Here is a 253,585-nt window from a genome sequence, read left to right as displayed (position 1 = left end):
TAACCAATAAATCAATAATAACATCAGAAGGGTTATGTGCATGCTGCTCCTTCAGTGCCACTTGAATGTTATATCACGCTGTCTAGACTGCTGGACTAGGGGTCCAGTGATGTAGGGGTCTATTTTCAGTTCTGCTCCTGACCTCCTCTGTGGCTTTGGACAAAGCCGTTCTGCTGGTTCACCTTGTTATTTGCTTGCTTTGCCTACTAACTTCCTAGGCGTGCTGCGAATATAATATCTAATGTGAACAGTACCAATGAGCAGATGGGGTCTATTTGAGCAACTTTCAGGATTTAACCAAGCTGAAAACAAAGATATCACAGTTGAACTGTTCTTGGTGGGTGTCAAATTATGGAGACCGCACGCGACTTCTACAAATGTAGTGCAAATATATAATTGTTGTGATGGATCATAACCAGCATCTTTGCTGATAGTCCAAAGACACTTGAAGCAATTCTGCTGCTAAAATTCATGGCTTGGAGACAACCTGGGGGGCAGTGTTGTATAGTGGTTAAAATGTCAGACTATGTTCTGGGACATCAGGCTTCAGAATCCACACTTGGCCAAGAAGCTTGAACTAGTCACTGTCTCTTAGCCTACAACTCCCCAGGCCCCTGGGTGGCCAAGGACCCACAAAATTTGTTGTCGGGGCCATACACACTGCATGGCACCCATGGTCAAAGGGCCAAGCTGGCACTCCTGTACCTAGAATCATAGAATCATAGAGTTGGAAGAGACCACAAGGGCCATCAAGTCCAACCCCCTGCCAAGCAGGAAACACCACCAGAGCACTCCTGACATATGGTTGTCAAGCCTCTGCTTAAAGACCTCCAAAGAAGGAGACTCCACCACACTCCTTGGCAGCAAATTCCACTGTCGAACAGCTCTTACTGTCAGGAAGTTCTTCCTAATGTTTAGGTGGAATCTTCTTTCTTGTAGTTTGGATCCATTGCTCCGTGTCCGCTTCTCTGGAGCAGACAACCTCACAGGGTTGTTGTGGGGAATTAAATGAGGAGGGACCATGTACACCATCCTGAGCTCCTTGGAGGAGGACATGGGATGTAAATGCAACAAACAATTAAAAGAAAGGAATAAAAGGAACAGTAGCCCTCTTCAAGGGATTCCACTTAAGTGTAAATTAATTAGGGAAGGGGCAATGGGGGTGACTGCACTGGCTCCACCCCCTATTACTGGTCCTGTCACATTACAGCTAGTGGAAGTCAACCATCTGTAGTGGAGAGCCGTTTGCATCCATGGAGGCTCCATGCATGTTTCAGAGCTCTTATTCTCCAGAGTTCTAAAATGTGTGGGGAAATGCTCCCTACTGCAGACGTCACCTCCCATGACCTGCAAGGTGACAGACAGAGCTAGGTCACTCCTCCTTGCTGCCCGCTTTGTGAAACACTTAAACAAAATGCCTGGAGAGGTATTGAACAAAAGCCACTCTTGAATTCACTGGACGAAAAGCAGGATATAAGTAATAGTGTGGTGCACTGGTTAGAGTGTTGGACTAAGGCAGTGGTTCCCAACCTTTTCTTGGCCATGCCCCACCTAAGCATGTCTAAAACTAAGGCCTGGAAGACCTGTATTCAAATACCCCCTCCCCTCAGCACTGGAGCTTACTGGGTGATCTTGGGCCAATTACTTTCTTGCAGCCTAACAGTTCACGGGGTTGTTGTCAGGATAACTTGTGGAAAGAGAGAACCTCTTGACTCAAAATAGAGACAGGCCTGGGCATGTGCATATACTGTTTCATCTGCTTTTGTCTACCAGGCCTAGGAATAACCTGGTTTTATAACCCAGGAATCAGAACTTGTGGAGAAAGAGGGCTTTCTACAACCACGTGTGGTTTCTAAGGATTAGAATCTATAAGATATGGCTGGGTAAAGGGCAAACCTAGAAAAAGTATTTTTTTAAAAGGTTTGGCAAAGGGCTTGCTTTCTTTTTGTATAAATGATGTCAGAGCCAGCCCAGCCACAAGGCAAGGTGAGGCTATTGCCTCAGGCAGGAAATGCCCACCAGGTTGCATACCTGTAGGCGCCCCACCTCCCCCCCCACCTCTGCCAGTGGCAGAGAAGTAGTTCACGACAGGCACTGATTTGGGGCACGATCACATCCATTTGGGGTGAGATTTCACCCCAAATTAGCACGAACTTGCCCAAAATCGGCACCAATGGTGGCACCGCTTCTCTGTCAGTGGTGGTAGCAGCAGCAGGGCAAGACGGAACTTTTTGTTTCGCCTCAAGAGGCAAAACAGGATGTGCTACCGTGAATGCTGCTAGTAAGTTTGTCAGCATTTTAAATACGTGGTCCTTGCCTGTCTGCCAGCACTGAAGACTGATGATGAAATTTCGATCCTGAACCTCCTGTGATAAAATCTTCAAAAGAATAATTGTTTTAATTTATGTCAGCAGGGTATTGTTTCCCCGACAAGATTATCAGAATTGTTCTTTCTCCCCTCTTTCTATAATTGTCATTTGTGTTTTGTTTTGTTACAAATACGAATATGTACCTATCTGTTTGTGGAAAACGAAATAATTTTTTAAACGACGATTTTCATATACTTATGTAACACAAATATAGTAACATCATCCGGTAATGTAAACCTGATGCTTCTTAGGCTTTAAATATTTCGACTCTTCCTGGTAACATCCTACGCTAACCTCAGGTATTAAAGCAACGTACATGTTTTTCTTGTTATGGGTTATGATTAGATAATGTATATAATATTAGTATTGCACATTTTGCAATTACACCCCTCACACACATACTTATATAGAGAGGGTGGTTCCCTATATAGATATAGCATAATAATAGCAAAGAGACTAAAATCAATTCCACATCGTGCCACAACTCAGGTGCTCTTTTCCATGTTCCAAGACAGGGAGTTAGCTGTGTGGAAGGGCTCCTCTTTCTTTTTCCCCTTGTATCTCTTATCAGGAACATTGTTTTTTGAAAGAGAGAGAGAGAGAAGTAAGGGGGTGGAGGGAAGAGAAACACATAAAAGAGGGTGGGGGGGAAGAGAAGTGAAAGATAAATGGAAAAGGAAATCTTAATAAGGTTCCTTTTTGGGGTAGACTGCTGTATTAAATTAAAGTCATATACATGGGTTTCAAAGGAAATCATATGTCGGTGGAATGGTGAGCCCACCTGACAATGCATGCTAACAGAATTGTAAATGTAAAGGGTAATGCTTGTCAGCTCCTGACAGCTCTAAATGGCCTTTTAGTTCAGTACGCAGAGCTGTCATAAAAAAACATAAAAATGCATATGCAGACAGCTGAAACTGCTATGCACATCATTATCTGCAAATGGTATAAGTATCCTGAACAAAGGGCCTTCCAGTTTAAGGACATGCATAAGACATTTTTTCTGCCTCTAGCCTTAAAACAAAGTGCTGTCAAGAAAACAAGATTCACAGTGCCAGAACTGAGGATTCTCTGTCAATCAGTGAGGTGCTACATTTGTACATATTTTTCTGACCCTGCATATGAGAAGAGCATCCTTAACAGATGTGTATTTAACTTCTGGCAGGCACATCTGTTTCTTCTGCCGTCCTCCCCCCCTCCACCAAATATCTTCTCTTTCTTTTAACACTGCAGCAGAACAGTTTTGTTGTGGGTTTATTCAATTCTTTGTGCCTTGGCGTCTTCCTCTAGCGCCCTTTCCCCCTCCCTACAGCAATGGTTGTAGACTTTATATGCTAGGGAAATTGAAAGACCAGGATCATTTAATATGGGAATTAGGGTTAGATTAGTAATGGCAACTATAACTACTGTTTCTCTTGGCATGCTTGTGAAGATCCCTAAAGGGGAGTAGGCCGGAAGTGTAGATAAAGTAATATTTGCAAGCAGGCCAACTTTGATGAATGGAGGGTAAAGAAAATTGGGTGGGGGAAACCGTACAGGGATAGGGATGCCATAGGTTCAGAACAAGGCATTAAGAGGAACTGGACAGCCAAGTGGAAGGAAGTTCCAGGAGATAGAAATGCTAAGAGGAAAGGAATTGAACTTAGGGTGCCTGAGGGATCGTAGGACACTGAGCATCAGGAGTCTGATGGGGTGTGTGGTATGATCAAAGTCTGAGAAAATGGAATCTGGGAACTGAGGACAGCAAGAAAAAGCTCAAAAGAGCAGATGGGTATGAGGATTGACAGGACTGGCTATATATTGACTATCCTTTTCAAGCACAATTTCCCCTCAAAGAATTCTGGGCACTGTGGTTTGTTAAGGGTTGCTGGGAACTGTAACTCTTTGAGGGGTAAACTGCACTGCCCAGAATTCTTTGCGGGAAAGTATGTATTGGGAATGTGCTTTATGCCGCCAGAGAGAAGAATGCTGCTTAAATAAGAAAGCTGAATAAGAACCTCCCAAGAAGCTAAAACCATCTTCTTGTGGTCTTCCTGGCATACAGTCACATAATCGCCAACTGCTCCGAAAATGCTGGGACTGTCATAAAAACCCTTAAGCCATTATGGCTTCCCACTTTGTCACACAGAGTCCCAAATTCTCATCTTTGTTGAGGTACGCTGATCAGGTTGCGGGAAGCCTGAAATAGTTTTAAACGCTTTCCCAAAGTCTCCTAGATTAGCAATTAGCCATCATAAACAATGCAGGCATTTTTTAAAAAAGTAAATTTTTGAACTTTTAGTGCAAGAATGATAAAATACAGTATTTCAGGGTACCAGAAAGGTAAATAGAATAAATGTCATCTGTAGAAAATTTCAATCCCTTTTATGGGCTCTGTTTACAAAGTACTGTATCTCAGTCTGTAATTTTTCCTAGTCCAGAATTACTCTGTGCAGTTGGTTAATGGCACCTTAATTCTTCCTTAATCGTGTTTGGAATTTCTAGTAATTTCTCCAGTAAAATTCATACTGCTGCTTGTGCGTACTTTTTGTTTATTTGTCCCCAAATTGTGATACAGAAAGTCATCAAAGCTAGAAAGATTTCATTATTGGAGAGTTATAATCACAAATGAACTTGAATCACAGAAGAAATGTATTTGTTACAATCATCAGTTACTGAAGATGCTCAACATGAGGCATTCTGTACCAGCAGTTCCAATTCCAGGACTTGTAGGAAGGTGCCGGGCTGAGCCATCCTAAACATGGGAAATCAGCATAAGTGAAAATTAAGCTGGCACAAAATAAGTCCGATCCAAACTCCACCGAGGAGTGTCTGGGAGGAGCAAGTGCCAGCTGAGTCGGCCTCAGCCCAGCAAAGAGAAAAGAAACCAGCAAGACAGACATGGAGAGCCAGTTCAGTTGGCATCACCATGGCAATGAGGCCTACTTGTTGACACACAAGGGAAAGTTCCCAAGCACCTGCATTGGGAATGTGTGAACAGTGAGACCGCTCAGAGACAGCCCATGGGAACTGACAACACATGTCTGCAAACGAGCAGAAAACAGCACACCCAGTGTCCCTAGCAATGCGCACTGCACACATTGCACAACATGGGCTTGCCATATGCCAGGAGAATTCCTGACATGTCCCGGTTTTTGGGTGTAAAAATGGCATCGGTGGGAATTTTGCCAGATTGGCAAAATGTCAGGGAAAACCCGGATGTATGGCAACGTGATGGAAAAAGCAGCAGGAATAGCTCTTAAAACTTAAAATAACTATATATATATATTGATTAGATTTCCCCCGAAAGCAAAACAATTTGGGTGCGTTCCCAACTAAAGCTTAACAATTTTTGTGGTCTTCAACAACTTTGCGGGTGTCAGGAATTTTACTTACTGAAATATGGCAACCCTAGCACAATATGCATCCCAAACATGCCCACCACATGCTCTGCAAACTGCGCAACCACACACGACAACAGTGGGACATAGTGCAACAAGGTTAACAAGCCCATGTGGAGCACACTGGTACCAGCCCACATGGCCCAGCTTGAAAGCACCCCAAACATGCACCCATCCACATGGCCCAAAAGAACACACAGCACTCTGAAGTACTCATGGGCTCATGCCTCACACCTCCTGGGCCATCTCCAGTTCTCACCTTGTGGGGTATAAACCTACTTCCGCCCACTCCCAACTACATAATCGTAGTTTGCATTGTGCAGCGTGTTAAATCCCAATAGCTTCCAGCACCCCAATAGCATACCCCCCCCAAAAAACACACCACATAGATTCACAATCTGTCTGCTCACACCTTTCAGTGACTGAGTCCTGGATTGCTCCGCTGAATGGAAATGCCCATTAGAAAAGACTTTCAGCAAGCCACAACCCCTGCAATCATTTGATTGATAAAGACCACCTTGAGATCAGCTGTTGCTGGAAGCAGGGCCTTTGTGTCAGTTTCCGCAAGACTTTGGAGCAGCCTCTTCGATGAGGTCCAGGGATATTCCTCCTTCTTTGTCTTTAAGCAGAGATGAACACCTTTCTTTTTCATAATGCTCTTGGCTGTTGATGTTAGAAACAGATTCTCTCACTACTCTTTTCAATGCTGTTCATTGTTCTATATGTTAATTTTGTGGTATTTTGTTATATTGCATTATTATATTTAGGGCATTACCTGAATCTTGGCGGTAGAGCATCTGCTTTCCATGCCAAAGTCCAGGGTTCAATCCCCACCATCACCAGGCAGGGTTAGGAGAGACCCCATCTGAAGCCCTGGAGAACCACTGTAGACAATATTGAACCACATGGAACAATGGTCTGACTCAGCGTAAGGCAGATTCCTATGTTCCTGTACTTGAAACATTTTAAAGTTTATGCAAGCCTTTGTGAGCTGTGGAGAGGCAGTGTAAATTAGATAGGTACACTACATTTTCAAGATACAGGTAGGTAGCCGTGTTGGTCTGCTGTGGTCAAAACAAAATAAAAAATCCCTTCCAGTAGCACCTTAGAGACCAACTAAGTTTGTTATTGGGACGTGGGTGGCGCTGTGGGTTAAACCACAGAGCCTAGGACTTGCCAATCAGAAGGTCAGCAGTTCGAATCCCCGCGATGGGGTGAGCTCCCATTGCTCCATCCCTGCTCCTGCCAACCTAGCAGTTCGAAAGCACGAAGTGCAAGTAGATAAACAGGTACCGCTCCGGCGGGAAGGTAAACAGCATTTCTGTGCGCTGCTCTGGTTTGCCAGAAGCGGCTTAGTCATGATGGCCACATGACCCAGAAGCTGTACGCCGGCTCCCTCGGCCAATAAAGCGAGATGAGCGCCGCAACCCCAGAGTCGTCCACGACTGGACCTAATGGTCAGGGGTCCCTTTACATTTACTTTTTAAGTTTGTTATTGGTATGAGCTTTCGTGTGCATGCACACTTCTTCATTTTCAAGGCACTTATGGAACTATTTTACAGTAAAAATAGCCAAGGCTCACTAATGGGGCCAGTTTACCGCTCCCTCGTCCACCTGGAAGTAGCCCATAAATTGCTGGTTCATGATTGGAGGCTGGACCACTGGTCAAGTGGTAAAAGGTCATGTGATACTCCTTATTCCTTATAGGTCCCCTGATGCCATTTTGGGCTTAGTTACAGGTACCAGTGCAGTGAGACTGGCCACAGATATTCATCTTGGCTCCTCACAAAGCTCGAGAAGGCACACCACATGTGGGAAAGAGCCAATCCTGCCTTGGAGCTTTTAAATACATTGTATAGGTTCTATGCAAGATAATCTTTGTGCTGGAAAATGTACAGGCACTGTAAGTTCAACGAAGCAGTTTTCTCAGTCTGCATAGTAAAAAGGGAAAGGGAAGACACCCTTCCACACTTTAAAACACTGTATTTTCATCCACGGATGCCCACTGTAATATGCATAAAATTTAAAAAGAAGCTCTTTTTCTAGAGATGGCCATTGGTGAGAGTAGGCAAGAAGCACATCGTAAAAGCACCAGAAGGCCAAAAGGGAAAAGGAACTGGTACATATTATTTATTTTATGGGTTACTGCAGATAATGCTTCACTATCGCATGTGCCACCAGTGGCTACTACTCTGGAGAAAATCCTGACAAAAGTATCTAATACTCTCTCTTGGTTATATAAAATAAATAGATTTGTGGTTCGATGGTGCATGTATCTGTCCAGAAGGGAACGATTCCATTACTCATTTCAGCAACCTGTAACAATTTCAGGCAATATAAAGTTGTTTATCATTTAAAGTATAGTTTATAGGATATAACCTGCTAGCTTTCCCATTTCATATCAATGAGATCTCACTGGATTTTACCAAATAATATCAATTATTATTTTTGTGTGATGAGTGGGTATCCTGAGGTTTTGATTCAATAACTGGCAGAATGAAATTGTGGCATACTTTATTCAGAAAATAGAAAGTTTCAGGTCTCAGAAATCTTCATCTGTTGCTTCTCAATGATGCTTCCACACTGATAAATTTTCAGGTGAGGTGACTGCCACTTAAAATTATCTTGTACTTCTGTAGCAGAAACAAAAACACATACCTAATCTATCAGAGGTTCGCGAGACACCACTCTATAAGGGCGTCAATGGCACAGTGAGTGTTATTTCTGTTTTTTTGTTTGCTACTTAGTGCAGCTGTGATCATGTTTTGGTCTCTTAATTTTTCCTGAATTTTGGTGCATTAGAGTTCCTCAGAACTACTAAACTGAGATTCATTGTTCAAATTCAGCAGCATTTCTGCAGTGGCTCCCCATTTGTGGAATGGTCTCCCCAGTGAGGCTCACCTGGTGCCTTCATTACATCTCTTTAGGCACCCCGTGAAAACATTTCTCTGTCACCAAGCCTTTGGCTGATTAACATTCTGTGTGTTTGTGGGAGAGGGGTTAATGTTCTGTTTTTGTTTTATTATGTATTTATGTTCTCATTTTGTATTTTTATGTTGTGAAGGATCCTGTGGTAAAAATAATGTGCTGCGTGGCCATGGAAAGCCCATTAGCACTCTCAATTCTCCATCTGTAAAATGGGAACAATAGGGACCAATTTCACAGTGGCATTATGAAAATGGGGAGGAAAGATTTTTGTCATGTATAAATTGAACAAAACTAGAAACTCATTTTTACTAAATTTTAAATTTTCTTTCCAGGGAATTATTATTATTATTATTATTGAATCCTTTCAACAAATGTTAAGAAGCTCTACAAACTGTTCTCCAACAACAATAGTGCGTGTGTTTTTAAAATCAATTTGTGTCTTGTGCAGTCCTATTTGCTTCTAAATAAACAAGTAAGACTGTTGCTGCTTTCCTGCATTTCTTAGCATAGAATGCACATATATCTGATCTCTCTTCCTTGGAAGGGTTCAGCCAGATTTACACAAGGTGAATGTGACCTTCAGGAGGCAGAACATCTGGGAATGACAATTAAAGCCATCTGCACCCAAGACAAGCAGGTTGTTCAGTACCCAACTCTCTTCTGCTGCCTCCAGAAAAGGAAAAGGGGGGCTAATCTCAAGGCACCCATCCCTTTTTTATTGTCTGTCCTCTGATCTAGTTGAGATGTAAAAATATTGAAAACCTGACCATGTCCTCACTGCTAATCTTCTCTGTAGCATTCCAGTTTTAGTAAATGTGCTGCCCAAAGAGGAAGAAATATCACCATGAGAAAAACGAAGCTGGCCCATAATGCATTTTTAAGGCAGCTTCAACGCTGCCCTTCAATAACCCAGAATGCCACTAGGACTTTAGCCCATGGCAATGTAGGCAGCGCTACATCTCCAGTCCAAATTTCATGTGGGTTTGGATGCTCCGGAATCCATGGGCTTCCTTTCTGATTCCAGTGTGTGTGTGTGTGTGTGTGTATGCCTGGGTCTGGGAAGAGGGAGTGCCATAGGCATCTCAGAGTGAGCACCTGGTCCACGTGTCATCCTGGTGGTTTATGCTAGTGATGACCCTCCAGCTGTTATGAGACTCCAGCTCCCCTCAGCCCCAGCCATCAGGACCAATGGTGAGGGACAATGGGAGTCATAGTAGACCAGCAACATTTGGAGGGCCACAAGTTCTCCACCACTGATCCACCTTTGTCTCTTGCTGTCAGTAAACCTCCTCTTTGATTCTAAGAGAGAACTGTCAAGTCTCAAGTGAGAAGCGCTAAGTGAGAAAAGTTGGTTTGTCTCTTAATGAACATAATCCAATAACAGATATTACTCCTCTGCCTTGGTCCTTTGTCTTGTTCTTTCTCTGGGGCCATCGCCAAAATAATTCTACGCTGAACATCAGGATCTGGAATTACAATTTCATCTGCAGTTCTCCTGAGAAAGGCTGGATCTATATTACTTTATTGCAGTGGGACTCGTTCCAGGTAGTGTTTGGGACTGGGCTATATATGCTAGTCAGATTCATTCCCAGTCCCTAAATGGCTTCACAACTACTTGAACCCCATTGCCTTTGTCAGTTGTGCTGTATTGGTTGTACTTCTGAACTGTTGTTCTGAATGAAAAAGAGGCTTTGAGGAGAACTACTCTGCAAATTTCATGAAATGAGATGGTAGAGTAAGTCGGAAGATTTCTTGAGCTGTACCATTTTAACTTAACATATTTATGAATCACAAAACAAAACTCCCTACATGATGAAGAAAGCTAGCACATTAGGGAGAAAGGTTCAGTGTGTGTGTTTCTGAAGTGCTAGTTTATTACATGCAGGGAACTTTTACATTGGGGAGAGCTTGCAGTCTGCCGGGTTACAGTCCAGAATCCACTCATCTTACTCTGTGTTATGTGTGTGTTGTAGAACAGTTCATCTGATGCAACAGGGTGTGTTCACACAAGAGTTCATCCCCATGCTGTGCTTTGCTTGACTTGCCATCTGAATGACAAGCACATCCATTGCCCTTTGTGGATCTGAGTTCACTCTCCACTATGACTCAGTCATGGTTTGTCCATTAGGGATGGGTGAACCTCCCAGTTTTGGTTTCTCTCAGTTTCTCCAAATTTAGTTGTCCATGTTTCCACATGAGTTTGATTAAAACAAAAAAGTCCTAATGAAAATTCATTGGCACTTTAGTGCGATTTTCTCCTAATATTCAATTTTTTGAAAGCAACTTTGTCTAACACTCTCATTTTTGCAAAACAGTTTCTATCAGAATGCATTTCTGTACTGTATTTTCACTCATATACACAGTCTATGTTAGCCAAGAGCTGCATTGCAATATTTGGTGCAATGCAGATTTTGAAGGAAAGCTGTGTTTTAGTTCATGCATCATTTTGGAAAGTCCGAATATGGCAGGATCGCCTTCAATTTCTCTCCCATCATTCAGGAGTAAACCACAAGTGCAGGGATGTCCACACTAATGGGAACTGGAGATGAGATTATGGAGATCGTACAGGATAGAAATGTCAGTGCATCCATTCTGAGAGAAAGCCATACTAGCGGCTGATCAACTGCTCATTTGGGTGTGACTTACACAAACCAGAGAATCTGGTTACACAAGCAGGAAGATTTTTTTTCTTAAAAAAAAATCCACACAGCAAATGACACATGCAAGCAGATATCCTTAGAGACTTAACCCCACCTTTTTTCAAAAAGAAACCAGACGCTTAGAGAATTAACCAAGATTTTATTGACAGTTTTAAGTTCCACAACAATTCACCTTGTATATGCCCTATAAACACCTTTCTTTTCGGTGTCACTCACATGCTCATTTTCTGCCTCAATAATTCTCTGCTAAGATCCCATTCCCATAACAAAAAGAAAAAATGAGTGACACCTCAAACAATATTTGATAGTCTAACAACAATTTCTAACTTCAAAGACTATATACATAAAAGTTGAAGACTTTTGCTACAAAACCAAACCACTGGGAAATCATTTTCCGACTGACATCAATTCCCTAGCCACAAGAGTGAAGTCTTTCACTAAAAAAAAATATAACTTTTTATGGCATTCTTTAACGTTTTAATTTAGGCACCAGATATTGTAAATAAAACTCAGCCTACGTTTGTGTTCATTGTAGGATTGGGAGAATAAACGAAGGAACCCCAGAAAAACAGAATCCTTTTAGTTAAATGTGGTTGGATAATTTTTAATATGAAAAGCAAACTCATATATTATAATATTTTATTGTGTTTTTGTGATATGTTTTTCTCAGAACTGAAATTATATAAATTCCTGTGGTAGTGACAATGGAATAAGAGTGGTTTTTAGTTTATGAACTTTTTGTAGAGACAGATTATGGGCATGGCGGGCCATGGAAGATCTGTAGGAAAAAACAGGTTAATGTTAGGGGGGGGGAACATCACTAAGATATATTATGATAATCTACATACAGGATACAAAACCTGTGGTCTCCAAGATGTTGCTGGATTACAACTTCCAACATCCCTGACCATTGACCACATATCAGGGGCTGACAGGAGTTGAATACCAAAAACATCTGGAAGGACACAGGTTCCCCATTGCTGCCCAATAGATAATCTAAACCAGGCAGTGGAATGCTTCCGTGTTGGTTCTAATGGACCTTTCTCTGTGGTTTTTGATAGCATCAACCTTGGTATCCTTCTGGACTGGGATGAGATTTGGAGACTCAATGTAGCATTATGATTACTCTAGTCTTTCCTGGGAACTATTGGTTGGACACTTTGGCAGTTGGCCCTACTATCCATATGGTTCCATCTTGTCCTCCATCCTGTTGACCATTTACATGAAACCTATTGGGGGGATCATTGGGGTTTTGTCATCAAGATGTGGAAAACACTCAACTCCATGTTTCCTTTTCATCTTGTTCTGAGGAGTGCCTGGATGTGGATATACAACTTGAAGCTTAATCCAGACAGAACACATGTGATCCAGGTCAACAGAGCATTCTCTTTGAAAATTGTGGGTTCTGGAACTAGTCTTGACCCTGGGTGTCAGTTATTAGATGTAGTCAAGAGCACCTATGTCCAACTGAGGCTCATGAGTCAACTGTACCCACTTCTGCAGACTGCAGACCTGGCCAGAATGACACACAACTTGGTTACATCATGTCTAAACTATTGTAATGTGCTGTGGGTAAGGTTTCCTTTAAAGAGTGTCCAGAAACTGCAATTGATCCAGAGTGCGGTGGGCTAGGTTGTTAACTGGAGTTGTACATCAGGAGTAGGCAACCCTCTTATTGAAACAACTGCACTGGCTTTTATTTGCAACACAGTTCAAAGCAGCAGAAATAGGGAACCCATGACCCTCCAGGTAGTGGGCTCCAATTCCCAGCATCCCCTGCCAGCATGGCCAATGATCAGGGTTGATGGGAGTTGTAGTCCAACAGAATCAGCATCTGGTGGGCCATAGTTTCCCCATCTCTACCTTACTGCTTGGGATCAGTTTATCTGAAAATTATCTGAACCCATTGTCCTATTAAGAGCATTATCATAGGCCCTCCTGTGTATCCTAATGTCTCCAGAAATATATCTAGTTAGGACCAGCAAGAAGGCCTTTTCAATGGCTTCACTCAGACTCTGGAACTCCCTCTTGAGGGAGGCTCATCTTGTCTCCTCCCAGGATGCTTGAAACCTTCATTTCTAGGGTTGCCATATTTGAAAATTAAAAATCAGGACACCCTGAAAGTTGTTGAGCCTTTTTTAGGAAGACCACTGAAATTGTTGAGCCAAATTGAGCACTTCCCACCAACTTCACTCTGCCTCCACCTGCCTGCCTTCTTACTTACAACCTGTCCATGGGGCGGCCCTCACTGCCAGCTTCCTCCTCCTTACCCTTGGCGTTGCCTTTGTAGAATTCAGCAAGGAGGAGCATGGGGCCAAAACTAGAATTATTTGGACCTCCTTCTGATTGGCTCTGGTTCTACTGGTTGTTGGTCTCTCTGCCTTCTCCCCTACCAATCCCAGTGGCCACCAGCTACCACTGTTTTCTTTTTAGGAGGGTTTGTGGGGTGTGAAAGGGTTTAAGATCTGATTTTATCGCTGGGAGAGGTCTACTTGTTTCATTGATGACCTTTTATCGTCTACCTATTCTGCTGCAAAAATATATAAGTTTTGTTTTATTTGTTCATAATTCCTCAACAATCACTCCCTTAAGCCTTTATAAGGAAAGGTGGGGCAGAAATGTTTTAAATCAATATTTGAAGCCTCACTTGGTCACGATATGTTCAGGAGCAAAGCGATCCTTTGCACTTTGTAAATCTCCGCAATTTCCACTGAAGGCTGGAATGCCAATTTGGACACTTCTCTTTGCCGCATGATTCATGTGTGATTATGTTTTCCTTTGTAATTTTAATGTACTGCTGACTCGCATGACATCATCTCTTTTTGCTAAGCCTTCCCTAAAATATGAGCATTCTCATTTGAATTGCCATGACTAAATATATTGGAAGCCATTTAAAGTTCTAAGTGCATTAAACTGGTAACATGCAATTCCTCTATGTTCCTGTTGCCAAGCTGCGTAGTAAAAGTTTATATGATTAAAGCCATTTAATGTATGAAACAGGCACTCAATGAGACTGAGCACACTAAGTCAGTTTTTCCAGTATAACGCTTGCCTTGTTGTTTTGCATTGTCCAGAGTTTGGGAAATGTCTTTGCCAGGAGAATCTGAAATAACCAATACAGATGAATACGAAAAAATGCCCTGGATCTTAAACACATTACCTCATACGCTGAAGCATCTGAGAGGGCAATGTCAGACATGAGAGTCCAAGTATCAATTGTGAATTTTATTTTAATAGATTAATAACATCTGTGGCTACAGTGTGGGACTTGGAATAATAAAAAGAGTCATGAAATAGCTAGTGGGTGTTCAAAGTGGACGGTTCAGAGAAAGATGATTAGGAACGGCCTCCCACTTCTTCTGCATATCGCCTAACATGAGTGAATCATAGAATCATAGAATCATAGAATCATAGAATCATAGAGTTGGAAGAGACCACAAGGGCCATCGAGTCCAACCCCCTGCCAAGCAGGAAACACCATCAGAGCACTCCTGACATATGGTTGTCAAGCCTCTGCTTAAAGACCTCCAAAGTAGGAGACTCCACCACACTCCTTGGCAGCAAATTCCACTGTCGAACAGCTCTTACTGTCAGGAAGTTCTTCCTAATGTTTAGGTGGAATCTTCTTTCTTGTAGTTTGGATCCATTGCTCCGTGTACGCTTGTCTGGAGCAGCAGAAAACAACCTTTCTCCCTCCTCTATGTGACATCCTTTTATATATTTGAACATGGCTATCATATCACCCCTTAACCTCCTCTTCTCCAGGCTAAACATGCCCAGCTCCCTTAGCCGTTCCTCATAAGGCATTGTTTCCAGGCCTTTGACCATTTTGGTTGCCCTCCTCTGGACACGTTCCAGTTTGTCAGTGTCCTTCTTGAATTGTGGTGCCCAGAACTGGACACAGTACTCCAGGTGAGGTCTGACCAGAGCAGAATACAGTGGCACTATTACTTCCCTTGATCTAGATGCTATGCTCCTATTGATGCAGCCCAGAATTGCATTGGCTTTTTTAGCTGCCGCGTCACACTGTTGGCTCATGTCAAGTTTGTGGTCAACCAAGACTCCTAGATCCTTTTCACATGTACTGCTCTCAAGCCAGGTGTCACCCATCTTGTATTTGTGCCTCTCATTTTTTTTGCCCAAGTGCAATACTTTACATTTCTCCCTGTTAAAATTCATCTTGTTTGCTTTTGCCCAGTTCTCTAATCTGTCAAGGTCATTTTGAAGTGTGATCCTGTCCTCTGGGGTGTTAGCCACCCCTCCCAGTTTGGTGTCATCTGCAAATTTGATCAGGATGCCCTTGAGTCCATCATCCAAGTCGTTTATAAAGATGTTGAATAAGACCGGGCCCAAGACAGAACCCTGTGGCACCCCACCAGTCACTCTTCTCCAGGATGAAGAGGAACCATTGATGAGCACCCTTTGGGTTCGGTCAGTCAGCCAGTTACAAATCCACTGAGTGGTAGCATAGTCAAGACCGCATTTTACCAGCTTCTTTACAAGAATATCATGGGGCACCTTGTCAAATGCCTTGCTGAAATCAAGGTAGGCTACATCCACTGCGTTCCCTTCATCTACCAGGCTTGTAATTCTGTCAAAAAACGAGATCAGGTTAGTCTGACATGACTTATTTTTCAGAAATCCATGCTGACTGTTGGTGATCACAGCATTCCTTTCTAGGTGCTCACAGACTGTTTGCTTAATGATCTGCTCCAGAATCTTCCCTGGTATTGATGTCAGACTGACTGGGCGGTAATTATTTGGGTCCTCTCTTTTCCCCTTTTTGAAAATAGGGACAACATTTGCCCTCCTCCAGTCTGCTGGGACTTCACCTGTTCTCCAGGAATTCTCAAAGATGACTGCCAGTGGTTCTGAGATCACATCTGCCAGTTCTTTTAATACTCTTGGATGCAGTTCATCTGGCCCTGGAGACTTGAATACATCTAAACTAGCCAAGTATTCTTGTACTATCTCCTTAGTTATTCTGGGCTGTGTTTCCTTTGCTGGATCATTTGCTCCAAATTCTTCAGGTCGGGCATTGTTTTCTTTATCGGAGAAGACTGAGGCAAAGAAGGCATTGAGGAGTTCAGCCCTTTCTGTGTCCCCTGTTTGCGTTTCACCATCTTCTCCTCTGAGTGACCCCACTGTTTCTTTGTTCTTCCTTTTGCTACGAACATACTCATAAAAGCCTTTTTTGTTGCTTTTAACCTCTCTAGCAAGCCTGAGTTCATTCTGTGCTTTAGCTTTTCTGACTTTGTGTTTGCATGTGCTGGCTATTTGTTTGAATTCCTCTTTGGTGGTTTCCCCCCTTTTCCATTTTTTGTACACATCCTTTTTTAATCTTAACTCAGTTAAAAGTTCTTTAGATAGCCACCCTGGCTTCTTTAGGCACCTTCCATGTTTCCGTCTCATTGGTATTGCCTGATGTTGTGCTTTTACTATCTCCCTCTTAACAAACTCCCAGCCATCATGAACTCCCTTTCCTTTTAGTATTACTGTCCATGGGATCTCACCCAGCACTTCCCTAAGTTTTATGAAGTCGGCTTTCTTAAAGTCAAGAAATTGAGTCCTAGTATGCTTGGCTGCTCCTTTCCGCTGTATAGTAAACTTCAGAAGAGCATGATCACTCGCGCCTAATGATCCTTCCACTTCTACCCCACTAACCAGGTCATCAACATTGGTTAGGACCAGATCTAAAATGGCTGTTCCTCTTGTTGCTTCTCCCACTTTCTGGACAATGAAGTTGTCTGCAAGGCCAGTGAGGAATCTGTTTGACCTTATGCTCTTGGCTGAGTTCGACCTCCAGCAAATATCCGGGTAATTGAAGTCCCCCATTACTACTATCTCCCTTCCTTTTGCATGCTTGGCCATCTGTTCCAGGAAGGCATCATCTATGTCCTCCGTTTGGCTTGGGGATCTATAGTAAACTCCCACAATGAGGTCTCTGTTACTCTTCTCTCCCTTAATTTTGACCCAAATGCTCTCACTTTGGCTTTGAGGTTCTAAATCTTGGATTTCTTCACAGGTATACACATCCCTGACATATAATGCCACTCCTCCTCCTTTCTTGTCTGGTCTGTTTCTCTGAAATAGATTGTATCCCCCCATTATTACATTCCAATCGTGGGACTTATCCCACCAGGTTTCAGTGATGCCTATTATGTCATATTTAGTTTGCTGTACCAAGAGCTCAAGCTCATCTTGTTTATTTCCCATGCTTTGCGCATTAGTGTACAGACATTGAAGTCCATTAATCATTCCCCCGTGTCTCTTATTTAAGGATTTTTTCCTCCCACCACTAGGTCTGCGTGCTGTTTGCTCCATTTGGTCTATGACATTTGGATGATCATCTTCATCAATTGATAGACTCCTACCTTCAGGAGCACTGTCTCCCTCCCCCACATTAGTCAGTTTAAAGCCCTCCTGATGAGGTTTCTGAGATTTTTGGCAAAAACATTTCTCCCAACCGTTGTGAGGTGCAGCCCATCGCTTGCCAGAAGTCCATCTTCAAGAAACTGCAGTCCGTGATCTAAGAATCCAAACCGTTCCTGTTTACACCATTTGCGAAGCCAGCTGTTCACTTCCACTATTTTTCCCTCTCTCCCTGGGCCACGTCGTTCAGCTGGCTTGTGTATTGCATTTTTCATTTGTTCATTTGTTTTTCATTTAATACTTCCTAAGACTTGCCTAATTGGTAAATAAATTTGGTTCCTTAACAAATAGAAAAGTCTCTTTGCTTTGACCAGAAATGGGCTTTCATTCTGCTGCTGCTTCTGATTTTTTATTAAAGAATTAGGATGCACAAAACCAAGTGGCCTGCTTTGCCATGTTTTTACTTTATCTGTATTTATTTTTCATTTCTGTTGCACCTTTTGGACTCACAGCTGTCCATGGAGGTGCAGGTCAATTCTGTGTCCAGGGCAGCTGTCTACCAGTTCCATCTGGTACGTAGGCTAAGACCCTGCCCGCCCACAGACTGTTTCACCAGAGTGGTGTATGCTCTAGTAATCTCCCACTTTGACTACTGCAATGCACTCTACATGGGGCTAGCTTTGAAGGTGACCTGTAAACTACAACTAATCCAGAATGTGGCAGCTAGACTGGTGACTGGGAGTGGTCGCCAAGACCATATAACACCGGTTCTGAAAGACCTACATTGGCTCCCAGTACGTTTCCGAGCACAATTCAAAGACTTGGTGCTGACCTTTAAAGCCCTAAACGGCCTCAGCCCAGTGTACACAAAGGAGCGTCTCCACCCCCATCATTCAACCCGGACACTGAGGTCCAGCGCCAAGGGCCTTCTCACTGCGAGAAGCAAAGTTACAGGAACCAGGCAGAGGGCCTTCTCAGTAGCGGCACCCGCCCTGTGGAACGCCCTCCCATCAGATGTCAAAGAAATAAACAACTATCTGACTTTTAGAAGACATCTGAATGCAACCCTGTTGAGGGAAGTTTTCAATGTTTGATGTTGAATCGTGTTTTTAATATTCTGTTGAGAGCCACCCAGAGTGGCTGGGGAAACCCAGCCAGATGGGTGGGGTATAAATAATAAATTATTATTATTATTTCCAATCCAAGGAACCTGGGGTGCCTTACAGGGATCTCCTTCTCCCCATTTTATCCTTGCAATGACCCTATATGGTGGATTAGGCTGAGAGGCAGTGATTGGCCCAAGGTCACCCAGCAAACTTCATGGCTGAGTAAGGATTTGAAACGTGGTGCCCCAGAGCTGGCAATGGCTTCATGGCCAGTTTGCACTCACATGGATGTGCAGTTTGTGAGAACTTTTGCCTCCAGGTATAAGTAGCATGCATTGCTGCTGTGACTTGCCCAAATGCAGCAGCTTGGAAAGGGAACTCAGGTATGGATACCCGGCTCCTGTGAGTATACCTCACCCTTCACATTTTGAAATAGACCGCTGGGAAAAGCAGAATACCACACTAGACAGACCGCTGGTCAGATTTCATCTGATACACAAAGCTGTTCTAGCATTCCATTCCATTGGGGTCAGTATATTTCTTTAGAACATTACAATTTAAACAAAACCATATTAAATTGCATAATAGCTTCATTGAAACAGTTTCTCAACCGCCTCATTTGCCCCACCCCCCCGAAGGTATAAGCAAGTGTTTCCCTGAAGCTAAAACCTCTTTTTCTAATTGGTTGAAGAGATTATGCTATGAATGATTGTTAACTCACTTTGCAGGAATTTCATATCATCTACACTGTAAAGTGTTTGACTTATACATCCTGGCTGTATGTTCAAAAGTGAAATTAATATAAGCAATGCTTTTTGGTTATGGGGCTGTGGAATTTCAAGAGGCCCTAAAGCCTTGTTTAATAAAGGTGTGAGTTTGGCCATTTGATGACTATGAATTGGGTCCATCACTATGGTTTTGCTTAAAGTGTCACCTGATGGGACACTTCTTTGACAAAAGAATCTTTATGTTCCTTTAATGGTGGTTGATAATTCTTGAATCAGCAATTCACCTGCAAGGATAGAGATCTGAGACTAAAGCTCTGCAGATATGTGTGTAAGAAAGAGCAGTTTCAGTTTTAATGAATATAGACAGAGGAGGGGAGAGAGGCAGATAAGAGTGACAGCTGGAAAGACGGCACCAGTTTATAAAGACCCCTATATTCTGAGGACTGCCTTTCCACATATGAACCTACCCAAACTTATTAGGGTCTTAGGTCCCCTTCAAGAGATGTTCAGTGGGTGACAAGATCAAGTGTAACGTTACCCCGAAAGCTAATATACATTTTGCAATATACCGTATTTTTCTGTGTATAAGACTAGGTTAAAAAATAATGTCATAAATTAGGGGGTGTCTTATACACAGGGCCATCTCCCCCATTTTCTTAAATCTGAGTCCCCAGAATAGGGGGCGTCTTATAGACGAAAAAATACGGCAATTACAGAATATGAGGCAACTTTTTCTGGAAAATAGCTCATTGTCAATAGCATTCCTGGGTCACCAACATGTTGCCCATGCGTACAATGGCACCTTTGTTTTAAAAGTGATATTTGGTGTCTTAAAAAATAAATAAATCACAGATTAATGTTGAAATGACAGTAAACAAGCCCATGCAAAAGTGAAATAAACAGATCCTCCCCAGTCCTAGCAGTTGGGTTGGGTTGTCTGTCCTCTTTGTTATAAGAGATCGAAGACAGGCACTGTGAATCAGACAGGAGTAACACTGGGCTAAAAGCTGACCACCACCCCTTTCTTTGCCTTGCAACTAAACTCTTGAAAGGTATAGGAGGAGGTCAGGAGCAGCTGAGTGGAGGTCACCTTGTGAGATTTCCATGCCAAATCCCCATCAGTCACAATCTCTGCATTTGTGAACATCTGCAATCAGTCCCATGGCTTCCCATTAGGAGGGTAGGGGAACGTCTATAAACACACATGAAGAATTGTCGTGGACATTTATGTTTATCTGCTGGCTATATGAAAAGCACATGTGAAAAATATCAGCATAAGAAACAGTGCCAGCAACCAAGAGATTAATCAGCCTAATTGAAATTGCCAACGCTTGCACAATTGCCTCGAATCAGCAGCCAAACTATTCACTCCTCACCGAGGGCACTTTTGCTGGTAGCTGTGGAAGTTCACCTTTTGCACAACATCCCTCACAAAATGATGCTATCCAAAGGTCGCAGAGAAATCATAAATAATTTTTAAAAGTAGACATACCTGGGACCTGTTTCAAAATGATGAGCCATGTTCTTAACTGGGCAAACACGGCACAGAAATGTTCTTGACATATACAACTTAAATAAAATGTACGCTAGCTGTGTTTCCACAAGCACATGAGGTTCAGCGTTCAAGAAGATTCCTTTGCAGTGTTCATGATGTCAGTTCTGTGTACAACATGACAGAGCCATTACCTTTCTCGTTGCTGGCAGAGTCCTAAACTTCAAGGATGAACCAAACATTTATTCTCTTTTGTGTAAGTATCAGTGTGGGTCTCAGGTACCTTTGTAGCATCACACAATAGAAGGCACTGTTAGGCATCTGCAACAGTGAAAGGTCTTCCACTTGACATTTCTCTTGGGGCATTCAGTCCCAGAAGTCAGGGTTCAACTCCTTTCTCCTTCAAGAGGACTGCAGAGAGACCAGTGAACTTCGTGCTCTTTTCCTCCTGCAGCTTCAGAGCCTGAGTCAATGTCTCTGCCCAACTTATTAATAATGGTAAATGTCAAGTCTTTTCCCCCTTCAGTCCAGCAGCATAGGCCTAAAAGGAGGGGGGCGGAATCTTTTTTGAAATGGTGGAATTCTAGATTAATGTTCCATTCTTTGGGAACAGAGTTAGTATATGAGGCTCACAGGTTGATAAACTGGCTCCAAATGCCTCAATAGTAGATCTCGTTGCTTCCAAAATGTTACATACCCACTAGAAACATTAGCGTTTAAGTTAAAATGCTACTATGTAGGCCACGTGGTATTTTCTTTTCCCCTGTCGGCCTGAAGAAAAGTGGTTATCCAAAAAGCAAAAGGCCTCGTTTCTCAGGTCCAGGTTACCTAAAGGGCTGTCTTTCTCCATGTATTCCTGTTCCTTAAATGGAGCACTGCTGGATGTGTCACATACCTCACTGGTCCACTTAGAAACTAGGCTTTTAGCATTGTAGCTCCAGCCCTCTGAAATCACTTGTTGGAGAGGAAGCTTTGGGAGATAGATCCTTACCCTTTTGAAGCAGAGTTAGCACAATGGTGATTGCTTTAAGCACATTAAAACTTGGTTAGATTTGCATCTTCCCTCATCCACCTTTAAATAAACATTCCCCTCAAAAACACTTAGGCTAGAATAAATCACAGGCACTTAGCTTTGCAAATAAGTGAATATTTTACTTAGAGTTTTCAGAAGTTACAACAAGCAAATCTCCATCCATTAAAATGAAGATGAAAAAGGTTCCAAATGACTTTAAAAGAAATGGAATTGTCTTACTTACAAAAGGACCATGGAATATTTGCATTAGCAAAGATGCAGGCTGTAAAATCTCCTTTTTGGAGGAGATTCAGTTCTCCTCTAGGAAGCCATGACTTCTAGGAAGCATAAAGAGAAAAAGACTGAGAAGGTGGGGAGCAGAAGCTGCTGAGTACTGCTAAGCCACACCCATTCTGGTAATTTGAACTCAGGGCTCAGGTTAACCCTTTCATGCACACAAATGTGCTTCAATAACTGTATATAACAACATCACTTACCAACTGAAATGAGACAAGCACCTTGATGTTTAGGCAGTTCCTGAAATAGTTTTTGCTTGAGAAGGCTTTCTCTGAAGTGTGACCCAGTCATTTTATGGAACATGAACTGTACATTTGTGGAAATGGCTTTTACTGTTTTTAGTTTATTGAGTATCTTTGTATTTTATCTTATTACAAACTACTTCAGTAGCTTCTGGCTGTGAAACAGTTCATAAATTTGCAAAATAAAAAGGAACCAAGATAAAAGTCAAGAGTCATGCTCAGAAGCATTGCCCGCCCCCCTGCTGCATACAAGGAGAACGTTTCGTAGAAGAAGCAACATGGCTTTCTCATAGAATAACAGGGAAAGCAGGTAATTGTTAAGGTGAGTAAACCACCTCCTGGCATCACCTATGAATAAGAGAAAATATAATTAAGCCATATTAGAAAAGCCCACCAACATATTTAGTTAGCTCAGGAGCATTGGGGAGCACTTGACAAACTCTTAACTCTTAACTTTTCCCCAAAAAAAGAAAAAGATACAGGACAATGCCTCACACTCCTTCCTAAAAGGAAAGGAACTGTTAAGGAAGTTGGGTATGTTTAGCTTGGATAAGAGGAAACTGAGAGGCAATATGATAGCCATCTTCAAATATCTAAAGCAGAGGTCAGCAACCTAAGGCCCATGGGCCATAAGTGGCCCACGGGGGTCGTTTAACCAGGCCGCCCCCAAACCAAGCTGCCACCTGGCGCAGTGCGGTGTGGGGACTCGCTTTTGCGGTGCCAGAAATCCCGTCTGCGCAGACGCCGGAAATTGTGAATGATCCAGCCCATTGAAGGACTCCTGATCTAAAGGGTTGTCCCATGGAAGATGAAGCATGCTTGTTTTCTCTTGCTCTGGAGGGTAGGACCTGAACCAATGGCTTCAAGTTACAAGAAATGAGATTCTGACTAAACATCAGGAAGAACTTTCTGGCAGTAAGAGCTGTTAGAGTAGACAGTGGAATGGACTCCCATGAGAGGTGGTGGACTCTCCTTCCTTGGAGGTTGTTAAGCAGTGGTTGGATGGGATCTGTCATAGATGCTTCAGCTGAGATGGGTTTGGACTAAATGATCCTCAGGGTCACTTCCAACTCTACAATTCCATGATTCTAAGATTTGGACAAAGATCCTGAAGATGCTACAAGCACAAACAATTACAAGTTGTAGAATGTTTCATATATGACACGTTGCAGTTGTGTGGCACATTTGTGCACTGTTTAGTGCTTTGGCTACTTCAGCATCACATCTCATGCAACGAAGAGGACCTGGCCTGTTCCATGCTGCAGGATTAATCTCCATCCATTAGTCAGGCTGCTTTCCCAGTTCGAGCCATCTTAGCAGGTGCACTTTATTTATTGTTTAAATATTGTGGAGATGGATCTGTTGCTATGCCATGAACTTAGTTTTTCCACAAGCTAATGCTTTATGCTGGGCTAATGTGATTGGTGCACAGTGAAAAATGCTGGAAGCTGTAGAAGAAGCCAGCCTGCAGCTGAGCAAATGATCTTTAATGAATGATTTATTCAAGGAATTTAGGCCTTTCCATCTGACTGTCAATTACTAGTGGTCAAGTTTTGCTTTTTACAAGTCAATTGTTTGACAAAGGCTCAGTGCAAACATACCAGAGTAATATTTGAAATGTCTTTGTTTTGATGATGTCTGGCCATTCACACAGTTAATTGTGACTTCCCCTACCCATTCAATATCTCCGGCTGCAATCCTGTACCAATTTACCTGGGAGTAAGTTCCACTGAGCTCAATGGGACTTACTTCTGAGTAGATATATTTTCAACTTTCAGTTAATCCTAATAAAATCAAATGAGGATGGAAAGATTTAATCATTTAAAAAACAAACAAACCTTACTGCACAATCCGTGAATGATAAATTGAGAAATTCAAAACTGATAATCAAATAGTATTGTTTCTTTATTCTTAATGGATAATCTTTCAGAGTGATGACACTTCTGTACTAAAAGGCTCAAATTCTGTGGTTGGTATAACTACTATGAAAACAATCATATTTGCATACCTGTATTTAACTTGTGTCATTCGGATGGGGGGGGGGGGAATGGGAGAGTTTTATTATTCAGGAACTGCAGTTGCACCGAAGTTGAACGAATGATCCAATGACGTATGGAAGGTCAGTAGAGAAAATGGCCAAGGGGTTTAGAGTATGAGTCCAGCTCTCCTCATCAGTTACTCATATGAAGAGGAAAAGCATGGAGAGAGTCTATGAAGATAAGAATATAAGCACATAAGATGAGCCTATTGATCAGGCTAATGTCCCCTGTTCCCACAGCATCCTGGTCTCACAGTGACTACCCACATGCCTGTGAGAAACCTGGAACCAGGATCTGAGCACAAGAGCACTCGGCCCTCCTGCGGTTTCCAGTAACTGGTTTTCAGAAGCATTACTGCCTTCAACTGTGGAGGTAGAGCCAGAATGTTTTTGGCCCTGTCTTCATGGCACATATCTCCCTCAGCCCTGCCCCTGCCATCAATGAATCAACATGGCTGTCTGAAGCAAGGAAGCCTTTGAATGTTTACCTCTGCAGGGGGAAAGCAGAATCATTGAAGACCACCATCCTCCTGTTTCCTCTGCTAGAAGTTCCATGTAAACTATGGAATGGCTTTATAAGAAGATTAAACAAATTCATGTAGGATAAGGCTATTTGTGGCTACCAGCCAACAGGACGGTGGTCTACCTCAACTCTTGGAGGCAGCATGCCTCTGAATACCAGTTGCTGTAAACCATGGGCGGGAGAGTGCTCTTGGGTGTGGGTTTTGCTTTTGGGTTTCCCACAAGCATTTGGCTGGCCAGTGTGCGAACAGGATGCTGGATTAGATAGGCCATTGGCCTGATCCAGGAGGCTTTTCTTATGGGAGAGAAGTTCTGCTCCTATGGACTCCAGATCCCAGCCAATATTGATTCAGTAAACGTGTGGCACAGATTTTGCCCCTGAGCTGCTTTCTCTGTGGAGTCCCCATTAAAAACCTGTGTAGGTGAAATAAAAATAGAAACTTGGTGAGATAAGGACAGGAAACAGCAGGTGCTATGCTACTGTTCTGCAGCCTGCTACCAGGGCAGAAAGGATCCCCAATGTTAAAAGGACACCAGTCCTAAACATACGCATAAACATAGTATTGGTCAATTATGCTTTCTTCCCATTAACACGGGCACAATCGGCCTCATTGTTTCATTTGAAGAACACCTGAATGGTCCCACTGGAGTGGAACTGGGATTGATTGGAAACAACAATTAAGTCCTGCCAGCTAGGACAGGGAAGATACGAGAGTGGATATTTTCATGCCCTAGACATTTATGCAAATGGCCTGTTGGCCTGAAATGATGGCAGAAATGCAAACAAGGAGGTAGGGAGAAGGGGGACAGCAAACATTTTGTAGTCATTTTTCCAGCAATCTATGCACAAAGCCCACTTCTATGTAACAAAGTTCCCTTTTTAAAAAATCAAATGAAATGTTTAATGACAGCAGCTTTTACAAACCAGGCACCCTCCAGATGTTTGGGTCTACAACTCCCATCTGCCATGTTGGCTGGGGCAGATGGGAGTTGTAGTCCAAAGCAAAAGGTTGACAAAGACTGAACAACACCCTCTACTCTCCAAGTGGGGCATCGTTGTAGAAGCATTTTAACAAGTGTTCATCTAATCCAAAATATCAAGTGTGTGCATGTCTTAAAATATGGGATACATTAGCACCATTCTTTGAAAAGTTGTCTCTAGGAAGGGCTGGGGTCAGTTCATTTGACTGGTATGCCTATACTACTGTTTTGAATTGTCGGTTTTATTCTTAATTGCTTGTTTTACTTGGATTACTTTTCATAAGCCACTCTTGGGAGCCTTGCACAGAAAGGCAGGGGAGCCTTTTAAGAGAAAGAAAGGAAGGAAGCATATTGCTGGCAGTTATCTTAAAATTTGGAATTCCCCTTGGAATTCTGTCCCATTGAACACTGGACGGGCGCCATCTCCATTGTCTTTTTAGCACCTACTGAAGACCTTCCTTTGCCAACAAGCCTTTTACACAGAGCTCTTTCCCTGTCTGCATCTACTGGAACTGTGTGGTGTGTTTTTTTGGACATTGGTTTCATTGCTAGGGGGTTTGGTGCCCTGGGCTTTTTTAGGAGTAAGGGTGGGCTATAAATCAGGGTTGCCATATTTCAAAAAGCAAAAACCAGGACACCCCAAAAGGAGTTGTTGAGCTTTCTTTTCTTTCACAAAAATGCCAAAGCCATGCGATTTTTTAATTGACTTGCCTAAGATCCAGGACGAAGCGCCGCCCCTCGGATGTCAATTCCGCTTTTGAAATCCTGGTACTTATGGCCGCCCAGTATAAATTTAATAAATAAAATTTAGAGCAGATATCTGGATTTGGGCTGGCTAAGTCACTGAAGGTTTGCTGGGAATTATTTGGTTCTGTTTTTATTTAAAATGTCTGCTATGACTACTTTAGGTCCTTGAGCAATGTCGTGAAATGGGGTCTGATCGGTACAAACATTGGGACTACAATCCAGACACTTCACCATAGCAGGACAATTCGTTGTTGAACATAATTTCATAATTCCTGGCTTGGATACAGACCTTGGTGACAAATGATGCTTATCTCCCCAATGAGGTGATTACAATTTTGTGAGTTCTTCACCGTCTTGGTTTTTAATATGATCACCTCCTCATTCCTTGCCTTTTCTGCACCCATCCACCCTTCTTCCCTCTCACAACTAAGTTGGCTTTACTGCTGGCCCAGGGGCAGCAGTGGTGGCGGTAGGGAGGGATTAAGGTGTTTATCATATGTTAAATGTTGGCGCACTCGTTCCAGTATTCTGCAGCACACCACTAACTGAAGTCCTTGAGCTAAACTTGGCAATACAGTATAGGGGCGGAGGAGCTGGGAGACTGTCACAAGTAGGGGGCAAATCTGATGCACTTTATTAGCTTGTGTTGCAGTGGAGAGTCATTGCATTGTTTATTGTATCTGAACCTTGGAAAACATTCAAACAGCTCCCATTTTCAATATTGCCTTCAAGGAAACAAATGCCCTACAGTGCATGTGACGTTACTGTACTGGAAACAATGTTTAAAATCACATTAATAGAAGTCATTAAAATCGAGCTTTTCCTCTCTGCTGCAGTCACACTCAACCCTTTTTCAATTGCCTTTCGAGCTAAATAATTGTAGTGCGGTATTCACACTATTCCCTTGGTAGCCTCTATTCTAAGCATTGGGGGTATTGTGGTAATGTTATATAATTACAAATGGCAACACAGAAAAGTTTAAGAGGAACCGCTGTGCGTACTTACAAACAGTTGGTATTCTATGTGTAACGTCTCACATACTAATAATCTCTGGCACATTCTTGGACCTGTTTCATAGAGGAGCAGCTACAAAAAAAAATAAAAAAAAATCCTGATGGTAACTAAAAACAAAACAACCCCAAACCATTAATGTGCATACAGCGACAGCAAAGAAGGTCGCAAAAGTAAGAGAATTTACAAAGTAAAAAAAAAAGAAAAAAAGATCTGTCACTGGCCCTTGGCCTAATTTTGCTTCATATTTAATCTTGTATATCTTAAAATGATAAGGAATAACATAGGCTGCTGGTGATGTCCTTTTCCATGTAACTTTTATTCTCCATTATCTGCCAACCAAAAAGTAAACAATTGATAGCATTCTAGCATTGCTTCTATAGACCAGATTCTAAAAATGCTAGGTTGTTGCAGAAGTCAAGGAAGAAGATGTAAACTCATCCCATCTCCCAAAACAAAAAGAAATAGGCAAATAAATAAAACCACACATATCAGCTTCCATCACTTTTCCCACAAGAGTATGGGAAACTGCCTTATACTAAGTTTGTTCACCTAGTTCAGTGTTGTCTAGACTGCCTTCCTTAATTAACACTGACAATGGCTCTCCAGACTTTCAGAGCTGAGTCTTTGCCAGATCTACCTGGAGATGTTGTGTGCAGTGTCTCATGGAGGCAGTCCCATGTCACCTACCATTGCTTCTTCCTACTGCAACATCCCAGTAATAGGAAAAGAGTAGTGGGAAGGCTCACATTGAGTTTCAGTCTTGAGTGTTGGGTCTCAGTCTGCATAAAACCCATGATGGGAACTATGTAGAGAAGATGCTATCCTGAAGTATTTTCAATGATTTCTGCAGTTATGGATTGATTCTAAGTCACACAGGCATTCCACATGATGTGCAACAATCCAACTCTAGCAAACTCACTTAGTGAAAAGTAGAGCTAAAATCCTACTCATTAAGGTAGGGGAGAGTGAAGGGGAGGGTACATAATTCATTAAGAACCTATTAAAGCCCCACAGCTCTTGAAAGAATAGCAGTCATTCCTTATCAGACAGTAGCATGCACATTTTCTGTGCCAGTGTGACTGGTAAGGTTGGGATCAGTGGTGGCTGTTGTTTTGCAGGCTGCCTGCAGCAGCTAATTAGGTAGGGTCCAAGACACCAAAGTCCAAAGAAATATCTTCTTTCTTCTTTGGTGATCACTTGTAGCCAAGTAAAATTGTCTTCCATAAACAAACATGGTTTTAAAAGTGGGTCCGTAAGTGACTGTGGAGGCCAATTCTGGATCCACACATCCTTCCAAAGTGGGGACGTAGATTTCCGGGTTGGAGCTGATCATGGTAAGGGTTTGCCAAGCATGCCTTCCTCTTTTTTCTCCCTTCCGTCCTGAGTTTGAGCATCTTCAAAGCCCATGACATCCTTTGGTAAAGGATGTTCTCCAATTAGAGCACTCACAGGCCAGTGTTTCCCAGTTGCCAGTGTTCATACTACATTTTTTTAGATTTGCCTTGAGGGTTTCTTTGAACCTCTTTTGTTGACCACCAGCATTACGCTTATCATTTTAAAGTATGGAATAGAGTAGTTGCTTTGGAAGACGATAATCAGGCATCCAAACAACATGACCAGTCCAACAAAGTTGATGTTGAAGAATCATTGCTTCAACAATAGTGATCTTTGCTTCTTCCAGTACACTGGCATTAGTTCGCCTGTCTTCCCAGGTGATGTGTACAATTTTTCAGAGACACCGTTGATGGAATCAATGGTGGCAAAGAAATGGCAAAGAAATATTAATCTACACTGTACACACCCAATGCTGTGAACATGAGTAAAGTTAGGTCCACTGAGATCTGAGTGCACTGACATCTATATTATGGATTTAAACTCATTTTCATTGTCATTTCCACTATCTAGGGATCCGTAGGAACTATTTTCTGTGAAGAGCTGTAGGGATCTCTGACAGAATTTTCAGCCACCAAACTACAATTCCCAGGATTTACTGGGGACATCATAGCAGTTAAACTGTTATAAGAATGAAATGACACTGTGGTGTAAACACACCCTCAATGTGTTTAGAGTTAAGGCAACAGCGACAGAGAGTTATTGGGGCATACAACTTTTCAGACTTGAAGGTTAATGCATGATATTTTCACGAATATGAACAGAAACAAAGAGAGAGAGCACATTTTTGTGCAATGAGTTATTTGTAATTAGGGAAGGCCCCAAAGGAAGACTCTCCCTAACTTGCCCCACAATACTTAGGTCAGCCATCCTGACTGAACTGGCAAGGTAATGGTTGGCAACCACTGGTTATGTTGGAACTAAGAGGAAGGCAGCTCAAAAACTATTTTGCAGGCTTCCACCCCTGTTGCTGACTGAGAACAGAAGTTGTCTCCACGGCTTCAACAATTGCTTGTAAATGTGATTTTTGCTTTCATTAAAAACAGAGTTAAATTAAAGCATATAGAACTTAGAGGTTTCGAGGGGGACTTAACTCAACTTGTTAAAACCAGATGTTCCAAAGAATGGGACATATCCACAAACATAACACATGGAGATAGCTATTCAGAAGTATGTCACTGCATTACTTTAGCTTTACCCAACAGATTTTCAAAAATACATTATATAAACATTTTGCTGAAGCCTTAGTTCTTTGGATTATCTGATTACCATATGTTCATCTCTCTCGTTTTGTACAATTGAAACTAATGAATGATTCCCACCCCCTTGTACTGGGGCCAGGAATAATGCGGACCAGACTCTGTGTCAGTTTCCCCACCCATTTCTGTCAAAGCATTTCAGCCAGCTCTTCCTTTATTCAGGTATGCTTTGTTATATTTGTTATATTTTTATTCCTCAAAGGAGCTCAGGGTCGTGCTCCCTCCCTTGTTTTATACTAACAGCAGCCTTGTGAAGCAGATGCCCCAAGAGAACCTTAATAACCTGTATTCTAAAAGATGCTCCATTGCATCTCCTGGAGCAAGTGCTGCTGCCTGTCAGTACTGGGCTAGATAGGTTAATATTATGACTCAGTGTGTTGCAGCTTTGCATATTTGATATCAAACAGGCATCTTCATTGTACTCTTTTTGATGCCTGCTAAAAACATTCTTTTTTAGGCAAGCCTGCCCAGAGGCTTAGCATGTTGAGGTGAATTTTAATCTGTTTTAGTATCTTAACTTTATTAAGTTTTAAAGTATTGTTTGTAATTTTTCCTTGATTTTTAAAATCTTTTTGTATACCACTTTATATATATGTAATATAAACAAACAAACAAATATTTCATTCATGTTTACTAATATTTATATGCCACCTTTTTCCATTACAGAATTTAAGGCAGCATACGTAAAAGATTCCTGGGCAGTCTCCTGTCCAGGCAAAGATGAAACCCAGAATTTCTTAGCTTCAATAAAGTTGATGTATCATCCACATGCAGACCATGCCCTAGGACTGTAGGACTTCTCTCTAAGGAAGGGAGGGGACTCTGCAATTTATTCCATTACCAGTCTGCATTTGCAACCAATATGCTTCTCTTAATGCAGGGATGGGGAATTGTGGCCTTCCAGGTGTTATTGGACCCCCAACTTCCATCATCCCTGATGTTGGCTGGGGCTGATGGAAGTTCAACAACACCCTGGCTTAGCTTGGTTTGGTTTTCAGTGCTGCTTTAAAGATGCACCTCTTGGCTCAGTCTTTTGGAAGAGAGTAGATAAATGACCAGTTGAAATTTGAGTGTATCAGCTTCTGTGTTACGATTTCTAAAAGAATATTAGTTATGTTTCAGTTGGGGCTGACTGGCTCTGTTTTATGATGGTGTTTGGCTGTAACCTGCCCTGGGATCAAGATGAGGGGGTAATAAATCAAAGGAAATAAATACATAGTGATGTTTAAAATATGACAACAACAACATCCTGTCCTAATGCATAGTTTAAAAAAATAAATAACTCACTACATGACATTAAACATTAACTGTTATCTGAATTTTAACTTCCTTCACAGCAGGGATTCAGGCAAGGAATTTTTATTGCCGTGACATTCATTGATGAGTTCTCAGGCTACAGATGTAAGGTGGTGGTGGTGAAACTGAATGCAGTTCAACGGCCACATCCAGTGCCCTGGCAGGCTCTTGCCAACAAGGCAGTAGCAACAGTGGAGGAACAACCTTGCATTCCTCCCACTGCTGTCTAGTTTTAACATTCTTAAACCATTTTAAAAGGGAGGGAGAGATTTACACTTGCTCTGGAGCATGTCTAAATTCCAATGGCACATCCTGTCCACCATCCTGTTCTCATAGGTGGCTAATAATAATAATAATAATAATAATAATAATAATAATAATAATTTATTATTCATACCCCGCCCATCTGGCTGGGCTTCCCCAGCCACTCTGGGCGGCTTTCCAACAAAATATTAAAATACAGTAATCTATCAAACTTTAAAAGCTTCCCTAAACAACCAAAGCTCCGAAGCAGGACCTGACTGCTGCACCATTCTCCCTGGCATAGCCATTGTGGCTAGTAACCATGGATTCGGCATGAATTTGTTGAATATTCCTTTAAAGCCATCCTTCAGATGCAAGCAGTTTCCTGGTCTTCCTCAGATGTTTCCTGGTCTTCCTCAGCATGCCTCCAAACAACACACACACACACACTTTTTTTTTGGTCCTACTGAAGTCAGAGCTCCAATGTCAATTGAGCCAGGGCATTTGAAGCTTCAGAGGTCATGGGAAGGGGAAATGTGATGTCAGATCTCCCTTTCTAACATGTACAGTGTTGATCAGTGTTGATAACTGATATGTTATGGCAACTGGGCTTGCATGATCCTTAGAATCATGGAGCTGACAGGTACTACAGCCAGTCCAACCTCCTCCTAATAGAGGCACAGAATAAAAGAAACTGTTTCTTTTAAAAAATAAAAACCCTACTTTCAAATAATTAAGATATATTTTGGTCATAAACCAACAGAGATTCAACTTCTGATGAAGTGGGCTCCAGTGTATGGAAATCTATGCAGGAATATTCAACACAGAGTTGAGTGTACTCATGCCTATTGACTTCACTGGGTATAAAACACAAATAACTCTGTGCTGAATTGTGGCCTCCACATTCTCATTTTCTTCACCATGGGTCTGGTTTGAGTTAGAGATGCTGTGCTTGGCAGGCCACCAAATGGGTATGTTTACATGAGTGCATGTGGTTGCCAAGTTACAACCACTAGAGCAGCACCCAACATGGCTAGCAATATTCAACACCACCTACTTTAAGTAAACTTCAGTTTGGATTGCCCCCCCCCCGAGGCATTTGCCACAGTACAACAGAGAGCTAAGTGAACGTAAACCCACTGATCATCACAACGGATCTTCAGTGCAAACCAATGCCTGTATATGCCGAATTAAGGCTCACTGAATCAAATGAGGCTTACTGCCAGATAAGTGGGTATATGATTTCAACTTTAATCTGGTGCTGAAGTGGGACCAAAATTACATCTGTGTGCCTCATCTGTGTGTGAAAACAGACCATTTTGGAAGCCAGAACATGTGCATTCTGCCAATGAGGATGCCAACCAGTTCAAGTCCAAAAGGCATTTCATTCTCTTTATTCTAATGTGCTTGTGTTTCCCCCCCGAAATCATTCTTTTACTTCTGGAAAACATTTAAAAGAGAAACAATGCAGTTCTCCTCCAAAGAGCGAGAAAGACAGAGGGGTGTGGGAACCATAAAACCAGAAGAATAGAGGAAGGTAACTACATAAAATGTGCTATGGCTTAACAGGACTAACTTATCTCAGTGCAGCTTCACAACATCAATTCGTGGCTTATACAGGCTTGATTCCTCTTTCCATCCAATACACTAAGGACTTGCATACTAGTTCAGTGGATTTTCTGCACAATTACAGATTATTGCCATGGCAACCTACTGCATCACGTGACAACTTTGTTACCTCCGAGACTAGAAACAGCCATTAAAGAAATACACATAATCTAGTAATGGGACTTTTTACTGTTGGCCTCACATTGTTTTAAGAGTAATCGTTTGCTTTTCCAGAGACATGTTTTTCCTCATTTTGGTTGTGGTTGGGTTTTTTTAATCACATACTTTTTTAAATGTTTTTTGTAGCAATAAGTTCCAGGAAGGTAGCCATATTAGTTTGTTGTAGCAGAAACAGCAGAGAGTTTTGCGGCAACTTAAAGACTATGGGTAGTATTCAGCTACATTTTACTCAGAGTAGACCCACTGAAATTAATAGACCTAACTTTGTCATTTTGATTAATTTCAGTTGTTTTACCCTGAGTAAAACTTATTTGAACATCACTCTAATAAATTTACTACGTTCATATTAATACTCTCCTTATGCCAAAATGAAGCTCCCTCACAACACAGATTTTGTCCTTCTCCTGCTTCCCTCCTTTTCTTCGTCCCGAAAGTACAAATACACCACTAAAAGGAGGTAAATTAACGCCATCATCCAAAACCACCTTCCTTACTTCCTTTTTCTTAAAATAATAATAATAATAAGGTGCATCTTGGGCCTTAAAATTGCCCAAGAAAGTGAAATGAATCTTCTGTTGTTGAGGCAAAAGAAGGCAGAGGCAGCAATGGTGCCTATTCTTCTTAGGTTTTGGTGTTACTTATAAATCGCCAGGAAGCAAGCTTCCTCCTTGCATTATGTAAGAAAGGTTATGCTATATTTCAAACAGTAACAACTAAAGCAGATGACTTCCAAACAGCCTTAAAGCCTTCATATATTTAAGTCCTATTCAAAAGATTGTGAGTGGCCATAAAATGTGTAAAGGGAGCAGACCACTTTCAGTGTCCCAACCATTTCAACTTCAACCTCCTCACATAGGAAGGAAGATCTTAAGAGGGCTTGAAGGCACATTTGGCTGAACATGTTTAGAAGCTGCCGCCGCCGCGCCCCCCCCCCTGCCCCGTAACATGACATTATCAAGGTTTTCGATCATATGCCCCCTCCTTCCACACACTATGCTGATATGTCACAAAGAATATAAAAACTTGAAAGCATTGCATGTAATAATCAGGGCATGGAAGATCTGTCAATTGTCCTGGTGTTCATCAACACTTCTGTGCTAGTAAAAATGTTCCAGAGTTGTGTGTGTTGTGTGAGTTGTGTTGCATGGGCACACACCATTCATTCCCTCTCCGTCGCACTCCTGCAAAAGATTGGTGTTTTATATTTCTAAATTCGTGATAATAAAGAACTGGCAAATAAAACACTGTGAAGTAATGAGTAATGACTTAATGGAGGACTGGTACAGGCAAATATGGCAAATCAGTTTAATGGAGAAATTAACACGTTAGACAGCTGAAAAATATGAACCTCAAAGATTCATTTCTTTTATGGTGGGAAGGAACATGTTGACAGGAATGTGATATGGACATTATCTCTGTATTTTATCTTTTATGGTGGGCTGACTAAACCAGAAACAGAATATATGCTATGTGCACCATTGCTGTTACATGAAACGATGTGTATACATATTTTAATTATGTATATTAATTATAGGGAAATTAATAGACTGACAATAGATTCCCCTCACCCCTATGAACAATTAATCTAAAGGGTTGGTTCTCAAATGGCATGAGTTATTCATCTTCTCAATAGGCTCTGCTACCTTAGCAAGTATTTTTTTAAAGTCTGTTTGCCCTCCTTGGGCGTGCAGCTGGCACAGCGTCTCACCTGTGAACCAGCCTATTGCCAGCCAGATTGTACTCCTGTCGCCAAATTGACCAATGGCGGCAGGAATCTAGGGGGCATTCACCTAGATGTGGTGCCAGCTGACCAGTAGCAGAGCTTGGCACTGCACCCAGGGGAAGGATAAACACCTGGCCAGCAGGGCCTTTCAGCCTCTCTCTCGCCGTGCCGGTTCTCCCGCCCTAATCCCACCCAGATTAGGTTTTTTGCCAATGGTACAACCTTGCTATGGACAATGTCGGTCGCTATATTCAGGGGCCGGAAAGGAATTTTTCCCATCTGGCGCCACCATTTGCGTTTTAATTTACCTCATAGCAATTGTCACAACTTTGTAAGGTGGATAGGCATTGCGTTAAGTCTAGTCTTGGTTGGAGGAAAGGTTGTAGCCTCTGTTTGCCCCTCCATGGGTAATGGTATCCTGTTAAAAGGATCCAGGAAGAGGAGCTCCTGGCTGATGCCCAGATGGGGGCTAGGGCCATACCACTCCTCCAAAGGGGAACACTTGGGGGAAACGCTCCAATTTAATGAAGCTCATAGGGCATCTCCCCCCGTTGGCCTCACCCTTAGAAACACTCCCAGCAGACAGACGGGAGTGACATGTGCTGTTGCTTACCTCAATGTCTATGGCCAAACCTTTCACAATAAAGTTGTGCCCTTATTTGATCCCCCAAACCCAATATGCTGTGTGTTGTCTAGTTATCTGCACCTTAGGGGATAGGGGGGGCCGCGGGGCCTCACTACGCAAGTGCCTCCACAGCAAAGTATCTCTGAACCTGGAGCATTTGCATGACAGTCAGAACCTTTCATCATAGCCTGACTGGCCCTCAAAAGGTGATGGTGGACTGAGGTGATTTAAGACATAAAAAACCCAAAAATACACTTCTGTTTCTATTATGATGAATATGCTTCCCTACTCTTAACCCTTTTCCCTGATAGTTTCTCAAGCAAAAGTATGTGGATTTGTGAGCTATCATCAATAATTTTTGAATTAAGAAATAGTTTTCTCCCAGAAAAAAGCATTCTGGTTTTTCATGGTGGTGGGTATGTAACTCATTCCTGTTTTCTGTTTCAGTATATTTTCTTTGTGTTAAAGAGCTGTTGATGCCTCAGGGAAAATTCATATACAGATCCTATCTAGAAACAATTCCCTTTCTCTGAGTAATATCTTTATTGTGCTAATTTTACAGGTATTTGCATGGCTTCAGTTCAGATTCTTCTCCTACATACTCTAAAGTAATAGTGGGGCATCAATTTTTTTCCTTTTTGGCCTTCTTGAGTTGCACTAAGTAAAGCCAGAAAAAAAGGGGGAAAAGTGATTTGAACTGATGCTTTTCATGTGAATAGCCTCCATAATAAGGAATAAGCAATGCATCTATTATAAAATATATCCCAGATTTGTTTCTTCCCTTGCCATTAGTGGAAATTCTGCCTCCATCCAAGTTAGTTTTCTTAATGAGACTATTGCCTCTTGTAGTTCTTCCTATTTAAATGTTTCTGATAAAGAAATACAATTTTATCATATAGCTTCATTTAGGAACATTTTCAAATTTGAATGCGTGCATATTTCCATACCCTCCAGTGTCTTGTATTTAATTCTTGCTTAGCTTTTTTGCTTTTTTTGGCATGTTTTTCAAGCAAGGGAAACAAAAGATCAAACCATGTTGCTGCATTGTATAGTGCTTTAATTTCATGCACACGAGGCAAGCATGAGGTCTTTGGTAAAATGTGGTTTTGTAGCTTTCAACCCATATTGTGAAGAGTTGCAGAGATCATTCTTCCTAAAAATGTCAGCTCAGCGCTAAAGCCATTAAAAACAGCAGCAGCAGTAAGCAAACAGATCATTATGATTGTGGCAGTGTTAATCCCAGAGGGTTTTTGTTTTTTTAAAAAAAGGAAAAGTATTAATATATAAAAAACCCAAGAATGGTTTTATATAAATCTATTGGGCGATATTCTACTAACAAGTTCCATCAGGGCAAGGATTTCCACTTGTGCAAAGGGACATTCTCTCCCCACTCCCCACCCTGCACACACCCCACACTCACCCTGCTCCAAAGGGTTGGGAGAACCCCTAGAACAGAATTAGAGGGTGCCTGGGGAGGGGAGGGAAGCGAAGGGGGAGAACGTTCTGTTGTTCAAACAGAAATATTTGCACTGATGGAACAATAGTCTTAGAACTATGTTGCATTCCACATTATGTCTATATAAATACTAAGGAATAGGTGAAATTCAGAATACCCATCCACAAGTGGTACAGAGAACAGGATCAAAAATGTTCAAGGGTATCAAAATGGTTGGCAAGTGGCTCTTGTATTTCCTTACCAATGGACAGTTAGCATTTCTTCAGTGGGCACAAAGCTTTGCCCAGCTTCAGCCCCATCCGGCTTGACCAATGACCAGGAATAATGGGAGTTGTAATCCAAAACCTGCTGCCTCTTCCTCCTCCCATTACTTCCTTGGTCCTATAACGCATGAAATTTAATTTCTGACTGCAATTGCTGCTCAAACTATAGTTTGCTGTGATGTCTCTGATTTGATCACTATTGCAAAAAAGAAAGCAGCCAAAAGATGGTGGTTCTCAGGACAGGATCCAAGGTATCTCAGACATTCTGAAATATAAATTGTGGTGACTTAAAGGGTTGGCGGAAAGGAAAGGAAAATGCATTTAGCTCATGAGCAAAGTTTTTTTAAAAAAAAAAAAAAAAAAGAAGAGGGCAAGAACTCATAATGATTGGAAAACGGCCCGAACATAAACAGGGCATTAGGTAGAATTAACAGACTACACCTCCAAGCCATCAAAAATTCCCGGTTGAATAAAAGATGGTTTTCAAAGACTCCAAGATACCTCAAGGCCAACATCTCTCCTGAAGACAGGAGCTGATTGGAGCTGAAGCATTTCCCTTCTCGATGCATTTGAGTGAGCATTTTAAATCTCCAAAGATTGAACTATAAAGAGAAATTAGTTCATTAATAATTCACAGGCTTCAAGAAGGGGAAAAAAATGTCAAAAGCGTATGCTCATGAACAAAGCTGATGTTGTCCCCCCCACCCTACCCAGTTTGGAATGGAGCAACATGTAGGAATGCCATGCTCAGAAAATTTAATTCAGCATTGTTGTCTCCCCCCCCTTTACCCATGTAAGCATTTATTCTGACTTCTTTGCAAGCGCTGAAAGTTCTTCAAATCCCAAATGACTTATGTGAAACATTAAAAGCATGCTATCATCTTCAAGTCTTTAATAAGCTAGGACATTTTCATGGCATAGTTGTTATCCCACAGCTCTTAATTTTTAGTCTGGGAGTTAGACAACATTTCCACAGGCTGCAAAAACAAGTTGTGCCCCTGAATCGGCAAGCTGTATAAGTGTGTGTCACATTTTAAACCTGCGAGGAATCGTGATGGAGTCGGTGCGCTCTTTCTACTACTATCAACTGTTTGGGAACGGGTGTTTGTCATATAACACAATGCCTATCAATGTATCTTGCAGTGCCATTGTGTAAACCCACAGAGCAGAATACCATCCTATACGTTAACAGTGAACGAACTGGCTGCATCCATTTGAAGCACATTACTTCCCTCACAAAAATGCTGGGAACGGTAGCTTCTTCCTCACACAAATAAAATTCCCAGCACCCTTAACAAACTACAGTTCACATGATTGTTTTGAGGGGCTGCGCCATGTGCTTTAAATTGATGGTGTGTGTGTGTGTGGAGCCATTATTTGGTTGCATGGAGCATATTGTTTAAACTATGGGATTTGCTCTCTCAAAAGTCAATGATGGCAGCCAATTTGGGTGGCTTTAAAAGAGGATCAGACAAACCCATGGAAGAAAAGGCTACTAGTCACCATGGTTCTGTTCCACCTCCATTGTCGGCGGCAGTATGCCACTAACTGCCAGTTGCAGGAAAATACAAGTGTGAAGAGTGCTGAAGGTATCTGGTAGGCAACTGTGAGAACAGGATTCTGGGATAAATGGGCCTTTCTCCTGATCCAGCAGGGTTCTTCTGGGAAGCCTGCAGCAAGATGACCTTCCCATTCGGAGAGTCCCAAGCTAGACATTATGGGAAGAGAGGGAAAGAGGCAGGGGGCTGCTATTTGGGTGGTACCTATTGTTATGCCTAGTTCCAACCTAAGAACTCCCCTACCTCCTGAGTGGAAGAAGGGCCCACATTTCAACTGGACTCCTTCTGCATCCTTGATCCCTGCTGCTCCTGTACAATAAGAGCACAGCAATTAATAAAACAGCCCTTGGTTACTGGTTAAATATGCTGTTTACATTTGTTTCTCACTTACTAATATTCCTTGGAAAGATAATATTACTACTGTGGGAAGGAATCTGATGAGAAAGACTGAAGGGGCTCCTCCCAGCAATCAGGAGATGATTATGAGGCTAAAACAAAGAAGCATTTATACTCTTGAAGGGCTGTCCAACTGTCCAGACCCTGTGCTGTTTCCAGAACCCTAACACAGCTGTGATTCCCATGAGAATCTCTACTGACTCATACTACAGGCCACTCCTAAGGTTAATCCCACTGGATAGGACTTGGCCTGCAAATCATTGCTCTGTGAACATAATATATTGAAGTGCGTGCACCCCCCTCAACCCACTGAAAAATAACTTCCCCCTACAATGTGAAGTGGAGAAAATCTTGTGAAGGCCTCATGCAAGCCTACATAATAATAAAGTTTTTGTTTAGATCTTCTAGGGCCTTTCCTGTGTTCTAAATGGACTGGGACAATCTGAATTTTATTTCTGCACTCTGAAGGTCGGGAACAGGAATAGAATCATAGAATAGAATCATAGAATCATAGAGTTGGAAGAGACCACAAGGGCCATCGAGTCCAACCCCCTGCCAAGCAGGAAACACCATCAGAGCACTCCTGACATATGGTTGTCAAGCCTCTGCTTAAAGAGCTCCAAAGAAGGAGACTCCACCACACTCCTTGGCAGCAAATTCCACTGTCGAACAGCTCTTACTGTCAGGAAGTTCTTCCTAATGTTTAGGTGGAATCTTCTTTCTTGTAGTTTGGATCCATTGCTCCGTGTCCGCTTCTCTGGAGCAGCAGAAAACAACCTTTCTCCCTCCTCTATGTGACATCCTTTTATATATTTGAACATGGCTATCATATCACCCCTTAACCTTCTCTTCTCCAGGCTAAACATGCCCAGCTCCCTTAGCCGTTCCTCATAAGGCATCGTTTCCAGGCCTTTGACCATTTTGGTTGCCCTCCTCTGGACACGTTCCAGTTTGTCAGTGTCCTTCTTGAATTGTGGTGCCCAGAACTGGACACAGTACTCCAGGTGAGGTCTGACCAGAGCAGAATACAGTGGCACTATTACTTCCCTTGATCTAGATGCTATGCTCCTATTGATGCAGCCCAGAATTGCATTGGCTTTTTTAGCTGCCGCGTCACACTGTTGGCTCATGTCAAGTTTGTGGTCAACCAAGACTCCTAGATCCTTTTCACATGTACTGCTCTCAAGCCAGGCGTCACCCATCTTGTATTTGTGCCTCTCATTTTTTTTGCCCAAGTGCAATACTTTACATTTCTCCCTGTTAAAATTCATCTTGTTTGCTTTTGCCCAGTTCTCTAATCTGTCAAGGTCGTTTTGAAGTGTGATCCTGTCCTCTGGGGTGTTAGCCACCCCTCCCAGTTTGGTGTCATCTGCAAATTTGATCAGGATGCCCTTGAGTCCATCATCCAAGTCGTTGATAAAGATGTTGAATAAGACCGGGCCCAAGACAGAACCCTGTGGCACCCCACTAGTCACTCTTCTCCAGGATGAAGAGGAACCATTGATGAGCACCCTTTGGGTTCGGTCAGTCAGCCAGTTACAAATCCACTGAGTGGTAGCATAGTCAAGACCGCATTTTACCAGCTTCTTTACAAGAATATCATGGGGCACCTTGTCAAATGCCTTGCTGAAATCAAGGTAGGCTACATCCACTGCGTTCCCTTCATCTACCAGGCTTGTAATTCTGTCAAAAAACAAGATCAGGTTAGTCTGACATGACTTATTTTTCAGAAATCCATGCTGACTGTTGGTGATCACAGCATTCCTTTCTAGGTGCTCACAGACTGTTTGCTTAATGATCTGCTCCAGAATCTTCCCTGGTATTGATGTCAGACTGACTGGGCGGTAATTATTTGGGTCCTCTCTTTTCCCCTTTTTGAAAATAGGGACAACATTTGCCCTCCTCCAGTCTGCCGGGACTTCGCCTGTTCTCCAGGAATTCTCAAAGATGACTGCCAGTGGTTCTGAGATCACATCTGCCAGTTCTTTTAATACTCTTGGATGCAGTTCATCTGGCCCTGGAGACTTGAATACATCTAAACTAGCCAAGTATTCTTGTACTATCTCCTTAGTTATTCTGGGCTGTGTTTCCTCTGCTGAATCATTTGCTCCAAATTCTTCAGGTCGGGCATTGTTTTCTTTATCGGAGAAGACTGAGGCAAAGAAGGCATTGAGGAGTTCAGCCCTTTCTGTGTCCCCTGTTTGCATTTCACCATCTTCTCCTCTGAGTGACCCCACTGTTTCTTTGTTCTTCCTTTTGCTACGAACATACCCATAAAAGCCTTTTTTGTTGCTTTTAACCTCTCTAGCAAGCCTGAGTTCATTCTGTGCTTTAGCTTTTCTGACTTTGTGTCTACACGTGCTGGCTATTTGTTTGAATTCCTCTTTGGTGGTTTCCCCCCTTTTCCATTTTTTGTACACATCCTTTTTTAATCTTAACTCAGTTAAAAGTTCTTTAGATAGCCACCCTGGCTTCTTTAAGCACCTTCCATGTTTCCGTCTCATTGGTATTGCCTGACGTTGTGCTTTTACTATCTCCCTCTTAACAAACTCCCAGCCATCATGAACTCCCTTTCCTTTTAGTATTACTGTCCATGGGATCTCACCCAGCACTTCCCTAAGTTTTATGAAGTCGGCTTTCTTAAAGTCAAGAAATTGAGTCCTAGTATGCTTGGCTGCTCCTTTCCGCTGTATAGTAAACTTCAGAATAGCATGATCACTCGCGCCTAATGATCCTTCCACTTCTACCCCACTAACCAGGTCATCAACATTGGTTAGGACCAGATCTAAAATGGCTGTTCCTCTTGTTGCTTCTCTCACTTTCTGGACAATGAAGTTGTCTGCAAGGCCCGTGAGGAATCTGTTTGACCTTATGCTCTTGGCTGAGTTTGACATCCAACAAATATCTGGGTAATTGAAGTCCCCCATTACTACTATCTCCCTTCCTTTTGCATGATTGGCCATCTGTTCCAGGAAGGCATTATCTATGTCCTCCGTTTGGCTTGGGGATCTATAGTAAACTCCCACAATGAGGTCTCTGTTATTCTTCTCTCCCTTAATTTTGACCCAAATGCTCTCACTTTGGCTTTGAGGTTCTAAATCTTGGATTTCTTCACAGGTATACACATCCCTGACATATAACGCCACTCCTCCTCCTTTCTTGTCTGGTCTGTTTCTCTGAAATAGATTGTATCCCCCCATTATTACATTCCAATCATGGGACTTATCCCACCAGGTTTCAGTGATGCCTATTATGTCATATTTAGTTTCCTGTACCAAGAGCTCAAGCTCATCTTGTTTATTTCCCATGCTTTGCGCATTAGTGTACAGACATTGAAGTCCATTAATCATTCCCCCGTGTCTCTTATTTAAGGATTTTTTCCTCCCACCACTAGGTCTGCGTGCTGCTTGCTCCATTTGGTCTATGACATTTGGATGATCATCTTCATCAATTGATAGACTCCTACCTTCAGGAGCACTGTCTCCCTCCCCCACATTAGTCAGTTTAAAGCCCTTCTGATGAGGTTTCTGAGATTTTTGGCAAAAACATTTCTCCCAACCGTTGTGAGGTGCAGCCCATCGCTTGCCAGAAGTCCATCTTCAAGAAACTGCAGTCCGTGATCTAAGAATCCAAACCGTTCCTGTTTACACCATTTGCGAAGCCAGCTGTTCACTTCCACTATTTTTCCCTCTCTCCCTGGGCCACGTCGTTTAACTGGGAGGACAGATGAGATGACAATTTGTGCATTTAGTTGCTTCAATTTCCTGCCGAGAGCCTCGTAGTCTCTTTTGATCTTCTGGAGGCTATTGCTTGCAGTGTCATTGGTTCCCACATGAACCAAGAGGAAGGGGTATTTGTCAGTGGGTTTTATGATTCCTTGCAGTCGTTCAGTTACATCTTGGATCTTAGCCCCGGGGAGACAGCACACTTCCCGAGACATCTTGTCAGGCCCACAGATCACTGCTTCTGTTCCCCTCAGCAGGGAATCCCCTATCACCACTACACGCCTCCTCTTAGGTTTGGTCGGGGTTCTTCCGTGAGCTGTCCGTTCCAAGATCGCCTGCACATTCCCTGAAGACTGACTTTGCTGCTCGTCTTCATATACCTGATCGACTGTAATGAGGGAGAGATCCTCAAATGGAGTCTGCTCTTCGTCTTCCATGTTAGGGGAGAGGACCTCAAAGCGATTGTGTATTTCTAAACAATCAGAGCGAACCCTGGGCCTCCTACTTCTTTGAGTCACGTTTCTCCATATATCTGGCTCCTGTGTTGGTGAACTAGCCTCCTTCTCAGGGGAGTCCCCTGTCTCCTCCTTGGTGGAGACGGTGTGCTCTGTTGCTTCCAAGAAGAGCTCCAGCTCTCTAATTCTTTGGAGCGTAGCTACACGTTCCTCCAGTTGCTGGACTTTGTCTTTTAAGAGGGCAATCAACATGCAATTGCTGCAGGTAAAGCTGCGTGCAACCTTTGGCAAGATGGCAAACATTGCGCAGGAACCGCAGGCGACTGCAGCTGTTCCCTCCCCCTCCATCTTGAGAACTTTAGCTCCCCTAAAACTAAAAGATGGATGAAACTGCCGCTGCCCTGCTAGGTCTGATAAGCTCCTCCCGCAGCTAATCCCCACACTTTCTAGGCACAGATCTGAGTGGTTTCCCCCTTGCCCCACTCCATTCCCAAGGGAGACCTGCTTGTTAGCTCTTGTTGTTGTTGTTTAGTCGTTTAGTCATGTTCGACTCTTGGTGACCCCATGGACCAGAGCACACCAGGCACTTCTGTCTTCCACTGCCTCCCGCAGTTTGGTCAAACTCATGCTGGTAGCTTCGAGAACACTATCCAACCATCTCGTCCTCTGTCGTCCGCTTCTCCTTGTGCCCTCCATCTTTCCCAACATGAGGGTCTTTTACAGGGAGTCTTCTCTTCTCATGAGGTGGCCAAAGTATTGGAGTCTCAGCTTCAGGATCTGTCCTTCCAGTGAGCACTCAGAGCTGATCAGAACAAACGACAATCCATGGAAAACCCAATTGCTGTTTTATCCGGCTGAGTGCTAAAGAGAACTTTTCCCAGGAGAAAGCAGTGGGACAAGAGGAAGTGTGGATAATTGTTTTATTTAACCCAAGATTTCAAAGTTGCTGGTGTGCAGCTGCAGAGGTGCACTGGCTTATTCAATGAACCGAATGAATTCAACTGCAGTGCCTATGGACAGCCATCCTGGAACCCTATGAAGATTACCACCAGGATAAAAATAAAAATTGACAACAAGCAATACCGTTGTGCGGAGTTCAGCTGAGCAAAGCCACTTCTTATCTCTTACCTGGAAACAATGGAAAAACAAAGCAGCTATTTAAATTTTTTAAAAAATAATGACATCAGTCATGTGGGTAATAAAACATCCTGCTATATAAACCAGAATTGAATCCTTGACCTTCAGATGTCCTTTTCTAAAGGCCCATCATTCATTCTTCAGGAGCAACTATTTGTCTGCTTCTAATTCCATTACTAGAGATAGACTTCACATATTGGCCATTAAGTTAAACAGCTGTTCATTAAGCTGCTGGAAAAGAATAGCAGCCCAGTCTTGTGTTGCTGCTGGCCAAGGGAAGAAATTTCTGGTCCTGGAAAATGAAGTATTGTGTGCTGGGTCCTCACAAAAGACGGAGGATAACTTTGTTTAGTCTGCATTTTAAAGCAAATCAACCTAATCTGCATTTCCTAGATTTACAGTATATGTGTACTGGATTGCAGTTAGCAATTGTATTGCATGTGTCTCTATAAAATTCCTTGATGCACTTTCGGTTCCCAAAATGCATACAAAATGGTGTTGGTTTTGGGAGGAGGGCAAGTGTATTTGGTGAAAGGAAGTACATAGAAAAGCATTCGAAAATTATATATTTGGAGGAAATGCACACAAAACCCGAATTTGGAGCAGAAGTGAGTACATAATATGTACAATTTTCCTGTGACTTTTGTGTGAAATCTGCAGAAACAGGAGAGAACGGACTTGTGACTGTATGCATGCAACACTCACATGGAACAGAAATAGACTGAACTATCCATCCCTCGTTCCCACTCATTCAAAGCCAGAATTTGCACCAGCATAATGGTTTCAAGGACCTCTGGAAAATATAAATAATTATAAATATAAAATGAAATGTAATTGTTTTATGCCCCATCCACGGATTGTTTCTGTCCACTACCCACAGGAAGCAAATTTGTGTTGGGCTGCTTTCAATGCAGGGCCCATACTGAGCCAGCTAAGCACTAGAATATGTAGTAACCATAAGGTGTGTGGTCTTTCTTTCACTAGTAGATTGCCAAAGAAGAAGAAGAAGTACCGTGGCACCTTAGTTCTCAAATGCCTTGGTTCTCAAACTCCGAAAACCTGGAAGTAAGTGTTCCAATTTTCAAATGTTTTTTCAAAAGCCCAACATCCGATGTGGCTGTCGGCTATTGTTTCCAGGGCACCTGCAGCAGTCAGAAGCTGTGCCTTGGTTTTTGAACATTTTGGAAGTCAAATGGACTTCTGGAACTGCTTAAGTTTGGTACTTTTGTTTTTTTGTGTGTTATTGGTTTTGGCGCTATTTATTTTGTATTGTTTTTGAGGCTTTTTCGATTAGTTTATTTTTGTGACTGTGTGGAACCCAGTTCAGCTACTGATTGATTGATTGTGTGACTGCGGAAATGGATAAAAGCCCCCCATCCAAACAATTATCATCAGTGCAGGTAAGAAAAAAAATATTTTTTATTTTTATCATCTACAATACTGTCTTATTTATTTTATAGTACAGTACATTGATTGTTGCTTTCATTTTATGGATCAATGTCTCATTAGATAGTAAAATTCATGTTAAATTGCTGTTTTAGGGGTTCTTTTTAAAAGTCTGGAACAGATTAATTCATTTTGCATTACTTTCAATGGGAAAGCGTGCCTTGGTTTTGGAACACTTTGGTTTTGGAACAGACTTCCGGAATGGATTAAGTTTGAGAACCAAGGTACCACTGTACTGGAGAGGCGCAGCATACCTGTAAACATCTGCAAATTAAAGGAATGTGTTTCCAGGGTGAGATGAGTGACTTCTAGGCCCCTTATTTTTGAATATTTTGCTATACTTTTGCTATAAATTTAGGCTACTGAAGGCCAGGACAGTTGATACTGTTGTCCTTAATCTAACTCAGGAAATAGTTCGTAAAGTTTGTTGAACAGAAGCTTTGAAGGGAAGTGTGTGTGTGTGTGTGTGTGTGTGTGTGTGTGTGAAAGAGAGAGAGAGAGAGAGACAGAGAACGGATTTTTCAAAACTAACAGTTTTATGAACTTCAAAGGTTTTTAGAAATTAAAATATTGTTGCAATTTTGAAACATACACACTTCAGTCAGTCCTATTTGTATTACAGTACATGACTAGGGCAATATTACTCACTTAATTAACATTGCCGTGATACAATATTTCTTTCCTCTGTTCAGTTGAGGGATTTCTTAACAGGGAACAGTTGCGCACAGTTTGTCAGTAACAGCCCAACAAATGTAGCAAATCAATTCTAAATAAAGTTCAAAGAAGTGCACCCCCCCCACACACACACAGAGACACAAGCTCCCATCACAGATGACAAAGAGTTACTAATGAATGATGGAAGAAAAGGAAGCCTAGAATGGATTTTACACCTGTTCTTCAATACAGTGGTAGCTGGGGTTAAGTACTTAATTCGTTCCGGAGGTCTGTTCTTAACCTGAAACTGTTCTTAACCTGAAGCACCACTTTAGCTAATGGGGGCCTCCTGCTGCTGCCACGCCGCCGGAGCACGATTTCTGTTCTCATCCTGAAGCAAAGTTCTTAACCTGAGGTAATATTTCTGGGTTAGCAGAGTCTGTAACCCAAAGCGTATGTAACCCGAGGTACCACTGTATCCCAATTAAGTTAACCAGCTTTTAGTGGTAAATAAAAATAACAGTGCAATCTTATACATAGCTACTCAGAGAAGTAAGACCAGTTAAATACAATGGGGCTGACTTCCAAATAAGTGGGTATAGGATTGCAGCCTACATTCCCAGAAAGTGGAATTGATTGTAAAACTATAATGGGAATTGTAGTTCTGTAAGAGGAATAGTGGTCCCCTAACCACTCTCAGCACCCTTAACAAACTACAGTTCCCATTTGGGGGAAGTCAGAGCTATTTAAAGTGGTATGATACCGCCTCAAATGCACAGTGCAAATGAGGCCTCTGCCTCTTGCAAGGTCCAACTGCAATCAGATATTGATTATTCAATAGAATTCCAGCTGCTAAGATATTGGTTGCTTTTTCCTCATAAATAAGTATTGATTTGGCTATATTACAGCTTCTTTCAGTCACTTGGGCTCATTACTTTATTTCCCAACACTTGATTAGGGGATTCTTTTGTTTTCATGGCCTTTGACATGGTATTTATACAAGAAAGCATATCTCAGCACAGACAAAAAAGAGAGCAAAGACAAAAAGAAAGAAAGAAAGAAAGAAAGAAAGAAAGAAAGAAAGAAAGAAAGAAAGAAAGAAAGAAATCATACTTTAAACTCCTATGTTGAATTAACTATATACCTTATTGTACTTAGATTACATGTTACTTAAGTACATTTATTTACCTGCCAATGTCCTTTCTCTCATTATAAGGGTTAACATTCATTCTTTGTGGATCAGAGAATAGAGAGGAATTGAAACAACAGCAATTGGTTCTGAAAAATTTCTTCCAACTTTTATTGTCAAGAACGGGTTTCACCACCACGTGAGTGAAGTTTTGGAATGGTCTTCCTAAAATAGGATTCAATAATTTCATTAAAGTGTTTTATATTATATTATATTATATTATATTATATTATATTATATTATATTATATTATATTATATTATATTATATTATATTATATTATATTATATTATATACTCACCCTTCACCATAAAGTCCCAGGGCAGGTTGCAGCAATTTAAATATTAACATCAGTTTAAAACCAATTACAGTCAGAAGAATAGGATGGGTCTCTGTGTGTGGAGAGAGAGAGAGAGAGAGAGAGAGAGAGAGAGTTGGGGTAGATGGGTGCATCTTCCACAAAACTATAGGTCAGTGAAGATGGGACGTGGGTGGCGCTGTGGGTTAAACCACTGTGCCACTTGGGCTCGCCAATCAAAAGGTTGGCAGTTTGAATCCCCATGATGGGGGTGAGCTCCTGTTGTTCTGTCCTAGCTCCTGCTGACCTAGCAGTTCAAAAGCACGCAGTGCAAGCAGATAAATAGGTACCACTCTGATTTTGCCAGAAGCGGCTTAAGTCATGCTGGCCACATGACCCAGAAAAACTTTCTGCGGAAGCCAACAAACGCCAGCTCCCTCAGTCTGTAAAGCGAGATGAGTGCCGCAACCCCAGAATCGTTCACGACTGGACTTAATTGTCAGGGGTCCCTTTACCTTTACCCTATAGGTCAGTGAATTACAGTGCCCGTGCTGCTTTTATGCAGCTTGTACAAACCAGAATAGGGACGCGGGTGGCGCTGTGGGTAAAACCTCAGCGCCTAGGACTTGCCGATCGCATGGTCGGCGGTTTGAATCCCCGCGGCGGGGTGCGCTCCCATTGCTCGGTCCCAGCGCCTGCCAACCTAGCAGTTCGAAAGCACCCCCCAGGTGCAAGTAGATAAATAGGGACCGCTTTATAGCGGGAAGGTAAACAGCGTTCCGTGTGCTGCTCTGGTGCCGGTTCGCCGGAGCAGCTTCGTCACGCTGGCTACGTGACCCGGAAGTGTCTGCGGACAGCGCTGGTTCCCGGCCTCTAGAGTGAGATGAGCGCACAACCCTAGAGTCTGTCAAAACTGGCCCGTACGGGCAGGGGTACCTTTACCTTATAGGTCAGTGATGGTCAAACTTGACCCTCCAGCTGCTTTTGGACTAAACTCCCATCATCCCTAGCTAACAGGAGCAGTGGTCAGGGATGATGGGAATTGTAGTCCCAAAACAGCTGGAGTTTGGCCATCACTGCTACAGGTGGAATCCAGTGTGCCACAAAGACAATTGTTCCGTAAGTGGAAGGATTTCTATTTGCACAATTGAATGTTCTCTCCTCACCCTATTCCTTGTTTATATTACAAGATTTTAAATTTCTTATTTTAGATTAGTCATTTAACAAAGGAGAAGTAGTGCAAGTGGTATGCATGAGTCAGGTCACTCTGACAGGTGCTGTTTCCCAACCCACCAGCAGTTTCTTCCTGTTTCCTTTCATAAGAGCTGCTGAGAGGCTGGAACCATGAAATCCCAGGTGACCCTGCATTTCCAGTGCAAGATGAGGCAGTGGAGATTGATTCCTGAGACCGTGTTCTAGATCTCGTCGTGGCTCTCGTATCATTCACAATAATGCACTCAGAGCGGCCTGGTTTGGGGTATCGGCTCCAGAAATGAAAAACCATTGAATCAAGCTGTTGCCCTTGTTTCTTCTTTTTCAGTATTTCACATCTCCTAGGTTTCTGCTCACTTTCTAGCAAATTTACATCCCAATTTCCCAACTCTAATCCCTCTTTCACAATCTAACCTAGGGGTAGGCAACCTAAGGTCCGTAGGCTGAATGCAGCCCAATTGCCTTCTCAATATGGCCCGTGAACTGTCCAGGAATCAGCATGTTTTTACATAAGTAGAATGTGTCCTTTTATTTAAAATGCATCTCTGGGTTATTTATGGGGCATAGAAATTCGTTCATTTTTTTCTCTCCAAAATATAGTCCAGCCCACCACATGGTCTGAGGGATGGTGGACTGGCCCACGGCTGAGAAAGGTTGCTGACCCCTGATCTAACCAGATACTGATTTCCCTTTGACACATCTTGTCCAAGACCTGGTCACCTAAGTCTGGTTTTTAAAAAGTGGGGTTTACCACCTGAAAGTTAAGCCATCAAATCCTTCAGGCTATGCTTGCATTGTTGTGTTTGTTTTATCATTCATTATCACTATAAAAAGCAACACTTTTCAAATTAATCTTCAATTATTGCAATTTTTTCTTTAAAATATAAAGCGGTATAGAAACGAAATGAACAACAATAATAAATAAAATTAATGTACTTACATAGTTCTCCTTCTCAGCTGGGGTATTTATATTTGTGTGTGTGTGTGTGTTTTAAATCCCAAAACATTCTCTAAAACAATCCTAATCAGGGGAAGAGCAAAATATTTCCACATAGGAGTTTGCATGAGGAATAAGTAGTTACTTCCTACTACTTTTGCTAAACTCTATGCTTATTCATGTATATTTATTTATTTTAAAAATACTTCTACACCACAATTTTATATTTAAAAAAAACCAAAGCTGTTACACACACAATCTGAAAAAAGCACATAAGAATTTAAAATGGATCACCAGATATCCATTACAGAAATTGTTTTTCTTAACGGTCTACAAAACATGAGTCTGGCAGCAAAGCAAAGTTTTCAGCAACTGTTTAAAGATGATAGAAGGTGCGTGCTGAATCTCTATTGAAAGAACACTCCCCAGGACTGGAACAACGACACTAAAGGCTCAGTTTCATGTTGATGTCACATAATCTCACTAATTGCAAAGTTTGAAAAACTGGGCTACCTGCAAATCTTCCTGAAGCTGGGACATTTACACCACTTGACAGCAGAGGGGAGCTCAGTCGGTAATTTGTGAGACTATTAATCAGGGGTCAGCAAACTTTTTCAGCAGGGGGCCAGTCCACTGTCCCTCAGACCTTGTGGGGGGCTGGACTATATTTTGAAGGGGTGGGGGAAATGAACGAATTCCTATGCCCCACAAATAACCCAGAGATGCATTTTAAATAAAAGGACACATTCAACTCATGTAAAAACACGCTGATTACCGGACAGTCCGTGGGCCAGACTGAGAAGGCGATTGGGCCAGATCCAGCCCCCAGGCCTTACAGTGGTGCCTCGCAAGATGAAAAGAATTCGTTCCGCGAGTCTTTTCGTCTTGCAATGTTTTTCGTCTTGCGAAGCACGGTCCGTCACAACTGCGCCTCTTCAAGCGGCTTTAAAAAAAAAAGCGCAAGACGTTTTTGTCTTGCGAAGCAAGCCCATAGGGAAATTCGTCTAGCGAAGCAACGCAAAAACGGAAAACCCTTTCATCTAGAGAGTTTTTCGTCTTGCGAGGCATTCGTCTTGCGGGGCACCACTGTAGTTTGCCTACCCATGCTCTTAATCTTATGGTCATGGGTCTGAGCCCCACGTTGGGCAAAATATTCCTGCCTTGCAGGGGCCTGGACTAGATTACCCTCACAATCCCTTCCAACTTTACAATTCTATGATTCAAAGCAGAGAGGCTGGTAGTTCATCCACTTAAGTTTATTTTCGGTTGTATCTTGATTTGGGACCTTCATGAGGATTTGAAGCATGGCAGCAGCACATCTGGATTCTGGAGAACCAATATTTCTTAATTTGACTAAACAGCCTTAATTTCTAAGGTGATGAAGGTGACAGAAAAAGAGTGCCTGCAGGCCCAGAGACCTTCTGAGGTGCAGAGCCCCCCTGTGGCTAGCTGAAGTGTTATAGCTTTGAACTTTTACACAGTGCCTACAATTTTCTATGCACTTGAGAGAAAATACATAGCTGTCATTGTCTCATGCAAAAATAATAATTAAGGAAGAATAGTAGCTCTCGGCAAGCAAAAACTGAGAGCTAGAAACATTTTAAAACTGAAGCATATGGGTTTTGTTTTAATAAAATGAGCTTTCATAATACGTTTTGAGCAACAGTGCCAAGCACTGTTTGACCTGGGTGGGGGTCTTTTCTTTCATTAAATTGTCATTTACCCCTTTTTTGTATTAATTCAGCCAAATCACTAGCATGCTAACTAAACCAAAAGCAAACAGGCTGCAAAGATGTTAGTTTTCCTTGCCTTGCCATAGGATATTGTTTCAAACTTTTCTTTCAGATCGTTTTAGGCAGGACATTCTTCAGCTGTGCTCTTGGCACTAGTAGCTTGTTGGCATGTCATCTCATGAGGTAGATTCCTCCCCAACTTTACACATAAGGGAATTTACATGTGCAACTCCTATTAGTGCTGACATGCTTCTGAGTTAGCAAATGTTTATGTTACTCCCTGACTCACTGTTCCTTATGCAAGGGGGAGGGGGAGGGGGATGGAACGTAATCTATCCCCTGCCCTCCACAAATTGGCTCTGGGGACATTAGGAGAACCCCCCAGAACAGCATGAGTAGAGAGGAGGTGGGAGATTCTCCACTGAGCAACCAGAAATGGTTTCACTGATGGAACATCTGTAACAGTGCTGTGTTGAATTCCTCCCAATGTAGTTCATTAGGCCCTGTTATGATAATTATGGGTTCAATTTTTCTCTCTTTATAAGTGGAAATATATAAAAGTGTCACAAGATCCACATGCTAAAGTAAAATACGTTTGAATCACTGGGATTGACTTGTCTACAGTAGGGTGGGAAACCTCAGGGTTGGGCAACCAATGCTGTCCTCCAGGCCTCTCTATTCAGTCCTCAAAACTCTCCCTAAGTCACATAAGTCTCACCTCTAACCAGCCTTGCTCCAGGCCCTCCTTGAGTGCTTTGGCCTGGATGAAACACATCACTGAAGAGAGATAATGCCTCTTGCTTCCTGAGAGAGAGAGAGAGAGAGAGAGAGAGAGAGAGATTAAAACCTCTGGCTTTTATATAGCTGGAATACCATACGCTCCAACATTTCTCCAATGAAAATAGGGGCGTCCCAAACAACAACAACAACAACATAAATCCCACCCTTCTGACTGGGTTGCTCCAGTACTCTGGGCAACTTGCAACATAAGAAAACATTAAACATTATAAAACTTCCCTATACAGGGCTGCCTTCTGATGTCTTCTAAAGATTGCAAAGTTACTTATCTCGTTGGCTTGGGGGTGACATAACTCCATACCCTCCAATATTTATCAAATGAAAATAAGGACTTCCTATTCAATATTAGTAGTAGTAGTAGTAATAGTAATAGTAGTATGGCGCCCATTAAACATTAACAAACATCCCTATACAGGGCTACTTTCAGGTGTCTTCAAAAGGTTGTATAGTTACTTATCTCCTTGGTTTGGGAGTCACATAACTCCATAACCTCCAACATTTCTCCAATGAAAATAAGGATGTCCTAAAGAAAAGTTCAGTGATCAAATCAGAAAGCAGGATGGCTTCTGTAAATCTGGGACTGTTCCTGGAAAATAGGGATACATGGAGTGTCTAGAACACAATATACAAAAGTAAGACACACACTTTGGCCTCTGGCCCCACCCAACACTGGGATGCAGCCCCTGGAAGGTTGCCATGCGAGAATGAGGCCGTCGGATGAAAAAAATGTTCTCAACCTACAGTCAATGTAAATTCCAGCAAAGAGAGGCTTTTGGTAACTCTAGGATGCCTGGAGCCAACTGAGCTTGCTTCTTGCCCAGTTCTAAACAGATCCAAACATTTGGGAATGTTTACAGGCCAGTTTTAAAGTCAGGAAACAGACCATGATAAATGCGCACATATTTTGTGGCCAGTGTTAAATGGTTTGTGGTGATTTTTTGGGCATAAGATTTGGATAAGAAATGTGGCAAATATAATAAGTGGGAAAGTAGGATATTCTATTATGATGTCAAGTGTATTAGGAATTGTGGATGATTTCCAGTTTGTTCACAAGGAATTAGTCTGGTATTTAGTATTCAGAGCTAAATTTGCAAACACTTTGTCTATTGAAGAATGGTTAAGAACAATATGAGTCTCATTAAACTAACACATTATGTTAAATTAAGGGAAGAGAAGTGGAAAAAGTTTATTGATTGAAAAGGAGAATCAGCTTATCGCCTTTTGGAGAAGGTATAATGGATCTTTCAATTCAGTTTTTTTTAATGTACTCAAACATTATCAGTTATTTTATTAATAGCATGTGCTAATTGTCAGAGTGTTTAAATTAAATACTCTCTGTCAAATTCTATACGAGGAATTTGTATATTATGAATCTGAATGGGGGAAAATAAACACTGGTCACAAAAAGATGTGCACACATTTAAATGAATTAGCACACTAACAAAAGACCATCTTTTCTCCTGAGAAATGTTGTAAACCTTGAGCCGTGAGACAAAAGCACCTGAATTTGTTTTCCACTTCAGAGTCTGTCTGTGGGTAGATTTATTCTAGATCGAATTTCACAGTAAGACTGATTACTTATGACTTGCTCTCCTTTTGATGGTGTTTTCACATACATGTGTATTGTAGAGCACGTACTTCCTCTTAAGTATAAACCTCCTTTCGTGGAGGCACCAAAAATGGCCTCTGCAATCTCTTGAAAAACCAGGGTGTCCCATTTTTCCTGGGGCCCCTGGCAGGTATGCAGATGCTCTACCACTGGGAGCTATTACTCCCAGATAAGTGGGCATAGGATTGCAGCAAAACTGGATTTAACAGTGGGCCACAAATACAGTGGTGCCCCGCAAGACGAATGCCTCGCAAGACGGAAAGCCCGCTAGACGAAAGGGTTTTCCGTTTTGGAGGTGCTTCGCAAAACGAATTTCCTATGGGCTTGCTTCGCAAGACGACAATGCCTTGCGAGTTCCTGCGGGGGTTTTTTCCTTTCCCCCCCTTTTTCTAAGTCGCTAAGCCGCTTATAAGCTGATCCGATCAGCAGATAAGCCACTAAAAGCCGCTAATGGCGCTAATAGCGCTAATCCGCTAATCCGTCAATGGGCTTGCTTCGCAAGACGAAAAAACCGCTAGACAAAGAGAATCACAGAACAGATTCTTTTCGTCTTGCGAGGCACCACTGTACCAAAGAAGACTGAATATATGCAAACCTAAAGGCTAGAGGGGCAGGAGGTAAGCACAGGGCAACACACTGGTTGCTCGTCATTTGACTATGGCTTTGACTATGGCTGCATCCAGACCAGCTGATTTTAGGGTTCACCCCCCCCATTTCTTTTTTGTGCTATCCTTCCCTCCACCTAAGCACAGCGTCTCCTCTGCTTGCATAGTAATGAAATGAGGGTGATACTCACCTAGTCAAGCAGACAGCAAACAAATTGCAAACAAGTTTTGCAGGAATTATATATAACCTGTATCTCAAACCTGCCTCCTGTCCCTGTGGTTAAACTTAGGAATAGCCGATTTGATTAAAGAAACATTGGTCATACTTTATATTACATGCCTGGTGTAAGGATTTAATTTTGACTTAATACGTTATTGATTGCATGTTATTCGCCATTTTTTTTTATTAAAGCTATATTCGTTGAAGTTTTGCAGCTGTGTCAGGACAATATTCTATGCAGAACTGGAATTGTCAACAGGATATTGTTTAGTGACTCTGACATCATGCATTCGGTTACATATTTTCACACATTCCATATCCTTCACTTTAAAAGAAATAGAATAGTTACAGCAAAATGAAGCTGGAAGGGGAAACTGCTCTGTGCTCTCACAAGCCCAGAGCACTGTACTGCATCACATCAAGAATGTGAAGAAATTTGACCCGTCACAAATTTTCTTGTTTGGCATGTCTAGAAATCACGTAAGTTGCCCAAATTCTTTCAGAAGATAGGGGAATGAGCCACCATTATCTGAAAATATATACAATTATAACATGCTTGGCATTTCCACTTGTTGAGATCATGATTAGCAAAGCTTCGACCTATACAATGTGTGGCAAAAAAATAATAATTCTTTTTTCAGATTACTACATTCATTTATCCCTGTGTAAAAGAGGAGTTTCAAGAAGTGAAGTTTCTTTTTGAAAAGCCTTGGAAGCTGAAGCAGGTTATCCAAAAGCCAATGGATTTCTGAATTCCTTGTGGAGTTATTAGGTAATGGGTGTTGCTGTTGTTGTTGCTCCTAAATCACAGCTAATTCTACCTTGCAGTTATGCCCTCTTCCCATCTGGACCTGTGTTTTCATGTCATCAGTTTTTGATGCTGTGAAGACTACTTGAGCGATGACAACGTCAAAGAGCTAAGGAGAGGTGATAGGAGATGGTGAAGATATGAAGCTTTCCCCTCCCTCAAAAAAGTCTGTAATAGCACAAATAGAGAGCAATATTATTTATAAACATTTGAAAGGTAAATGGATCTGAGTTCATGCAAGCTGTGTTTGAAAGTTTTCCCCGGTGTGAAAATCCCTAGGTCTGTCCCTGTGTTCAAAGCTTTCTGTTAGCTTACACTAGTCCTCCTTCAATTACGCTTTCATGCAAAGAACTCTATAAGCCCAGGAGCAGTTATGATGATGCCGACATGGGAATCTGGCAACCCTATGAATACCTTGTTTGTCTCGTTTTACAGTTATATTTGGAGATAGGCCCAGGAGGCAAAATTCCCATCCATTATTCATTCATTATTCCAACTGCAGTGGCACCTAAGGACCCCAAGCAGGCCTCAGGGCCTCATGAGAGCAGGCAGCGTGAAGATGAAGTACACAAAGGCACACCCTGCCCCAGAGAAAACATAATCTAATATTTAAAGAATATGCATCAAGCAAATAAAGAAACAGGGAGCTTGCGAAGTGGTGGTGGGGGGGAGGAGAGAGGGGACAAGGAGGACAAACAGGCAGTGCTGGTTAAGACAGCAGGATGTGAATGTGCACAGATACACAAGCTCAAAAAAGGACTATAATAGACTCTGCTGTCATTCTAAAATTCCTTTCTTTCCAGTTAAGGAACACAAAACAAAGCTTGTAAACATCCCTGGTACAGCAGATAGAATAGAGCTGCAGTTCCCAACCTGGTGCCTGTGGGTGCCATAGACTAGAGCCCTCAGATACCCCTTTGGCCTCCTTTCTCCCCAAATTTTATTTTATTTTAGTTTGAAACGAGGTTTTAGGACTTAAAAAACAACAACCCCACACCATTGGCAGAGCTGGGCTGGCAGGAAAGCCGAGTGTATTGTATGTATCCTGCTCCCTTCTAACTGTAGAATGGTTCTGGGCCCACTTTCTTATCATAGGAAAAGAAAGAAGGGGTCAGAGTGACTGGAAGCCCTCTAAAACTCTTCAGAAATGGAAAGGAAGAGGCCCCTGCTGCTGCCTGGTAAATTCAGGGGACAAGGGTTGTTTTTCTTATTGGGTGGGTGTACAGTAGAAGGCTAAGTGTTTTCTTAGATTTGTGTGTGTGTGTGTGTGTGTGTGTGTGTGTGTGTGTGTGTGTGTGTATGTATGTGTTGGGCCTTTTCTTTGGCAAGGAGTATTGCCTGGGTTTTGCTTTTTTGTGAGGTGTGGGTGTTATGCCTGTGGTTTTCTTTTGGGTGGAGTAGGGAGTACTCCCAGATGATGAACCTTCAGCAGTAGTATATCTCCATCTGGAGCAGGTCATTTACCATAAGCACCTCCATCATTCAGCTTCAGCTTGCTGGCTGTCATCCAGCCCAATGCTGCTTCATGGGATTGACTCAGCACAAAGACAGCTACATCTGTTTCAGATGATATAGAGGGGCAGAGCTGGGGGTCCTCCACATACTGATGGCAGCTAGGTGCAAACCTCCTAGTGACCACACCCAGAGATTAATATAGATGTCCAATAGCACTGTGAATGGAAGGGAATTCCGGGGGCCTCTGGAGTGCAACTGCCGGGGGGCTGAGCAGGAGTCTCCCAATGCCTGTTTCTGGAAGCAACCCTGCAGGTAGGAGCAGAGCCATCATATCGCTCTGTCTCCAGCTCCTTGGCAATTGGATCCCATGGCCAGATCTGTCTCTCCCCCAACCCGCATGTGCGAACTCTGACAAGTGATTGGGACCGTCTGTTAATGACTCAATATCTTTATGTCACGTTCACTTATCAAAGTTGGCCAGCACAGGTGGAGGGAAATAGTGACCAAGCAGGATCACTCTTCGCCGATCAGCTGGTGGGCAGGGGATTCACTGTGTCCATCAACTTCCCCTCATAAGTTGATGCCACCTGATTGACAGGTGAGCATATTAAAATGGTTCCAAACTGGAACCCCCTGGTGTGCCCAGATTGGTCCATGAACCAGAGGTTCCTCACCCCTGCTATAGTTAATGGTATCAGAAGCCACTGAGAGATCTCAGAGAGAATTAGCAGAGTCACACTCCTCCCAACTCTCTCCCAATGCAAGTTATTAATAAGAGTGTCCAAAGCTATGTTGGTGCCAAAGCAAGCCAGAAACAGCTTCTCCCAAGCTTGCCAAAACTCTCTCAAGAACCTGGCCCAAGCAGTGGCTATTGACAATCAGTTGACTATCAGTGGCTATTGACAAGCAGTTCTCAGGGTTAGACTTCAGTGTCCATGGAGGGGTTCATGAAGGAAAGAGCACCACCACTTCATTTAAGACAGCTGGAACAATCCATCTGGTCTTCTGTGTTCACATTCAATCTCCGCTCAATGGAAACTTCAGCCCAGGTTGAAAATATAATCATTTCTGTCCAAATCAATAATGCTGATGACTTTAAAACACACACACACACACACACACACAAAATATGCCTGCATTATTTCCAGGGAAGGCATTCAGTGCCTGAATTTGACTTTAGTGGGCAAATCTATAAAATCCAAACAGAGGATTTTTATTCTTCTAAGTGTTTTGGGGAGTGGGCTCAAATGTGGAAGTGCTGGTATTAAAAAAAATTGTTACAAGAAGCATGGTGGCAAAATAAAAATGGATTTTACATGGCAGCTGAAGGATGCTGATCTGAAATGTATTGGGACAATTATATTTTACAGTTTTCCTAAATAGGGGGAAAGTTGCCTGGCTTTACTTCCCCCACCATTCAGGCCCTTTAATTAAAGCAGTATCACGGATTGCCTGCATTGTAATAAAACTCCACTGCATATCCAGGTACCAAGGGATTTATTAACTTGTACTTAGCGCTAGCAATCAGCAGCCGTGGTTAGATGTGCCTGTTGATGATGACATCATCGTTTTTGGCAGCTCCTTTCTATGAGTGTTGAGTGAGGTAATGTCCCTGGTATTAAAACTGACAGCATGATTAATAATGATGGATTCACCGACTTTGTGTGTGAATGATCGAAATTGGTAGTCTATTCCTTCCACCTGGGATTACTTAGGGATCATCAAAATATTAACTTGGTCATCAGTGGACCCTACACAAACAGGGTATTTTAGGAGGCATAGTTTACGTATACACAAAGTGCAAGTGGATTCCTAGGGAAGATGTTTTTGTGCAAATCATGACACTGTGTAGATGCCAGCAAACCACTGTGATTTTTAGTGGACAGTTGCATTGGCTACTGCAGGCTTCCAAAGGCCTCTGCACCACATAAAGCAGGCCTACTCATGCCCTCTTAGCTCTCTTGCCCTTGTGGTGGTAGCTGAAGGAGTCCACACCAAGGAGCAGTGGGCTGATGCTACTTGACCCTGTGATCTGCCCATGATTTCAGCCCTGGGTAGATGGCTTAGCCCCGGAAGGCTCCATGGAAGGCATGCATCTGAATCAGTGGGCTTGTGCTAATATATTTGTTGTTGTTGTTGTTTAGTCGTTTAGTCGTGTCCGACTCTTCGTGACCCCATGGACCAGAGCACGCCAGGCACTTCTGTCCTCCACTGCCTCCCGCAGTTTGATAAAACTCATGCTAGTAGCTTCAAGAACACCATCCAACCATCTCATTCTCTGTCGTCCCCTTCTCCTTGTGCCCTCCATCTTTCCCAACATCAGGGTCTTTTCCAGGGAGTCTTCTCTTCTCATGAGGTGGCCAAAGTATTGGAGCCTCAGCTTCACGATCTGTCCTTCCAGTGAGCGCTCAGGGCTGATTTCCTTCAGAATGGAGAGGTTTGATCTTCTTGCAGTCCATGGGACTCTCAAGAGTCTCCTCCAGCACCATAATTCAAAAGCATCAATTCTTCGGCGATCAGCCTTCTTTATGGTCCAGCTCTCACTTCCATACATCACTACTGGGAAAACCATGGCTTTTACTATGCGGACCTTTGTTGGCAAGGTGATGTCTCTGCTTTTTAAGATGTTGTCTAGGTTTGCCATCGCCTTTCTCCCAAGGAGCAGGCGTCTTTTAATTTCGTGACTGCTGTCACCATCTGCACTGATCATGGAGCCCAAGAAAGTAAAATCTCTCACTGCCTCCATTTCTTCCCCATCTATTTGCCAGGAGGTGATGGGCCCAGTGGCCATGATCTTCGTTTTTTTTGATGTTGAGCTTCAGACCATATTTTGTGCTCTCCTCTTTCACCCTCATTAAAAGGTTCTTTAATTCCTCTTCACTTTCTGCCATCAAGGTTGTGTCATCTGCATATCTGAGGTTGTTGATATTTCTTCCGGATGAATTCTGCATATAAGTTAAATAAGCAGGGAGACAATATACAGCCTTGCCGTACTCCTTTCCCAATTTGGAACCAATCAGTTGTTCCATATCCAGTTCTAACTGTAGCTTCTTGTCCTACATAGAGATTTCTCAGGAGACAGATGAGGTGATCAGGCACTCCCATTTCTTTAAGAACTTGCCATAGTTTGCTGTGGTCAACACAGTCAAAGGCTAATATATTTACTTTTCTTTAAATATCTATATCCCACCTCAGTCTTGATCCAGGAGACAACATACTTAGGATACAATAAAAGGGCACACACAAAGGATTAAATCCAAAGTAATAAAAACGGTGGTGACAGCAGGACACAAAACATAATGCACTGAAAGTCATTTCAAATAAGCAACAGAAAATATACTCCAGAGATTCTAAATCCCATTAAGTGTTTTCACAGGGAAAGTGCCTTTAAAAGGAGGGTGCTGATGAACAGCTAGAAAAAGGTGAGTGTAATAAGAGCTTGTCTGCATCAGATTAAAGGCTCATGGAGTTCACAGTGGCCGAACCAGGTGTTTGTGGGTAGCCCACAAGCAGGACTTGAGGGCAACAGCACTCTTTGCTTGTGATTCCCAACAACTGGTATTCAGTACATAGCCAGTATGACTGGTAGACCTCAGTAGCCTCATTGCCAACTCATGGCACCACAATTGAAACACCCCTTTCTCTCATTGTCACCCACTTCACTTTGAGCCTCTGGGGAATATATCAATAATGAGGCAAGTTCAAATCGGGTAGGTATCCAGATGTAGCCATTTGGGGGTCTGTAGGTCAATATTAGCATTTTTAATTGTTCCTTAAATTGGTAGCCACTGACACTTCCAATTGAGTACTGGCTCTTAAGTATGAACATCTAGGAGCAGGCTCACTCCTGAGTTTAAAATTTACAAAACTAAACACTTCTTGATGGATAAACTGAGTGAGTGACAAAATAATCAAACTACCAGCTTGAATAAAGATTGACTCAACCCACACCAGTCCATGTGCTCATGTGAATTGGCCGCCACACAGCTCCAGTTGACCCCATGCTCCATCTCCTTGTGTTTCTGAGCAAAGAGGTCTTGTCTCAACCAAGCTGAAGAAATGGAAATCTGAAATCATGAGGGGAAGGAATGAGCAAACCTTGGGTCATTGTTTAATTTGCTAAAAGAACAACCCCACCTAAGATTCCTTCTGCCATCTGCCAATGATGACAAAACAGTGAAAGATAAAGACAAATATGCCTCAAAGATGGAGCACAGCTGTTGTAAAAGCAGCAAAAAAAAAAAAAAGGCCAAAAGGAGCTACGTTAATAAGAGCAATATGCTAGCTGTACACTCAGCCTAGTGCTACTGAGTCCAGCATTCCACACTTATTTCTTTGCCAGCTTTGTCCTTGAAAATACCTAACAACAATAAAACATTGTCCTCTTAAAGCCTCTTACAGCCAAGGGTATCAAAGCAGTTTGTAATCACTACTGGATTAAGTTGCATAGCAGCACAGATGAAGGATTATGGAAACCAAACAGCCAAAAGAGGGAGATCACCATCCATGGTTTTTCTGAGAATGTTTCTGGAGACATGTCAAGTTATTTCTCTCATTCATTAGTCTTCTCCATCAGTTAATTCCTAATGTGCTCTCTATTTTCCCATTGACTTCAGCAATGTGGAATTAAGTACTTGTTTAGCAATGCACACTGGCCAAATATCTGATGACTGTAATCTAAGGGTGTAGTCCTTGTCTTATTATCCTATTACCATGCACATTATTCTAGGTGCAATCCTCCTTTCCAGACTTTCCAAATAGTACCCTATGAGCAAACTCCCATTTGTTGGCCTACAAATGATGCTAGTGTAAAAAAACATACAAAAAAACAAAAAAAACCCAAGCCCAAAATCTCACATCTCTCACAAGATATTAAGCTTTTCCTATACACAACAGCAGCAGCAAGAATTTTATTAGCACAGAAGTGGAAACGAGGAATTACCGACAAAGGAAGAATGGCAACTGAAGCTAATGGAGTATGCGGAACTGGCCAAAATGACAGGAAGAATCCGAGAACAGCGGGACCAAAAGTTCATCAAGGACTGGACCAAATTTGTAAATTATTTGAAAGAGAATTGTATTCAATCAAATACGCTGGTAGGATTGCAAGAAGCTTTGTAAGGAAAAGTACAAAAACCACTGCACATAAGAATAAGAATGTATGATGTTTTAATGCTTTTGATTTTAAAGCAATGGTTAAATAGTGAAAATGCAGAAATCTGAAATGAAAGATAGAAAATCATAAGGAAGGTTTGCAGGAATTCAGGGCCCTAAAAAGCCAAAATGTATAATATAAGAGGAGATATTGCAATGGAAAGTATTATTGTAAAACTAATAAAACTGATATGGGGGGAAAAAATCTCACATCTCTCAACTGCATCAGCAAGGAAGTTGATAGCTAAGGGCAGCCCTCTCAAAGCTGTTGACCTCCAGTGCCCATCAACCCCAGTCTGCAAGGTCAAGAGTTAGGAATTTGTGAAGTTGTGGTCCAAAAACATCTGGGAGGCACCATGTTGGGTAAAGCTGGTTTTCAGGGAATAATGAATACTATTCCCATTTAATGTTGTGACCTAAACTTCAGTGTAATAAAGCCGTGATCACTCCTGCTCTGTATTAAAATATTTGCATATGCAGGTATTTGGTAACCATTGCCTACTTCCCACTGCCAAGCAAACTATTAAATGTAAAGGTAAAGGTAAAGGGACCCCTGACCATTAGGTCCAGTCGTGACCGACTCTGGGGTTGCGGCGCTCATCTTGCTTTATTGGCCGAGGGAGCCGGCGTACAGCTTCCGGGTCATGTGGCCAGCATGACTAAGCCGTTTCTGGCGAACCAGAGCAGCGCACGGAAACGCCGTTTACCTTCCCCCTGGAGCGGTACCTATTTATCTACTTGCACTTTAGCGTGCTTTCGAACTGCTAGGTTGGCAGGAGCAGGGACTGGGCAATGGGAGCTCACCCCATCGCGGGGATTCGAACCACCGACCTTCTGATCGGCAAGTCCTAGGCTCTGTGGTTTAACCCACAGTGCCACCCACGTCCATTAAATGTACACAAACACAAATTAAATGTACATTCATTCCTGGTGTGCTCTGGTCCATGGGGTCACAAAGAGTCGGACACCACTAAACGACTAAACAACAACAACATTCATTCCGCCTCTTGTCTGTCCACTCGCCGGCAGAAGCTGCCAATCACCTGCCCAATTATCGCAGTGTCAGTCAATCACCAGCCATTGCAACCTATAATACACCCAATAGCCACTGACAGCCACAGCAGCAACCAATCAAATGTCCACCCTATGCACTACCCATGTATAAGATGACCCCCACTTTTAAACATGATTTTTAAAGAAAAAAACCCAGTCTTATACACGGAAAAGTACAGTATTCACAACTGTCCCACCTCCTCCCATATCTGCTATAGTGGCTGTGCTGGACAGGCTTCATAACACAGCTGAAGTCAGAGCATTCCTACCAGGGCTGACTTTCTGGCAGCCCAATCAGTCACATGCTTTTTCTGCTTAGTTGCCATTCTATAGTGCTGGACTGGGGTTGCCTGAGCAGGGCAGAGAGGTGATTGGTCAGAGAGCAGGAGATTGACAGCTATGCCTCCATATATTCAAGGAAGTATAAAATTGTAGGTCAGGAAAAAGTCTGCGGCTTTAAGACTGAGAGGATGATTAAACAAAAACAAAAACTTCTTGCCATTTTTAGTGGAAGGGCTGTGCCCCAGTAGCTCCATATCAGCAGGGTGCGAAGTTGGATCTCTGAGTTCAGTGTGCCATTCCAATCTATCCCAAAGAAATTTGGCTAAAAACATCTTTGTTTTTAATAATATGTGTTTAGTAGGGTTCTTTTAAGGGGGGGAACATATTTATTGCTATACATACATACCCTGGTAGACTGAGGATGTTGTGCATTTGCTAGCAGTCTGGTATCTACTTCTGGACTGGGTACCATGTTAGCAGGATAGTGCTGAGTGATGTTTTCTGGAGCTGGACTAAAGCAGCTAGAACCCTGACCCACACAATGAAGCTACAATCCTAACCCCACTCAACCTGGGAGTAAGTCTCAGGTCTGATTCCACACTTGCTTTTCCTCTGTGCTTTCCAGACATGTTCCACACTTTGAATCTCCATCTCAGAGTGCTTTTTGTTTGCTTGAGCTTTTATGCACTTTCCTCATGAAAACCCATTATTTAAAGCTGAACTGGATCAAGCGCCAATCTGCAGAAAAACCAGAATTGCCATTTGTTGTGCTTCAGCTTTAAAGAGCAGGTTTTCATGAGGAAAACTCTGGACAAGGCATGAGGACCTGTGCCTTGAAAGAGTAGAATGAAAGGTCAAGGTGGAGATGCCCTCGCTGAATTCAGTGGAACTTACTTTTGAGTAGATATTGTCAGGCCCGCAGTCTCAGTCCCCACAGCTGGAGCCACAGAGGTAAAGTGGGCAGGGCAACATCTGTGACTTTTATCCTACAATAGGCTGAACTCTAGCCACATGCAAGTCAGAGATTTCTACATACACATGCTTCATACACACATCTCTCCATATTACACCTTGGCAAGTATGAGAATGATGAAAGTTCAAGGATGCATTCCAATTGGGCAAAAGCACTCAACCTAGGCCAGGGGTCTGCAACCTTTAAGACAAAAAGAGCCACTTGGACCCGTTTCTGAAGAAAAAACAACAACTGGGAGCCGCAAAACCATTGCGACATTTAAAACAAATATATCTCCGGAGCCGCGATCTGACAGCGGGCGGGAAGCTGACGTCGGGACGGTGCGTGACTAACGCACGCACCGCCCCCATGCGATGTCACAGCCAGTACAGCACCCGCCACAGTGAGGAGTGTCGGGGCGCACAATGCGCCTCCTCCCCTCGCTAGTATCCACCCCGGAGCCGCAGCAAAGATGTAAAAGAGCCACATGCGGCTCCGGAGCCGCGGGTTGCAGACCCCTGACCTAGGCACAGAGAAAGACTTGTGAGGACTTGGGGGGGGGAGAGTATGGCCCGTAGATAATCCCCCAGGCTTGAAGATCCCCACTGTCCCCATCAGCATTTTGTCATTGATCTGATGCTCCTATTTCTAGCACTGAGACTTAATTCTCTGCTACCTTGCAGTAAATGAGTGAGCAGCAAAGCCAAGCCTTCTGCCAGGCACCAATTTATAGAATGAGAAATAAAAGAAGATGTAATCAGCATGAGCCATCAAGAATTATAACAAAGGTGAGACATTTCTCGACATCACACACTGACTTCATTGCATTCAATGCTGCTGGTCCAGGGGATGTTTCCTGTGCTCCCAAAACCACAAATTAAATGTACAGTACATTCATTCTGTGTGTGGGGGGAAAATGAAATTCTTTCTTCCTTCCTGTTGGAAAACTCTTTGGCAGTAATGCTTGGATTGTTTTCTTTGTAAATTACATTTTTGCTGTTTTCAAGATGTTTTCCTGACTTTCTTGAAATTTGACCCACTTAACGAGTAATGTAGACCTTGTTTCCATGTTCAGGGGGGAGGGGGGACTCTCCCAGGGCTGCTTGAGAGTAATGATTAAAACTTCCATGTGTGCAGCAAAGTCAGCCACTTTTGCAGAGAGCAGAAAATAACCTCTCATAACCGAAGGACATTTCTCTCACCATTGGATAAACAATGTGAAATCAGGGGCAGCCAGTCCTCGTCTTGAGTCCAGAACTAACACCTGATTTTCATATTCACTGAAGAAAGCCATCTGATCACAGGTGAGGCCCTGATCCAGTCTTTAACAATATCGTTTAGCAGGAAGCTCAAATGGTAGAGCAGGTATGTGTTCCTTGTGCTGGCATCACACTGCTTACTCCTTATGAGCACATGTGCGCAAACACTCTTGCTCATTCCCCTTGGATACTGCTTGGTCCAACAGTAATATATGCACCATTCCTACCCATTGCAATGGAGAAAAGGCAGAGAAACAAAGGAGACCAAGAGGTGTTCATATTTATACATGCTATTTTGTGAACTTCTTGTTTTTATTTTGTTAATCACAGCCTAATGTTGGAGGGGGCGACATAGCATGAAAAGAGCTGTAGTAGCACACAGCACAGCATAGTACTGGAGAGGGCTGTAGCCTGCTGTAGTAACCCTCTCCTCAGCCGACCATTCAGCCTTGTCCTTCTTTGCATTACCTGTACTACAGTGACAACTTTATCTGCATCCTAGTCCTGTGGTAAAGTGGGCAGGGCAACATCTGTGGCTTTTATCCTACAATAGGCTGAATGTCAGCACAAAACATTTTAATAGTAAACAGGTGACTTGTGAAAAGAATGCTTCATCTTCATGGTGTTGCAAAATCTAAGTTATGTGGTGTGGTTATGTCTCAGAGTTGGATACTGCAGCTCTCCTCGGCTTAGCATTATTCATGCATCATTATCACCACCATCACTATCATAATCACAATTGGTGATATCCAACAGTTGCCAAACTCAGCATATACTCAATTGGTGTATTCCAACGTAGCACTAAGTCTCTTGTTCTGTCAACGCAATTATGCCTTCTTGGGCAATGGAATGTTCTCTCCCTCTCCTTCCCCTCTGCACTCCTTAAATTGCTTCTAGGAGTCTCTCCCCCCCCCAACCCTCTGGAGCAAATATCAGGAGGTTGCAGTGCACACAGAGGGGGGTGAGAGGGGCAGAAGTACCACTGTGCAAGCAGAAATCCTTGGTAGTTGAATACTGTCCATTCAGTTTACTCTGAGTATACCATGAATCAGATTCTTGGGTCAAGGCCTCAGCTGCAATCAGAGGACTTCCTTCAGTAAATATGAAAATCAGGTGTTAGTTTTGAACTCCTGACAAAAAGCCACAGAGGGCTCATGGGGGCTGATTGCCACTGATGCCACACTGCTTATCCATTGGGAGATTATATACAATGGATCTACTCTCAATATTACTTAGATGGACAACACCCAATATCTCTAGCATGCATATAGTGTCTTAGAATATTCCAAGTGCTTCATGTAAATGTCTTGAAAAGGAAATACATATATAAAGAATACTAAGCATTTAGGTAGAGCACTGCAATTACTCAAAGTTTTTATTAGTGGTGGGCCAGTTTCCTCTGGCTCACCTCATAAGGAAATCCATTTTCCTGAGTGTTCTTGAAGAATTCTCAGGGTAAACTCAAGGACTTTCCAAGAAAGTTGGCTTGTCCAATGTAAGGGCAAGCCAACTCTCCCACTTCAGTTATTATTTTGTTGCCTTTATACTTAAACTTCCTTCAATGAATGAAGAGAGTGGTTTAACCTCCCCTGTAAAATAATGACTTGCCCAGAGCCGTGCCGTGAGTTTCAGAGCTGAGCAGAATTGGTTTGTTTGTATTCAATATTTGTATACTGCCCAATAACAAAGGTTCTCTGGGTAAATCCAAAAAACACCACACACAAAATAACAACTGGTTTGAAGACTGAGTTTCCAACTATCAGTCCTCCACTCAGTTTCTGAACAATATGGACTCCTTCAGGAAGAATCTGATTTTAAGGCTGAGCTATTTCCAACTCGCCAATACCACACGGGAGTTCTGCCAGCAGGGCTGTAGAGGAGCAGGACTGAGGCCGGGAGGGAGATGTAGCAGCTTCTTCACATTGTGGCAACTGCAACAGCTTTTCCCTGCTCCTTTGTACTTGTAGCTTACCACTTCCTCCTCCACTTCTGTTCCTGTTCCCCACCTGCCCAGCTGCTGCAGTGCTGCCACTGCAGAATGCCACACTGACTGTAGCTACCCATGGTGTTGTAGTCTCTGACGAAACAAAAGAGTGAAATCATGAGAAGCAGCTCTGCCATTTGGGGATCTCAGAAAGAAATTCAGGGCTTGGGCTCTGCTTACCCAGATCAAGAGATGCCCATAACTCCAATTGGGGGACAATACAACTCTAGAGAGAGGGGGTGGATAATTCATGAACAGGGAAGGAGCCTACACACTTTTTGGGAGGGGGTGTTGTTCAAATTTCAATTTGCATGTTCAGATCCAGGAACCTCCCCCCTAAATAAAGTCACACTTGACTCAAATTTTAGTTTTGGTTTTTGGCAGAATATAGGCCACAACTTTATTGATTATAGTAGGTGAGTGGTTGCATAGGCTCTGGTTCGACTAGCTCCCTGCACCCTTGCAGGCAGCGCTGACCCAGGGCACCAGCATAGGTCAGCCAAGAGTGAACACCTGGGTAGGCAAAAAGCCGGGAACAGACTATGTTCACCTCCCAGATGCCCCCCTGGACTCAGGCACGGGCACAAGACCCCTCGGGGGTTGACCAAACCATTGAGTCCCTGGATTGCTTTAACAGAATACCCTTCACATAGGGATGGCAAGAGCGTTCTCCCATCCCTATCACCTGAACCAGTGCCTATCCACAACCTTACAAGTTGTGATGATTTGCTACACGGCAGGCGAAACCCAAATGGCAACATCCAATCAGCCAAGTAGGGAAATTCCTGCCGTGCCCCTGTCACAATGACAGATGACACACGACAGCATAGCAAGGTCAATCGCAAAATGCCCTAAAAGTAGGGAGAGGTGGGCGGGTGTTCCGAATGCACGAGTCAAAAGAGAAGCTCTGGGTCACGTGCATGGGTATATATAGGTCCCTCGATCCATTCAGACTGCGCCCCATTGGCCAGATTGAACCCAACATCGAGGGACCTACCAACTGGGTGTTGTGGCTGACCAATCTTACCTACCCACAACACAGGTGGTCTGTCTCCAAGTCTCACCACAACATGTGCCTTCTTTTAGGGAGGACACGATATATGAATAGGAAAACTCAGAGCTCCCAAATACTGTAAATAGTGCATATTGATGGTAACCCATATTCTCAGCTAATACTCATGGTTAAGTCAGTCTCCAACCCAACTGCTAGAAGAGCGGGAGGGAGGGAATAAACAAGAGCAAACCTTCATACAGTAGGAGAGCATGAGTAAAGCTTCCCATTGCTTTTCTTCTGTCACTGCTGTGGCTTGTTCACAAACTGGCACCAGCACTCCAGACAGAGATGCCTTGCAGGTTACAAGCAAGGACCTTGCACTTCCTGGAGAAAAGCAATTCATCTGGGACAGGATTAAAGCTGTGTTAATGCCAGAGAATGTCTCTGACAGGCAGGCCACCTGTCAGGCAAGCGAGACACATTCTATTTGCTATTCAGATGGAAAGAGAAAGGCAAGCCTTCCGAGTTCTAAAGGCAAAGTTTTCTGCATGTGTGGTTTATGGAAGTGAAGTGGAGAGGCTGGCATTCTGAGGACTTTTCTGAATGAGAACATAGGGAGTTGCACTATATTGGGTCAGTGTTGTCTACACTGGCAGAAGCTCTCCAGAGTTTCAGATAGGGATCTCTCCCTGCCCTGCCTGGAGATACCAGCGATTCAACTTGGGTCCTTCTGCATGCAAAGCTGAGGCTCTATGGCCCTTCCCTTCCCCTAAAGAAATAAGAACACCTTTTGCTCCTATCTTTTCAAAGCAGCTGTGGAAAGATTTGGGCAGGGGTTCTGATTTGGCCTGCGAGGCCTTTTCTCCCAAACCATAGCCACTTGCCTCACACCTGACGTCTCAGCTCTTCAGTAAGTAGCACAGTATGTGTCAATGCAGTCACTGTTTCTTTCTATTGTCCACACCCCTTTGCCAATATTTTCACCCCTGAACACTTCCAGCAAGTAAGGCGGCAACCAAGTGTCTGTAGATAACAATCTGGACATAAAGCATTTTCTGTCTTCACACTGGAGAACCTATGGTGGGCAGACCTCCAGGGACTTCAGGCCAGTGGGTTACATATAACTCTGTATCAGGAATGGGGAACCTGTGGTACTCCAGATGTTACAGGACTGCAGTGTCTCCTATTCTTGGAGAATGGTCATGCAGGCAGGGACTGATGGGAGTTGGAGTCCAAGGGCTTCTGGAAGGTCACCCCTGCTTTGTTCAGTAGGTTACATTCTAGCCACGCAAAACTTAAAGGTGAGTGCACAACACAACCTCTCCATTCTCCATCTGGACAAGCAAGACTCATTTTCATGGTTCAAGGGCACATTCTACTCAGGCAAAAGCACACAAGGAGTGTGCAGGGTCAGTGAAGGTTGTGGCTGAAGGAGGAATGTATGTGGACAGAGAGTGGACAGAGAGGACTAGAGAGCCTCGTTCAGTTCCTTGGACTGAAGACTCCAGCCTCTAGAGAACAGGAGTACTGGACTGACTCCACTGGTACAATTTGCAGTGTGTTGACCTCATTGCCGCCTTGTCTCTCTTGCCTCCCACCTCTCCCTACCACTAAGCAACAGCAACCTATTTGCCAGAAATTAACGCAGCTGCTCTGCCCCAGCTGCTTCCTGATATGGGTATTGGAAACCTTGCAAAAGAAGTGGGGTGCTTTTAGGAGGGTACTTCCAGTGCACAAAGAAAGACAGTGTTGACACTGCCCCTTCCCAGCCCACACAAACAAGTTCCCTCACCTGAAATATTCACAGATGAACACAGATTTAGCAGAGCTCTATTAAAATGTGCAGGTAGCTGTGTCAATAAGAAATGAGTGCTTTCTTATTTCATAATACAGTGGCAGTGCCTGAAAGAAGCCAAATCTCACATTTATTTGCAGAGAAGCCTACTAAAGCCAGAATGGGTATACAGATGCTTATTGTCCCTTTTTGTATCAGCTTGCAGAAAAATCCCTATCAAATGGCAGGTGAGTTTGCCATTATTTACTGTGGGTGTGTCAAAGAGTTATAAAGTGAGAAACACCTAAAATACTTTCTCCCCCCCCCCCTCGTACTGTCATGAGAGCACATTGACATATCCTGCAGCATGTTTATTAAAATGCAGCATTGTTCCAGCTTGAATGGCATTTCAATGTAAAAAGAAAAGTAATTTTGTTTGATTTGTACTCTTTTCCCCAATGGCACACAAGAAGGACGTGTGGGCTGAGGATTGCAAGCCTGCTGTTCTGTCTGCTGAAAAATGAATATGCCCCAAGATTTAGTTTCCTGAGATGAAGGGAAGCAAATGATGTGTGCTACTGGCAGGATAGCAGCACATGGGGTAGGGAGAAGGTAACTGGGGGAGCTGAACAAATAATTAAATCTCTCTGTTGTGTAGGGTGCTAGAGTTGTTAAGTTAGGAGAAGGGCAGTAACTCAGTGGTGGAGCATTTGGTTGTATGCAGAAGGTCCCAGGTTCAAACCCTGATATCTCCAGTTGGGGCTGGGAAGGACTCCCTGCCTGAAACCCTGGAGAATCACTTCTAGCCAGTGTAGACAATACTGAACTAAATGGTATTGTGTGACTCAGTAGCTTCCAATATTAACTTGCTTCTAATGTTTCTTAACTCTCTAGAAAACTTTTTTTTTTGCAGTAAATACAATGTCAGCGGCATAGATAGAAAATGCAGAGGTCAAGTACATTGCCAATATTCAATATCCACATTCATTTCATAGAAATCATGGAGCTGGTTTCATAAAATTGTCAAGTTGAAAGAGACCCAAAGGTTTGTCTAGTCCAATTTGAAATTATTCACTTTACAATGGGGATTCCTACTAATGCACCTACAAGTAATTCTAGATAATTTTTAATACCATTTTTCTGCTTGGTTTGTTTTAATTTTTGATAACAAGTCACAAAGAACCATGTGTAGCAAACTGTTTAAAATAAATAAATAAAAGTGACCGAATGTCCCCTCTGGTCCCAACAAATAACTGCCGCAACACAGCTTCACAACCGAAAAGGTGAACTTGATCCAACTACACTCAACAGAATTATAAAAGAAATTCTAGGACAGAAAGCCTCTTTCGCAGGGCAAGAAAACTTTTGACAACCTGGAGGACATGTTTTGGAGCAACACTACTACAACTGGGTTCTCCCCAACTCTTTGTTTGTTTTGCTTTGTTTTCCATTTAGCCTGATGGAAGAGTTATGGAGAACTCAAAACTTTTGTGATATTTGGCTTGGCCTAATACGGGATTTGGATTTTTTTTCTTATGGGCCAACACAACTCCCTTTTGTAACACAAGGAAGTCAGGGTGGAGACAGTAGGCATTAGTCCTCTCCCTTCATACTGTATACCAGTTTGCTATTGCTCAAAAAGGTTGTATATCTTGTGAAGTATTCTCTGCATTTTCCCCATGCTTTTTGAAACTGTTGTCTACTGTGATCTCTAATTGCCTCTTTTAATCTAGCCAGTTCAATATACTCTAACCGTTTGTCTTGCCATTCCTTTTTTGTTGGCACAGTTTCTTTTTTCCAGTTTTTAGCCATTAGGATCCTTGCCGCTCCTGTGGCATAGAGGAATATTTTATTATCTTCTCTTCCTATACCCGTGTCCATTATCCCTAGTAGAAAAGCTTCTGTATTTTTCATAAAGTTATACTTAAACATTTTTTTAAGCTCGTCATATACTGTGTTCCAGAAGCTTTTGATTTTTTCACAGGTCCACCAAACATGTATAAGTGTCTCCTCTGTTTTACCACACCTCCAGCACAGATTTGTTTTTGTCTTATACATTTTAGCTATTTTGGTGAACTCCACAACCCCAGAGTCGGCCACGACTGGACCTAATGGTAAGGGGTCCCTTTACCTTAGGTACCATCTATAAAACATCTCGATTAGGTTTTCCCTCAATACTTCAATGCCCTAAAATACATATCTGGACTTGTTTCATTTAATGTCTGCAGGAGACTTTGTGGATATTTAAGGTATAATTAGAAAAATCTTAATAATTATTCATAAAGAAAACAGTTTATAAGAAGTATATAAGGAGGCCAGATACAGGATAAAGGAAGTCTTTTATTTCGTTGTTTGTATTGTTGTATGTTATGCTCACTGTATGTTATGTTCACGTTTAATGAGGGTGGATTGTGTCTTGGGGGAGGTGGGGGGTTTATGTTATGTTGTAAATAAAATTCTAATAAAAAATAAAAATCTTTTTTTTAAAAAAGGTTGTATGTCATTCAATAAACCCTTGATCTTCTGAACAATACATCCAGCCTTGTATGTCGCTTCCAAGGAAACTTTCTGCATGTCTCTTTGAATACATACTTAATCCTGTCCCCACCCTCTCAAAACTTGGGAGGAGGTATCCTAGACTCATTTATCTAGGAATAATGGGGCATTTTCTGAATAGGATTGACTTTTTTTTTTTTTTGCAAGTTTGAGAATTGTTCTTTTTAAAAAAACTAACATTAATTTTCCAATTGTATCCAACATATTTTCCTGGACACCAGATTGGAACAAAAAGAAATAGATCCACAGTAATAAGTTTATTTTATTTTTCCCAAAAAGCAACTCTTATTACTTTTTATTGAATATTTTTTCTGGCATGAATTGTTTCTGGATATTATTTTTCGTAATGTACAGCAGATATTCTGATGCCCAGTGAAGAAACTGAATCTCAGTATTAAAACTTATTTATTGCTTCATAAATAACAATGTTTAAAACTATGAAGAAGAATTAGCCCTACTTAATGTCTACAGCTAATAAACGTCTGTTGACCCATTATGGATGCATTAGGGGCAGGGAGGGAGAGAATAAAAGACCACTGTCACCTGTGACCTTAGAATCAAAATGGAAATTAAGAAACTAGATGCTTTTCTGAAGGCTTGCTCTTTGTTAAGTCAATTGTTTGTTGAGAGAAATCCTACTCCATATCTTATAAGATCATATCTACATAAGACAATCTAGTTCTGTTTGAAGTAGCTCAGAAGTAGGATGACCAAATATATATTCGAAAGTAGACAAATAAAGCAAATCCTGGGTAATCAGAAGCAAGAGATAACAGACAAAAGCCGCCAGCAGATGGGTGAATGTAACACTGAATCAAGACCAAGAGTTCCAAATCACAAGCAGTAATAGGCTAATTTGGCTTAAATCTCCCTCCTTGCTGTGCTTGGTCTTTACAGATTTTAAAGCTGAAATGGATGCTTTTGGTTCGCTAAAATGTATGTGTGGGGCAAAATGAGAATTTGGGGTATACTTTTACTGGCCTGTCTGGAAGACAGACCAGCTGCCTACTCTGGACAGAGTGGCCCTCCCTTTAAAGGAGCAGGTATGTAACTTGCTCCTTTAATCCAGGATACTCCTGTGATCATGGAATTGTAGAGTTGGAAGGGACCCCCAGGGTCATCTAGTCCAAGCCCCTGCGATGCAACATGGGGCTCAAACCCACAACCCTGAGATTAAGAGTCTCATGATCTACCAACTGAGCCATGCTAGCTCCTGGATACACCTTTGTCATTGGAGGCCCAACTGACCTCTCGGAAATCACTCTACCAGGTTCATCTACAGCCGTATCTGGATCATGATCACTTGGCCACTGTATTCCATGCAGCGTTTGATCCACTGGCGGACAAAGGTGGGGGCGGTCTGACATGGGTGCCATCTGGGGGGTGGCATCGCAGCCGCCCCCACCCCCCAGGACACTCGCCACTCGCCGTGCATGCCCCGAGATGCGCACTGCTTGACACACACCCTCTCAATGCGTGCCACACCTCCTGAGACGCTCACCAGCCACGCCCCCGGATGTATGCCACTCCCGGTACCGGAGCAGGTAGCTTTACCACTGGGTTGACCTCAAGACTGGATTACACTCTACGTAAGGCTGGTCCAAAAGCTCCAAGCTCTCTGATCACATTCTTACATCACTATGCTAAACCAGCTACAAGAAGCATCCTCTACTTCATCCTTTAAAATATTCAATATGTTCATGCCAATAAAAATGCTGACATTTCAGTACAGTGGTCCCTTGAGGACTAGCAGGTAAATGGTGGCTCCATCCCTCTTGAAAGGGGAAATATACCACATTTTACATGTTGGATTTTACGTTATTCCACCTAACAGAATATCCAAAAAGAGGTCTTAAAAAACCTCCAAGAGGGCTTTTGTGGATTCCATCCTCACTAGGAATGAGGGAGAAATCTAATTCAGTCCACATTTAAAGATGAATCTACAGTGGTACCTCGGGTTACATACGCTTCAGGTTACATATGAATCAGGTTACAGACTCCGCTAACCCAGAAATAGTGCTTCAGGTTAAGAACTTTGCTTCAGGATGAGAACAGAACAGAAATCGTGCTCCTGCAGCAGCAGGAGGAGGCCCCATTAGCTAAAGTGGTGCTTCAGGTTAAGAACAGTTTCAGGTTAAGTACGGACCTCCGGAACGAATTAAGTACTTAACCTGAGGTACCACTGTATGCTGATGATGACTCCCAGGTCTTTCTGTCTTTCCCAGCTAAGTCAGGTGGAGGCCAGCACTGCCTTCACTGGGCCCTCAGCATGGGGCCACTAATGGGCCCCCACCTGATGGCAGCCAGGGCCTTTCCCCAAAGCTGCTGCTTGCCCCCATGGTGCCACACATTGCCTCCCTCTCTGCTGCTATGATATCATAGTCTGGTATCTGTTGGGCACTCTTCTCCAGCATCAATCTGCCCATCCATTAAGATGGATGGTATGGAGATCTTTGTCTGGGTTTCCTGAAATCTAAAGTGTGGCTGGTGCCAACTGGAGAGACCAACTTTTCAGTTCTGGCTCCTTGACTTTAGAATGCCTTCCCCAGGGAGACCTGCCTGGCACTAAGCAAAAACGGAAACTGTTTCTCCAGGCTTTTAAAAAAACTGCCATTACTAATGTTCTTAAACTTAGAAATGTTTTTGATCTTACTGTCTAAACGAATGGGCTATTGCTATTGTTGTTTGTTGCATTAGTTATAATGCTTTTTTTGGTAAGCTTTATTTTTTATTTTTTACTTTTTGATGTACTTTGTTTATTACCTTGTTAGATGATCTGAGATTATTTATGTTATGTTGGACATACTGGATATAACTAGTGTAAATAATAAGAAATGAAACATTTCCGCATGATTTGGAACATAATCCGAATTTGCACTAGGTATCGACATCCCATTTTTCAATTTGCCAGTATTTATCCTGTGGCTTGCGGGACGCTGGTGGCGCTGTGGGTAAAACCTCAGTGCCTAGGACTTGCCAATCGTATGGTCGGCGGTTCGAATCCCCGCAGCAGGGTGAGCTCCCGTCTTTCAGTCCCAGCTCCTGCCCACCTAGCAGTTCGAAAGCACCACTAAGTGCAAGTAGATAAATAGGTACCGCTTTATAGTAAACAGCATTTCCGTGTGCTGCGCTGGTGCTGGCTCGCCAGAGCAGGTTCATCACGCTGGCCACGTGACCCGGAAGTGTCTTCGGACAGCACTGGCCCCCGGCCTCTTAAGCGAGATGAGCGCACAACCCTAGAGTCGGACACGACTGGCCTGTACGGGCAGGGGTACCTTTACCTTTACCTACCCTGTGGCTTTTCTTAAATACAGACATAGTTCTATAAGAAAGGAAACCCGTCAGATTGTTCATAACTGTGTGATTGTTCCAGAATTGTGACCTCTGGGCCTTTAAGATAAATTTGATACTGGAAAGTTCCCCACTGTTTTTCACAGTGGGCATTATTCCAAGTGATGGGGACTGCAGACAACATGACCTCCTCTTGTCATTCTAACATCAAGACAATAACAGCAGCTGATCCAAAGTCTGACATCTAAGGGATATCATTATCTAAGTAATAAGTCAATATGCATGACAAACAACCTTTCATCAAGTAATCACTTTTACCCTTGAACAAGTAAAACAGTATGGAGGACTCCAGGTCAGTGCAACAGCAACAGACTGATCAAATTATTACTGTGGCTATTATGGGACTATGAACAAGCAACATCTCCTGACTGCTCACAGAAATAAACAGAGCATGTTCTTCTTTTACCAGCTGCAGTGCTAGATGTGGTAACAAGTGAACAGTACTGAATGTCATTGCTAAGCAAGAGAAAATGTGGCCAGTTTCTGACCATTATACTTTATGCTTTGTCAATTCAATATTAGCGAAGTCGATGGCCCTACAATTTTTCTAAAAAGAAAGTTAACATAAAGTTCATTATTTCTCAAAGGAAGCCTTCTGTGTGATCTTAACAAAGAATATATATATATATATATATATTTGCTTTCGTAGATTTTCACGGGTACAGGAATGTAGGTTTTGGTGTCTTCGGGTGTCTTCCCGTGTAAGAGTTGGGGTGTCTAGGCGACGTTTCGACGAGGTCTCACTCGTCATCTTCAGGCTGGTGCTTTCGGCTTCTTGTTACTGGAACAGAGCAGGATCTCAGTGATTGAGTTCCTATAAATACTGTTGAGGGGGTGTGGTGTATAGCCTCCAACGTTCTGGGCAGAGAGGAAGTTCCCAGGTTAGTGTGCCTTTTCTTCTTTTGTTCCTTAATTACTTGAGGGATATCTTGAGTGATTTCTTGAGTGATATTCTGAGTACCACTTAGGTGGGTCATTAAGTGTGGATTAGTTGCTAAAGCTTTCGTGTCTTGACCTCTTGAGCTTGTGAAGAGTTTTTCTGAGAAGATGGCTGTACTGCACTTAGTTGTGCTCTGGCTTGGCTTCGTGTATAGGGGCGAGCTGTGGTTTTGTGCCCTGTGCCAGCCAGATCTGTGTAGGGATTGCAGGGGGGTGCAGCATCCGGAGGTGCCACTATGGTTTGGCTACTGGATGGTGTCTGTAATTTATCTGTGGAGAGGGTCTGGGTTTGGGTCTGGTGTGGTTGATTGGTGATGGCGTTCTGTGTGCCTCTGGTTCTGGTGTCGGTTTTTGTGGGGAGGGCTAATTTCCAGATGTCTGGCAGGCGGGACGTGTCGTCACACTTGTTCATGTTGTGAGGGTGTTTCTCTATCTCGATGGCTTCCATGATTATTCTCTTGTGGTGATGTTCCATGTTAAAGAGCTTCGATGTTGTATCTCTCTTCACACAAGTGCCCATCAATGAAGCCTTGACAGCCATTCAAAACAAATACAATCCCCCCCGAATACATCCTGGACCTGACCAACCACTGCCTAACCAACACGTACTTCATCCACAATGGACAAAGATACAAACAGATAGAAGGAGCACCTATGGGATCACCCCTCTCACCGGTCATTGCAAATTTGTACATGGAACACTTTGAAACCAATGCTTTAGACAAGTCAGAACACAAACCCAAACTTTGGCTCAGATATGTTGACGACACCTTTGTAATTTGGCCACACGGGAAAGAAAAACTAGATAGCTTCCTCACATATCTCAACAGCCTACACCCCAAAATACAATTCACTATGGAAATAGAAGCCAACAACCAACTTCCCTTCCTTGACGTCCTAATCTACAAAAAACCTGATGGCTCCCTAGGACACACTATCTACCGGAAAAAAACACACACCAACCGCTACTTACATGCACAATCACACCACCACCCTGCACAAATAAACTCCGTAGCCAAGACTCTCATCTCCAGAACCAAACGCCTGGCTGACAAAGACCACTTGACAACTGAGTTACAGAATCTCTCAAATGTGTTAATCGCCAATGGATACCAGCAAAACAGGGTTACGAAGCTAATCCAAAAAGAAACACCCCCCAAAAACCAAGACACAGAAGAAAACAATGGCATGGCCCTCCTTCCTTATATCAAGGGCACTACAGATAAAATTAGCAAAATCCTCCATAAACACAATATCAAAACAGCCTTTTGCACCAACCAAAAAATAGCCAATATCCTCAGAAACCCCAAAGATAAAATCCAGTTGGAAAACCAAGGGGTCTATGAAATACCCTGCAAAGTCTGCCCAGCCACGTACATTGGACAAACAAACAGACGAATAAATGCACGTATCGCAGAACACAAGAATGCCGTCAAAAAAGAAGAAAAAACTTCCTCTCTTTTCCAACACATGAAAGAAACAGGACACGAAATTAATTTTGCAGATTCCAAATTGCTCTTTAACATGGAACATCACCACAAGAGAATAATCATGGAAGCCATCGAGATAGAGAAACACCCTCACAACATGAACAAGCGTGACGACACGTCCCGCCTGCCAGACATCTGGAAATTAGCCCTCCCCACAAAAACCGACACCAGAACCAGAGGCACACAGAACGCCATCACCAATCAACCACACCAGACCCAAACCCAGACCCTCTCCACAGATAAATTACAGACACCATCCAGTAGCCAAACCATAGTGGCACCTCCGGATGCTGCACCCCCCTGCAATCCCTACACAGATCTGGCTGGCACAGGGCACAAAACCACAGCTCGCCCCTATACACGAAGCCAAGCCAGAGCACAACTAAGTGCAGTACAGCCATCTTCTCAGAAAAACTCTTCACAAGCTCAAGAGGTCAAGACACGAAAGCTTTAGCAACTAATCCACACTTAATGACCCACCTAAGTGGTACTCAGAATATCACTCAAGAAATCACTCAAGATATCCCTCAAGTAATTAAGGAACAAAAGAAGAAAAGGCACACTAACCTGGGAACTTCCTCTCTGCCCAGAACGTTGGAGGCTATACACCACACCCCCTCAACAGTATTTATAGGAACTCAAACACTGAGATCCTGCTCTGTTCCAGTAACAAGAAGCCGAAAGCACCAGCCTGAAGATGACGAGTGAGACCTCGTCGAAACGTCGCCTAGACACCCCAACTCTTACACGGGAAGACACCCGAAGACACCAAAACCTACATATATATATATATATATATATATATATATATTCACATCAGTTGCAAATATTTCATTTCAAACATAAAGTACAATCCTGGCTCCCCTTATAATAACCAGCCAGCTCATGCCAAAATTGGTGCCTGCTTTTGGTTATTATATTATAGACCGCAAGGGTTATTGTGCATAATTAAACGGGGTGGGGTGGGGGTGGGGGAGAAACTCTCCAACCTGGAATTATAAAACCGTCACCACAATCCAACAATTCCACTTGATGTGTATTAAGTCATTTAATTTATTTTGTTTTCTTCTTTTAAAGGGAGAGGGGAAAGCAAATGAGAGGAATTTTTTTCCCTGCCTTGTAAATCATAAAAAATGCATGAAGGTTTAAAGCATGCCAGAGACAACCCGCACATTCACTTAGGAGCATATGCAGAAGAAACCTACTGCATTAAAAATAAGAAAGAAGGTTTTCTGAAACTGGCATGGCATTCTATCAAAATAAACACTATGCGGCCTTTGGGAAGGAAATGCTTCAGGGAACTAAGGGGTATCTACTAGTTGCAATGTACTTTTGCTTAAAAAGGGGTGGGGGAAACGCAGCACATCTGCCTTGTAATAATTTAGTTTGCCAATGCTGTGAATTTTGCAACAGCCCATAAAATCTTTTTAAAGGTTCATCCTAGAGGAGATGGAAAGGCGGAGAAGTATACTTTCCTGTTCTTATGTGTGGATCATGGAGCTGCTGATACAATTTCTGCCTCCAAATAATGCAACCACAATGTCAGAACTCACCAGGTCATACATGAGTATATTGAGAATTCTACACATACCTGAAATGAGTCTTGCAAACAATGTGTCTGATAATTGAAGATGCTGGAGGTCCTCAGTTAGAGATGAGACAGCCATCTCTTGGGGATGCTCCAGCTCTAGATTTCCTGCGCTGAACAAGCAGGTGGTTTAGAAGGCCTACCTATGGGAACCACCCCACCTCTATGATCCTATGATTTATATAGAAGCATCATTGTTCATAATGCTTTCCAGGATAACATAAGCTGAATATAAGTTCCTGACCCAAGGAGCTAATAATCTAAATTTAAAGACTGCATGTCGGGAGGTTGGGAGTCTCCTTTCTTGGAGGTTTTTAAGTAAAGGTTGGATGGCCTTCTTTCATAGATGCTTTAGTTGAGATTCCTGCATTGCAGGGGGTTGGACTAAATGACCCTTGGGATCCCTTCCAACTCTACAATTGCATGATTCTATGTGGGCAGAAATACCAGATTAAGAGAAAGAATGGGAAGACAAAGTATCATTTCAGAGAGAGACAGGGAATGGGAAAAGCAAGGTACGGTAAGCAATGGATGAGTTTAAGGAGAGCACTAGAAATCTTCTAATGTTTTTGCCCAGGAGTGGGGTAGCAGGGCACTCACATGACAAGATGTTTGAGGGGCCAACAAGCTTAAATAGGAGGGTAGCTACTTATCAGCTTGAGAGCTCATTCAGTTCTGCTATATGAGATAGAGATCAAAATCACTCCCAGTCATTGATTCTCTGGGATTCTGGAATATCCAGCTGCCCATGTTAGGGCCAAAATTCTAAAGCAGTGTTCCTAGAATCGATGTGAGAACCAAGATATAGCTTCGTTTTAAAATCTTTGAAGGGATGCTATAAAAATAGATCTGATTTTGGTGCCAAAACCCTTTCTTGTGGAATATAGACGCTGCAGAGTCCTGCAGGTTGCCCACATTCCTCTATGAGAGAGATGTGCCACATGAATATAGGAATTTCCCATTGCAAAGTGCTGAGTTGTTTCACTTTTCTTCCTAAGGAGCCACTTCTGTACATACATACACTTTCCTTAACTAGCATCAATAACAACACCCTCTGTGGCATTTTAAGAGATTAACATATTTATTAAGTTATGAGCTTGTGCAGGCAACAGAGCTCAGTTCATTAGGTGCCTTTCTAATGAATGGCTGTTGCCATTCACGCTTTGATGACTTCCAGATTTGACCATTGTAATGTGCTCTATGTGGGGCTGCCTCTGAAGATAGAAATTTAGTTAGTGCAGACTACAGTGGTACACCTGTTTAACCAATACTCTGATACATCACCTAATATCCTGTTCATTTCTAGGCTCAATATCCAAGTACCAGTTCTCACCTTTCAATCCCTGTTTAGCTCAAGTACTGGTTATCACAGGGAAAGTCTCCTCCTGTGTAGGCACGTCCCCAGTTAAGATCTTCTGTGGAGGCTGTGCTCCAGATTCATGGGGGTTGGTGGCTGGATTAGCAGATTCAGAAGCAGCATCAGTGATATGGATTTTTCTCCCAAAGTAAGTTCATACAATTTCCACCTTGCTGATAGGTAAACGCTTTTTTTGGTCTCAGGTGGCATTAGAGAAAATTGCTCCTTTTCCCTTCCTCAGAGAGAAGGTTGGGTGATGGTGCACCATGCCCAAAAGGGAAAGGCAGAGTGGACCAATGGTTGGATGCATGTGTCCATTGTGGCAATGGCTGATGGAGAAGGACATAGGCAAGTGGTATATGAACAACCCATCCACCCCTTTCCCAGAGACAGAGATATCCAACCCATCTCATTGTGCTGGGGAGGGTGGCTTGGGCAGATGTAGCTTTCCACCCAGCTCTCCTAGTTGAGCTGCAGATCTTCTTTGGAAAATATGTCTAATTAAGATTAATCTTTTGCTGGATCAAATAGTAGCTCTCCCCTGATCCAGCTCGAAGCTTAGAAGACAGCAAGCATGGGCCTGCCTCTTCTGCCTAACTGGTGCACATGACTCAAGTCTACCATCACTGCACATCTATGTAGTGACAGAATGACTGAACATGCCCTACATGTTAAATCCAAAGCACATAGGCCAAATGTTCTGCCGATCCCATGATTTTTTTCTTAGCATCACAGGAATGCTAGGAAGACCAAGTCTACACTCATTCCTCGCTCAACAACTTTGGTCAATCCAATAGTTAGATCACTGCCAGTGTTTTTATAGTGGGAGTAGATTGCAGTCTCTTGAAAGTTGGACATCCCTGGTCTATGGGAAGCCCACAAGTAGGCCTGTTTTTGTGTTGCCTCCTTCTGGACTTCTCACAGAGCAGACACACGAAGAAGGGCCTCAGATGATGATCACAGGGTCCGGGTCAGTTCATATAAGGAGAGGTGGTCCTCGCTGCCTCTTGTGAGAGCAAATCCCACAGTTCTGCTGGGTGAAGAACTATGCACTGTGTGAAGGAGTACTTTCTTTTGTTTGCACTGAATCTTCGAACCTTCAGCTGTGCTTGATGGTCCTGGGTTCTGCTTCTATCTGTCCACTTTCTCCACACCACGTATCATTTTACGAACTTATCAAAGCTTTTCTTTCTGCACAGGAGAGTTGTGGCAGCCTTGTCATCTTTTGGGGTGTTTATTTCTGCACAAGGAAGGGTCTAATTCCCTTTTAAGGAGAGCACAAAAAGACATCATTCGATTGAATCCCCCTTTTCATATCACAAAAGTACTCCCATAGGAGAATTTTACCCTGGTTTCAAAATATGTGGATTTAGTAATCATGTTCCAGATTTAGGGTTCTCTTTTCACCTGATCTCTCTGGCTAGCTGTTAAGAGAAGGTTGCATAACTGCTACCTCCCCCCCCCCCCCGTGTTCTCTTTCCCTTAATGATGCCATTTCGTATCATAGTCACTAAGGTTGGCCTTAGTCAGCAATTTCCTACCTTTTGATTTTCTTGCCCCTTTTGTCAATATTCATTTTAAATGCTTGAAGTCAGGCTCCTTTTCAGCTGACATGGCTCCATAGCCTCCCACACCCTTCAGGTGTATAACTGACAGGTGACCAGTAGCACATTGGGAGACTTTAAATGAATCCCAGAAGGCAGTATTTGTATAAGCATGAAAGGGCATCCCAGCCTTTCTGCTGAATAAAGGATGTGATCATAATTATAGGGAGCTAATACAAAAGGACTTTCTGCTAGCCAGGTTTTTGATCAAAAGATGTGAGAGCTTAAAAAAATCACGTGTATATGGCAAACATGTTGTTCTGCTGACTTAGAGAAGGAGCAGCTGCCAATTAGTGAATCAAAAAAACTAGCCCTTATAACACATATTCATGTCCTTCAGTTTACAAGTGAAATTAGTGATGCACACACATTGCTCCAGAATACGTTTACTTCAAATAAGTCCTGTGCAGTGCAGTCCTAGAGATGTCTACTTGGAAGTAAATTTCCTTGAGTTCCAAGGAATTTAGATGAAAGTTGAGTGTGCATAGGATTGCAGCACAATCCCCTCTGCATTTACTCAGAAGAAGCCCCATTGTAGTCAGTGGGGTGGAAATGGAAGCTCTTCAACATATAACAACACAGATTTGTAATAATGGTGGAAGGGCCATAGTGGTAGAGTTTTTGCTTTGCATGCAAAAGGTCCCAAGTTAATAGAATCACAGAATTGTAGAGTTGGAAGGGACCCAGAGGGTCATCAAGTCCAACCCCCTGCAATGCAGGAATCTCAACTAGTTCATACATGACAGATGGCCATCCAACCTCTGCTTAAAAACCTCCAAGGAAGGAGAGTCCACAACCTCTCATGGGAGTCTGTTCCAATGTTGAACAGTTCTTCGTGATGTTTAGTCAGAGTCTCCTTTCTTGTAACTTGAATCCATTGGTTTGGGTCCCAGCCTCTGGAGCAGGAGAAAACAAACTTGCTCCACAGCCCTTTAGATATTTGAATACGGCTATCTTCTCTCAAGTCTCTTCTTATCCAGGCTAAACATGCCCATTTCCCCCCAAACATTTTCACACCCCTGATCATCTTGGTCATCCTCCTCAGCACACCTTCCAGTTTGTCAATATCCTTCTTAAATTGTGGTGCCCAGAATTGTCCACAATACTCCAGGTGTTGTCTGATCAAAGCAGAATAGAGGGGGGCTATGACTTCCCTTGATCAGGACACTATACTTTTGTTCATGCAGTCTAGAATAGCATTTAGCCTTTTTTAATTTTTGCTGCTGCATCACACTGTCGAAATGTTAAGCTTCTGGACTACTAAGACCCCTAGATCCCTTTCACGTTTACTACAAGTAATCCAGGTGTCCTCCATCTTATATTTGTGCAGCTGGTTCTTCCTACCTAAGTGTAGAACCTTATATTTTAGGATCCTTTCCTTCATTCTACAAATAATCTCGTCCAACCCTATGATTCTGATTTCAGCCACCCCATCCCAAATAAAACAGCTCTCAAGTACACATATAATCTATTCCTTCAGGAATGCAGAGGGAAGAATGGGCTGGACTGAGAATTAAGGGGGTGGACATTTTTGTGGTATATTCCAAACCAAATTGTATTCCATTTCCTTGTGATTCCCCCCTGCCCCCATCCCCACCCACACACTTCATGATGAAAAGAGAAGTTTATGAGGGGGGAAACGTGGTTGCTGAGGAAGACTTGAACAAAGTTCCCTTGGGATTCAGCTGCTGCAAGACAGATGAACTCACTGAGTGACCTTGGGAAAATCTTTCCAAGGCAAACACTCCTGCTGTTGGAATCAATTTGGGTGGGGTGAAACAATATTAACGAGAACACAATCAATTTAGTTTCTCAAAAAATCATCATAACTCCCTTCAGTCTTCCACAGTAATTGCAGCACCTCACAACTTTAGAACACCTCTCTAGTGTTCCAACACTGAAGGCATTTGGCAGGGAAAACATTGTTTGAGACTTTGAGTAAAAATGCAAGTCACAAATGGATCTCAAGTCTTTGTACCTCTCTGTACATACACCCAAAATGGATAATGTAGCTTTGGGGCAGGGGTTATCATCCCTAAACCGTCTGATACTCTAAGTCCCCCCTGCTGACACCAGACAGCTGAGGCAGTAACTGAGGTTGGCACTCACCCCACAACCCCAACGTCCACATGCCAGGAACTTTAAAGCTTCTGAGAAGGAGGTCTGCTCTCCCTTTTACAGATCAAAAAGTTATCTGAGAGGTAAATTTTAAGCGGAGAAAATGCTTTCACGTCCAATACCCTCATCCAAAGGTCCTTTTCGGGACACCGACTTTCTTCAATGATCCTGGAAGAGACAAAATGGAATTAGGCTGTGTTAGTGTCCTCCCATTATTAGGTCCTAGGTCTGCCGCTTGCTTCCTGTCAGGCTCAGCCACCCATCATACCAAAGTTTTGCACCAGAACTCTGCTCTCTTGCTGCAATGTCTCCCTAATCTGACCTCTCCTTCTATTTCTCTATCAACCTACCAACCTACACACACAAACACACACACATTTACCTAGGCTGTTTCCCCTGATATGCAGAAGCCATTATCGTCTCTTGGGAATGGTACATCTAGGAGGCAAAGTACAAATGTATTGTTTTGAACTAGGGATGGATAATTCTGTGAATTATGGTTTCTCTCCATTTCTTCATCTTAAGTTCAGTTCTCCACATTTTCACATATGTTTGTCATTTTTTAAAAGTTCTCAAATGTTCTTATGACAACCAACATTTTAATGCAAATGTATCCTATTGTACAAAGTTTTGCCCATATTACTTGGCTGGAGAACTGCATTGCAAAAATTGGAGTATGAATCACATTCTTCTCCAGCCTTCATCCAGATGAGCAAGAGGTATCATCAGAGTTCAAGGACAAATTATTTGAGCCAGGCAGAAAATTCTCAAGGAAGGTAATATAAAGCCCTACACAGCTTAGGCCCAAGAGCATATTCCCTCCTACACACTTGTATGAAGTTCTGAGCTCTTTGGGGGAGGACCTTTGGGGGGGAAGAAGCAGGAGAGGGCCTTCTTGGTGGCTACACCCAGACTCTAGAACTCCCTCCGTGGAGAAGAAAGACTGGCTCCCTCCTGGTTGTCCTTCTGCCAGCAGGTGAAGACCTTCTTGTTCCAACAAGAACTGGCTGCTTTTAATGAAACAGCTAGTGCCATGCTGTTTTTTCATGGTAATTATTTGCATCTTTTAAACATATTTTATATACATATATCATTCTAATTCTATCCGTGTTTAATTGTTTTTTAATTATTATTTTTTGTGTGTGTTTTTAGCAATTCTTGTTTTTATCTGTAAGCCACGTTGAGTCCCATCAGGAAAAAAGGCAGGGTGTAAATAAATTCATGAAGTTGTTGTTGATGATGATGATAATACAAAGCAGGGCTGAGAGCGAAGGCCTGGAGAGAGGAGGTATGACTGATAAGCAGTGACCTGGCGGTAGTCTTGAGGGCTCCATTCATTTTGCCTCTGAGTCTGAGGTTCCCCACCAGCCTTGAGGATCTTTAAAAACAAACAAACAAACAAACAAAAAACACCTTTTGCAGACTTGGGGGTTCCTCCCAGTATGGTGATGTGTCTCTTTTGCTTATCAGTGGCCAGTTTTAGATCCACTCCTGCCAGTCCTCAGCATTCAAACACTCTCTTAGTTGGAGTGAAGATGATGAAGATGTAACTTGCCCTGCAATGCTTCCCAGCTCTCTCCAGCAAAAGCTTAAGTTCCCCTTTCTGTCAAATACACGGTGGGAAGCTATTGGGCTGGAAAGATGCCGTCAGTCAAAATGTTGCCTCAAAACAACATGCTCTGAGGTTGGCTTGCTCTGTGTAATTTCAAAATTATCCGACGACAATGAGGATGCTACACATTCTGTACAAAGTTTTAGGATAAAGGGAAAAAGTGACACACATCCTGAGATGCAAATGAAGACAAGCAAAGCCCCATGTATTCCGGATGAAGTCTCTGCAGCTGCCTGTGTTTGGCTGAGGATGCTGTCACTGTGAGTGATTATCCTACAGTGCCTCAGGAAAGGGCTTTTGTTTGTATTTCAGGTAGACAGCTTTACTGCATTATATATGATCCTGGTGATTGTTACCAATATCTGCTTCACCCTAAATACAGTGTGGATGTTCATTGCTTACACGACTGTCATCTCCACCATTCACACACCCACTCAAGGTGTCGCATATTGGTGCCAGCAGTTACAAATCAGTACAAATGAGTCCCTATGTTTAAGGGGTCAGAAATGGAGGGGGAGTGGATTCGGAGCAAACTTTCCTGCATATCTGTGAACAAATCGGAAGAGCCAGTATCTCACAAGCAGAACAGAAATCTTGTCCAGTGGGTCATGTCTATATCTTCTGTAAGACAGAGTTTGTTCTGACAGGCTTTCATCAGATTTATGACACATACAAGTCATACACAAACAAATTTTATCTGATCATTACGGAGTTTTCCACACATGGCACATTTCAAACTGGGAACATGTGCGAGAGCATTGGTTTTGGTTTTTTGATGAGTCTGTTTTCAAATGTCTTTTCGTGTTTAGGAGGGGTTGGAAGATGAAAGAGAAATCATTGGATTTTACTGTCTGATCTCAAACTAAAGCAGCACAGCGGGTGGAATTTAGGGTCAGATGAGCAACTCTTTAAAATGACATGACATCATGAATGTTCTATATTTATGCTCCTCTCTGTAATGCTCCTATCAAATCCACTCAATCTGAAGGTCAAAATACAGTAGTAGTAGTCACTGACTGAGCAGTAGGTTCAGCTTGGCACCTGAAAATCAAAATGGACTTTTGTTTAAAAAAATATCTATCCTTGTCACCTTCCATCATTTTGACAGAGGTTGAGGGAAGGAGATCCTAACTAACAAGCAAGCTGTTATCAAGATATGTGAACTAGGACAAAACACAATTGTGTTCTGCCCTTGCTTGCTTTCTGTCAATTCTTGCACTGGTGATGTGTGTGTGTGTGTGTGTGTGTGTGTGTGTATGCGCAAATCTGCTAAGGAGAGTATGATTCAAAAATAACTTAGTAGCACAGTGCCAAGATGACAGAGCCATAGTTTTCCTAGGATACATGATTTCAAAGACATAAAATAAAACTGCAAGCAAGTACTTTCTGAGAACCAGTGTGATCCTAGTGAACTGAGGGAGGGTTCGAGCCAGAGTTGAGAAACATGACATGGGTTTTATAAATCAGTTTAACCAAGGAATGGGAGACCACTTAACACACAGTGATTGCCCTACAAAGAGAATGCTCTGGTGAAGAAAAATAGTGCGTCCACAGCCTGCATTCATTGAAGTGCAATGCATTTACTTCATAGTATTTACACAGTGGAAAAGATAGGTATGTGTTTATCACATGTTATGGTGGTGTACATGCAATTTTCCTACAGTAAAGTGATATCTTTGAAGCAAAATTGCCATATCTCTCTCAGTGTATAGCCTTAGGAAAGTCAATCTCAGGTGTTTTTTTTCTTACCACCCCCAAAATAGGAATATGTATAGTGACATTTCTGAAAGGGATTGTTGTGAGGCTAATGGAGGCAAAGTGCTGCAAAGCATTGCCTTTCCTTACCTTACATTCCCCATAGTGCATGTATAGCATAAATGTGCAGATTTACATTGAATGGAATGAAAGTTTTTCTCATCTATAATCATTTGTTCCAAGGGAAAAATTTGTTTGAAGGGGAGGGGAAGGAGAAATCTGTACTTTTAATGTTGAGAAAACAGATGGAAACTGTTGACAGCTTTCCAACTGGAGCTAATAGGAATGGGTCCTGGAGAGGTGAAGGCAAATGTCAACACGGTGAGTCATTGGAGAGCAAAGAGGAAAAGCAGAAGGCCATGAGATGCTCTCAGATGAAATCCACCTAAAGAAGGGAAGGCAAGTTCACCCCTTGAGCTGCAGCTCATTAGCTTCCAAACCCTTCCAAGCTTGTTTTCAAAAGTAGGTGAACTTTGTGTCAGCATCGCAGCTGTAATTGCAGCTTTCCCTAAACACTGTCTGCTAAAATTCATCAGCTGTTAGCTTAATAAAAAATGTACACAATGAAGCAGACTCCTCTGCTATCAGCATGTGTCCTGGGTGGCATTCAGTCAAATGGAAGGACATTTACGGACAGCTTCAGATTGTTATGCTCTATCAGCAAAATGCTGTGGTGGTTTTTCATAGAATCATAGGAGGAGGAGGAGGAGTTTGGATTTGATACCCCGCTTTATCACTACCCGAAGGAGTCTCAAAGTGGCTAACATTCTCCTTTCCCTTCCTCCCCCACAACAAACACTCTGTGAGGTGTGTGGGGCTGAGAGACTTCAGAGAAGTGTGACTAGCCCAAGGTCACCCAGCAGCTGCATGTGGAGGAGCAGAGACGTGAACCCAGTTCACCAGATTACAAGTCAACCACTCTTAACCTCTACACCACCCTGGCTCTCCAGGGAAAGGACCCCAATAGATAGAGTTGAAAGGACCCCAAGACTCATCTTGCCCAACCCCCTGCAATCTCTAACAGATGGCCATCCAACCTCTGCTTAAAAACCACCATTGAAGGGAAGTCCACCATTTTTTGAGACAGTCCATTCCACTGTTGAACAGTTTTACCATCAGCATGTTCTTCCTAATATTCAATTTCCTTTCCTGCAATTTGAATTCAATGTTTTGGGTCCTAACCTCTGGAGAAGCAGAAAACATTCACATGGAAGCTGCATCTTCCATGTGACAACCCTTCAGATATTAGAAGGCAGCTCTAATGGACTTGGATAGGACCCTGGCATGGGGTCAAAATCCATAGTTAGTCACTTGGGGTATGTTCCCTATACCAGATACAAACTGCCCTTACTATAATGCTCGTACTAGCTGCTGAACAGGTGGGACACATGACCACCACCAATTGAAAAATGATGACTTCGCTAAAGCACTGACTCAGCACTGCAGTGATGTGACTAAAGGTGACATCACAATAAAGCTAAAGGCTTCTCTCCATGAAATAATGCATCTCTAGGGAATAGTTTCCGTAATTTCATTATGTGTATGTATGTGTGTCCTTTAACCAGCAGACGTTCTTCAATCTAAACTTCATTAGCTATGACAATAGTATGCAAACTAGTTTGCCAGATTAATTGACACACAGCTGCCACTGCCAGAGTTTGTTGCTCATTGCTCATTTTTGATTTCTGTGGAAAATGGGAAATCCAGAAAGAAAGAAATTTCTCCTTTCAGACTCCATTAATTATTTTGGAAGTTTTGGTTTGCTAGAAAATTGTGACAATATTGTTACAGGTGCAGCACAGAACCTGCATGTTGTGGAGACAAGCTGTGCAAAATGATTCCCTCCCATGGAATGACATGACTACTGATGTTGTCATTAAAAAAATGTTGGGCAGAGCATGGGGACACAGAGTGCTACTGCCCTAGTATAAACTTCCCAAAGCTGATGCCCTTCACATGTTTTGGGCCACAACTCCAAACATTCCTGGCCACTGCATTGCTGGCTGGGGCTGATGGGAGTTCTAGTCCAAAACACCTGGAGGGCACCAGGTTGGGGAAGACTGCCCAACCATTTGAGAATGGAACCAATACTACTGAATGAAAACAGCAAAACCAGGTAGGCATAATAATTGCATCCACTTCTTCAAGGACTCAGACTTCAATAAATAACCCTATGAAATATTGTGCTGGGAACTTTAACCTTTAACCTTTCCCATTTCCTTTTGTTGCTAAAGAGAATGATATGCATATTCTAGCTTTAAGATTAACTAAGTAGCAATGACTGAAAAGATTCCACTGATTAAAAATAGAATAAAAACTGCACAGACCACAAGAATGTTTCATTTTATTGTGCCCTGTTGTTTTTTAAAGATTGACTGGAAAGCTACAATTTAAAACCAGCTCAGAATGTGCACACTGAACTCACAAAACAAACTGGTTCCTGTCGAATTCCCATACCATTCACTGCTCCTGACACTTTCCACTCCTGAGTATGCCAGCATATCCCACTTTTCTAAAATCTGAGATGACCAATTCAAAATGACACTGAGCCTCTCTTGCCTTCCACACATGCTAATGGAACATGGATAAATAATAGCACAACTATTGCTAGAGCTGATCTCTGCTGGCAGAAGTAGTCTGACTGAAGTATCAGCTTGTAAAAAAGCTAACATGTCACAAAATCGCAGCCCAGCACAAGGGAAGGGCCAGGTTCCATCCCCTTGTGCACAGAAGGACCCTAGTGTAGCTGCTGATGTGACTGATCTCTGCCATAGGCCCTGGGAAGCCATCGCCAGTCAGAGTAGATCCCCTTAGTACAAACAGTCTAGCCTGGTATAAGGCAGCTTCTTGTGTTCCTCTGGCTTCAAGAGTTAAACTACAAAATAGGAACTGAAATGGGGATATACAGTGGTACCTCGGGTTACATACGCTTCAGGTTACAGACTCTTCTAACTTAGAAATATTACCTCAGGTTAAGAACTTTGCTTCAGGATGAGAACAGAAATCGTGTGGCACTAGCACGGCGGCAGTGGGAGGCCCCATTAGCTAAAGTAGTCTTCAGGTTAAGAACAGTTTCAGGTTAAGAACGGACCTCCGGAACGAATTAAGTACTTAACCTGAGGTACCACCGTATTTGTTTGGCAATTATAACACTTACGACACAGGCTACATATACACCTTACATTTTTAAAGTGCATTTAAAACACATCCCCCCTCCCAAAGAAACTTGGAAACTGTAGTTTGTTAAGGGTGCTGGAGATTGTAGCTTTGTGACAGATAAACTGCAGTTGTTGGGTTGTATGTCCTTTGAACGCATGGTGCACACACAGCCACAGTCTAATACAGAAATTACCGTATTTTTCGCTCCAAAAGATGCACCTGACCATAAGACGCACCTAGTTTTTAGAGGAGGAAAACAAGGGAAAAAAATATTCTGAACAAAACAGTGGATGTATGATTTTTGTGGTTCATGCTGTGGCCACAGACATGTGTGATTTGATGGTGAGTTTGGGGTACCCCAATGCAAAAATCCTGAGAATCCATGTGGATCCGTGCTTTGTAACCATGTTTTTGTGCCATTGCGGCCCCACGAAACAGTGGATGCATGATTTTTTTGGTGCAGGCTGTAGCCATGGACATGCTATGTGATCTGATGGTGAATTTGGGGTGACCCAATGCAAAAATCCTGAGGATCCATATGCTTTTACCTCTCCCCTCCCTGGCAGCCTCCTTTATCTCTGGAGTCCCTTATCTCCCTCCTGATCCCTTGCCGAACAGCTGCTCAGATGCTTTGCTCAACACCCCCTTCCCTCTTGTTTGCCTTAGTGTCTTTTCCTTAGCTGGAGCAGTTTTTTGCTCCTCCTTTTCTTCTAATTTCTCTCCTCATTGCTTTAAACTTCCTGTCTCCTCTCCTTGCAAGTTCGCTGTCTTTACCTCCCCCCTCCCAGGCAGCCTTCTTTATCGCTAGAGTCCCTTATCTCCACTCCCGATCACTTGCTGATCAGCTGCTGAGTGGCTTTGTTTCAACACCCCCTTCCCTCTTTCTAAAAAAAAGAGCACGATCTGCTTTTTGCCCCTGGGCAATTCGGCTCCAGAGACCACACATTCGCTCCATAAGATGCACAGACATTTCCCCTTACTTTTTAGGAGGGAAAAAGTGTGTCTTATGGAGTGAAAAATACGGTACATCATTTCCCAGAATGCTTTTAGAACCTTACAGGTCCACCCCATATGATAGAAGGTGCCTTCCTTTTGCTTACATTTCCAGCAGATATTTGCACTTGTCTTGTACGTTTTTGCGGTCAGTTTTGTCATTTCGGCATAGTCCAACAGCTTGGTTTGCCATTCCTCTCTGGTAAGGACTTTGTAGCATCCACATTGCTGTTGTCACATACATAAAAAGTCTTTTCTGGAATGTCGGTACCTATAATTCCTAATAAAAGGCTTCTGGGTTTGTTTGCTTTTACAAAAGTTATTTAAAATATTTTTTTCAATTCATTATACCGGTAATCATTGATTTCAGTGGGCAAAACATGCCTTACTTTGTGCCAGCCTATGGCTATAGTGTACATGTGGACAATTTTCTGCACAACTTGCTACCATGACACATATCCCATGATCTCTTTACTGCACATCTCTTTTTGTCACACAAGGTTTTAGATAATTACAGATCAACAAAAAGCATGGTGGAAGAACCAACAGTGGGTGAACATCCTTTCCTATACCCTATCATGCTCATGCCTGAAGGTGGAACTCGTGGTTTTTCCCATTTTTTCTCCTATTTTATGGAGAATGAGCTTCCTGCTCATTTATTCCAATGGGAAAATAATAAGCTAAGACAGCTCCAGAGCTGATGTGGTTTGCTCTCTATTCTGGAGGTATGTCAAGGGAAAGTGAGAACCACCCTGGAATTATGGCTGGAGGCTGGCATGCAAACTTTTTTTAAAAAAAAAGTTCTGTTTACTTAAATGCAACACATGAATGTTGCTCTGGCTGCCCCCTTATTTTCAAGTGATCCGGTGAATTAATCACGAGTAAATGCTTTCAATATTGCAGCCTGTACAAATCCCCCCAACAAAATTCCACGATCAGTCACACCTGATGGGTATTCCCCAATGACAAGACGAAATGGTGCTAAACTCATGCTGTTATGGAGACAAAAAAAGAAAGAAAATAATATATTAATTTTAAAGGGAGTCAAGGAAAATACGTTGCTGTTAACATCACCAGCCAGCCCCCTTTATGTTGAGAAGCAGTGCAGCTCAGCCTCTCTCTTGCTGATCGCAAACTACATCAGCCCAGGACACAGGGAGAGCAGGGGAGCACGTGGTGAGTCCTGGAACTGCCTCTGAGATGATTTAGAGATTGACTCTTAAAGAGCGATTCATTATGAGCTGCTGCAGGCTTCCCAAATGTGGAAAATTCCAAAGATCGGTGGGCTATGCTCAGAAAATATCCAATAGACAAAAATGAAATCTAGACAGGCTTTTCTCAGGCAGGCCCTTGATTAGGGTGGGAGAAGAGCAGCTGGGAAAGTAAATCTGTTCTCAGCTCTTTTGCATAATTTCTTTTCTTTTCTTCTTTACTGCTTCCCTTGGCACCACGAGATTGGCTTTTGGAGCCTGGGAAGGAATATGAACAGCAGATGCTGCGCGTGTCTCTCTGTCACAGGGTAGAGCAAAGTAGAAATCGTGGGGCAGAATTCATCTGTGAAATATACACAACAGGTTAACCAGTTCTGGAGAGCCAAGGTCACAGATCTTCCTGTGAAAGGTTCTCTCTCTCTTTTACTATTATTGAGTGGAAATGATTCTGTAAAGCCACACCAGCAGTCCTGCATTTCCTTTCAGATGCACGTGCCCTATTCATGGAGTGGCTCCTTTGTTTTTCTTTGCAGCGACTTGACTTGCGAGTATTTTCTTGCTTTGATACAGAATGACAGAAAAACAAGCCTTTTTTGAAAAAGAAAAGAAAAGAGAGGGAGAGAAGTAAACTTTGGGTGGAAACTAGCACCTCATCAGGCAATTGGCTGACATTAGCCCTGCTGAAATCAATGAATACTGTTGTTGTTGTAGTAGTACGTAAAGGACCATTTGCTAAGAAATAAAGGATCATTCTAAAGTACTGCAAAGTTACTTTCTAAAGTGCACCCAGCACTTTGGAAGCTGAGCTTCAGGACTGGTTTTCAGAGCCAGGGCTTATGCCTGAAATGCATTAGTGACTACAACTGATGAGCAATTGCAACTAACCTATGTCCCTCTAGCATGGTGCTGGACTACAACTCCCAGATCATCCCTGATCATTGGCCATGCTGGCTGGGGCTGATGGCAGTTGGAGTCTAGCAGCAGCAGGGGGCAGGGGACAGAGGTTCCCATCCCTGGGTTTCAAGAGACCAAAGGCTTCCAGGACAAAAAGTGAAACTTCCCAATTTTTTGAAATCCCATGATATTCCATATTGGAAAGTAGTGTAAGATTGTAAATAAATTAATCGATGGTCCGTCTATCTAGTAGGCAGCTGCATACACATTCCTAGCCTGAAAAGCTCAGGGCCAGTGAACTTGCTGGCGAAAGCAAAGGTATGGCAAAGATTCGACACCCAGTTCTAGGCAGATCTGGAGAGGGTGCGGACAGAGGCGGAGCAAGGTGGGTGCGGTGGGGTGCGGTCCACCCCGGGTGTCACCTCTGAGGGGGAGGTGAAAAAATGCTGTGCGGCACTGAATCTCTGTGAGAGACCCTGTGGCTTTGGCATGCACAGGCTTCTCTAGCTGTGGAATTTTTTTTGAAATAAAGTCAAACCAAATTTCAATGGAGGGGGTGGCAAGAAATTTTCCAATCCGGGTACCACCTGACCTTGCTATGCCACTGGGTGCAGAGTGTGCATGAGGGGAGAAGTGGGGCGGAGACCTGTTGCACAAGAGGGAATCCTTGCACTGATAGGATGCTTACTTAGTGTTGCATTGGCTATAAGCCGGAAGTTCTATTCATGTGATGTAACTGGGAATCAATGTGGGGAGAGAGAAGGGTGAGATCGCACACTGGCCTTTCTCTCCGTGTGTTCAATGGAAGCTCTCAACAGCTGCTTTTGCAGCACCTGCTCGTGCATGCATTTCCACATGCAGCTAAGCCTAGATAGGCTGAACGTTGTGTAGGGTCACAACGAGGGTATTAAAGTATTGCATTTTCAGAAGGCAAAAGTGCAGCCTCATCTATCCTCTGTCAAGAAGCCTCACATTGAGGGCGTTAAGTTTCCTAGAATTAACGGCAGTTTCCCCGAATCGGAGTGCTTTCTGGTACTTTCTCTTCCCTCCACATGCACCACGTTTTGAAGAGGATAATAGTGGTCCTCTGAATCTATAAAGCCACTTGTAATGGAGTAATCGGCAGTGCTTGAGAGAAGGATACGTATGTGTCAAAGCAGGGCAGGAGAGGAGGGAACTGTTGCAAGCACATAATAGTGCTTTCTGAACTTAGGCCTAGGCAGCTGAAAATAGCCTTCAAATTCTAAACTTCTCTCAGTAGCTAGCTAGCTAGATATGGATATGTTGATTTTACATTTGACACACACAAACACATTGTCCCCGAATTCCCCCCCCCAATAAAATTCAATTTTTCTAGTCTTTTCTTAAGCACAAGGGTTAGCCAAACTGCAGGAGACTAATAATACTGATTTCCTTTAAGCAACCACAAAACTCAGGCACAATAAAGGAAACTACATATATTCACTGCCCCGAGGCCTCATTTCTGACCTCAGAGGGCCACTGCTTATGTGAAAGATAATTAATCATCCATGCTGGCTCAGGCCTAGTCTTTTCCCCTGAGTAGCCGCCACCACTGGTGCCAAATTGGGCCTAGCAGTGTAGATGATAAACAGGGTCTGACATTCAGTCCCATGGACCAGCTGCCTGCAGTGGATCACCAGCCGCACTCTGCAAGCTAATTACCTCAAGTTCACCGCTTCTAAGCAGGCAGCCACTCCGCCGGTGACAATTTTTCATGCGCAAGCAGAAGAAACCGACAGTTTCGCTTTAAAACAAACGTTTCTACATTGGAATATTGATTGCAAGCACAGGAAAATGCAGGCTCTTGACATGAAATTATCACATGCCTTTTATTCAAATTAAAATAAAACTTCCAGATCATGAGGGGGGAAATGGCCACAACAAAAGAAATAAACCCAAAATAAATAAATACTTTATTATTATTAAAGAGTTAAAAAAATTACCCCAACAATGTGTGTGTGTGTGTGTGTGTGTGTGTGTGTGTGAGAGAGAGAGAGAGAGAGAGAGAGAGAGAGAGAGAGAGAAGGGGGGCAGTGAAGTGCCACTCACAAGGCAGGCAGGACTCAGACTAACTCTCTTACACATTAAAATATTGCGAATTGCTCTGTTTTTTAAAAAAATCTACTGGTGGTTTTTACTAACTGGTACTATTTGTACTGATGTTTTAATTTTGTAAAATTGCCCTGCAACTGATTACCATACTTTTCCAGGTATAAAACAAGGAGTTTTTTATTTAAAAATTATGTTAAAAATTGGCGGGTGAGTGTTTTTTGGCAATCCCCAAAAAGCTCAACAACTCTGGGCAATCTTCCCCCATTTTCTTAATCTGGAGTCCCCCAAAATAGGGGGCGTCTTATACATGGGGGAGTGTTATACACGGAAAAATACGGTAATTAAAAGCATGCTATGGGTCCATGTGGGCTGGCACTATCTCCACACCTATACACAATATGGCCACACTCCTGCCAGTCATGCATTTAGCATCAGGGGATGGCTGTTCCCAACTGCCTTTCCCCATCCTCCTCCAACTTCAATAACATTCATAATAAAGTTGGTTCCAGAAGAACTCATGAACCCTTTGGGGTTGAGACATAAAAGACTGGAGGGTAGTGGGTGTTGCTAGGTACTAATGCCAACGCTGAGGCTACTTTTGGATGTGAAGTTACTGGATATTTTTTAGTTGGCTTTATGCTTACTAGTTGAATTAGCATGCTGGTTGAACGGTTAATTGTTTTATTTTATTTTGTAGGGATATACTTTTTGTTAGGAATCATTATTATGCTACTGTATTTTGACTGTTGATTTTAACATGAACTGGTCTTGCTTTGCTGGCTCTTTACTGCACAGTGTGCTTGGCCACCCAGCCATTAGTTGAAATAAAGAAAAATCCTTCCCATCGCTGCCTTGTAAGCTTAGGTTTGGCAGAGAGCAGAGCAGAGCTACCAGGGTGGGGATACATGATAAAAGTATTGTTGTTGATATGGACTAAGATGTCCCTATTTTCATCAGGGAAATGCTGGAAGGTATGCTAACCATAGCTTTTTTAAAGGGAAATTCCCTTATTCTGAATAGGATTCCTTGCAAGAAAAGGGAAAAGTTGACAGCTATGATGCTAACCTACCTGCTCTGAGCTTTGTGATAGAAGGGTGGGATAAAAAACCAAGAAAAACTGGACTGGGGTAACACTAGAGGAAGGCAACAACGTGGAAGCAATTTGTTGTTGTTGTTGTTGTTGTTGTTTAGTCATGTCTGATTCTTCATGACCCCATGGACCAGAGCATGCCAGGCACTCCTGTCTTCCACTTCCTCCCACAGTTTGGTCAAACTAATGTTAGTGGAAGCAATAGCAGAAATTAATTTACATTTTGAATTTTTAAAAGTCTAAATAAAGAGTGCAACTCTGGAAGTAATCCAAACCCCACCGCAAAGTTGATGGCTGGAGGTGTATGCGTGTTAGGACGAACGGTGGGTCCCTCTCCGCGGTTCTCTGTGATGGAGGCACAACATCTGCCTGAGGAGGTAGGAAGCTAGCACCAGCAGTCATCTTGTCTGGTAGTAAAGGTAAAGGGACCCCTGACCATTAGGTCCATTCGTGACCGACTCTGGGGTTGCGGCACTCATCTCACTTTATTGGCCAAGGGAGCTGGCGTACAGCTTCCGGGTCATGTGGCCAGCATGACTAAGCTGCTTCTGGCGAACCAGAGCAGTGCACGGAATCGCCGTTTACCTTCCCGCCGGAGCGGTACCTATTTATCTACTTGCACTTTGAGGTGCTTTCGAACTGCTAGGTTGGCAGGAGCAGGGACCAAGCAACGGGAGCTCACCGCATCACGGGGATTCAAACCACAGACTTTCTGATTGGCAAGTCCTAGGCTCTGTGGTTTAACCCACAGTGCCACCCGCGTCCCTTGTCCCTTGTCCCGTGTCTGGTAGTAGCTGGTACCAAAACAGAGTGCTTTGTGGCAGGGTGTCAGGGAACTGCCATCAGTGTCTGAGGGAGAGAGCGAGCTCCAAAGGGATCCCAGAGAGCGTCCCGGGAGTGGGAGACGCAGCCCATCTTCTGGGGAAGAGAATCAGCGTAGCTCCAGTGGAGAAGGGGGGCAGATGGGGGAGTCGGCGAGGCGGTCCCATGACTCCCTGCCGGGGACCAGCGGGGAGAGGAAGGGTCCTCCATTGCCTACGCCCTCCTTGCGCAGAAGGCTTCCGTGCAGGGAGAGTAGGAGGAGATTTAGATAAATTTATTGTCATTGTCCGTATATACACAGTATACACAACAACGAAAATCAAACACCCACCCAAAGACCGGGTTCACATATACATTTGCACGTATCTCCGACACTCTCATCCTATTCAGACATAATCTATAAAACATAACATAATCCAGAATATAGCATGACCTATTAAAGGCATAACATAACCTAAAACCTATCTCATTCCTTCCTACTCCCTGCTTGCTAAACCTTGCAACTGGCCCTGAGATCATTATTTAGTGCAATCAGAGCTCTTGGATAGAAACTATTCAGAAGGCGTGTGGTTCATGTTTTCATTGTCCTATATCTTCTGCCCGAAGGCAATAGTTCAAAGAAGTTGTGAGCAGGGTGGGTGGGATCTCTCAGAATATTATGTGACTTCTTCAAGATGCGAGACGTGAAGATCTCATCCAGGGTTGGTAGTCGGAGCCCAATAACATTCTGGGCAATTTTAATTGTTCTCTGTAAAGCTTTTTTATCCGTTTCAGAGCTGCTCCCATACCACGATAATATACTATAGGTTAAGACACTCTCGATGGTACTATGATAATAGGACAGAAGTAGGTGCTGGGATAGATTCAGTCCCCTGAGCATTCTCAGGAAATACAACCTCCCCTGCACCTTCCTCACAACCATATTAATATTTGCAGTCCATGAGAGGTCCTCCGAGATATAAATGCCCAGGTATTTAAAACTACCAACCCTCTCCACTTCCTCGCCATTTATGTGCAATGGTAAAAATACACTTTTCTTTCTCCTAAAGTCAATTATGAGTTCTTTGGTTTTTTTTGTGTTAAGCATAAGATTATTTTCTTTACACCATTGAATTAATCCCTGTACTTCTTTCCTATAAGCAGTCTCATCGTTCTCACTGATGAGCCCCACCACTGTTGTATCATCCGCAAATTTGATGATTGTGTTGGACTTATACAGTGGGGTGCAATCAAATGTGTACAGGGAATAGAGAAAGGGACTTAGCACACATCCCTGAGGGGCTCCTGTGCTTAATACTAGAGTAGAAGAATAGTAAGGTCCCATTCTCACTGTCTGCGGCCTATCAGTCAGGAAATTCCTTACCCACAGACAGATCTTCTGATGTATACCCAAATTGGTCATTTTAAGAAATAACTGGGCGTCAAAGAGCTTCTTTGCTGGAAGAAGTTTAAGAAATGCCCACTGACGGATTCTGCCAGCGATTGAGACAGTCACGGGTGAGTGGCTGCCCGGACAGAAAAGGTTCACTCAGGCAACCCAGCCAGATGTTGGGACAAGCTTACACACGAGCAACCCCTAGAACCATTACACAGGGTGAAGCTGTGCTAGCCAAGGTCCCACTGGATCCTATGCCGACCCATTTTCAGCTGAAAGTACAAACTCTGTGGTCAGTTTTATTTGGTTTTCTTGTAGTGTTTTGCAGAGAGCAGAGATGGCCTTGCCCTCCCATTCACCCTGTTCCTCTACAGCACTTTTCCGATGCAGCTTTCCAAACTCATCTATGGACAGATGGAGCTAACATCATGGTACTTTCCACATATACATGAAGAGAAAAAAATGGGGGGTGCACCCAATTCAGAGATATGGTATGAATTTCATTGTGGCCTATTTGCAGTAAAACCCTGCTGGATTCTACAGAAAAATTTAAGTGAATTACTATAGATCCCCATTTAATTTCTTCCCTTTATCCCCATCCCACAAAATACTTTTATTGATTTAAGAGTTTTTGTTTTTAAAAAAAGTCAAACTGAAACTTGAAGATCACGCTTGATTGCATGGGACAAACCATTTTAAGTGGTGAGAGTGAGGGATGGAAAAAATGAAAATGGTGTAATTTAATCACATCCCACAACAATGGGGCAAGAAATCTTCCAGGAGCATTGCTGACAGTGATCATCTTGGCATGCCAACCCCCTTGACTGAGAGGATCCAAGATTTTCCCACTCCCACCCTTTCTCAAACATAGGCCTTGCTTATTCCATATTTCCAAGTACAAAACAGAATGTTGGCTGGTTTGCATTATGCTCCTACATACCAATTAGTTTTTGAGAAACTGGCAGATTAAATATTGGATACATATGAATTTCATATAGTTCTAGAATAATAACTCAGAGATGTTGGTGTTTTTTTGAAGGAAGCAGGCATCGCTATTCATTTTCCATAGATCACTTAGGAGTAGACTAACTTGACCAAAGCGTAATGACCAGAAGGGCCTTTAAAATATATGACCAAGTAATGATGATTGTCCTTCCCCATTTGTCTGCAAATAAAACAAGACCTATCAAATAATACAGTATTCTAAACAAATTATAGATGCTTAGATTTAAGTGAAGAATTAATACCCTTGCATTCCCGAGGTTTAATGGAAAAATCTTAACCTCCTTGTGATCTATAACCTCATGTGATGTTATTTATTTTGTTTCCTGTGAAAGCAGAGTTTAACAGATTATTAACAATGCAGACACTGTGATCAAATACAGAGTACATATTGGATTAGAATCTGGACTGATAACCAAGCTCAGTCAGGGGCTTGGGCAAATGAGTATGGGTCAGATTACACACCTGCTACCTAGAAAGACTGGCCATGTGATGGAACAGCAAAAAACATATATGCCTCCAAAAGCATGAGCTTTTATATTGCATAGTGCAATGTCCCAGACTTCAATAATCTTTTTTCTGCTTTTTTCTTTTGAAAGAAAGCACATAATATAAATTTAATAAACTACAATGCAAAAGGCAGAAAAGGAGCAACACAGAGATCTACTGTTCTGTTTCATGTATAGGGTTTCTAAATGATACATGTTTGAATTGACCCCGTCTTGGTGCCCCACTTCTGCATTTGGGAGAAGTTTCTTTCATACACCCCAGTTGCATACATAAATGAAATAGCTGCTGAAAAACATGTTTGTATATGTTAAGATTCTAATAATTAATAGCGAAAGCCCTGTCCACTGTAATGTTGGTTTTTATTTTTAACAGAAGGTAATTTGACTGGAACATAACATAGCAGCCTGGCTCTCTGTATGTTTACTGGCAATCAAGTCTCACTGCTTTCAGTGGGACTTTCTTACTATGTATGCATAAGACTGGAACCCTAAGACAATGGACTTCCACCAAGCCTATTCTTCTAAGTCCCAAGCCCTAGTCTTTAGTTCCCAAACTCTTATTTCAGCCAGCAAACACATCACAAATTGACCAGGTAATGTCTTCCCCATGCTAAGGAAAAGTCTGTAAGTTCTGCCTGTTGAACGCTTATTGAAGGCACACACACCATACAGGGGACAGGCAGGAGATGGATTTCCAGAACACAAGTTTCATTCATTATATCAGTTTCATTCAGCTTCTGAAGAAGTGAATTCCAGTATGTAAATAGTTAATTCAGTCTCCACTGTAGCTTAGCAGGGAGCCATCCTCAGCAGGGATGGATGCAGGGACTCCTGAAATGACAAAGGCCACTGCTCAACATTTCTAACTTTAAAGCTTGTGCCTGTCTTAGATTGACAGCCCTGACAAAGTCCTTTATACTACAAGCCTGACATGCACTACCAGCTACCCAAGAGTTCCAAACCAAACTCTTGTTGACACAATGCTCCAAGAGCAATATATGAAGGAAGACCTGGGATTTCTTTTATACTCATTAATGCATTTCAGCATTAACCATTTTATGTGGAAGGCAATAGCCTATTAGGTTTATGAGAGTCGGTATTAAATAGGTAACCCAGGAGCTACTAAAAATTTAACAGGATAAAATTAACAGCACATGAAACAAGAAATCCACAGCACACTTATGTATGTTGCCCTTTCTTGCATGCAGTTTTGTTAATTGTCCATCAGTGGTATGAAACTAACAAGCCAGGCTTTGCTAAAGTTACAAAAGCCTTACTTGCATAAGGCAATCTGAGACCCATCTCAGTGGCAGAACATGGTGGAGAAAGACACAGGTGTCATCAATTCTCTGAAGTATCTTCAGTTTATAAGCAGTTGAAGGCAGGAGGAAACATCCAGAGGCATTTTCCCATACCAAGAGAGCTGCCTCCACTATCAACCTACTTTTGCCCCTGCTGAATTATTTCAGTTTTCTTGCTCTTGGAGAATGGAGATGGGTAGCAAGCAGTGGGAGAATGAAACCCTTTGAACACTGTTTTAAATGGCCAAACCCACCATCCCATGCATTGAATGAAAATACCACACGCCATACATCACAAGGCTATTTATCTACCTAACCAGCAGCTACCAAAGTCTTTATCTTTGTTTTCTATCTCTCACAGGATGACATTCATAGGGCTATTTCATTGGGGGGGGATTCTTAAATTAGCTAGTAAGAGCTTCAACATTTTGCTATAAATAAGTAATAAAACCAAACGAGAATCGATGGCTCCTCCGGATGTTCTGAGAACAAATAAGACATATAGGGAGGCTGACTCTGTCCAAAAAGATAGATTAGGATTCAAAATTTCATTTTCATTTTCTTTTCTTTTTTAACTAGAAACACTTTTCAAGAAGATATTTTTAGTGTGCCTTGGGGGAAGGGAGAGTGGGGAAACAAGCATCAACAGGAAGAATTAAAATGAGTTGGGTAGTAATAAATGCCAACCCCAAAGTGGTATAGCTGTCAAAAGCCCAGATTGTCCTAGGCTGGAAGGCTGGTCTATTTCTATATCCTGGGAGAGCCCCCTGATCTCTCTTTCTCTCTGCAGCTTTGACACAACCCTGACTTATGGAAGGGATTATCCCTTCCTATCAAAAAAGGAAAGCTGCAGAGCAGACACCCGTCTATTCTTCCAAAGCAATGAGCCTGAAAGGCTTCTTTTCAGCCAAGCTCCCATTACCAGCTGCCCTACAGTGAGAAAGCTAAACTCTACATAAGGCTTGTGTCAGGCCACTGAAGGAGCTGGGGCTTGAGGATGGGAGACAGGTGAAGTGTGTGCTGGCGGGCGTGAGGGGGAGGGAAGAGAAAAAGCCTGCGCAGACTATGGAAGTGCTAATCCTATTTAGCACATACAGTATATATTACCAAGGAACGTGTGTGTGTGTGTGTGTGTGTGTGTGTGTGTGTGTGTGGTGATTGGGGTGGGGGGAGAAACAGGGAAGCTGAGAAACAGCAACAATGACACAAAGCCATTCACAAGTGGCTTGCAGTGTCAAAAAGGTGACACAGTCTGCTACTGGCTTGACTCCAGATGCTTAATTCATATTAAAATAAAAGCAAGTAGCCAACCATCCCTCTGACAGCTTGTTTCTATTCAGTACCTTCCACTAGGACCCACCACAGCCTGTTTTCTATCACTACAGTGACAATTTGAAGCAAGTTGGCCAAATCTGCCAATGGAACGTTTCCGTGTAACATCAGGCCATTTAATTTAAATAATGTTTTGGTGGCAGCACTTGGTGGATGGTGCCCAGTTTCTGAAATTCTTATCTGAGTTCACCCTGAATTTTGAAGTCTTGAATTATGTGGGGTCGCTCCTGAAGTACTATGCCCAATAGATAAAATTGTTGTTGTTGTTTAGTCGTTTAGTTGTGTTCGACTCTTCATGACCCCATGGACCAGAGCACGCCAGGCACTTCTGTCTTCCACTGCCTCCCACAGTTTGGTCAAACTCATTCTGGTAGCTTCTAGAACACTGTCCAACCATCTCGTCCTCTGTCGTCCCCTTCTTCTTGTGCCCTCCATCTTTCCCAACACCAGGGTCTTTTCCAGGGAGTCTTCTCTTCTCATGTGGTGGCCAAAGTATTGGAGCCTCAGCTTCACGATCTGTCCTTCCAGTGAGCACTCAGGGCTGATTTCCTTAAGAATGGACAAACTCCAGGTTAAAGAACTCAGATGTGAAATTGCTGTTCTTCTAAGAAAGCATGGCACTCCCCTCCCCACCCCCCACCCCCAGGATCTGGGAGTGGGAGTGGGATCCTGGAAATTACAGGCTGGTTAGTTTAATGCCTGCCCCTAGAAAACTGGTGGGAAGTATTGTTAAAGATAAAATAGCCAACCATAAAGAAAAAGCATTGCTGAAGCAAAAGCAACATGGCTTCTGCAAGGGCACATCCTTTCCCATAAGACTATTAGAGCTATTTGAGAGTGTTAGAAAGCATATAAATAGAGGTGATCTGGGTGACATTCTGTACTTGGATTTTGAAAATGTTTCAACAAAATATCTCACCAACGAGGTAGGCTTAGAGGTCCTCTTGTGGATCAGGAACTGTTTAAGTAACAGGAAGCAAAGAGTAGGGATAAATGGACAGTCCCTTGAATGGAGAGAAGCAGAAAGTCAAGTTTTCCAAGGATTGGTCTTGGGACCTGTGCTTTTTAACTTATTGATAAATTATCTAGAGTTAGGAGTTAGGTGGCTGATGATAGTAAATTCTTCAGGGTCATTAAAATAAAAAGAGATCCAAAAGGACCTTTCCAAACTGAGCAAATGGGTAGTAAAATGGCCAATGTAGTGATGCATGTTGTGGCAAAAAAAAGAATAATAATTTCACATATATGCTCATGGGGAATGAACTGGCAATGACTGACCAGGAGTGACATCCTGGGTTCATAGTGAACAGCTTGATGAAGATGTCAAACTAGTGTGCAACAGCAGTGGAAAGAGCAAATTCCATGCTAGGGATCGTTAGGAAAGGAATTGGAAACAAAACTCCTGATATCATAATGCCATTATACAAAACTATGATGTGGCCATATTTGGAACACTGTGGACAGTTCTGGTTGCCTTATCTCAAAAGGGAAATTACAGAGTTGCACCACAGTCTGACTGGGGCTGATGGGAGTTTCTCTGCTATCCAAAAGATCCTGATTAACTCATTAATAAGTCCCTTGTCTATCCTGAGCAAACTTTGCACTAGATTTCTATGAACTTAAAAGGTCATATGAAACCCCATTAAATTTCTTCTGGACCTTTAAGGGCAGGGGGACCCTAAACCTTAAAAGTCTTATTGGTGAACAGTTTGCAGCTATAATGATAAATACTGATAGGTCAAGTTTATTGTTGAATAGATTTATATTATATTATATTAATTATATTAATTATATTATATTATATTATATTATATTATATTATATTATATTATATTATATTATATTATATTATATTATATTATATTATATTATATTATATTATATTATATTAATGTGTTAATTTTTGCAAGTTAGATGACTCACACATTTGTTTCATATCTAGCTTTTGGGCAATTTAAATTAAAACAAACACAAATACAAACATTTTGGCTTGTCACAAATCCTTCACACAGAAAAAGATTGACAACTTTAAAGGGACTTGAAGCCCACATTTATTTTAAATTACAGGGAGATCAAAGGCTAGCTGGGGCAAGTGATTTGAAATGCATAAGGGATCTTAGGCCGTGGATCTTCTCTTCCCCGCACCCCTAAAACTACAAGATGTATTTTGGACAAACCACTTGACTGCTAATGAACCACAAACATGGCTCCTTAATTTGCATTCAGTACCAGAGGAGACCAGCTTCTAATGAGCACTGCTGGTCACCCTTCCACAGCTGCTGAAAGGCACTTGCTATTCCTCCAGGGAAGCCGCGACTGGGTAAATCCTCAGGCTTTGGATGGCAAATCACATTGTGCTGCATACCTCTGGCTCCCGTTTCCATCAGCGATGCTTTTGCATTCTGCCTGCCATCTCCATAGGAATCAAAAGGGCAGCAGGGGTCCTCAGATCCCCATACTGTACACACAGAGAGATTTTAATCCAATTATGCAGCTTCTGCTCAGCAAGAGATGCTCCCTCCTTCTCCCCCCCCCCGCCCCCCACTTTCTCCATTTGCTTTCAATAAAGAAGCTTAATATGTTTGGGAACTTTCCAGAGCTACAGAATCAGCCCTTGACCAAGAGAAAGCAGCAAATCATGGCATGTGTTTAAGTGATGGGGTGGAAATAGCATTGTGATTTCAGAAAATAAAAATGAAATAAATAAAACAGAACCTTATTAAGCAAGCTGTATTTCAAAAGAGGCCTCGGTTATTCATATAGCTAAAGACTCTACATAGCCTGTCTCTTTAAAAAAAAAAAAAAAACACCACACACCTAGTAATGGACAGTGCAATCCTATATGTGTCTACTTAGAAATAAGTAACACTGAGTGCAGTGGAGCTTACTCCTAGATAAGTGGGTGTAGGATTGCAGCCATAGGCACCAACAGAGCCCATGAAGCATTGATTTTGTTACTTAACAGAATTAGAAATGCCATCTTGCACCTGCCTTCTTAAGCTTGAACAGATAATGAATACTCATCATAAAAACCATTAAGGAAGCTCCCTTTTATTGCCAAGATCCTGTTATCTTTAAAGTGTTATATGTAACATGCACACATGCTGAAAAAAGCTACAGAATGTTAACTCTGTTCTAAGAAATGGGCCAATTTACTGCACCTCAGTTGTGGGCAGTATAAAGCCCTTGGGCCACACACAGCGCTGCCCCATAGCGCATACAGCCTGTGGAGTAAAAAAAAGGTAAGGGATTGTCAAGATAAATGGCTCTTCTGCTTTCCATTGAGGACTAGCAGGTAAATGGTGGCTCCATCCCTCTTGAAAGGGGAAATTTACCACATTTTACATGCTGGATTTTAGGTTATTCCACCTAACAGAATATCCAAAAAGAGGTCTTTTAAAAACCTCCAAGAGGGCTTTTGTGGATTGTATCCTCAGTAGGAATGAGGGAGAAATCTGATTCAGTCCACATTTAAAGATGAATCTACCTAGTCTGAGCCATTCTGAGAAATGGAGAGCCTCCATACTTTGAAATTCACACTTCAAGGAATGTGAATGCAGTTCTTCAGCCAAGTAATGTGTACACAAGTACATGTAACTGGAGGAAAGTGTGCATAAAAATCCAGGTGTTCGTGACACCGACGTAACCAAAAAATAAATTCTATTAGGAGAAATTGTTTTGCAAAAATGTGCATCTTAAGGAAAACTGCATACCATCCTGTGTACCTGTATATTAGTGCTAGATGTACTAAAATGCTGGTGTATTTTCACAAGGACTTTTAAAAGAAATATTTCAAACTGATGTGGAAATGTGGAGGACAGAATTTTAGACTGAAAACATGAGAACATGATGTACATAAATGGAAAATGATTTTCCCATCCCTAATCCTTAGTTGTAATGAGACTTGGCTCCTGGTTATTTATTAAAGCAACTGTTGAAGGAGAAAAGGGTTGAACGTCCACCAGTGTTGCGCAGCACGTGATAAGACTAGGGAGAGAAGCAATTTTCGTCAATTTCCCCTTCCTTTTGTACCTCTCTAAATTTGGACAATTCCCAAAAAGAGGATCCCCCAAAAGAGCAGATTTAGGGGCATGAGGGTGCTGAGGGTTGCTTCCCTCCCCATTCTGCCAACAAAAGCCTTACCATCAGCTGAGTGATGCTGCTGGATACAACCCAATATATATTTCATACGTGTTAGTTTAACAATTTTGGAAATGAAACAGTTATTTTAAAATGCATTGCCCAAGTTTTACAGCTTACTTCATTTTAATTGCTCATTGTGCAGAGGGACAGGGCATTAGTTGTTTGGAGCAATTTTGCCATACAACTTCTCAAAGTACAGACAATTTTTGTACTGCCATTAGAGCAATAAATGCTTTCACTGCCTCCAACTCTGTAAATCCCTAAACATCACAAAAAGCTATGAGTTTCTTCTGCAAGAGATTAGAGATGGGACTTTTGTAGGTCACAACTGGGAACACTAAGAATAGGTTTTCTACCATTTGCTTACTTTTTTCCTTTTCTCTTTTAATAGTTATTTTTGTGAAATGGATATCCTGAAAGAGGGGGAGAAAGAAGCAAGAAAGTAATCAGTTTTCACTATGAAGACCTGCTTCTCTTATTTCAGAAAGAGTTTTTGAGTTACTATCAATGAAAAAGGTGTGATATAACCAAATAAAGTAGTAGTAGCGGCAGCAGCAGCAGTAGTAGTAGTGATAGTAGTAGTAGTAGTAGTAGTAGTAAAGGTAAAGGGTAAAGGGACCCCTGACCATTAGGTCCAGTCACGGACGACTCTGGGGTTGTGGTGCTCATCCCGTTTTTCTGGCCGAGGGAGCCAGAATTTGTCCGCAGACAGCTTCCGGGTCATGTGGCCAGCATGACTAAGCCGCTTCTGGTGAACCAGAGCAGCGCACGGAAACGCCGTTTACCTTCCTGCCAGAGCGGTACCTATTTATCTACTTGCACTTTGACGTGCTTTCGAACTGCTAGGTTGGCAGGAGCAGGGACCGAGCAACTGGAGCTCACCCCGTTGCGGGGGTAGTAGTAGTAGTAATGCTAATAATAATAATATCTTGGATATGATTTCAAGTGATTAATTGCTTTTAAAAAAAACTTTTTCCTGCAATCAGAAGACAATAAAGACCATACAACTATTCATGGGCACGTATCTTTAAATGTTTATCTGCATTTGTGGCATATAATATATGGGTTATATATTTACTCTAATGTAATGCATACCTTTTTTGGCCAAATTACATCGCGAAAATTAGGGTGCACATTAGATTTGATGGTGCATTAGATTTGAGTAAATACAGCATGTAGTGATTACACTGCCTGTTATATACAGGGTGAGTCTTTTAAAAGAGGCCCCATGGAACATGTGTATCTGTATCCATGGGACCTCTTTTAAAGGACTCACTGTATGTTTATATATTTGTGTGTGTGTGTGTGTGTGTGTGTGTGTGTGTGTGTGTGTGTGCGTGCGTGCAAAGAACAATTCTGAAGATATGGGTGTTGGCCCTCAGAATATTTTAAAAGAAATTAACTATTTTGCCGGGTTTCGGACAAATTATTTTTCTTAGGCATGGAAAATGGAAGCTTGCATCAAAGTTGAAGGCTAAAAGGCAAACAGTATGCTTTCATAGACTCCCATTGAGCTTTTCTCTTCTCACCATAATATATAGGTGGACTTCTTCTCATCTGAATTTTCCACAGCTTCCCTTTCTTAATTCATTGGTTAGTTCATTGTGGGAAATGGGAGGAAGGAGTCACAAGACCAACTCCTTACTCTACAGTAGCCTGTCCAGCAATCAGCTCAGATGGACGGCAGATGGGGCTGGCAAGATGCTGCAAGCTTTCAGACTCCTCCCAATGGCTTATAAGGAGGAGTTGTGGAAGCCAGAGAGAAGTCAGAGACAACCAAGCAAGCAACCACCCTGAATCTGGGTGGGTACAGCAACCAGTAGGGAGAGGTTATCTGGGCTATCTTCTTCCCCCTACCTCTGTGTTTTCTTACTTCTGTCTGGCAATAAAATGGCTGATCTGCCCAGTGACTGCCTTCATAAGAGTCAAAAGCTGCTGATTCCCACCTGCCATGGAGCAGGGGAGGTTGGAATGATTGAAACTGTGGTGGTCATGCATAGTGGGAAGAGATGCAAAGGAACTGAAGCTAAAAACTAAGTTCTCAGAGCTAGGCTAGAATTCAGAAAGGGTGGAGCCCAGGGCAGACCGAACAACAAAATACAGGGGAAAACCTTTAATCTCTCAGTTTGATATGACATTGTTATGTCAAGTATTCTTTGCATTGCATTTTCCCTTTTCTCCTCCAACATGTAATTTATTTCAGCTACCCATGATGTGATATCATCTTGTGCCTCTTTGCACTTTTTTTCTTACTTGCCACAATAGTTTCCATGTCTGAAGAAACAACATTGCTTCCCCACCCACCAGTGACAGCCGGTGTCACAGAGAGAGTGGGTGGGGAAGAAACAACATTATGCCTTGGAAAAATAGAATTATATGTTTCAAGGAGAAAGGGGAGATATCAAGGATAACAGGGAGATGTCATTCTCCAACCACCACTGCATATCTGTCATAACATGTAGTTTGGCCTTTACGATTAAGCTGGTGAGATGTAGAGATGTTAGAGTGTTGGACTTGGACCAAGGAGATCAGGGTGCTCCTACTCAGCCACAAAGCTCACTGTGGGCCAGTCACTGTCTCGCAACCTAACCTACCTAACAGGAGCGTTGTGAGGATGATTGGGCAACCATATTAGGGACATGTGCAGGCCCTGAAGCAAAACAAAACCATTTGTTTACTAGCTAGCACTGCCACCAGTGTCATGTCTGCCTGTACTTTGAGTAGTCCACATAAGTACAGTACAAGTTGGGGCCTGCCAGAAACCAGAGATTTCAAAGGTTTTCTGAATCACTGTGGATGAACATTCCTTTCAAGAATGTCTGTGTGTATACCTGTTATTTTCCACGTCTTGTTTTGCTTTCCATGGAAACGGCTTTCCTCATTTTGGCAGGAAGAGGAAAGGAGGGTGTTGCCCACAGGGTCTTACTGTTCAGTCCCGTTTCCCATTGGCGAAAAGATTGGTTAACACACTCCTTTAAAGCAGGTATCTCACTCTATGACACTATAATTAACCATTATTCCTAGTCACTCTGTGGGTGTTTTGATATCCTCTTCCTGTTGCCTTACAGAACTAGATTCAGAAAGTGGCAGAATTCTCTGAGGACAGAAACACATATGTTGCTATTAACTCCAGTCAAGTCTAATCTTTTGGAAAAGAAAATATCTGCCCTTTTGAACACTGTTCTTGGGTTTTGAATCAGACACCTTTCTCCCATACCACTGCTTCTTAAAGAGAAAGGCTCTTGTGGTGTTGTGTCAAAGCAAGAATGGTCATAATTTAAAATGACAGCTCTAAGGAGCCTCAGTATCCCTAATAGCATCATTAATTTCAAGGGGAAGCCTAAAGTGAGGTATTCTGTAACCTGATCTCTTCCAATAAATCTACCTTCAGAAATTCTCTTGAGCCCCAAAGCTTCAGCTGCAAGAAAAGTGCATGGCCTCCCTTGCAGGTTTGGCATGGGGGGCTGAGGTGGGATGCCAATACCTGAGTGACAGCAGCAAGCACATATTAAAATAACAGCAATTTTAATGAGTAAGCTTGCATTTTTCATGTGGGCTTGTCTGCGCAATTTCATATCCCTGGTGAGCAATTTTCTGCCACTGGAGCTCTACTGCAGTTGCAAACCATTAATGGAATAATATTTTCATTGAGCCGCTCTATATGAATGGGGCATTTAAAAAATGTATCCATTAATGGTGGTAGATATCAGTTATATGCTACCATTAAGGGTCTTGGAAATATTATTGCAAAGGTGGTTCTCCTCTGACATATCTTCTCTAGACCAGGGCTGAGGGGAAATGAACTGAAAGTTCTATTTGTTTGGTTCTTTGTGAAGTTGAAATTTTAAAGGTTGACCCTGAACTTCCCAATGCAAACATTCTCATGTTTGGAGTTTAGAGTTTAGAGGAGAACTCAGCCCCTTTGCTGAATTCATATTGGGGTTGCAATTCTATCCCTGCTTCTTTGGGATTAAGCCCCATGGAGTTCAACAAAACTTAGTTTCAAGTAAACCAACAGATAAAATTAAAGGCTTGCCTAAGATGCAGATATTGTAATGGAGCTTCTAAGTGACTGTCAGTCAGAACAAGAAACGTGTCACAGATGTGGAAGTTCCAGTATGTGCACAAAACTCTGCATCCTATTTCAGCAGAGAAAGCTGAACTACATGCACACTCCTCTATACAAGCAAATTCTCCATGGAAACTCTGCAGATACAGGAGCTCTGTGTGAACCTCCCTGTACTCATGATCCTCTGGGTCATAAGAACATAAGAAAAGCCCTGCTGAATTAGCCCCCAAAGCTATCTGTTTCAGCATCCTGTTTCCCACAGTGGTCAACTAGATATGGTCAAAGCGAGTCATTCTTGTTTAATGCCATTGGTCTGGTTCCAGTTCCATTAAAACCACTAAATTTTTCAAATTCCATTTAAAAATACATCCTACACCCCATAAATAATATCATGAGTTTTACAGTCATTATGATGAAATTAACAAAACAGGAAATACTAGTGAACAAAAATCAAATTTTGAAATTAAGAAACATAAAAATGGTAAGTGTATTTTAGCTTTAGCTGTAGTAAGTAGATATGGTTCAGACCCCCATTTGGTGCTTTAGAAACCATTATCAGATACTTGATCTGAATGATCTTTGTCTCCCTTCCTCCCCTTCTGGCCCCCATTCACTATTGGAAAATCAAACAATCAAACATCTTTTATTTTTATTATTCATTTCATTTCTATACCGCTTTATATTTTTAAGGACAAATCTCAAAAATCTTTTCTTTTTGGCAGAAGTCAATGAAATTTCAATGTGTGATAAGCCCTCTAGAACAGATAAATCCTGCCAAATCACAGGTAAATAGGACCAGGTGCTTTCATGCTGAGCACCTTTAAATTTTGATTATAGTCGTACCTTGGTTTTCGAACAGCTTAGTTCTCGAACGTTTTGGCTCCTGAACGCCACAAACTCGAAAGTGAGTGTTCTGTTTTGTGAACTATTTTTGGGAGTCGAACGTCTGACAGGACTTCTGCAGCTTCTGACGGGGCTTCTGCACACTTTGGTTTTCAAACGTTTCGGAAGTCAAACGGACTTCCAGAATAGGTTCCATTTGACTTCCAAGGTACAAATGTATTATGATGATGATGATGATGAAATAATAACTTTTTTTCAGCCGGAGGGCCACTTGCCAGGAGCCAAACCCCGCTCTATTCTCCATCCTGTCAAGTGAGGCATTTTATCACGATTCAAGAACTAATGTCAGACAGACAAAACGCTCAAGAAGGGTGGAAAGCAGAGCCAGAGGGGGATGTGGCCTGGGGAAAGAGTGTAGCCTGCATAGTGGATGTGGTCTAAAAAGACCTGGGGGGGGGGGAGGGACTTTATGAAGGCCCCACCTGAAGCTCCTCATCTCTGCTGTAAGAAGAAGATGGAATGCCATGCTATATCACCTCTTGCCTATCATTTCAAATGATCATGACACCACTTGTTCTTTTTCTTTTTGGTAAGAAAGTGTTGTCTTTCCCCTCCACCTTTGCATATTTAGAGCAGAGTAAGACAATATACATGGCACGCGGGTGTCGCTGTGGGTTAAACCACAGAGCCTAGGACTTGCTGATCAGAAGGTTGGTGGTTCGAATCCCCACCACGGGGTGAGCTCCCGTTGCTTGGTCCCTGCTCCTGCCAACCTAGCAGTTCAAAAGCACGTCAAAGTGCAAGTAGATAAATAGGTACTGCTCTGGCGGGAAGGTAAATGGCGTTTCCGTGCGCTGCTCTGTTTCACCAGAAGCGGCTTAGTCATGCTGGCCACATGACCCAGAAGCTGTACGCTGGCTCCCTCGACCAATAAAGCAAGATGAGCGCCGCAACCCCAGAGTCGGCCACAACTGGACCTAATGGTCAGGGGTTCCTTTACCTTTACCTTTAAGACAATATACATGACAGGAAAGAAAATGAAATTTTGCTATGCTAAGTCCATGCTTGCTTAATGTTTTCAAATGTTAAGGGCATAAGAAAACAGCCTTATGGTGATTCAAAACACTGGCCCATCTAGGATAATATTCTCTACACTGATTGGCAATGGCTCTCATGGGTTTCAGATAGGAGTATTCCCCAGGCTTACCTGGAACATTTCTCTTGCAAACTACGGTATATGTTGTCTTCCACTGAACTACAAGAGCACAACTTAGCCTAAGCAGTCAGAACCTATTAAATTTGCAAAACACTCCCTGGGAATTTTAGTAAATATTGAGGTTCCTGTGAGTTGTAAGCATGAAAGACTTAAGAAAATGGAACCTTTGAAGTGCAGCACCTTGGATCTGCCTTCCAATAGCCAGTTTGGATTGGGGGGGGGGAGAATCCTCATTTGTTTTTTGGCACCGTGTGTCTGCTTTTCTTTGTCAATAGTTGTAAGTGGATGTCTGGAGCCAAGTGCACCTTATTTGGCGACATAGAAGTGATTACTTCTTTATTTTAGTAGCAGACCCTTGAGGAGCATAACTGAGCTGAGATGAATTATGTGCAGAGCAATGGAAGTTTAATGAATAGAAGGCCAGTGGAATTCAATTGCTGTTGGCACATTAGCACACTTTTTCCTTTGCAAAGTAACTTGTATCATTTTCCGCACATTAAGGGTAAAAAGGGCCCCTTCCACGTTATTTAAGAAGTTTGCTCATTTGAAAAATATGCTTTATAGTTAAACCTGGGTCACGAAGGTGATCTCTCCTTCTCTCTCTCTCTCATACCTTGACACAAAATCCATATTCAGAATACCCTTTCTCTGCCATGCACATGTATAGCATTATTTTTATTATTATGACTTCATTTCATTTGTTCTCTAAAAAGCATTTGAATAGAAATCAGGGAATGAAAAGGCCCGTGCTGATGGATGTGAATTTCAAGGCAACAAGTGATTAAAAAACCCCTCAATTCACACATCATAAGAGCCCCCAGGCCCGAGGCTCCCCATCATTACATTAAACATAATCAGTAGCTTGAAAATCTGAGTAAACCCAATGGCTTGAAGAACCTGCTCGTCTGAATGTCATATCCATAAGAAACTATCGTTGTCTATTTTGTTGTGTTTAAAATATATTGTAAACTACGTTGAGAACCTGGGTTAGTAGATGGGGCATAAATTTTACCAAAGCACAACGACACTTTACTAGAGGATGGTGAGCTTTGTTTCACTCACAAATACTCCAGAAAACCAAAGACCTGTTTGAAAGGTTCATACTAGCTTGTGGATCACTTAATAAGAACATGTTTTACAGATGTATACTGTTCTAAGTAGTGGTGTATGTATGGAAATACAGGTTTTCATAATGTATTTTCAGGGGTCTCCAGGGAAAGTTCTTTTTCCTCAGTATGGGTTTGGGTTATCTTTGTTTCTAGAATGTATATGTGATAATTATGATAATAATGCTTTTTATTTTAAAAATACTCCCAAATTATAAACAGTCATGTGGCTTAATGGGCTTGCATAGAAAGGTGTTAATAAATTAATCATTCCCCAGTCTTGTGCCCTCTGGATATTTTGGACTATAAATCCCATCAGCAGCAGCCAATACTGGGAACTGTAGTCTAAAACATCTGGAGGGTACCAGAGTGGGGCAGGCTGATATAGAAAATGACCATCTTAGAGACTGTAAGTTGTGGATAAGCAAAGAACCTGTGGCAGGATAAAATTGTGAGGAAATCTGAGGAAAAGATTTTGGACAACTTTTGAAAGTAATCCAATAGGGCTCGGTTGTCACTAATTTTTGCAAGATGACAAACTTTCCTGTGCCCTTGGCTATTTTTTTACCAAACTTGGGATTCATTGTTCAGTCTGCCATACAAGTTTGTCAAAGGCTTACACTCAGGCACATATATATGTGGCTTCAATTATCTCCTCATGATCGTTTTGATAATACAAAAATAAAGTTGATGCCAATGATGTGATTCTCTTTTGAGCTGTGATATGGCTGATAAAAACATACACACAAGAGGAAAAATAGGGTGATGGTAGAATGAATGGATGATTTCCCCCTGTGTCTTAGTAAACAAAATTTGAAGAGAAACTGTTATATGAAATATTTTTCCTTACAGTGAAGAGTAAAATAAATTAAGTTAATGATAATATTTATGCTATTCTGATATTTATGTGATTGTTACATTTAGCTCTTCCATATTGTTTTCTTACTTGTATACTAATAGCAGCCACTGGCCCCACCTCACCCACCAAATTCCCATGTGCTCCTGCAAGCACAAACTGCTCTACAGATTTTTTGGCCCTCAGTCTACACCACACTGATTTGCCTACACATTGAGATGTGTGTCAGAATCACATTCCAGTGTGGATGAGAATGTGCATTCCATAAAAACTAATGCAGCATGGCTAGAGCAGCTGAATTGGAAAATGTGTAAGAATAGTCAAGAACACCTCTCTAATGGAACCAGAAGACACCTTCTCTGGCAGAAAAGAGTTTTAAGGCGTAGCTAGATGTTATGCATGGAGAATGCACAGCTGCCATTAAACCTTATCTGCCTTGTGTGATTCTCAGGTAACATTTACTAAAATGTGAGGTCAGTGCATTCAGCGACCCTCACCCCCTGGAAGCTGCAGACAATGAAATGCAGCAGAGATAGAAAAATGTTGCACACACTGAGGTCAAGCGTCGAGGGCCTTCTGGCGGTTCCCTCACTGAGAGAAGTGAGGTTACAGGGAACCAGGCAGAGGGCCTTCTTGATAGTGACACCCGCCCTGTGGTATGCCCTCCCATCAGATGTGAAGGAAATAAACAACTATCTGACTTTTAGAAGACATCTGAAGGCAGCCCTGTTTAGGGAACTTTTTAATGTTTGATGTTTTATCGTGTTTTAATATTCTGTTGGGGGCCACCCAAAGTGGCTGGGGAAACCCAGTCAGATGGGCGGGGTATAAATAAATTATTATTATTATTTACAATAACATCACAGATCCTCACATAATATATAGCTAGGCCTTATACTGCTGCCATCACCAAACCACTGAGCAAGTGCTTGAAACTTTACAGTTTCACACATGTCAGACAATTCAGCAGTGGTAGCAGTACCTTTGGTTTTTCTTCTTACGGTATTTCTACAAATTATTTCTACTGGAGGCTGGGTTGCATTATTTTGTGTACTTTGGCAAGGAAATAACAGGGAACATTGTGATGTGAAAGGTAGAGCTATGTGTGTGAGGACGAGTATTGTGTGGCAGGGGCAGCTAATTATGTACTTGAAGAATTAGGAAAGCCAGACTTGTGAATACAGTGGTACCTTGGGTTAAGAACTTAATTCATTCCGGAGGTCTGTTCTTAACCTGAAACTGTTCTTAACCTGAGGTACCATTTTAGATAATGGGGCCTCCCGCTGCTGCCACGCCACGGCCACGTGATTTCTGTACTCATCCTAAAGCAAAGCTCTTAACCCGAGGTACTATTTCTGGCTTAACCGAGTCTGTAACCTGAAGCGTCTCTAACCTGAGGTACCACTGTATTGGAGAAAGGTGGGAAGACCATTTTCAGGCAACCACTGTATAGTTATGTCCATTCTTAAGGAATCTATAACTTAAGATGTCTATAACTGAGCATTTGTAAAAATGGTTTACCTTCACAGCTATGCAGTGGAACATTAGAAGAAAGGATGGTGATGTCACTCCAGATGAAACACTTGGACCAATAAGAACCTTGGAGTAAAGAGAGCTGCCAAGATGGCTGAAGTACCATTCTGGGTCTTTGGTACTGTCAAAATGCTTCTCCTTTCCCTCCTCCCACACACTCATCTCACTTCATTATGAGCAGCCCAAAGAGCTGTCATGGACTCTCTTAACACATACACACACCACTCCCCAGAGCTTGGTAACTACCTTGCATTGTCTCTTTGATAGGCATGTAAGAAACAAATGAGGAGGAGGAGATGCCTGAAGGGTCCATTAACATTGTTAGGTTAGATGCGCTGACAATAAGTCGATTCTTTTTGACATGACTGTCGCAGTAATGAAGGTATGTTTCTCAACGACTCTCCTTAATATAAGATAAGATATGGATGGCCCGTGTTTTTCCTCTGACACACGTCCAGTATATCAAAGGGTGGCAGAAGAAAAGGTTTGCTTATTGACACACTAATAGGAGATAAAAGTTTAAGATTAATAGCAACGCTGCCTTTGTCTGTCCCGTTCCGTTTGGTGGGTCCTCCAGAGAATGGAAAATTCACTGCTCTGGCTTCTGAAAAGCAAAGGGAACAGAGAAGAGAAGAGGGATGCATGGAGGCCACAGTAAAAGGTCCTCCTTCCCCCCAGAGTATAAGGAAAAGGCATGCAGAAGGAAAATGTGTGTCTTCCTGAATGTCATGCTACGTTCCATTCTCCGTCTAGGACTCTGGTATTTAGATGGGCTTTTTGTAAAGAAGGAGCATGGCACAAGAATGGCTGAGGACTTTGTGTACATGCACTGGCAGGTAAGCGTAGTTTTTCCTCCCCCTGCGTTAAACCCAAAATGAAAGCAATAAATGGGTTGTTATATAGCCTTGGAGGTCGAACAAGAGCTGTAGCCTTGGGATTAAAAGAGGTGCTGCTATTGCATTTCTCTTCTATAACCCCTTTCCCCCATGCCTTAGGCACAGGCATCCAGACACCAAATGATCTATTTTTCCAACAGTGTGGGAAATATAATGTCTGCTTCAATATGTCTGTGGGTCTAAGAGACTTATGAGAGGGGCAAAGCTTCATGTTATGTCCCTGTGCATGGGGGGGGGGGGGGCTCGGAGATAACAGGCTTGAGATTTCCCTGTCAGCACTGAATGAAGCTGTTCCGTTCCAGGGATTGAACCTGGGACCTTACGCATGAAAGGCAAACACTCTGCCACTGAGCAATGTCCATGCCTGCTAAGAAAACCACAGATCTTAGGCTCTTACTCTGGGCTTTTCTAAACTACTAGCAGACAGTCTCCAAGTAACCTTGGAGTCCACCTGTCCTCTCCTGACTCCTTGTTTGCCCCAACCTTGGAGCTCACAGCACAAGCAGTGAATCTCGTGAGAGATATAGCTTGGGGTGTCTTCAAGAACCCACCAAATTCCAGCATTCACACTTATGAGGCTTCGAAACAAAGGAGGTAGGAAGTGGGAGGGGATAGGATGGGGGGGGAGCATAAACTTAGCATCTAGTTTTATCTAAAGCAAGCAATTTAAAAGGTGCCACACTAATGCTGGGAACAGCATGGATCTTCTGAGTGGTATAAGACCTTGGAACGGACTAGACTGCAATTACTCAGGGTCTTCTTGAATCCTGGCTAGAATCAAAACATGGATCTATTAGAAACTTTATACCTCCCAAGAAGTCACTAAGATATACTGCTAAGTTGCAAACCTACAGGACCAAAATGAATTATCATAACTATAAATGACCTGCTTCTAGAGACAAGTCTCCAGGGTGGCGGCAGCTAGAAATCAATCAAGGTGGTATTGGAGGAGCTTAGCAACATGGAGATGATTGGGCAAGTCCCCTAATTATTTCAGCAGCATAAATATTTGCATCTGCTGATTATGATTTTTATGCTATCGATTTTCATTAGCAAGATCCCTTGCAATCCACCTTCCCTCTCAGAACCACTTTGCCTTTTAATAGACACACAAAGCCATACAACATAGCAGCTCATAAATGGATATGATAATACCTCAAAAGTAGATATGAACATACTGGATTATACAGGCTTATGCTAAGACATCTTTGATCAGCTTTGTATATTGTAATCTTCATCATCATCATCATCATCATCATCATCATCATCATCATCCACTTCTACATGGTGTAATCCTGTTTGCCTTCCCTAGGAACTCAAGGAAACTTTCTGTTCCCCAGACCCAATTTCTCCCTCTTTTTCTGAGAGAATTCAGGGCTCTTCACATAAATTATCCAAGTGATCCTTGTGAGAGGAGTTGTTAGGCTAGCCTGCTGCATCAAGCCAAAGATCCGTCTAGTCCAGCCTCCAGTTTCTTGCAGTGATCAATCTCATGCTGCTGCTAAGCCCACAGGTAGGACAGGAGGACAATATCCTTCAACTGCTCTTGCAACTTCCCAGCAAGCGGCGTTCAGAGGTATACACTTCTGAACCTGGAACCAGCAATCATGTCTAAAGGAGTTCTCTGGAGTGGTCTACAAACCATAAATTAGCTCAATATTGATAAGGTGCTTTAGTTTGAGTGTTTGAATCTACTGCCAGTCAATTTCATTGGGTGACCTTGAATTCTGTTGTCTTGGGGTGGGGAGAAAGAATATGTAACTATTGAAGACACTTTTGTTTAAGAAGGCTTTCCACGAAGTCATATTTTGGACTATTAATTCTACAATGGTAGAAATGATTTTATAGCTTTTAGTTTTTGAACCCATGATTTATCTTATTTTTATCTTCTTGTGCATTGCTTTGGTAGCTGTGAAGTGATTTATAAATCTGCAAATAAATGAACAACACTAGTTCTGCCCACTTTCTTCACAATATGCATAATTTTATAAACGTTTACCATGTACACCCTTTCTGACATTATTTTTGTTCCTAAATGCAGAAGCTCCAAATGCTTTGGTGTTCCAATTCCTTGGTCATTTTGGTTGCCTTTTTCTGGAAGCTCCGTTGTAAGAACTGTCCATTTCCATTTACTCCTACATTTATTCTGTTGTGTAGAGTTCTCCTGCCCTACTTTTTAGTCCCAAAGGGCTGTCACAGCTGCCTACAAAAGATTTGCACAAAACGTTCTCATTTAAGTGTAGAACCAGGAACATAAATGACATGATGTCCATATGGTGCCAGGTTTATCCAGTCAGCAAGCCCACTAAGGACCTCGTAGGCAAGGGATTGGTACCGAAAAGCCAGAACTGTTTCAGCCCATGATGGAGGCATGTCTACATAGCACTTCCTGTTCTTTAAGCAATCAGTGATCCGTAAGGGAAACTATCTTCCTATCCCATGACTGCGAAATTTTCTAAATAGACTTCTTTTTTTTTAGTTCAACTCATAGTGCTTTTTCAGGAGATGACTGCAACAAAGCAAAGACAATCCACAGATATTCACATGCACAAGAAAATAAGAATAAACAAAAAGAAATGTGAGCACTTAAAGCACGTTATCATTTTTGTTTTTATATAAATCATGGGAACTTTTATATTTACTTGATGCTTTATAAGCATCTAAATGTGTGTAGCACTTGACGGAGCATGGAGAGTGGATGGATATGTGCAGCAGAAATATTCGTTGTAGATATCATGGCATGCCTCATCCATAATAAGATTTTTTCCAGATGCTTCTGAAAATTGCTGAATGGAAAAAAATCTCGCTTTAAACTAGTACATAATGATTTCCCTTATTTATTGCCTTCAGTTTCCTTTCCATTTTGGCAAAAAGAGACCAAAGTTTTTCTTCTTAATCCAGGTTCTGAGAACATGTATGCGTGCATGAATGTAACACATCCATGAATATAAGGAAGCATTTTAAAACAGGGGTAGCTGACATGGCATCCACCAGATGTTGCTGGACTACCACTCCCATCATCCCTCTCCATTAGCCACACTGATGGGCAACATCTGGAAGGCTGCACATTGGATACCTCCACCCTTTCAGAATTCTGCAAAGCCTTGTTTATCTAGACCTCTCTGGCCTGGATCTTTCAACATACTGTACATCTCTTAAATAAATCTATTGCTTTCCACCTTGACAGTCCTTCACCTAACCTCTTACTTCCTAAGCTGAGCAGAGCTCACAGGCCGCTTACAGAATTCCACCCGAGAAATAATATAATAATCTCCTAGTATTGTTGATTGCTTGGGGATTCAGAAAGGTTTGTCAAGAACCTAGCAGACCACAGTGTAGGGCTGGAGAATTGTTTTCGACTTGGTGAGGTATAAAATGTGCAGGGCAGCCTTGCTATACTGGTTCATAGGACCAAGAATACAACAGCTCGCTAGCAAGATCAACATTCTGCTCCATTCTTTTGCATGAAATAAACAAGTCAGTTAGTTGCTGAGGCCAGGTTCCTTCCAATCCAGCTTCACACGACTTCTTTTTGAAGAAATGCCTTCAGTTGGCCTCTAATCCCCCACAACTTTAAGCAAGAGTCTTGCTTAATAGAATTTATGATACTAAAACGATGCTGCATTCTAGCATTATAGGGGGAATCAGGGCATTAAAGAATTCCCCATAGCGCCAATTTGCTGCCCTTCTAGCACAATGGTAGAATCTTAGTCATCTTTACCAGAGCTGTGAACTTGGCTTTGTGCCAAAGAGGCTGATTTCCAACTTCCTTGCTCATGTTTTCTCCTTTCCTGGTTCTGTGTCAGAAGGTTCCTTTAAAGCCCAAAAATCTATGTGGGTAACAGACTGCGAGAAGCTAGCATTGTTTATTTTCATGAAGTCTAATGTAGGAATATCTGACTACCAGCTTCTTCTGCTCCTCTGCCAACCCCTACTCCTACGTTGTCTGATGCCCCTTGCTCAGGATGCCTCACTGTGCAATAGAGATGGGCCTTCTCCACAGTGACTTCACCACTCTACAACATAAAGAACAAGGAGCGGGAGAAGAAGCTGCAAGGGCCACAAGAGAAGGCAGAAATTCTGCACAACCACAGCTAACACGTCCATCATCTTCAAGAACTATGAAGTGGGGGGGAGATGCCTTCAAGCAGAGAGCCCAAGAAACATCCTGTCCTGAGGGCCCAGCAGATTATTCTCTATCCATCATACTGCTGAAGGAGGAAACATGTGAGCCTCATTGGCTCCATGACTGAAGCACCCTACTCCTTGCTGCTAGAAACCAACTGCACTGGCAGTTAAATCTTCCTTTGGCACTGGTAATGGGATAGCATTGCCCAGTGTACCAGAGGACAGCAGCCAGTCAGTTTAGGTAATACAGGCCAGGCCTAGTTGAACACATAGGCTACGTACACATTAAAGACACTTTCCCTCAAAGAATTCCAGGCACTGTTATTTACCCTTCCCAGAGTTGCAATTCCCAGTAACCCTTAACAAACTACAAGGTCCACAATTCTTTGAGGCGGGAAATGTGCTTTATATGTATATTGTGCAAATCTAAAAAAAAAAAATGTAGTATAAACACTGACAACTGGGAAACACTGGCCTGCGAGTGCTCCAGTTGGAGAACAGCCTTTACCAAAGGTGTCATGGGCTTTGAAGACACTCGAACTCAGGATGCAAGGGGGGAACACGCTAAGAAAAAGGTAGGCCTGTCAAATCCACACCATGATCAATTCCCGCATGGAAACCAATGTCCCCACTGTGGAAGGACGTGTGGATCCAGAATTGGCCTCCACAGTCACTTAAGGACTCATTGTTAAAACTGTGTTTATGGAAGACAATCTTACTCGGATACAAGTGATCGCCAAAGAAGAAGAAAAAGCTATTGTGTACATAGCCCAACATTTACCCTCCAACACCTCAGCACCATTCCATGCTACCCAAAGTGGTCATTTTACTGCTGCCCAAAGTGGCCATTTTACTCTGCCAGATTGGCCATGGGGGAAGGGAACTGTGGAAAAGAAGCTTTCCCTCAGTGAGGACTTCCCTCCTGGTAAATATGTGTAGGGTTGCCTAAGGCTGTGATCCAAAGGGCAGTAGCTCAGTAGCAGAGCATTTGCTTTGCATGCAAGATGTCCCAGGTTCAATCCACAACATCTCCAGGTAGAGCTGGTAAAGAGTGAAACATTGGAGAGCTGCTGCCAATCAGTGTAGGCAATACTGAGCTGGGTGGACCAATGGTCTGTCTCAGTATAAGGCAGCTTCCTAGGTTCATATGCATACCTACTAGAAAGGAAGTCCCATGGAACTAAGTGAGACTTACTGCTGAATAAATCTGTTTGGAATTTGGCCATAAAAGTGCTGTGTAAATGATTAATATTAAAAACAGTCCACCCTTTTTATTTGCAGTAACACAGTTCCCTGTGTGCATGGTGGGGGGAAATAACAGTGAACATAATGAAAGCGTGCCACATTTGGAAGGATAAATCCTCACAGACTGACTCAGTAATGGATTTCTGACACAATCCTGGCACTCATCCATAAAAACCGGACCAGGTCAAAGATTCAGTTTTCTGTGATATATTTTCTTTCCCAAAATATTTATGTACATGGTAGTAAATCATGTCATGGCCCATTGCATGAGCATCGCAACATGTTTAGCATAGCATTTGCCTGTAGTCTGAACTTCAGAAAGGATCAGTTTACGGAGTGGTAATCTGGCGAAAGCTTTTCCTAGGTTGTACACTTCAGAATGAGGACTTGCATGTGTGAATGGTCACCTGATTTAAAACTCCCAACGTGTAGAAACTTGCATGCCAGGAAGAAGCGTTTGGTCATTCCTTGACATGCTTTTTTATATGCCCCAATAACCTTGCTGGTGGGGGGAGCATCCAAATTTACACCACCCATCCTACATACCCCCTCCCTCTACAGTCTTAAGTGGTACATCTCAGGAACAGCTTTGTCATTTGTATGTTTGCACCAGGATTGCTGCTGCACCTTTCCACCCTCTAAAGAGCATCGTGAAATATAAACAGAACACAAACCTCACTTTTATCAACACAGCAAAAGAGCAGTTATTGAAAGTATACTAGAGGAAAAGGAAATCATATGCAAGTCAGGCCAAACTTGAACGATTCTGCTGAATTGACTGCAGGTATTCTCACAAATCCCCTTCATGGATCACTGCCTTGTCGTGGCGAAGGGGTTTGAAGAACTCAGAGAAGCTATGAACTACGCCGAGCAGGGCACCCAAGATGAACAGGTCATAGTGGAGAGTTTTGACCAAATGTGATCCACCTGGAGTAGGAACCGGCAAGCCACTCCAGTATCCCTGCCAAGAAAACTCCATGGACAAAGACAACAGGCATATAAAAGTTATGACGCTGGAAGATGAGCCCCTCAGGTCGGAAGGTGTCCAACATGCTACTGGGGAAGAGCAGAGGACAAGTACAAGTAGATCCAGAGCTGATGAAGCGGCTGGGCCAAAGCCGAAAGGACGCTCAGTTGTGGATATGCATGGAAGCGAAAGGAAAGTCCAATGCTGTGAAGAAAAATATTGCATAGGAACCTGGAATGTAAGAACCATGAACCTGGGTAAGTTGGATGTGGTCAAAAATGAGATGGCAAGAATAAATATTGACATCCTGGGCATCAGTGAGCTAAAATGGACAGGAATGGGCGAATTCAGTTCGGATGACTATCATATCTACTACTGTGGGCAAGAAACCCGTAAGAGAAATGGAGTGGCCCTCATAGTCAACAAAAGAGTGGCGAAAGCTGTACTGGGATGCAGTCTCAAAAATGATAGAATGATCTCGATACGAATCCAAGGCAGACCTTTTAACATCACAGTAATCCAAGTTTATGCACCAACTACTGGTGCTGAAGAAACTGAAATTGACCAATTGTATGAAGACTTACAAGACCTTATAGAAGTGACACCAAAGAAGGATGTTCTGCTCATTATAGGGGATTGGAATGCTAAAGTAGGGAATCAAGAGATAAAAGGAACAACTGGGAAGTTTGGCCTTGGAGATCAAAATGAAGCAGGGCAAAGGCTAATAGAGTTCTGTCAAGAGAACAAGCTGGTCATCACAAACACGCTTTTCCAACAACACAAGAGACGACTCTACACATGGACATCCCCAGATGGGCAACTTCGAAATCAGATTGATTATATTCTCTGCAGCCAAAGATGGAGAAGCTCTATACAGTCAGCAAAAACAAGACCTGGAGCTGACTGTGGCTCAGATCATCAGCTCCTTATAGCAAAATTCAAGCTTAAACTGAAGAAAGTAGGAAAAACCACTGGACAGGTAAGATACAATCTAAACCAAATCCCTTATGAATACACAGTGGAAGTGAGGAACAGGTTTAAGGATTTAGATTTGCTGGACAGAGTGCCTGAAGAACTATGGGTGGAGGCTCGCAACATTATACAGGAGGCAGCAACTAAAACCATCCCAATGAAAAAGAAATGCAAGCAAGCAAAGTGGCTGTCCAACGAGGCCTTACAAATAGCGGGGGAGAGAAGGCAAGCAAAATGCGAGGGAGATAGTGAAAGATACAGGAAATTGAATGCAGATTTCCAAAGAATAGCAAGGAGAGACAAGAAGGCCTTCTTAAACGAGCAATGCAAAGAAATAGAGGAAAGCAACAGAATAGGAAGAACCAGAGATCTGTTCAAGAAAATCGGAAATATGAAAGGAACATTTCGTACAAAGATTACCATAATAAAGGACAAAAGTGGTAAAGATCTAACTGAAGCAGAAGACATCAAGAAGAGGTGGCAAGAATACACAGAGGAATTATACCAGAAAGATATGGATGTCTCGTACACCCCAGGTAGTGTGGTTGCTGACCTTGAGCCAGACATCCTGGAGAGTGAAGTCAAATGGGCCTTAGAAAGCACTGCAAATAACAAGGCCAGTGGAAGTGATGGTATTCCAGCTGAACTGTTTAAAATTTTAAAAGATGATGCTGTTAAGGCGCTACACTCAATATGCCAGCAAGTTTGGAAAACTCAGCAGTGGCCAGAGGATTGGAGAAGATCAGTCTACATCCCAATCCCAAAGAAAGGCAGTGCCAAAGAATGCTCCAACTACTGCACAATTTCACTCATTTCACATGCTAGCAAGGTTATGCTTAAAATTCTACAAGGAAGGCTCAAGCAGTATGTGGACCGAGAACTCCCAGAAGTGCAAGCTGGATTTAGAAGAGGCAGAGGAACCAGAGACCAAATTGCAAACATGCGCTGGATTATGGAGAAAGCTAGAGAGTTCCAGAAAGACATCTACTTCTGCTTCATTGACTATGCAAAAGCCTTTGACTGTGTTGACCACAGCAAACTATGGCAAGTTCTTAAAGAAATGGGAGTGCCTGATCACCTCATCTGTCTCCTGCGAAATCTCTATGTGGGGCAAGAAGCTACAGTTAGAACTGGATATGGAACAACTGATTGGTTCCAAATTGGGAAAGGAGTACGGCAAGGCTGTATATTGTCTCCCTGCTTATTTAACTTATATGCAGAATTCATCATGCGAAAGGCTGGGCTGGATGAATCCCAAACCGGAATTAAGATTGCCGGAAGAAATATCAACAACCTCAGATATGCAGATGACACAACCTTGATGGCAGAAAGTGAAGAGGAATTAAAGAACCTTTTAATGAGGGTGAAAGAGGAGAGCGCAAAATATGGTCTGAAGCTCAACATCAAAAAAACGAAGATCATGGCCACTGGGCCCATCACCTCCTGGCAAATAGATGGGGAAGAAATGGAGGCAGTGAGAGATTTTACTTTCTTGGGCTCCATGATCAGTGCAGATGGTGACAGCAGTCACGAAATTAAAAGACGCCTGCTCCTTGGGAGAAAGGCGATGGCAAACCTAGACAACATCTTAAAAAGCAGAGACATCATCTTGTCAACAAAAGTCTGTATACTAAAAGCCATGGTTTTCCCAGTAGTGATGTATGGAAGTGAGAGCTGGACCATAAAGAAGGCTGATCGCCGAAGAATTGATGCTTTTGAATTATGGTGCTGGAGGAGACTCTTGAGAGTCCCATGGACTGCAAGAAGATCAAACCTCTCCATTCTGAAGGAAATCAGCCCAGAGCGCTCACTGGAAGGACAGATCGTGAAGCTGAGGCTCCAATACTTTGGCCACCTCATGAGAAGAGAAGACTCCCTGGAAAAGACCCTGATGTTGGGAAAGATGGAGGGCACAAGGAGAAGGGGACGACAGAGAATGAGATGGTTGGATGGTGTTCTTGAAGCTACTAGCATGAGTTTGATCAAACTGCAGGAGGCAGTGGAGGACAGAAGTGCCTGGCGTGCTCTGGTCCATGGGGTCACGAAGAGTCGGACACGACTAAATGACTAAACAACAACAACAACATTCTCACAAATAAAAGGACGCGAGTGGTGCTGTGGGTAAAAGCCTCAGCGCCTAGGACTTGCCGATCAAAAGGTCGGCGGTTCCAATCCCCGCGGCGGGGTGCGCTCCTGTCGCTCGGTCCCAGCGCCTGCCAACCTAGCAGTTCGAAAGCACCCCCAGGTGCAAGTAGATAAATAGGGACCGCTTACTAGCAGGAAGGTAAACAGCGTTCCGTGTGCTGCGCTGGCTCGCCAGATGCAGCTTGTCACGCTGGTCACGTGACCCGGAAGTGTCTGCGGACAGCGCTGGGTCCCAGCCTCTAGAGTGAGATGAGCGCACAACCCTAGAGTCTGTCAAGACTGGCCCGTACGGGCAGGGGTACCTTTACCTTTACCTTATTCTCACAAATGGAAGACTACAGTATTCAAGTCATGACCCCTGCAAACAAATAACCTTCCCATCCCCAAAGTTAAGTAACTTTGGGGAAACCAGTTAACCTAAGCAGAGGGTTGGCTGTCAAAGTCCTCGTGGTCCTTGAAAAGGCCTTCTAGGATTTGAGCTGCCTCTCCTGCCACTCAAATCCTTGCCAGTCATTCTGGCATTTTACAGGGCAGAGCCTTTAGTGCAGGTCCTGGCTAATGACTGACGAAAGAATGTTGCTATTTCTTTTTAAATATTTTTGACAAGCAACGTCAGGGCAGAGTTCAGAGTGGTTTCAGATTCCCACAACAACAATGAGGCTCTGCACTTTCCCAAACACTTGCACATTTCCTTAGAAACAGGTGACAGACATCTGTGAAGCTGATCTCAGAGCTGGAACGGGCCTGGCCTCACATGCTCAATTGTGGGTGTTCTGCTCTGACAACAGTGAGAAGGATATCGTTTAAATATTTCCAGACTCTACTGCAATTCCCGTCCCCCCCCCAAGTGTAACTGGGTGTGGGAAGAGGTCAACTTACTAAGGAACAGAATATGAATGCAGAGGAAAATCAAAGATATTTGAACTTAATAGTTATGTAAAGCCTGACGTAGGGTACGCTTAAAGGGTTAACTGGAGCCTATGCAACATCCCATCTATTATTCAGCACATTAAAATTAATCAAGCACAGAAAATCGCTTGTCAGGTGGTATATGGGAGCTCCACACACTTAATGTGAACAACTTCCAGAGGACTAGCCTGGGTCAGTATGCTTCAGAAAAAAAAGGTTTGTAATTTCCTTTGGATGTCACAGTAAACCATGGTTTACTACTATGGGAATAGGCCTGCCCCCCTTTGCATTTAGATGCTCCCCCCTCATCCTGCAGTGCTGCTGTAAGGAGGAGTTCAGAAGCTTCAGATTCCATTTTTGATTGACAGCCCATTGTCATTTCATCCAAATACAACAAACCTTAAGTATGGTTTGTTTAAAGCAAGCCAACTTCAAACAATGGGTTATGAAACAAACCACAGCCATTGCTTGGGGCAGAGAACCTGTAGCCCTCTAGATGTTGTTAGATTCCTACTCCCATCAGCCCTAGTCAACATGGTCAAGGGTCAAGGGTGATTGCAGTTGTAGTGTAGAAACTTCCGGAGGGCCACAGGTTTCATAGCCCTGGTTTAGAGTTTTTATGTAGCCCAAACTGTGGCTACTCAAAAATAGAAGCTAAGCTTCTGACCTCCTTGCAACAGCTGTGCCAGAAGAGGAGAGGGGAGAGGGAAGTACATGAGGCTGAGGCTCACCTTGACTTGTTCTTGACATGCTAAAGCATGGTTTGTCATTATATCTGAGCACAGACTATATGGTCTAAGCTTTCATGGTTTTGAGTCCATTTGATTGAATGTGCTACTTTGCATAATCAGAAGGATATCGCTAGCTTATGCAACATTTCTGCACCCTGAAAAGGAGCTGAAGCCCTGAACTGAGGGAGTTTGTATCTTTGGGAAACTGAGGTAGACCAGCAGTAAGGACAGTGATGGATATATCTAGAGGCAGGAATTGGACAGGGATTAAGAATCAATCACTCACCTGGATGTTAAAAATTCATAATGTTTATTGCAATCCCAAAATAACGCACACAAAAAAACCACCACCCAAATATATTTATTTCCTTCCCCTACACAAACGCACATATACACATTTAGAGGGGAAAGAAAAGAATCATTACATGCGATGTGACTTTTCTGTTTCCACTAAGAAATCACAATTTACATTATATTGTTGATAATAATTAGTGCAAGTCGTTTTGAAATCCACGGCTCAAAATCATAGTCTTATTGGGCAGAGAACTATGGAATTGTAGAGATATATATGGAATAAAATGAACATTGTTCATTTTATCTCTTAAAACTGCCTTTCTAACAGTGTTTAAATATACTAACAGCCCAAATTTAAAGCTTGCTTGCTTGGAAAGAAGTCCCATGGACTTCAGTGACTGTATTCTAGCCTAAGTATAATTGCACATTGAGATTATGAAACCAAAAAAGAGTAAAAGAACTGACAACACTCCTCTCTCTTTTTCTCGTCGAACAAGTGTTCATTAATTCAGCACTCATCCAAGTATATTTGTAATGTTTTTTGGAACAGAAATATTTGTGTTGGAGAGCATCATCCTTTGTGGAAAAAATATATAAAATACCATTTTTTAAAAAACCTCTCTACATCTGTGGAAATCTCATTAGGTAGTTTCAGATCAGCTGGCATCTGGAAAAGATCATTCCTTCTAAACAGAAAAATATGTCATAAATGTCATGAGGGGTGTTGGGAGAACCACATGAAATTAGTTTGGTTCCTCAAATCAGCAATGGGGGCCTGAATTGTAACTGGAAAACAGATTTCTTGAATAGGCATTAAATGGATTTTGGTCAAGGTTTAGCTGAATGGCCTCTGCATGAGAAGGAACATGTTCCAAGTCAAAGCGGGCTCAATATTTTAGTGGACAGGATGAGTTCTGTCTTCTCATACTTGCAATGTGTTAAGGGTTGTTTTCTATTTTATGTTTCCATTGTGATGAATTCATGGTTGCAATTCCGCACAAAGTTACACCCCGCCCAGTACTTAATGCACACTGCAATTAACAAGATTCAGATTCATGAAACTGTCTGCAAAACTGAAGCTTAACTAATTAAGGGAACCTACAGCAGAATGAAATAGGTTGCAGCCGTAATGGATTGTTAAGTTATTTATCATGTTCCTTTTCATCTAAGGAGTACAGGGTGGCATACATGGGTTTATCCCATTTTGTCTCTACAAAGAGAAATGGATCAGAGTTCTACCTGAGCAGAAATCCAAGCAAGTTGGGCTCCAGTTGGGGCAGGTGTGCTTCTGGGTTCCAGTCTCATTCCATATGAAGTGGAGCTAGTGGACCTGGGGACATCTCTGTGCCATGCCATGCTCACTTTGTATGGTGCAGTTTCTTTTTGGTTTTTGAAATATATCCTTGTGCTCACAAAAACAACATTGCAATATACCCTGCTCTACCTGCATGCTATGGAGGAATGTTCTACATGCAAAGCATATGCTCTTAATTCAAGTTGGGGCCAATCCACTATGATCTGGAGCCAAACTGAGATAGGGCTCACACCAAACTTCCACCACTTCCCTGCCAGTGCTCTATTTTTATGAAGCAAAAGAGGCTTACCTTTTGTAAAAGAGGTAACAGGAAGTGGTGGGCAAGAAAGTGGATCAGGAAAGACCTGGCAGGACCATTTATCAGCTACAAATGATGTTCCTGTCAGGCATTATCTACTGCCAGGGATTACAGGGTTTGGCTATGTGCTCCATGATCCTCTATGGAAAATAGGGCAAGCTTTACAGTTGAGGAAAGACCCTGTGAGGTCTCCCTCTTCCATTCATCTGCATGCAACCTCCCATTATCCCCTCTTCCTTTCCCAAGATAATGTCCACAATACCCTGGTGGGAACATGTTTCTGCTAGGCACCATACAGGTTATATTCAAGGTTCTCCTGGCCTCCTGACTTTCTGTCCTGCCTCTCACCACTTGGGAGTCACTCCTAAGGTAAGTTGCTTCTAAAGGGGAAAAGATGGAAGAGGAGCATATGGCAGTAGGGACAAAAGCATGGAGGTTTGTGGAAAGAGGGTAACTGGGGTTTTCGAATGCCCAAGTTGAACTAATTTGTGGAATGAGCTAGAGGACATTTCACCCAGCTCTAGAAAATGTTCCCTGAATGCAGAAAACCTGAAAATCACTATGGTGTACAGTGGTGCCTCGCAAGACGAAATTATTTCGTTCTGCGAGTTTTTTCGTCTTGCGAAGCACGGTGTCGGAAAAGTTTTGGAAAAGATTCAAAAATCACCAAAGTCTTCAAAAACCTCAAAAAAGGCCACCACACCGCGTGCTATGAGTTGCTCCTCGAAGTCAAGTCGCAACTGTATTAACGGTTTTAAGACAAAGGAAACAAACTTGCAAGACGTTTCCGTCTTGCGAAGCAAGCCCATAGGGAAAATCGTCTTGCGAAGCAACTCAAAAAACCAAAAACCCTTTCGTTTTGTGAATTTTCCGTCTTGTGAGGCATTCGTCTTGCGAGGTACCACTGTACCATTTTTCAAATCAGCAAACAATACATTCACATACTGAATGTGGCTGCAGACTGCAAATATTCCAAGATATCAGCTGTCAGTTGAGTGTCAAATACCTGGAGATATTCAGAGAGAATGTGAGCCACAAAGTAGTGCCACAATTATCAAAGGGGAATTTGGGACAGAGCAGCAGGGAGATAGAGACAAGTCCACCCGAGCTCTGTCTTCCAGAGGAATACATCGCTATTAAGTACAAAAATCAAGAACGCAAATGCAAAATGACTCTCATCGACAACACTTACTTATTTCCTTGTTTGTTTTGCTCTTCCCACAGCACAACTGGAAGAACTATGTGAGGAGATGAACAATCGCCAGAGACAACTTGGAATAATATCAGGATAAAGAAACAGGGCTCATTGGAAACAGGGCCTCCTAAGTATAATTATCTTCAGATACACAGCATTTTGATCTAAATTTGTGCACTGGCAAAACTGAAGGTGATGTACCTCCCGCTGCACCATTAGTGAAACCACTAGCGAATGCAAGGTAAAAGCAGGAGGGTGCCAACGGATTGCTCAGATAGAGCCACTTTCCAGGCTTCAAACCATGCTAACCTTGCACATAGGACGGTGCAGCAAATTTCTGTCTCCCATTTCTTGGAGCTCCAGGCAAACTATCTTAACGAGGCTGTATGACAAGAGGAGGCAACATATTACCACAGTCCATATATTCTCTCAGTCACTATTGTGTGCCTTGCAGGGCCCTTACTGACATCTCAATCGAGTGGCAGTGTTCATTAACACGGAGAAGTCATAGTCTCCTGACTGGGGCTAGAAAACTTAGAAAACAAAACAGGAAAGCAGCTGAAAAGCTCAGAAAACAGAAGGCATGCACACAGAAGTCCTCTAATGTATTTCATGTTTAAATGCCATGGTTTCCAATCTTAATATTGTGGTTTTGAAGAGCAGGGTTGCAAATTTGAATTTCCACTGGATTTTTGCAGAATTTCTAATATCACACCCACCCACACCATTCGTCAGTTTCTCCAGATAATTGCAAAATCCCAAAGAGAGTTTTTCTGGCTCCAGTGACATCACAAAAGAAATGTGACATGACTCTCATAGCCTGTTATGCAGCTTATCCATGTAAATGTTATGTCAATGATATAAATCTATGAACATGTACATGCAAATTGGTGCCAACCATCCCGAGTCCATAGTATGTACTGTTGGTATTAAAGGGTTAAGAAGCTCTAATCAAGACGCTCTAGTCACTGAGCAGCTGGAGGTCGTTAAGCTTCCAGGAAGGTGAGTTTGTATAAATAGTCAACTCACTCGTGTGCTCCTCCCCCCTTCCCCCTTCCCTTTCTTTTGGGGCGTGTTTGCTGAAATGTGTGATTCTTCACCAGGGTTTTTTGTTTTGTGTAAATAAACCTTTTATTTGAGTTCCAAACCGCTTGCTCCAAGATTACTTTATTGAAAAGATGCTGACTCTCCAGCCCTTCTTGAGCCGCTGTGCGAAATGCTCTGCTGTAATGGGACATTGTCGCATCGGAAGCGCACTGGACATTTGATAAGCATTAAACTAATTAAAGTTTAATGGGACAGGTTATGGTTGTTTGTACGTTAAGAAGGAGATAAGGAGTGCAGTTCAGAGTGATTTATGAAAGGACTGGAGCGAAGACAGAAGCGGTTGCCGACAACGAAAGCCTTCAAAGCAGCTTGAGTCCTGCAACGTGCCTAGAAAAAGTTTTAAAGAGGCACTGCGCAGTTTGTACTCGCTGGAAGACGTCTTATTCCTCGAGGAGCCACCTCAGCAGCTGGGAGACGGTCTACAGGTCTGTGAGTATCGTTCCTAAGCCCCAGGGAGGATGGCAGAGTCCCAGGAAAGTTTTGCTGTCCCATTTACACGACTCAATGGGAAAAATTGGCAAGATTGGAAGGCTAGAGTAAGGGTTTGGTTGCAAGCAAAAGAGTTGTGGAGTTGTACTGAAGCACCGCCTTTACAGGCAGCTGCAGACGCGTCTGCAGAAGACAAAGCAGCAGCGGCAGCTTCACAGAAACGTGACAGGAAAGCCCAAGGTCTACTAGTTTTGGCAGTGGGACCAGAGCAAATGCCTTATGTTTCTGAGTTAAAGAACACGCATGAGGTCTGGACGGTTCTGCAGCGGCTAAATTCCAGAAACACTGCGGGGGCCAAGATCCATGCTACAAGATGTTTGTTTGATTTACGTCTCCAACCGGAAGCGTGTGTGAAAGAACATATTGCCAAAATGGTGTCTGCCTTTAATCAACTAAGACAGCTGGGCATTCCTTTCTCTATGGAGCAGCAGTCATACATATTGTTGTCTTCTCTTGATAAAAGCTATGAGACTCTAGCTTTAACTTTGGAAGCTATGCCTTCAACTGAATTAACCCTTGAATACATTTCTTCTCGACTTGCTGATGAACAGGATAAAAGGCAAAGAGAAAGAGGTTTGTCTTCAAAGGGGAGTTATGCTGTGCCTAAGAGTGGGGATGCTGAGTTTGAGAACACAGTAAATGCTTTTGCAGCTAGACACTGTTTTCGCTGTGGTTCCTCTTCCCATTTAATCAGGAATTGTACACGTGAACCTGGTCAAGATAGCACCAAGGCCGTTGCCCCTAGTTACCAGACAAGGAGTTCCAGGGGACGTCGAAGAAGAGGAGGAGGTCGTGGCTACTCCCACAGCACACAGCACATGGCTTCAGCAATGGCGTTGATGCAAGGGCGTGGCCAAGGCAGCAATCTACGCTGGTTGATCGACAGTGGTGCATCTCACCACCTGGTGGCGCCATCTAGTGTCTGTTTGCAGAATTGCAGACATTTGCAAACCCTTAAAGTTGTAACAATGGCAGATTCAACTAAACGTTCCTTAGAGACCGTAGGCACAGTGTTTTTGAAGTGTTTGCAAACAGAAATTGATGCCTACGTGCTAAAGGGAATGAAGGGGTGTATTTTGTCTGTGTCAGAACTTGATAGAAATGGGTTTAAAACTGTGTTTGAAAATGGGGTTTGCACTATTTCAAAGAATAACGTATCTCTTTTGCAGGTGGAATGCAGAGATGGGTTATATTATTTTGAGACAAGTCCAGATGAAGTTGAACAGGTTCATGCTGGTTGTGTGAACTCGCCTACCCATAATTCTTGTGTTCATTTATGGCATCGCCGTTTGGGACATATTAATTTTCAGTATGTTAAAAGGCAACCTGAATTATCAGAAGGGTGCAAATTGAACAAATGTGCTAAGTATTTGGATTGTACTGCATGCAAAAGGGCGAAGGTTCATAGATGCAGCTATCCCAGTTCAAATAGGAAATCTGACAAAGTATTCCAACTTGTGCATATGGACCTATGTGGCCCAATGCCTGTTGCTAGCATGGGAGGTTCGAGGTATGCACTGTGTCTTTCAGATGACAAAACAAAAGTCACATGGTTTTTTCCTCTCAAAACAAAAGCAGATACTGCAGAAACAGTTAAAAATTGGGTTCATGCAGTAGAACTTGAATTCGGTACTAGAGTTCTTGCTTTTCAGACAGACAGAGGGTCAGAATTTACCGGGTCTGTGTTGCAGAATTTCTTTAAGAAAAAGGGAATTAAGCATCGTCTGTCTACACCTTATTCCCCCCAAGAAGGAGGCGTGGCCGAACGTAAAAACAGGGTTCTGCAAGAGTTGGCAAACTCTATGTTGTTTGATGCTAAACTTCCTCAAAGTTACTGGGCGGAAGCCTGGAAGACGGCTACTCATGTTCTGAACCGAGTATATAATTCGGTAATTGATACTACGCCATATTTTGCTTTATATGGGAAGAAGCCCAAAGTTAATTACTTTCGGGTGTTTGGATCTCAAGCCTATGTACTTATCCCAAAAGCGTTAAGGAAAAAGGGAAGTCCAAGGGCTAGGAAACTCATCTTTTGTGGGTACGAACCACATGCCAAATCTTGGAGGTTCGTGAACCCAGATGGGGATACTACAAGAGTGGTCCTCAGTAGGAGCGCTGAATTTTGTGAGCAATCCGGATGGACTCACTTACATGCTAACCCTGACATTTTGAGAGATGATTTGGGCATTTATGCTGAGAATGAAAGTCCAGAGGGTGATGAACCAGAAGGGGATGGTGCACATGGTTCAGATGCAGATTCTGACCAGGCACAAGGTTCTTCTCCTAAGGTAGAAAAGCCAGAATCTAAGAGTGTTCCAACATCGCTAGTCAGTAGGCCTAGCAGACAGCAAAAGCGAAGCAGGTCGCCTGCAACACCAAGCCCAAGGGAGGTATCTAAACGGAGGTCTTTATCCCTAGAGGCACGTCCAGACATAAAGTCTGAGACAGATTCTGACAGCCAACGGTCAGAGGGGGCACAAGAGGAGCAATTGCGCAGGTCAAAACGTGCCACAAAGGGCAAGCCGCCAGAGCGGTTTAAGGTGACAAATGTATATGTAAATATGGCACAGTGTGAGCCAGATAGCTATGTAGAGGTACAACAGCTTCCAAGCTCAGAAGCCGCAAAGTGGCAGGAAGCAATGGAAAAAGAGATGGCTTCAATGAAGTCTCTCGGTGTGTTTACAAGTACAGAGCTTCCAAAAGGGCAACAAGCTGTAGGTTGTCGATGGGTATATCGTTTAAAGCCCACAACTACTGAGGAGTTGCAATATAAAGCCCGACTAGTTGCAAAAGGATTTTCGCAGCGCAAAGGAGTTCACTATTCTCAAATCTATGCCCCTACTTCAAGATCGGAGTCATTAAGAATGCTTTTAGCCTCTTCAGTTAAGAAGGGAAATAAGCTGTTTCATTTTTATGTCAATGTGGCTTATTTAAATGCAGACTTACAGGAGGAAGTCTATATGACGCCACCACCAGGTTTTGAAGGAGACAAGCCAAACCAGGTCTGGCGCCTACACAAATCCATTTATGGGTTGAAACAGTCCGCCCGTAATTGGAATTCCTGCTTAAACGATGCTCTAGAGAGCATGGGGTTCAGAAAGAGCGCAGCAGATGCGTGTCTTTATCTAAAAGGCTCGGGATGTGAACAAGAAGCAGTTTTGATATTTGTTGACGATTTATTATACAGTGGAAAGGACGACAAACTTGCACAACAATTTGCCACAAAGCTTGGAGAAAGGTTTCAGATAAAATCACTAGGCAATGTATCTGTTTATCTAGGAGTTAAAATTCAGCAAGATGAAGATGGGAACTATTGGCTCAGCCAAGAAGCTAAGATCCAGCAGTTGCTGGAAAGGTTTAAAATGGACAACTGTGCTGGTGTTAAAACCCCAATGGAGTTAAGTTACACAAAGGATGCTCAAACTGAGCAACAGGCAGAGTTCTGTAATCCCGGGGTTTACCAGTCAGCGATAGGCAGTCTACTCCACATTGCACAGTGGACTCGGCCCGATATAACATATGCTGTCAACATGCTGTGTAGACAAGCTGAAAAACCATCAATGCATGCTTGGCAAGGAGTAAAAAGAGTTTTAAGGTATCTCCAAACTACCAAAAGGTTTCGCTTAAAACTATCAGCAGAGGGCAGCACACAACTTGAATGTTGGGCTGACAGCAGTTGGGCTGATGCTGGACCAGATAGAAAATCAGTGTCAGGAATGGCGATAAAATTTGGAAATGCACTAATTGGTTGGAGATCAAGAAAACAATCACTTATAGCTTTAAGTTCAACTGAATCTGAGTTCAATGCATTATCAGATGTATGTAGAGAACTGGAATTTTATAAGCAACTGGTACAAGAATTGTTTGGAGAATGTTCCCTACCTATCAGAGTGTGGGAAGACAATCAACCTTGTATTAAACTAGCTAAATCAGGTCAATTCAAGGCACACACAAAACATTTGGATATCCGTTATCAAAATGTATGCCAAAGTGTAAAACGAGGTTTAATTGAACTAAAGTATTGTCCAAGCCAAGAAAATCTCGCAGACGGTTTTACAAAAGCTTTGAGTCCACAATCTCATAAATGTTTTTATTCAGGTTTAAATTTGAATTAAGGTTGGTACAGCTCAGTGTTACGAGCGAGAGGGGGTGTTGGTATTAAAGGGTTAAGAAGCTCTAATCAAGACGCTCTAGTCACTGAGCAGCTGGAGGTCGTTAAGCTTCCAGGAAGGTGAGTTTGTATAAATAGTCAACTCACTCATGTGCTCCTCCCCCCTTCCCCCTTCCCTTTCTTTTGGGGCGTGTTTGCTGAAATGTGTGATTCTTCACCAGGGTTTTTTGTTTTGTGTAAATAAACCTTTTATTTGAGTTCCAAACCGCTTGCTCCAAGATTACTTTATTGAAAAGATGCTGACTCTCCAGCCCTTCTTGAGCCGCTGTGCGAAATGCTCTGCTGTAATGGGACATTGTCGCATCGGAAGCGCACTGGACATTTGATAAGCATTAAACTAATTAAAGTTTAATGGGACATGTACTATGTTTAGTTTCTATGATTTGCTTAACATTGACTTTTTTATATATAAAAAAGTAAATTAAAACAAGATTGAAAACCTGAACTAAACTCACTCCTTCCACCCCACAGCCCAGGCTTTAGTCATGATAATGGCTTGGAATTTCAAACCTCCTGAACTGTACAACTGGAGAAGTTGCTGTTTTCACCATGAGGATTAGTAATGTAATATGACTGTATCAGTGGTGCTGCGCCTTTCTATGCTTAAAATGTATGTTATTATGATGGAGATAGTGATGGTTGTATACTGCGAGAATCTCTGGGGAACACAATGCACTTCTTCACTCTGTGAACACAGACACAAATTGCCCGTGCATAAACTCATGCAAAGACATAGCTGCTACCAGGCCCGTGCAGGGGGAGGAGGCAGGCAGGCACATTGCCCCAGGTCTTGGAGGGTTAGGCTGGCCGCGGTGCCCCGCCAGGGACCAGCTGCTTTTTTGTTTGAGCTTATTCTATCAACACTCCCACCCCCAGGCCTCAAACAAGCTCTGCAGAGGCCTGCCTGCTACTGCAGGGATGTGAAACCTGTGGCCCTTCAAATGTGCCATCCCCAACTCTGCTTTGAAAGGTTGGAGGGAGGGAAAACCCCATAACAGATTGGAGGGCATTCATGAGGAGAAGAGGGGAAGAAGTTTCTATCGCACGAAGGAACCTCAGTCATGCCAAGAGACCCTATAGGCACCTGCCTAGTTGTTCTCAGGTCCAGCCATGAAGAATCAAGTCTGCTGTTGTCCGCACAGGCCCTTCCTGGGTTATGTTTCTTTGTCCCTCCAAAGTAACAGAATGTTGGCAACTAGAGGAGGGTTGGGGAGAGAAGAACCATCTCTGGAGGGAGAAGTTTACTGCTTGGAACTGAACTTGCTATGAAGCTCACTTCAAGACTCATTTCACATCACACACAGAAACCATGCAGCTGCTGGGCAGCCAGAATAGGAGAGAGCTAGTGCCTTGATGTCCTTCTTCTGGGCTTCTTGGAAGTTCTTGTTGGCCACTCTGGGGAACAGGATGCTGTGGTTCCCATAGCGCAGAAATAACAGGAGTTGATCCCCCAATGCATGGGCTTTGATGATTCTCCCAGGGATAGTGTCCCACAGCTGTAAGGCTGAGAATCTTTCCTCTATGCCCTCAGAGTGCTTAGTAAGGTGCATAGTGTCGTGAAGTTACTGTCAGTTGGCCTTAAGGACATATGGAACTCAATGGATGTTGCTTATCCTAATTTAATAGGTAGGCCAGGTATTCAATGAGGCAGATGCCCTCCTGGGCAGCACAGGTGATCCTTCAGAGATTATGTCATTGATTTAAGCCAGATCAGCATTTTGATCTGACATTTTAATTTAACGATATTCATACTATCTGAATAAGAGAGAGAAAATGGAAATGTAGAAATGAGCAGACTTGCCCCCTTGATGTTACAAGCTGCAAATGAACTGACATTTTCTCATCTGGTCTAAGTGCCTGGGAAGTCTTGGTGCTAACAGGTACATGTTAACAAGGAACATGCTCATGTCACATTGCTAAGTATTTTTGGGTGGCCGGTCAAGCATAGCTGCCTTTCAAGCTGCTTCAGAAAGGAGAAATATTAATAAACTCCTGGCAGCATGCAGATTTGATTGAATTTCTCATGGATCACAGCCCGCCCGCAGCTGTGTGGCGTACCTGTCAAGCAAAGACATTGTTCCATAATTGTTCTTGATGCATTGTGTGCTAATTACCATTGCTGAAAATAATCTCCAAAGATTATGGCAGGCGTCATAAATAACAAGCCGGCAGTTCGACACTGCATTATGACAGGACCTCAATCGCTCTTATCTTTTACTAGAGTGCAGCTTATGCATTAGTGTTACTAATGAATCTTTTTCATTTGTACAAGTGATGTTTCCATTTGACAATGACATGAACATAAAGTGGAGGTTAATTTACTCTATTCCAAGAGGTTCATTATTTAACCTGACGTTGAGGACAAAACAATGTAGCCTAATAGACGGCAAATAGAAATTAGTTGTGATGAATTTTGCCTTTTAACGCTCTTGAATTCAGTGGCTTGTTTGGCAGAAACGTGGCAGGAGACTGCAGGTTGCCTCGCAGGCTCAGTCACCTTATCTGGCTGTGTAGCGAGGGGAAATTTTCTGCCCTTTCATGAACTCGCCCTGATAACTTGTAAAACTGCAATGGATTTACAATAACATAAAGGGCTGTCTGTACTAACGGCCAAGCACTGTCACTGTGTCAATTTTTATCAGATTAGTTGGCATTAACGCTGTATCACCAATTGCTTTACAAGTCAAGCCGCAGTGAATTGAATTGGATTCGGGTAGCTATTAGAATTGCCAATTTAAACACTCTGAGCTTATCTAAGCTTTAAGCCATTGACAAAAAGGCTTGGTCACTCTCACAACATTTTTCAACACGCATAGGTAGGTGCTCCTAGCAGTCACTGGAATATCCAGTCATCGGAGAGCAACTGGAGATCGGAACCTTATCATAAGGGATAGTTACTGAGTTGATGGTGGTAGATGCCCTGAAAGGAAGTAGCTTTCATGTGCCATTGCCATAAATTTGGCATAGAATGGACATGAACTTTGGAGGCTGAGAGGCTATGGAAGGTGAACACACTGCATATTTTCTTTACAGTTAGTTCCAGCTACAGTTTTCTCTTCTTCAAAGTATTGCACAGGACAGGGTGATCACAGAAAGGCAAGGGGAACAGGACATGGTGAAGTTATAAAAAGGACGGAATAGAAAAGGTTTATCTGCACCTTTCAGAAAAGTTTGTTTATTCTTTATTGAAATATTTATACTCGGTGTTTCCATCCCTAAGGGACCATTAAGGTAAAGAAATGTGCACCAACCACAAGATTCAGATCGGATCCTGATTTGGTGCTGCAGAAAACAGCATTTGTAATTTGATTTAGGTATGAATTCCAATTCCAATTCCAATTCCGGGGGGGGGGGTTGTTCCTCCCTCATTCACTACCTTAGGGAAATTCTAAAAGATTATAGGTTTGGCAGAATTGAATGGAATTTGCAAACATCATAGCACCCCCCCTCAAATAGATAGAGCCTGGGGGCTTTTGTGCTAGGTTGCATTAAAATAGGGAAGGGATTAAAGGGAATTTCTTCCCTCCCTGTGGTTTTATTGGAAAAATTGTGGAAGTGCCCCAAGAAAATATTAGAAGACTGGGTGTGGGAGTTATGGTGAATGTAGGTGGGCAGCTTCAAGCTCATGTTCTGCTGAATTGGCACCACAGTTCAGAGAAACTGAGTGTAAAGCTGATTTGACAGAGGTGGATGTGTGGACAGAAATACTTGAATGTGCAGAATCTTTGTTGTTGTTGTTGTTGTTGTTGTTGTTGTGTCCAAATATCCCTGCATTTTTGTTTGACAAGCCAGGGGAGAAATGTTTCAGTTTTTGCAGACACAGTATCGGCATAGTTGTTGTTGTTTAAAAAATCTGAATCACCAAATCACTTCAGAGGTGCCCACTTTGGATTAGGGAATTTTGCAGAGATCCTGTTTTGACTTCAATAAGTGCCAAATCTGCCCAAAGTAGCTCATTTCAGTTCTTGATTTGGAATCCACCCAAAACTGTAGTATGTTGGAAAGCGAGGCAAGTTTTCTATGGCTTGAGAAACTCCTAATAACATTATCTCTATATGGCAAAATTATTGCAATGTTTGTGTGGAGGTTCTTGGTATCGCCATATAACTATCCTAGGGATATAAGCCCCATATCAAGCCTTGCTTCTTCTTTTTATACCTGAAGAAGCATCTCTACCTCCATCTTTCAGCCCAGACACTGAAGTCCAGCTCCAAGGGCCTTTTGGCAGTTCCCTCACTGCGAGAAGTGAGGTTACAGGGAACTAGGCAGAGAGCCTTCTCGGTAGTCACACCCGCCCTGTGGAACACCCTCCTGTCTGATGTCAAGGAAATCAACAACAATCTGACCTAGAAGACATCTGAAGGCAGCCCTGTATAGAGAAGTTTTTAATGTTCTATTGTGTTTTTAATATTCTCTTGGGAGCTGCCCAGAGTGGCAGGGGCAACCCAGTTAGATAGGAAGCATATAAATGATAAATTGGTTGCTGTTGTTGTTGTTCTTGTTGTTAGCTGGTGTATCAAAATATATATTTAGAAACTATGAGATCTGAAATATTGATTGTCATAATGAATTGGCTCACTTCTTTCTTCACTTTGTGGATTCCTTGTTGTCAAGTATTCAGGTCCTTTTCTCCCTGCAGCATTAAGATATAGAAGCTTGCTTCAAAAGGAAGCTTGAGGGTTCCAAAATGCTATTGGCATCCTACACAGCATGGACATAGTTGAAGGCCCAGATCTAGCTTGTGTCAATGCTTTCTCATCACCTAAGAAGTGTAACTTTGCTAGTAGGTTTATCTAGTTGCACCCAAAATGGCACATGAATGCTGACTGAAAGTGGGAAAGCACATTCCTGAGAATACACAATTCAAAGACTAGGCCGTGCCAATTAACATGTTATCATAAATATGGTTTGAATCAAGCGAATAGTTTCCTTGTTTATTGCAGGAGCATATTGTGCTGTTTTCAAGCAGTGTTATTTATAGTTTGTGGTAAATTAGCAGAGCAATTTGCCATAAATTATTGGAGTCATATTTTTAGCAGTGACACATTGTACAGGACAAAAATTGACCTTTCCCATGCCATAAACAGAAGGAAGGTCTGTGGGGGCATCCATCATAACCCTGCCTTTGGTGATTGCATATCACCGATGCATCAGCTTCTCACAGACCATAAAATGCATCTCCTCAATCTCACTTTTATTTTAGTATTTTATTTTATTTACAACTAATTTAGTTCTCTACCATTGTCTTTGTATTTTCAGACCTTGCATAAAGAGACCATGGCTTCCCCGCCCACCAACTAAGAGATTCTTTTTTCTTTCTTTCTTTCTTTGTCATATAGAAAGTCCTGAAATATTCATTTTAGGTAGGCTTCCAGGATATTACTATCTATAATGGGCCAAATATTCCTCTTCCCAAGTGCTTGGTTTACATCCATCTGGGATAGCTCCTGTATAGAGAATATTCAAATGACATGCCTTCATAACTTGTGCTTTTTCAGCCAGGGAGAGGGTAGAATCCTGAATCTGCATCAGTATCAATTCATTAGTGGTCAATTCATTTTGAGCTAGACTCTCCTTGACCAAGCTCTTCACTGGCCAGAGACCTCTGGTCAAGACATCATTCTGCCAGCCCAGGCATCTGTAGTGACCTCTCATTTCCCAGCAAGAAAGGCTCTCATCAGGTGACAAACAGGGCCTGACTCTCCCCTACACGGCTTTAACATGGGACAACGCCATGTCTGTCCTGAGCAAAGTTGCCCAATAAGCAGTGACACTTTTGACTTGTGCAGCTCTCTTCCCCCTTAGAGAAAATTATCCCAGGCATGCTGTTTTCATTGTAATTATTTGTATAGTTTTAATATATCGTAGGTAGATAGGCAGGCAGATATTTTAAATTCTAAGGATGTTTAATTGTTTTTAATGATTGGTTTTCCCCTATGCTTTTAGCAGTTCTTATTTTTATCTGTAAGCTGCCTTGAGTCCCATCAGGAAGAAAGGCGGGGTATAAATAACTATATAATCATCACCATAATTAACTCAAATCACCCCAACATTTCCCTAGCAATATATTATCCAGGGTTCTCTGAATGCTCCACCAGCTGTGCCACTCTCCTTGCTTAGGAAATGTGCTGTGCCTGTTGACAGGATTTTCTACTTGCAGTTGATTGCATTAAGTATCTTTAAGAAGAGAGAAACATACTTCCTAATATTCAGCTACCTACAAATTGTGAGAGGGAATAATCCCAGTGGGCAGTGCCGGAAAGACTATTGTTGTTGTTGTTGTTGCTGCTGCTGCTGCTGCTGCTGCTGCTGCTGCTGCTGCATCTTTCATCTAACCACACCGACTCAACCAAGTAAATAAAAGTGAAGAGAATATTTCAATTCCAGGTTTTGGAGATGAATGTGCTCATGAGTCTGCTATTAGCACCTCAGATTTCACTAAGGCTGACCTATTTGCTTCAGAAGTCTTGTTGGGTGATAAAAAGTTCCACAATCTCCCATCACCTTTTTCTCTGCTGCCACTAATTTATAGTCCCAATGGCAGTAATGACTTGGTTATCTGCTGCTGCTGGGCATCCTTTTATTTTTGGGCCTTGGCTTCAGCCATATATAATCAGATACAGCCAAATTTTATTGACTTAGGGTTGTATATGCTGCCCATGCATGAGTGAATAAACTTCCACTCGTGTACTGGGATTTCACCTTCTTCTCTTGACCCCTGCAGCCCTCTGATTAGCCTCACAATCTGCTCTGGAGAGTTAGGGAACCCTGTGGATCAGATCTGGGGGGGGGGGTTGCAGGGAGCTGCAGGTGGCCAGAGAGGAAGCTAATGGAGCAGGGCCACTGATCTAGTGTTGCCCCAATGGAGGTTCTTGTGCATTTTAACAGTGGCATGGCCAACTGAAATTCAGCTGTTGAAGATTTCACCATCACTGCATGTCCACTGCTAGGAAAAGCAATATCTATTGAACTGTTTAGGTCTATTTAAAGCTTGCTAGCTTACCTATTACATTTACAGTAGTACCTCTAGTTATGAACTTAATTCATTCCGGAGGTCCGTTCTTAACCTAAAACTGTTCTTAACTAGAGGTGTGCTTTCACTAATGGGGCCTCTTGTTGCCGCTGCGCCGCAGGCACACGATTTCTGTTCTCATCCTGGGACAAAGTTCTCAACTCGAGGTAACTCTTCCAGGTTAGCAGAGTTTGTAACCTGAAGCATTTGTAACCTGAAGCATTTGTAACTTGAGGTACCACTGTATAGCCCAACTTTTCCCCAAGGAGCTCAAGGTAATATACATGGTTCTCTCTATCTCCACTTGGGTTAGGCTAAGTAATTGAGACTAGACCAAGGCCACCCAATGAACTTCATGGCTGAATGGGGGTTTCAACCATGGTGTCCGCAGGACTCTAACCACTACACGATACTAGCTTCTTTAGATAGAGGGCCTGCTTCCATTGAAAACATGAATTCCCCATGGCACTTTGCTATTAAAAACAATTATTTCATAAGTTGAATTTTTTTCAGGCATTTTCAACCTGTCATTTTGGCTTGAATATTCCTTTTCTGCACCATCAAGAACATAAATAACGCACAGTGGGGTGAACAAGGGGAATGGTCTTTCTGCTACTTTGGATACTTCTACATGTAATGCTTGTATAAAATCAGCACTCAGAGCCAATTGCTCATAAGATAAATGTGTAGGTCTTTTTTTCTGATGACTGCTGATCTACACAGTCTAGAAGACCTGATTTGGAAGAAAGAGCCACTGTCTTGCCAAAGCCCAATCTAGCAGATCAAATGCCTATAGCAGGGAATAACACTTTAATTAAGTATTTCCTGGTGCACTTCCTGTTTTCCTGATAGCAACGCTACAGCTCAGCATGTGAAAAGGCACGTAGTTCTTCATTTGTTTCTACATTGTTGCAGCTGTATAAAAAGCACTGCCATCCCGCCTTGCGCTTTGTGAGAAGTCACCAATCTTGCATGAGACAATCCAGTTGAAAGGGGTTATTTTCCTTGTACTAAAACTGGAGGAATGTTTTGAATAAATGGACACCATGTGCAATTAATACAATACTGAAATAGCAAATGCTGTCATTTGAAATCATATCCATGGAGGGTCCTTATCTACATAACCATCTTGCACATGAATAGAACAATTATGATTTTTTCTTTCCAGTCCCTTCACAGGCACAAAAAGAATATTGCTTCTAAGGTTCTAGGTGCACAAATAACCACTCGCCTTAGAGAATTTTGTGTGTGTGTGTGTGTGTGTGTGAGAGAGAGAGAGAGAGAGAGAGAGAGAGAGAGAGAGAGAGAGATTTACAATATTAAATATGGTCCACTAAGAAAAGTCCTCTGGATAGTTTGCAATTAAGAATTAAGATCATAAAGTATAAAAATAGAACATAAAATCTAAAACATAACATAACCAACAGTAGAATAAAACCAGTGGCAGATGATAACAACAGATCTAAACACACGGACACATACAATTTAAGAGCAGTAAAGGAAAGGTAGTCTGGCACCAGAATTGTTGCAATGTGGATACCAGGTAAGTATCTCTAAGGAGAACATTCCACAGCAGAGATACTGCTACTGTAGGCCTTCTCTGTCCCTCCTTATTTCGGACCTGGAGCCAGAGAAGATAATCCAGGGAGGTAGATGTGGGAGGAGGCAGTCTTTCAGGTAACCTGGCCCCATCCATGTAAGGTTTTCAAGACTATGACCAGCACTTTGAATAGAGGTAGGACATGAACTGGAAGACAATGAAGATGATAAAGCATTGGTGTAATATTACTGGATCAAGCTAGTCCCAGTTTCTGGACTGCCTTCAAAGGTAGTCCCATGTATAACACACTGCAGTAATCCAAACAGGAGTTTATCAGAGAATACAAAACTGTAGCAGGACTCGTTCTGTCCAGACAGAGTCATGGTTGGGTACATCAGTCAAAGCTGATAAAAGTCAATGAATTCAAAATTTTCAAAGAACATCTTGGTATGGCTTTACAAAATGAGAACCCAAATTGTCCATGGTCAGATGTTGAAAGAAAACTTTAGTGAACAGAACCTGAATTAGCTTTAGTTTTGTTAAGGCTTTCCCCAGAAGATATTGACTAGGGAATACAAAAGACTTCTAAAGTAGCAAATGGATATTTGTTTTCACAGCAACATAGAAGAGAGTGCCACCTACTGAATTGAAAAAGATAACCTACCAAGGAACCATGATGGTGGTGAAGAGGGAATGGAGTTACAGTCCAGTTTTCCTTGAGCAAAAAGAATATATTCTGGAAAGAAAGAGTATCGTTCCCAGAGTGGTTTGGGTAGCAGTTCTACGATGCTGTATTTTTACTGCATATTATTATAGCATTACATTCATAGTTAGGGTCAGCTGCCATTTCCTGAGGTTTATAACTTGCCTGTTTTAATTAACATCAGGCCGAAACTTGGTAGGGGAGTTAGGGTTAGCCCAGATGTTAATGTTATTCTACAAATGCCTTATATCAGTTAAAACATTCAAAAATATATTAGGTAGTAAACATTTGGAGATGTGGTTTTGGGTGTAGTTTTCAGAAATGAAGTTAAGGAGAGGCTTGTTTTCGGGAGAGGGAATAATGCCTTCAATTTTCTTTCTGCATGAATTTGTTGTTGACAGGCAGGTAGGTAAGCTGAGAAATGGAAACAACTTTAGAGAGTTTTTTTTACTTCACTCACAAAATAATATAAAAATATGATGCATAACTAATTGCGAAGTTGTCCACTGTGCCTTTAATTGTATGGAAGTGATTTGATATGCTTGGAAGTGTATTAGAGACCTGGAATGACCTCCTCATGCTAATGAGTTGGTCTCATGACTTTGTGAGTAGAATAAAGGACACACAAATTCACGACAGCTTAAATCTCCTGTAGAACGTACTATATAAACAATTCCATTGACTTTGTTCAAGAGAAGCAATTCGTATTTTACCTTGTGATACAAGTGTCTTACGATGGAAAATTGAAGGAGAAAGAGGAAACTATGGAAACATGAGTTCCCGCCCGCACCCCGCTGTTGTTTCAATAAAAGTTGGTGGCAGTGATATGACCAAAGTAGCACAAGGAAGATCCAAGAGGAAGCATTCTTCACTGCTTTGTTGGGCAGTTGATATCATAGCATGTTCAATCAATGTGACTTGAAGTGGCCAAAATATACCTGTGGTTGAAATTACTTAAATTTCCTTATTAAATGCCTCCCAGCACCCAAACTGCCTTGCCTGCCTTTTTTCTCCTGAGACACCACTCCCTCTTCTACATCCCTCTTTCATCCCTTCCTCTCGATCTGCATAAACTGTGCCACTTTCCTTCTCACTAGGTTTCCAGTTCTTAGCCGCATATTGCTCCCTCAGGATAGTACCCAGACATGATTTCAATAGGAGAACTATGGTGAGCTGATACAGCAACAACAAGACCCAAACTCTTCAAGGCTTTAAAGATGAAGGCCACACCAGCGCTGGGCACTGAAACAGATTGACAGCCAATGGAGATGTTTCATACCAGCTGTTTATACGCTCACAACAGCAATGACCCATCAGCAGATGAATTCTAATGTCCAGACATTTCCCTTTTCCCACTTACTACTCCTACTGCAGATCACCCCAAATGCCTTTCTCTCTCTTTGCACTCTGCCACTCCTATTTTTTTCTGACTAACACGAGTCTTGGAAGAATAAATTATTCTAATTTTGTCAATATGGCCACAATTTACATGATTTATTCCAAGAGCAGGTTCTGGGGCTCTCTCTGTCGCGCAGTCTGGATGTTTGGGGACAGTGAATATACACAGCCCCAAGCATAGCTCATCTTAAATGATGCTGTCATCTGGCATGATGAGCAAGTGGAACTGGAGAAGGGGAGACCAGATCCCACTAACCGTCCCCACATCCCTTGCATTTGTCGACGGAACTGTTTAAATACAGCCCCACTGAAAACAAAAGTGGTGACTGGAAGAATTGTGCTTCCCTCTGCATTTTCCTTAAAAAACTTAAAAAAAATTTTTTTAAAAAAAAAACCTCCAATAAAATAAATATCTTATACTAATGAGAAATGCAATCCTCCAGCTAATTCCTTTAATTTCCACTGGCCGTTTGTTTTCTAGAAGTAAAGCTTTGATTCAGATGAAGGCTAAAGTGTGCCATTTGTTTTGCTTCTCTCATTAGTGAACAGCAGGAAGGCAAGCTTGCAGACGCTAGGTGATTCGAGTGGTGTTCTAGTCTTCTTTCACAGGCTGATCATGGAAATTCCTCGGGAATCCCAGATTGCTGCATCTTTGGGTAGATCACGTGGCCATTTCCATTTAAGTAAAGAAGATCCTACTGGGTGAAGCCAGTGGCCCATGTACTACAGCATCCTCTTCGCACAAGGGCAACCAGATGCCAATGAGAAGTTCATAAGCAGGATCTGAGTGCAGTAGTGCTCAGCCGTCCTCTGTATTCCATCAGCTGGTACCCAGAAGTATTTTACCTCCAACAGTGCAGATATAACATTTCCTCCAATGCAAAGGAAGGGGACAACTTATCCATTCTTTGCCAGGTACCCTTTGGTGTGGTTATAGCCTTCAGAAGCTATCAGATGTTGTTATATGCTCAGAGGTTGCTGCACATTAGTCACAAATTATTTTCAAGACTTCCTCCTTTGCCACTTCCGCAGGCCTATGCCTTAACAGAAGAAATATATATATATAATTTTCTTACACTACTTACATGAAAATGCAGGGCAATTAGATCCTTTGCTCTCACTTTCCTCTAAATAAGGAATAATTTAGCTGAAGCGTAAAAGCAGAGTTCTTGCCATGTAATCTGCATCTTGCAATAAAAACAGACTTGACTGTCAAAAACTGTACTGATTAATTCTAATCCAGATCTCTGTTGGGGGGGGGAATTATTTGACAAAGAACAATTTCTCTTTGCTAAATAGGCTTCGTTTATCAGACTGTTGGTTTGTCCACAACGAAAGGAAAATAATGGGTAAGTCCTGGTTCTTCTTTTCTACCAACTTTAGAACAGGTTTGGGCAAATGCATGGTGAATAAGGCTATCAGTGGCTACTAACCATGATGGCTATGTTCTGCCTCCGTTGTCAGAGGCAGCAAGCCCTGCACACTAGTTGCTGGTGCTCACAAGTGGGGAGAGTACTATTGCACTCAAGCCCTGCTTTTGAGCTTCCCATAAACATCTGGTTGGCTACTGTGAGAACAGGATGTTGGACTAGATGGACCTTTGGCCTAATACAGCAGTCATCTTCTGACACTCTGATGTTTTCCCCATTCCATTCTAATGTGCAAAGTGGGATTGGGGAATCTTAGATCTATTAGATGCAGATGACTTTTAGACCTCAGGGTTTGCAACTCAAAAAGACCTGTGCATTTCACTTCCAACAACGGGGGGGGGGGGGGAGAAAATTCATGTGTGGCTCCTGTGACTTCCTACCCTGTTTTTCGGCAATGTCTAGTTAGGACCTAAAATTAACAAAAGTATTGTTGTGTTCTCCAATGCTTTGCATTACACCACAAAAGAATGTGCTCATATGAGCATGCTGCTCTGTCTTATGTTGAATCAGGCTATTTTATTTTATTTTTATCTTGCCCAGCAGTTTAACTAGGTAGCTTTTAAAGTTTCCAAACAAATGTCATTTTACCTGGGATCTTTTTTTCTCTCTCCAGACAAACTATTAATCACATGGAATGGATGGATAAATGGATGCATGGATGGATAGAGATTATTTTCCAAGGATTCCTAAGCAAGTTCCAGCAGAGGTGTACCTAGGGGTTGGTGGATGTGACCTCTGCTGGGGGCATAGACCCAGATGGGGCACAAAAGTCACCCCGTAAATCTGTTTCCAGTTATCTGTAAGGCCTTGAGTATCCATCTCAGATAAGAGATGGGAGCTGAGTGGTAGGAGCAATGGCAAGACGGTATGAAGGTAAAATGATCAGAGAACGTGCAAGTGAGAATTCACCAACAAAATAACTGCAGTAGTGTGGCAAGATGTGGCATTAGACAAGGTGGCTAGGGGGCGGGCCCATGGCTGTCAATCAGCCAAGCATAGAGCCGGCAGCTGCAGATCAGCATCAATTTCTTTCTCTCTTCCTCCTGCTCCCCCATGACTGAGTTGAATTCCTCCCTCCTTTCCCCCAAAATCAGAAAAATAAAAAATGTAATAAGTGCCTTTTCAAAGTTAGAGATTTGCAGGCTTCTTGCCAGCCAGCCACTTGAGTGGAAGCAAATTTACCAGGTGGGGTGCTTAGGCTGCAATCCTTATATTGCTTACTTGAGAGTAAACTCCACTGAATTCAATAGGCTTTACTTCAGTGAGTGGGTTTGTGGGGCTCTGGGTCGGTGGAGCACCTCCATCCCATGCATAAAAGCTGTGGCTGTTCACTGGGATCATTGTGGGGAGAAACAGGATCATGTTTGAGGAATACAGTAGAAGTTGTGATGCCTTGTGGTCTCTGAGCTTTGGAAATAGTAAACTTCAAACTGCTACCCCCAAAATGAGCATTACTCTTTGACCATCAACATCAGCTAGCTAACAAAGGAAGTTGTCCTTTATTCAACACAATAAGAGGGCAAGGATAAACCCCCTCAAGAGCTGGAACACCAGAGTTACCTTGAATTGCACAGCTATCCCACAGACTTCCCACATAAGTTGTGGCTGATTCAATCTCACACCACTATAGGGAGAGATGAGATAAGGAGGAAGTCTGCTCGAAGGATACTTTGAACTATGCTTTTCATCTTTTCCTCCTTCATCTGGTTCAGCAGCAAGGTTCTATTTGGAGCCACATGCAATTTATTCACAGCTAGACTGGTTTCTTTTTTTAACTCTTCAATTTCTATGTTGGTCGGTGGGCCATGTCCACAGTTGTGTGTGTTTTGCACCAACTTGAAAATAACATCGAATTAACCAACTTGGGTTATTTGTACATTTTGATAAATATATTGTTCATCTTCTATAGAGAATTCCTGCACTGAATTTAGACATGTCTGTTGCCTACCAAATAATGATGAATGATGATGCACAAGGACTACACTGGCATGAGCTCTTCCAATGAAACAGTCATGTCAGTTCAGATGTGCAAGTCACAAAAAAACGTGATAGAAGATTGGATTGATAATCTAACAGCTAGGTGGAGCTAGAAAGAAAAGATATTTCGCTGCTTTCCCCACTTGACACAAACTGATCAGACTGGCAATGGAATCTTACTTTGGCATGGGCAATGGGGCAGTGTCCTCCACTACACCAGAGGGCAGCAAACCAGCTTGGAGGGCACAGGGCACACCTTGTTGCATGCACAGCTCTCTCCATTCCCTGCCCTTCAGCATCTCCCACCTGGGGACACAGCCTCACTCTGGCTCAAAATAGGGCCGGCTTTGCCACTACTAGACCATTTGTCCAGGCTTCTGCCACTCCCTCCTCTATGACTTTTGCCTAGCCCCAGTTAAGAGGCAGAGCATGGAAAACAAGTGTTAAGCATGCTGTGTGCTCCTGCAAATCGCAGCAGAGGCTCTCCCTGCCACCCACCCTGTGCAGCATTCTCTCTGCAATCCACATGTCACAACTGAGGGCTCAGCGCTGAGTTATTGCCAAGAGCAACATTTCCCTCCAGACCTCAGAAAGGAAAGGAACCATATTAGAAAATTTATCGAGTATTTCGTTAGATCAATATGGGGTATGATTTAGGAATCCCTGCCTAGGCTCTTTAAATCTATTTAATCAAACCAATTAATAAAAAAAATGCAGAAAGTTGAAGCGTCTCCTCTAAGGTGCATCATAAATATACTCCCTTTACTTAGGCTTTTGATCGTAGCCAGGTAATTAACGGCTTTAGTTAAGTTCGAGTCATTCCCTCATGCTTGCTCCTGGTCATAAAACGCCCAGGGCTACATGTAGCTCATGGATTTATTATGTTTTTCTTGAAGCAAGAGCTTCTCTCACTCCTTTTTCCTTTCTTTCACTTTATGTATCCATTGCTTTTGCAGCTGTCCTGTCAGCCACAATGGCTGATAGGCTTTGTGTTCAATGCAAAATTGACTTTCTGGCTCAGCAGTAAGCATTCCTCCCCCACCTACCCCACCCCTCCTTATCCTCTTTTTCGGGGACAATGCATAGCATCCACCTCTTTCTCTTCCATTCCCATAAATATAAATGAAAGAATATGAGATGCTTTGCCAGAGTTTCCTGATGGAGCCATTGTGCACGCCAAGCTTGGCCCAGTGTTGTTAATCAGTGGGGGGACATCCTCACATCAAGGGGAATGAACTCAATGGATCAGTCTCTACCTTCCTGACCTAGAAGCAAAGGGGATGAAATGATATCCCCCAGGAGGCCTCAAAGGTTCCTGACTCTTCAGCTGTAATACTTCCAGCCTGCCAAGAAAACAAGTGAGGATGTTGCCAGCCCATCAACAGGAAGTTGGGGGTGGGGAGAGCGAAGTGTGTTTCATGCTTTAGGGAAGGAAGCGACCAGAGAGGGGGAGAGAGCATTCCTTCCCAGAGTATTTAGAGGCAAGATAGGAGTTTTTATCTCATTTTGCAATCAAGGAAATCCAGGCTTAGAGAGAGGCAAGGCAGATGAATGGCTTCCCTCTCAACTCTCGTAATGTATATCAATATGTGAAGAATGTTGGCTATAACTCTTGGTATTCAGTGCAACAAAATAAATAATACAGAACAGCAGGAATTGGTTAGTTTGTAGGAATGGGTGAACTGAAACTGAAAATGTTAACAATGAGGAGGCCCCACTGTCTGCTTCCAATAGAGAGTCAATATTATTTCACTGAAAGAAGAGGTGGGGAAATGAGAAGTTAAAGCTAATTTGATTTATCCTTCCAGGAAGATTCCTCTATGAGCTGCACCATCACAGATAGCTGGACTGTGACAGCTCTCAGTAACTGAGGATCGGGCCCCATGGTCAATTCTAATATGGAATAATGCACTGTTTTTACAGAGCAAAGCATATTAAGAGTCAATTTAGGCACTAAAAGAAGCAGAGCTTGTGGTAGCTCATGCTTTGGATTTCCCACTTAGGATATAATCAGGTCCCAAGGGGGGCTCATAGAAGTACAACTGTGTGTCGGGTGGCCACTTATGCAGAAAGAAATGCATCACCCAAAAAGAGGGCATGGATCCAGTGTAAAATTTGTATGGATGCAAATTTTGAAATAATTTGAATAGAAATACAGTACCGCTCATCATAGTGGGGGAAACTGACAAGTTGACCTTGTGCTTACTTAAATCTGCGGTTGAAGATGCTACCTTTTGATGGGAAGCTTCAAGGCCCCTACTGTCCATTCTGGTGGTTCTTTAAACCAGATCTGGAGCAGGCAGCCCTTCAAATAGAGGATTCCTTCTTGTAGAAGACTTTCCACTGTAAAGTAGGACACGTGACCATCCAAAAAAGTAGAGATGGACAGCAGCAGGTGTTCTACCTCGACAGTCAGTTGCTGGGAATCGCAGGTGGGCAGAGTGCTGTTGTAGTCATATCCTACTTTCAGGCTTCCCAAGGGCATCTAGTTGGCAAAGTAAGAACAAGATGGTAGACAAGATGGACCAATGGCCTGATTCAACAGGCTCTTCTTATGTTGGTTAGTCATAGCCCCTGCTGGTACCTTGATTCAATCAAGTCACATACAGGTTTTGTTCTATTTATTTATGAGATACTGTACCCGCCCTTCATCATAAGGTTCAAGAGCAAGTTACAACAGTACAGCATATAGTTATGAAAATAGTGACCATTATCAAAAACGGATAAAACTAAATAGAACAGAACAGTATAATTTTAGCAAAGGCCAGAGTAAAAGTTGTGGCTTCAGCATATGGCGAAAGCCATACCACAAAGATGTCAGATACATCGCTGTGGGGAGGGAGTTTCACAATTTAGGGACTGCCCCAGAGAAAACCTCCAAGCCAACATTCCTGGTATTTCTGAGGGTACTTCTGAACTACCAAGACAGCCCCCTCTGCAGATCTTAACACTCAATAAGGTTGGGAGGAATGGGGTCTTTCAGATATTTCAGACATTCCATTCTGGTGCCCAGAAACAAAGTGGCACCACCTTAGGTTTCTTATTAAGTTTCACTATCCCACTATCAGATCATGAAGCAATTTACAAGCAAGGAGAAGTGCAATAATAAAATATATACACACATAAACATATTAAAAACAGACTTAACAATATACTATAATATTACTGATGCTGCCCAAATGCCCAGGAAAATAAAAAATTATTTACCAGGTGCTGAAATGATGAGAAGGTTGGTGCCAGATGCGCCTCCCTGGGGAGAACATTCCATGCATTTAATAATGAAACAGTACAAATATGGTTTTGTTGAGTGTCTTAGACATTCTACACTGGCCAGAAAATGCAAAAGGTTGGGTCCAGTGGTTTCCCTTTGTGCACAGAAAGATCTTTGTTCCAAGGGTTTTTGTAAATGGAAGGAGGGAAGCAATATTTACTGATTCTCCCTTCTCTATGCAGCCCTATATACCCTCAGAAATTGGTTCAAGAATGTTGAGGAACACTCTGGAATAGCTTGGGAGGCAAAGTGGGGTAAGGGCTGCAGGCGAAAAGGGGTTTGTGAAAATTGCCTTGCATTTCTGAAGAAATGTCCTATCAATAACACTTGCCAGCAGTGGCACACCTGTTTTGAAGCCATGGCTCTCCTCTTGCCTAGCCACGCATGATCTTGAAACGATTTGTTCTTTTCAGCCAGAAACTGCTCTACTTACATTTTGGCAAAAACTTTCTTTTTAAATTTCTGTCATTCCGCAGCGAAAGGAAAGGTTATTTGTTGCTGAGCTACCACTTCCATCATACCCGACCACTGGCCACTATGTCTGGGGATGATGGGAGTTGGACTCCATCAGGAGGGTCACCACACTGCCTAGTCCTGGCCTAAGCAATATTGTGGTGGCCATCAGCAAACAAGCTCTACTTTTGCTTTCTCTTGCCCAGCTTGGTACAGAAACCTAGAACAATTGCCTGTCGCAGCCCTTCTGTACTATAATTCATGGTCGGCAATAGGGACAGGAGAAGGAGCCTTTTGAAAGCAAGACAACAAATCCATAGCTTTTAAATTATACATAGCTCTTATCCCACAATTAGTTTCTAATTCAAAAAGACTGCAGACAGTCAGACTCCTATGTAATAATCCATGAGATCGGATTCACATTGAACTGACAGGCTTTGAAGAACAATGTAAAAGGAATGCAAGAAAATCTCCAATCCTTGAGCTTCATCAATACACACCAACAGAAGATTCCTATTCCAATTCATCTCATATTGGCAGCTTTCTCTGAGTAAATTTACACATTTTCTTCTGAACAAGGCAGTAGGTGGCATGATTCTAGACCGTACCAAAAATAATAAGAGTAGCATAATTCATATTAGAAACTCTCTTTCCATTTCTTCTTAGCACTCCTGATGTTTACTGAGGCAGGATCAGGAATCTGCTACTAGAAACCTTTTTACATGGCCATCTGATTCCTGACTGCTAAGAAAGAAACGGGATATTTTAAATATGAAATATGCTATGTGTTAATTGCTCATTAGTAATTCCCTGCTTGGCTGGTTAGAAAGGTATATCCTGCCCATCAAGAAGGTGTTTCTAGGGAGGAGGAGCCATAGCTCAGCATGCAGCAGGTACAAGGTTCAATTCCTGGCATCCCTAGTGCTTTTGCCTTGTACATTGGTAGTTCATAGTTACAATGGCACATGTACTCTCTAAGTTTTGCTTCAGGATATCACCAATGAACAAATCTGGTAGCTGTTATAAAGTGTCTTGAGTTTCCAGAAATCCTGTATTTCCAAGGCTGGGTTTTTTTCATTTTCATGATTATTTCCTGACACATACCTTGCTCCCTGTTGATGTGCAAGAAGTATTACAATGTCTGTTTCAGAGGTTTTTCTGGGCACCTAAATGTATGTTTGGTCTATTGTCATCTGTTGTTTATCTGTGCTAATAATTCTATCACAACACATGGTGTAATCATTAGTCTCAAGAACAGGGCCAACACTATAGTTCTGTAGGAACTGAATGTTTCTGAACCATTTAGTTGGCTCTGCATGTGCCATTAGCAGTGAATGAATTTTTGCAACCTCATTGTGTCTGGCAAGATAATTATGTACTGGGCAAAACAGGGCAGCCCACTCTAGCAGGATCCCTGCTGACCTGGACTTCTCACCCGTCTTTCCTTCAGGGCACACAGATCTCTCAGGTAGCTTCAGGAAAGCTAGAGAACCACTTCACTGATGAGGTTTACATTCACATCCCCTCTGTTAACACAGAGCTTTTCTCTTGCAGCTTTCAAGAGGTAAACTTTTGATCAGCCTGGAGTCCTTAGAGAATTGAGTGTTCAGATGTTCCAAGTAATTATGGAATGGTGATGCCTGTTTTTCGCAGTTTGAACATGTGTGTCATCTCCTTCTATCTCCTTCAGATCTTCCTTTCTTAATGAATATGACTAAGTTTAGACCATTAATTGCAATTGGTCTACTCTGAGCAAAACTTAGTTGAATGCCACCCATTGCCCTTATATATCACTGAATTTGAGGTGGTGTATATAACTGGTAAGCAGGTGATAGGGCAACATGGATTGCCAGACTTATATTTATTTATTCTTTCAATAAATTTTTATACTGCCCCTAGTTATAAATAACCTCAGGGCACTTAGAGCACGTATGTGACGCCATGTCATAAAGAAATGTGATTGAATGATACCAATAGATTTTTATGTGTACTTTCAAAATGTTTCCACCAATTATACTATATTTTATCCTTTCCAGGGGCTTTCCAACTTACATCTTTTTCAGCTGTCCTTCTCCCTACCTTTTCTTCCATATCATTGATTTCCAATTCCAAGTCATTTATAATATTACTTCTAATGGCTGTGAAAAGAAACCATTTATATTTACGGCATTATGAGCCATCAGTCTGGACCAGGTCACTTTTCAAGAGATCATTTTTTCATCATCATCATCATCATCATTCTTAATATTAATACTTGCCTGCTTTTTTTGTAGTAGCATTTTGCCTCTTTCTCCAAATTTCTGTAGAATTGTTTTTAATTAGCATTATACATTATTGGGTCTATGTATGTCTTACGTGTTATGAGATACGATACATTCTCCCAAAGTCTTTGCTCTCTGTTTCTTGGTTTCTGTTTCTCTATATCAAGGTGATCCAAAAGTGATGCCATAAAATTTCTTTTCACTGAAGTGATAGGAATTTTTATTATTATTATAGAGTTAATGAAAAAAAATTATTTGTGAGAATTCATGTATATGACACTTACAGCATCTAGATCAGCTGTTTTTTTGGTTATCAATTTCTTAAGTATCCTGTTTGAAGAACTATTTATCTTTTCCCATTTTATTCTTTATCAGCTTCAAACCTACAGTTTCCTCAGCTACGGTAGCTCCACAATATACTCCTGTGTGCTTGTTTCAGAATACTGCATTTATGTTTTCCTTTTTATATTAATATTAAAAAAACAGATGAGGGTTTATAATATCAATTACATGTTGATATCTTTCATAATTTAGGATGCAATCCTATGGTTCATGGAAAGGCAAAAGAGGCTGATCAGTTGGCAATGCCAGAAGAGAACGTGAGTTTTAAATACACACCATAGAGTAAGAATCGGGCTGATCTCTTGCAAACTTGGTCCTTGTTCTTTGATTGGAGATTAGGACCAGATTCTTCTTTGTCTTGCAAGGGAAGGCATCGTTGCACAAAATATCAAGCTCTCTCATTTTATCAATATAATGGACAGTGTTTGATTCTCTAGAAATACAATACCTAGGAATAGTTCTAAAATTCAGGGGGGAAATGCAGCTCTCAGTGTGTAGACGTGGGCAATCCCCTGTTGTAGAATTATAAAGCAATACACAGTATTTGTTTATAGGTATCTATCTATCTATCTATCTATATATCTATCATCTATCTATCTAGTTATAGATATGCAAATAAATACATATGTAAGAAGATATTACATACTAAGCAGTCCATAAAATTATCCACATGCCATAAATATTGATTACGGACCTAGTGCACAATAAATCAAAGGACCACAATCATTAAATCAAAGATTTACACTAGTAAAAGAGCAACAATGCAATTCATCAATTCCCTATTACAGCCAATGATTAATTAGGCTTCAGTGTGAAAGCTTAGAAGTTGGGTTTGGAGATGAAACCAGATCTGGGGGCACATTTTGTGACCTTTTTGTCCCCTGTGAAAATCTTCTATGATAGAAAGTTAGGCAATGGGTGGCTAGAGGAAAACATTACACCCTTCAGTATACATTCAGACAATCTTGCCCTGAACTCCTCATATTGCCATTTAAGTGGTAGTGGCTTATCCCAGGGCATGGTCTGCTGATGCCACCTTGTTAAAGCCAAGCAGGTCTAGTTCTAGTCAGTACCACAGTGGAGAATCCCATCTATGTTGCCTTGGGATATAAGTGTATTAAATAACAGACCAATGAGCCTCTTTCCCATTGAAGCTCCCCTCTGGCATCAGTGGCATCCTTACTTTGTCATCATTATTACTAGGAAGATAAGAAATCTGCAGCCAACTGGGTCTATCCTGCCTGCCAGATTCCCAGAGGAACCAGCACTGAGTGTTATATACACATGCAAGTGTCGCATCTCCACACTTGTGCCATTTTCACATCCAAATGGATACGCCATCTACTGACAATTTACATATTCTGCATTGGACTGGCTAAAATAGTATATTGAGTCCATTCATTTCCATTTAGGATGTGACATACAGACTGGATGCCAAAGCAGTATCTACCACAGCATGTTCAGAAGGTGGCAGCATTTTATATGGGGGGGGGGCCTAGGTTAATTAGCTTCACCCACATTTTCAGCTCCATAGTCTCTGGACACTAAATCATCACTGACATATTTAGGTTGCCATTTGTTATAGGGGGGGAAATTAGGTTTAAACCATTGCCATTAACAAAAAGTTTTTAAAGAGCCCAGTACTATACTTTCAGTGGGACTCATATTTTGATCCTTTCTAACCTAAGAATCTGATAACTGATGATATCTACAAACTGGGTTGCTAAAAAAAAGTCTAGGTCCTCCCAAAGCCCAATTCATCACCCATTGACCCATGGTACATGAGGAAGTACTGCTGTGACCAGTGACAAATTCAGGCACCTTCGATTCTCCTAATTCAAAAAGTTCATGTGTCCACCTGCAGCTAAATTAAATTGTGCCAGCCAGCTAATATGACAGAAATGAGAATCTTATACAAATGGGATAATGGAAATTGCCTCTTTGCACATTATCTCTTCAGTAGCAGTCAGCTGGGAATTTTTCACATGAAGGTAGGTGGGTGCAGCATACTAAAAGAAGGAAAAGCACAGCAGTTGACATGGCTTATCCCCAGGAACACTGAGCAGAAATGGATCCTTGAACACTCAGGAGAACCTTGTAAGGAAGTCCATCGCTGCCACCCCTTCCCTGCTCCCCTGACAGTTGCCCTAGATCCAAACCACATAAACTTGCCTCTTGGATAGCAGCCTAGTTCAGATTGTTTAGAATGAAGGCTCCATCCCTATTCGCAAGGAATCCAGGAGGCTCTTGAAGTGGTGGCTAATCTTCCCTATTTCCCTTCTGAAGTGCTGAGAACAATAGTGGCTGGTGTGGTGGGCCAAAATCACAGGGCTGCCACAGGATCACTACAGCTTGCCTGGACAGGGCAGGGCAATGGCAAGGCTCAGGCTGCAGTGGCAAGAGTGTTATATTGCCTCCATTGCTGTTGTTAAGCGTTATTACTCAGTCCCTGCCTACTTTCTGATATTATTCTCAGCACAAATTCACCAAATGCCAGGCAGTTATTCTTTACTGCGAAGAGGATAGTGAGGTAAAACAGGTTTGCAGGAGGATTTATTTATTCATTTTACCTCACAACGACGCGGGTGGCGCTGTGGGTTAAACCACAGAGCCTAGGACTTGCTGATCAGAAGGTCGGCGGTTCGAATCCCCACAATGGGGTGAGCTCCCATTGTTCGGTCCCTGCTCCTGCCAACCTAGCAGTTCGAAAGCACCTCCAAGTGCAAGTAGATAAACAGGTACTGCTCCGGTGGGAAGGTAAACGGCTCTGGTTCGCCAGAAGCAGCTTAGTCATGCTGGCCACATGACCCAGAAGCTGTACGCTGGCTCCCTCGGCCAATAAAGCGAGATGAGCGTCATCCGCAACTGGACCTAACGGTCAGGGGTCCCTTTACCTTTACCTTTACCCCTGTCAATAGGCAAAGTGAGGCAGCAGAATTTGCACATCATTTAAGGACAGTAAGTTGTCAGTGGTGTAACTCATCATGACGTTTAAAATTTTATCTTTGGGGCCAGCTGTGTCGTCTCTTCAGAGCACAACTTGTTGGTATCAGGGCCTATTCATTTTATTTTATTTTTTAATCTGCAAATTTCCAATTTTAAAAACAACATTTACAATACAATAAAACGATTGCTAAAACAGCACCCGTACTAAAAGGCTAGCAGACCAAGCAGAGCACAGAACATAACGATCAGACTCCATTTCCAAAGGATTTCTGAAAAAGGCAAAGCTTTCGTCGACATCAGGAAAGCCAGTAAGTAGGGAGGAAGCTGTTCACATCTCTCTTGGAAGAGAGCCCCAGAACATTAGAATGTCCTCTCCTCTGCTGCTGGTAGGAGCTACTTATTGAGGCATCATTATTGCAAGCACAAGAGAGGGCACTGCGTGAGTCACTGCCACAACCATCTCACTCCTGCTCTTCATCTCTTCCTGTGGCCTCTCTCCCTCTTCATATGCTGTCAGTGCCACCTTTCTTCCCTTGCTCTGTGCCTCCTCCCTCCCCATCTCACTCTAGCAAGGCCCTAAGGGAGCCTTTCTCAGCTTGAGATCTTCTGCATGGGCTGACCAGAATAGTATCTGTACTGCCCCCAGTTCACAACAGTGCCTAGAAATGTTGCCTAATCTTAGGAGGCAAGTTTAAAGTTACAGCAACTTCAGGTTAATCATAAAGTCTCAAGTAACAAGAGGGTCATGTAGGAGAAGTGGGAGGTAGAAAGTAAGCTACAAAGCTGTAAATGACCCCGTCAGTTTTTCTATGTTCATGGAAGCCAAGGGGTTCATATATGGTTGCTGTTTTTCATTCAGTGACATTAGAGCATGCAGTTGAATTTAAGGGTATGGCTTTTGTGAGTCAATCCAACCTCATTCAGTTGAAATAAAAAGGTGCACTTTCAAATCTGCCTCCATCAAGATATATAGAAGGACAGTAATGAATTACTCCCAACAATCTCAGCCCGCTCACATCTCCAGTTAGCATAAACAAAATGCTCAGCCAGTGCTACAAAAGAGATGCTTAGAAGTTAAAAGCGCCCTTTAAAGTAAAATTATGTTGTACATCATCCCAAAATTTAATATGACTTTATGCACAATAGCAACATGCCGGGTAATGCAAAGGTATTTCTAAAATAGCTTAATAATAGTTCAGTATTCTCCCCTTTAAAATATGAAAATGTATGTCAAAAAAGGGGTGTAATGTAGCTGCATCTTGTATCCATTGATGGAGGTGATTTACATAGATAGCATTTAACATGCTATCATCATTATCCTATCAGTCTTCTGTCTAACGCAGATGTCTTGAGACAGAGTTCTCAAAGGTAAAAAAAAAAACACCCCAAAGCAACATTATGGGAAGTGGAGTACTGAAAACCAGAAAGGGGAACAGCAGATTTTCAATTAAGTGATTTTTCTACAAAATAAAAAGATGCCTGGCTCCCCTTAAATTTAGCCAAAGAATCAAATGATAAATAGTGGGCATACCAAATGTTAGTTAAGAATATACTACATGCAACCAGAAAGAAAAGTAATGAACAATGTGCTTTCTTGCTATTAGATGGCAAGGAGCAATAGAGGCGAGTATCATCAACCTACTGGTGGCACTTCATTACAAAACTCCAAATGACCTGCCCCAGATGTTTAATGTAGATATTTAATAACAGCAGGGACAATAACGAACCCAGTGGGACAACATAGGCCATAAGTTGAGGTGTCAAACAGCAGTCCCTAAGGGCCACCTTCTGGACACAACTGAATAGGAGGAACTAGAACCACTGTTAAAAAAAAAAAGAGTTTGGATTTGATATCCCGCCTTTCACTCCCCTTCAGGAGTCTCAAAGCGGCTAACAATCTTCTTTCCTTTCCTCCCCCACAACAAACACTCTGTGAGGTGAGTGGGGCTGAGAGACTTCAAAGAAGTGTGACTGGCCCAAGGTCACAGCAGCTGCATGTGGAGGAGCGGGGAAGCGAACCCGGTTCCCCAGATTACAAGACTACCACTCTTAACCACACTGGCTCTGTAATGTAGAGAATACTCTAAATGTCAACCAAGCCAGCTAGTCCAAGAGGATAGCATGGTCAATGGTACCAAAGGCTGCCAAGAGGCTCAGGAGAATGACAAAAGAACTTAAAATACCAGTGCATAGTCAGAGAATTGTGAACCAGAGGTGGCCATTGCCTATGCAGAACATTCCCCCATGCAGAAAAGTATGGGTAGAGCTCTATGCAGCATTCCTCACAAACCAGTAGAAGCACAGGTTGGGGCCATAAAGTTGCCAAAATCTTATTATGAATGCAACATCTTACCAGTTATTAAAAATGAACTGCAGACCCAGTAGGAATAAGTCCTTGTGAGATTATATCCACAGATGACCAAAATGGAAAGCTTTTTAACATGGGCACAGCCTTCCCTTATATTTTGGTGTGAGGTTTGGAGACTCGTGCATGGAAACATGATATGACTTTATACCTAGAGAATCTAGTGCTTCTAGCGATTTCACAATCACAATTTGGAAGTAGTGAGGGTCAGGGAGGTAGTATCTTTGATCCAGTCCTTCTCTATTATTAAAAGAATCACCAATATTGAAATCTCATACCATGTCTATACATTAACTAGTTACCTGAGGCACAAATCAGCCAAAGTTAAGCACTTTTCATTTCTGTTAATTTACTTACTTTTCAACAGAACTCATATCTTATTTCCACAATGACGTTAATACATAGATCTTACTAATACAAGAAAACACAGTGTGGCATGTTGACCATATACTTACATAAATTTTACTGTTGCATAAAAGTTATTTGGTCATTGGATATATATAATATACTTTAACGTCTTATGGTGCATTGTGCATCTAATATCTACTTTAATATTTTTTCATATATTATAATTCCTATGATTGATCCCAACTTCCTCTAATTATATTTTTGTAAAAACAGGTTTAATATTTTGATATAAAGCATTATTGTTGCAAAAATCAATAAAATTTGTAGTGTTCCATTTCTGTCTTCTTCCTTTTCCTTTTATTTGTTTATTTTTCTTTATCTATTTGATTTTATTTATTGATTTATTGATTTGACAGAATGCATATACTGCTTGTTTGTAACAAAACCTCTAAGCAGTTTACAAGAAACATTAAAATTATCAATAAAAAATGTTTAAAAACAAGTGATTAAAAGCATTTTTAAAAGTAAACTAAAAAGAGATTAAACAACATAACAGCATCTACGTGTCTGGAGAGACTTGCCTAAACAAAAATGTTTTAAGCAAGTTCCAAAAAAAAAAAAAAAAAATACAGCAATGAGGGAAAATATATGCTTAACTTGTCCTTTGAAATCATTTGGCCCTAAAGTACTTAGATCACAGGTGGAGAACCTGTGGCACTCCAGATGTTTTTGGATGCCAACTTGTATGGGCCGCAGCCAGCGTGGTCATTGGTAAGGGATGATGGCAGCCATAGTCCAGCACCATCTAGAAGGCCAAAGCTTCTCTATCCCTGGACTTGATCATCCTCTCCCAGTGTAGTGCCCTTTAGATATTTTGAGTGACAAGTCCCATAATCTCTGACCATTGTCCATGTTCATTGGGACTGGAAGGAGTTGTAGACAAAAACATCTGGCAGGTACCTTTGTTGGGACAGGACCATGTTCTTGATTATTTAGTTAAAAGCTCATACCACCAAAATAATAGCAGCTAAAAGCAATAGCAGCATAGTGTCTTTTTTTGTGGGGTGCACTGGATCTGACTTTCCTTTGAAGCAAAGGCATGGCTAGTCAAATGCTTTTAAAAGATCAAGACCCCAGACTTCCCCGAACTGCAACTTTGTAGCCCTCTCTCTGCTTTCCTAAGAGAGGAGCAAACAGATGTCATTGAAATGACAGGATCCTGTGACAGAAATGACAGCTTCAAAAAAATGAAATGCTATGAGACTGACAAGCATTTCTACAGACTGCTGTGACAGTTTATGCTAGAGCATTCCTCAAGAACAATGATCAGTTTCCTAAGGCAGTAAAACCTGTATCCGAATGATGATTTGAGAGCCGGGGTACAAAGTGAGCTATGCATTCTAATGCACAAAGAATGCAGCTGGAAGTGTCAGCCTATGCCGACTTACTCTTTCTAAAACACAACCCTAGCCACTAAGCCCTGACCAACTCCCCAGATTGACCACAAACCTGAATGAAGAACAAAAGAAGAACCTGCATTCTGTTCTCACAGTGGCCAACCAAGTGCCTATGGGAAAACTGCAAGCAGGACCTGAATACAACATCTCTCTCTCTCTCTCTCTCTCTCTCTCTCTCTCTCTCTCTCTCTCTCATGGTTTCCACCAACTGTTATCCTGCATCATACTGTTCTCCAACCATGGAAGCGCAGCATTGCCTCCCTGGTCCATAAAGGCAGAGCTCAGCCTCAATTATGGCTAGTAGCCATTGACAGACTTATTGTCCATTAGGCTACTGCACCTGAATGTTTGTAGCATGGCACAATTTTCATTTGGCACCTTTGTTTATTTTTCTCCCCAGACTTCATCATCAGTCAGCTGCCTTAAACGGAAAGCCAATCCCTCTGGTACAAAATTCATAATGTTTCACATTCCCTATTCCAAGTAAAAAGTACTTAAAAAACAAACAAACACCTCACAATTATAGGTGCTTCTGAAGAAGCTGGATACAAGAAGAAGGCAATTTTATAGCAAAAATGTTTACAATATTAAAGCATCTGGTGTTCATTTACATGTTTCAGTTAATACAAATTTGCTGCAATAATGTGTCAAAACTGCAATTATCACTTTCTTTTGGGTGTTGTTTGAAACTATGATCAGTTTTCCAGCATTTTTCAGCCCAGTTTCCAAAACAGATTTCTGTTCTGACTTTTACTGAAGCAGGAATCTAAAAGGGAATGGATCTCAGAGCTCTAAAAAGGGCACGCATTCTGCAAGTTTTCATTTGCTGCAATGGATCCTTTGCAGAAGGGGCTATCTCTGCCTTTTGTAAATCGTACCTAGATACTGAATCAAATTCAGCCATCCAGTCAAGATACAAGCCCCAGTCACATCTTACTCATGTGTAAAGTAATGGCACATTAACTCAGGGCTATACATTGTATTGGGCTATAATGTACAGTTCTTATATTTTCCATACAGTAGTATAGAAGAATTCTGAACAGTAGATATGCAAAACTATTTTGCATTCTCCCTAAGCTTTTTTATATTTCTATTTTCTCACAAAATGCAGAGAGATGAACTAATCTCTGCATAACATAAAACATCTCTGTGTGCTTTCTATTAATTAGAATATTGCTTTAAAACATACTTAAAGTGATAGTAACTTCCTCTGTTTTTCTAAGGACATCAGAACTATCCTTAATAGTTATCCTTAATCCTTAATAGAACTATTTATAGTGGAATAGTTGCTGTTTGAAGACAGGAGTGCCTGGCGTGCTCTGGTCCATGGGGTCACGAAGAGTCGGACATGACTAAACGACTAAACAACAACAGTTGCTTTTGGTCCAACCTTCTTAAGAATGAATTTGTAACCGATGGTCCGCACCTTCGCTCACATGTCACTATTATCAGGGAGTGAGTGCAGGGTTTTCCTTTCTGCACTAATGGCAGGCTCTGCCTGAATTTAGAAAAAGTCAGTGGCAGCAGTCAGACCCCTAAAGGACCTTTGTGTTCCTTTGGCCAGGAAATGTCAAAGTCATGAGCATGTGCATAGGGACAGCCCTTTTTCGGTGGTGTGAATGGTTTGCTTTTGGAGGCACGGCTATAATGCAGCCATAGCCGTTTTCCCTGGACTTGCAGCAGCTTCAAGAGGTCTCTCATTCTGCAGTTGATTGAAGGAAGAATCATCACACAAGAATGTCACATATTGTGGCACAACGTATACTGCCTGCTAAAACCGCAAGACATTGCAGATAGTATCATTTTATTTTATTTTATTTTTTGTAAGTGCTGAACAGCATGGTAAAATATGGATATAAGAATAAAAACAGATTTAATTTGTCTGAGGCATAAGAGCAATGGGAATGTTCAAAGTGCCGTAGTGGCACATGGGACTCTGCTGGGGGAGTTTTCTTTGAGGCAAGAATGCTAATGCACACCATATCGTTGTTATTTGTTCAACGTTCTTCCCCTCCGCCCCTTGGGGTGAGGGAGGGGTCTGGAGGGGAAAGCCTGTGGTCATATCGGCTAGGCTGCATGTTTGCTCAGAAATGACTTCTCTCCCTTCTGGCTGCGCTGCAGATTGTCTTTCAGGTTAAACAAATTTAACAGACAGGATTCCAGCTCGCTTTTCTGTTTGGCTTTTGCTTTGCAAATGGAAGGACAAATGCGCCAGCGGTTCATATCCTGCCCAAGGAAGGGTGTGAGTAAATTCAGCATCTGTGTTGACATTTCAGCTTCTCAGAGGTTAAAAAAGATAAAGGAGAACGGTAGGAAAGGTGATAATCTAATTGTTTGGCTTTACACAAAGGTAATAAGCAGAGTTATGAACCCAAGAGCGTCTTGACGTATATCCCTTTTAAAAATGTCATGTGGTTTTTAGCTCCCCTTACAATTTACTCTAAGCACATGGCTAATAGGTGCAAAACCTCCAAGTGTCCCTATTTTCCAGGGACAGTCCCAGATTGACAAAAGCTGTCTCAGTTTCTGATTCGATCCCAGAATGTTCCACTTTTCCTTAGGACGTCCCTATTTTCATCAGAGAAATGTTGGAGGGTGTGATACTTGTATCGTTTTAGCTATGCAAAGAACGTAAAAGGGGGAGCCCAGCTGCATCATTCTATACAGGCCTATCTAGTCTGGCATCCTGTTACTCACAGTGGCCCAACACCTGTCTGAAAGAAAAAGATCAGAAATTATAATTTGAATTAGTGGTATGGAACAGATCCTGCCTGGAGAAACTGGCAAATGTTTTGAACCAAGTTCAAAGCAGCAAAATGGGGAAAGGAATACTCAGCAGCATTTCAAACATATCTTTTAAAATGTTATGGAAGATCTGAAGAAATGCAATGGAGTTTGCTACCACATGGTGTACTGACGGTCCCTTGCTTGGATGGATTTAAAAGGAGATTAGAAAATTTCATGCGGCATAAGACTATCAGTCAATGGTGGTCATAGCTGCTATTGTGTTGGCCAAATAATGAAGCAAATTAGGTGATTCAAGAGTCTTTCTCCTCTCCCATGTCGAAGTGGTATGTCAATAAAAACCCTGAGTTATCAGGGCCCCACACAAAACCTTGTGTCTCCCAGTTGTTCTCTTTTTGGTTCTGCTGCTTATAATTCTATGTTTTCCTATAGCCGTCGGCTTTGCAAGAAGTGAGGCTGTCTAAAAATGTGAGAGCACAGGGAGCGGGCCTGTGATAACATACAGCAGCACGGGATTTATTTATTTATTTAAAGTTTTTAAAACTTCATTGATTTTTTTTATTAAAAAAAACTTACATTGCTGTTATTTGACTGAAAGCAAGCAACTCCCCTCCCTAGAGCTCTTCAGAACTCCACAGGCATCCTTCTAGACAGCGTTGGGGCTATTGGAGGCACAAAATAGCACCGGAAAAGCTGGTACGAAGCTGCAGTGTTTGAAAAATTTTACAAGGAAGAATACACACCAAGCGGCCACCTCTTATTTATTTTAAGATTAGAAAGTAAACGAAATAAAGATTATCTTCATGGTGTTATGGGCACAGCTGAAGATAGGGCTTTTGCTCCAAAGCAAGTCTAGACCACAGGTAATCAATATGGCGCCTCTGCATGTTGTTAGACTACAGTTCCCACCAGCACCACCCAGCATAAATGGTCAGGGATGATGGGAAATGTAGTCTAAAAGCAACAAGAGCCCCCTCACATTGGTGACCCCTGGCCTTGACCAATCGTATACATGTCTACTCAGATGTAAGTCCGATTTCATTCACTTGGGCTATGTGGGTATAAGTATGTGGGCACAGGATTGCAGCCTGAGCCGGTTGTTGATGCTTCAACTAATCATTAGTAGGTAGTGGTTGGCATCACACTGTGCAAAGCACTTTATTGTGAATCAGTTACTATTCATGTGTGTGAATTTTTGTTCCACATTGCACTTGAGGAAGTTTAAAAATGAGCCTTTCTCCCTCTTAGGACTATGTTTAATAGCAGAAGTATAAAGTTAAATTTTATGTCTTTGGTCCCATAGGCATAGAAAATGAAATTTCTCTTTAGCATAACCCTGCTATGCTGGGACCCAGACTGCCAAGTGGCTTACATCTTGCTTTCTAAATAGAGAATTATTTCCAATTTATCCAGATGCTGATGGTTTAAATAGAGCTACTGCTTCCTTTCAAGCACCCCAGCCACTGGCTAGAGAAATATATTCTTCCAATTCCAATTGCTGGCTACAGTTCCAAGACTACTCTGCTAATGTGCATATAAATAAAAACTGGGGGAAATGCTTTATAGCAATAAGTACAGAAGACATTTCTGCCATCCTGCATGAAGACAGCTTGATACATTACTGATAATATCCATAGTGCATTTAAATAGACAGTCTGGAGGTTCAAGGCTGAACATTTCTGATACCAGAAACGTAAATTTTAGTGAGGGGTTTGGTTTGGGGGTTTTTGTGATTGCTTCAGGGAAGCATGGCAATAATCTATTACCATTAGTATAATATAGAACATGCCAACCAAACACAAGACTTCTCCAATCTAGTAAGTCAGCTGCCTGTGGGCGGGACTGTTCCATGTCCTTCTGAAGCCAAAGTATTTTGCATTTATCAATATTGTCCATGTTGATCACACACACACTTTTCCACCACTGAGCTTAGAGCTGTGTGCTTGTATATGGGCCCCTTCACTCTTTATCCTCTGGACAAATTAGTTATCCTGGCTCAAAGGCAGCCAATGACCTTAGTGATTGACTGAAGATTTGACCATAGATCTTTCCCGCTCTAACCACTACAGCCACATTGCCTCTCAGCTGTATCCACACTGAACTGCAAGAATATATACAATTTTATCTATGAACGAACTCCCTTCTAGCTTTCATTGTAATCCCATTTACAATGCATGAGAACGAAATTCATTCAGATCTTGCATTGTTGGCCTGCAGGGTACGTTCATATAGAAATTAAGCTTCCAAGCATTTTTCCCCCTGCCAAAAATTCCCAGGAGTCTTCCTTAACAGCTATTAAAAATGCTACTAAAAGAAGAGTGCACATTTAATAGTCCTAGGGAGCCTAGTCATCATAGCACTTCATACCTACAATGTACAAAGTCGGAGGGTGAAGCTACTGAGGCCCTGGTTTGCCAAAATGAGCAAATGCCTTATTTCATAGGAGACCTTTCAGGAATCCCATGCTCTCCTTGACTCAGCAGCAGCAGCAGCAGCATTTTCCTGTATGCACAAAAATTATCCTTTAAATGTAATGCCATTTTAACTTTACGAATTGCAATTTTTCTATGCAACTTTTCCTCCTTATTTTTTCAATTGTTATTAGCAGAAGACATTTTATTCTTCAGCAAGATACACTCCAGTCTCTCAATCACAGATGCAAACTGACTGTATTCTTGCTATGGTCATTTTTCCAAGAGACTATTGTAGGCATGGTTTCATGGGAAATTTATAAAAAAATGGGGGGGGGGGTCAATTAATCCATCCATTGATCTATCCACTCACCCATCCATTGTATCATCAAGCACACTGTCAATTAATCGCCTGACCCATTGGCTTATCCATTCCTCATGTCGTCCATATATATTACACAGCAGTGTTGATTTTCCTGTTGGGATCCATCTGTTCTTCACTGTGGATCCATAAGCCTTCTCATAAACTACCAAAGTCAGTCACAACAATTCTGTTGATTTCAGCTGGACGCATCACAGAATTTGCTGATGACACATTTTTACAGACATTTTAATGTCTGGTGAAGAGCCTACTGGATCAGGCCAGTGGTCCATCACAGAAGCCCACGGGAAGCCCACAAGCCTGACCTGAGTGCAAGAGCATCTTCCCCCATTGTTTCCATCAACTGGTATTCAGAAACATACTGGCTCCAACTGTGGAGGTTGAAATACCCATCAGGGTTGGTCAGGAGTGGTCTGGTCCATTTCACTGCCTGAGGTGCCACCCCACCCCCACCCCCGAGCTCTCATCAGAAGCCAGCCCCACCACTTCTCTTCACTTCTCTAGCATCGGCAGTGGTGGGTGGGGCACCCGTAGGAGTGCTGCCCCATGGGAGGATGCTGGCCCTGGGGTTAGGAGCTATTGGTAGCCTTACCTTCAATTAATTTGCCTAACCCACTTGTCAAGTCATTCAGGTTAGACAAATATTATTTAGGGCAGGAACATGGAAAACATATGGAAAACCATAGGCAAGCTTTCTCTAACAATAGCTTGCACACCAAGCTCAGCTGGTGAATGGTACTCCCAGTGGCGCATCTTGGGGTCTCAAATTTAAGCTGTGCCAAAATCCAGTGCCTCTCACACTCCGTAGTAAGTCAAAGTTGCAGCCCCGAGGCTCCATGCCCAGTACGACTGAACTGGTTGCGCTCTCCTGAATCCACCTCTGTTACTCCATGCTAGTGATGCCACTTAAGCCTCTAGCTACAACGCTGGATCAGTAAGCACTCTCAGTCTGTGAATCTGGTCCTTTAGGGCAGCCTTCCCCAACTCCCCAGAAGTTTGGCCATCCTGCTCAATGGCCATGCTGGCAGAGGCCGATGGGATTTGTAGTCCAAAACATCTGCAGGGCACAAAGCTAGGAAATACTACTTAAGGGGAATATAAAGGAAAAACAAGGTTGATTGTCACTGCATATTGATGACACCCAATTCCAAATCTCATTCATCAGTTTCAGGGAGACATTAAAACATGATGTGATTGTGCCTGAATTAAACAGAGACTTGCCCAAATATGCTCACTCATAATATTAATGATCCTCTGATAATTTGAAACATTATCATTACTCCTCTAAATTCTCCTCCTCTTCAGAGCAGAGAGATATGGTCCGTATTCAGTATAGTTCCCTTTTACACTACTGCCAAATGCAAAGGCAACAATGATCAGCAGCAACATGGAACAAGCATAACTTGTGGCTGAGATCCTACTTCTTCCCTTCTACATTCATTGAACTTGTAGATGGGAAGGCCTGGTTTGCTGAAAAGGTGTTCTTCCATTAACTGTATGATGGCTCTGGAGTAAATGTGTATTCATTTGCTGATGTCATTTTGATAGATTGTTGTGGATTTAATTTGTTCTGATTACATTCTGGCTTTGATATTTGTGCTGGATTTTAATGATCACTGGTGCGTTCTGATTTATTTATTTTCCAATGGAAAGTCGGGATGTAAATGTTTTGATACATAAATAACTGTGTAACAAGGAAACTAGTAATTATTAAATGATTGGCACGTGCGCATGCACACACAAGGTATTGGTTCTAAATCCAAGCCTTCAAACTTTCTACACTGCTTAAACTTAAAGAAAACAATTTCTCTGAAAGAAAGGAGTATTTAATGGACTTAGTGAAACTTTTAAAAAATGAACAGAACAGTTTGTGAGTCTGATCAACTGCAGTGTTTTTCCCCTTTTATTTTTTTTATTTAAAAAATCCAAATTTGGTTATGCTGGCAGTTATATTCACAAGTGACAATTACTTTGACATTAATTTGATAGCTCAGCAGCCCAAAAGTGGTATGGAATCTACTAGTAGCTGGCAGTTTTCATTGTGCCACCCTGTCTACATGGTAACTGTCATTTTCCGTTCAGTATAGTAATGCTATCAGCAGACAGTCTTCTAAAAAAGTTATAATTTATTCCAAATGATTGAAGCCCCCATCCCCTTCTTTCAAGACATAGCACCATGAAGCAGTATTGATGACAGGTCGTTTAACACCAGTTCTCGGTGAGATTAAGTAGTTGTCAGACAGATATCATTGGAGACTTACGGATTGCTTTTGGAAATCATTCTGAATTGCTAACTAATGCAGGGACGTGTTCTTAGATGGGTGTTGATTCTTTTGTGTCCCAATTCAGATGCCTGAAACATCCAAGTTGTTTGTGCTCTCCAAAGTTAGCCACAAATGACTTGTATTGGCCACCACAATACAAATATGATTGTCCTGCATGAGCATAATTTACAAAGGCAGAAGACACCCAAAGCTCCTGGTCTTCCATCTTTTATAGAAAATGTGACCTCTTCCCTATATGTAGCTAGAGGGAAAGTAATGAAAGAAGTTTGACTATGATTGACTCATTCAGCTAATATATTCATAACCAACCCTTTATCATCCAAGCCCAGAGTGCGGTACATACAGTGGTACCTTGGTTTTTGAACAGAAAGTGTTCCAGGAGTCTGTTCAACTCCTGGAACCGTTCGAAAACCAAAGCGTGACTTCCAATTGGCTGCTGGAGCATCCTGAAGCCAATTGGAAGCTGCAGAAGCTGCGCTGGATGTTTGGCTTCTGAAAATCGTTCAAAAACTGGAACACTCACTTCTGCGGTTCGATCATTCGGGAGCCGATTTGTCCAGGAGCCAAGGCGTTCGGCTTCCAAGGTACGACTGTATAATCAGACAAAATATATATAGCTCATTGACTATCCTTTGGATTCGACTTGTAGCTGATTCCATGTTTTAACTACTTTGTGGCTGATAAGCCAAAGGAAAGCACATATTGATGTAATTCTTCTGACTGGCGCATGTCAGGGCTGTAGGGAGTCATATCAAATCCAGACCTTGAGTGTCTATTCTCCAAACTACAGTCCCCAAGTTCAGTTGCTGCAGCTGGAGTGAAAGTGGAGGCTTAAGGTGCAGCAGAAAGTATAGCTTTGTTAACTAGGCAATAGAAAAGGAAGTTCCTGATATTTATATAGCATTCTCACTTGCTGTATAATCCTAGGAAGGTTTTGATTCTTGAAGTCCTTGGCATCAGTTGAGCTGAGGCATTGCCATGTATTGTTTCCATTCTGGACCAGGCCCTTGATGTGGCAGCCCCTTCACATCATTCCAAGCATGATGGATTAGATCAAGAAGCATCTCCCATTCTTTAAGGCCATCCCAGCAAGCTGCCCACACTGAAGGAAATGGAGAACTCCTGCTCCATTGACTCAGTTCCCTGTTGACTTTAATATTGGAGCATGGGCGCCAACTCGATATTTGTTTCAAGGGGTCCCAGCCCCCTCAATGCTGAGGGGGCCAGTTGTGTATTGCGCACACACAACATCACACGCAACACACATCACAGCTTCAGTGCTCGGCTCACCCAGAGGACATGGCCTCCTCCAGAGGACATGACTTTGCGCACATTCTGCATGTGATGTCACGAGCATGCAACACGCCTGCGATATCACACACATGCACAATGCGCCCTGGACCCCCTCAATCTTGGGGGCAACCTGGCCCCTGTGGAATAATAGCACTGTAGAATTGGAATGCAAGAATCTTTCTCCCAGTGTGGGACTTCATACCCCCCCACCCACCATGCTCTACTGACTGATGAATGCAGAGGTGCCATCCTCTACTGAAAGCAATGGGAAAGCCCTATATAACACTTCCCTGTGTATATCAGCCCACCCTCATGCACAAGGCTCAGCGGGTTGATCCTGGTCTCATTCACTGGATGTCAGAGGTCAAATATCAACAGTTTGATGCAAGATTACCTGTTGGATGACCAACACTCCCCTCCCCAATTCCATAACTGTAAAAGAGTGATTACAGAGACTTATCTGACAACGGTATTGTGCAATGATTAAAGCGGGAGAAATATTGCTGTGAGCTTTCAGTGACAAAAGAATTACATCCAGACACTCTCATAAATAGTGAGTTGGAGACAAAGACTTATGAATGGGAAGGGATAATTGTTATTAAACAGAGAACTGGTTCCGTCATCACAATATGTTCAATGGCATTCCGTTTCAGATACAGGACTCCTCTTGCCATCCCTAGGTCAATAAGGGATCAGAAGCTAGTCTCATGGTCTACACCAGCCTTCCAGGCATTTTGGACACCCGCTGCCATCAGCCCCAGGCAGCATGGCCAATGGTCAGAATGATGGAAGCTGCAATCCAATAGCATGTGGAGGGTGCCCATTTGGGAAAGCTGGTCTACACCCATATATGCGGTATACGTTTACAAGAAGCTGCATGACGTCTTTCACACTTGCACATTTCCAGGAGAACCTCTTGCCGTTTCAGAGCCTCTCCTTTGAAAGTCTTCTTCCTCCCTGCCCACCGCTATACCCTGCCCCTCCCTTACACTTTGCGAGACAAAGACAGCAGCTGTTTCCCAGGCCCTTGACCAGTGGTTCTGCCAGATTAACATATCGATGTATATATATATTTATGCCGGCGAGAAGGAGGGAAAGCGCGACTTTGACTTGGTGCCTAAATTTCCTGCTTCCAAAGCCCAGCTGGATAGCAGGAGTTATAACAGAAAACAGCAGCACAATTAGTTCGGAGTTCTGTAGCTGTCTGCAGCAGACTGCTTGCTCCTATCTCTCTATAGGTGGTCTCCCAGTTCATCAGTTCATAAATAAGTAATTTGAAATGTGTTCCTGGGGGAAATTTCCCTCCTTCTCTCCTGAACAGACTGTACTCATCAGTTTTCCTGTTCTCAAGGTACCCGGTGTTCTCATTTATAATGGCCAGAGGAACTGTGCTGTTCTAATTCCTGCTTCATTACATCTCCTAATGCTTGTTTTCAACAGCTTCACAACTCCACATTTTCTTTATATATTGATAAAAAAAACTCTTTGCATATATTATTTATTGGCACTTTCATGTTAGCTTTACTGCTGATTTAAATGGAATATTTTTACATACCAAGTAAGTCTGTGAAGTTAGGTTTCTGGTCTGAGGGTTAGAGATTTCAATTTCCATGACGGCACCAGTCACTTCGAGAGGAGAACAGAACAACGAGGAAGCAGAATTATTGTTGCCGGACCATTCCCTTCCACTCTCATCTGGCGCCTTCATCTTGGGCTCTGCTGCCTTCCAGGGATGCTTGACTGCTGGACAACACTGGCCACAACTGGTAAAGGTACGAAGAAGACAGCAACAAAGGAATATATGGCAAAAATAGCACATTCCCATTCCCACCCCTGCAATAAAGACGCTGAAAACAGTGCACTGGAGCTATAGAGACTCAGGCTTGTTTCATGCCTTTTCAGAAGTGGCTTCAGTAGCTGCTGAAATACCTGCCTCTGGTTATCCAGATCAACTGAGTTGTTTTATTACTCATTGTCTGTGTGCGTTTGCACAATGAAGTCCATGTCTGCTGAGCAGCAGTCAAACAAAGCACCTGGATAGCTCAATTGGTTAGAGTATGGTGCTGATAACACCAAGGTTGCAGGTTCGATCCCCGTATGGGACAGCTGCATAACCCTGCATTGCAGGGGGTTGGACTAGATGATCCTCAGGGTCCCTTCCAACTCTATGATTCTATGAAAGGGGGAGGTCAAGCACCCTCACTAAGCCACCACTGCTGGGTAATAATCAGGTTGGGGATGGGATCCCAGTTTGGGCCTTGCAGGCACCACATCTGTGGTCTCTAGCCTCTTCCACAGAATCATCATGATGATCTGAACATGTACGGTGAGCACCCATGGAAAAGCCATGACCGTGCTTTAATTTTATGTCACCATAGGGCACAGAATTTGTCCAGCAGTGTGGCAATTTCAGTAGCTTTCAGTAGTCCAAGAGTGGTATAAGCAGGGTATCATTTCTTATGAGGTGTAAGTTGTGCTTTTGAATAACCATTTGGGGGGCCCAAAAGTGGCTGTCTAATACAAAACACAAATTCCACAGTCATCAGGAATGCATTGAAGGGCCATAGAAATTTAACCATAGTATGTGAATACTAGGGCTGCAAGCTTTCATCATATTAATCCGTTATTTCCTCCTAATGCTGAGAAGTCGCGTGTGTTTATTGAATTTTCTCTTAGATTTCCTTCAGTATGTCAAAAATTGTACCTATACTGAAGTTTGGGGCATATGTAAACATAATCAGTCAATTTATCAATCACTTTAAAGGCAGGTGATTAAGCAGCTAATAATTCCTTAATAGAATCACAGTATAATCCTTTTTGTGCCTACTGAGAAGCAAGTCTCCTTGGGTTTTATGGGATTTAATGTCAAGTAAGAGGGTATAGGATTGCAGCCTCAGAACCCTAGAGATTTTAAGCCTACAATTCTAAACCTACATGCTAGGGAATAAGTCCCATTTAACACAGTCAGACTTACTTCTGAGTAGGTCCATGCTATGATTGTGGTGTTAGTCAAATGCCTGATTCTCTTTAAAGCATTGACTGCACCTTTAATTATAGCAATATATTTCAATGATGATGAAGATGATGAACAATAATTTCTCTGCCTCTCTTTTTGTTCATTTGAGCTTACCTTCCATTGGGCTTGGTGGATATGTCAGCAACAGTCCTAAGGATGATGTCTGTATTCACCTTAAACTGCATAGTACTAAGTTAGGGGTAGCCAATGTTGTGTGCACCTGACCATTGGCCATGCTGGCTGGAGCTGATGGAAATTGTAATGCAGCAACATCAGGGGGCACTATGTTGGTTATCTCTGCACTAAGCAGTAGTTAGTAGTTGCATAGGGGGAAGCGCCTTTTAAACAAGTAAAGAGGATGAAAAATCTGTGGCATATCAAAATCATTTCTAAGTCCCCTGAAAAACTGGGAAATAAACAGTAATAATGATGACTAGCATTGATTATTGTCACTAAACCACCACTAAAAGGCTTAACACAAATATGGGAGTATTTTACCTTTCCAGACAAATGGAAAAACAAAACAGAGTATTCTAACCTCGCACGAAATAAAATAAAACAACAAAATGGGAGGGTGGAATGAATCAGGAATCAGAAACTGACTCAGTGATAAGCATGCCTCTTTAGCAGTACAGGGGTCTGTTGCATTTTTCACAGAGGTAGGGGAGCAAGATGACTTATTTTCAGGTTGCAGCGATTTTCAGTTGAGATTAATTCAATGTGTGCATGCAGGGATACTGTCAGTGAGTGAGAGCATTGCACAATTGGCTCCTAACAAATCTTTTGGACAACCTGATTCTGAACATGCTTAGAATTGGCAAAAAAAAAAAAGCAGCTCCCCTTTTACACACATAGGCGTGTATGCGTACACACACACACACACACACACACACACGGCTCTTCTTTCTTATACCCCCAGCTCATTAGTATGCATCTGCTCCCTCATCTCAGTGCCTGCTGTTACCCCCACAGCACATTCTAGGCAAAGCAGGAGAATGGCTGATGGAAGAAGGAATGCGCAAGGGGTTACTTTGCCCCAGGACCCCTTATCTAAAGTCCTCCTCAAAAGAGGAAATGAGTTGATTTGCATTTTCCTACTGAAGCATGCAGAGTGGTGGAGGAAGGTTTCTTGTTACATTATACCATATTCCTGGGTTTGCCCCCAGGCCCTGCTCGCAGGCGCTCCACAGCTCAGAAAACACCTGTATGGCTCCCATTAAAATACACGCTTCAGACAAATCTTTTCAGAGGCTTTCAAAAGACATAGACTAATATTTTTCCTTGCTTGCATGTATTTTCTTTTTTCCTGGTGCCGAAGGCAGAAATTAACCATTTGATTCCCATGTTCTTTCTTGCCCCTCAGAAAATGTTCCTACAAAGACTTCGGCTATAGGCTGAGCCAAAGCAGATAACTTCCTTCTAAGCAAAACATTTGGGAAATGGGCTCCTAGCAGGGCTATTGTAAGGCAAGTCTACATTTTTACTATTTGCTGAAACTGTAACACACAAACACACGCTCTCACACAGGGAATCCTGTATTCTTCTATAATTATATTTTCTTTTCAAAACGTTGCTGGAAAATTATCCCAGTCTAACTTTCCTCCAATTTTGGAAATGTTTTTTTTAATGCTTTAAAAAATACATCAAAACCAAAACAACTTTAAACACACACTCACACAAAGCCTGAATTTTTAAAAAGTGAAAAATGCACATTTTTGCCAGATTTTATCCTGTCAATGACAGATTTGGCAGTGTTAATTTCAATTAGTCTATTTGTACAAAATGGTGATATGTTCAATGTGTTGTTGCCTGTACCCTATTAAATATATAATGAGTGAGAGTGGGAGAGATGCAGTTTGTCTGACCACACCAGGTGGATGCACAACTCACTTTCTGCAGAAACACTTAATAGGAAACCAATACAGAACTCCCCTGACCTCGTTATCACCTCACCCATCTCCATCCCAGTGAGCGCAGCCCTGCGGGCACCAAGAGGGCCCTGCTGTCACTCTTTCTGGCCCCACCCCTTATGCTGCTGCTGCTGCTGCTGTTGAAGGATCCTCAGGGCTGGGTTATGCTTTGTATGAGCCAGCCATAAACAGGAGCATCTAGCCTCATATGGTGTTTTCTACCTTCAGCCTAGCATGTGGATCCCACCAATGCTCACGAGCTGGAGTTTCTTGTGTTAACGGAAGAAGAACTTTTTTTATTTAAAAAAAAATGAGCAGATCAACTCTTGCTCTTTCTCTCTGACATACATGCATACATTTCTTTTTTCTTTTTTAATCCCCAGATAGAAACAATCATTCTACCTGTAAAAAGAAAAAAGAAGGAGGGGAAGGGAAGCTACTTGCCTCCTTTCTCCCCTCCTATCTGAACATATAGCATAACTGTAAAGGCTAATTATGAAATAATGTTTAAACCTTTGGGACTAAGACAGGAAGTTACAAGAATGTGTTAAACTCCCACTGCAGCAATAGAAGAATTTGATTAACTAAAGCAACAGAAGCATTGGTGGAAGTTTTCAATAAAGCAAAGTATTCAGAACCCTTCTCTCTCCCTCCCTCCCTCAAATAAGCCCTTGTTATTGATATGCTACGCACAAGCATTTCTATTATTCAGACCAATTATGCAATAAAATTTAGAATTCAGGGTCTGCGTACCTTTCTTGTCCCTGGTGCTGAAATCTACTGTGGATGCTCAGGTGGCAGCTGCAGCTGGGAGTGCTTTTGTCCAGCTTAGGCTGGTATGCCAATTGCATCCATTCCTGATGAGGTCAGGCCCAACCACTATGACACATGCCATAATTAGCCATCTGACGGGATTATCACAATACAAGGTACGCTGGCGCTACCTTGAAACTGTGTTGGGTCCAAATGCAATAGTAAATACAGTGGTACCTCGGGTTACATACGCTTCAGGTTACAGACTCCTCTAACCCAGAAATAGTACCTCGGGTTAAGAACTTTGCTTCAGGATGAGAACAGAAATCGTGCTCCGGTGGCATGGAAGCAGTGGGAGGCCCCATTAGCTAAAGTGGTGCTTCAGGTTAAGAACAGAACTCTGGAACGAATTAAGTACTTAACCCAAGGTACCACTATAGTAAATGCATCATATTACACCTGTCCTGAAAGTTTAGGTGGGCTTCTGATTCAGTAAACAGAGAACTGGTTTTGTCCCGTGCCTGCTTGAATCTGCTGCACCAGTTTCTGTTCTTAATATACCGTATTTTTCACTCTATAGGGCGCACCGGACCATAGAGCACACCTAGTCTTTTTTGGGAGGGAAATGAAGAAAAAAAAATATCCCCCCCCCAGCCCCAAAGAGCAAAGAAGCCAAGACAGCCAACGGGATCCATCCCGCTGGCTGTCTTGGCTTCCTCTTTAGCCATGCACAACCTCTCCAGCCAGGAGATACTGCACGTGGCTTTGGCAGAAGCCAAGACAGCGAGCGGGATGGATCCCGCTCGCTGTCTTGGTTCCTTTTTAGCCGTGGGGCTGGGGTGGGGGAAGCCCGAGCTTCCCCCGACCCCAGCCCCCAGAAGGGGTCCGGGAGCGGGGGCGAGGTTGTGCACAACTTCACCTTCGCTCCCGGAGCTTGCTGCTATCTGCAAGCCTTCTGAGCCCACCAGGCTCCCCAGGCTTGCGGATATCCCTGGGCTATCCCTGGGAAGCTCCCTGGGCTTCGGGATGCAGGCTGCTATCCGCAAGCCTGGGGATAGCTTCCTGGGGATAGCTTCCGACCCCTCTCACTCTCCAGGCTTCAGCGAAAGCCTGCATTCACTCCATAGGATGCACACACATTTCCCCTTCATTTTTGGAGGGGGAAAAGTGCGTGAGTCCTGTAGAGCGAAAAATACGGTAGTGTGTTTTTGGAAAGTATTGTATTTTGTAGTGGTTGTTAGCAACCCTGTGTGACTCCTAAGCAGTGCTTTTCTTCTAGAAAAAAATATGTGTCAGTCGCCATGAAGTTGTTACATTAAGTGCCATACTTCTAACCAGTGCTTTTCTTCTAGAAAAAAATGTGCTGGTACTGTGTACACTTGGGTACCCCCAGAAAAAAAGCACTGCTCTCAAGCATAGAAAGGTGAGATACAAATTCCTGTATAAATCAAAACAAATGAAAAGCCAGATTTGCCACTGAGTAGACACATAACAGGGCGCATACACCCATAGATAACCCGTGCATCTATGTTATACAAATGTTTGTTGCATTCCCAAGTTACAAATGATCTGTACCAGAATGATAGTTTCATAAACTCTGTCAAATTGGGATGGAATGGAGTTTATCCCATCTTTAGTTTGTGGGTTTTTAGCCAGCCAAACTTGTGTAATTGACCGACAGGCGTTACAACTGAGATGAACCATGACAAACGTAATCGACGTAAAACAGCACATGATCAGGATTTGCCAAACCATGGCAGGCAGTTCTTAGACCTGCCTCAGCCTGCTAGCTGCCTTCTCCTTCCAAAAGTGAGAAAGAACAGTAGCAGTTACACCTGCCTCGTTTCAAGCCAATCTTTATGGAAAGCAGGAATGGTTGGGCTGAAGCTGCAATGGCTGCTGTGACCCCACAAACTGTGGACTCCGGGAACAGTGGACTTCACATAAAATGTAAGTGCTCTTGAGTCTCTATACAATAGAGACTCATTATAAAAGTAAGCTCTGACCCACAAAGTCCAGTTCTCAAATACTCACAGGCAAACCCTCAAACCAGATGAGTTTGGTGTCAAAGCATCTACCAAATTTAGTGAGTGTACTTACTCCAAACCCCATTTTGTAGTGTCTATATTCTCGAGATATTATGTGGCAGGCACAGAGGGGGTGCCAGGGTTGAGGAGGGCCAGGGCAAGGTCCAAGGTGGCCACTGTGCCACCCTGGGGTCTTCTTGTCTTTCTTTCTTCCTAACTTTTGTACTAGTGTGCTGGGTATGCTGCAAACCAAAGGAGGGCCAAGAGGCATTCTGGGAAAATGAGGATGGTTGGAAGCTACAGCAATTGTTTCCATTTGTATTACACTGTTCTAGGTAAAGAGAGAACAGTTTTAAAAGGAAGGATGTCTGCAAGGAGTGTCAGCCCCTGTCAACCTGGTATTTGCCTAAGCATACCAGGTGCTGTTGCCAGGCCAGGCCAGCCACATGATAAAATGGCAAGCCTGTGGTAGGAGCATGGAGGGAACATTAGTTGTACTGAAATCCAATACAAAAGTAAACCAGCATCCATGGCCCCTCTTCTCTAAGAGAAAGCAGAGCCAATGGTTGTCTCAGAAACTAGCCTGTCTAACCTAGTGTTTGACATCTTCAAAGATAATCTCTCAGTGGTGGAATCTCTACAATCTTTGAAGGTTTCAAATGTTATTCATGTTAAAGAAAGCACAGATTGACCGGAGGCACACAACAAGACTGACTCAGCTCTTGCAGACTCTGCTCTGTCATGTGTATAACACTGGTATGCGAGATCAATTCATCTGGGATGCTAAGGCAACTTTAGCATGGAAATGGGGTTATCCCCTCCTTTGCATAAAAATCTTCAGCAGGGTAATACACAAGCTACAGTTCAGTTCAGGAGAATTTAATGCAACATGAACTGATGTTAAATAAAGTGGAAAAATAGAGGTTTGGTAAAGTATTTATTTAAATGAAGCACACCCGCTCCATGGCATTACTGCATAAACATCAGCAAGGCGGGGTTTTTTTCAATAAAAAAATGAAATTTTTTACATCTTGGAAAAAGAAATGCCAGCATGGCGATCCAAAATAGGTAAAGTAACGACTTGTATTAGGTTAATTTACTCATGGTGTACTGAGTATGTGAACCTTTAACTTACACTGGCAGAATGGAAGTGTTATTCTATATATTCTGCTCTTTCTAAGCTATCCTATTTATTCCACTTTATGTAAAGGAGATTTATTAGATTAGGATTAGATTTCTTTAAAAAATAAAATAAGAATTTTTCTTTTGTACATCAGTTGTATGGAACAAAGGTAACAACTGGGCTTGCCGGTCAGAAGGCAGTTCGAATCCCCGCGACGGGGTGAGCTCCCTTTGCTCTGCCCCATCTCCTGCCAACATAGCAATTCTAAAGCATGCCAGTGTAAGTAGATAAATAGGTACCATTGCGGTGAGAAGGTAAACGGCGTTTCCGTGTGCTCTGGTTTCTTTTGTGCCAGAAGCGGTTTAGTCATGCTGGCTACATGACCCAGAAAGCTGCCTGCAGACAAACACTGGCTCCCTCAGCCTGAAGCAAGATGAGCGCCACAACCCCATAATCACCTTTGACTGAACTTAACCGTCCAGGGGTCCTTTACCTTTTTACCCTGTATGGAAGAAAACAATTCCATAAGAACGTAAGAGCCCTTTTTGTATCAGGTCCATGACCCATCTAGTCCAGCATCCTCTTCTCACAGTGGCTGGCCTATGGAAAACCTGCAAATGGGATTTGAGCACAAGAGCACTCTCCCCTCTAGTGGTTTCCAGCAACTGATATTCAGAAGCATGGCTGCCTCCAGCTACAGAGGTAGAGCCTAGTCATTGTGTAGGTTTCTGGACATTGCATGCAATTGTCCCTTTTGCACATTCTTCACTCTGTGTGTAGTTAAACTATGGAACCTGCTCTCACGAGAGGTAGCGGCGACCACCAAGTTAGATAGCTTCAAAAGTAGTTTTGACAAGTTAACAGAGGATAAGACTATCAATGGGGACTGGCCACGAGGGCTACGTTCTGCCTTCACAGTCAGAGACAGAACGCCTCTGAGCATCAGTTGCTGGGGATCACAGGTGGGCAGGGTGATGTTGTGCATCTGACTGGTCACAGTGAGAAGAGATGCTGGACTAGTCATTGGCGTGGTCCAGCAGGACTCTACTTTTGCCTTTGGCCATGGTTGCTGGTACTGATGGGAGTTGTCATCCAACAACATACGGAGGGCACCACGTTGGCTACTGCACCTGGAACAGTTGACCAGCCAAGCAACTTCCTTTGGTTTTTTGTAGTTCTCCCCTGAATGACTAATATATAGGTTTCTTTCTCTTTTCTTTCTCCTTTTCTAATAAATACTTGTCCCTTTCCCAACAACTTCCACAAGATTTGACATATTTTGATTATTAGTACCCCAGGCTCCAAAGCAGGAGTTGTAATACCAGTTTCCACGGATGCTAACATCTGTGTGCAGTGTATAAATTTTAAACATTCCAGCCTTGCAGCCGTTATTAGTGGGGGTGTTTGATTGTATAAATACTCTAAGGGCTGCTTCTGCATGCAACAGCCAGGAACTTATATCTTGGAAACAGTCTTAAAGTCAGTTCTCAGAACCTGATCTGTTCTGGTTGGTTCTCCTTACAAAGAATAGCAAAATGTTGGGAAAGGTAAAGAAAGGGACAAGGAAGGCTGCAATCTTATGCTCGCTTACATGGGCCTAGACCCCAGATAAGTGTACTTCTGAATAGACATGCATAGATATTGCACTACAAAATGATAAAGTGGAAAGAACAGGGGTGAGGAGTCTGTAGTCATCCAGAGTGCAGTTGGACTCTGCCTCCCGTCAGCTCCAGCCATCATGGCCAACCGCTGGAGAAGATGGGTGTCAGAGCTGCTTGGAGATCCTAGCTCACAGAGGATCACGCTAGCCAGCGATCATTAAGTAAAAGTCTTTATTGAATTACAGTTTCCATTCTCACGCTGCTGCGCGCAACTCTACGTCTAGTAGCTAGATCGGCGAAGCTCCGTCTGAGTCTCCGCCCCGTGTGCACCAACTTAATATCCTAGCCTTGCTCCACCTTTTCCGCCTGACTGTCCTCCTCTGGGTCCCTCTACCCCCCGGGGCTTCTTCCTTCCGGGATTCTTCTGACGCTGACCCGGACCCTCCTGCCTCCTTGCGCCGGGCTTTAGGACCTGGTTCCCTTTCGGGGCTGCTTACTGCGCCGCCTTCCTCTGCATTTGAACTTGGCGCGCGCGCCCAACCTTCCACTTTCCTCTTAACCGTTTCTTCGCTCCCCGATGGAGGTGTGGCCACTCCTGACTCATGCCCTCCCTCCTGTGGTGAGCTGCCAGCGCTTCCCCCCTGGCTCCCTTCCTCTTCCCTGCTTCCTGGCGGTGACGCTGGTCCCGATTTCCAGCTGCTCCCCCCTGAGTCCCCTCTGGCTCTATCTTCCTGGGGTGCCCCCCTAGACTCCCCCCTTGCCCTGGCCACTGGTGCTCCTTTCTGTGAATCCTCTGATTCACTGGAAAGACTAGGAGATCTCGGGTCGTCGTCATCACTCATCTTTTCTTCTGCCTCCTCCCCTTCGCTCTCTGTTTCCTCCCTTGCCCGTGCCTCTGCTCCTAAACCCCTGACAATGGGAGATACCATTCAGCAACATCTGGAGGGCCAAAGGTTATCCTCCCTGGATTAGAGCATCAGCCCTGCAAGAAAAGGCTACGAGACTGATATTTCTATCTACAGAAAATATGACTAGGAAAAGGCATGAACCCTGATTATACCCTTATGATCGGTGCAAAGAGAGTGGCTATGTTGGAGTGACAATGCAAACAGATTCCAGAAAAAGTCACAAGACGTTCAAAGGCTGCATACGCATCATACATTAAAAGCACATGGCTTCCCCCCAAAGAATCCTGGGAACTGTAGTTTACCCCCCCTCACAGAGCTACGATTCCCAGCACCCTTTAAAACTGCAGTTTCCAGGTTTTTGTGGGGAGGAAATGTACTTTAAATGCACAGTATGTGTGCTGCCAAAGCGCATCTGGGTCCTTCCAGCATCACACAAAATATGTTATCTTACAACGTGAGCAAAGATGTTTATCAGGCGTTGGGTGCCTGACTTTGGAAGCCAGAGAAAGGTAGGAGAAAATAACTGAGCTTAATGAGTACTTTAGACAGGATTTGAGGCTTTTTAAAAGGGTTGTTTTTTCTCCTTTGCCGGAGTTACAGACTGATAGAGTGAGTCTGCCTCCTCTATGCAGAGAGGAAAGGCCTGGCCCTGCACCAGCGCGTGACATTCCTGTCCCTTCCTCTGCACCATCTCCACCCACACTCTGGGAACGGACTGCCGGGACTATCAAACTTTGGAGACGCACCAGCTTATACCACAAGGATAAAGAGGGAGAGAAACATACTTCTTTTTATTTGCTGATATTTCCAGCTTACTTTAAATCTGCCGTCAGATTGTATCAACCAGAACCCTTTTATGGGAGCTTTCCCATCCATTCTTTACTTCGTCCCCTTCAAACGAACTTTCTTCCTCCCTGTTATAAAATTAATTTTATCCTCTTTGTTCATTTCCCTAATCTGCAAATTACATCCTCCTGTAGCCTGATGACTTATACTATTGGAAAAACAGACCTTCTATATATCCCCCACAAAACTCTGCTTCCAGTTTGAATATTCTTTGTATTATCTTGATGACCTTAATCTCTTCCTCCCCCCCCCCCTCTCCCTTGCTGCCCTTCCAAGGAAGAAGTCAGCATACTAGCAACACTTAGGGCATCTTGGTCACAGAAGAAAAGACAGAGGGAGGAAAGGAAAATAGAGACTTTTGGTTGCTGCTGTCTGTGCAGCCCTTGAGCTTACTTGCTCCTTTTCCTTGCAGTTGCTTTCCTCTCCTTTGAACCCCCATCCTCCAAAAAAACTGAGATGAAACAACACCATGATAGGGTGGCCAATTACAAATCAAATGAACTACCCTTCTCTACGTAATCATTCCTTTCCTATTAAAAAGGGCCATGGATGCGATCAGCCCAGAAGCCAGAGACTGATGATTCAGGAACTAGTGGCTGACTAATATAACAGGAGGATGCTAAACTTGCTCTGTGATAACTTTGGAAGAGGGGGATGTTTCCACTGACCAGTCAGCCTTTCTCAACCTTGGGTCCCCAGATGTTTTTGGCCTACAACTCCCATCATCCCTGACCACTGGTCCTGTGAGCTAGGGATCATGCGAGTTGTAGGCCAAAAACATCTGGGGACCCAAGGTTGAGAACCACTGAATAGTCAATGTTTCCAAACTGAGATTATTATCATGAAACTGTCTATTTCATCTATTCCATGGAAATAACCACTGGGTCAAAACATTTCCTTGCATTACCCTCCATTTGTTTACCGATATGGGAAAGAAGGCACATTTTTCCTCCTTTCAATGAACATTTGAAGATGGGTTTGCAGCCCCCAGCAGTGGTTGTGCAAACATTCTACACAAATAAACACAAGATCAGGGGGTGCAAGGAAAGCTGTGAGGGGAAACACAAACAACCCCAAAGCCTGGCTTAAAAAAAAAAAAGTTTGGTTCTGGGGAATTGCAATGACATGAAAACAATGCAAACATTATACATCTTGTGGAGATCAAATGCAGAGATTCACAAATCTGGAAGGCAGCGCATTAGATTAGAAGAATGGCAACAGAGCCACGTGACCCATTTGCAGACCTTAAAAGGCATGCAAAAGGATTCCCAAGGATCAAATGGCTTGTGAAACAATAAAGAGTTGTCCCATTGACCAAAGAGGCATTTGGTATTCAGAATAGATTTCCTTTGACAAAAGATATTGAATATATATATAACATCAGGAAGAACATGCTGACAGGAAGAGCTGTTTGACAACGGAACAGACTCCCACAAGAGGTGGCGGACTCTCCTTCCTTGGAAGTTTTTTAGCAGAGGTTGGGTGGTCATCTGTCGTGGATGATCTAGTTGAGATTCCTACATTCCATTGGGTTGAACTAGATGACCCTCAGGGTACCTTCCAGCTTTGCAATTCTAGGATTCTATAACCCTTTACATCCTGTTCAAGTAAAACAAGAGCAACCCCCCTATTGATGAGGGTCAGGGGTGATACTTTTGCATTAGTGAGTAGCATGGTGGAGCTACATCACTCACCTGACCTTCCTCCAGCTGTCTCGGCTGCATACTAGGATGGAGAGAGGGAGGGGCAAGGTGGCATCAAGCCAATCCGGTGCTCCTGCCAGCATAATAGCACTGTGCCAACCTTGCTGCTGCCTTGCCCCTCCCATCCTGGCATGGAGCAGCAACTTAGCTGAAGGGAAGTCAGGTGAGCAGAGCGGCCCCACCATGCCATCTGCTATTTTGCTTATGACACTCCTGGTAGATGTTGGGTAAAGAAACCCAAAACATGTCAAAAACAAGGAGCTTAGAAGTCAGTGTAAGATGACAAAGGAAGTCAGACTTGGCTTATGCTTATATGTGTGAATGAAAACCAGCAGATAACATGCATCTGGCTGAACAGTGAATGCATATTAAGTTCTTTGAACTCTTGTGAGTGTTATCCAAACATTTACTACTATTTACTACTGTGTGTGTGTGTGTGTGTGTGTGTGTGTGTGTGTGTGTGTGTGTGTCATAAGAAACCTGTCCAGTTTTGCAATTCATCAAAGAAGTACTTTCACGCAGGGAAACTTGCAGAAATCAATAAACATGAAGACAGAGCTGATCGCTGTATTCCACAACATGTGTGAGAATTCCTGCAAGAGAAGGAACAAGGAAGCCCACATTTATCCTATCTCGGTTTTGTCAAGTTTGCAGCGGGGAGTTTTGTGTTTTGGTTTTTCCCTAAGTCTTTTGTGCTCTTAGTTTCTATGATGCGCCAGAGTTCACCTCAGCATCCATCTCCCTACCTGAAACCATCGCTTCCCTAAAACCAGTGGTGACACCAGGGGGAAATGAATCGGGGGAGGAGAAGAGAGCAAAGAAGAGACAGAGTATATTTCTAGGTGGTCGAGTTGTGTCTCACATGTTAAGAGTTCTGAAAGAAAAATAACCAGGTGGGGGGGTCAGGTGGGGCTGCCGCTGCCCCTCTCTGGTGCCGCCCCTGCATAAAACACACACACACACACACACACACGATAGAGAGCACTCTTGGGTATACCTAGTGTTTTTTTTGGGGGGAGCAGGGGTACACATAACCCATAGCATTTGTGAATCTAAGTTTGGCCTCATTGAGGGGCAGTATTTCAATATAAGTAGGAAAACGAGAGTACCCCTAAACATTTTTTGGGGGGGAGCACTGGCTAAAGCATTCAAGAGCCAGGAAACATACAAAACATACATACAAACATTCAAAGCAAAGTGTATTCAGTTCCCAATCACTGAGGGACTCCCTGCCCTGAAAGGTCCACCAAACACTGAACTTGAATATTTGGGCTGGGCATCAACAGAGCTGGTTAAGCAAACAGAGGATAATTTTAATATAATTGGTTATTACGAGAACAAGCTGGCCACTTTTACACCTCATTGGTTAGAATTGTGTGTGTGTGTGTAGAGAGAGATGGGCATAAATCACTCCAACTGAGATCGGGGGCACTTTCAAGACATTTAATTCTGGTAGAGATCGCTCTCTGTTATTACGGTCAACTTTAAGTATTTTGATACTCACCCCAAGTCTTGAGGAGCAGGACAGAAATTCAACTAAATAATAACAACCCCAATAACTTAGTGTTAGTATTTAAGCTGATCTAACTTAAATTCTTTCTTCTTTGGCAGTGGCCTTGGCGTATAGAGCTTTTACCACACAAGGCAATCTCGAAACTAACTTTTGTTAGAAAGCAGCGCCATCTAGCAAGAAAAGCCAGGAATGCTTGCTCAATCGGCAACTATAAATTAAGCCCCTGAATTTGAGAATGTTTTCCAGGAACAGTCTGAAAAGCAGACTTTTTACTGGACAATATTCCTGAGCATCTTGTTCTCCCTTTATCTCCTAATGGTTACATTCTGGATTTAGAAACTGCACAAATAATTGCGGAGGCTTCGCAGAGGGAAACTTTCGTTTTCTGGCCAGCTTTTGTCTTGATGCTTCAGGCTTTTTAATCTGCCAGTCCTGGTTTTATCATTGTTTTATAATGGATTGTGATATTTTAATTGTTGTGAACCACTGTGGGTAATACGACCACATTAGAACAGCAAAATAAATAAATAAAAATCTGGAGAAATTAAAAAATCCTGTTGTCAGGGGTTCAGGAGCAGAGACGCAGAGAAGGGAGGAGACAGAGAGCGAGGGGGAGGAATACGAAGGAAGGATGAGTGGGGATGACGACCCGAGATCACCGAGCCTGTCTAGCGAATCCGAGGATTCCCAGAAGGGAGCGCCAGCAGCCAGAGCAAGGGGGGAGAGCAGGGGGACACCCCAGGAAGAAGGGTCCAGAGAGGGATCAGAAAGCAGCAGTTGGAGATCGGGACCCACGTTCCCAGCCGGGAGCAGCGGGGAGAAAGGGGACCAGATATCGGGCTCCGGAGACTTTCAGAAGGAGGGAGGGCATGAGTCAGGAGTAGTCACGCCCACCTCGGGGAGCGAGGAAACGATCAAGAGGAAAGTGGAGAGTTGGGCGCGCGCGCCAAGTTCAAATGTAACGGAAGCTGGCGCAGTCAGCAGCCCAGAGAGTGAACCGGGTCCCAAAGCCCGCCGCAAGGAGGCGGAAGGGTCAGGGGGGTCCGCGTCAGAAGAGAGTAGGAAGGGAGAGACCCAGGGGGGCAGGAGGACCCAGAGACGGAAGGAAAGGCGCAGGAGGTGGAGCAAGGCTAGGGTATTAAGCTGGTGCGCTAGAGGCGGAGACTCAGACGGGTCTTCGTCGTTCTGACCTAGAAGAAGTAGGGCTGCACGTTGCAGTTTGGAAATGGAACCTGTAATCCAATAAAGACTCTTTGAAACTGAACGCTGGCTGACTTGGTCCTATGTGAGCTGGGACTGGGCGGCAGCCCTGACACCTGTGAATCTGCTTTCCCTCCTTTGAATACAAACACAGTAGGTCACATTCGCACAGTATAACTAGTTATAGTAGCATCTTCAACTGATGAGGTATTGCTAGCCCTGCAACTCCAGTCAAACGTATTTCTTTTATGACTTAATAGTCGGCTGAAACTGATTTGTCAATATGTTTAATCTGTTTGTTAACTGCAGGTTATAACTGTGGATTTTTAATCAGAGCTGCCACTTGTATAAAGGAATTGATTGCTTATAACAATGGCGCCATGCCGATGCATGCCTGGAGTTCAATATTACATTTACAGTGCAACACCGTGTACGTTAACTCAGAAGTAATACCCACTATGTTCAATGGGGCTTACTCTCAGGTATACACTTGCCTACAAGAAAGCCTCCCTGAAATGAAAGGGACTTACCTCTGAATAGTCATGCAGAGGGCTGCAGTGTAGGATATTTCCCCACCATGAGCTAATAATTTATCTGTGCTACTTAGCCTATTGATTGATTTCTCTCCACTAATTATCCTCAAAATATCATCCTGTCTTTGATGATGCAAATATTGAAAAGAAAAGAAGAAGACAAGAAAGTGAAGATGAAGATGGTGAATGGTGTCAACCTGGCTTGATCCATATTACACTGGAATCAGCTCAGTCATATTCACTCCAACACAAACTCAAACAAGGGTTTAACACTGTTTTATGGGCACTGGTCAATCAGGTCCGTAATAGAGACTTGTTCTAGTCCATAATTAATTCACTTGAAAATTTCACATGCTTATTGCAGGCAATTTGCTTACAGGACAAAAAAAAAAAAGGCAACATTCATTGGATCAATAATTCATCGTGAATTATCCTTGTAGCTGTGCAAAGCCTAAAACGCCTTACTGTACAGCCTTGCTGAGCTTCTGCATTGAGCCATGAACATCCTTGCTTGGTTGTATTTGTATTTTCAGCTTGCCATGTCATAAATATTTGCACACTTCCCCAATTTTCACAGCAATTAATAGTTGCATTTAATGAAAGAGTTCTCTAAATAAAATCATTTTGTTTATGGATTTTACTCCTGGGAAGTCTTGCAAACCAGACTTGCCCTATCTCAAACTGTAAAGCCTACAGCAGTTCCTATCTAATTATTAGAGAATCTTAAGGCAGACATATATTTGCAAGCTAAGCTGCCTGATTCTCCGTACCACAATATATCTGTTTCCTTTCATAGTCACACTGCTCCTAAAGACCCACATTCACAGGGTTTAGTAGTGATCATAGCTGAATGTAATGTTGTTTTTTCAGTCCCACTGAATTTAAGGATCCCACTATTTCCTCTAGTGAAAACCTTAGATGTTTAAGGCAAATCTGATGCATTTGAATTAGATATTTTTGGACTCTGGTTGAATAGATATAATCATGCCAGTAGCATGACAATGTAACTATAGTGGTATCATACGTTTGGCAGGTTGAAAATGCCCATCCTGTTAAGGCTGCTTGACACAGAGATTAATCTCCATTGGATAAACCACGGATAGAGAATCTGTGATCTCCAATATTGTTGGACTCCAACTCCCTTCATCCCCAGTCTGCACTGGCCAATGGTCTTGGATTATAGTCTTAACAACGTCTGGAAATGTTCCCCTTCCCTTGTATAAACAAATCATGTAGCTGGGAGTAAATAAATAGCAGTCGGGTTACCCCTTTTAAACACCAGATTACACAACAAGTCATAAGAGATACGCAGAAAATGTGCCAATTATTGTAAGGCAGCTATGAGGAACAGGAAGCCTCAGTCAGGAAGTCTCAGGGAGAAACTACCTATGACAACAAAGACTTTAAGACCATGCATTAAACATTGTATTAGTCTTTCAGGGTCTCTAAAGACCCTCTGTTGAATGGCTAGACTGTGTTGCATAGACCAGGTGTGTTCTTCCCTATTGTGTGCCATCTGGTGATAGCTGAGAAAGAAAATGTCCATCCTTCGTTCTCTCTTCAGCTGTGACACAGTGCAGAGATCTGGCCCACATACAATCATCTAAACAAGGCCTCACACATACAAAAGCCTCCATGTCGTGCAACAGCTATCAGCTCTGGCAACTACTCATGGCCAAAGAAGTCCTCTCTTTGTTACCAGCTGCGGCTCATGCATCCTCCCCTCATGAGCCAACATTTTTTCCTTGAACAGGCAGATAGGTGGAGAAAATTGATACTGCTGGGCTGTTTTACTTCCCTTTTATTCTCTTGCTCAGTTGTTTTTCCCTCCCTTTAGAAACAGAATCAGAAAGGATCCTCTGATCTTTGAATACTACTACTACTACTACTACTAATAATAATAATAATAATAATAATAATAATAAATTTTATTTATACTCCGACCGCCCCAGCCGAGACCGGGCTCAGGGCGGCTAACAATATACAATACATTAAAAACACAAAATCAAATGATTAGTTTAAAATACAATTTGAATCACATTTAAAATCAAAATAAAATTAAGTGGGAACCCACGAATCATAACCGTAGGGGTAAGGAATTAAAAGTTCACGAGGCCTGTCCACTTGCTGGTCCTATATGGGCCGATAGAGAGAGCCAAGGAGGCCACTTACATACAGGATCCCATAGGAAGAAGGGGGTCAGCCTGGGCCCAGACCAAAGGCCTAGCAGAACAGCTCTGCCTTGCAGGCCCTGTGGAAAGATGTCAAATCCCACAGGGCCCTGGTCTCTTGCAATAGAGCGTTCCACCAGACCGGGGCCAGGGCTGAAAAGGAACTATTTCTAACTATTTCTATACTATCACAAGGTGCCTCACAGACCCAGCATACTTGGTGTTTGCCAGGACCCACATGAGTCTTAAGGGCTCACCTGAACTGGCACCTAGTCTTCGCCCACCATCACTCACTACCACTTGGGACCTTCACATCAGCGCTGCCTTCTCCCATGCACTTGTGACTGAGTACAGGCTAGTGATGGGCAAGTTTCATTTCTAGTTTCTGCCAGTTTCTCATTTCTTAAATTGAGTTCTCCACATTTCCACATCAGATTGTTATTTAAAATCCGACTACTTGGCTGGGGAACTGCATTGCAAAATTCAGATAAGTGTTGGGGATAGCTGTCTTTTTGTTTGCATCTTGTTTTCGAAAAAGCGAATTGGGTAAACTCCTCTTTAACTGTGGACTGAATCAAATTTCTCCCCTATCCCTAGTGCAGGTTCACCTAAGGAGCAACACTAATAAACAAATTAACACTTCCTGTACTGTTGGAGATAAAATATGACACCTATCATGTGACCTTCAGAGGTAAAATGGTGGCTCAACTCTTGCCCCACCAAGACACCACCACTCTTGGCCCACTCTTGACACCACTACTTGCAAGTAAGCAGACAAGGGAGCATGAGGAGGTGAATGAATGCAGCAATGGCATTACCAGGCAGCCCAAGTGTTGGTGGGCAGGGGGATTGGTCAGTGCTGGGGACTGCCCAGTGCTTTCAGGTCAGTGCTGAGGGCATCCCACCAAGGACTTCATTTCCAGATGCTTTCCTTCAAATTCTTGAGCCAGGTTCGGTGCCTGATACCAGTACATGACACCAGCAAAGACAGTGGGTTGAGTGAATACTCAGAGCAAGTCCTTTAGCTGTGACCCCAATGAACTCCATTCTACAAAGTTCATGTCATAGCAGAGTTTGTTAGACTTTCAGATTCCACAAGACTCTTTGTTCCTCTCAATGAGAACGGTGTGGGTTTACATCAGTTGGGAATTAACGGAGCTCGGGTTTCCATTATCATCAACCCAGAGCCAACATATGTGCCTTAACCTGTTCAATGTGGCTGGAAACAAAGAAACAGAGTCTGCTAAATGAGATCACTCAAAATGTCGCCATTTGTCATATTTGTTATCTGCTCATGCAATAGAAAATAGTACCCTTCAAAGTAGTTTGCTATGTTTAACAGAGGAATCAAAATTAAGAAGTGTAATTTTTTATTATCACCCATCAAAGCTTTATCATACTTTAAAAACACCTGTTTTCACCTTCCTGATCCCAGTAATGCAACTTCTTGTGCTATTAAAAGCATGCATGTATAGCTACACGTTGTGGTTGGTCAAAATTCAACCTGCAAAGAATTCACACAAATTCCATGAACAATGTTTCCACTAGAATAGGGATTCTTATGAGGGGAAACCCTCTCGGTCCATATAGACAGTCTTCTAGGGGCCACGTGCCTGTGGTGGGTGAGGCCAGAGGCAAAAGTGGGCAGAGCAACCCACTTCACTTCCTTTATTTCCTTCTTGGTTTTAAGCTCTCTACACACTACTCACACATGCAAGGAAGGCATGTTGAAATGGACCCTTGAGTGAACATTTAGCGTCAACCTCCAAAATCATGCTAAATCTTCTCTCCTCACCCTTGCCATTGTTGTATTGAGAATAATGCCTGCATCAGGAAGCGTTCTTGATGTGTGGAGACTTCTCTTGCCTCCCTGAATTCTCTAAATCTTGCAGGAAGCTCTACTCAGAGAGAGAAGGCTCCACACCACAGACATTATTCTCAAAATGATGGCAGCAAGAGTGTTGGCAGGAGAAGCAGGCGTCTTAGAAGCAGAGCTAAAGGAATGGCCCCAAGGTCTCTGTCAGGGTACTTTTTCTCTACATGCAGCTGGCATGCAAAGAGGAATTTGGCTCCTCTAACGAACTCACACATCCCAGCTGCTGCAAAAGCACAATGACCTGCCTTAGATCACATTATTCCTGGCTGAGTAGTGGAACCCTTACATATAAGATAAGGCTGAGAAAGTTGAAAGCTTGTGTACATTCTCACCCACCTAAAGTGTTTTTACAAAACATGTCATGAATGATTTCTCAATCATTTTCTCAGCAACAACACTGCAAACTACAAGAGAAAACAGAACAAAACAGTCCCTATAAATGAGAGGTGTTAAACTGAAAACACTGACTTACAACATTATCCTAAGCCTTGCTGTGCTAGGAAATAAATCCAGCATGGAACATCTTGTGATGCTCTAGGTCAGTGCTCCCCAACCTTTTTATCGCTGCGGACCGGTAGATGTTTGATAATTTTTCCGTGGCCCGTTTGTTTTGAGCTGAGTCCCCCCCCCCCTCCATGCACTTACCTCACAGCAGCTTCTCTTCAGTCCCCGCGTCTCTGACCTCGAGTCCTCAGTCCTCCCGTGGCACCTCCTCCTCGGCCAATGGCATGAGGTTTGCCTTTCGGCCAATCAGGAAGCGGGAGGACCCGCCCCCTGATTGGCCAGGAGGAGCATCAGTGTAACAATAGCGAATTTTCATTCGCTATTGTCACACAGTGGGCGGGCTTGAGAGGGCGCAATGCTCTGCACCTCGGCCACCTGCCACAGTGAAATGATTTGAAGTTCCTCGGGCGGCCCGGTGCCGATTGATCCACGGACCAGCACCGGGCCACGGCCCAGGGGTTGGGGAACACTGCTCTAGGTTACTATTGCAGCTGACTATTCATTGGTATATTGTGCATTACTAGGGAGAGCAGGGACTGAGTCACAGAAGATTTCCCCATATCCTATGAGCTATCATACATGGTATTTTGCATGAGTGGAAAATCTCTCCTAAGTGTACAAAGACTATACAAAGTGTATAAGATTCTGTATACTGCAGTCATCTCAGTCAACTCATCAGATGTCCAAATTTGGAATCACCTATGAGGAGTAGAAGGGACGCGGGTGGCGCTGTGGGTAAAACCTCAGTGCCTAGGACTTGCCGATCGTATGGTCGGTGGTTCGAATCCCCGCGGCAGGGTGAGCTCCCGTCTTTCGGTCCTAGCTCCTGCCCACCTAGCAGTTCGAAAGCACACTTAAGTGCAAGTAGATAAATAGGTACTGCTTTATAGCGGGAAGGTAATCGGAGTTTCCGTGTGCTGCGCTAGTGCTGGCTCACCAGAGCAGCTTCGTCACGCTGGCCACGTGACCCGGAAGTGTCTCCGGACAGCGCTGGCCCCCGGCCTCTTAAGTGAGATGGGCGCACAACCCTAGAGTCAGACACGACTGGCCCGTACGGGCAGGGGTACCTTTACGTTTTTATGAGTAGACCCTACATACAGATCCTTGAAGGCCAGGTTTCAGATGTTGATGGCTGTGGTAGTGAACCATATTAGTCCACAAGCTTGCTTTGAACTGGGAATTGCTACCGAAGGCAGAAAACTGCAGCACTTCCTTCCCCAAGTCTGAACTCATGCATGGAGACACTATGGGTGTGCCCTGGGATCATGACTGCCATCAGGACTCAGAAGAGGATTTCTCCGTATGTGTTGGAAAGTATCTAACACATTATAGGAGAGGTCTAAGGCACAGAAAAGCGATATAGATAAATGCTTCTGTATACACATTGTGTGTCTCAATACACTATCGAAGACTGAGCCAAGCGAAGAGAGAAAATATTATACCTATACGAGAGTATCAGGTATATAACTCCACTTCCTTTGTACAAATTCATCACAGAAATCATTGGAAAGCAACTTCACCGACTCACCAAGGTAGCTATGTGGCGGCTTTGCAGTTCTTATCTTACCGGTGACTCTGTCGCAAGACAGATATAAAAGCCTTATTCTTTCCAAGGAAGGTTTGCATGGAAGAGAACGTTGCAAGGCCATTGGAAGACGGGCTGTATAATATCTGAAATTGCTAGACACTGGAAGAGAGAAATGTCTTCCTCTCTCTCTCTCTCTCTCTCTCTCCTTTGAGCATTGCATCCGAAGTGCCAGCTGCCGATGATTTATACACGCTCGTGCTTATTATGGACTACACATAATAAAGAAATGATAGAAATCATATCTGCATAGCTTCAGACAGCTCCAAGAGAGCTGCTGCCACTTTTGTTTGACAAGACATTCAATCAAGAGGAAAGGTTCAAAATATTCCAGGAGGAGCCTTTTGCATTTTTAAGACCCAATATTTGTATCCAGATAACAGAAATCCTAAATGAGTAACATTAGTATACATTCCCCATAAGCTGCGTTCTGTGAGGCAGGGGCGGGGGGGGGGGGATATTGTGAGCCCAGTTGCCAACATTTCTGTTACGGCTAACATAAACACGTTCGTCATTTTATCATCTCAGGACTAGCAGAAGTATTCCTATAGCCTCTCTTTCTTCCTTTTTCATTTCGCTATATGAAAGTGCATGAATACCACATTGGCGGGAAAGGCTCATCATGCACTCCGTATGCATGGTTTTGTTAATTGGATGAGAAAGATTCCCGAGCTACTTCCTTTTAAGAACAGAAGAGGAGTCCTGCTGGTTCAGATCTAAGGTTCATGTAGTCTAGCATTCTGTTCCCAACAGCCGCCAGCCAGCTGCTTCTGAGAAGCTTACAAGCGGGGCATGAAGGCAACAGCCCTCCCCTGTGAATCTGGTATTCACTGCCTTCTGCCTCTGAGCACAGAGGTGGTTACTAGATCTATTCCTCCACTGTGAATTTGTCCAGTGCTTTTATTTAATTAACAATGCGCAGGCCAATCCGACTTGGCCAGAGGGAGAAGGCAGAGCCATCTTGGCTTACACTGGTAGGGTAGACATTAGAGTTATTTCCTTTTATTTGTTCTGCATCATTTTGGGGTGTTCTTTTTGTTTGTCTGTTGCAATTTTCCTCCCATAGGAACCTATGGGAGGAAAAATCACTACCCCTGGCCTAGTCTTCTCCCTGGTTTCGGGGTGTTCCAGAGGTATGAAAATTCTATGCTCTGCATCCGCAACACACACCACATGCTGTGATGTGTTTTAAATGTTTAAGTCTTTAGCTGATGTGGAACACATGTATGAAAATAATTATCTTTCATAAGGTGTCTTGGAAGGCCTTTGTCCTGAAAAGTAGCATATAAGGTGTTCACAGCACTTGCCAGTAGGGTTTGCACCCAGGTAATTCTTTTTAAGGGAACATTGAATACTCACTCATAAAGGAAATTATTTAGCAAACAAACTAAAGGAACTAAAACTTAATGGAAGTTATTTTTCTTTAATTAACCACTAAATTTACTTTAAAAATAAAAACTTAACAAATGAGACACAAAGCGCCACATTTTTGCTATAGTGATAACCAGGTGTATTGTTTTTGGCATCTGTCTGCCTTGGGAGACAATGGAGGAGTGTGCCTTTGGGAATGAAATCAAACCATTGGAGAGACATGTAGCTGTGGCTGTAGGCTGTTGCAACTACTGCTAATAATAACAATATTGAAATAATATTACTGCAAAAAAAGAAGCTTTCTGGATATGTGACATAATCTATGAGACTGGATTTCAGTTCTGTCAGGTTCAGATGAGGAGGGCAAAGGGCAAAGTCCCAAGTCCCACCAAGTCTCCCACTGCTTATGTCAAGCACATGGACCTCTTGGGAACAACCCTGAATCTAGAATAGTTCTCTGATTTCAGCTTTCAGGATCAGGCCCTCTTTCTTCAAGCGTGGCGCTTCCTTTCCAGATTAGGCCCAGGGCACACTATATAAGAGAATAACCCTTAATGTTCATTAAGGCTTGTATTTATACAAGAATCTGAGAATAAATGTGTTTGCTCACATAGAGCAAGAAGCTTTTGAGGAATTTTGCATTTGAGGTTGCCAAACATTTTCAAAACAAAGAATCTTTAAAAATTATTTATGTGATATGTTTTTTAGAAATGGAAATCCCAGACCGACTGGTGAAAGATTAGTCAGTGTGATGTATTAGCAGCAGTAAATACTTTGAGGATGTTTGCCTCCTCTCTCTTCTGATATTCAGCCTTTTTCTAAGGGCTTGCAACTAACACTGTCATGTGTTTTTAGATTAATGAAAGAGAAGTCTGGAAAGAGAAGTCCTTCCACAGCCTCTATAGGGATGGGCAAATCAATTTCTTACGTTTTCTAATTTCCCCCCATTTAAATTCAATTTGCCACATTCTACATCAGTCTATTTTTTAAAAAATCATCATGAAAATTTGTCAGCATTTTAGGACAGATTTCCAGTATCCACATTTTGTATGCAATTTTGCCTAATATGCACTGTTTGAAAGCAGCTTCCCTTAACAGAATACAATTGTATACTATTAATATGTGCCTTTTGGGCACACTTTCCCCTAGTTTATGCAATGTTGTAATCATTCTTGTTGGAAAACTGCACTGCAAAATTGAGAGAAGTATGAATTCTGAAGACTAGCTTCATTTTGGTATGTTCAAAAAGTGTAAACTAGTTTGGTTCTTGTTAAAATATGAATCAGTTTCTCCCCTATCCCTACTTTTGTGCACACAGAAACATTAATATGTGTGGATGTGAACATTTGGTTTGAATTACCAGCATCATATAAGCAGTTTTTCCCTTGAGGAAAATACATTTCTGAACTCATCAGCAGACCCACCTCCCACTGAAGTTAAGACCAATAACAAGAGAGTAGTTCAGAGTTGCAGCTCTCCTTTCTGATTGAGGAACAGGCAAGCAAATAGGCAACTAAAACAGCCAATAAGGGAAGAAGTGGCTGCACTCCGGCACCCTGTTGGCATCTTGTCCTCAGGCCTCACAAAACCCAGATCCATCACTGGGCAGGCAAGCTTCATTTTCATGACAAAGTTATCAATGACCACAAGCCATAATGGCTATGTTCTACCTCCACTGTCACAGGTCCTGCTTTCAGGCTTCTCACAGGTATCTAGGTAACAACTGTGAGAACAGGATGCTGGACTAAATGGGCCATTGACCTGAGCCAGCAGGCTCTTCTTACGTTCCCAAGCTTTGTGGAAAGCATCCCCTGAAGATATTTTCTTTTAAAACCCCACTAGTCTAGACCATAGGCCAAAATCACTAGTAAATAACAGCCTTATAAAACCAAACAATGAACGTACTCAGACTCTTATGTGCAATGAGTGAGAAAATAGTTACAGACCAGCAGATAATACAGTAGAAAACATCTAATTACCCTTATAACAAACTACCGCAAGCTGAAATTGCCATTGCAACAGCAACGAAAACTACTTTTCCAGCATTCCCCATCTGTGTTAGCAAGCAGGTACTTGGTTTTCTGCTGGTTACAGGAGTTAGCACAGTCAAAGGGTATAACCAGATCTTTCCATCTTATTTCCTGCTAAATAAGAGGACTGCAACATATAGGGAGGAATTCAGTGTAGCGCTATGGGAACCGCCCAGCAGTCCAAGCTTTTCAGCTTGCCAGAGGGAACAACCTCCCCTCTCTTCCCCTCTGGCGAAAAGGTGCAAGAGGAGGTCCCCAACCGCACCACAGGTTAGGTTTCCTGCGGTCCTGTCTCCTGCCGGTGCTGATTGGACAGTGGGGCCACCCCTGGGTGGGGGACCGCCTGGTGCCAGTACCACAGCCCAGATGGAAACAAAGGGGAGCGCCAATCTCTGCCCCCGCCGGATCACTGCAGGTGCCCTGATGCCTGCCCACCCGAAAAGGAGAGCGGACTTATTGGGTTTCTCCCTAGAGCCAGTTTCTGGGTGCAGGGGGAAGGAGTCCTACTGTGCCAGCAGCAATCCTTGTGCAGGTTTCTGCTAACAGAACTAGTTAGCTGAATCCCATCTATACTAAGAAATGCCCTCCCCTAGACACTCATCGCAGATACAATTCTTGCCAATGAAAGGGTATATCCCCATATTGTCCATCTAAAAGGGCAAAGACCTTCTGGGATAGTTCTATCACACACACCCCTTTTAAACCCCCATTATTCTAGACTAGTCACTAAACGTTCACGGGCAAAAGTCTGTCTCTAGCAATACATAAGGCAGAGTGAGCCATATGTAGGCCAGAAAAAAGAACCATAGCAAAGTGATGAAAGTACAACATTTCTTTGTGGCACTTTTCAGATCTGGCAGTTAGATAAAAAATGCTTCAAGGTGTTATGTTCCAACAGAGATGGGGAGAGATTTCTTTTTTTAAGGGTAATAATAAAGTTAAATGTAATAGTTTTCATGTATAATTCTTTAGAGAGAGTGGTTTATGTTGGCCTATCATTTGAAGGAGCACCAGTCATTATTAACAGGAAGCGCAGAGAAAGTGGATTTAAATCACTGAAGTAATAAAATTGGAACAAGAGCTAGCACCTTGAAAGGCATTTGGAGAGAAGATTGCATACAAATGCAATTAAAACGATGCTTATAAAATACTAAGATGTTAATTGGGTTTGGTCCCAGAAGCCCCAGCCGTACAGTATGTCAGAAGTTAGCTGGTTTGAAGTTTTAAAAGAGTGGTTTAATTTGTACACCTTGTCCTAATTACGAGGCTTTCTGCAGCCTGTGTATCTGCGTGGTTTATTGTAGCTTAGAGTTTTGTAAAACAAACACACACCAGTTAATTGGGTTATTGCGATGGAAAATTGGGCCGGAGAACTGAGAGCTCTCTTGCTTGTGTTCCTTTACAGCTTGTAATGAATGCCCCAGCACAATGTCAGGCTCAACTGATTTGTATGTTGTGTCATTTACAACTTGCTTGCGCCACTGACCCCAAGCACCCGAGAAGGCTAAGCAGGGAAAACAAAGGCTTGCATGATAAGAGGTTGCTGTGCGAGTGGGTTCAAGCCCTCCAGCTGGTGCACTTTGGTTTTTCCAAACCTAAATAGATTCCAGCAGGGTTGAGCTTCACTTTCCCATACTGAAGAGGCATTTGTTCAGTGAGGAAGGGAAACATTCATTTCCAGAAACCTTTAATTCACCTTGTAATACTATCTGAGATCACAGGTTGTTCTTGGAATCAGTGAGAGAATAAGACGTTTGAATTCCTTACAATACTCCTAGTTTGAGGAACAGTTCCCTCAGTCCTTCCCTCTGCACACAGAAGCTCCATTGCCATTATGCGTAGAACATCATCGTGAGTGTAGTGTATGGGTACATGTATTTGTGCAAGAAGTGGGTGGACAAACACGAACACATGTAAGTATTGTAAGCCATAGGTTACAAACGACATTCTGCTTAGAAGCATGCAAATCTGAGAATCAAACAGCCCTTATATAGAGATTACTCAGCAGTGAACCAGACTTTGAATGATGTCCATGTGGCATCACAACTCTTATCTAGCTGATGATCCTCTTTGCATAACTTGTGCATAGGCATACATTCAACAATGCACAGTAAGCGTCAGAGGCAGGCACTTCGCATGGGATTTCATAAACATGGAGGCTGAATTCCTGCCCCTCAACCAAAGAAGACGAAGAAGAGAAGCTTGTGTAAATCAGACTTATCACCGTACTTCATCTCCAGGAAGCATCTGGTTTGTGGTACATGGCAGAAGGGGTGGTGTATACCCGCCTCTCCATCATACAAAGAGGGCTGCAAACTCAGAAGGAATGTGAAGCAGCACTTTAGGCTTTCATAATAAAGAATATGAAGTACAATATGTACTCAGTCAATGCATAAAACTGGTTTGTATCAAGAGATCTGCAGGGTGTTTTTTTTAAATATTTGAATGTTTTAAATGATTGTATACCACTTAGAAATATTTCACACATTAAGTGGTATAGGAATGGCGATAATAATGATAGCTGTATTAAAATATAAATGAAAATACAAATGAAATTCAGGAAAGTATTGCTATTGAACATTGGTTAGGGAAAATTGCATTGCGTTCATGGCCAATGTAACCCTTGTCCTCCCTGAATTTGTCTACAGTTGTACCTCGTTGTGCAGCCGGGATCCATTCCAGAGCCCTGGACACTAGCTGAAAAGGACACAGGGCAAAGCACTGCGTCTGCGCGCGGAGCGGTTTGTGCTTCTACGCATGTGCAAAACGCAATTTACCGCTTCTGCGCATGCGCAAGAGGCAAACCCGGAAGTAACCCATTCTGGTACTTCCGGGTTTGCTGTGGATGTTTGCCGGAATGGACGCTAGACAAGGTGGACATTTGTGGAGGTATTACTGTAATCTTCCTTTAAAGCCATTCAAATTGGTGGCCATCACCATTTTTTATTTCAATGTTTATTAGAGTTTCAGAGCATGATACAAATGAAACAAACAAGAATATTACAAGAATCCAAACAGCAGAAAAATAATAATTAAGCCGATAGCTTTCCCCCCATTTTATCTGTAAGCCTTCTTGAGTCTGGGGAATATGTAGGATATAAATAAATATAGGTAAAAAAGGTAAAGGACCCCTGGATTGTTAAGTCCAGTCAAAGGTGACTATGGGGTGCAGCGCTCATCTCACATCAGGCTGAGGGAGACAGCGTTTGTCCACAGACAGCTTTCTGGGTCATGTGGCTGGCATGACTAAACATCTTCTGGCACAACGAAACAGCGTGATGGAAGCCAGAGCACACAGAAATGCCATTTACCTTCCCGCCGCAGTGATACCTATTTATCTACTTGTACTGGTATGCTTTCAAACTCCTAGGTTGACAGAAGCTAAGACAGAGTAATGGGAGCTCACCCTGTCACGGGGATTCGAACCGCCGACCTTCCGATCAGCAAGCCCAAGAAGCTCAGTGGGTTAGACCACAGCGCCACCCGCTCACTATAAATAAATATAACAACTTACTCCACTGCCTGCCCCATTTTGCACTTTTGTTTATCTTTTCCTCTCTTGCTCCTTATCACCTTACTTATCTGACTGGAAACAAAAGATTGAGTTTTCCATTATTCAGAAGCCCAAGACTGCAGCAACAGTGGGAACATAATTTGATTATTAGAAGACACTTTCCTTCCCAAGAGCTTTGTACCACCCAAAGGTACATTGCAGTTCTTTTCTTTTAAAAAAGGAAAGTTTAGTTTTTGTTCTACTTTTAGTTACAATTCATCACTTTCATTTCTGGTATGATTTATCGGTAATGGAAAATCTTAATAAACCACTGATAAGGAAGGGGGAAAGTTCATTGTTCAACAGCAAAGCACACCACAGTGATTTGCTAATGGCACATAATATTGACTTGGTGAAAGGAATATCCTGGCATTCATATATTATACAGGTGTGTTGATGGCTATGGGATGCAACCCCTAGATAGTCACTTCTGCGTTAAAGTCGTTTTAAATTACCCCTACGTCGCATCGGTGTAAGAAGGAGCATCTCCTTGCTTTCATGCAGTCACAATCCACAAGGGCATCTTAGCTGTCATGGCACAAGCATCTGCTTATCCTGCTTATAGCAAAACTTGTCTCCTAAGCATAGCAGGTGTGAAAGAGCAGTAGAGCTGGTCATTGAAAAGCCTCTCAAAGTCATTAACTGCTCAACATCAAAGGTTCAGTATTGCACTAGTAATGGAGTTTCAGGCTTGCTCTGATGACCCCTGTTATCCCATGGAAAACATAAACCCTTGCACCAAGAATGAGTTGGGGCACAGCAGGAATGTGACCGAACTGATGGCAGCTGATGCAAAGATTATGTGACGAGATCCTAGCGCTGGCGCCAAGAGGACACACCTATCTCCTTTTACGCGGGGCATAGGTTGCAAACAGTGATGTCAGTAGAATAGCTGATAGGATAGGATAGGTCCAGTCACAAAGTAGCACAGGGATGTCCTCTTTGTTTCATGTAAGGAACTGATATCCAAATCACTTGAGCCTGCTCTTTTTAATTGTCTGCATCGCAGAAGGTTTTAATACAACCCTTTAATTTAGTGTTCACTCATTTCATGATATGAATCCAGGCTTATTACTTTTTTTATCAATTCTTATTTTTATATGACTCAGTCGCTCATATAAAAAGACTACTGTAGGTTATAGACTTTTAAAAGCGATTCCCCATAGGAAGTGTAAAATATGGTGTCTATTCCATGACAGCTTAGTGTTTATTGCTAATTTTGGCGTATTGTTCAAGAGAAACCCATTGAAAGATGACAGAGAATAGATTCTTCGTCTTGTAAAACAGAAAAAGTAAAGTAGCAGTTCTCTTTAAGTGTTTCTCTGCAGTGTTTTTATATCGTATCACCATGGATGTTCCATATAATCCTTTTAAGAAATGTAATAATAAAAGAACATCACTCTTAGAGTACAAATAAAATGGCACAGGTTCCCCAGCACCAGCACCCTTTTAAAACGGCATGTAGAACTGTAATCTTGGTGAAATCTATTGCTACTTTTGATTAATGACCAGTGTGTTAGTTAGCAGATGCTATTTTAACTAGAGAGGAAGATGGCTTACAAGAGTGATTCTTAAGCTTGATGATGGAGTGCGGAAGAGGACTGGAATAATCTATCACACTGTCACTGATGGCAACCCCAAAAGGAGGAAGCATACCTTGGACCAGGAATGAGAGACGGCATTGTGGCAAACAGTACTATTGGGGACTCCTGTTTATCTGAACCTCAGTTGTTGCACCATGTAACCAAAGGTTAACCAAGCATGCATAAAATCATTTGTTATTCCAAACCTCTGGCCGTCTGTTACAGATCTACTCTACATTTTGGGTGGAGAATATTAGGAAAACCTTACTGAGGAGTTAGAAGAAGTCAGATCTGAGTTGACTTTACATGGGAGCGGCCATGAGTCAGTGGTAGAGTGTATGTTTTGTAGGTTCGATCCCTGGCATTTCCCAATAAAGAGGAAATTTGGAGGGCAAAGGCTGGAAAGTGATCCCCAATAGCAGCAGCCAGTGGGAAGCCCCCAAATCTGTCATTCTGAGGGCAGGGAGGATCTCAATTAGTATCCTTGCCTCCTCCCCACAACTTACATAATGGGGTTTTTTTGGTAAGCAATCCTAATTTCACGTTGTCTGAACTGGTGGTGAGAGACCAGGAAAGGACCTTGGGGTTATAACGCATAGCTCAGTGAAGATGTCGACCCAGTGCGCAACAGCTGTGAAAAAGGCAAATTCCATACCAGGAATCGTTAGGAAAGGAATTGAAAATAAAATTGCCAATATCGTAATCCCATTATACAAATCTGTGGTGCAAACACATGTGGAATACTATGTACACTTCTGGTCACCTCACCTTAAAAAAGGATATTATAGAGTTGGGGAAAGTTCAGAAAAAGGCAACCAAAATGATCAAGGGGGTGGAGCAAGTCTTTGGGACTTTTTAGTTTAGAGAAAAGGCGAGCAAGACATAACATGATTGAAGTTTATAAAATTATACATGGCATTGAGAAACTGGGTTTTTCTCCCAGTGGATATCCAACGAAGCTGAATGTTAGAAGGTTCAGGGTGGATTAGGACTGTCTCCTGTGAAGTCCTCTGGCTCTTTGTTGTTGTTGTTTAGTCGTTTAGTTGTGTCCGACTCTTCGTGACCCCATGGACACGCCAGGCACTTCTGTCTTCCACTGCCTCCCGCAGTTTGGTCAAACTCATGCTGGTAGCTTCGAGAACACTGTCCAACCATCTCATCCTCTGTCGTCCCCTTCTCCTTGTACCCTCCATCTTTCCCAACATCAGGGTCTTTTCCAGGGAGTCTTCTCTTCTCATGAGGTGGCCAAAGTATTGGAGTCTCAGCTTCAGGATCTGTCCTTCCAGTGAACACTCAGGGCTGATTTCCTTCAGAATGGAGAGGTTTGATCTTCTTGCAGTCCATGGGACTCTCAAGAGTCTCCTCCAACAGCATAATTCAAAAGCATCAATTCTTTGGCGATCAGCCTTCTTTATGGTCCAGCTCTCACTTCCATACATTACTACTGGGAAAACCATAGCTTTTGCTATATGGACCTTTGTTGGCAAGGTGATGTCTCTACTTTTTAAGATGCTGTCTAGGTTTGTCATTGCTTTTCTCCCAAGAAGCAGGCGTCTTTTAATTTCGTGGCTGCTGTCACCTCTGGCTCTAAGACCCACTAAATTTGATGTGATTTTCTTCCTAGTAAGAGTGCTTTGTGTGGCATTTACTCTGGTGCCCAGGGCATTATCCCAGAGCAATAATTATGCACAGAGCAGCAAATCAAGCCAAAAGAAAAGGTATTTTTCTTTTTGCCTTCTATTTCCTGTCTCTGTTCTATCGCTTCTAACATGAGAATAATAATTATATATATATAATGTCTCAGTGACATACATTTCCCCTCTTAAACTTTGAAAGGAAATCGGGGGGAAATGATTAATAGAGTTAAAAATTAGTGTGAATTTCCTGACCAGTTTTTTTTCTTTTTATACAAGTTAGGAAAATGTTAAAATAACCAAGTCACAACATTTACAAAGGGCCAGAGGTGGCACCTAGGCTTCCAGGGACTACAAAGAAACCATTGGGCTCAGGATAAAGATGAGAAGTTGGATACAACTACAAAATAATTTCTTTCCATTCAATATAATAATAGACCCATGGCTGACCTTGATACTTCCCAAAGATGTCTCTCTATTGTGGGATTGAAATAGGGGAGACAGTAGAAACAGCAGAGGGCCTCTGATCTTTGAGAATTTCACTCACTTGCTGAACTTTTGAGCCACACATTCCAATAAATTCAGCTGCAGATGAACCAGAACTTTATTTTAAAAAATAAAAAAGTTGGGGGAAGGGGGCTATTCATAGTTTTAAAAAAGAATGGTAGGGTTCTTCTTTTTTCTTTGTTGTCCCATCTGACTTCCAAAAGAAATCTATGAGGTCCTTGTCAAGTAGAAAATGAAACAGATGGAAGGGGACAAAATGATAAGAATCACATTTCAATGAAACCACAAGCAACAGAAGAGGAAACCTTTAAAGACTCCAAACCCAAAGGGAGGGGAAATCAAGGGGATAAAGTAAAAATGCTTTCGAGCAAGTGGATCATGAATGCCCCAAGAATAATCTGGAAATATCATATAGACTTTGTTTCATTTTCACACCAGATTGATGACGATCAGCATTTAAGATGTAAATGAGAAGCTCTCCATCATCAAAAGGGTTGAGTTATCAATAGCAAAATACGAATTGAATTCCAAATCCGTACGTCCCAGTGATGTATCTCTAGAGAATGGCCAAGAGTGATCTGCTATTGAATGCCAGTGAGAGAGCTGGAAAAGAAGGTTGTCAAGCACTCAGCCGACAGAAAAGAAGGAATTGAAAAGAACTGAAAAGTCACAACAGCCACAGTAATTCTACCTATGGTGCTCTTAATGGAAAGAAATACATATTACAATTATGAAAGAAAGAAAGACCATATTACATATTATAACTTTGTGGTTTTTGTGTAAAAAACCCAGTTGTAGTAGTAGGGGGGAAACCACTTATACTTAGCATTCATTTGGAGCATTTCAGAGTTAAAAGCACTTTTCCTCCTTTCCCAGTATAATCCTTACAAGATCAGAGTTATTTTCCGTATATTCCGTATATATGTGAACTGGGGAGCTCCTGGCTCACACTCTGGGTCAGTTCCACCAATGGAGTAATAAGTCCTTCTGTATCATCTTAAAAGGGAAGGATATCAATGTTCTAATACACAAAATAAGTAATCTCATTGTCAAACAGTACATTTAAATAATGAGTTGCCACATACACAGCACTGTACTGTCTCGCATGTGTGTGTGTTTTGAAATCTGGAGAGCATCTACACGGAGATATCTGATTGTGCTGCAGGAATATATGGCTCTCGTGATCTGTTTTCAATGTGCCCTTATTGGTGAACACATTGCTTGGCTCTATTCTATTGTAATTGAGTTTGAATGTTATATTCCGTTACAGCTTTTGCAAAATGCCAGAGCTGATAATACACTTGTCTCCAAACTACTGCACAAACACAGGGGTAATGCAACTCAATATCTGTTTTAAAGAGATTAAGTTCAACAAGAACACTTCCAGCAGCACTGAAAGTATTTGCGGGAATGTCTGGCTTATTTACTTGTCTACATGCTAGGTACATCACAAGGATAACTCTGCTGTAAATGGAACTGAGACATGTCCCCATGACTCAAAAATAACCTTAACAGTACGATCCTCTATATGTCTTCTCAGAAGTACGTGCCACTGAGTTTAATGTGTCTAGGATTCCAGCCATAGTATATTAGAAATAGAGATGGCATAAACTAAGATTAACAAACACTACGTCTTATTCTACTTTTTTTTAATTGAGAACATAAGAAGAGTCTTGCTGGATCAGACCAAAGGCTGGTCTTTTTCTAGTGCACCATCCTGTTTCTGAAGAGGCCAACCAGATGCAGATGGGAAGCTCCCAAGGAAGACATAAGAGGGCAATAGTCCTCTTGTGTTGCTGTTCCCTAGCGACTGGCATTCAGAAGTATTCATTCTGCCTCTGATCCTGATGGCAGTATATAGCAGCCATCATGTCTTGTTAGCAGCTTGAAAATCATTGTACTGATATGTTACACGTATACTGATCTTATTTTATTTTTAAGTGCAAGCTTTCAGTTCCTAAAAGATCAACATTGGCCCAGGCTCTTCTAGATGTAAACAAAACTGACATGTCTCTCAGAATAGGCATGCTAGAAAAGACTGGAGAAATCGACTTGAAATATCCTTTAAGAAAAATGGTACAAATTATAAACAAGGGGAAATCTATCCAGATTTTGTTTTTGTCCCCCCTGGACCTACAACTGGAGGAAAAGTACGTTGTTTCCATTCTGTTAAGACAGCAAGCAATGCAGATCTACTGAGATCCATCAATCTGGCCATACTTACAAGGCTATTCTTGCAGTCCACGTGAGGTGGTGGTGTGCTTGATGATTTACAGTGAGTTATGACAGCTCGGCTGCACTTTGTGGAAATTGTTCACTTTCTTGTTGTCTGAAACCCATGGTTTAGTATCCAGTCCAACAACCAAGATGCCTGTCAAGAGTGGAGAACTCTTCTACCAAGGTGGTCTGTTTGTCTTATACAAGGATATACTACTTTCAGAGGTTGACTTTGTTTTTCTCTTGCTTGTCAGACTGCTTGGCTCAAAGCACCTCACACATACCCCACTGGAACTGCAATAGCATTTTTATCCATATATTGGGCAATAAATACTGCTGCCTTTTTCTTTTCATGGTGCTTCCACAGTAGAAGACCAACCTGTGGGGAGATATTACTCATTCATAGTAGATGGGAGGTTATTGAATGTATTTTGCTGTGCCAGGAAATGATTTGTATTGAGCCACAAGCTTTCATTCAGTAGCAAATATCATTAATTCAAGGTGTTGCTTGTATCTCTGAGCATCAATTTTCATTCAGTTCATCTGGTATCATAAACAGCTGTGCTCCTAAATCACCATTATTTCTTTTCTTAAGTTGTTGGTATACAGTGTTTGGGGGGGCGGGGAGTGGAATAGGCCTCAAAAAACAACTTATTAAAAATGTATACAGCTTATGACAGCCTCTTTCAGAAACACAACCCCTAACTAATTCATGTTCACTTACCCTGCAGATTTCTATTTATAATACTTTACAATTTCCCTGTATTTGTATTATAAATTATTCAGTGACATCAAGGTTTTTATTTTGATGAGGGAATTTTTGATGAATTTGACAGAGTAATTACTTCAGATCCTGTTCAGGATTGCTATGAAAATATTTAATTTTATTGACTCCAATAAATAATTAAAGCAAGAGAGTAGCAGGCATCCTTGAATCACTTATGGCTCCTTGTTTCTGTTTGCTTCTTTCTAATTAAAACAGTAATGCTGATATGTGCACCAATTTTAATATGTTTATGTCCACTTGGGTTATTTTTAAAACGTACTAAGAAGGTGTAGCCCACCAGTGATGACTGGTGTTCATATGGAACTGTTCCAGCCACACCTAATTTCCTGGTCACAAGCCACATTTTCCTTTTGCCTTTAATATCCTCAATATAAAAGCTTTTGGTTGGCTCGCAGTGAGCAGAACTGCCCTTACACCATTCAGGAGTTTCTCATTTGAACCACACAACTAGCCCAAGTAGTGACAAAATTTGATAGTTAATCTTTTGAAATGACAAGGAATCTCCTTCTGTAAAAGATAATGGGGGAGCTCAATGATAGGAGAGCATGTGTTTTTCAATCTCCTAAATAGCAACACTGATTGTGATGTGAAACTCTTATGAATACTGCTTCAGGTGTTAATTTTGTTGCCCCTGACAAAACCCAATGTTTACTGGTGGGGATGATGAAGACTGTGAATTACCTGATGTTTGAGCAGTGAATGGGTTACAGGACTTTATGGACTGGCTGGCAGATGGTGATGGAGAAGATAATGGAATCAGTCTAGGGTCAGAACCTTGGATAGCTCCTGTGGGAGCTGGATAGAATGGAGACAGCAGGAAGCACTGCTCCAGTGCTGGTCTGAAGCATTCTCAGGCATGAAAATCATCTACAGTATTTCAGCATGTCCTCTCCCTATGGAAGTGGAATTTTCTTGGTTAAAGGCACAGGGCTCGTGAGCCTTGGTGATGTTGGTACTGCTCCCAGTGCCTCTAAGACTGGCATGGTGGCAATGTCAAGATCTGGGTTTCCATCATGGCTGCCTCTTCAGGTAGTCCAGGAAAATATTCACAGTCTTGCTGTCCCAAGTGGCCTCCTCTTCTGATGCAGAAGCGTCTGAGCCTCCGTGTAACTATGCCATAATACTGGCAGACACTGACCAAATGCCGTACACGCGGACATTGACAAATTGTCAAGCTAATGTCCACATGTTTACATTAAAAAGGTGATTTTGTTCATTATTTCATCATTTTAAAAATGACATTCTGTTTTCTTTTCTTATGAAAAACTAAGGCAGCCAACAATGACAATTAAAAATAGTTGCAAAAGAAGGTGGCAATAACAAGTAGACAGCAAAATGAGGTACAAACCTTACACCTTAGTTGAAGCAGCAGCAACAAGTAGTCAGACACCCTGAAAGACCTCTCAGAAAAGCCTATCTTTGACATAGGCATTGAACAACACTTTAAAATGGAGTCAGGTGGGGTTCCCAAGAGACATCATTCTGCAGAGGTGCCACAACTGAAAAGGCCCTGCACCTTGCAGATACTCGCTGTATTTCCAATAGTGCAGGGACACAGAACAGGATCTCTAATGTTGAGCAGCACACATGGGGAGGAACATTCAGGAGAAGGCTGTTCTTGAGATACCCAGACGTCAAACCATTTAGGACTCTAAAGAATTGAGCCTAGAAACCAATCAGTACCTGGTGCAGATTAAACATCCCTGGAAGCCCCCTTCATAAGAGATTTGAAATGAACGCATTTGGGCTTAAATCTACTTAAAACTGATTAAAGGGCAAAAGGGGCTCATTCAGGTGAGGGCCTCATTACTCAGCAGCATTCACATCCCTGTCTTTCAGCCAGGGGTCATGTGTGGCATCTGGGTGACAAGAAAAACACCCAGAGTAGAGAGTAACTAGAGAAGGGTAAGCTGAAAGGCAGGGTGAAGCATTCTGCATTCCTTGCCCTTTGTGCTCTTAAAACCAGACCCTTGACTTACTTTCTTTTTTTACATGTGGTTGGGGAAGTTCCACATTTTTTAAACACAGGGAACTGCTGCCTTCACATCCAGTTTGGCCCTAATAGGCACTCACTGCTGGTATCTGACTTGATTGCACATCAGTGAGTTAATGCAACAGCAGACTCTAATAACATGACTTTCAGGTAACTGCAAACATCTTTCTGTGGCAACCTCCAAGAGCTTGTGCAGCAGTGAGTAATGCATTCTGTCACTGAGAGTTGCTGGCGTTCTGGCTGCTCGGCATGTGTTGTGAACAATTCATCTGCACTGAAACCTAAAATCTTGCACCTGACTGTTCCGTTCATTATCAAGCCTAAATAAAAATGCACTGGCACCAACCAAATCGGAAGCATAAACCTGATGTGACTGGTACGCAAAAGCCTAAAGTAGGCATGACACCCAGTCGTCTGTATCTCCTTCCCCAACACACACACACACACCCCTCTGCCTATATAAGAATATAGGCAACTGCCTTATATTGAGCCAGACCATAAGTTCATGTAACTCAATATTGTCTGTGGGGTCCAACAGTGGCTCTTGAGAGTTTCAGGTGGGCATCTCTCTCACCTGAAGATGCCAGAGATTGAACCAAAGACCTTCCACATGCAAAACAAATGCTCTGTCACTGAGCTATGGCTCTTCACAGTAACAGCAGCAGCAGACATGGTAAAGGGTAAAGGGGACCCCTGACCATTAGGTCCAGTCGTGGCTGACTCTGGGGTTGCGCCGCTCATCTCGCTTTATTGGCCGAGGGAGCCGGCGTACAGCTTCCGGGTCATGTGGCCAGCATGACTAAGCCGCCTCTGGCGAACCAGAGCAGCGCATGGAAATGCTGTTTACCTTCCCATCGGAGCGGTACCTATTTATCTACTTGCATTTTGACGTGCTTCTGAACTGTTAGGTTGGCAGGAGCAGGGACTGTACAACGGGAGCTCACCCCGTCGCAGGGATTTGAACCACCGACCTTCTGATCAGCAAGCCTTAGGCTTTGTGGTTTAACCCACAGCGCCACCTGTGTCCCTCAGCAGACATGAGCTATGAGTTAAAGCAGAGAAATAGCAGAGGAAAGTGCTGTTTATTCCTTTCAAACGGCTGCCCCCCTACCCAGAATCTTTTCCCCTTATGGAGAAAAGCAGAAATTTTGAACAGAAAAACAACAGAGAAAGTATGAGTTAAGCCACCAGTTATTCACTTAAAATCTTAAACATATTCAGGGGAAAGATACAAACAAGTGCATGTCAAAAACCTAGCAATCAGTAACTTTATTTTGTCTTTACAAAATACTTTTTTAAAAGTTGCAGAAAGGGCAAACCTAAGGCTGCAACTGTAGGGATAACTGATGGCTACTGTGAGCTAGGTGGGAACCTGCATTCATCCTGACTGAAAATACTCAACCATTCTCTGTTGAAATGCTGACAGGAATACTGACTATGAAAGAACCTTGTGTATATGTACATTATATTCTTGAATTTTAATAGGGAGAAATGTAACCTTCTGTACTTAGGCAGGAATAACCAACTGCACAAATATAAGATGGGGAACACCTGGCTTACTAGTAGTACATGTGAAAAGGATCTAGGTGTCTTAATGGACATGAGTCAACAGTGTGATGCAGCAGCAGCCAAAAAAAAAAAGCTAATGCTATTCTAGGCTGCATCAACAGAAATATAGTGTCCAGATCAAGTGAAATAATAGTACCACTCTATTCTGCCTTGGTCAGACCACACCTGGACTACTGTGTCCAATTCTGGGCACCACACTTTAAGAAGAATATTGACAAGCTGGAACGTGTGTAGAGGAGGACAACCAAGAAGATCAGGGGTCTGGAAACTAAGCCTGACAAGGAGCACTTGAAGGAGCTGGGTATGTTTAGCCTGGGGAAAAATATACTGAGAGGAGATAAGATAGCATCTTCAAATATATCAAATGCTGTCACGTGGAAGATGGAGGAAACCTGTTTTCTCCTGCTCTGGAGGGTAGGACTCAAACCAATGGCTTCAAGTTACAAGAAAGGAGATTCCGACTAAACATCAGGAAAAAACTTTATGACAGTAAGAGCTGTTTGTCAGTGGAACAGACTCCCACGAGAGGTAATGGACTCTCCTTCCTTGGAGGTTTTTAAGCAGAGGTTGGATGGCCATCTGTCATGGATGCTTAAGATTTCCACTTTGCAGAGGGTTGGACTCGATGAGCCTTGGAGTCCCTTCCAACTCTACAATTCTTTGATTCTCTACACTACCCTGCCTGAGTGGGCTGCACACATATACTGTCAGACAGATGTGCTTGGTTTTTTTTTTTTACCATTTTACTGTTTTTGTGAAACACCCTAAGAATATGATTGAAGGGTACTATAAAAATACTTATAATAAATCATTAAATAGTGTATGAGAAGCTGTTTGATGGTTCATTCAGAGCTAGGAGTTGCTGTGGGGAAAACTCCAGAGAAAACAATGGTGTTACCTGGCGTTTATAGCCCTACAGATTACTATCGGAGTGTGTACAAACTCCCTGAGGTTATAACCCATATGTATTAATTAATATGTATGTATTAATCAGCTGGAGTAAAACCTTCTGTTAGGGAGGTTTGAGGGGCTGGATCTTTGCAGATTCCCCTACAAAATGACCCAATCAGCTAACATGTGGATCAGAACTTAGCTATCCATGAGATTTTGTACTCCTTTTAATATTACAACACTTCTTGGTAGTTTATACATGTCATAATATGTGGTTTGAGAGAAAATACACAGGAAAGAGTATTCTGAAATACATTTTAAGAGTACCTCCTATGAGGTACTCCTATGAGCCACTTTATATGAGGAAAGGTTGTGGCACTTGGGACTTTTTAGTTTAGGTGGGAAAGGCAAATAAGAGGTGGCATGATACAATTCTAGAACATTATGTATGGCAAGGAGAAAGTGGGTAGAGAAACTGTTCTCTCTCTCTCTCTCTCTCTCTCTCATACACACACACACAAACACACCCCACTGGAACTCGTGCACATCCAGTGAAGCTGAATGTTCAAAGATTCAGGACAGATTAAGTATTTCTTCATGCAGTGCATAGCTAAACTATGGTATTTGCTCCCAAAGGAGGCAGTGTGTGGGGAAAAGCTTACCCCTCTCCCACACTATGGTCCAAATCTAGATTCTCCTCTCCCTCAGCTGTTGTTGTGTTTTTTTAAAAAGAAAGAGACTTGGCCTGTTCTAAGCACATTGGATAAAATTAACAGGTAAGGATACGTCGCAAAGACGGAATAAAGTGCTGTCTGAATGAGGACAAAGTCATTTCCTATTCCATCTCTGGCTTGCACTGGTGACACTGGGCCTAGGTTGCTCCAGGACACTGAATGCTTCCATGGCAATGGGGAGGAGGAATCTGACATCTATTGCTATTCAAAATGGAGAATTATGAGAAGAATTTTCAGAAACGAGTTCACTGCAGCTTTTTTTTAAAAAAAAAAAGTTTAATGATCATACATGGAAGAGGAATTTATTTCTTTTACCAAATATCTTCACATTATTTCACTTCTGATAAAGTGCAATAGTTAAATGTCATTGAATCAACTGTGAATTAGAAGCACCCTGGCTTCAACCTACATATTTTGTTATACCAGGTCAATGATGACACTTTCACCTAGTATAACAAAATACTGCAAGTTATAGATATGAAATGTCAGAAGTTATACCATTCTGTGCTCTGCAAATTCAGATGAAAAATCAATAGAAAAATCTCATGATACATTTTTGCAGTTTTGAAGATCTCCCTTTTTAAAAAAAATGTAGAAAAACATTCCAGATAAGGATTGGTTCACTGGCAATTGCAAGCAGAGGATCATTTGTGATTATTAATATTATATTGATTGTTGTCAATGCTGGCTGCATGTGATTTCCTACCCGGAAAGCAGTTTCCATGTAGAACGAACATGAGCAACAGTGATCTGATGGTGCAAGCGTGCCTTTAATTTTCATACATATAATGTTATAGGAAGCCATATTGTACTCAACTATTGATGGATGCAGTACCTCAATTCCAAACAGCTATAAATAGATGATTTTGCAGGTATGGTATTGCAGGGACACTGTGATAGAAGAAACTGCACCAGCAGAACTTGAGTGGACAGTAGCCCTGTCTCTCTAAGAAGCCATCTGCAGTATACATTTAAAACAGTATCATACCACTTTAAGCAGTCATGGCTTTTTCCAAAGAATCCTGGGAATCATCGTTATTAAGGGTGCAGTTCCCAGAGATCCCTGGGAAGAGGGTTTGACTATTAAACCACTGTGGTCCTAGAGTACAATTACCCCATACACAGATTAATTTCACAGGCATCAGAAACTTCCAACAGGAGCACAGGAACACCTCACAAACCTTCCCCAAACAAAAATGAAAGCCTTACCTTGGGGAAAGGGAAAGAGAAGAGGGCTGGCTTAACTACCATAGTGAAGGGCTGTAGGTTGGTGGTAATGTACACACTTTACATCCCAGGTTCAATTACAGGTATTTCCCGGTAGGCCTGAGAAAGGCTTCTATCTGGAACCCTGGAGAACCAGGGTAAAGAAATGAAGTGCTTGGTAGGCCAATAGATGAACTTAGTGTAAGGCAGTTTCCTGTGCTCGTAAGAATTGGTAAAAAGCAAAGCAGGACCTTTTTACTACACTGTTTTCTAGAATCTCTTGAGGTCTACTCACGTCTGTTTTTTGGAGCTGCCCTACCATTTATGTATACAACCATCCTAACCCTCAAAAGAGGGAGAGAAAATTAATTTATTTCTATTTATTCCCTGCCTTTTGGTCCTCCAGAGGCCCTAGTTGTATTACCGCAGAATTGGCCCTAGAGAGTGTATCTGGAAGCAATCATTGGGTCAAATGTATGGAATATATATTAGTCCAATGTATATACATCACTCTCATGCATATGTTCGTGGAGTCGGGGTGAGAGGTTAATTCCTATGGGGCTCCAGGCCTCCGCGCAGTGCAACTCATCCCAGGGGATTGGAAGAGTGATTTTGCAGAATCTCCAGCCTCAATCACTGGAAAGATTATTCCCTAAAACAATTTTGCATTTGCATATTTGCTTCCTAGCACTCTAAAGAGGCTCATTTAGTCTGTCACAATGTGATTATCCTTTCGAAACCACCTATTGTCCATTACGAGGGAAATAAGCATAATAGAAAAAGCAATACACAATTTATATTTTAACACAAGTGTTTCTCTCCTCTGAGAACAAGCATATTAACTGTACCGGGTCTCCTGTGTCATTTGCATTTCCTCCCCCCCTCCCCCCCCTTTTTTAAAAAAGGATAAAACAAATGTTAAAATCTCCAATGAGGGGAAAGGCAAAAGGAGGAAGGGGGAATGACAAAAGAGTTGTTGGACTCGATGGCCCTTGTGGTCTCTTCCAACTCTATGATTCTATGATTCTATGAGTAAAGGAGTGGAGGGAACCACTCAGGACTGCCAGAAACATGGTGTGTTCAGAAAGGCATCAGCCCTGCCATAAGCTATGAAGGAGCAAAGGGGGTTTTTACTGAGAAATAAAGGTGTAGGAAAATCTCTCCTGACATATATAAAAAGCTCCTTTCTGATTTAATTAGGAGTCGCCAATTGAGATAACCAGCAATGCAGTGGCACTTGTTAAGGAGGTCCACATTTCATCACAAACAAGCACATGGCGAAAAAGCAGGAAAATGGGATTAAGGCCTGCTATAAAGGCGCAGCCTTGGAAACCAGATGGCCTTTCCCGCCTCCTAACATGTCATGTTTTGTTTTCTTTCCAACATTATTTTCGATGTATAATTCTCCCCCGTCGCCTGCTGCTTTGGCAACCGCAAATAAGAATACCATATGTTGTGGATTTTATATTGTCTTAAAACAAAATTTCCCCTTCCCATCTACTCCACCCATGCTTCCTCTTCTCCCAAAGACATCCAGTGCAGCTGATCAATACAAGACATATTCAACTGATCTCTTTTGTCCCCACCACATTGCAACCTCAGTAATCTTAAATCAGTCTTGCAAGGTAGGCCAGTCTTATTCCCATAGTACAGATGAAGGCCTGAAACAGAGAATGATTCACCAACTTTTGCATGTCAGTAATTGCATGTCTGATCTGACATGTGAACCAGGGACTGCCAGGTTACAGCCCCTGTTCTTAGGCACTGCACCTCTCAATGTTTCCGTTTCCCTGAGAGAAGTAACTCGTGTGTGCATGCCATCAAGCAAACACACTAATGTCAGAAGCAGTCCTCAAAGACAAATATGGAAACAGCCCAAACAGCAGCTATTCACATGGAACTTTCTTTTTTTTTAGGCTCAACTAAGAAAGCAATCCAATTTTAAAGAGAAATGTGCTACTTTAATAGCATGTAGGAAGGGATAATGATGATTACACCTTCCTTGGGATGAAGCCTTCATAAATACAATGCAAATTGCATTATACTAATGCAAGAAATAAAGATTCAGAAGAACGGTGAGCGGAAAGGTTAGGATAAAAGAAGAAAGTATAGGATGTTTTCTGACACTTTAAGTTAAGAAACACCATAATGACCAAAATTCATTACCTTAAGCTACGGGCTATAATATGCTATCCAATTTTTAACCTCCCTTCCAAGGATTCCTCTTGTGAGATATACTGGATGCCATCAATGCTGATTTGGATTAGAGCGGCATACATGTGCCCTCACTTTTCGATTCTATTAAAACACCAAGATCAATAACACAGCATAGCTTTCAGAAGTGATAATAAAACACCCTAAAATATTCCCAGAATACTTCTATAAATAATTTGCTTAGCGTACTTATGTTAAAAAGCTTGTCAGTTACAGCACTCTGAAAAGCTCTAAAAGTACACGCTATCGTATTTGGATTTGATAAACCTCCCGCTGCTTTGGGTCACAGAGGGCTACACCATGCACCCAAAGAAATCATTATTTTCCTTAATAAATAAATTACTGGCCTATATTTCATGTGTCACTCAGGTCTGCTGGTATCAAGGGTTTAAATAATAAATAACAAATAGCTCCATTCATTTATTAATAATAATGCCTCTTGTCTCCCTTTTTTGCCCCCTTTTTTTTTTGTCTTAATATATATCCCCGGCACCGTATTGACTAGTAGTCATGTGAAAGGACAAATAGCTGGGCCACTGGGAACATTTAAAATTTTCCAGTTTAAGGAAACTGTGTCTAAGCTCTGACAGCCAGCTTTACTTTGTCAATTGCTCAGGCGCTGACAGTGTCATGATTGGTGAGTTTCAAAGCCACAAAAACACTTTAAAGCCATATTAGCTAATGGAGCTCCTTCCTCATGCTGTTTCTCAGAAGGAAATGTGCTTAGAAATGCCTACCTAGAAATGCTCACATGAGACCTCCCCTGACCATAATCATAGCTGAGAATTGCAAATTCCTATATCCTTAGTAAGGTAAAAGAGAGATGCTGGTGTTCATAATCGGGGCTGGGTTTACAAACAATGCAAGTCAACAGGCTGTACAATATAGAAGTAGGAATAAATTGGCATTTCCCTTCTGTTTACCCCCAGGAGCAACAGAACAGCACTGCAGATCTGGCTTCCTGCCAACAGAATTGCTGCCGCACACCAAGAAGGTGCAGAGGTGGATGAGGTCATGTCAGGCACACCAGCAGGAGTACCAGACTGGTGCCACTGGTGTGTCTGCACTGCCCTCCCCTCAGCACTACCCTGCCATGTTCCATGAACCTATGGTTGCGTACACGCCATACATTTAAAGCACATTACTTCCCCCAAAGAATCCTAGAAACTGTAGTTTGTTAAGGGTGCTGGGAATTGTAGCTGTTGGTGGGTGGAAACTGCAGTTCCCAGGACACTATGGGGGAAACCACGTCCTTTAAATGTATGGTGTGTTTGCAGGCTACTTAGGGCAGGTTGTGGGGGGCAGGTCCCCACTCAACAAAAGGAGCAAGAAGGCAGGGAACACACAACCATATTTCGAAGCAGATTATGCCATCTGCCATTATGGAGTGGGTGACAATATTTTTTTCTAGAGGGCAAGAGTCCCTAAAAATACAGATGAGAAAGCTGGCGCACTCCCAGTGACCCAGCTTAATTGGGCTCTTGACGGCTGTGGTAGTTAAGTCACCTTTTGCCCGAATCATTTATTGCCCCCGGCATGCCACTGCCCCCTTTGTGATGTGTGCAATTTGTTATTTTCTTTCATTTGGTCCTTCCTTGAGTCGCCCTCGTCCCCAATCCCGGAGCATAAACACATGGCAGATACACAATAGGCTGTGCAGAGGCTTGATCTCTGCATAAAGAGCAGGGTCAGCCCCTCGCTGTGAACAGATATTTCGTCTTTGGGAACAGGTTCATGCCTATGTTTCAAGTCCCAGTGACATATTCTGGATTTCCAACATGTGTTACACATCTGCTGGAGCCAAGGATTTATGAAGAAACCTGCATTTAATTTTACTGGGCCCGGGCATTGTTACTGCTGTGTTATGCCCCTTTCATTCCTCCCTCCACTTCTTTAACTAGAATGGTTGTGTTTGGGTTATATAAAAGCCCTGATTCCAAGTCATATAATTTTATAGGCAAACGCGGGGGGAGGGGGAAACAACACCCCAAAATGTTCTTTTGTATAGCACCTGAGCTCATTAACAATCCCCCAAATTCCATAATTTTACACCACCATGTGCTACACATTGTACTTAGTACCTAGCTGCATAATTTAATTGGCTGGAATCCTCTCAGGGCAGGCTGCACACAGACATTAGGGAAATGATGGAACAGGTGGGACCCTTGTCCTGCAGTTGATAATCATAGGTTCTTAACCTCCGCACAACACATCGGATGCAAAGCTGGGCGCAGGGAGAGAGGAGTGGCTACAGGACCTGGACTGCACTCTTTTGTTAGGCCTCATAATGATGTACGTCAAGGCCCGGATATCAACTGACTGCAGCTTCCAGCTCGCACAATGCCTTTTGAAGTAGGCCAGATAAGACCAAAATTGTACACCAGGAGCATTTAACAAACAGGGTGTCATTCAAGAAACTTTGAGAAGGAGAAATTCAATGGGAAAGATGAGCTCGTTCCCAAGGAGACACGGGATTCATCCATTTATTTATTTTTTACAAAATGTACACCCCAAACTTTCTGCTTTAAAAAAAAAAAAGCACTCAAGGCAGTTTACAGAGTGAATGTTAATAACAAATAAGCATAAAAATACAAACACGATATAAAAGCTTTAAGAAAGAAAAACAAGAGTGGGGGTTTGTTTATTTATTTATTTAGACAAAAATATATTCCAGAGAGCATAAAACAACTACAAACTTGACTAGGCCCAAAGTCCTTTTTTTGCGTGAAATGTTAGAAGACCACCTCAAGTGGTCAAGTCAGCCTCTCTAGGCAGGGAAGTATTTTAGCCTAGGCATGGCCACAGAAGGGCTCCGCTGGATGGTTGCTACAGCTATTTATGTGAAATATTTGTTGAAAACATAACAATCATTTCATTTTTGTTAATGAATGCTTTTGTTCTAGTTTGTGGGCTCCAACATGAGCTCACTACCACAGTGAAACCAAAACTCTTTCAGCCCAAGAGCCGCATTCCCTTCTAAGCAACCTTCTGGGGACCATATTCCAGCGGCAGGTGGGGCCAGAGGCAAATGCAGGCATAGCAATGACCTTTGTGCAGTGGACTGCTTTCTGCACATGCTCAGACATCACTCTCTACCCTCCATCCAGGAAAGCAAAGGGGCATTGTCAGGGTTTATGGGCGCATCCTAACCAGACAAAATGATTCCAGGTGGGTGTTAAGGGTGTGGCCTGGAAAGAGTCCCAATGGCCAAACAGAGAGAGCCACATCAGCTCCTGTGTCTTAGGTTCCCCAACATGGTCTATACTGACTTCAACTCTAGAGTTTCAGTCAAGAGTCTTTCACATCAACGCCAGGGTTTGAACCATATGCAAAGCACTGAGCTGGGAGGGGCAGACTGACCATCTTGTCTTCTTACTGCTTTCATCCCTAATCACAATCAGCTCACTGGGAAAAGAACTTCCCAGTCAAACACTGTGATTTCCAGCTCAGACCTGGCGTGATAGTTAAACACTGCCTGGTGAAACGGAAGAGACCAGAACCTATCATCAAGGAAAGAGAATAACTCCTGTCAATGAGGCTCTCAGGTCTACATCTCATCCTCCTCGCAAGAGGGTTCCTAGGCAATTTGGCAAACTACATTTTGCTAAATATTTGCAGCCCTCATTTCAGGGTCCCACAATGCATAAAGTAGAGCTATGATCTTGACTGTATACAAAGCATTTCAGATTTTAAATACTGCCATCTATTTTGTTTTCAGAGATGTTTGAAGCTTAACCATTAGTAGATGGAATTAGCGCAAAGTTAATCTAATACTCTGCTGCATCTCATAGATATCTTATAAAATCATAAAGTTGGAAGGGACGCTGAGGATCATCTAGTCCAGGCACGTCCAACTCCCAAGAGACTGCGATCTACTCCCAGTATAAGAAAAATGGCAGTGATCTACCCAGTGGCGTAGCGTGGGTTGTCAGCACCCGGGGCAAGGCAAATAATTTGCGCCCCCTAACCCATGGATTTGCCCCCAGATGTTGCGCCCGGTGCGGCCGGCCCCCCTGCACCCCCCACGCTACGCCACTGGATCTACCCATTGTCATTGGAGGGAGGGAGAACATGCGTGGGGTGGGTGGGTGGAAGGGGAGGATTGCAAAGAGTTATTGAGCTTTTGGGGGGAAGCATTGCTCTTAGTTGCTGAGCTTATTTTGGGAAGGATTGCTCAGAGTTGCTGAGCTTCTTTAAAGGGGAAATGGCTTAAATGAGAGCCAGTGTGGTGTAGCGGTTAAGAGCAATGGACTCATAATCTGGTGAACTAGGTCCGCGTCCCCGCTCCTCCACATGCAGCTGCTGGGTGACATTGGGCCAGTCACACTTCTCTGAAGTCTCTCAGCTTCACTCACCTCACAGAGTGTCCGTTGAGGAAGGGAAAGGAAAATGTTAGCCGCTTTGAGACTCCTTAAGGGGAGTGAAAGGCGGGATATCAAATCCAAACTCTTCTTCTTCTAAATCGGTCACCTAAAAATCCACCGCTAAAAAGACCACGCAGTGCACAAGCCAATCATCATATCCCCAGTCATCAACAGCAAACGCAAAACGACCCACCACAACATGCAACGGAAGGGAAGAGCGAGGGACCCGGGGGTGGGGGAGGCGGACACATTCATTCCCAAGTATTTTCCATCCCATGATAGATAAGGAGCCTGTGATTGACAACGATCACCTGGGGATCTACCTGTAGATCACGGTCGACCGGTTGAACGTGCCTGATCTAGTCCAATCCCCTGCAATGCAGGAAGATGCAGCTGACCAAACCTGCAACCTTGATGTTTTCGGCACCATACTCTAACCAACTGAGCTCTCCAGCTGTCAGATTTTATCCAATACCAACCACTAAAGATCCAATACTGACTGATACTCTTTGTCAGATAGAGTCAGGTACCAGCCTCTTCCTGTACTGTTAGTTCTTGTTGACTGTTCCAATAATCACTAGAAGGTTGGGTTCAATGTCAAATTGAGGCAGCCCAATAGCTTTAAAACTCCCTGCCTGAGTAGATTTGCCAAAGGCCAATATTTTCCAGGGAAGAGACAAAAATGTTAAAAATAAGTAAGTAAATAAATAAAAAAATAAGATCTGGTTTTTACAGCTGGGATAAAGCAACTACAGAATATTTTTTACTTCTGATTCTGCACTTTTAATTGGGATTTTAATGGGTTTCATTGAATTTTGATTCTAATATCACTAACTTGGGACAGGGCAGACGGGAATAAATAAATAAAATTGCTTAATTAACTCCTAATTAACAATCTAAGCAGGAGATGCCTATATTAGAATTAGCAGGGTTAGAAGAAAGCCTGAAATTTGCTGTTCTGCCTTGAAGCTCAGCAATAAGATGCACCTCAATGTTTTTGCCTTTAACCTACATTTAGCACAGCTACAGAGAAGCAGGCAGCTTGCTCAGTTCCTGGCAGTCACAACCTTGTAGCAGAAACAAAGCAGGCAGGGCTGGTTAATGGTAAGTTTCATCAGTTTGAACTTGCTGTGGTTTCCAAGAGCAGCTGTGGAGGTTTACAATGATAGCATCCAGGTACACAGCACTAGTATTCAAATACAGCCTTAGCTATGTTCAGAGAGCTGGATCTAGGTTATAGTCTGTAAGTATACCTGGAAGTAGAGATGGATGAATCTGTCAAATTTCATTTTCTTCCAGCTGCTCATATTTTCAATCTTAATTCCAGTTTGCTACATCTCTGCACCAGTTTAGAGGGGGAAAGTCATCAGAACAATTCTTGAGCATTTTAAGATGTGGTTTAGGTAATATACACCTTTCCAGTGCTTTTTTTTTCCTTTCAAAAAAAAGGTTTAGGGGTACTCTCATTTTCCTACTCATATTTAAATATTGCCCCTCAATGAGGCCAAACATAGATTCAAAAATTTTTTAGGGGTATGCATACCCCTGCTTCCCCCCAGAAAAAAGCACTGCACTTTTCTATGCAGTTATGCCCAACAAACATATTTATGCAAGGATATACCCTAATATCATGTATATGTTGTTTTCGCTAATATATGTCCACTTCCTCTAACATAGGCACTTTTGTATAGTTTCTGGTTGAAGAAAGGCACTGCAACATTCAGGAAAAGATGAATTTCGGAGGCTAGCTGAGTATTTTGGTTTGCGTTTTATTACAGGAAGTGCAGATAAGTAAAATCCCACCCCGTTCCTACTTGGAAGCAGCATTAATTGAGCTTTGACAGTACAGAAGAACAGAAGAACAAATGCTAAATGGCAGCAATGTTATTGTGGAAATGAAGGAATAGGTTCCACTTTTATTTGGTTTCTTACAACTTTCAGTACTACTACACAGGCACGGCCTCTTAACATTTAATGTATTCCAAAACTTCCTTGCATGGAATGCTTGTGTCCCAAGATGTATGCGTTTCAATGCCTTATCATTTATTTTAGATACATAATCAATGCAAACAATATTCCTTCTTGGTAACAAGTCTGTGGTTCATTAGCCCCTAATTAGCAAGATGGGGAAAAAAAGTGAGAAATACCTTTCCTTGGAAGGATTTCTTAATGTTTATTTCTTCAGACTTGCCAGATGTATTATGGCCCAGATGTGGCATCATCCATCTTTCTTGTGATGTGTAATAACCAGATAAGGACACCTGCAATAGCACGTTTGTCCAATTTCTTTGTGGGCTTCCCTTGAGACTGGTTTGGAAGCTGCAGCCAGTGCAGAATGCTGCAACCAGGTTGTTGAGTGGAGAACCTGGACACATACATATATTACAGCTGTGCTGAGGGAACTCCACCGGCTGCCAATCAGCTCCAGGTCTTCTTGCTAACATATAAAGCCCTTGGGACCAGGTCATCTGAAAGACCGGCTGCCCCAGTATAGACCTGTAAGACCACTTAGGATCATCTGGGCTTGTCTTTTTGCTCAGGCTTTCCATGGCCAATAAGATTGAACCCCATTTTATGTGCCTGAATCCCCCAAATTCCTGTTTTTTATTTGTTTTTATACACTTTTAGATGCTTTTCTTCTGCAGCATTATTGGTTTCAGGCTATATTTTTGTTTTAATGATATTGCTTATTTTTTATACACTGCTCTGAGATGTTTAAATATTAAGTAGTTTATAAATGCTTTACATTTTTTTCTTGAACCTATCTTACATTGCTACCTTAAAACTGTCAGGAAAAAGCAGCAATGCAAGAGCGAGCTGCAGGTGTCTGCAAAGCAAAACAGGATGTTGATGTTTGGGACTGTACCATGGGAACAAAGGGGCAGTCTATTCACTGTACTGAGCACCGGATGTTAGCTCAGAGTGTCATCTGACCTGTACTGGAAGTACAGGGGTGGAGTTTCTCTCTCTACTGTTGGAGTCTGGAGAGTGCAGACGTGTTTCTCTGTACTGCTGCAATGACAGAAATAAAGACATGTAAATAGATTTCTGTCTGTCTCTTTCCCCTCCCTGAGGGAAGCAGGGAGGAGGGAGGAATGGTGTGTCCCTCTCACGCTGAGTGGGATCGCCGAATTGTGACCTTGCCTGTATCCTGCCGGGAGACGCAGACGGGGAGTTCAACAAGGATCTCAAGCCTAGTGCCTGGAGAGTGGCCAGTTACCTCTGACTGAGGCCTGAGAATCCAACAAAAACAGCATCCTCATAAAGTGCTCCAATGTTACTTGCATATACTGTACTCATTGCTAGTTGGAACATTTCTTCCATACTAATCTGTTTATTTATTTATTTATTTTATTTATTTTACTTAAGACCCTGCAACTAGAGTTGATACAAGGTAGACTGTGGCTGCTGGTGAGCTCTGCGGTGAACACTTGTGGGCAATTCATAATGTACAAAAATCAAAACAAGGCTTTTAATGAAAACATCTTAGTGCAAGGTGTTTGGATTTTGGCTGAGCTCAATTCCCTTTCCGCCTCTGCCACAAGCTGAGTTCACATTTATGGTGCCCGCCACAGAAACTCATGGAAGTGGTTGCAGGGTTCACAGTCACAGCAAGGCCTCTCCATCAACTCTACCAAAGACCAGCTCCATCAGGCTCCTCCACTCTCAACCACCATCTGCCACAGCCATTCCATCAGGCTATGGCAGAGAAAAGAGACTGCAGGAACTTTGCATCAGTTCTACTGAAAGACTAGCAACATTTGGCTCCTCTCTTTCCAAATTGCTCGATTCCAGCTGGCTCATTACAATATCTGTGTAACTAAGAACTAGTATATGTCTGCCACTGCAGAAGCTTGGGGGTGGCGGGGAAGAAGGGTGAGATTAAAATGTTTTAAATAAAGAAATTGACGTGCCATTTGTAAGAATTTTGCAAGAGCACAGTGGCCCGAAAGAGAGCTGTTATTAAATATATCACATGTCCTGTCCACCCTTCACATAGTGGGGCCAGTTCTCACTATAGCACCTCTCCGCGAGTGGTGCCCAGCCACAAGCCCAACAGCCTGTGGCACTGCCTCAAGTGCAAACGGGGCAATAGATTCACTGTGGAGCCTTCCTTCCTGGTCTGTAAATAGTAGCTGCCTGCCTCACAGGGCTGTAGTGAGGTTAAACGTACTAAAGATCTACAGCTTATTAGAAAAAGTGCCAGATAAATAAGTAGTTGACACAGTACTCAATTTGCTAAAGGGCTGGTGTTTAATCAGGCAGAGTATAAAAAGGTACCTATTATGCAGCAATAAGGAAAGTGAATTTGGTTATCACTGCAAATATTTCCAGGCACTTCAGACAGATTGTAGACTAATCACAAAATGTGCAATTCCGCAGGGAATAAAACTCTTTAATTATGTGCTTAAATCCCACTGCGGACTTGGGCATCTCTAACATTCTCTAGGTTGGACAAGAAAGTTTAGCACTTTTCACACGTAATGCACACTGACAAGCCTTGTGGGATGCAATTGCCAACTCTGTTGTAGTGACCCAACAAGACCACTGTTCAAACCATTATTTAGTGCTACAGGAACAAAACTCTGCAAGCCTCCGTTCTCAAATGCTTCCTCCTTCCCTCTCCTCCACCAGCACAGCTTCAGTCACTTACATTTGTATCTAACTACCATTTGCTGGGTTTAGTTTTAACTATGGTTTATCAAAACAAGTCAAGAACGTAAACCATGGATTGCTACTCCTTGTTTTGCTCAGAAGTCCTCAGTTTACCCATGCAGGTCAGCTGAGGAGGGGGGTTGTTGCCCCCTCTCTGCTCATCAGATGTACAAACCGATGACTGGGGGGCTATTTTTCATCTCCATAAAGGCATTAGGCTCCAAACACCCTAGTGCTGCATATACTTTATTTATTTTAATTTTTACTACTCTCACCAAAATAAGTCGGTTCATATGGGGACAGAAAAAATTACTGTTGTGAGTGTATGTGGATCAGGCTCCCAAATTGAGGATTACCTACCCCGATATAAACCATTGTTCAAAGTCGGCTTGCTCAGACAAACCATGGTTAAAACAAATCACAGTTTGTCTCAGTTCAAGGTAACAACAAGCCACAGAGCAATTTTAAAAGAGAGACAAATGCCTTCAGTCTTCATAAGCCGCAATGATGGTTTAGCATTACATTCAAACAAGGTCATGGTATCCTTTATGTGGCTGGGGCAACATATGGGAGGGATATAAATTTAAAAATATTGTTGTTATTCTTATTCTGCTAAACAAGCCCCCTTCAGACCTTCTAGGAAGGTCAGACGTGGTGTGGGTGCGCCTGACATGCATGAAGGCACCCACTCCCTAGTGTGAGCGTTCACACATTCTTCTGAATGCTTTCAGTAGGTCTAGTTTAGAACAACACTGTAAGAAAGGTCACTGTTCCCATATTTCAAATGGTCGGCCAGGGACTTCTTTACCACCACCACAGTGTGTTCTCTTTCATATTTGTATAATTTCCTAACTGAGATTCCCAATCACATTTTGTGGGGCGGTCCCCCCTCCTCCGTACCATCTTTCCTCTGACCCCAAAATCCCAACACAGAACATCATTTTTCTTTACATGTCTTCAATAAGCAAGTGTGGCTTTTATCTGCAACAAATTACCTGGATCTATATTTAACATGTTATTTATCATCTCTTGTCACAGAGCTTCTAGGACAACCTTTTTCTTTCCAGTCCAAACTGTATTTTCACATATTCTGCAGCTGGAACTCCAATGGAGGTCACTAAAACTGCCTTTGCATCTCTCCCCTGTACAAGTACTTATTTCTTTTCATGCCTAGTTAGTCTAAAGGTTCTTCAGTGGTGAGACGGCTGTATCTTGAGCCTCCTATACACCATCATTCTTGACAACACTTATAGCAGGTTGATAGCAATGACCTCACACACTGGCAACCTACATCCTGGTTCTAGCATCTGCTCCAGCTGCCTATTGTCTTTCAGATATAGTTCAGTGGTGGAGTGGTTCAGCCAAAAAAATCATGCACTTTGGGTTAAAACTATGAAACTTAGCACACACCACAGATTGACCTACACTAAATAATTGTATATGGATATTTTTATTTTATGAAATAGTTATTTAAAAGTGATGTTACAGGAATTCCTACTGTGGAAGACACTGTCACACCTAACTATTCTAGTTAGTATGTGAAGGAATTAAGGACCACAGAGTTCTGATTGCTAGATTAGGCTCGGTAATGTCACATCCCCTCTTCTCCTGAGAGGAAGGAAGTAGGGTTTGTTTCCTGTTCCTTCTCTCTCTCTCTCTCTCTCTCTCTCTCTCTCTCATGCTGCACATGATGGAGGAAGACTGGCCTCAACATATGTATGTGCCTCAGATATGTGTCTGAGGATGCCTTTGCTATAGTTTTCAACTAAGAATATTTTACCTGCAATTTGCCATTGCTAAGGGCAATCCATGACTGTAAGTAAAGTATATTTTAAACTTACTTCAGTGTGTGGTCTGTTTCTCTGCAGGTGGGGTAAAGCGGGCCAGCTACCTCAAGGAGCTGGAATGTATTAAAAGAAGGTTTAAAAACCTATTCCTATGTGTCATTAAATCTGCCTAAAGGTGGGATTTAAGATTTGCTACTGGGGCTCTTTATGTGCAAGCCCTACATTTTTTTATAAAAAAAAACAAGCACCAGCTGTTTTGTTTGCTAACCCACACGTGTGGGTCTGTAGAGGATTAAATATAATTAATATGTCCTCTTACTAATTCCCATCACATACAACATTATGAAATACGTTTTGTGTTTGTTTTCTTGTTTTGCATTTATTGTCTGGGAATATCCATTTTATATTTGTTATCTAATTCAGTTGGGACCTACCACTACCAGTGGGAACATTCTATTGATGCAGAGAATATTTGTTTATAAGGAAACGGTGTAAAATTAAAACTCATTTATTTTGAAACAGAAATAGACATGAGGATGGATCCATGTCAGGAAATGTTTAGGCATTATCACTGCATGCCATTCAGCAGTAATAGGTAGCAGTAATAGGACTATTGCTGGGTGGGAGGTGAATACCAGCTTTAGCCCACCCTTTACTGCACCTGCTCCTGTTCCTTTACCTGAAGATCTGCAACCTGTTGAGGAGCCAGAAGGCTAAGCCAGCTAGCCCTGACCTGGAGGGCAAGTGTAAGAATTTTGTTGTTTGCAGGGAGAAGCCTATTGTATGGTCAGTTGTTTGTGGATGGTAGCTATGTTTGCGGTGACAGCACAAATGCAACTCGTGAATGTATAAAGTGTGATTCATGGTGTGCTTGGGTTGTTGCTCTTTTATGTTTTTATTGATTTGCTGTATTGTACTTTTTATTTGTATTTACTGCTGCTTTATTGTATTTTCTTTTGTATTAATCTGTTCGCTCCTTTGGGGGCTCTGGCAAAAAAGTGGTATAAAAATAAACTGATGATGTCCATGGCAACTTTGATGCTTTTAACCCAAAGTGCACAATTTGGTCAAAAAAAATCTGACTTAATTGCTTCACTACAGGAGAACAGTTTTGACCCATAAAGCCAAAAAGGTCTGATCACTATTTAGCTTAGGTTTAATATGTATAATTACCTTATATTAACTTTTCTTTCCATTATGGTGCATCCAAGCCCTGCTTTCCATGCTCCCCCTTCCATCTCTGTGGTCAACCAAACAGAGCCTTTTGGTGGCACTGCCTTTTGCTGTTCAGATGGCATCACTCCAATCCCAAGCTACTTTTCTGCCGTAAACCTGATCAACTGTGAGACTGACTGACTTTTGGTAGTTGTACATGAACAGTGTGATGCCCAGTGTGTTTACTCAGAGGTACATCAATTTGGGACCACAGCTAAATTTGGAAATGCATTTAGTGGCCACAAGTAAGATATCCAATGATTGCCCTAAATACTGTAAAATGAAATAATTTACCTAACAATGTCTCTGTCCAGAAAAGTCACATCAGCTGCTTCCTCAAAGCCTTCTTGAAAAGCTAGAAGCACAGAAACATATCCAAAGGAATACTGTTCAGTAGTCACAATCTGCTGGATACACTTTCTTACATGAGGTTATCTTAATTCCACTAGTATCATCAAAATGCTAACATAACTGATCTCTTGATTTCTAAAGAATTACTTAGCAGTAATCACAGTATTATTTTGATTAGACTGCAGGATCCAAGGAAGTCCCTAGATGGAAAAAGTGGCGGTCCTAGTTGAAAGGAATTTACATAGGCACTTTCTGCTGCCTCACCATTGACTTTCCCCTGTGCTGATTTGTTGATATTTCTGCTCAGTGTGGGTCACTGCAATGTCAGAGCTTACTGGCAACTACATCCTGTCTGTTAAAGAGAATGTGGATATATTTGGTTTGGGGTAAAGGGGGAGGTCAGGTTAAAAGTTTGGCAAGCAGACTAATAAGCCACATTTCCTCCATGGGCCACTGAAATCCTGCCTTGAGAACTCCTACACAGCTCCTTTCTCCTCCCAGCTCCCCGCTGCTGGTTTCGGGCCATACGTTCCCATCTCCCATGTAACTTTGCCGTTTCCTAGGAGATGGCATGCTGCTAACCCCACACCTCATCTCCGATGCCTGTGTGACATCACCAGGTCAGCACAGCCATAAAACACTACAACTAAGGCACTGGAGTTATGGCTTGACTCATTGCAATATTAGCAAATCCTAAAGGACATGTGAACCGGACGATGGACTGCGAGGTTTGCTTTTTCATTAGACTTGTTTTGATGAGAGCTAGACATAGTGTCATTGAATGCAGACATCCTTTTTTCAAAAAAAGAGTCCAGAAGCTACAGCAATAGAGGGCTTCACACAGGGCAAAAAGAGAACGACATTGCTTCAAGAATCAAACAGTGCTGTTTGCTGACACAAGCTGACCTTTTAGTTGCACCGTAACACCAAATGGGTTCTGAAGATATGTTTCATCCCGCAGCTTCTGTTTCAAGGCTGAACTGAACACAGAGAGTTCTGAAGCAAATCACAGCACAAACAGCTCAGCCCTGCCTGCGTATTTCACCTCAGAGGAGAGAGGATCCTCCCATGAAAAGGTCCTATCCTTCTGGATTCGGCAGAGTTCAGCTCCCATTCACTTCCAAGCTCCTCCTACAGAGAGACAACATTCTACCTCTGCTGGCAGTTTGAACTACAGAAATGCCATAAATAAACTAGAGGCTCTTTTTATTGCTTGCAATACTGCACACAGGTAAAGATGGAAGGGAAAGGTAACATAAGGCTATCGATGTCTACTAGTCATAATGCCTGCATTCCACTTCCACTGTGGGAGGCAGTATGCCTCTGAATGCTAGTTGCTTGGAATAGGGAAGGGCAAATTTGCCAATTTTAGTTTCTCTCTTATTCTCATTTTTCCAATCTTAAGCTCAGTTCTCCACATTTCCACATGAATTTGCAAAATCTTCTTTTTAAAAGTGCCCATGAAAATTCATCAGTTTTCGTGAAAATTTCTCCTCCTGCACACATTATTCCTAGGCATTATTTTTGCAAGCAGGTTTCCCTAATATTAGGCATCTTTGTAGTTTTTTACTTTACTAAGATGCGATGATGCATATACTAGGGTAAAAGTGTTCATACAATGCATATTTTAATTCACACACTACCCTAGTATACAGGGCCGGCCCTCATATGAGGTAAGGTGGTTGCCTCAGGCAGCAGCCTCAGGTGCCAGATCCAGCCGCTGCCACCACCAACCACTCCTCGGCAAGAGATTCCATTCTGTCATGCTAGAAGCATGTTATAACAAACCAAATGTGGTACAAGCATTAGAACAAGCAGCCCCAGAACAGCAACTCTTGATAAAAAAGATTTGTTCCCTTCCACAGAAGCTTCTCACACTTCTAGGCCAGAATGAAGGCCGTGTCTCTCTGAGCCCGGCGGTGTCAGCAGTCAGATCTGCAGGCTCTTCATCCAGTTTATGGTCCTCTGCTATTTGAACAGCTGGAGATGAGGTTGAATGAAATGGATTGTTTCCATATTTCTCTTTCCAAAGAAGCCATTTAAGAGAAACTCATAACATTTTTGGACTGGTTTAATCTTGGATCAAGATAAAAAAAGGATACAAGCGCTGGGATTTTCCATGACAGAGATCCAACCAATCCCAAAACAAATTCCACCACTGTAGAAAGGTGGGTAGTCCTAGCTGATTTGCTACATTATCCATAACGTTCTTCTCAACTAATCTGCAAGCTCTCTTCTGAGAAACATGGAAACTTGTGGTATACATTCCATGAAGCATCAGGATGATAATATTATTACAGTGATACCTCGGGTTAAGAACTTACCGGTAATTCATTCTGGAGGTCCGTTCTTAACCTGAAACTGTTCTTAACCTGAAGCACCACTTTAGCTAATGGGGCCTCCCGCTGCCACCGCACGATTTCTGTTCTCATCCTGAAACAAAGTTCTTAACCCGAGGTACTATTTCTGGGTTAGTGGAGTCTGTAACCTGAAGGGTCTGTAACCTGAAGCATCTGTAACCCGAGGTACCACTGTACTAGTTTGGTTATTATTAATTACCTTCCCTTCACTAGAAGGTTCTGGGGCAGGTTACTGCAATATAAAATACAGCGTTTAAAACCAGTTACAATCACAACCAGAGCAGGTCCTAAAAATATCTCTCTCAAGTGTCAAAGGGCAGAGAGGTGTACCTTCAGCGTATGAGGACAGCTGGACAATGAAGGTGTCGGAAGCACCTCTACGGGGAAGGACTTCTATCTGCATGTTATCCTACCTGTCCTGATTCCTTTGTTGCACTTGCAGATATAAATAAATATATAGGAATATTGGAAGCTGCCTAATACTGAGCCCAATGGTTTGCCTATCTAGTTTAGTATTGTCTCTACAGTGAGTTGCAGTGGTTCTCCAGGAAGGAACCTTTCCCAAGTCCTCCTGGAGATGCCAGGGATAGAACTTGGGATTTTCCTGCCTGCAAATCATGTGCTGCACCCCTTCCCTTAGGTAAAGGTAAAGGGACCCCTGACCGTTAGGTCCAGTCGTGGATGACTCTGGGGTTGCGGCGCTCATCTCACTTTATTGGCTGAGGGAGCCGGCATACAGCTTCCGGGTCATGTGGCCAGCATGACTAAGCCGCTTCTGGCAAACCAGAGCAGCACACAGAAACGCCGTTTACCTTCCCGCCGGAGCAGTACCTATTTATCTACTTGCACTTTGACGTGCTTTTGAACTGCTTGGTTGGCAGGAGCAGGGACTGAGAAACAGGAGCTCACCCCGTCGCGGGGATTCAAACCACCGACCTTCTGATCAGCAAGCCCTAGGCTCTGTGGTTTAACCCACAGCGCCACCCATGTCCCACCCTTCCCTTATCCAGGGCCAAAACCCCAAGGATGGGGAGAAATGTTACAGAAATTACAGAAATGTGAATTAGACTGGCAATTCTACAAAACGGTCCCTACATGAATGATGACACAGCATAATCATCACTGAAAAAATACTTTTAAAATAACTAAAATGTACAACGCAACGTGCAACATTTAAAAATTAACAGCAGGCTTAAAATATTAAAAAGCCAGCAAAGGCCTAGGCAAAGCCTCACTAATCAGGAAAGAGGCCCCTGTCACTAATAAGAGTTCTCTAATATGGTACATTCTACAAGGAATTGACCACGGTCTGCAAAAGCTAAAACAAATGGTGCCGTAAGTGATGTCATAGCTGGGGTGCCGTGCCAGCAATGGGGAGTTCCTGGCAGTTTCTGCTAGTAGTAGAACACCTCTGAAAATATCTGATTTTATTTTATTTTATTTTTTTAAAAATCCTCCTCCCAAAGGAGCCCAGGGCAGCAAAAAAGTGGTAAAACAATTTAAAAAAAACAAAACATATTAACAACCATTCCAGCACAGATGCAGATCAGGAAAGATCTCCACTTAAAAGTTTTGTTGAAAGAGGAGGCAAGAGAACAGTGATGGTGCCTGCCTAATACTCAGTGGGAGGGAATTCCATAGGGTAGGTGCCACAACATTAATGGTGAATACCTACATACACTGTAAAGAACTGACTTGCAGCAGGGGTATTTAAGGGGTGGGATGATATTTCAGGTCCCAAGCTGTATAGGGCTAAATACACCAGAACCAGCACTTTGAACTTAACATGGTAGCTATTTTAAGCCTGCTGTTAATAACTTCTGTATTGGAATACGCACAGTTTAAATTGGTTTCAACTTGCAGCAAATATAGGCAACTAAATATCAAGTAGCTACGAAAGTAAACAACACCAAATATCGCTTTGAATATCATATGTAAATAAACAGTGAGAATAAAGAAGCAGCCAAAACTCCAAGTTTAAAACCAGGGTGCCCAACCTTCCAGAGCGTGAGGGCAGCTGTGGGCATCACAAGATACCCATCCCACAGGTGAAAAGCAGGCGATACTCAGAACCCTCTCCCTAAAGCAGGCAAAACACCCCCCAAAACAAGTAAAACACAAACAAACAAAACGAAAGTGTTGAATTGAAATCCTATGTATGTTTACTGTGTTCAGTGGGGCTTACTCTCATGTAAGTGTGCACAGAACTGCAGCATTAGAAACCCATGATACCTGCACTTAACACTTCCTTTTAATATCAAAGTTTTCTCCTCCCACTCGCCCACCCCCAATCCCTTTCCCTTTCCATTTCCCTCTGCCCTGCTGTGGTCGCAGATTAGCCATATTTCAGAGGAGGTCGTTCACCTTACCTACAGAGTATTTTGGTCAAGGTTGCCACTTGGTATCTCTCCTCTCCCTCTGCTCTTTCTTCCTTTGCCAACAGAACTGCCAAAACAATAAAAAGAAGGGAGTCAACATCAATCTGACAAGTTGTCTCCTGCTACTCTGATGATAAAAATGATCTTCCTTACACTACACTTTCCTGAACTTGACATCTGTCCTAAATCTCAAGTCATACATACTCCTCTTCCATTAATATGAGTCATCCTACAGATGTCCTTTTGCTACTCTTAAGAGTCACGTCAGAAACAATCATTGACTTATTGTCAACGGGCTCAGCCTACCATGTTAATGGTGCCTTCAAAACCTCTCTTTCACCAATCATCTTGTCCTCGACTCAGAAAATCACTATAAAATAACTTAACAATGTTCCTGGATGTGAAGAGCAGGGGGCAGGGGGCTTATATGCTTGCTGTTTTGCATGCAGGTGACTCAGGAGAAGGACAGAGAAATCTGCCCTACATAGAACTCCACTTTCCTAAAGAAAACGTTAAAAATCAGTGTAGCCTCATCTCTCTTATGCACCCACCCGCTGTTTCTTCGATTGTATCTGCCACTCATTCTTACAAGGATTTATGCTGAAGCCCAACACTGTTCATGTAAAATATCAATAATCTCTGTTCATTCAGAGATTTATTTTTAAATTGTGTTGTTTAGCTGCTTTGTCGTTTGCTACCCTGGGCTCCTTTGGAATGTAGAGTGGGATAGAAATTTATTTACTTATTTACTATTCAAGGTGAATGTACATGTTGAAACCTCCCTATGGCTGGATCCACTCTCCTCCAGTAATGCTTCAGACCAGATACAGATTGTGTACACACACACCTGTAAAGCACACTGGAAGCACATTTTCTGCCTCAAAGAATGCTGGGCACTGTAGTTTGTTAAGGGTTGCTGGGAATTGTATTTCTGTGATAAACTACAGTGCCCAGAATTCTTTGTGGAGGAGTGGAACGTGCTTCGGATGTGCTTTAGAAGGCATAGTGTGTACACAGCTTTGCTCTGAAGGCACATGAAACCACCACCTTACCAAAGTTAGGCAGGTCTAGATCTGACCAGCATCTGGATGTGCAACTGCATGAGAACCACATGTATACTGCCTTGAGTTCCAAGACAGAAGAAAGGTGGAAGACAGGGGAATAAATAAAATTGAATGACAAAATCACACATTTTACATTGTAAATGGTCCTGTGATCCTTGGATGAAGGGCAGTATACAAAATGATGATGGTGGTGGTGGTGGTGGTGGTGGTGGTGATGATGATGATGATGATGATGATGATGGGAGAAGTTCTCACATCTGCACTGCTGGACCTCAACCTGCCGTTAAAAGGGGGGAGGGAATGGTGCCCCTTCAGAGTTTCTATATTGAATTGAAAATATAAGGCACCCCTGCTCATAGAATCATAGAATCATAGAATCATAGAATCATGGAGTTGGAAGAGACCACAAGGGCCATCGAGTCCAACCCCCTGCCAAGCAGGAAACACCATCAGAGCACTCCTGACATATGGTTGTCAAGCCTCTGCTTAAAGACCTCCAAAGAAGGAGACTCCACCACACTCCTTGGCAGCAAATTCCACTGTCGAACAGCTCTTACTGTCAGGAAGTTCTTCCTAATGTTTAGGTGGAATCTTCTTTCTTGTAGTTTGGATCCATTGCTCTGTGTCCGCTTCTCTGGAGCAGCAGAAAACAACCTTCCTCCCTCCTCTATGTGACATCCTTTTATATATTTGAACATGGCTATCATATCACCCCTTAACCTTCTCTTCTCCAGGCTAAACATGCCCAGCTCCCTTAGCCGTTCCTCATAAGGCATCGTTTCCAGAACTTGACCATTTTGGTTGCCCTCCTCTGGACACGTTCCAGTTTGTCAGTGTCCTCCTTGAACTGTGGTGCCCAGAACTGGACACAGTACTCCAGGTGAGGTCTGACCAGAGCAGAATACAATGGCACTATTACTTCCCTTGATCTAGATGCTATACTCCTATTGATGCAGCCCAGAATTGCATTGGCTTTTTTAGCTGCCGCGTCACACTGTTGGCTCATGTCAAGTTTGTGGTCAACCAAGACTCCTAGATCCTTTTCACATGTACCACATGTACTCAAAATTTGGTTAAATATTTTTGCTAGAAGAACCCCCCCCCCAAACCCAGCAGAAAGTGTTTTGCATCTTTTGTACCACCTGTGGTGGAATTCAGTATCATTCTATGACAAATGTTCCGTACGCACAAACACTGCACTTTGCCAGATGGAACTTCTCTCTTTCCCCTGCATAGTGTTTTGGAGGAGAGGGTTCTCCTGTTACCCTCCCAGGCCAGTTTGGGGGGGCACACAGGAGAAGAAAGGGGTAAAGCCCTGTTCTGGAAGCTGAAGTCCACTGATGGGATTTATTCGGTGAGTCCTGCCCTGGGTTCAGCAAAATGTGGAGGGTTCCCAGAATGCAGCAGGGCTGGCTTACCACAGTCTGAAGTAACTAAAGTTAGGTGTATTATTTGTGAAGTAGCAGACATAACTATTTATAGAGCCCCTCCCCTTTAAAAAAAAATTAGTCTGGCGTCTACAATCCCTTAACTGCACCACAGCAGATGCCTCAGTGAGGTTCATAAAACAGTCTCTATTTAATCCAGTACCTACAGTTAATTCCTAATCTTTGCACATTGGCCTAGCATGGTTGATGGTGACAAATAGGCCTCAGTCTCCATGTATGATGGTGTTTTAGTTCTCTGTCATAACGCATTCCTCACACTCATTCCCTATTGCATGAAGAAATACTTTTTGTGTCCTAAAGCTAGCAAGACTATGAAAGCTATGGGTATATTTGAGAATGTGCCAGCTCTCCTAGGAGGTCTTTCTGCTCCCTTTGCTCTTCCTTCAGTGTCCTCCTAACTCTGCAGCTGTCAGGAAGCCACCAGAGCTTACGACCTGCTTCTCAAATATGGCCCCTTCCCTTTCTGGAACAGCCAGAATTGCCTTGGTTCTTCGGTGTGTCATGCTGTACCCACCACAAAGCTGGCATTTGTCAGAGGTGGCAAGGGGGGGCCTAACACTGTGACAAGCTAAGTGGGTCGATCAGCCCAACATGGAGCTGTTGTGGACAAGCCGCCACAAGCGCCGTAACTTTGCAGGCGAAACAGACAGCGACCTCAGCCATAATTAAAACTAATTATTCAAATGCACTCCGCTTCGTGGTGCGTTGCTCAGGAGCTCCCTGCGATGAGCATGTAGGCAGCAGGGCTGTTTTTCTTCATAAAAACTTATGAGGAGCACCGAACAGATTAACAGCTTTAATGACAAAAATTACTGCTTACAACACCGACTTCAAATCAAAGAACAATATCCGCAGACAGATATTTTCATGGTTTTCATAACAATTCATTATAGGTGGCACCGAGGGATTACATTTTTATTTCCCTTGTGTCATTTCTCTCAGACTCAGGTTCATTTCTCTTAATGAGGCAGCGGAAGATAAAGGGCAGTGATGGCTCTTCCAGTGCCGCTGCCGAGTGTGAGGAGTTTAGGGGCACGGGGATAACTGATACTCCAAAGGATGGCAGGGAGGAAGGAGGGGGGAGCGCGAGAGTGATGGGAGGAGATGCTCTCTCTGCCGTAATGAACTAAAATTAAGACATAAATTCTCCCACCTTTGTTCTGACCAGATCTAAGGCAGGGATTCGGCTTTTATTTTTTTTAAATGAGGAATAGATCAGTAGCAAAATTATTAGCTAATTAATTGTAAAAGTAACGGAGAAGAAAGGGAAAGTAGTAGGGAGAGCAAAAAGAGTTCTCATTTACAAAGCCTTCCGGGGGGGGCAACCCCCAAAACCCAACAACCCCAAATCAAAGGCTTCCAGGAGCTGAGGAAAAAAATAAGGACCATGTTATAGATAACCTACATTTTTGTATATGTTAACTTAAGTCCTGCCAGCATCGTACTTGACTACTTAGGTTGGCCTCAGAAGCTAGCCTGCAGATCCCATTCCACCTGCACTTTCAGACTTGAGTCACTGAGGCAGGGATCACTTGATATAGAGTCTCTTCAATTGTGCCACCCCAGGGAGACTCTCCTGGCTCCAACTCCGATACCTCTCGGAGACCAGATCAGCTCAGCCAACATAGTGCCCTCCTGATGGTGTTGGTGGACTACAACTCCCAACATCCTTAACCATTGGCTCTGTTGGCTAAGGTTGATAGGAACTGAAGTGCAGCAGTTTCTGGAGGGCACTATATCAGCTACTCCTGAATTAGGCCTTAAATATTCTATGTATAATCTGGCTATTGGCTTTTCTGCTCCTCTTATTTTATGTTGTTTTTATGTGTTATTATTGTATTGTCGTTGTTTTGTGTTAGCTGCTGGGGAATCATTATACAGACAGGCAGACAGATGGATAGATATGCATACTGATATAGGGAATTGGAACTGACTGAGAGTACATGTGACATATTTAGGAAGTTGTAGGCAGTGTGGATACAATATATAAGGATAGAGAATGTGATATAGGAGATTGGATTCTATACATGGGATGAAATATATAATATTTGCTGCTGTGTAACATACAAAGGGGGACACGGGTGGCGCTGTGGGTTAAACCACAGAGTCTAGGACTTGCTGATCAGAAAGTCAGCGGTTCAAATCCCCGTGACGGGGTGAGCTCCCGTTGCTCGGTCCCTGCTCCTGCCAACCTAGTAGTTTGAAAGCACCTCAAAGTGCAAGTGGATAAATAGGTACCGCTCGAGCGGGAAGGTAAACAGCGTTTCCATGTGCTGCTCTGGTTCGCCAGAAGTGGCTTAGTCATGCTGGCCACATGACCCAGAAGCTGTACGCTGGCTCCCTTGGCCTATAGAGCGAGATGAGCGCCACAACCCCAGAGTCGGTCACGACTGGACCTAATGGTCAGGGGTACCTTTACCTTTTAACATACAAAGGAGCTGTGAGATGCGATAAATATTCAGGATACCTATTTCAGCCCACTGTGATTTAGGTTGTTTTTAAGTGTCTGGAGAAAACATCCTATGTAACCAGATGGAACAACCATATTTTGTCTTCCTGACCCAGGGACAATGCAGCTCACCTGGAGTGGTAACAGTAATCAATGAAGTACATCACTGCATGTGAAATCAGAATCAAATTCTAGTATATGCCTGAGGAAAGGACTATAAAAAACAAACCAGGTTTCCACAGGGCTTAGTCCTGGAATCCATTTTCATTTATTTGTTTTTAAGGAGCAGCCCTGGTGTGCATAAAACGATAGAGAGTATATCTAAGTTTAAGCCAAGTGTTTCTCCCTCAGTGCTAACTATCTACACCGCAATTAACCAACCTCTCTCCCACACCCACGTATGTGATGGCTAAGGGCTTCTGGATCAGGCCTGCTTCTATTACAAATTAACGGCTGACGCGGGTGGCGCTGTGGGTTAAACCACAGAGCCTAGGACTTGCCGATCAGAAGGTCGGTGGTTCAAATCCCCACGACGGGGTGAGCTCCCGTTGCTCGGTCCCTGCTCCTGCCAACCTAGCAGTTCGAAAGCACGTCAAAGTGCAAGTAGATAGGTAGGAAGGTAAATGGCGTTTCCGTGTGTTGCTCTGGTTCGCCAGAAGCAGCTTAGTCATGCTGGCCACATGACCTGGAAGCTGTACGCCAGCTCCCTCGGCCAATAAAGTGAGCTGAACCCCAGAGTCGGCTACGACTGGACCTAATGGTCAGGGGTCCCTTTACCTTTACTAAAATAGACATAGCATCATGTTTAAGAGGTCCCTAAATTTTGTATGTTGCAATCTTTGGAGCATTTCAGTATGAAACACCCACAGTCAAGCAAGATGTTTTTCTGGCCCACCTTCATAACATTCAGCCTTTCAGTCAGTTAAATAACTTACCCAGGGGTAGCCAACCTCCTGGGTCAGGACATTGCCAGCACCTCACACATCAACACTGGTGAACACATGCTTGAGGTGGTAGACAATTTTGTCTGCCTGGGTTCCACCATAACCAGCAGCCACTCCATCAAAGCCGACCTGGACAAGCGTATTGGCAAGGCAGCTACAGCAGTGGCTTGCCTCTCCGAAAGGGTATGGGAGAATGTGACGCTAACATCCAATACCAAGATGGAGGTCTACCAGGCTTGAGTGTTGGCTTCAGGCACCAGGTCTGTTGACAGACCAACTCTGCATTACAAAGAGGTCTGCAAATGCGGCATGAAGACTGGCAACATAAACCCCGCCGTTTGGGAATCCCTTGCTGCAGTGCCTGGAGACAGGCAGTCAGATTGCATATCCATAGCAGGGACCAGAGGAGAAATGACCGCTGGGAGGAGCACAGAGAGAAGAAACGCCATGGTGCATCTGCAGCAGCACAACCAGACGCCTACATCTGCCCCAGCTGCAACAAAACATGCCTCTCCTCTCCTCTATCGGTTTCTACAGCCATAGCAGGCGTTGCAACCTTCCAACAGTTTGACTTCACGCTCAAAGGCACACTCCTCCATTGTCCCCTGAGACAGACAGATGCCAACAACAACAATTGTTGGATTCCAGCTCCCATCAGTCCCAGCCAGAATGACCAATGGCAAGGGACGATTGGAGTAATAGACCAGCAACATTTGGAGGGCACCACGTCATTGACCATTCCTGAGTACTAAAACAAAAAGAGCCATAAAGCTCTGGTTGGAATGAAAACAAAATTAAACATCTCTCTTGAGGCCTTGCAGTCACATCAGGCCACTCCAGCCCTAGATGATGCTGTTTCTCTTCCTTTTCCTTTCATTCAGTTTTTCATGATGACAGGCAGAATGGACTGTGAGATTTAATGATTGGCTTACTCTTACCACTTACATTCTGCATAATTTGTCTTGTGGCAGACAGATCTGTAGCCTTAAAAAAGGCAAGACTTTATAAAGGCAAACAGTTAACCCTTCAATAGCACCTTCAATCCTTCTGGCACTATCAGGTAAAGAGATATGGATTTGTGCTGGGTAGTAAATTCACTCTTTGAATAGCTTCAATTCGTTACTAGGTATTTATTTCAGGAGTTTCAACCTTAATTTGATTGAGATGCAGGCAAAAGCTAGAAATGGAGATCCCACTTTGAAAATTTGTCCTTGGAAGTCTAAAGAAATTCTCTGTGCAATCTATATCTCATCAGATAGTGGGAGGCTAAGTGTTTCCACTGTTCCTGCCAGAAACCTGCGTTTGTCTTTCCTGGACAAAAGTTATTGCCACCCTGTAATCTCGCTCTGAAATACAGCACATGGAGCCTACACTGAACCCAATTTACTCTGGCAGATGAATATAGCCAAGGTGGTGGTCTGAATGTTTGGCCTCAAGGCACAATCCAATTTTCAACTGTTTCAAAGCTATTATGTCAAAGGCTATTTGCATAAACATAACAATAGCTGTGGATCCAGGCTATGCGATTCAGGCACGGGAAAGCCTGCCCTCTGGTGCCTAATCTATTTATCACAAGAAAGAAAGAAAGAAAGAAAGAAAGAAAGAAAGAAAGAAAGAAAGAAAGAGAGCAACGGAACTATTTGGAACTGTAAACACTTCAACAGATAATGCACTTTCCCATAATCTGGTTAATTCCCCCTAGTACTGTACCACCAACATTAATTAAAGAATTTCGCTGCGCCCTCACCTGAATCCTCTGTTTGCAATCCCAGGGTGAAGGCAGATACGCATTCTAAATATAGTGGCAGTTTTACTATATAAGACTACTCAGGATGGGTACAATCCTAAGCAATTTTACATGGAAGTAAAAAAAAAATAGGGCTTTACTTCCTGATAAATGTGATTAGAATTTGGCTGGTAAAACAGACCTATTCAGGTGTTCAGTGCAGCTAGCGTGTGATCTTCTGAAGCAGGGAGCCTCCTGTGCTCATTGAGACTCCCCGTGTGATTTAGAATATTGCACAATCCCTGTTCTAATCTGCCCAGGGAATTTCCACAATTACAGGAGTTCACCCTGTAAGAGCCTGCTGGATCAGGCCAAAGGCCCTTGTAGTTGAACATCCTCTTCAGAGCAGCCAGCCAGATGGCTCTGGGAAGCCTCCAACTCATGAAGGGCTGAAAAAAGAAGATCGGGACATGTTGCTGCAGGAGGGAGGGGGTGACAAGATGCCCCCACTCTTGTAGATACTGAATACCGGGAAAGGGCTTCTATGAGTCACGTATTATCTTTATATACCGTACCTCCTCACACAGATGCATTTAAACAAATACAGAGTTTGCAATTGCATATATATTTACAGATGTGGGGTCCATTACATGCAAACATCTTTCTTGCATGGAGGCTGATAAAAACGTAAGTATGCAGTGCCAATTTAAGGAATTTGAATCGCTTTCTAAGTTTTCTCATGCTAGAGAAACAGATGTGATTATTCGGCTTATTACGAAAAGGTCTGTCATTCATTTGATGAGCTGACTTAAAGTGTGGGAATCTATAATAAAGCTGTTTCCCTTCACAGAGCTGGAGATGTCTCAAATCACTTCACCCCCAACCATATCCTTACTGACACCCTGCATTCATAATTTGCACATACATTTATTCTATTTAGGTGCTGGGTCCAAATATTCCATTTCAGAGTATGGCTTCAGAAAAAGTGGTAAGTATTTTTATTTTTTAAAATGCCAGATTGAAAGACCTCCGTTTTGGAAGAGCTCAAAATGTGGATGGAAACCTTCCCAGTTCTGGTAATACTGGTTCCATCAGAAACGGAACCCTGGAGGAAAAAGTGAGTTCTGTGTAGTTGCAAAGCCAAACACACTTCCATTTGTCAAAAGTGTAATGTAACCAAAATTGCATTTGCTATGCTTAGAGTCCTGTGCGCTGTTAAATATGCATCTGATTCATGAGACATAACTTGCCTAATTGTGAGCAAGATTAAAGCCAGAGGCAGGCAGGGGGGTGAGAGGTAGGAGGAACAATCAATCAGCCAGTCAATCAATCAATCCCAGACAGATTCCTCACATCAAGTCATGTGACTCCTTAAACGAGAAGAGACTCATCTTTTCTTAGTACCCTTTTTTTCATTTGTTGTGCTCTCCAAGCCTTTGGGGTGAGAAATCCTAATAATCTTCTTCTTCTTCTTCTTCTTCTTCTTCTTCTTCTTCTTCTTCTTCTTCTTCTTCTTCTTCTTCTTCTTCTTTTTATTTATTCTGTACAGCATGATTCTCCATGCATTCATACTAGCAGTTTGCCCTGCCATATAAAAAAGAGGGTGTATTTTTTCACACTTCCCTGACTTACGTTTCCTGTTCTTAAACTTGCATCAGATGTGTTATTGTGTTTTATTGTTTTTATAGGTTTTTAACAGTTCTAAGTATGTTGGTTTCTAACTGCAATTTTATTCACATAAATGCTTGGGCACCTTTAGGAGGGAGGAATATAAATTTAACGATTAAATAAAATGAAATAAATTACACTGCATTCCTAAACCTACTTGCTATGGTATGTCTTTTTGTGGTTTTATATTGTAAACCTCAGATATTGTGATCCACGGATGAAGAGTGATATATAAATGTAATAAATAATAATAGGAATAAGAAGAAGATTCATTTATTCCACGAATACCTGCTGAGGACTGAACAGTTACTGAATCCAAAAAGAGATAATATTAAGGAAGCTTCTGAAATAACTGAAGAGCATAATACCCAATGGATACCCAATGGAAGCTGCAAAAGGGGACCCAAGTTCTCTACCCCGTGAGTCGAATTCTGAAAGCTCATAGGCAGTGGGGGAACGGTCCTTCAAGCCTTTTTCACAATTCCCTCCAGTTAGCAAAACAGATGTGTAAATTCACTGTCCTCTCCAATCACCAATGAAGTGCTGCGTAACAACTTATAATGCATTTAACTGAAGGTGACCAATTTAAAAGTCATTCCACGTAGCTTTAGGCAGTCATCCTAAGCACATTTCCTTGGAATTTTCTATTGAAATCAATGAGACTTGTCTTCCTTGTCTACTTCAGCTCAAGGTGTCACTGGAAGTCCCTTCCAAAAACACAGCTTTTCTTTCCCACTGACATAAGGTGAAGGTAAAGGGACCCCGACCATTAGGTCCAGTCGTGGCTGACTCTGGGGTTGCGGCGCTCATCTCGCTTTATTGGCCAAGGGAGCCGGCGTACAGCTTCCGGGTCATGTGGCCAGCATGACTAAGCCAATTCTGGCGAACCACAGAAGCGCACGGAAACGCTGTTTACCTTCCCTCCGGAGTGGTACCTATTTATCTACTTGCACTTTAATGTGCTTTTGAACTGCTGGGTTGGCAGGAGCAGGGACCGAGCAACAGGAGCTCACCCCGTTGTGGGGATTCGAACCACCGACCTTCTGACCAGCAAGTCCTAGGCTCTGTGGTTTAACTCACAGTGCCACCCACTGACATAGCTAAAGCATATTCCTAGGACAGGCCAGTGGAATACAGAGGAGAATATCAATCCCATTTGTTACTGAGGCAGCTGAGGGCTAGAAGTACATGCATCTATATACCTTGTCTTTTCTTCCTAAATTGCAAGCATGTGGAGGAGGACAAATCCTGATGGGGAGCGCAGGAAGTGAAGAGGGGAGGCTGTCCTTACCCAGCACGATTGGAACAACACCCCTTCCCTGTACAGCTAGGAAGCCTTAGGAGAAAAGTCTCCTAGCCATGTTTAGGGTGTGCGTTTTTCCAGCCATGCTTTGGGGAACAGCTGTAGCTCAGCAGTAGAGCATCTGTTTTGAAGTCAGAAGGTCTCAAGTTCAATCCCCAACATCTCCAGGTATGGCTGGGGGAGACTGTTGCCTGCAACCTTGGACAGCAGCTGTTGCCAGTAGTTAATACTAAGCTGGATGGAGCAATGTTTGATTGGGATAAGCCAGCTTCCTATGTACTGCGGAAGGAAGAGATAACCCTCTCCTGCCCACCCACTGTGTTTGTTCTGAGGAGTATCGTTGCTTAGGTAGAAAAAAACAAGACCCACAGCTGCATTATCTAGTCTAGTCTGGCTAATGTTGTAAGGTTGTGCCCGCCCAAGAAATCAGGAAACTTTGAATTCTTCGGACAGAGCAAATAAAAGACTTCCTGCCTGTTCCTTCAAGATACTACATCAGTACAGATGTTCATTGGATCAGGACCATGTTTGTTTTTAGCTTTGAAAAATTCTGTATTTTTCATGCCTGCTTACGTACTTTAATTGTCTAGTCCTTGGATTTTATAGGCTCGGGTTATATCGTTTGATAGAGATCAGGATGTTTTGAATGCCTTTCTGTTGCAATGATCCAGCCATAACGATCCAAGGAGAGATAAATAAAATAAGTAAACTGCAAAATCACTCTCACATTCCTACCATTGCAGCCAACAATGTTTTATATCTCAGTTCAGCAAAGATTTTGAGAATATGTTTAACTTCTTGGGTGCATGTTTTATGTCCTGGAAATAAAGGTTTGAGCAGATTACTGAATGGCTTTAATTTCCTAAGGAAGAGTTTTGTGGAATTCCAAAGATTCCGATCACCGCAGAGAAGAGTAGAAATCTGGCCTAAATAAATAGCTATGATCTTGGAATCACATTGCACAACCCACTAATGGCTTTGGCAGGGATTGTGGGTAGGGCAACAGGCTGCCAGAAGTGAGTTTCGGGGACCAGTGACGAAAAGGCCAATTATATTACTACTGCAATTCTTGATAGACAAATAGATCCCTCTAATCCAGCCACAAGTGCAAGATTTATCACTAGGAGGTGCAGTACAAGTCTATGCATATTTGCTCAGAATTAAGCACCACTGTTTGTAAATGGCATATTTACATAAATATGCCATTTACATAAGTACATAAGCCAAAGAGGGTCTAGGAACCAGACATTTCCCCCTTCCTGTTTCCTTTTCCTGCATGCCCAGAAAGAGGACTTTGGAAGCTTTGACTAACATTTTTAGTTAGCCAAACCTATTCCTAGCCACGCGGGGATGTGGGGAGCAGAAGCACACAATTTGGAGGTATGTTGTAGGTCATGCACATTGGACTAAACTATGATTTGGTGTGATATGTGATATGCAGCCACGGCCAAGGAGACTTAGCCTGCTTCAACATGTGCATATTTCACTTGGTCTTTTATTGCTGGATGCCTCGACACTGAGATACTCAAAGTGAACGTATGAACTATATTAAAATAATTATGTCTGAGTCAGGTAATATGAACATTGTACCTGTGGTACTAGTGAAAATGGCCCGGGGGGGGGGGCAAAGTTGTTTGTGTGTGTTTTTTTCATTTTGCCCAAAGATCTTGCATTTTTTTGGCAAGATTGCAAAAGAAAAAAGGGGGAGCCATTTTTGAGCTATTTTTGTGGGAAAGCGGCAAAAATGGCACTGCTGCCATGGGCTGCCATACGTCCGTATATTTCCCATACATTTTGCCAGACACTGCTAGAGACGTATGGCAACTGTGGGAATTCCAGGGTCTTTGAACCAAAAAAGACCAGCAAAGGTGTATAACTAAACACACCTTTGAGATAGCTGGACTTCTCAGAAAATCTCAATGGATGCAGCAGTTTGATTGGTAAAATTAAACAAGGTATTACTTAGTGATACACAATGAGAGAACAACATGGATGCATTGAATAGGTTAAGTGACCTAGATGCCAGCTTTGCCACTGACACCAATCAGTTATAATTTTTCAAGATTCCATCAAATGTAGTGCTACTGTTTTATTTTTATGAATTGTTGTAAAAATCAAGACAGTTAAATACTTCTATGATTCCCCCCCTACCTCTGTTTACTAATCTGTATACTACTAATATCAGCTACTAAGAGTATCAATGTCCCATTGTGAAAGATCCCTACCGACTTAACGTCCAGAACTTACATGGTGTTTGTGAAGTCCTTTATGGTTCTAGGATGAAAGAATCTACAGGCACACAAAGTAGCATTGTTCATTATTGCTGTAATCAAGTCTGTTCACTGTAGCACTACTGTAAAATGCTAGCAGGCCTCCAGCTGGAGAGTGAAAAAGGGGGACTGACGACCAATTTCTCCCCTTTCACCCATCACTCTCAGATTAACAACTTTCCCTTGTTTGCTAGCACTCCCCTCACTTGCACCGTGTGCTGTTGCTGAATTCTTTGCAGATGCTAAACATTAGTAAAGCCTGCCATTCGGCATCCTGTTTTTCCAACCCCTCTTCCAAACTCCTCCACGTTTCTCAGAGGCTTTATCAGAAAGGACATTCCTCTGAAACATTGCAGCAAGAGGAACTGACAGCTCTTCAAACCCCAGCTGAAATTCATTTATTTCCCACTGCTTCCTGCATTTAGAAAGTTCATTAATGTTTCATCAGGAGGGACTGATTAAGAGTTTCAGCAGTCACGCAGAATGTGACCATTACAACGCTGCAGATACTGCAAACACACCTGTGTATTAGCATGCACCATAAAAAGTGCTCACATACATGTCAGATATGTCAGGCAGTAATCTGGTTTCCATCTAAATATCCAGGTCATCCTTTAGAATTTCCATTGTGGTGCACAGGGAAGATGCAATTCATTCAGAACCTATAGTTGGTAGTTTATTCGTGTGAGGGATGATAAGTAACAACAACTCTACAATGGAAATTTAGCATGAATGAGTTTCGTCTGTCCACAGTGATCAAGAGATACTACCTGAAATGTATAGGTGTCGTGCTGGAAGGAATCTGAAGGAGCAGGTGATTTTTTTTCAGTCCAGTAGTGGCCAACCTTCCAATGGCAGCAACCCACAGATGGAACCAAAATTCACATGTCTGGATGCATGACATCTCTTATGCCTTCCTTTCCACTCCAGCACCAACTTCCCTTGGAAAAAAAACATGTGTGGGAGCTTTTTACCAGCCTTAATTGCTGCTGAGAAGGAAAACCTTCACAAAGAGAGAATGGTTAGCTCCAGAGCCAGGCCAGGA

The 253,585-nt window shown here is 42.6% G+C and overlaps 1 protein-coding gene and 2 long non-coding RNA genes across 4 annotated transcripts; 1 reads left to right on the top strand and 2 right to left on the bottom strand.

Annotated features, from left to right (window-relative positions):
• Positions 1-86,692: 86,692 nt before the first annotated feature.
• On the bottom strand, positions 86,693-252,590 carry LOC310699896 (uncharacterized protein). 2 transcript variants are annotated; one of them, XM_083488572.1, is made up of 4 exons: positions 252,518-252,590; positions 239,664-239,735; positions 178,555-178,762; positions 86,693-86,792 (listed from the first exon to the last, which is right to left on the bottom strand). In XM_083488572.1, the coding sequence occupies exons 1-4, from the start codon at positions 252,586-252,588 to the stop codon at positions 86,784-86,786; spliced, it is 360 nt and encodes a 119-aa protein (XP_083344698.1). In that variant the 5' UTR covers positions 252,589-252,590; the 3' UTR covers positions 86,693-86,783. The 2 variants fall into 2 exon arrangements, 1 of the variants encoding a protein (XP_083344698.1); XR_014522288.1 differs by lacking the exons at positions 86,693-86,792; positions 239,664-239,735; positions 252,518-252,590 and adding exons at positions 103,477-103,950; positions 182,679-182,742.
• Positions 119,591-123,598, top strand: LOC310699229. The gene is made up of 2 exons (XR_014522015.1): positions 119,591-119,900; positions 123,316-123,598. It is a non-coding gene; the product is annotated as an uncharacterized lncRNA (long non-coding RNA).
• LOC310699211 lies at positions 134,592-141,532 on the bottom strand. Its single transcript, XR_014522002.1, has 2 exons — positions 141,465-141,532; positions 134,592-135,146 (listed from the first exon to the last, which is right to left on the bottom strand). It is a non-coding gene; the product is annotated as an uncharacterized lncRNA (long non-coding RNA).
• Positions 252,591-253,585: the final 995 nt, after the last annotated feature.

This window comes from Podarcis liolepis (assembly GCF_965112155.1).
Source record: "Podarcis liolepis genome assembly, chromosome: 2".
Lineage (NCBI taxonomy): Eukaryota > Metazoa > Chordata > Lepidosauria > Squamata > Lacertidae > Podarcis > Podarcis liolepis.
This window is presented reverse-complemented; position numbering and strand designations above follow the sequence as displayed.

What these genes read in the sequence shown, in the direction of transcription:
- LOC310699896 (XM_083488572.1), bottom strand. Translation starts at nt 252,588, where the DNA reads ATGAACAATGCTACTTTGTGTGCCTGTAGATTCTTTCATCCTAGAACC. An exon ending in AAGGACTTCACAAACACCAT is followed by an intron (nt 239,736 to 252,517) that starts GTAAGTTCTGGA and finishes TTGTTTTGGCAG; the next exon opens with TTCTGTTGGCAAAGGAAGAA. An exon ending in AACCTTGACCAAAATACTCT is followed by an intron (nt 178,763 to 239,663) that starts GTAGGTAAGGTG and finishes TACCTTTACCAG; the next exon opens with TTGTGGCCAGTGTTGTCCAG.